The sequence below is a fragment of the Schistocerca gregaria genome, chromosome 5 (genome assembly GCF_023897955.1).
Source record: "Schistocerca gregaria isolate iqSchGreg1 chromosome 5, iqSchGreg1.2, whole genome shotgun sequence".
In the NCBI taxonomy this organism is placed as follows: domain Eukaryota; kingdom Metazoa; phylum Arthropoda; class Insecta; order Orthoptera; family Acrididae; genus Schistocerca; species Schistocerca gregaria.
The window spans coordinates 3,037,502-3,325,859 of NC_064924.1; positions in this window are offsets into that span (position 1 = coordinate 3,037,502).

Sequence of the window (288,358 nt, forward strand, 5' to 3'; positions counted from 1 at the left end):
CTCGAAATTTATGTGTTCTGTTCAATTGCTCAGAAATGTTCATTGGTTCAAACAGGAAACGTTCCTCTTTCTTGGCTTAATACATTCCAGCTGCGAGGCGGGTCGTGGAAAGCACTCCCAAGGAAGTTCGAGAAAATTTGTTTGTATTTTGGGTGACGGACAACGACATAATGACTGTCATTGAGGTATGTCCAAAAATCGAGTACAGAGTCTACAGTTTGTCCAAATAGGTAGTGAATGGCATGTCCGCGAATCCAATTCACAGCATTGGTCTTTGTCCGAGGAAAATATTCACGATCCGGAAATAATAATGAAAGGGGAGTAATCCGATCCGGAATGTCCCGCGTTAGAAAAACGACAATAAGACGAATGAAGTGCCAAAACCTCCGCCGCCGGTCCGCAAACAAACCGATGTTCATCATTGTCTGGGACTCCGCACGTGAAACAGAGATGTGATTGGGCGAGGTAGATACGATGAAGGCGTGATTGATTGATTTTCTTACCATTGACAGTTAGGTACCAGACAGATTGAACATTCATGTCAAGGTAATGGGCGAAAACCGCGCGCCATACATGACGCCAGTCTATCTGGGGGAACTTTTGTTCAATCGGGTTAGGTGGACGACCTAATTGGAGGACATTGTATACTGCCTTTGTCTTGAGTAAAAGCTGTCTTGGTAAGGTGAGGCGTAGATAACTGAGTTCAAGAAACAAGTATCGTATATAATAGAAATGGACCGGAACGTCCTAGATCATCACTGGGGCTGACAGTGAGACCGGCGTATATGCCGTCAGGAGGAGACCAGTGAGGCTCATTGGGCATCGTGTCCATACCGTCATCTGGGAGCTCACAAATAGGGCGCAAGCTCTATCCAGCACGTGAAACACACCTATCCCACCTCGTTCATGGGGAAGAGTAAGGGTTCCATAGTTCACTTTGAACAACAGCCCAGAGCTGACGAAAGATGCCATCGCTGCCAACATGCGACGTGCCATAGTAAGCGGGAAAGGTAGGACTTGTTCTACATGGGGCACTCGGGATGCGATATATATATTGACATATCGAGCTCGTTGGAGAATATCTAGGGATCGAAGGCGATGATCCATAAGACCTGCTTTGATCATTAAAAGGAGGCGTCTGCAGTTGATGGTGGCTGAACGCGGGAGATCAGATGAAAAGTCTATTCCCAAACAGCGAATGGTATCAACGGTGGTGAGAGGTGTAACATACTCCACATGGAGTCCCGTGCCAATAAACATAACTTGTGACTTACGTACGTTTAAAGAGATACCTGACGCCTCACCATAAGTCGCTACCCACGTCAAAACAGCTCTAACCTCGTCGGCATTACGCAAACAGATGACTACATCCTCAGCATAGGCCGTGCAACAGAATCGGTATCGATCTATGGACAATCCTACCAAACGTTGTCTGAGCCCACATAGCAAGGATTCCAAGGAAAAGCCGTACAAAATCGCTGATAGAGGGCAACCTTGACGTACGGATCGACCTATTTTTATCGGAGGAGTGAGTCTGCCATTGTACATAATTCTGGAAGAAGCATCCCGCAGAAGGCGCATCACTACCGTGATAACGGCGACTGGGAAACCCATATGGTAGAGAGCGGCCGTAAGGAACGAATGGTCAACCCTATCAAAAGCTTGACTAAAGTCCAAAGACGCAAGTGCCCGAGAGAGGCGTTGTGCCTGGGTAACGGCGATCATATCCCTGTAGCGGCATAAAGCCGTGCGGATATTATTATCCCCTCCCAGAGATGCTTGGTCTGGCGACACAACATATCGGGCAATGGTTTTAAGTCGTGCCGCCAAAAGGCGAGTGAAGATTTTCATATCACTGTCAAGGAGGGTGAGGGGCCGATAATCACTGATATTGTTGCCACCATGCGGTTTATGTACAGGAATAATAATTCCTTCCATGAAAGAGTCTGGCACAGGTACTTCCAGAGACATCAGTTCCCGACATATGGAGGTGAAGGTGGACTGTAACAAATCACGGAAGGTGCGATAAAATTCGAGGGGAAGACCGTAGGGTCCTGGGGAGCGATTGATGGTTCCTGCTCGGATCGCATCGCGGACTTCATCATCAGTCACCTCTGACACCAAGTCAATCGCCGCATCTCCTGGGAGACCACCGAAGTTGAGCTGTGAGACTTCCTCGATCAACTCTGGGGAATGTGGAATTGCGGCGTAGAGCTGCTGGTAGTGGGCGTGAAGCACATTCCCTATTGCAGATTGGGTTACGTAGCGACGCCCATCTTGGTCTGTTAGGATGGGAATAAATTTTCGGCGACGATGTTGGCGCTCTTGGATGATATGGTACATAGATGGATGTTCATGAGGCATGCGATCAGCAGTACGAGATCGTACTATCGCTCCTTCCAAGTGCCTTCGCATGAGATTGGAGATTTGGGACTTAGCATGGTTTATGCTTGTATGGCGCTCAGGGGAGCCTGGCATCGTGGAGCATTCTCGTAGGATCCTGTAGTAAAAGTCCGTAGTGCTCTTCCTCCAGGCGACAACATCTTTGCCATATCGGATCAAAGTTTTCCGAAGAGCAGGTTTTGCACACTGGATCCACCAGGATATGGTAGACGGATACGTGGGACGGCGTCTATTACATGTGATCGAAGTGTCTTCTATTAGAAGTCGACAGTCAGGTGAATTAAGAAGTGCCGTGTTCAGTTTCCATAAACCACGTCCGTGCCATACTGCCTAACTTGTGAGAACAACGTCACTGAAGTAAGCCTCATGATCTGAGAAAGCAACAGGCCAGATTTCAGCCTGTCGTGTGTGTTGAATTAGGGATCGCGAGATGTAGATGCGATCCAGTCGGCTAGAGGAGTGAGCAGTGTAGTACGTAAAGCTCAAACGATCACCGTGAACATGTCTCCACGTGTCGACAAATTGTAGCCGCGTCACGACTGTTTCCAGAGCTGCGCATGGTGAGTGACGCGGCAATTGATCCTGATGTCGCTGGGTGCAGTTGAAGTCCCATAAAAAGGGGTGTAACTTCATCTGCGAAGAAGGCATTGCGTTCAAGACGGTAGCTGGAGCCCGACGGCGCATAAATGTTGAGGATGCGTACACCAAAGAGAGTAAGGGCCATACCTCTGCCGTTGGGGAGGTATAGGACATCTTCGGCAGGAAGACCTTCTCGTAAGATGATGGCAACACCACTACCGGTGTCCGAAGTGGGAGAAAGATGCGCCGTGAAGCCATGTGGTGGTGAAAAATCGGCGACATGCACTTCCTGAAAAAGCGCAATATCAATGTCCGCATCATAAATCATATCCCGAAGCAGCGCTAGTTTGTGGGGCGCACGAATGGTCGCGAGGTTAATCGTTGCGACACTATAATGCTGGTGATGGAGTCCCACAGGCACAGGTTGGGCTGCTTCTTCAGGGGCGAGAGGTCGTCGATCTTGCCGGTCCGCTGAAGAGGTTGCTATTGTGGAGAGTTTGCAGGCGCGGGCGCAACCGATGGGGGCGCCCCATCATCAGCACTGTCCACCCCATTCCCTTCGATCTCCACGTCGTCTGCCCAGGAGACTGATATTGCGGTAGGGTACCGACTGTTTTCATCATCCATGTGGAGAGGAGACGTAGTTTTCGGCTTAGCATATAGACTTTCTTCAACGTCGACCTGTGGGGGCGACGGCGCCAGTAAGGAGAGGTGATCGTTGCCAGTGGTCGCCTGTGGCGGGTCGTTCGCTTCGACTTTTGGACATCATAGAGCGGTTTGTCGTCCATCATCGGTTCTGCATCTCTGGCACCCATCCGTAGAATGGATTCATCAGGGGGTGTATGGCTACGTTTCTTTCTCTTTCGTGTCGACCCTTGTTTTCGAACAGGTCGTTCCGAGTCTGATTGCGGGTGGCCTTCGTCTGACTCCGGATCAGTCTGAAGGAAAGCAGAAGTAGGTACCACTCCCGGAGCAACGTCCATCTCAGCAGCATTTTCAGTCACAGTGCTGCGATGATGTGGAAGGTCAGGATCTGGCGTCTGTGGCACCTCAGAAGGAATCTCAATAGCGGTTGCATCTGCCTGATCAGACGACGTCAACAGAGCAGGAAGACCCTGTGCAGAGGTGCTACCTTCCTGGGCAACCTTGTCATGTGTGGGGACGCTTCCTCGCCGACCGGCGTTCGGATCAGGTGGCGTCGCATCCAGGTGGATCTGACGTGGCCTTCTTGTCCACAACCCGCACATGTTCGGGGTTGGCCGTCGTACATGACAATGGCTCGCACACCGCCAATTGTCAGGTATGATGGTATATGTTTCTTCAGTTCAATTTTTACCTGACGCACACCATTAAGGACATGGTAGGTCGTAAAAGTTTGCCATTTTTCCTCTACGTAACCGATGACGTTACTGTATGGTTGTAACTCAGAGACAACTACGTCCTTCGGCACTTCAAAAGGTAGTTCAAACACCCCAATCGTGCGTTGACCGTACTCTGCGAGTTCAAGTGTTATTGGTCCGACGTGACCATCAGAGTATTTGAACTTAAGTCCATTGGTATGGTGGCGAATAACATCTTCACAAACCTCGGTGTTTGTCATTTTAATATGAACGACATTACTCGTGATCGAAAAATGAATTCCGATAACGTGGTTAGGATCTAAACGAACACGAGAGTGAGAGAATTAGAACCTGTAATCTTCTATCCTAAGTCCGACGCCTTATCCATTAGGTCACACGGTCACTGACGACCAAGTATAACTTGTATACGACTCATCTCGAAACGCTCACACCCCTGATGATTTGTGTTTTCGTTCTACACAGGCGCTGCCCCATGCCCTTTCCCACCCATTCGTTACATTCAACCTCTTACGAGACCGACCTAATATAGACTGGGAAACAAGACCACACACTTTTTGCATTCGGAATCGAAGCCATGGCGTCCCTCGCCGCATTTGCTACGATGGCCATTTGCTACATCTGCAGAAGAAGAGAAGGCGACGACGACGACGACGACGACGAGGCTCAGAGATATGTGAGAAATACATCTATAAAATGTAATTCAGACTGCCTCGTCCCACCTTATGGTGTACCGCTTTGGCAAATGCTTTATCTGCGCCATTCGCCCTAATCACATCTGAGAGTAATTCTTAATCAAACGCCTGTCGCTAATTGTCCGTCATCACAGAAACTGTTTGCTATACAGCACGACGGGCAACTGATTTCCAAAATTCGTCTTCCTAATGTGAGGATGGAACATACGACCCCTGGTTTACTAGACCAGTGCTCTACCACTGAGCTAAACAGGCGCGGCCTAGCGGCACTTTTTCGTACTTCGTCCTTACGGTCGTCTGCATTATCAGACTTCAGCTGACAACACTTCGTATTACCGACTAACATTTACAGCTATGGCGACCCATTACTGCTTGGCTACACATCTGACACGTAACCGATGTTCTCTCCAAACAGCACCACTTGCATTTCGGAACATGTCATTCACACATGTCTACAAAAGCACCTTCACCTTCAATTACAGTTTCCTTGAGACTGACGGAGACGTAGGCAAAGTTAAAAGTTGCTATTTCCATTACATCAACTTTAATCAGAAAAACAGTAATTTACATCTGCAGCGGGACAAAATTCCGCTCCGCCCAGCGTGGGGCTGGAACCGGCGATCCTGAGATTAAGAGTCTCATGCTCTACCGACTAAGTCAGCGGCGCTACCTCGGTTAATACTTGCCGGGTACCACGTCACACAGTACTCGTTTGGGTTAGGTGGTCCCATACAGAATCTCTCTATGCTGCCTAGTGTTTTCCTAACGTCACACTCGTCACGTACTTCACTTTTATTTCATAATCATTTCTGAGAGGTAAAGGAATTGCATGACAACATGCAGAGCTAGTGTCGTCAAAATTAACACACATACTTGATGTGACTCAAAAGCCGAACGGGTTACTTTCCGACATTGTTTTAGATGTGCAAGTGCCAGTCAAAACTCGCGGTGACGGTACCCTGCCGACCATTTCGCTAGTTAATACCGGTCTTGTTGTGTGTGTTTCAAGCTCAAGAGCATCTCCAAGCAGAAAATGGTCAACAGCAACATTCAGACGGTTTCGTACTGCTCAATTGCTACATAAAAACGGTATGTTTCTTTTTCAGAACTGGTAAAACACGACCGTCACAGGATTCGAAACTGCAATCTTCGGATCTGAAGTCCGACGCCTTATCCGTTAGGCCACACGGTCACTGACGACCAAGTATAACTTATATGCGACTTATCTCGAATCGCTCACACCCCTGAGGAATTGTGTTTTCGTGCTACACAGCCGCTGCCCCTTGCTCTTTCCCACCCATTCGTTACATTCAACCTCTTAGCACGTTACACAGTACTCGTTTGGGTCGGGTGGTCCCATACAGAATCTCTCCATGCTGCCTAATGTTTTCCTAACGTCACACTCGTCACGTACTTCACTTTTATTTCATAATCATTTCTGAGAGGTAAAGGAATTGCATGACAACCTGCAGAGCTAAAGACCGACCAAATATAGACTGGGAAACAAGACCACACACTTTGTGCATTCGGAATCGAAGGCAGGGCGTCCCTCGGCGCATTTGCTACGATGGCCATTTCCTTCTTCTGCAGAAGCGGCGGCGACGACAACGACGACGACCGCGAAACGCTCTGAGATATGTGAATAATACATCTATAAAATGTAATTGAGACTGCCTCGGCCCACCTTATGCTGTACCGCTTTGGCAAATAATTTGTCTGCGCCATTCGCCTTAATCACATCTGAGAGTAATTCTTAATAAAACGCCTGTCGCTAATTGTTCGTCATCACAGAAACTTTTTGCTATACGGCACGACGCGCAACTGATTTCCAAAATTCGTCTTGCTCCTGTGAGGATGGATCTCACGACCCCTGCTGAACTAGACCAGTGTTCTACCACTGAGCTAAAGAGTCGCGGCCTAGCGGTACTTTTACGTACTTCGTCCTTACGGACGTTCGGATCATCAGACTTCAGCTGACAACACTTCATATTACCGACTAATATTTGCAGCTATGGCGACCCGTTACTGCTTGGCTACACATCTGACACCTAACCGATGTTCTCTCCAAAAAACACCACTTGCATTTCAGAACTTTTCTTTCACACATGTCTACAAAATCACCTTCACCTTCAAATACAGTTTCCTTGCGACTGACGGAGACGTAGGCAAAGTTTAAAGTTGCTCTTTCCATTACATCACGTTAATCAGAAGAACGGTAATTTACATCTGCAGCGGAACAAAATTCCGTTCCGCCCAGCGTTGGGCTCGAACCCACGACCTTGAGATTAAGAGTCTTATGCTCTACCGACTTTTTTTTTTCTTTTTAAATCGGGCCTCCTTCCTCCCCTACAGCCCGACCTTCCGCTCGCCATTTGTGCCTTCTTCGGCTAGCTTCTGTGCTACGTTTGGTCCATATGACATAGGTGAGTGACGAAGTAAATGTATACTAGTAAATAAAATCCCTTCTTTTGGGGTTATGGAAAAAAAATAGTTCCGCTACTATCTTCCATCATTGTGTGGGAGTGATTTTTATAGGAGAGCCAGGCTTACATCAGCCTGATGGCTTCTCATGGGTGTGTCAGCAACCTATTATTGCTGCGACACGAGGGTGAAGGGCAAACGAAATAGCCACCTTGTTGTCGTAAAATGAATGAGAAGCTTAATAGATAATTAGATAATTTCATAAAGGAAAAAAAAAGGAATCTTGAGGTTGAACTACATGTCGTTTGATCGTTCTTCAGCTCTGTCGGTGAGACAATGTCCGGTTCAAGAAATTTAGTTGTCTTTGTATTTCATTTGTCGTTCGAGCTTTTGATGTTCTGTCATCAGGTACATCCAATAATCTGCTTCACTTTTCGTCATAGCCGTTGAGATGTAACGGACTGTCAGTCCTTTGAGCCAGTTGGCTGACCTTCTTTTAGTGTTAGGATATGGCACGTCATCAGGCAGAAGGACGTGTGTCGGTGAAATTGTGTTAGGTGACGTACGTAGCACATGTGCTAGTTTTTGCCTGAAGAGATTCCACACGTCTTTCACATCTTCACAGACGAAGCGATGTTCTGCAGTGTCGACGACATTGCAGCTGGAACAGTTTGGTGTGTGTGCCAGACGTATCACGTGCAGTTTGGAGTTGGTTGGGATTTTTCTATTGACTGCGAGGTACCACGTCGATCGCACATTGGATGGTAGATGGGGTCAGATATGTTGTCCAATATGTTTTTCCAATTATAATGTCGAAACTTGTTTTCTATTCGATTGCGCAATTTTCCTTCCAGCAAGGTGTTGTAAACCTCCTTAACCCGATATATGTCCTTCTCCGGTATTCTATGGCGTACATAGCTGTATTCCACCAGAAAATGTTTATAGTGGTACATCTCGTGGGAGATGTGATGCACATCGATTGGTGGATCTCTGCTGACTGGGGTGATTTCACGTAAGAGATGAGCCACTATGGTCCGCGGTGATCGTTGCCACTGTTTATAAGTTTTGCTAACGTATAGCGCTTGCGCTTTGAGGTAGATGTCTGTCAGTTGAAGCCCTCCATTGCGTGTCGGTAGCGTCAAGGTATCATATGAAACCTTAAATATCTGACCTCTGCTGAAAAAATAACCAAGCGCTGCATGCATTTGGTGTGCAATGGTTTTTGGCAGAGGCAGCACTTGAGCAACATAGTTGACTTTGGAAGTGATGTATGTATTGGCCAGTTGCACTTTTTGTATTACGTTTAAATTACGCAAGCTGTGTTGTTTTATGCTTGCCCGTAATGTGGCAAGTAATTTTCGATAATTGAGAGCGGCCGTGCGGCGAATATTACTCGTATATTCTATTCCAAGGCATTTGATTTTTTCCACAGTGTTGATACTTCCAGCGGCTCTGATCTCTATACCCCGACCAAGATTCATAATACCAGATTTATTGCGGTTGAGTTTAGCTCCTGACGCCATTTCGTAGGTCGCCACAACTTCAAGTACTGTTTCCACCTCGCTTTCGTCAGTCACAAGTACCCCTACATCGTCCGCGTAGGCTTGACATATGATCTTCTGTCCGTGTATATGTAATCCACGGAGTTGCCGAGTCAGAGATACTAAGAGAGGTTCAAGCGCAATTGCGAAAAGCGTCATGGACATTGGGCAACCTTGTGTTCCCGAACTCTGAATATTGATCGGGTGACTGAGTTGTCCGTTGACACTGATTCTTGACGTGCTATCCGTCAGTATGTTTTTCACGGAGGCTATAATTTTCTGGGGGAAGTGCATGGATGTCATACACTGGAGCAGGTACGAATGATTAACTTTATCGAAAGCTTTTTCAAAGTCAAGCGACATCAGAGCACAGCGAATGTTGCAGGCTTCCGATATCGCTATAATGTCTCTGTAGTCGCATAAGGTCTGAAATATCGTTCTGTCCTTTCCCACACTTGTCTGGTAGGCTCCTGTCACTGTACGAATAACAGAATTCAACCTTTGCATCATGATACGGGCGAAGATTTTATAATCACTACTGAGAAGTGTTATGGGTCGAAGATTCTCCACGGTTTTGCCTCCTGGTGTTTTGGGGACTAAGACCACTGTACCTTCACAGAATTCCTTCGGAAGGTCAGTGTCGGCATTTAGTATTTCATTGCATACGAGTGTCAAATTAGCAATTATTTGTTCGCGAAAAGAGATTTCCCAGATTGATGGTGCTGCTAATTTTATTTATATTCAAGGTTGCAATTCTGTACGCCTGTAAAGATATCATGTCGACGATACCATGTCAGGTGGGGTACTGTTTGCCAAGGGAAGTGGATGATTGCCCCACTTAGAAGAAGTCGGCATCATCATCTGCCGCACGAGCATCTTTGATGGTGGTTTGTTGCCGGGGGGACACATCCTGTCGACGGTCGGGTGCCGTCCGTCCTGAACGTTGTGCTATGTCAGCCATCTCTGCATCATGGCTTTGCTCCTCCATGTCATCCTCCCAGACTCGCGTGTACGTAACTTCCCGCGTGTACGTGTTGGGTACAGGTGGAAGGTCCTTCAGACTAGCTGTACCGTCTTCAATGTGGATTCCACGGTAGGGGTCAGTGTCCTCATTTCGAGTCTTCTTTTTTGTTGTTCGATCTTCCAGAGGAGTTGCCTGTGCCGTCTCCGCCAGTACTTGGCCTATTTGTTTCGCCTTTCCACGCAGAATTGGCGCGACTTCTGCTGCTCCCTGACGGGCTATTCGACGTTTCTTCCGTTTCTTTGGTGTAACAGTTGTAGGCTGCTGGTCACTATCCTCCGACGTGGCAACCGTATCATCTTTGTGTTGCCCGACGTCTTCGAGTGATTTGCACATGCCTTCTTCTGCCGTCTTAGCCTGGTCTTGTTCTCCACGCCTGTCAGTTTCCTCGTCTTGTGAGTGTGCTGGACCTGTAGCTTCTGTGCTGCTAGTATCCGTGGCTACGCTACCATCGGGAACGTCGGCATAAGCAACTACCGCCGTGTCGAAACACATGTCACTGCGTAGTGCGGCGGCGTACGTCACGGGTAGAGTGGCCATTTGACTAGGCGGGTCTCGCTCCCCAGTCGGCAGTTGCGTCACACGCCGTTGAACACACTGCGCGCGGACGTGTTGGGTAGAACCACAGCCCGAGCAGGTTCTCGGCTGGCCATCGTAAATGATGATCGCTCTATATCCACCAGTCCAGAGATACGACGGGATATATTTCAGCATGTCAATCTTAACTTGCCTGACTCCATTTAATACTGGATACTTGTGCAAGCTAGACCATTTTTCGGCGACATTGCTGATAATGGCGCCATAGTCTTTCAGTTTGTTGTTAATCTCCTCGGGCGTTATTTAAAAGGGGAGCTCAAAGATTCGAACCGTTCGTATTCCCATTCCGGCACGCGATACCGTGACCTGTCCTATGTGTCCGTCTGAATGTTTGAATTTTGCCACCCTACCACATGCTTCTACTATTTGGTCAGAAATGGATAACTTAAGGAACACAGTCGGACTGACAATCCTCAGGTGTATTCCAATCAGTTCATCCACTTTGATCTGAAAAGTTTCTTCGATAAATGCCTCAACTTCGTAAGATTTCGGTCGGACGTAGTTCGGATCGAAATCAACTTCAAAGTATCGCGTCGCGTTGTCTGATCCATTATGTCAATCTAAAAATGTGATCGTGAACTATGACTAACGCAGAAAGTTCGCACTCATCACACAGCGCCGGCCGCTCGCAGCGACGATGTAATCACCGCAACAGCCGCACCGCACGTCCGCACAGCACGGCCGCTGGCGGCGGAATCATTTTTAGACGTGCAAGTGCCAGTCAAAACTCGCGGTGACGGCACTCTGCCGACCATTTCGCTAGTTAACACCGGTCTTGTTGTGTGTGTTTCAAGCTCAAGAGCATCTCCAAGCAGAAAATGGTCAATAGCAACATTCAGACGGTTTCGTACTGCTCAATTCCTACAATAAAACGGTATTTTTCTTTTTCAGAACTGGAAAAACACGAGCGTGACAGCAATCGAACCTGCTATCTTCCGATCTGAAGTCCGACGCCTTATCCATTAGGCCACATGGTCACTGACGACCAAGTATAATTTACATGCGACATATGTCGAAACGCTCACACCCCTGAGGAATTGTGTTTTCGTTCTACACAGCCGCTGTACCTTGCTCTTTCCCACCCATTCGTTACATTCAACCTATTAGAGACCGACCAAATATAGACTGGGAAACAAGACCACACACTTTGTGCATTCAGAATCGAAGGCAGGGCGTCCCTCGCCACATTTGCTACGATGGCCATTTGCTACTTCTGCAGAAGCGGCGGCGGCGACGACGACAACGACGACGACCGCGAGAGGCTCTGAGATATGTGAGAAATATATCTATAAAATGTAATTGAGACTGCCTCGTCCCACCTTATGCTGCAAAGCTTTGGCAAATACTTCATCTGCGAAATTCGCCTTAATCACATCTGGGAGTAATTCTTAATAAAACTCCTGTCGCTAATTGTTCGTCATCACAGAAACTGTTTGCTATACGGCCACGACGCGCAACTGATTTCCCAAATTCGTCATTCTCCTCTGAGGATGGAACTCACGACCCCTGCTTTACTAGACCAGTGCTCTACCACTGAGCTAAAGATGCGCCGCCTAGCGGTACTTTTGATACTTCGTCCTTACGGTCGTCTGGATCATCAGACTTCAGCTGACAACATTTCATATTACCGACTAATATTTGCAGCAATGGCGACCCATTACTGCTTGGCTACACATCTGACTCGTAACCGATGTTCTCTCCAAACAACACCATTTGCATTTCAGCACATGTCTTTCACACATGTCTACAAAATCACCTTGTCCTTCAAATACAGTTTCCTTGCGACTGACGGACACGTAGGCAAAGTTTAATGTTGCTATTTCCATTACATCACGTTAATCAGAAAAACGGTAATTTAAATCTGCTGCAGAACAAAATCCCGTTCCGCCCAGTGTGGTGCTCGAACCCACGTCCCTCAGAGGAAGAAACTCATGCTCCACCGACTGAGCTAGCCGGGCTGCCTCGGTGAATAGCTGCCGGGTAGCACGTCACACAGTACTCGTTTGGGTTGGGTCGTCCCATACAGAATCTCTCCAAGCTGCCTAATGTTTTCCTAACGTCACACTCGTCACGTACTTCACTTTTATTTCATAATCATTTCTGAGACGTAAAGGAATTGCATGACAACCTGCAGAGCTAGTGGCGTCAAAATTAACACACATACTTGATGTGACTCAAAAGCCGAAAGAGTTACTTTCCGACGTTGTTTTAGATGTGCAAGTGCCAGTCAAAACTCTCGGTGACGGCACTCTGCCGAACATTTCGCCACTTAACACCGGTCTTGTTATGTGTGTTTCAAGCTCAAGGGCATCTCAAGCAGAAAATGGTCAACAGCAACATTCAGACGGTTTCATACTGCTCAATTGCTACATTAAAACGGTATGTTTCTTTTTGAGAACTGGAAAAACACGGCCGTTACAGGATTCGAACCTGCAATCTTTGGAACCGAAATTCGACGCCTTATCCATTAGGCCACACACTCACTGACGACGAAGTATAATATATATGCGACTTATCTCGAAACGCTCACACCCCTGAGGAACTGTGTTTTCGTTCTACATAGCCACTGCCCCTTGCTCATTCGCACCCATTCGTTACATTCAACCTCTTACGAGCCCGACCAAATACAGACTGGGAAACAAGACCACACACTTTGTGCATTCGGAATCGAAGACAGTTTGAGACATTACTCCCATGGAGGAAATCCCGTATGGTGCCTGTTGTATTAAAACCAGATGCAATTTCTGTGTTTCATCAACACTCTGAATGTCCAAACATTACAGGACGCCTCCAGATGTGCTTGAGAAACTACTATTGGTTTTCCAGGGAACGATCAGATCGTAGACAGTTTGAGACATTACTCCCATGGAGAAAAGTCCGCATGGTGCCTGTTGTATTCAATCCCGATGCAATTTCTGTGTTTCATCTATACTCTGAAGGTCCACAAATTACAGAATGCCTCCAGATGTGCTTCGGCAACTACTACTGGTCTTCCAGGGAGCGATCAAAGCGTAGACAGTTTGAGACATTACTCCCATGGAGAAAAGTCCGCATGGTGCCTGTTGTATTCAGTCCCAAAGCAATTTCTGTGTTTCAGCAACACTCAGATGCTCCACAGTTTACCGAATGCCTCCAGATGTGCTTGGGAAACTACTACTGGTCTTCCAGGGTTCGATCAAAGCGTAGACAGTTTGAGACATTACTACCATGGAGAAAAGTAGGCATGGTGCCTGTTGTATTCAATCCCGAAGCAATTTCTTTGTTTCTTCAACACTCTGAATGTCCACATCCACTCCTGGAAACTGAAATAAGAATACCGTGAATTCATTGTCCCAGGAAGGGGAAACTTTATTGACACATTCCTATGGTCAGATACATCACATGATCACACTGGCAGAACCACAGGCACATAGACACAGGCAACAGAGCATGCACAATGTCGGCACTAGTACAGTGTATATCCACCTTTCGCAGCAATGCAGGCTGCTATTCTCCCATGGAGACGATCGTAGAGATGCTGGATGTAGGCCTGTGGAACGGCTTGCCATGCCATTTCCACCTGGCGCCTCAGTTGGACCAGCGTTCGTGCTGGACGTGCAGACCGCGTGAGACGACGCTTCATCCAGTCCCAAACATGCTCAATGGGGGACAGATCCGGAGATCTTGCTGGCCAGGGTAGTTGACTTACACCTTCTAGAGCACGTTGGGTGGCACGGGATACATGCGGACGTGCATTGTCCTGTTGGAACAGCAAGTTCCCTTACCGGTCTAAGAATGGTAAAACGATGGGTTCGATGACGGTTTGGATGTACCGTGCACTATTCAGTGTCCCCTCGACGATCACCAGAGGTGTACGGCCAGTGTAAGAGATCGCTCCCACACCATGATGCCGGGTGTGGGCCCTGTGTGCCTCGGTCGTATGCAGTCCTGATTGTGGCGCTCACCTGCACGGCGCCAAACACGCATACGACCATCATTGGCACCAAGGCAGAATCGACTCTCATCGCTGAAGACGACACGTCTCCATTCGTCCCTCCATTCACACCTGTCGCGACACCACTGGAGGCGGGCTGCACGATGTTGGGGCGTGAGCGGAAGACGGCCTAACGGTGTGTGGGACCGTAGCCCAGCTTCATGGAGACGGTTGCGAATGGTCCTCGCCGATACCCCAGGAGCAGCAGTGTCCCTAATTTGCTGTGAAGTGGCGGTGAGGTCCCCTACGGCACTGCATAGGAACCAAAAGTCTTGGCGTGCATCCGTGCGTCGCTGCGGTCCGGTCCCAGGTCGACGGACACGTGCACCTTCCGCCGACCACTGGTGACAACATCGATGTACTGTGGAGACCACACGCCCCAGGTGTTGAGCAATTCGGCGGTATGTCCACCTGGCCTCGGGCAAGCCCACTATACGCCCTCGCTCAAAGTCCGTCAACTGCACATACGGTTCACGTCCACGCTGTCGCGGCATGCTACCAGTGTTAAAGACTGCGATGGAGCTCCGTATGTCACGGCAAACTGGCTGACACTGACGCAGGCGGTGGACAAATTCTGCGCAGCTAGCGCCATTCGACGGCCAACACCGCGGTTCCTGGTGTGTCCGCTGTCCCGTTCATGTAATCATTGCTTGTACAGCCCTCTCGCAGTGTCCGGAGCAAGTATAGTGGGTCTGACACACCGGTGTTAATGTGTTCTATTTTACATTTCCAGGAGTGTATTACAGAATGCATCCAGATGTGCTTCGAAAACTACTACTGGTCTTCCAGGTATCGATCAAAGCGTAGACAGTTTGAGACATTACTCCCATGGACAAAACTCCGCATGGTGCCTGTTGTATTCAATACCGATGCAATTTCTGTGTTTCGTCAACAGTCTGAATGTCCACAGATTACAGAATGCCTCCAGATGGGTTTCGAAAACTACACTGGTCGTCCAGGAATCGATCAAAGCGGAGACAGTTTGAAAAAATTACTCCCATGGAGAAAATTCCGAATGGTACGTGTTGTATTCAATCCCGATGGAATTTCTGTGTTTCATCAACACTCTGAATCTCCACAGATTACAGAATGCCTCCAGATGTGCTTGAGAAACTACTTCTGGTCTTCCAGGGAGCGATCAAAGCGTAGACAGTTTGAGACATTACTCCCATGGAGAAAATTCCGTATGGTGCCTGTTGTATTCAAACCCGATGCATTTTCTGTGTTTCATCAACACTCTGAATGTCCACAGATTAGAGAATGCCTCCAGATGTGCTAGGGAATCTACTATTGATCTTCCAGGGAACGAACAATGCGTAGACAGTTTGAGACATTACTCCCATGTGGAAAATGTAAGTAGGCTGTTTAGGTTTTTTTATTGGTAACGCCGCCGCCACGTAGCGCTCTGTATAAAAATCACTGGCTGTGCAATGTGCAGTCTGTGGCTGGTTTGCATTGTTGTCTGCCATTGTAGTGTTTGGAAGCGGCAGCTGGATGCTAACAGCGTGTAGCGTTGCACAGTTGGAGGTGAGCCACCAGCAGTGGTGGACGTTGGGAGAGAGATGGCGGAGTTTTGAAATTTGTAAGAATTGGTGTCATGAACTGATATATATATATATATATATATATATTATGTCTATAAAAGTAAATACATTGTTTGTTCTCTATTAAAATCTTTCATTTGCTAACTGTGCCTATCAGTACTTAGTGACTTCCGTAGTTTGAATCTTTTAGTTAGCAGGCAGTAGTGGCGCTCGCTGTATTGCAGTAGTTCGAGTAACGAAGATTTTTGTGAGGTAAGTGATTTGTGAAACATATATGTTAATGTTAGTCAGGGCCATTCTCTTGTAGGGGTTATTGAATGTCAGATTGCGTTGCGCTAAAAACTATTGTGTGTCAGTTTAAGCACAGTCGAGTATAAATTTTTCAAAAGGGACGTTTCAAAAAGTCCGCATAGTGCCTGTTGTATTCAGTCCCGATGCAATTTCTGTGTTTCATCCACACTCTGAAGGTCCACAGAATACATAATGCCTACAGATGTGCTTCGGGAACTAACACTGGTCTTCCAGGAATCGATCAAAACGTAGACAGTTGTAGACATTAGTCCGATGGAGTAGAGTCCACATGGTGCCTGCTGTATTCAATCCCGATGCAATTTCTGTGTTTCATCAATACTCTGAAGGTCCAGAGATTACATAATGCCTAAAAGTGTGCTCCAGAAAATACTACTCGTCTTCCAGGAACGATCAAAGTGTGGACAGTTTGAGACATTACTCCCATGGAGAAAATTTCGCATGGTGCCTGTTGTATCCAATTCCGATGCAATATCTGTGTTTCATGAACCTTCTGAAGGTCCACAGATTACAGAATGGCTCCAGATGTGCATCGGAAACTACTACTGGTCTTCCAGCGTACGATCAAAACGTAGACAGTTTGAGACATTTTTCCCATGGAGAAAAGTAGGCGTAGTGCCTGTTGTATTCAATCCCGATGCAATTTCTATTTTCATCAACAATCTGAAGGTCAACAGATTACAGAATGCCTCCAGATGTGCTTCGGCAACTACAACTGGTCATCCAATGAACGAACATAGCGAAGAGAGTTTGAGACATTACTCCCATGGAGAAAAGTCCGCATGGTGCCTGTTGTATTCAATCACGATGCAATTTCTGTGTATCATCAACACTCAGAAGGTCCAGAGATTACAGAAAGCCTCCAGATGTGCTTTGGAAATTAATACTGTTCTCCCAGGAATCGATCAAAGCGTAGGCAGTTTGAGACCCTTCTCCCATGGAGAAAAGTCCGCATAGTGCCTATTGTATTCAGTTCCGTGCCATTTCTGTGTTTCATCAATACTCTGAAGTTACAGAGATTACAGAATGGCTATTGGTGTGCTCCGGAAATTACTACTGGTCTTGCAGGGAACGATCAAATTGTAGACAGTTTGAAACATTACTCCCATGAAGAAATGACAGCATGGTGCGTTTTTTATTAAATCCCGATGCAACTTCTGTGTTTCATCAATACTCTAAAGGTCAACAGATTACAGAATGCTTTCAGATGTGCTTCGGCAACTACTACTGGTCTCCGAGGCAACGAACAAAGCGTAGACAGTTTGAGACATTACTCCCATGTTGCAAAGTATTTATGGTGCCTGTTGTAATGAATACCGATGCAATTTATATGTTTCATCAACACTCTGAAGATCCACAGATTACAGAATGATTCCAGATGTGCTTTTGAAATTACTACTTGTCTTCTAGGGAACGATCAAATCGTAGACAGTTTGAGACTTTACTCCAATGGAGAAAAATCCGCCTGGTGCCTTTTGTATTCAATCCCGATGCCTTTTCTGTGTTTCATCAACACTCTGAAGGTCCACAGAATACATAATGCCTACAGATGTGCTTCGGAAACTAACACTGGTCTTCCAGAAATCGATCAAACCGTAGACAGTTGTAGACATTAGTCCGATGGAGTAGAGTCCGCATTGTGATTGCTGTATTCAATCCCGATGCAATTTCTGTGTTTCATCAATACTCTAAAGGTCAACTGATTACAGATTGCTTCCAGATGTGCTTCGGAAAATCACTACTTGTCTCCGAGGCAACGAACAAAGCGTAGACAGTTTGAGACATTACTCCCATGGTGAAAAGTCCTTATGGTGCCTGTTGTAATGAATCCCCATGCAATTTATATGTTTCATCAACACTCTGAAGGTCCACAGATTACACAACGAATCCAGATGTGCTTTTGAAATTACTACTTGTCTTCTAGGGAACGATCAAATCGCAGACAGTTTGAGACATTACTCCAATGGAGAAAAATCCGCATGGTGCTTTTTGTATTCAATCCCGATGCCTTTTCTGTGTTTCATCAACACTCTGAAGGTCCACAGAATACATAATGCCTACAGATGTGCTTCGGAAACTAACACTGGTCTTCCAGAAATCGATCAAACCGTAGACAGTTGTTGACATTAGTCCGATGGAGTAGAGTCCGCATGGTGCCTGCTGTATTCAATCCCGATGCAATTTCTGTGTTTCATCAATACTCTAGAGGTCAACAGATTACAGAATGCTTCCAGATGTGCTTCGGCAACTACTACTGGTCTCCGAGGCAACGAACAAAGCGTAGACAGTTTGAGACATTACTCCCATGGTGCAAAGTCCTTATTGTGCCTGTTGTAATGAATACCGATGCAATTTATATGTTTCATCAACACTCTGAAGGTCCACAGATTACAGAATGAATCCAGATGTGCTTTTGAAATTACTACTTGTCTTCTAGGGAACGATCAAAGCGTAAACAGTATTAGACATTACTCCAATGGAGAAAAGTCCACATGGTGCCTGTTGTATTCAATCCCGATGCAATTTCTTACTTTCATCTACATTCTGAAGGTCCACAGGCTACACTATGCCTCCAGATGTTCTTCGACAACTACTACTGGTCGTCCAGGAATCGATCAAAGCGTAGACAGTTTTAGGCATTACTCCCAAGGAGAAAAGTCCGCTTGGTGACTTTTGTATTCAATCCCTGTGCATTTTCTGTGTTTCATCAACACTCTGAAGGTCCACGGATTACTGAATGCCTACAGATGTGCTTCGGAAACTACTACTGGTCGTCCAGGAATCGATCAAAGCGTAGACAGTTTGAGACATTACTCCCATGGAGAAAAGTCTGCATAGTGCCTGTGTATTCAGTCCCGATACAATTTCTGTATCTCATCAACACTCTGAAGTTGCCCAGATTACAGATTGCCTACATATGTGCTTCGGAAACTACAACTCGTCTACCAGGAATGGATCAAAACGTAGACAGTTGTAGACATTAGTCCCATGGAGAAGAGTCAGCATGGTGCCTGTATTTTCAATCCCGATGCAATTTCTATTATTCAAAAACACTCTGAAGGTCCACAGATTACGGAATGAATCCAGACGTGCTTTTGAAACTACTAATGGTCTTCCAGGGACCGATGAAATCGTAGACAGTTTGAGACAATACTCCAATGGGAAAAAGTCCGCATGGTGCCTGTCATATTAAATCCCGATGCTATTTCTTTGTTTCATCAACATTCTGAAGGTCCACAGATTACAGAATGCCTCCAGATGTGCTTCGGAAACTACTACTGTTCTTCCACTGTACGATCAAAGCATAGACTGTTTGAGACAATACTCTCATAGAGAAAAGCCCGCATGGTCCCTGTTGTATTCAATCAAGATGCAATTTCTGTGTTTCATCAACACTCTGAAGGTCCAGAGATTACAGAATGCCTGCAGGTGTGCTCCGGATACTTCTACTGGTCTTCCATGGTACGATCAAAGCATAGACAGTTTGAGACATTACTCCAATGGAAAAAAGTCCTCATGGTGCCTGTAGTATCCAATCCCCATGCAATTTCTGTGTATCATCAACACTCAGAAGGTCCAGAGATTACAGAATGCCTCCAGATGTGCTTTGGAAATTAATATAGTTCTCCCAGGAATCGATCAAAGCGTAGGCAGTTTGAGACACTTCTCCCATGATTAAAAGTCCTTATGGTGCCTGTTGTAATGAATCCCGATTCAATTTATATGTTTCATCAACACTCTGAAGGTCTACAGATTACAAAATGAATCCAGATGTGCTTTTTAAATTACTACTTGTCATCTAGGGAACGATCAAATCGTATACAGTTTCAGACAATACTCCCATGGAGAAAAGTCCGCATAGTGCTGTTCTATTAAGTCCAGATGCATTTTCTGTGTTTCATCAACATTCTTAGGGTCTAGAGATTTCAGAATGCCTCCAGATGTGCTTCGGAAACTACCACTGGTCTTCCAGGGAGCGATCAAAGTGTAGACAGTTTAAGACACTACTCCCATGGAGAAAAGTCCGCACTTAGCCTGTTGTATACAATCCCGATACAAGTTCCGTGTTTCATCAACACTCTGAAGGTCCACAGATTACAGAATGCCTCCAGATGTGCTTCGGAAACATCTACTGGTCTACCAGGGAACGATCAAAACGTAGACAGTTTGAGACATTACTAGTATGGAGAAAAGTCCGCATTGTGCCTGTTGTATTCAATCCCGATGCAATTTCTTTGCTTCATCAACACTCTGATGGTCCACGGATTACAGAATGCCTAGAAGTGTGCTTCGGAAACAACAACTGGTCTCCCAGGGAACAATCAAAGCGTAGACAGTTTGATACATTACTCACATGGAGAAAAGTCCGCATGGAGCCTGTTGTATCCAATACCGATGCAAGTTCCGGGTTTCATCAACACTCTGAAGGTCCACAGATTACAGAATGCCCCCAGGTGTGCTTCTCAAACTACAACTGGTCTTCCAGGGAACGATCAAAGATAAGACAGTATGAGACAATACTCCCATAGAGAAATGCCCTCATGGTGCCATTTGTATTCAATCACGATGAAATTTCTGTGTTTCAACAACACTCTGAAGGTACAGAGATTACAGAATGCCTACAGATGTGCTTCGGAAACTACCACTGGTCTTCCAGGAACTGAGCAAAGCGTAGACAGTTGTAGACATTAGTCCCATGGAGAAGGGTCCGCATGGTGCCAGCTGTATTCAATCCCGATGCAATTTCTGTGTTTCATCAATACTCTGAAGGTCGAGAGATTACAGAATGCCTCCAAGTGTGCTCCAGAATCTCCTACTCGTCTTCCAGGGAACGATCAAAGTGTAGACAGTTTCAGACGTTACTCCCATGGAGAAAATTTCGCAAGGTGCCTGTTGTACCCAATTCCGATGCAATTTCTGTGTTTCATGAACCTTCTGAAGGTCCACAGATTACAGAATGGCTCCAGATGTGCTTCGAAAACTACTACTGGTCTTCCAGGGTACGATCAAAGCGTAGGCAGTTTGAGAAACTTCTCCCATTGAGAAGAGTCCGCATTGGTGCCTGCTGTATTCAATCCCGATGCTATTTCTGTGTTTCATCAATACTCTGAAGGTCCAGAGATTACAGAATGCCTCCAAGTGTGCTCCGAAAACGCCTACTCGTCTTCCAGAGAACGATCAAAGTGTAGACAGTTTCAGACGTTACTCCCATGGAGAAAATTTCGCATGGTGCCTGTTGTACCCAATTCCGATGCAATTTCTGTGTTTCATGAACCTTCTGAAGGTCCAGAGATTACAGAATGGCTCCAGATGTGCTTCGAAAACTACTACTGGTCTTCCAGGGTACGATCAAAGCGTAGGCAGTTTGAGAAACTTCTCCCATTGAGAAGAGTCCGCATTGGTGCCTGTTGTATTCAATCCCGATGCAATTTCTATTTTCATCAACACTCTGATTTTCAACAGATTACAGAATGCCTCCAGATGTGCTTCGGCAACTACTACTGGTCTTCCAAGGAATGAACATAGCGTAGACAGTTTGAGACATTACTCCCATATAGAAGAGTCCGCATGGTGAATGTTGTATTCAATCCCGATGCAATTTCTGTGTATTTTCAACACTCAGATATTCCAGAGATTACAGAATGCCTGCAGATGTGCTCCGGAAATTAATACTGTTCTCCCAGGAATCGATCAAAGCGTAGGCATTTTGAGACACTTCTCACATGGAGAAAAGTCCGCATAGTGAATATTGTATTCAGTCCAGATGCAATTTCTGTGCTTCTCAACACTCTAAAGGTACAGAGATTACAGAATGCCTATTGGTGCGCTCCGGAAATTACTACTGGTCTTCCAGGGAACGATCAAAGTGTAGGCAGTTTGAGACATTACTCCCATGGAGAAAAGTCCGCATAGTGCCTGTACTATTATGACCCGATGCATTTTCTGTGTTTCATCAACACTCTTAAGGTCCAGAGATTACAGAATGCCTCCAGATGTGCTTCGGAAACTACCACTGGTCTTCCAGGGAGCGATCAAAGTGTAGACAGTTTAAGACACTACTCCCATGGAGAAAAGTCCGCATGGTGCCTGTTGTATTCAATCACGATGCAATCACTGTGTCTCATCATCACTCTGAATGACCACGGATTAATTATGCCTCCAGATGTGCTTCGGAAACTACTACTGGTCTTCCAGGGAACGATCAAAGCGTAGACAGTTTGAGGCTTTACTCCCATGGAGAAAAGTCCGCATGCTGCCTGTTGTATTCAATCCCGATGCCATTTCTGTGTGTCAACAACACCCTGAAGTTCCAAATACTACAGAACGCCTCCAGATGTGCTTCAAAAACTAATATTGTCGGCCAAGTAAAGATCAAAGCGTAGATAGTTTGAGACAATACTCCCATAGAGGAAAGGCCGCATGGGGCCTGTTGTATTCAATCCCGATGCAATTTCTGTGTTTCATCAAAATTCTGATGGTCCACAGAATACAGAATGCTTCCAGATGTTCTTCGGCAACTACTACTGGTCTTCCAGGGAGCGATCAAAGGGTAGACAGTTTAAGACACTACTCACATGGAGAAAAGTCCGCATAGTGCCTGTACTATTATGTCCTGATGCATTTTCTGTGTTTCATCAACACTCGTAAGGTCCAGAGATTACAGAATGCCTCCAGATGTGCTTCGGAAACAAACTCTGGTCTTCCAGGGAGCGATCAAAGTGTAGACAGTTTAAGGCACTACACCCATGGAGAAAAGTCCTCATGGAGCCTGTTGTATTCAATCACGATGCATTCACTGTGTCTCATCATCACTCTGAATGACCACGGATTAATTATGCCTCCAGATGTGATTCGGAAACTACTACTCGTCTTCCAAGGAACGATCAAAGCGTAGACAGTTTGAGGCATTACTCCCATGGAGAGAAGTCCGCATGCTGCCTGTTGTATTCAATCCTGATGCCATTTCTGTGTGTCAACAACACCCTGAAGTTCCACATACTACAGAACGCCTCCAGATGTGCTTCCGAAACTAATATTGTCGGCCAAGTAAGGATCAAAGCGTAGATAGTTTGAGACATTACTAGTATGGAGAAAAGTCCGCCTGGTGCCTGTTGTATTCAATCCCGATGCAATTTCTGTGTTTCATCAACACTCTGAAGGTCCACAGATTACAGAATGCCTCCAGATGTTCTTCGGCAACTACTACTGGTCTTCCAGGGAACGATCAATTCGTAGACAGTTTGAGACATTACACCCATGGAGAAAAGTACGCAAGGTGGCTGTTGTATTCAGTTCCGATGCAATTTCTGTGTTTCATCAACACTCTGAAGGTTCACAGATTACAGAATGCCTCTAGATGTGCTTCAACAACTACTACTGGCCTTCCAGGGAACGAACAAAGCGTATACAGTGTGAGACATTACTCCCATTGGGAAAAGTCCGAGTAGAGCCTGTTGTATTCATTCCCGATGCAATATCTGTGTTTCATCAACAGTCTGAAAGTCCACAGATTACAGAATGCCTACAGATGTGCTTCGGAAACTACCACTGGTCTTCCAGGAAACGAACAAAGCGTAGACAGTTGTAGACATTAGTCCCAATGAAAAGAATCCGCATGGTGCCTGTTGTATTCAATCCCGATGCAGTTTCTGTTTTTCATCAATACTCTGAAGGGCCAGAGATTACAGAAGGCGTCCAGGAGTGCTCCGGAAACTACTACTCGTCTTCCAGGGAACGATCAAAGTGTAGACAGTTTGAGACATTACTCCCATGGAGCAAATTTCGTATTGTGCCTGTTGTATCCAATTCCGATGCAATTTCTGTGTTTCATGAACCTCCTGAAGGTACACAGATTACAGAATGCCTACAGACGTGCTTCGTAAACTACCACTGATCTTCAAGGAATCGATCAAAGCGTAGACAGTTCTAGACATTAGTCCCATGTAGAAGAGTCCGCATGGTGCAAGTTGTATTCAATCCAGATGCAATTTCTGTGTTTCATCAATACTCTGAAGGTCCAGAGATTACAGAATGCCTCCAGGTGTGCTCCGTAACCTGCTAATCGTCTTCCAGGGAACGATCAAAGTGTAGACAGTATGAGACATTACTCCAATGGAGAAAAGTCCGCTTAGTGCCCGTAGTATTCAGTGCCGATGCATTTTCTGTGTTTCATCAACACTCTTAAGGTGCAGAGATTACAGATTGCCTCCAGATGTGCTTCAGAAACTACCACTGGTCATCCAGGAATCGATGAAGACGTAGAAACTTTGAGACATTACTCCCATGAAGAAAAGTCCGCCTGGTGCCTTTTGTATTCTATCCCGATGCAATTTCTTTGTTTCATCAACACTCAGAAGTTCCACAGATTACAGAATGCCTCGAGGTGTGCTTCGGAAACTACAACTGGTTTTCCAGTAAACGATCATATCGTAGACACTTTAAGACATTACTCCCATGGAGAAAATTTCGCATGGTGCCTTTTGTATTAAATCCCGATGCAATATCTGTGTTTCATCAACACTCAGACGGTCCACAGATATCAGAATGCCTCCTGATGTGCTTCTGAAACTGCTACTAGTCTCCCATTTATCGATCAAATCGTAGACAGTTTGAGACATTACTCCTATGGAGAAAAGTCGCATGGTGCCTTTTGTATTTAATCCCAATGCAATTTCTTTGTTTCAACAGCACTCTGATGGTCCACTGATTACAGAATGCCTCGAAGTGTGCTTCGGAAACTACAACTGGTCTTCCAGGGAACGATCAAAGCGTAGACATTTTGAGACATTACTCCCATGGAGAAAAGACCGCATTGTGCCTGTTGTATTCAATCCCGATGCAATTTCTGTGTTTCATCATCACTCTGAATGACCGCGGATTACAGAATGCCTCCAGATGTGGTTCAGGAACTACTATTGTCGACCAGGGAACGATCAAATCGTAGACAGTTTGAGACATTACTAGTATGGAGAAAAGTCCGCATGGTGAATGTTGTATTCAATAAATATACAATTTCTTTGTTTCATCAACACTCTGAAAGTCCACAGATTACAGAATGCCTCGAGGTGTGCTTCGGAAACTACAACTGGTCTTCCCGGGAACGATCAAAGCGTAGATAGTTTAAGACATTCCTCGCATGGAGAAAAGTCCGCATGGTGCCTGTTGCATTCAATCCCGATGCAATTTCTGTGTGTCATCAACACTCAGATGGTCCACAGATTTCAGAATGCCTCCTGTTGTGCTTCTGAAACTGCTACTAGACTCCAAGGTATCGATCAAATCGTAGACAGTTTGAGACATTACTCCCATGGAGAAAAGCCCGCATGGTGCATGTTGTATTCAATCCCGATGCTATCTCTGTGATTCATCATCACTCTGAATGCCCACGGATTACAGAATGCCTCCAGATGTGCCTCGGAAACTACTACTGGTCTACCAGGGAACGAAGAAAACGTAGACAGTTTGAGACATTACTAGTATGGAGAAAAGTCCGCATGATGAATGTTGTATTCAATCCCGATGCAATTCCTTTGTTTCATCAACACTCTGAAAGGCCACAGATTACAGAATGCCTCTAGGTGTGCTTCGGACACTACAACTGGTCTTCCCGGGAACGATCAAAGCGTAGACAGTTTGAGACATTACTCCCATGGAGAACATACCGCAATGGTGCCTGTAGTATTCAATCCCGATGCAATTTCTGTGTTTCATCAACACTCAGAACCTCCACAGATTTCTGAATGCCTCCCGATCTGCTTCTGAAGCTGCTACTAGTCTCCCAGGTATCGATCAAATCGTAGACAGTTTGAGACATTACTCCCATGGAGAAAAGTCCGCATGGTGCCTTTTGTATTCAATCCCAATGCAATTTCTTTGTTTCATCAGCACTTTGAAGTCCACAGATTACAGAATGCCTCGAGGTGTGCTTCGGAAACTACAACTGGTCTTCCAGGGATCGATCAAAGCATAGACAGTTTGAGACATTACTCCCATGGACAAAAGACCGCATGGTGCCTGTTGTATACAATTCCGATGCTATTTCTGTGTTTCATCATTACTCAGAAGGTCTACAGATTACAGAATGCCTCCAGATGTGCTTCGGAAGCTTCTACTGGTCTTCCATTAATCGATCAAAGCGTAGACAGTTTGAGACATTACTCCCATAGAGAAAAGTCCGCATGGTGCCTGTGGTATTTAATCACGATGCAATTTCTGTGTTTCATCAACACCCTGAAGGCCTACAGATTACAGAATGCCTCGAGGTGTGTTTCGGAAATTACAACTGGTCTTCCAGGGAACAATCAAATCGTAGACACTTTGAGACATTACTCCCAAGGTGAAAAGACCGCATGGTGCCTTTTGTATTCAGTACCGATGCAATCTCTGTGTTTCATCATCACTCTGAAAGACCACGGATTACAGAATGCCTACAGATGTGCTTCGGAAACTACCACTGATCTTCAAGGAATCGATCAAAGCGTATACAGTTCTAGACATTAGTCCCATGGAGAAGAGTCCGCATGGCGCCTGTTGTATTCAATTCCGATGCAATTTCTGTGTTTCATGAACCTCCTGAAGGTCCAGAGATTACAGAATGCCTACAGATGTTCTTCGGAAAGTACCACTGGTCTTCCAGGGTACGATCAACGAGTAGGCAGATTGAGACAATACTCCCATAGAGAAAAGAAAGCATGGTGCCTGTTTTATTCAATCCCGATGCAATTGCTGTGTTTCATCAACACTTTGAAGGTCCACAGACTACAGTATGCCTACAGATGTTCTTCGGCAGCTACTACTGGACTCCCAGGCAACGAACAAAGCGCACGTAGTTTGAGACATTACTCCCATGGTGAAAAGTCATTATGGTGCCTGTTATAATCAATCCAGATGCAATTTATATGTTTCATCAACACACTGAAGGTCCACAGATTACAGAATTCCTCCAGATGTGCTTCGGAAACTACTACTGGTCTTCCAGGGAACGATCAAAACGTAGACAGATTGAGACATTACTAGTTTGGAGAAAAGTCCGCATGGTGCCTGTTGTATACAATCCCGATGCAATTTCTTTATTTCATCAACACTCTGAAGGTCCACAGATTACAGAATGCCTCGAGGTGTGCTTCGGAAACTACAACTGGTTTTCCAGTGAACGATCAATTCGTAGACAGTTTAAGACATTACTCCCATAGAGAAAAGTCCGCATGGTGCCTGTTGTATTCAATCCCGATGCAATTTCTGTGTTTCATCAAAAATCAGAACGTCCACAGATTTCAGAATGCCTCCTGATGTGCTTCTGAAACTAGTACTGGTCTTCCAGGGTACGATCAAATTGTTGACAGTTTGAGCCATTACTCCCATGGAGAAAAGTCCTTATAGTGCCTGTGTATTCAGTCCCGATGCAAATTCTGTGTTTCATCAACACTCTGTATGTCCACAGATTACAGAATGCCTCCTGATGTGCTTCTGAAAATGCTACTGGTCTCCCAGGTATCGATCAAATCGTAGACACTTTGAGACATTACTCCAATGGAGAAATGTCCGCATGGTGCCTGTTGTCTTCAATCCCGATGCAATATCTTTGTTTCATCAGCACTCTGAAGGTCCACAGATTACAGAATGCCTCGAGGTGTGCTTCGGAAACTGCAACTGGTCTTGAAGGGCACGATCAAATCGGAGACAGTTTGACACATTACACCCACGGGGAAAACGAGCATGGCGCCTTTTGTATTCAATCCCGATGCATTTTCTGTGTTTCTTGAAAACTCTGATGGTCCATAGATTACAGAATGCCACAGTTGTGTTAGAGAAACATCTACTGGTCTTCCAGGAATCGATCAAAGCGTAGACACTTTTAGGCATTACTCCCATGGAGAAAAGTCCGCATGGTGCCTGTTGTATTCAATTCCGATGCAATTTCTTTGTTTCATCAACATTCTGAAAGTCCACAGATTACAGAATGCCTCCAGATGTGCTTCGGAAACTACTACTGATTTTCCAGGGTACGATCAAAGCGTAGACAGTTTGAGACATTCCTCTCATAGAGATAAGCCCGCATGGTGCCTGTTGTATTCAATCCCGATGCAATTTCTGTGTTTCATCAACACTCTGAAGGTCCACAGATTACAGAATGCCTCCACATGTGCTTCGGCAACTACTACTGGTCTCCCAGGGAACGATCAAATCGGAGACAGTTTGAGACATTACTCCCATGGAGAAAAGTTCGCAAGGTGCCTTTTGTATCCAATCCCGATCCATTTTCTGTCTTTCATGAGAACTCTGAAGGTCCAGAGATTACAGAATGCCTACACATGTGCTTGGGAAACAACTACTGGTCTTCCAGGAATCGATCAAATCGTAGACAGTTTTAAACATTACTCCCATGGAGAAGAGTCCGCATGGTGCCAGTTGCATTCAATCCCAAAGCAATTTCTGTGTGTCATCAACACTCTGATCGTCCAGAGATTACAGATTGCCTCCAGATGTGCTTCGGAAACTACTACTGGTCTTCCAGGGTACGATCAAAGCGTAGACAGTTTGAGACAAGCCTCCCATAGAGATAAGACCGCATGGTACCTGTTGTATTCAATCCCGATGCAATTTCAGTGTTTCATCAACACTCAGAAGGTCCACAGATTACAGAGTGCCTCCAGATGTGCTTCGGCAACTACTACTGGTCTTCCAGGGAACGATCAAATCGTAGACAGTTTGAGACATTACTCCCATGGGGAAAAGTCCGCATGGTGCCTGTTGTATTCAGTCGCGATGCAATTTCTGTGTTTCATCAACTCTCTGAAGGTCCATAGTTTACAGAATGCCTACAGATGTGCTTCAGAAATTACTACGGGTCTTCCAGGAATCCATCAAGTCGTAGACAGGTTTAGACATCTCTCCCATGGAGAAAAAACCGCATGGTGCCAGTTGTATTCAATCCCGATGCAATTTCTGAGTTTCGTCAACGCTCTGAAGGTCCAGAAACTTCAGAATGTCCGCAGGTGTGCTCCGGAAACTACTACTGGTCTTCCAGGGTACAGTCAAGGTGTAGACAGTTTGAGATATTACTCTCATTGAGCAAAGTCCGCATGGTGCCTGTTGTATTCAATCCTGATTCAATTTCTTTGTTTCATCAGCACTCTGAACGTCCACAGATTACAGAATGCCTCGAGGTGTGCTTCGGAAACTACAACTGATCTCCCAGGGAACAATCAAAGCGGAGAAAGTTTGAGACATTACTCCCATGGAGAAAATTGCGCATGGTGCCTTTTGTATTCAATCTCGATTCATTTTCTGTGTTTCATGAAATCTCTGAAGGTCCAGAGATTACAGAATGCCTAAAGATGTGCTTCGGAAACAACTACTGGTCTTCCAGGAATCGATCAATGCGTAGACAGTTTTAAACATTACTCCCATGGAGAAAAGTCCGCATGGTGCCTGTTGTATTCAATCCCAAAGCAATTTCTGTGTTTCATCAACACTCTGATCGTCCAGAGATTACAGAATGCTTCCAGATGTGCTTTGGAAACTAATACTGGTCTCCCAGGAATCGATCAAAGCGTAGACAGTTTGAGACATTACTCCCATAGAGATAAGACCGCAATGTGCCCGTTGTATTCAATCCCGATGCAATTTCTGTGTTTCATCAACACTCTGAAGGTCCTCAGATTACAGAGTAGCTCCAGATGTGCTTCGGCAACTACTACTGGTCTTTCAGGGAACGAACAAAGCGTAGACAGTTTGAGACATTACTCCCATTGTGAAAAGTTATTATGGAGCCTGTTGTAATCAATCCCGATGCAATTTATATGTTACATCAACACGCTGAAGGTCCACAGATTACAGAATGCCTCCAGATGTGCTTTTGAAACTACTACTGGTCGTCCAGGGAGCGATCAAATCGTATACAGTTTGAGACATTACTCCAATGGAGAAAAGTCCTCATGGTGACTGTCGTATACAATCCCGATGCAATTTCTTTATTTCATCAACACTCTGAAGGTCCACAGATTACAGAATGCCTCGAAGTGTGCTTCGGAAACTACAACTGGTCTTCCAGGGAACGATCAAAGCGTAGACATTTTGAGACATTACTCCCATGGAGAAAAGACCGCATTGTGCCTGTTGTATTCAATCCCGATGCAATTTCTGTGTTTCATCATCACTCTGAATGACCGCGGATTACAGAATGCCTCCAGATGTGGTTCAGGAACTACTATTGTCGACCAGGGAACGATCAAATCGTAGACAGTTTGAGACATTACTAGTATGGAGAAAAGTCCGCATGGTGAATGTTGTATTCAATAAATATACAATTTCTTTGTTTCATCAACACTCTGAAAGTCCACAGATTACAGAATGCCTCGAGGTGTGCTTCGGAAACTACAACTGGTCTTCCCGGGAACGATCAAAGCGTAGATAGTTTAAGACATTCCTCGCATGGAGAAAAGTCCGCATGGTGCCTGTTGCATTCAATCCCGATGCAATTTCTGTGTGTCATCAACACTCAGATGGTCCACAGATTTCAGAATGCCTCCTGTTGTGCTTCTGAAACTGCTACTAGACTCCAAGGTATCGATCAAATCGTAGACAGTTTGAGACATTACTCCCATGGAGAAAAGCCCGCATGGTGCATGTTGTATTCAATCCCGATGCTATCTCTGTGATTCATCATCACTCTGAATGCCCACGGATTACAGAATGCCTCCAGATGTGCCTCGGAAACTACTACTGGTCTACCAGGGAACGAAGAAAACGTAGACAGTTTGAGACATTACTAGTATGGAGAAAAGTCCGCATGATGAATGTTGTATTCAATCCCGATGCAATTCCTTTGTTTCATCAACACTCTGAAAGGCCACAGATTACAGAATGCCTCTAGGTGTGCTTCGGACACTACAACTGGTCTTCCCGGGAACGATCAAAGCGTAGACAGTTTGAGACATTACTCCCATGGAGAACATACCGCAATGGTGCCTGTAGTATTCAATCCCGATGCAATTTCTGTGTTTCATCAACACTCAGAACCTCCACAGATTTCTGAATGCCTCCCGATCTGCTTCTGAAGCTGCTACTAGTCTCCCAGGTATCGATCAAATCGTAGACAGTTTGAGACATTACTCCCATGGAGAAAAGTCCGCATGGTGCCTTTTGTATTCAATCCCAATGCAATTTCTTTGTTTCATCAGCACTTTGAAGTCCACAGATTACAGAATGCCTCGAGGTGTGCTTCGGAAACTACAACTGGTCTTCCAGGGATCGATCAAAGCATAGACAGTTTGAGACATTACTCCCATGGACAAAAGACCGCATGGTGCCTGTTGTATTCAATCCCAATGCATTCTCTGTGTTCCATCATCACTCTGAATGACCACGGATTACAGAATGCCTTTAGATGTGCTTCAGAAACTACTATTGTCAACCAGGTAAGGATCAAAGCGTAGACAGTTTGAGACAATACTCCCATAGAGAAAAGCCCGCATGGGGCCTGTTGTATTCAATCCCGATGCAATTTCTGTGTTTCATCAACGCTCTGACGGTCCACAGATTAGAGAATGCCTCCAGATGTGTTCGGCAACTACTACTCGTCTTCCAGGGATAGAACAAAGTGTAGACAGTTTGAGACATTACTCCCATGGAGAAAAGTCCGCATGGTGCCTGTTGTATACAATTCCGATGCTATTTCTGTGTTTCATCATTACTCAGAAGGTCTACAGATTACAGAATGCCTCCAGATGTGCTTCGGAAGCTTCTACTGGTCTTCCATTAATCGATCAAAGCGTAGACAGTTTGAGACATTACTCCCATAGAGAAAAGTCCGCATGGTGCCTGTGGTATTTAATCACGATGCAATTTCTGTGTTTCATCAACACCCTGAAGGCCTACAGATTACAGAATGCCTCGAGGTGTGTTTCGGAAATTACAACTGGTCTTCCAGGGAACAATCAAATCGTAGACACTTTGAGACATTACTCCCAAGGTGAAAAGACCGCATGGTGCCTTTTGTATTCAGTACCGATGCAATCTCTGTGTTTCATCATCACTCTGAAAGACCACGGATTACAGAATGCCTACAGATGTGCTTCGGAAACTACCACTGATCTTCAAGGAATCGATCAAAGCGTATACAGTTCTAGACATTAGTCCCATGGAGAAGAGTCCGCATGGCGCCTGTTGTATTCAATTCCGATGCAATTTCTGTGTTTCATGAACCTCCTGAAGGTCCAGAGATTACAGAATGCCTACAGATGTTCTTCGGAAAGTACCACTGGTCTTCCAGGGTACGATCAACGAGTAGGCAGATTGAGACAATACTCCCATAGAGAAAAGAAAGCATGGTGCCTGTTTTATTCAATCCCGATGCAATTGCTGTGTTTCATCAACACTTTGAAGGTCCACAGACTACAGTATGCCTACAGATGTTCTTCGGCAGCTACTACTGGACTCCCAGGCAACGAACAAAGCGCACGTAGTTTGAGACATTACTCCCATGGTGAAAAGTCAGTATGGTGCCTGTTATAATCAATCCAGATGCAATTTATATGTTTCATCAACACACTGAAGGTCCACAGATTACAGAATTCCTCCAGATGTGCTTCGGAAACTACTACTGGTCTTCCAGGGAACGATCAAAACGTAGACAGATTGAGACATTACTAGTTTGGAGAAAAGTCCGCATGGTGCCTGTTGTATACAATCCCGATGCAATTTCTTTATTTCATCAACACTCTGAAGGTCCACAGATTACAGAATGCCTCGAGGTGTGCTTCGGAAACTACAACTGGTTTTCCAGTGAACGATCAATTCGTAGACAGTTTAAGACATTACTCCCATAGAGAAAAGTCCGCATGGTGCCTGTTGTATTCAATCCCGATGCAATTTCTGTGTTTCATCAAAAATCAGAACGTCCACAGATTTCAGAATGCCTCCTGATGTGCTTCTGAAACTAGTACTGGTCTTCCAGGGTACGATCAAATTGTTGACAGTTTGAGCCATTACTCCCATGGAGAAAAGTCCTTATAGTGCCTGTGTATTCAGTCCCGATGCAAATTCTGTGTTTCATCAACACTCTGTATGTCCACAGATTACAGAATGCCTCCTGATGTGCTTCTGAAAATGCTACTGGTCTCCCAGGTATCGATCAAATCGTAGACACTTTGAGACATTACTCCAATGGAGAAATGTCCGCATGGTGCCTGTTGTCTTCAATCCCGATGCAATATCTTTGTTTCATCAGCACTCTGAAGGTCCACAGATTACAGAATGCCTCGAGGTGTGCTTCGGAAACTGCAACTGGTCTTGAAGGGCACGATCAAATCGGAGACAGTTTGACACATTACACCCACGGGGAAAACGAGCATGGCGCCTTTTGTATTCAATCCCGATGCATTTTCTGTGTTTCTTGAAAACTCTGATGGTCCATAGATTACAGAATGCCACAGTTGTGTTAGAGAAACATCTACTGGTCTTCCAGGAATCGATCAAAGCGTAGACACTTTTAGGCATTACTCCCATGGAGAAAAGTCCGCATGGTGCCTGTTGTATTCAATTCCGATGCAATTTCTTTGTTTCATCAACATTCTGAAAGTCCACAGATTACAGAATGCCTCCAGATGTGCTTCGGAAACTACTACTGATTTTCCAGGGTACGATCAAAGCGTAGACAGTTTGAGACATTCCTCTCATAGAGATAAGCCCGCATGGTGCCTGTTGTATTCAATCCCGATGCAATTTCTGTGTTTCATCAACACTCTGAAGGTCCACAGATTACAGAATGCCTCCACATGTGCTTCGGCAACTACTACTGGTCTCCCAGGGAACGATCAAATCGGAGACAGTTTGAGACATTACTCCCATGGAGAAAAGTTCGCAAGGTGCCTTTTGTATCCAATCCCGATCCATTTTCTGTCTTTCATGAGAACTCTGAAGGTCCAGAGATTACAGAATGCCTACACATGTGCTTGGGAAACAACTACTGGTCTTCCAGGAATCGATCAAATCGTAGACAGTTTTAAACATTACTCCCATGGAGAAGAGTCCGCATGGTGCCAGTTGCATTCAATCCCAAAGCAATTTCTGTGTGTCATCAACACTCTGATCGTCCAGAGATTACAGATTGCCTCCAGATGTGCTTCGGAAACTACTACTGGTCTTCCAGGGTACGATCAAAGCGTAGACAGTTTGAGACAAGCCTCCCATAGAGATAAGACCGCATGGTACCTGTTGTATTCAATCCCGATGCAATTTCAGTGTTTCATCAACACTCAGAAGGTCCACAGATTACAGAGTGCCTCCAGATGTGCTTCGGCAACTACTACTGGTCTTCCAGGGAACGATCAAATCGTAGACAGTTTGAGACATTACTCCCATGGGGAAAAGTCCGCATGGTGCCTGTTGTATTCAGTCGCGATGCAATTTCTGTGTTTCATCAACTCTCTGAAGGTCCATAGTTTACAGAATGCCTACAGATGTGCTTCAGAAATTACTACGGGTCTTCCAGGAATCCATCAAGTCGTAGACAGGTTTAGACATCTCTCCCATGGAGAAAAAACCGCATGGTGCCAGTTGTATTCAATCCCGATGCAATTTCTGAGTTTCGTCAACTCTCTGAAGGTCCAGAAACTTCAGAATGTCCGCAGGTGTGCTCCGGAAACTACTACTGGTCTTCCAGGGTACAGTCAAGGTGTAGACAGTTTGAGATATTACTCTCATTGAGCAAAGTCCGCATGGTGCCTGTTGTATTCAATCCTGATTCAATTTCTTTGTTTCATCAGCACTCTGAACGTCCACAGATTACAGAATGCCTCGAGGTGTGCTTCGGAAACTACAACTGATCTCCCAGGGAACAATCAAAGCGGAGAAAGTTTGAGACATTACTCCCATGGAGAAAAGTGCGCATGGTGCCTTTTGTATTCAATCTCGATTCATTTTCTGTGTTTCATGAAATCTCTGAAGGTCCAGAGATTACAGAATGCCTAAAGATGTGCTTCGGAAACAACTACTGGTCTTCCAGGAATCGATCAATGCGTAGACAGTTTTAAACATTACTCCCATGGAGAAAAGTCCGCATGGTGCCTGTTGTATTCAATCCCAAAGCAATTTCTGTGTTTCATCAACACTCTGATCGTCCAGAGATTACAGAATGCTTCCAGATGTGCTTTGGAAACTAATACTGGTCTCCCAGGAATCGATCAAAGCGTAGACAGTTTGAGACATTACTCCCATAGAGATAAGACCGCAATGTGCCCGTTGTATTCAATCCCGATGCAATTTCTGTGTTTCATCAACACTCTGAAGGTCCTCAGATTACAGAGTAGCTCCAGATGTGCTTCGGCAACTACTACTGGTCTTTCAGGGAACGAACAAAGCGTAGACAGTTTGAGACATTACTCCCATTGTGAAAAGTTATTATGGAGCCTGTTGTAATCAATCCCGATGCAATTTATATGTTACATCAACACGCTGAAGGTCCACAGATTACAGAATGCCTCCAGATGTGCTTTTGAAACTACTACTGGTCGTCCAGGGAGCGATCAAATCGTATACAGTTTGAGACATTACTCCAATGGAGAAAAGTCCTCATGGTGACTGTCGTATACAATCCCGATGCAATTTCTTTATTTCATCAACACTCTGAAGGTCCACAGATTACAGAATGCCTCGAAGTGTGCTTCGGAAACTACAACTGGTTTTCCAGTGAACGATCAATTCGTAGACAGTTTAAGACATTACTCCCATAGAGAAAAGTCCGCATGGTGCCTGTTGTATTCAATCCCGATGCAATTTCTGTGTTTCATCAAAATTCAGAACGTCCACAGATTTCAGAATGCCTCCTGATGTGCATCTGAAACTAGTACTGGTCTTCCAGGGAACGATCAGATCGTAGACAGTTTGAGGCATTACTCCCATGGAGAGAAGTCCGCATGTTGCCTGTTGTATTCAATGCCGATGCCATTTCTGTGTGTCAACAACCTTCTGAAGTTCCACATACTACAGAACGCCTCCAGATGTGCTTCAGAAACTACTGTTGTCTGCCAGGTAAGGATCAAAGCGTAGACAGTTTGAGACAATACTCCCATAGAGAAAAGCAAGCATGGTGCCTGTTTTATTCAATCCCGATGCAATTGCTGTGTTTCATCAACACTCTAAAGGTCCACAGATTACAGAATGCCTCCGGATGTGCTTCGGCAATTACTACTGGTCTTCCAGGGAACGATCAAAACGTAGACAGTTTGAGACATTACACCCATGGTGAACAGTCCGCATGGTGCCTGTTGTATTCAGTCCCGATGCAATTTCTGTGTTTCATCAGCACTCTGAAGGTCCACAGATCACAGAATGCCTCTAGATGTGCTTCGGCAACTCTTACTGGCCTTCCAGGGAACGAACAAAGCGTAGACAGTTTGAGACATTACTCCCATGGGGAAAGACCGCATAGTGCCTGTTGTATTCAGTCCCGATGCAATTTCTGTGTTTCATCAACACTCTAAAGGTCCACAGATTACAGAATGCCTACAGATGTGCTTCGGAAACTACCACTGGTCTTCCAAGAATCGATCAAAGCGTAGACAGTTCTAGACATTAGTCCCATGGAGCAGAGTCCGCATTGTGCCTGTTGTATTGAATCCCGATGCAATTTCTGTGTTTCATCAATACTCTGAAGGTCCACAGAATACAGAATGCTTCCAGATGTGCTTCGCAACTACTACTGGTCTTCCAGGGAACGAACGGAAGGTAGACACTTTGAGACATTACTCCCATGGTGAAAAGTCCTTATGGAGCCTGTTGTAATCAATGCCGATGGAATTTATATGTTTCATCAACACTCTGAAAGTCCACAGGTTACAGAATGCCTCCAGATGTGCTTTTGAAACGACTACTGGTCTTCAAGGGAACGATCAAACCATAGACAGTTTCTGACATTACTCCCATGGAGAAAAGTTCGCATGGTGCCTGTTGTATTCAATCCCAAAGCAATTTCTGTGTTTCATCAACACTCTGATCGTCCAGAGATTACAGAATGCTTCCAGATGTGCTTTGGAAACTAATACTGGTCTCCCAGGAATCGATCAAAGCGTAGACAGTTTGAGAAATTACTCCCATAGAGATAAGACCGCATTGTGCCTGTTGTATTCAATCCCGATGCAATTTCTGTGTTTCATCAACACTCTGAATGTCCACAGACTACAGAATGCCTCCAGATGTGCTTCGGCAACTACTACTGGTCTTTCAGGGTACGATCAAATCGTAGACAGTTTGAGACATTACTCCCACGGAGAAAAGTCCGCATGGTGCCTATTGTATTCAATCCCGATGCAATTTCTCTGATTCGTCAAAACTCTGAAGATCTACTGATTACAGAATGCCTCCAGATGTGCATCGGAACTTCTACTGGTCTTCCAGGAATCGATAGAACCGTGGAAAATTTGAGACATTACTCAAATGTAGTAAAGTCGGCATGGTGCGTGTGGTACTCAATCCCGATGCAATTTCTGTGTTTCATTAACACTCTGAAGGTCCACAGATTACAGAATGCCTCCAGATGTCCTTCGGAAACTAATACTGCTCTTCCAGGAATAGATCAAAGCGTTCAGAGTTTGAGACATTTTTCCCATCGAGACAATTCTGAATGGTGCATGTCGTATTCAATCCCGATGCAATTTGTTTGTTTCTTCAACACTCTGAAGGTCCACAGCTTACAGAATACCTCCATATGTGCTTCGGAAAGGTCTGCTGGTCTGCCAGGGAACGATCAAAGCGTAGACAGTTTGAGACATCGCTATCATGGAGAAAACTCATCATGGTGCCTGTGGTATTCAATCCCGATGCAATTTCTGTGTTTCATCACCACTCAGAATGTCCACATATTACAGAATGCCTCCAAGTGTGCTTCAAAAACTACTACTGGTCTCCCAGGAAACGATCAAAGCGTAGACAGTTTGAGACATTACTCCCATGGAGAGAATTCTGCACGGTGCCTGTTGTATTCAATCCCCATGCAATATCTGTGTTTCATCAACACTCTGATGGTCCACTGTTTACAGAATCGCTCCAGATGTGCTTCGGAAACTACTACCGGTCTTCCAGGGAACGATCAAAGCGTAGACAGTTTGATACACTTCTCCCATGGAGAAAAGTCCACATCATGCCTGTTGTATTCAATCCCGATGCAATTTCTTTGTTTCATCAACACTTTGATGGTCCACCGATTACAGAATGCCTGAAGATGTACTTCGCAAACTACTACAGGTCTTCCACTGAACGATCAAAGTGTAGACAGTTTGAGACACTACTCCCATGTAGAAGAGTCCACTTGGTGCCTGTTTATTCGATGTGGATGCAATTTCTGTGTTTCATCATCACTCTGAAGGTCCATAGATTACAGAATGCATCCAGATGTGGTTCGGAAACTACTGCTGGTCTTCCAGGGAGCGATAAAATCGTAGACAGTTTGACACGTTACTCCCATGGAGAAAAGTCGGCATGGTGCCTGTTTTCTTCAATCCCGATGGCATTACTGTACTTCATCAACATTCTGATGGTCCACAGGTTACGGAATGCCTTCAGATGTGCTTCGACAACTACTACTGGTCTTCCAGGTAACGATCAAACCTTAGACATTTAGAGACATTATTCCCATGGAGAAAAGTCCGCATCGTGCCTGTTGTATTCAATCCTGTTTCAATTTCTTTGTTTCATCAAAACTCTGAAGGTCCACAGACTACAAAATGCCTCCAGATGTGCTTCTGAAACTACTACTGGTCTTCCAGGGAACAATCAAAGCGAAGATATTTTGAGACATTACTCCCATGGAGAAAAGTCCGCTGGGTGCCTGTTGTATTCAATCCCGATACAATTTCTTTCTTTCAGCAACTCTCAGAAGCACAATAGATTACAGAATGCCTCCAGATGTGATTCGGAAACAACTACTGGTCTTCCAGGCAACGACCAAAGTGTAGACAGTTTGAGACACTACTCCCATATAGAAAAGTCCACATGGTGCCTGTTGTATTCAATACCGATGCAATTTCGGTGTTTCGTCATCACTCTGAAGGTCCACTGATTACAGAATGATTCCAGATGTGCTTCCGAAAGTACTACTTGTCTTCCAGGGAACGATCAAAGCGTAGACAGTTTGAGACATTAATCCCATGGAGAAAAGTCCGCATGGTGGTTGTTGTATTCAATCCCGATGCAATTTCTGTGTTTCATCAACACTCTGAAGGTCCTCAGATTATAGAATGCCACCAGATGTGCTTCGGAAGATACTACTAGTCTTCCAGGAATCGATCAAATCACAGAAAATTTGAGACATTACTCCCATAGAGGAAAGTCCGCACAGTGCCTGTTGTATACACACCGGTGCTATTTCTGTGTTTCAATTATACTCTGAAGGTCTACAGATTACAGAATGCCTGAAGATGTACTTCGGAAACTACTGCTGGTCTTCCAGGTAACAATCAAACAATAGGCATTTAGAGACATTATTCCCATGGAGAAAAGTCCGCATCGTGCCTGTTGTATTCAATCCCGATTCACTTTCTTTGTTTCATCAAAACTGTGAAGGTCCACAGATTACAGAACGCCTCCAGATGTGCTTCTGAAACTACTACTGGTCTTCCAGGGACGACCAAATCGTAGACAATTTGAGACATTGTTCCCATGGAGAATAGTCGGCATGGTGCCTGTTGTATTGAATCCCGATCCAATTTCTGTGTTTCATCAACACTCAGAAGCTCCATAGATTACAGAATGCCTCCAGATGTGTTTCGTAAACTACTACTGGTATTATATGGAACGATCAAATTGTAGACAGTTTGGGACACTACTCCCATGGAGAAAAGTCCACATGGTGCCGGTTGTATTCAATCCCAATTCAATTTCTGTTTTTCATCAACACTCTAAATGTCCACAGATTACAGAATGCCTCCAGGGGAGCTTCGGAAGCTACTACTGGTCTCACAGGAACGATCAATGTGTAGACAGTTTGAGACATTACTCCCTTGGAGAAAAGCCCACATGGTGCCTGTTGTATTCAATCCCGATTCAATTTCCTTGTTTCTACAACACTCTAAAGGTCCACAGATTCCAGAATGCCGCCAGATGTGCTTCAGAAAGTAATACTAGTCTTCCAGGGAACGATCAAAGCGTAGACAGCTTGAGATATTACTCGCATGATGAAAAATCCGCATGTTGCAAGTTGTGTTCAATCGCGATGCATTTTCTGTGTTTCATCAACACTCAGAAGGTCCACAGATTAGAGAATGCCTTCAGATGTTCATCTGAGATTACTACTGGTCTTCCAGGGAAAGATGAAAGCATAGTTAGTTTGAGAAATCCCTATCATGGAGAAAACTAAGCATGGTGCCTGTTGTATTGAATCCCGATGCAATTTGTGTGTTTCATCAACACTCTGAATGTCCACAGATTACAGAATGCCTCCAGGTGTGCTTCGGAAACTACTACTGGTCTCCCAGGTACAATCAAAGCGTAGACAGTTTGAGACATTACTCCCTTCGAGAAAAATCTGCATGGTGGATGTTGTATTCAATCTCGATGCAATTTCTGTGTTTCATCAACACTCTGAAGGTCCGCAGAATACAGAATGCATCCAGATGTGATTCGGAAACTAATAATGGTCTTCCAGGGAACGATCAAAGTGTAGACAGTTTGAGACACTTCTCCCATGGAGAAAAGTCCAAGTGGTGATTGTTGTATTCAATCCCGATGCAATTTCTGTGTTTCATCAACACTCTGATGGTCCACAGAATACAGAATGCATCCAGATGTGCTTCGGAAACTATTACTGGTCTTCCAGGGAAAGATCAAATCGAAGACAGTTTGGGACATTACTCCCATGGAGAAAAGTCCGCATGGTGCCTGTTGTATTCAATCCCGATGCCATTTCTGTACTTCATCAACACTCTGAAGGTCCACAGATTACAGAGTACCTCCAGATGTGCTTCAGAAACTACTACTGGTTTTCCAAGTAACGATCAAAGTTTATACAATTTTATACATTTCTCCCATGGAGAAAAGTCCGCATGGTGAATGTTGTATTCAATCCCGATAAAATTTCTTTGTTTCATCAACACTCAGAACTTCCACAGATTACAGAAGGCCTCCAGATGTGTATACGACAGTACTACTGGTCTTCCAGGGAAAGATGAAAGCATAGTTAGTTTTAGACATCCCTATCATGGAGAAAACTAAGCATGGTGCCTGTTGTATTGAATCCCGATGCAATTTGTGTGTTTCATCAACACTCTAAATGTAAACAGATTACAGAATGCCTCCAGGTGTGCTTCGGAAACTACTACTGGTCTCCCAGGAACAATCAAAGCGTTGTCGGTTTGAGACATTACTCTCTTCAAGATAAATCTGCATGGTGGATGTTGTATTTAATCCCGATTCAATTTCTGTGCTTCATCAACACTCTAAAGGTCCACACATTTCTGAATCGCTCCCAGATGTGCTTCTAAAACTGCTACTGGTCTCCCAGGAATCGATCAAGGGGGAGACAATTTGAGACATTACTCAAATGGAGAGAAGTCTGCACAGTGCCTGTTGTATTCAATCCCCATGCAATTTCTGTGTTTCATCAACACTCCGAAGGTCCTCAGACTACAGAATGCCCCCAGATATGCTTTGGAAACTACTACTGGCCTTCCAGGAAACGACAAAAGCGTAACACTGTTTTAGACATTACTCGCATTGAGAGAAGTCCGCATGGTGCCTGTTGTATTCAATACCGATAACATTTCTGCATTTCATCAACACTCTGAAAGCCCACATACTACAGAACGCCTCCAGATATGCTTCGTAAACTACTATTGGTCTGCCAGGTAACGATCAAAACGTAGACAGCTTGAGACATTACTCCCATGGAGAAAAGTCCGCATGGTGCCTGTTGTATTCAATCCAGATGCATTTTCTGTGTTTCATCAACACTCTGAATGTCCACAGATTACAGAATGCCTCCAGGTGTGCTTCGGAAACTACTACTGGTCTCCCAGGTACTAACAAAGCGTAGACAGTTTGAGACATTACTCCCTTCGAGAAAAATTTGCATGGTGGATGTTGTATTCAATCCCGATTCAATTTCTGTGCTTCATCAACACTCTAAAGGTCCACACATTTCAGAATTGCCTCCAGAGGTGCTTCTAAAACTGCTACTGGTCTCCCAAGAATCGATCAAGGCGGAGACATTTTGAGACATTACTCCCATGGAGGAAAGTTCGCATCGTGCCTGTTGTATACAATACTGATGCAATTTCTGTGTTTCATCAATATTCTGAAGAACTACAGATTACAGAATGCCCCAGATGTGCTTCGGAAGCTACAACTTGTCTTCCAGAAATCGATCAAACCGTAGAGAGTTTTAGACATCACTCCCATGGAGAGAAGTCCGCATGGTGCCTGTTGTATTCAATCCCGATAACATTTCTGCATTTCATCAACACTCTGAGAGTCCACATACTACAGAACGCCTTCAGATGTGCTTCGTAAACTACTATTGGTCTGCCCGGTAACGATCAAAACGTAGACAGTTTGAGACATTACTCCCACGGAGAAAAGTCTTCATGGTGCCTGTTGTATTCAATCCCGATGCATTTTCTGTGTTTCATGAAGACTCTGAATGTCCACAGAATACAGAATGCATCCAGATGTGATTCGGAAACTAATAATGGTCTTCCAGGGAACGATCAAAGTGTAGACAGTTTGAGACACTACTCCCATGCAGAAAAGTCCTCATGGTGCCTGTTCTATTCAATCCCAATGCAATTTCTGTTTTTCATCAACACTCTGAAGGTCCACAGTTTACAGAATGCTTCCGGATGTGCTTCGGAAGATACTACTGGTCTTCGAGGAAACGATCAAATCGAAGACAGTTTGAGACATGACTCCCATGGAGAAATGTCCGCATGGTGCATGTTGTATGCAATCACGATGCCATATTTGTGCTTCATCAACAATCTGAAGGTCTACAGATTACAGAGTGCCTCCAGATGTGCTTCGGAAACTACTACTGGTCTTCCAGGAAACGATCAAAGCGAGGACACTTAGAGACATTATTCCCATGGAGAAAAGTCGGCATGGTGGCTGTTGTATTCAATCCCGATGCAATTTCTGTGTTTCATCAACACTCTGGAGATCCACAGATTACAGAATGCATCCAGATGTGCTTCGGAAACTAGTACTGGTCTTCCAGGGAACGATCAAAGTGTAGACAGTTTGAGACACTTCTCCCATGGAGAAAAGTCCACATGGTGATTGTTGTATTCAATCCCGATGCAATTTCTGTGTTTCATCAACACTCTGATGGTCCACAGATTACAGAATGCATCAAGATGTGCTTCGGAAACTATTACTGGTCTTCCAGGGAAAGATCAAATCGAAGACAGTTTGGGACATTACTCCCATGGAGAAAAGTCCGCATGGTGCCTGTTGTATTCAATCCTGATGCCATTTCTGTGCTTCATCAACACTCTGAGGGTCCACAGATTACAGAGTGCCTCCAGATGTGCTTCAAAGACTACTACTGGTTTTCCAGGGAACGATCAAAGCGTATACAATTTGAGACATTTCTCCCATGGAGAAAAGTCCGCATGGTGCATGTTGTATTCAATCCCGCTAAAATTTCTTTGTTTCATCAACACTCAGAACTTCCACAGATTACAGAAGGCCTCCATATGTGTATCCGAGAGTACTACTGGTCTTCCAGTGAAAGATCAAAGCATAGTTAGTATGAGACATCAATATCATGGAGAAAACTCCTCATGGTGCCTGTTGTATTCAATGCCGATGCTATTTCTGTGTTTCATCAACACTCTAAATGTCCACAGATTACAGAATGCCTCCAGGTGAGCTTCGGAAGCTACTACTGGTCTCACAGGAACGATCAAAGAGTAGACAGTTTGAGACATTACTCCCTTGGAGAAAAGCCCACATGGTGCCTGTTGTATTCAATCCCGATTCAATTTCCTTGTTTCCACAACAATCTAAAGGTCCACAGATTCCAGAATGCCACCAGATGTGCTTCAGAGAGTACTACTAGTCTTCCAGGGAACGATCAAAGCGTAGACAGTTTTAGATATTACTCGCATGAAGAAAAATCCGCATGGTGCAAGTTGTGTTCAATCGCGATGCAATTTCTGTGTTTCATCAACACTCAGAAGGTCCACAGATTAGAGAATGCCTCCAGATGTTCATCTGAGATTACTACTGGTCTTCCAGGGAAAGATGAAAGCATAGTTAGTTTGAGAAATCCCTAGCATGGAGAAAACTAAGCATGGTGCCTGTTGTATTGATTCCCGATGCAATTTGTGTGTTTCATCAACACTCAGAATGTAAACAGATTACAGAATGCCTCCAGGTGTGCTTCGGAAACTACTACTGGTCTCCCAGGTACTAACAAAGCGTAGACAGTTTGAGACATTACTCCCTTCAAGATGAATCTGCATGGTGGATGTTGTATTCAATCCCGATTCAATTTCTGTGCTTCATCAACACTCTAAAGGTCCACACATTTCTGAATTGCTCCCAGATGTGCTTCTAAAACTGCTACTGGTCTCCCAGGAATCGATCAAGGCGGAGACAATTTGAGACATTACTCCCATGGAGAGAGGTCTGCACAGTGCCTGTTGTATTCAATCCCCATGCAATTTCTGTGTTTCATCAACACTCCGAAGGTCCTCAGACTACAGAATGCCCCAGATATGTTTTGGAAACTACTACTGGCCTTCCAGGAAACGACCAAAGCGTAACACAGTTTTAGACATTACTCGCATTGAGAGAAGTCGGCATGGTGCCTGTTGTATTCAATCCCGATAACATTTCTGCATTTCATCAACACTCTGAAAGCCCACATACTACAGAACGCCTCCAGATGTGCTTCGTAAACTACTATTGGTCTGCCAGGTAACGATGAAAACGTAGACAGCTTGAGACATTACTCCCACGGAGAAAAGTCCGCATGCTGCCTGTTGTATTCAATCCCGATGCATTTTCTGTGTTTCCTCAACACTCTGAATTTCCACAGATTACAGAATTCCAGCAGGTGTGCTTCGGAAACTACTGCTGGTCTCCCAAGAACGATAAAAGTGTAGACACTTTTAGACATTACTCCTTTGGAGAAAAGACTGCATGGTGAGTGTTGTATTCAATCCCGAACCAATCTCTTTGTTTCATCAACGCGCTGAATGTCCACAGATTACAGATTGCCTCCAGATGTGATTCGGAAACTACTACTGGTCTTCCAGGGAACGAACAAAGCGTAGACATTTTGAGACATAACTCCCATGGAGAAAAGTCCGCATGGTGCCTGTGGTATTCAATCCCGATGCAATTTCTTTGTTTCATCAACTGCCTGAAGGTCCACAGATTTTAGAATGCCAACAGATGTGCTTCGGAAACTTCTACTGGTCTTCCCAGGAACGATCAAAGCGTAGACAGTTAGAGACATTATTCCCTTGGAGAAAAGTCGGCATCGTGCCTGTTGTATTCAATCCCGATGCAATTTATTTGTTTCATCAACACTCTGAGGAGCCACCGATTACAGAATAACTCCAGTTGTGCTTCAGAAAGTACAACTGGTCTTCCAGCGAACGATCAAAGCGTAGACAGTTTGAGACATTACTCGCATGGAGAAAAGTCGGCATGGTGCCTTTTGTATTCAATCCCGATGCAATTTCGGTGTTTCATCAACACTCAGAAATTCCATAGATTACAGAATGCCTCCAGATGTGATTCGGAATCTAATACTCTACTTCCGGGGAACGATCAAAACGTGGACAGTTTGAGACATTACTAGTATGGAGAAAAGTCCGCATAGTTCCTGTTGTATTCAATCCCGATGCAATTTTTGTATTTCATCATCACACTGAAGGTCAACAGATTACAGAATGCCTCCAGATGTGCTTCTGATACTACTACTGGTCTTCCATTGTACGATCAAACGGTAGACTGTTTGAGACAAGGCTCCCATGGAGAAAAGTCCGAATGGCGCTTGTTGTATCCAATCCCGATGCAATTTCTTTGTTTCATCAAATCTCTGAATGCCCACAGATTACAGAATGGTTCGAGGTGTGCTTCGGAAATTACAACTGGTCTTCCAGGGAACGTTCAAAGCGCAGACAGTTTGAGACATTACTCCCATGGAGGGAGGTCCGCATGGTGCCAGTTGTATTCAATCCCGATGCAATCTCTGTGTTTCATCATCACTCTGAGTGACCACGGATACAGAATGCCTCCAGATGTGCTTCGGAAACTACTACTGGTCTTCCATGGAACGATCAAATCGTAGACTGTTTGAGGCATTACTCCCATGGAGTAAATTTCGCATGGTGCCTGTTGTATCTAATTCCGATGCAATTTCTGTGTTTCATGAACCACCTGAAGGTCCATAGATTACAGAATGCCTACAGATGTGCTTTGGAAACTACCACTGGTCTTCCAGGAATCGATCAAAGCGTAGACAGTTCTAGACATTAGTCCCATGGAGAAGAGTACGCATGGTGCCTGTTGTATTCAATCCAGAAGCAATTTCTGTGTTTCATCTATACTCTGAAGGTCCAGAGATTACAGAATGCCTCCAGGTGTGTTCTCTGGAAACTACTACTCGTCTTCCAGTGAACGATAAAAGTGTAGACAGATTGAGACACTACTCCCATGTAGAAAAGTAAGCATGGTGCCTTTTTTATTTAAACCCGCTGCAATTTCTGTGTTTCATCAACACTCTAAAAGCCAACAGATTACAGACTGCTTCCAGATGTGCATTGGCAACTACTACTGGTCTTCCAGGGAACGAACAAAGTGTAGAAAGTTTGAGACATACTCCCATGGTGAAAAGTCCTTATGGAGCCTGTTGTTATAAATCCCGATGCAAATTATATGTTTCATCAACACTCTGAAGATCCACAGATTACAGAATGCCTCCAGATGTGCTTTTGAAACTACTTCTGGTATTCCAGGGAACGATCAAATCGTAGACAGTTTGAGACATTGCTCCAATGGAGAAAAGTCCGCATGGTGCCTCTCGTATTCAATCTCGATGCAATTTCTTTGTTTCGTCAACACTCTGAATGTCCACAGACTACAGAATGCCTCCAGATTTTCTTCGGCAACTACTACTGGTCTTCCAGGGAACGATCAAAGCGTAGACAGTTTGAGACATTACTAGTATGTAGAAAAGCCGCATGGGGCCTTTTGTATTCAATTCCGATGCAATTTCTTTGTTTTATCAACACTCTGAAGGTCCACAGATTACAGAATGTCTCGAGGTGTGCTTTGGAAACTACAACTGGTCTACCAGTGAACGATCAAAGTGTAGACAGTTTAAGACACTACTCCCATGTAGTAAAGTCCGCATGGTTCCTGTTGTATTCAATGCCGAGGCAATTTCTATGTTTCATCAACACTCAGATCTTCCACAGATTTCAGAATGCCTCCTGACGTGTTTCTGAAACTGCTACTAGTCTCCCAGGTATCGATCAAATCGTAGACAGTTTGAGACATTAGTCTCATGTAGAAAATCCCGCATGGTGCCTGCTGTATTCAATCCTGATGCAATTTCTTTGTTTCACCAGCACTCTGAAGGTCCACAGATTACAGAGTGCCTCGATTTTTGCCTCGAGAACTACAACTGGTGTTCCAGGGAACGATCAAAGCGTAGACAGATTGGGACATTACTCTCATGGAGAAAAGACAGCATGGTGCCTGTTGTATTCAATCCCGATGCAATCCCCTGTGTTTCATCATCACTCTGAATGACCACGGATTACAGAATGCCTCCAGATGTGCTTCGGAATCTACTACTGGTCTTCTTGGGAACGATCAAAGCGTAGACAGTTTGAGACATTACTAGTATGTAGAGAAGTCCGCACGGTGCATGTTGTATTCAATCCCGATGCCATTTCTGTGTGTCAACAACACTCTGAATTTCCACATACTACAGAACTGCTCCAGATGTGCTTCAGAAACTACTATTGTCTGCCAGGTAAGGATCAAAGCATAGACAGTTTGAGACAATGCTCCCATAGAGAAAGGCCCGCATGGTGCCTGTTGTATTCAATCTCGATGCAATCTCTGTGTTTCATCATCACTCTGAATGACCAAGGATTACAGAATGCCTCCAGATGTTCTTCGCAAACTACTACTGGTCTTCCAGGGAACGATAAGAACGTCGACAGTTTGAGGCATTACTCCCATGGAGAGAAGTCCGCATGTTGCCTGTTGCATTCAATCACGATGCCATTTCTGTGTGTCAACAACCTTCTGAAGTTCCACATACTACAGAACGCCTCCAGATGTGCTTCAGTAACTACTATTGTCTGCCAGGTAAGGATCAAAGCGTAGAGTTTTGAAACAATACTCCCATAGAGAAAACCCGCATGGTGCCAGTTGTATTCAATCCCGATGCAATCTCTGTGTTTCATCAACACTCTGATGCTCCACAGATTACAGAATGCCTCTAGATGTGCTTCAGCAACTCTTACTGGTCTTCCAGGGAACGAACAAAGCGTCGGCAATTTGAGACATTACTCCCATGGGGAAAGACCACATAGTGCCTGTTGTATTCAGTCCCGATGCAATTTCTGTGTTTCATCAACACTCTGAAGGTCCACAGATTACAGAATGCCTACAGATGTGCTTCGGAAACTACCACTGGTCTTCCAGGAAGCGATCAAATCGTAGACAGATGTAGACATTAGTCCCATGGAGAAGAGTCCGCATGGTGCCTGTTGTATTCAATCCCGACGCAATTTCTGTGTTTCATCAATACTCTGCAGGTCCAGAGATTACAGAATGCCTCCTGGTGTGCTCCGGAAAATACTACTCGTCTTCCAGGGAACGATCAAAATGTAGACAGATTGAGTCAATACTCCCATAGAGCAAATTTCGCATGGTGCCTGTTGTATCATAATCCGATGCAATTTTTTTGTTTCATGAACCTCCTGAAGGTCCTCAGATTACAGAATACCTACAGATGTGCTTCGGAAACTACCACTGGTCTTCCGGGAATCGATCAATGCGTAGACAGTTCTAGACATTAGTCCCATGGAGAAGAGTCCGCATTGTCCCTGTTGTATTCAATCCCGATGCAATTTCTGTGATTCATCAATACAGTGAAGGTCCAGAGATTACAGAATGCCTCCACGTGTGCTCCGGAAACTAGTACTCGTCTTCCAGGGAACTATCATATTGTAGACAGTTTGAGACATTACTCCCATGGAGAAAAGTCCGCATGGTGCCTGTTGTATTCAATCCCGATGCAATTTCTGTGTTTCATCTATACTCTGAAGGTCCACAAATTACAGAATGCCTCCAGATGTGCTTCGGCAACTACTACTGGTCTTCCAGGGAACGAACCGAGCGTAGACACTATGAGACATTACTCCCATGGTGAAAAGTCCTTATGGAGCCTGTTGTAATCAATCCCGATGGAATTTATATGTTTCATCAACACACTGAAGGTCCACAGGTTACAGAATGCCCCCAGATGTGCTTTTGAAACGACTACTGGTTTTCAAGGGAACGATCGAATCATAGACAGTTAGAGACATTACTCCAATGGAGAAAAGTCCGCATGGTGCCTGTCGTATTCAATAGTGATGCAATTTCTTTGTTTCATCAACACTCTGAAGGTCCACAGACTACAGAATGCCTCCAGATGTGCTTCGGAAACTACAACTGGTCTTCCAGGGTACGATCAAATCGTTGACAGTTTGAGACATTACTCCCATGGAGAAAAATCCGCATAGCGCCTGTGTATTCAGTCCCGATGCAAATTCTGTGTTTCATAAACACTCTGTATGTCCACAGATTACAGAATGTCTCCTGATGTGCTTCTGAAACTGCTACTGGTCTCCCAGGTATCGATAAAATCGTAGACAATTTGAGACATTACTCCAATGGAGAAAAGTCCGCATGGTGCCTGTTGTATTCAATCCCGATGCAATTTCGTTGTTTCATCAGCACTCTGAAGGTCCACAGATTACAGAATGCCTCGAGGTGTGCTTCGGAAACTGCAAATGGCCTTCAAGAGCACGATCAAAGCGGAGACAGTTTGAGACATTACACCTACGGAGAAAAGTGAGCATGGTGCCTTTTGTATTCAATCCCGATGCATTTTCTGTGTTTCATGGGAACTCTGAAGGTCCAGACATTACAGAATACCTACAGATGTGCTTGGGAAGCAACTATTGGTCTTCCAGGAATCGATCAAATTTTAGACAGTTTTAATCATTACTCCCATGGAGAAAAGTCCGCATAGTGCTACTGTATTCAATCCCGACGCAATTTCTGAGTTTCGTCAACACTCTGAAGATCCAGAGACTACAGAATGTCTGCAGGTGTGCTCCGGAAACTACTACTGGTCTTCCATGGTACAGTCAAAGTGTAGACAGTTTGAGACATTACCCTCATATAGCAAAGTCCGCATGGTGCCTGTTGTATTCAATCCTGATGCAATTTCTTTGTTTCATCAGCACTCTGAACGTCCACAGATTACAGAATGCCTCGAGGTGTGCTTCGGAAATTACAACTGGCCTTCCAGGGAACGATCAAAGCTTAGACAGTTTTAAACATTACTCCCATGGAGAAAAGTCCGCATGGTGAGTGTTGTATTCAATCCCAAAGCAATTTCTGTGTTTCATCAACACTCTGATTGTCCAGAGATTATAGAATACTTCCAGATGTGCTTCGGAAACCAATACTGGTCTCCCAGGAATCGATCTAAGCGTAGACAGTTTGAGACATTACTCCCATATGGAAAGTCCGCAAGGTGCATTTTGTATTCCATCATGATGCAAGTTCCGTGTTTCATCAACACTCTGAAGGTCCACAGATTACAGAGTGCCTCCAAATGTGCTTCGGCAACTACTACTGGTCTTCGAGGGAACGATCAAATCGTAGACAGTTTGAGACATTACTCCCATGGAGAAAAGTTCGCATGGTGACTTTTGTATTCAGTCGCGATGCAATTTCTGTGTTTCATCAACACACTGAAGGTAGCTAGTTTACAGAATGCCTACAGATGTGCATCGGAAATTACTACTGGTCTCCCAGGAATACATCACGTCGTAGACAGGTTTAGACATTTCTCCCATGGAGAACCGTCCGCATGGTGCCTGTTGAATTTCATCCCGATGCAATTTCTGTGTTTCATCAACACTCTGAAGGTCCAGAGATCACAGAATGCCTCCAGGTGTGCTCCGGCTACTACTTCTGGTCTTCCAGGGTTCAGTCAATGTGTAGACATTTTGAGACATTACTCTAATGGAGCAAAGTCTTCATGGTTTCTGTTGTATTCAATCCCGATGCAATTTTTGTATTTCATCGTCACACTGAGGGTCCACAGATTACAGAATGCCTCCAGATGTGCTTCGGATACTACCACTGTCCTTCCATTGTACGATCAAAGGGTAGACAGTTTGAGACAAGACTCCCATGGAGAAAAGTCCGCATGGTGCTTGTTGTATTCCATCCCGATGCAATTTCTGTTTTTCATCAACACTCAGCAAGTCCACAGATTTCTTAATGCCTCCAGATGAGCTTCTGAATCGGCTACTGGTCTCCCAGGAATCGATCAAATCGTAGACCTTTTAAGACATTACTCCTATGGAGAAAAGTACACTTGGTGCTTGTTGTATTCAATCCCGATGCAATTTCTTTGCTTCATCAACTCTCTGAAGGCCCACAGATTACAGAATGACTCGAGGTGTGCTTCGGAAATTACAACTGGTCTTCCAGGGAACGTTCAAAGCGCAGACAGTCTGAGACATTACTCCAATGGAGGAATGTCGGCATGGTGCCTGTTGTATTCAATCCCGATGCAATCTCTGTGTTTCATCATCAGTCCAAAGGTCCACAGATTACAGAATGACTAAAGATGTAATTCGGAAACTATTACAGGTCTTCCAGGGAACGATCAAAGCGTAGACAGTTTGAGACATTACTCCCATGGAGAAAAGTCCACATAGTGCCTGTGTATTCAGTCCCGATGCAAATTCTGTGTTTCATCAACACTCTGTAGGTCCACAGATTACAGAATGCCTCCTGATGGGCTTCTGAAACTGCTACTGGTCTCCCAGGTATCGATCAAATCGTAGACAGTTTGAGACATTATTCCCATGCAGAAACGTCTGCATTGTGCCTGTTGTATTCAATCCTTATGCAATTTCCTTGTTTCATCAGCACTCAGAAAGTCCACAGATTACAGAATGACTCGGGGTGTGCTTCGGAAACTACAACTGGTCTTCCAGGGAACGATCAAAGCGGAGACAGTTTGAGACATTACTCCAATGGAGAAACGTGCGAATGGTGCAATTTGTATTCAATCGCGATGCATTTCCTGTGTTTCATTAAAACTCTGAATGTCCAGAGATTGCAGAATGCCTACAGATGTGCTTGGGAAACAACTACTTGTTTTCCAGGAATCGATCAAAGCGTATACAGTTTTAAACATTACTCACATGGAGAAGAGTTCGCATGGTGCCTGTTGTATTCAATCCCGATGCAATTTCTTTGTTTCATCATTATGAAGGTCCTCAGATTACAGAATGCCTCCAGATGTTCTTAGGCAACTACTACTGGTCTTCCAGGGAACGATCAAAGTGTAAACAGTTTGAGACACTATTCCCATGGAGAAAAGTCCGCATGATGCTTGTTGTATTCAATCCCGATGCAAGTACCGTGTTTCATCAACACTCTGAAGGTCCACAGATTACCGAATGAATCCAGATGTGCTTCGGAAACTACTACTTGTCTTCTAGGGTACGATCAAAGCGTAGACAGTTTGAGACATTCCTCCCATAGAGATAAAAACGCATGGTGATTGTTGTATTCAATCCCGATGCAATTTCTGTGTTTCATCGACAATGTAAGGGTCAACAGAATACAGAATGCCTCCACATGTTCTTAAGGCAACTACTACTGGTCTTTCAGGGAACGAACAAAGCGTAGACAGTTTGAGACATTAATCCCATGGAGAAAAATCCACATAGTGCCTGTTAAATTCAGTCCCGATGAAAATTCTGTGTGTCATCAACACTCTGCAGGTCCACAGATTACAGAATTCTACAGATGTGCTTCGGAAACTACTACTGGTCTTCCAGGAATCCATAAAGCGTGGACATTTGTAGACATTAGTCCCATGAAGAAGAGTCCGAATGGTGCCTGGTGTATTCAATCCCAATGCAATTTCTTTGTTTCATCAACACCACGAAGTTCCACAAATTATAGAATGCCTCCAGATGTGCATCAGAAACCACTACTGGTCTTTCATTGAACGATCAAAGCGTAGACTGTTTGAGACATTACTCCCATGGAGGAAAGTCCGCATGGTGCCTGTTGTATTCAATCCCGATGCAATCTCTGTGTTTCATCATAACTCCAAAAATCCACAGATTACAGAATGACTAGAGATGTAATTCGGAAACTACTACTGGTCTTCCAGGGAACGATCAAAGTGTAGATAGTTTGAGACAGTACACCCACATAGAAAGTTTGAGACACTACACCCATATAGAAAAGTCCGCATGGTGCCTGTTGTATACAATCCTAATGCAATGTCTGTGTTTCATCAATACTCTGAAGGTCGACTGCCTCCAGATGGACATCGGTAACTACTACTGGTCTTCCAGGAGTCGATCAAACCGTAGAAAGTTTGAGACATTATTCCATGGAGAATAGTACGCATGGTGCCTGTGTTCTTCAATCCCGATGCAATTTCTGTGTTTCAATAACACTCTGAAGGTCCACAGATTGCAGAATGCCTCCAGATGTGCTTCGGAAACTACTACTGCTCTTCCACGAATAGATCAAAGCTTTGAGATTTCGAGACATTCTTCCAATCGAGAAAAGTCTGAATGGTGCCTGTTGTATTCAATCCCGATGCCATTTCTGTGCTTTATCAACACTCTGAAGGTTCACAGATTACACAATGCGTCCAGATGTACATCCGAGACTACTACTGTTCTTCCAGGGAAATATCAATGCATAGACAGCTGGAGACATACCTGTCATGGACAAAATTCCGCATGGTGCCTGTTGTATTCAATCCCGATGCAATTTCTGTGTTTCATCAACACTCTGAAGGTCCACAGATTTCAGAATCGCTCCAGATGTGCTTCTGAAACTGCTACTGGTCTCCCAAGAATCAATCAAAGCGTAGACAGCTTGAGACATTACTCCTACTGAGAAAAGTCGTTATGGTGCTTTTGTATTCAATCCTGATGAAATTTCTGTATTTCATCAACACTCTGAAGGTCCACAGATTACAAAATGCCACCAGATGTGCTTCGGAATCTACTACTGGTGTTCCAGGCAACGATCGAAGCGGGGACAGTTTGCGACATTACTCCCATGGAGAAAAGACCGCATGGTGCCTCTTGTATTCAATCCCGATGCAATTTCTGTATTTCATGAACACTCTGAAGGTCCACATATTACAGAAAGAATCCAGATGTGCTTCGGAAACTAGTGGTGGTCTTACAGGAAAAAATCAAAGCGTAGACAGTTTCAGACATTACTCCCATGGAGAAAGTCCGCATGGTGCCTGTTGTACTCAAGTCCGATGCCATTTCTGTGTTTCATCAACACTCAGAAGGTCCACAGATTAGAGAATGCCTCCAGATGTGTATCCGAGATTACTACTGGTCTTACAGTGAAAGATCAATGCATAGTTAGTTTGAGACATCCCTATCATGGAGAAAACTCATCGTGGTGCCTGTGGTATTCAATCCCGACGCAATTTCTGTGTTTCATCAACACTCAGAATGTCCACAGATTACAGAATGCCTCCAAGTGTGATTCGAAAGCTACTACTGGTCTCCCTGGAACGATCAAAGCGTACATAGTTTGAGACATTACTCCCTTGGAGAAAAATCTGCATGGTGGATATTGTATTCAATCTCGATGCTATTTCTGTGTTTCATAAAGACTCTGAAGGCCCACAGATTACAGAATGCGACCAGATGTGCTTCTAAAACTACTACCGGTTTTCCAGGGAACGAACAAAACGTAGACAGTTTGAGGCATTAATCCCATGGAGCAATGTCCGCATGGTGGTTGTTGTATTCAATCCCGATGCAATTTCTGTGTTTCATCAACACTCTGAAGGTCCTCAGATTACAGAATGCCTACAGATGTGCTTCGGAAGCTACTACTGGTCTTCCAGGAATCGATCAAATCGCAGACAGTTTGAGACATTACTCCCATAGTGGAAAGTCCGCATAGTGCCTGTTGTATACACACCGGTGCTATTTCTGAGTTTCATCAATACTCAGAAATTCTACAGATTACAGAATGCCTCCAGATGTGCTTCGGAAGCTTCTACTGGTCTTCCAGGAATCGAACAAAGCGTAGACAGTTTGAGACATTAATCCCATGGAAAAAAATCCACATAGTGCCTGTTATATTCAGTCCCGATGAAAATTCCGTGTGTCATCAACACTCTGCAGGTCCACAGATTACAGAATGTCTACAGATGTGCTTCGGAAACTACTACTGGTCTTCCAGGAATCGATAAAGCGTGGACATTTGTAGACATTAGTCCCATGGAGAAGAGTCCGAATGGTGCCTGATGTATTCAATCCCGATGCAATTTCTTTGTTTCATCAACACCACGAAGTTCCACAAATTACAGAATGCCTCCAGATGTGCATCGGAAACCACTACTGGTCTTTCATTGAACGATCAAAGCGTAGACTGTTTCAGACATTACTCCCATGGAGGAAAGTCCGCATGGTGCCTGTTGTATTCAATCCCGATGCAATCTCTGTGTTTCATCATCACTACGGTCCACAGATTACAGAATGACTAAAGATGTAATTCGGAAACTATTACTGGTCTTCCAGGGAACGATCAAAGTGTAGACAGTTTGAGAGACTACACCCATATAGAAAAGTCCGCATGGTGCCTGTTGTATACAATCCCAATGCAATTTCTGTGTTTCATCAATACTCTGAAGGTCTACAGATTACAGAATGCCTCCAGATGTGCTTCGGAAGCTACTACTGGTCTTCAAGGAATCGATAAAAGTGTAGAGAGCTTGTGACATAACTCGCATGGAGAAAAGTCCACATGCTGCCTGTGGTATTCAATCCCGATGCAATTTCTGTGTTTCATCAACACTCTGAAGGTCCACAGATTATTGAATGCCTCCAGATATGCTTCGGAAACTACTACTGCTCTTCCGGGAATCGATAAAAACGTTGACATTTGAGACATTACTCCCATGGAGAAGTGTCTGGATGGTGCCTGATGTACTCAATACCGATTCAATTTCTGTGTCTCATCAACTCTCTGATCGTCCAGAGATTACAGAATGCTTCCAGATGTGCTTCGGAAACTAATACTGGTCTCCCAGGAATCGATCAAAGCGTAGACAGTTTGAGACATTACTCCCATGGAGAAAGGACCGCATGGTGCATGTTGTATTCAATCCCGATTCAATTTCTTTATTTCATCAACATTCTGAAGGTCCACAGATTACAGAATGCCTCCAGATGTGCTTCGGAAACTAATACTGGTCTCCCAGGAATCGATCAAAGCGTGGACAGTTATAGACATTAGTCCCATGTAGAAGAGTCCGAATGGTGCCTGTTGTAATCAATCCCGATGCAATTTATATGTTTCATCAACACTCTGAATGTCCAAAGATTACAGAATGCCTCCTGATGTGCTTGGGAAACTACTACTCGTCTTCCAGGGAACTATCAAATCGTAGACAGTTTGAGACATTACTGCTATGGAGAAAAGTCCGCATGGTGAATGTTGTATTCAATCCCGATGCAATTTCTGTGTTTCATCAACACTCAGAAGGTCCACAGATTTCAAAATGCCTCCAGGTGTGCTTCTGAATCTGCTACTAGTCTCCCAAGAGTCGATCAAATCGTAGACAGTTTGAGACATAACTCCCATGGAGGAAAGTCCGCATGGTGCCTGTTGTATTCAGTCCCGATGCAACCTCTGTGTTTCATCATCACTCTGAACGTCCACGGATTACAGAATGCCTCCAGATGTGCTTCGTAAACTACTACTGGTCTTCCAGGGACGATCAAAGCGTAGACAGTTTGAGACATTCCTCCCATAGAGATAAGACCGGAGGTTGCCTGTTGTATTCAGTGCCCATGCAATTTGTGTGTTTCATCAACACTCTGAAGGTCCACAGATTACAGAGTGCCTCCAGATGTGCTTCGGCAACTACTACTGGTCTTCCAGGGAACGATCAAATCGTAGACAGTTTGAGACATTACTCCCATGGAGAAAAGTCCGCATGGTGCCTGTTGTATTCAGTCGCGATGCAATTTCTGTGTTTCATCAACACTCTGAAGGTCCATAGTTTACAGAATGCCTACAGATGTGCTTCGGAAATTTTTACTGGTCTTCCAGGAATGCATCAAGTCGTAGACAGTTTTAGACATTTCTCCCATGGAGAAAAGTCCGCATGGTGCCTGTTGTATTCAATCCCGATGCAATTTCTGAGATTCATCAACACGATGAAGGTCCAGAGATTACAGAATGCCTACAGGTGTGCTCTGGAAACTTCTACTGGCCTTCCAGGGTACAGTCAAAATGTAGACAGTTTGTGACATTACTCTCATAGAGCAAAGACCGCTTGGTGCCTGTTGTATTCAATCCCGATGCAAATTTTGTATTTCATCATCACACTGAACGTCAACAAATTACAGAATGCCTCCAGATGTGCTACGGATACTACTACTGGTCTTCCAGGGTACGATCAAATCGCAGACAGTTTGAGACATTACTCCCATGGAGAAAAGTCCACATAGTGCCTGTGTATTCAGTCCCGATGCAAATTCTGTGTTTCATCAACACTCTGTAGGTCCACAGATTACAGAATGCCTCCTGATGGGCTTCTGAAACTGCTACTGGTCTCCCAGGTATCGATCAAATCGTAGACAGTTTGAGACATTACTTCCTTGCAGAAATGTCTGCATGGTACCTGTTGTATTCAATCCTTATGCAATTTTCTTGTTTCATCAGCACTCTGAAAGTGCACACATTACAGAATGCCTCGGGGTGTGCTTCGGAAACTACAACTGGCCTTCCAGGTAACGATCAAAGCGGAGACAGTTTGAGACATTACTCCAATGGAGAAAAGTCCGCATGGTGCCTGTTGTATTCAATCCCGATGCAAATTCTGTGTTTCATCAACACTCTGAAGGTCCACAGATTACCGAATGAATCCAGATGTGCTTCGGAAACTACTACTTGTCTTCTAGGGTACGATCAAAGAGTAGACAGTTTGAGACATTCCTCCCATAGAGATAAGAACGCATGGTGATTGTTGTATTCAATCCCGATGCAATTTCTGTGTTTCATCAACACTCTGAAGGTCCACAGATTACAGAATGCCACCAGATGTGCTTCGGAAACTACTACTGGTCTTCCAGGGTATGATCAAAGCGTAGAGAGTTTGAGACATTCCTCCCATAGAGATAAGCCCGCATGGTGAATGTTGTATTTAATCCCGATGCAATTTCTGTGTTTCATTAACAATCTAATGGTCAACAGAATACAGAATGCCTCCAGATGTTCTTCGGCTACTACTACTGGTCTTCCAGGGAACGAACAAAGCGTAGACAATTTGAGACATTAATCCCATGGAGAAAAATCCACATAGTGCCTGTTATATTCAGTCCCGATGAAATTTCTGTGTGTCATCAACACTCTGCAGGTCCACAGATTACAGAATGCCTCCAGATGTGCTTCTTAAACTACTACTGGTCTTCCAGGAATCGATAATGCGTGGACATTTGTAGTCATTAGTCCAATGGAGAAGAGTCCAAATGGTGCCTTGTGTATTCAATCCCGATGCAATTTCTTTGTTTCATCAACACCACGAAGTTCCACAAATTACAGAATGCCTCCAGATGTGCATCGGAAACTACTACAGGTCTTTCATTGAACGATCAAAGCGTAGACTGTTTGAGACATTTCTCCCATGGTGAAATGTTCGCATGGTGCCTGTTGCATTCAATGCCAATGCAAATTCTGTGTTATATCAACACTCTGAAGGTCCACAGATTGCAGAATGCCTCCAGATGTGCTTCGGAAACTACTACTGCTCTTCCACGAATAGATCAAAGCATTGAGATTTTGAGGCATTCTTCCAATCGAGAAAAGTCTGTATGGTGCCAGTTGTATTCAATCCCGATGCAATTTCTGTGCTTCATCAACACTATGAAGGTACACAGATTACAGAATACCTAAAGATGTGCTTGCGAAACTACTACTGGTCTTCCAGGAATCGATCAAAGCGTAGACAGTTATAGACATTACTCCCATGGAGAAAAGTCCGCATGGTGCCTGTTGTATTCAATCCCAAAGCAATTACTGTGTTTCATCAACACTCTGGTGGTCCACAGATTACAGAAGGCCTCGAGATGTGCTTCGGAAACTAATACTGGTCTCCCAGGAATCGATCAAAGCGTGGACAGTTATAGACATTAGTCCCATGGAGAAGAGTCCGAATGGTGCCTGTTGTAATCAATCCCGATGCAATTTATATGTTTCATCAACACTCTGAAGGTCCAAAGATTACAGAATGCCTCCTGATGTGCTTGGGAAACTACTACTGGTCTTCCAGGGAACTATCAAATCGTAGACAGTTTGAGACATTACTGCTATGGAGAAAAGTCCGCATGCTGAATGTTGTATTCAATCCCGATGCAATATCTGTGTTTCATCAACACTCAGAAGGTCCACAGATTTCAAAATGCCTCCAGGTGTGCTTCTGAATCTGCTACTAGTCTCCCAAGAGTCGATCAAATCGTAGACAGTTTGAGACATAACTCCCATGGAGGAAAGTCCGCATGGTGCCTGTTGTATTCAGTCCCGATGCAACCTCTGTGTTTCATCATCACTCTGAAGGTCCACGGATTACACAATGCCTCCAGATGTGCTTCGTAAACTACTACTGGTCTTCCAGGGACGATCAAAGCGTAGACAGTTTGAGACATTCCTCCCATAGAGATAAGACCGGAGGGTGCCTGTTTTTATTCAGTGCCCATGCAATTTGTGTGTTTCATCAACACTCTGAAGGTCCACAGATTACAGAGTGCCTCCAGATGTGCTTCGGCAACTACTACTGGTCTTCCAGGGAACGATCAAATCGTAGACAGTTTGAGACATTACTCCCATGGAGAAAAGTCCGCATGGTGCCTGTTGTATTCAGTCGCGATGCAATTTCTGTGTTTCATCAACACTCTGAAGGTCCATAGTTTACAGAATGCCTACAGATGTGCTTCGGAAATTTTTACTGGTCTTCCAGGAATCCATCAAGTCGTAGACAGTTTTAGACATTTCTCCCATGGAGAAAAGTCCGCATGGTGCCTGTTGTATTCAATCCCGATGCAATTTCTGAGATTCATCAACACGATGAAGGTCCAGAGACTACAGAATGCCTACAGGTGTGCTCTGGAAACTTCTACTGGCCTTCCAGGGTACAGTCAAAGTGTAGACAGTTTGTGACATTACTCTCATAGAGCAAAGACCGCTTGGTGCCTGTTGCATTCCATCCCGATGCAAATTTTGTATTTCGTCATCACACTGAACGTCAACAAATTACAGAATGCCTCCAGATGTGCTACGGATACTACTACTGGTCTTCCAGGGTACGATCAAATCGCAGACAGTTTGAGACATTACTCCCATGGAGAAAAATCCACATAGTGCCTGTGTATTCAGTCCCGATGCAAATTCTGTGTTTCATCAACACTCTGTAGGTCCACAGATTACAGAATGCCTCCTGATGGGCTTCTGAAACTGCTACTGGTCTCCCAGGTATCGATCAAATCGTAGACACTTTGAGTCATTTCTCCCATGGAGCACTGTCCGCATGGTGGTTGTTGTATTCAATCCCGATGCAATTTCTGTGTTTCATCAACACTCTGATGGTCCTCAGATTACAGAATGCCTCCAGATGTGCTTCGGAAGCTACTACTGGTCTTCGAGGAATCGATCATATCGCAGACAGTTTGAGACATTACTCCCACAGTGGAAAGTCCGCATAGTGCCTGTTGTATACACACCGGTGCTATTTCTGTGTTTCATCAAAACTCTGAAGTTCTACAGATTACAGAATGCCTCCAGATGTGCTTCGGAAACTACTACTGGTCTTCCAGGGTATGATCAAAGCGTAGAGAGTTTGAGACATTCCTCCCATAGAGATAAGCCCGCATGGTGAATGTTGTATTCAATCCCGATGATATTTCTGTGTTTCATTAACAATCTAAAGGTCAACAGAATACAGAATGCCTCCAGATGTTCTTCGGCTACTACTACTGGTCTTCCAGGGAACGAACAAAGCGTAGACAATTTGAGACATTAATCCCATGGAGAAAAATCCACATAGTGCCTGTTATATTCAGTCCCGATGAAATTTCTGTGTGTCATCAACACTCTGCAGGTCCACAGATTACAGAATGCCTCCAGATGTGCTTCTTAAACTACTACTGGTCTTCCAGGAATCGATAAAGCGTGGACATTTGTAGTTATTAGTCCAATGGAGAAGAGTCCAAATGGTGCCTTGTGTATTCAATCCCGATGCAATTTCTTTTTTCATCAACACCACGAAGTTCCACGAATTACAGAATGCCTCCAGATGTGCATCGGAAACTACTACAGGTCTTTCATTGAACGATCAAAGCGTAGACTGTTTGAGACATTTCTCCCATGGAGAAATGTTCGCATGGTGCCTGTTGCATTCAATGCCAATGCAAATTCTGTGTTATATCAACACTCTGAAGGTCCACAGATTGCAGAATGCCTCCAGATGTGCTTCGGAACCTACTACTGCTCTTCCACGAATAGATCAAAGCATTGAGATTTTGAGACATTCTTCCAATCGAGAAAAGTCTGTATGGTGCCAGTTGTATTCAATCAGGATGCAATTTCTGTGCTTCATCAACACTATGAAGGTACACAGATTACAGAATACCTAAAGATGTGCTTGGGAAACTACTACTGGTCTTCCAGGAATCGATCAAAGCGTAGACAGTTTTAGACATTACTCCCATGGAGAAAAGTCCGCATGGTGCCTGTTGTATTCAATCCCAAAGCAATTACTGAGTTGCATCAACACTCTGGTGGTCCACAGATTACAGAAGGCCTCGAGATGTGCTTCGGAAACTAATACTGGTCTCCCAGGAATCGATCAAAGCGTGGACAGTTATAGACATTAGTCCCATGGAGAAGAGTCCGAATGGTGCCTGTTGTAATCAATCACGATGCAATTTATATGTTTCATCAACACTCTGAAGGTCCAAAGATTACAGAATGCCTCCTGATGTGCTTGGGAAACTACTACTGGTCTTCCAGGGAACTATCAAATCGTAGACAGTTTGAGACATTACTGCTATGGAGAAAAGTCCGCATGGTGAATGTTGTATTCCATCCCGATGCAATTTCTGTGTTTCATCAACACTCAGAAGGTCCACAGATTTCAAAATGCCTCCAGGTGTGCTTCTGAATCTGCTACTAGTCTCCCAAGAGTCGATCAAATCGTAGACAGTTTGAGACATAACTCCCATGGAGGAAAGTCCGCATGGTGCCTGTTGTATTCAGTCGCGATGCAATTTCTGTGTTTCATCAACACTCTGAAGGTCCATAGTTTACAGAATGCCTACAGATGTGCTTCGGAAATTTTTACTGGTCTTCCAGGAATCCATCAAGTCGTAGACAGTTTTAGACATTTCTCCCATGGAGAAAAGTCCGCATGGTGCCTGTTGTATTCAATCCCGATGCAAATTTTGTATTTCATCATCACACTGAACGTCAACAAATTACAGAATGCCTCCAGATGTGCTACGGATACTACTACTGGTCTTCCAGGGAACGAACAAAGCGTAGACAATTTGAGACATTAATCCCATGGAGAAAAATCCACATAGTGCCTGTTATATTCAGTCCCGATGAAATTTCTGTGTGTCATCAACACTCTGCAGGTCCACAGATTACAGAATGCCTCCAGATGTGCTTCTTAAACTACTACTGGTCTTCCAGGAATCGATAAAGCGTGGACATTTGTAGTTATTAGTCCAATGGAGAAGAGTCCAAATGGTGCCTTGTGTATTCAATCCCGATGCAATTTCTTTGTTTCATCAACACCACGAAGTTCCACAAATTACAGAATGCCTCCAGATGTGCATCGGAAACTACTACAGGTCTTTCATTGAACGATCAAAGCGTAGACTGTTTGAGACATTTCTCCCATGGAGAAATGTTCGCATGGTGCCTGTTGCATTCAATGCCAATGCAAATTCTGTGTTATATCAACACTCTGAAGGTCCACAGATTGCAGAATGCCTCCAGATGTGCTTCGGAACCTACTACTGCTCTTCCACGAATGGATCAAAGCATTGAGATTTTGAGACATTCTTCCAATCGAGAAAAGTCTGTATGGTGCCAGTTGTATTCAATCCCGATGCAATTTCTGTGCTTCATCAACACTATGAAGGTACACAGATTACAGAATACCTAAAGATGTGCTTGGGAAACTACTACTGGTCTTCCTGGAATCGATCAAAGCGTAGACAGTTTTAGACATTACTCCCATGGAGAAAAGTCCGCATGGTGCCTGTTGTATTCAATCCCAAAGCAATTTCTGTGTTTCATCAACACTCTGAAGGTCCAATGATTACAAAATGTCTCCAGATGTGCTTGGAATCTACCACTGGCCTTCGAGGAATCGATCAAAATTCGTAGACAGTTAGAGACATTTCTCCCATGGAGAAAAGTCTGCATCGTGCCTCTTGTATTTAATCCCGGTGCAATTTCTATATTTCATCAAGACTCTGAAGGTCTACAGATTACCGAATGCCTCCAGATGTACTTCCGAAACTACTACTGGTCTTCCAGGGAACAATTAATGCGTAGATAGTCTGAGACATTACTGTCATGGAAAAAAGTCCGCATGGTGCCTGTTGTATTCAAACCCGTTGCAATTTCTGTGTTTCGTCAACACTCTGAAGTTCCACCGATTACTGAATGAATCCAGATGGGCGTCGGAAACTACTACTGGTCTTCCTGGAGTAGATTAAAGCGTACACAATTTGAGACATTACTCCCATGGAGAAAAGTCCGCATGGTGTCTGTTGTATTCAATCCCGATGCAATTTTTGTGTTCCATCACACTCTGAAGGTCCACAGATTACAGAATGGCTCCAGATGTACTTCAAAAACTACTACTGGTCTACCAGCGAACGATCAAATCGTAGACAGTTTGAGACTTTACTCCAATTGAGAAAATTCCGCATGGTGCCTGTTGTATTCAATCCCGATGTAATTCTGTGTTTCATCAACACTCTGAAGGTCCAATGATTACAGAATGCCTCCAGATGTGCTTGGAAACTGCTAATGGAGTTCGAGGAACCGTTCATAATTATTAGACAGTTTGAGATATTTCTCCCATTGAGAAAAGTAAGCATGGAGCCTGATCTATTCAATCCCGATGCAATTTCTGTGTTTCATCAACGCTCTGAAGCTCCACAGAAAACGGAATGCCTCCAGATGTGCTTCGGAAACTGCTACTGGGCTTCCAGGGAACCATCAAAGCGTTTAAAGTTTGAGACATTATTCCTTAGGAGAAAAGTCCGCATTGTGTTTGTTGTATTGAATCACGATGCAATATATGTGTCTCATCTACACTCTGAATTTCCACAGTTTATAGAATGCATCCAGTTGTGCTTCTGAAACTACTACTGGTCTTTCAGGGAAGGATCAAAGCGTAGACAGTTTGAGACATTACTCCCATGGAGAAAAGTCCGCATTGTGCCTGTTGTATTCAATCACGATGCGATTTCTGTGTTTCACCAACACTCTGTAGGTCCACAGGTTACAGAATGCCTCCAGATATGTTTGGAAACTACTACTTGTCTTCGAGGAATCTATCAAATTTCGTAGACACTTTGAGACATTTCCCTCATGGTGAAAGGTCCGCATGTTACCTGTTGTATTTAGTTCCGATGCAATTTCTGTGTATCACAAAATTCTGAAGGTCCACAGATTACAGAATGCCTCCAGACGTACTTCAAAAACTACTACTGGTCTTCCAGCGAACGATCAAATCGTAGACAGTTTGAGACTTTACTCCCCTGGAGATAAGTCCGCATGGTGCATGTTGTATTCAATCCCTATGCATTGTCTATTTTTCATCAACAGTCTGAAGGTCCACAGATTACAGATTGCCTCTAGATGTGCTACGGAAGCTACTACTGGCCTTGCAGATAACGATTAAAACGTAGACAGTTTGAGAATTTACTCCCATGGAGAAAAAACAAAATGGTGCCTGTTTTATTCGATCCGGATGCAATTACTGTGTTTCATCAACACTCTGAAGGTGCACAGATTACAGAATGCCTCGTGATGTTCTCGGAAACTACTACTGGTCTTCCAGGGAAAGATTAAAGCGTAGACAATTTGAGACATTACTCTCATGGAGAAAAGTCCGCATGGTGTCTGTTGTATTCAATCCCGATGCTATTTCTGTGTTTCACCAACACTCTGAAGGCTCACAGATTACAGAATGCCTCCAGATGTGCTTCGGAAACTACTACAGGTCTACCAGTGAAGGATCATATCGTAGCCAGTTTGAGACATTACTACCATGGAGAAAAGTCCGCATGGTGCCTGTTGTATTCATTCCCGATGCAATTTCTGTGTTTCGTCAACAATCTGAAGGTCCACCGATTACAGAATGCCTCCATATGTGCGTCGGAAACTACTAGTGGTCTTCCTGGAATCGATTAAAGAGTACACAGTTTGAGACATTACTCCCATGGAGAAAAGTCCGCATGGTGCCTGTTGTATTCAATCCCGATGCAATTTCTGTGTTTCTTCAACATTCTGAAAAACCACAGATTACAGAATGCCTCCAGATGGTCTTCGGAAACTCTTACTGGACTTCCACTGAACGATCGAAGCGTAGACAATTTGAGACATTACACCCATAGAGAAAAGTCCGCATGGTGCCTGTTGTATTCTATCCCGATGCAATTTCTGTGTTTCATCAACACTCTGAAGCTCCACAGATTACGGAATGCCTCCAGCTGTGCTTCGGAAACTTCTACTGGCCTTCCAGGGAACGTTTAAAGCGTAGACAGTTTGAGACACTACTTCCTTGGAGAAAAGTCCACATTGGGCCTGTTGTATTCAGTCCCGATGCAATTTCTGTGTTTTATCAACACTCTGAAGGTCCAATGACTACAGAATGCCTCCAGATGTTCATGGAAACTATTAATGGTATCCGAGGAATCGATCTAAATTATTAGACACTTTGAGACATTTCTCCCACGGAGAAAAGTCCGCATGGTGCCTGTTGTATTCAATCCCGGTGCAATTTTTGTGTTACATCAACACTCTGAAGCTCCACAGATTACGGAATGCCTCCAGATGTGCTTCTTAATCTACTACGTGTCTTCCAGGGAACGATCGAAATGTAGACAGTTTGAGACATTACTCCCATGGATAAAGTCCGCATGGTGCCTGTTGTGTTAAATCCCGATGCAATTTCTGCGTTTCTTCAACATTCTGAAGGACCACAGATTACAAAATCCCTCCAGATGTGCTTCGGAAACTCTTACTGGACTTCCAATGAACGATCGAAGCGTAGACAGTTTGATACATTACTCCCGTTTAGAAAAGTCCGCATGGTGCCTGTTGTATTTAATCCCGTTGCAATTTCTGTCTTTCATCAACACTCTGAAGCTCCACAGATTACGGAATGCCTCCAGATTTTCTTCGGAAACTACTACTGGTCTTCCAGGGAATGATTAATGCGAAGACCGTTTGAGACATTGCTCCCACGGAGAAAAGTCCGCATGGTGACTGTTGTATTCAATCCCGGTGCAATTTCTGTCTTTCATCAACACTCTGAAGCTCCACAGATTACGGAATGCCTCCAGATTTTCTTCGGAAACTACTACTGGTCTTCCAGGGAATGATTAATGCGTAGACCGTTTGAGACATTACTCCCATGGATAAAGTCCGCATGGTGCCTGTTGTATTAAATCCCGATGCAATTTCTGCGTTTCTTCAACATTCTGAAGGACCACAGATTACAGAATCCCTCCAGATGTGCTTCGGAAACTCTTACTGGACTTCCAATGAACAATCGAAGCGTAGACAGTTTGAGACATTACTCCCTTGGAGAAAAGTCTGCATGGTGCCTGTTGTAATCTATCCCGATGCAATTTCTGTGTTTCATCAACACTCTGAAAGTCCACAGATTACATAATGATTCCAGATGTACTTCAAAAACTACTACTGGTCTTAAAGCGAACGATAAAAGCGTAGACAGTTTGAGACATTACTCCCGTTTAGAAAAGTCCGCATGGTGCCTGTTGTATTCAATCCCGATGCAATTTCTGTGTTTCATCAACACTCTGAAGCTCCACAGATTACGGAATGCCTCCAGATGTGCTTCGGAAACTACTACTGGTCTTCCAGGGAATGATTAATGCGTAGACCGTTTGAGACATTACTCCCATTGAGAAAAGTCCGCATGGTGCCTGTTGTATTCAATCCCGGTGCAATTTTTGTGTTACATCAACACTCTGAAGCTCCACAGATTACGGAATGCCTCCAGATGTGCTTCTTAATCTACTACGTGTCTTCCAGGGAACGATCGAAATGTAGACAGTTTGAGACATTACTCCCATGGATAAAGTCCGCATGGTGCCTGTTGTATTAAATCCCGATGCAATTTCTGCGTTTCTTCAACATTCTGAAGGACCACAGATTACAGAATCTCTCCAGATGTGCTTCGGAAACTCTTACTGGACTTCCAATGAACGATCGAAGCGTAGACAGTTTGAGACATTACTCCCGTTTAGAAAAGTCCGCATGGTACCTGTTGTATTTAATCCCGTTGCAATTTCTGTCTTTCATCAACACTCTGAAGCCCCACAGATTACGGAATGCCTCCAGATTTTCTTCGGAAACTACTACTGGTCTACCAGGGAATGATTAATGCGTAGACCGTTTGAGACATTGCTCCCACGGAGAAAAGTCCGCATGGTGACTGTTGTATTCAATCCCGGTGCAATTTTTGTGTTTCATCAACACTCTGAAGCTCCACAGATTACGGAATGACTCCAGATGTGCTTCTTAACCTACTACTTAACTTCCAGGGAACGATCAAAATGTAGACAGTTTGAGACATTACTCCCATGGATAAAGTCCGCATGGTGCCTGTTGTATTAAATCCCGATGCAATTTCTGCGTTTCTTCAACATTCTGAAGGACCACAGATTACAGAATCCCTCCAGATGTGCTTCGGAAACTCTTACTGGACTTCCAATGAACAATCGAAGCGTAGACAGTTTGAGACATTACTCCCATGGAGAAATGTCCGCATGGTGCCTGTTTTATTCAATCTCGATGCAATTTCTGTGTTTCATCAACACTATGAATTTACACAGATTAGGGAATGAATCCTGATTAGTTTCGGAAACTACTAATTGTCTTTCAGGGAACGATAAAAGCGTAGACAATTTGAGACATCACTCAGACGGAGAAAGGTCCGCAAAGTGCCTGTTGTATTCAATCCCGATGCAATTTCTGTGTTTCATCAGCACTCTGAAGGTCAACCGATTACAGAATGTCTCCAGAAGTGCTTCAGAAACTACTACAGGTCTTTCAGAGAACGATCAAAGCGTAGACAGTTTGAGACATTCCTCCCATGGAGAAAAGTCTGCATGGTGCCTGTTGTATTCTATCCCGATGCAATTTCTGTGTTTCATCAATACTCTGAAGGCCCACAGATTACAGAATGCCTCCAGATGTGCTTGGAAACTACTAATGGTCTTCGAGGAATCGATCGAAATTCGCAGACAGTTAGAGACATTTCTCCCATGGATAAAAGTAAGCATCATGCCCGTTGTATTTAATCCCGATGCAATTTCTATGTTTCACCAAGACTCTAATGCTCAACCGATTACAGAATTCCTCCAGATGTGCGTCGGAAACTACTAATGGTCTTCCTGTAATTGATTAAAGCGTACACAGTTTGAGACATTACTCCCATGGAGAAAAGTCCGGATGGTGCCTGTTGTATTCAATCCCGATGCAATTTCTGTGTTTCATCAACACTTTGAAGATCCACAGATTACGGAATGAATCCAGCTGTGCTTCGGAAACTACTACTGGTCTTCCAGGAATCGATCAAAAGCGTAGACAGTTTGAGACATTACCCCCATGGACAAAAGTCGGCATGGTGCCTGTTCTATTCAATCCCGATGCAATTTCTGTGTTTTATCAACAATCTGAAGGTCCACAGATTACAGAATGCCTTCATATGTGCTTCGGTAACTACTACTGGTCTTCCAGGGAACGATCAATGCGAATGCAGTTTGAGACAGTACTCACATGGAGAAAAATCCGCATGGCGTCTATTGTATTCAATTCCGATGCAATTTCTGTGTTTCATCAACACTCTGAAGGTCCACATATTACAGAATTCCTCCAGATGTGCCTCGGAAATTACTACTGGTCTTCCAGAGAACGATCGAGGCGTAGACAGTTTGAGACATTACTCCCATGGAGTAAAGTCCTCATGGTTCCTGTTGTATTCAATCTCGCTGCAAATTCAGTGTTTCATCAACGCTCTGAAGGTCCACAGATTACAGAATGCCTCCATTTGCGCTTCGGAAACTACTATTGGTCTTCCAGGAATCGATTAAATGCGTAGACAGTTTGAGACATTACTCCCATCGAGAAAAGTCCGCATGGTGCTTGTTGTATTAAATCCCGATGCAATATCTGTGTTTCAACAACACTCTGAAGGTCCACATATTACAGAATTCCTCCAGATGTGCCTCGGAAATTACTACTGGTCTTCCAGAGAACGATCGAGGCGTAGACAGTTTGAGACATTACTCCCATGGAGTAAAGTCCTCATGGTTCCTGTTGTATTCAATCTCGCTGCAAATTCAGTGTTTCATCAACGCTCTGAAGGTCCACAGATTACAGAATGCCTCCATTTGCGCTTCGGAAACTACTATTGGTCTTCCAGGAATCGATTAAATGCGTAGACAGTTTGAGACATTACTCCCATCGAGAAAAGTCCGCATGGTGCTTGTTGTATTAAATCCCGATGCAATATCTGTGTTTCAACAACACTCTGAAGGTCCACAGATTACAGAATGCCTACAGACGTGCTTCGGAAACTACTACTGTTCTTCCAGAGACCGATCAAAGCATATGCAGTTTGAGACTTAAATCCCATTTAGAAAAGTCCACATGGCGGCTGTTGTCTTCGTTCCCGATGCAATATCTGCGTTTCATCAGAATTCTGAAGGTCCACATATTACAGAATGCCTCCAGATGTGCTTCGGCAACTACTACTGGTCTTCCAGGGAACGATCAAAGCGTAGGCAGTTTGAGAAATTACTCCCATGGTGAAAAGACCGCATGGTGACTGTTCTATTTAATCCCGATGTAATTTCTGTCTTTTATCAACACTCTGAAAGTCCACAGATTACAGAATGCCTTCAGATGTGCTTCCGAAAATACTACTGTTCCAGCAGGCAACCATCGAGGCGTAGACAGTTTGAGACATTACTCACATGGAGAAATGTCCACATGGTGAATGTTGTATTCAATCACGTTGTAATTTCTGTGTTTCATCAACACTCTGAAGGTCCACAGATTACAGAATACCTCCAGACGTGCTTCGGTAACTACTACTGGTCTTCCAGAGAAAGATCAAAGCGTATACAGTTTGAGACATTAATCCCATGGAGAAAAGTCCGCATGGTTGCTGTTGCCTTCGTACCCGATGCAATTTCTGTGTTTCATCAACACTCTGAAGTTCCACAGATTACAGTATGCCTCCAGATGTGCTTTGGAATTTACTACTGGTCTTCCAGGGATCGTTCAAAGCGTATACAGTTTCAGACGTTTCTCACATGGAAAAAAGTCTGTATGGTGATTGTTGAATTGAATCCCAAAGCAATTCCTGAATTTCTTCAACACTCTGAAGGTCCGAAGAATACAGAATGCCTCCAGATGTGCTTAGGAAACTACTACTTGTCTTCCAGGGAAAGATCAATGCGTAGACAGTTTGAGACAGTACTCCCATGTAGAAAAATCCGCATGGAACCTGTTGTATTCCTTCCCGATGCAATTTCTGTGTTTCATCAACACTCTGAAGGTCCATAGAGTACAGAATGCATCCAGATGTGCTTTTTAATGTACTACTTGTCTTGCAGAGAACGATCAAAGCGTAGACAGTTTGAGACATTTCTCCCATGGAGAAAAATCCGCATGGTGGCTGTTGTGTTCTTTCCCGATGCAATTTCTGTGTTTCATCAACACTCTGAACAGCCACATATTACAGAATACCTCCAGATGTGCTTCTGAAATGAGTACAGGTCTTCCAGGGAACGATTAAAGTGTAGACAGTTTGAGACATTACTCCCATAGAGAAAAGTCCGTGTGGTGTCTGTTGTATTCAATCTAGCTGCAGATTCAGTGTTTCATCAACCCTCTTAAGGTCCACAGATTACAGAATGCCTCCAGATGTGCTTCAGGACTACTACTGGTTTTCCAGGGACCGACCAGACCGTAGACAGTTTTAGACATTACTCCCATCGAAAAAACTCCGCATGGTGCCAGTTGTATTCAATCCCGATGCAATTTCTGTGTTTCATCAACGCTCTGAAGGTGCACAGATTACAGAATGCCTCCAGATGTGCTTCGGCAACTTCTACTGGTCTTCCAGGGTACGAACAAAGCGTCGACAGTTTGAGACAATACTCCCACGGAGAAAAGTCCACATTGTGCTTATTGTATTCAATCCCGATGCAATTTCTGTGTTTCATCATCACTCTGAAGGTCCACATATTACAGAATTCTTCCAGATGTGCCTCGGAAATTACTACTGGTCTTCCAGAGAACGATCAAGGCGTAGACAGTTTGAGACATTACTCCCATGGAGTAAAGTCCTCATGGTTCCTGTTGTATTCAATCTCGCTGCAAATTCAGTGTTTCATCAACGCTCTGAAGTTCCACAGTTTACAGAATGCCTCCATTTGTGCTTCGGAAACTACTATTGGTCTTCCAGGAATCGATTAAAATCGTAGACAGTTTGAGACATTACTCCCATCGAGAAAAGTCCGCATGGTGCTTGTTGTATTAAATCCCGATGCAATATCTGTGTTTCAACAACACTCTGAAGGTCCACAGATTACAGAATGCCTACAGACGTGCTTCGGAAACTACTGCTGGTCTTCCAGAGACCGATCAAAGCATATACAGTTTGAGAATAAATCCCATTTAGAACAGTCCACATGGCGGCTGTTGTCTTCGTTCCCGATGCAATTTCTGTGTTTCATCAGAATTCTGAAGGTCCACATACTACAGAATGCCTCCAGATGTGCTTCTGCAACTACTACTCGTCTTCCAGGGAACGATCAAAGCGTAGGCAGTTTGAGAAATTACTCCCATGGTGAAAAGACCGCATGGTGACTGTTCTATTTAATCCCGATGTACTTTCTGTCTTTTATCAACACTCTGAAAGTCCACAGATTACAGAATTCCTTCAGATGTGCTTCCGAAAATACTAATGTTCCAGCAGGCAACCATCGAGGCGTAGACAGTTTGAGACATTACTCACATGGAGAAATGTCCACATGGTGAATGTTGTATTTAATCACGATGCAGTTTCTATGTTTCATCAACACTCTGAAGGTCCACAGATTACAGAATACCTCCAGAAGTGCTTCGGAAACTACTACTGGTCTTCCAGAGAAAGATCAAAGCGTATACAGTTTGAGACATTAATCCCATGGAGAAAAGTCCGCATGGTGGCTGTTGTCTTCGTTCCCGATACAATTTCTGTGTTTCATCAACACTCTGAAGTTCCACAGATTACAGTATGCCTCCAGATGTGCTTTGGAACCTACTACTGGCCTTCCAGGGATCATTCAAAGCGTATACAGTTTCAGACGTTTCTCACATGGAGAAAAGTCTGTATGGTGATTGTTGAATTCAATCCCGTATCAATTACTGAATTTCTTCAACACTCTGAAGGTCCGAAGATTACAGAATGCCTCCAGATGTGCATCGGAAACTACTACTTGTCTTCCAGGGAACGATCAATGCGTAGACATTTTGAGACAGTACTCCCATGTAGAAAATCCGCATGGAGCCTGTTGTATTCCTTCCCGATGCAATTTCTCTGTTTCATCAACACTCTGAAGGTTCACAGATAACAGAATGCCTCCAGATGTGCTTCGGAAACTGCTACTGGTCTTCCAGGGAACGATCAAATCGTTGACAGTTTGAGACAGTACTTACATGGATAACAGTCCGCATGGTGTCTGTTGTAATCAATACCGATGCAATTTCTGTGTTTCATCAACACTCTGAAAGTCCACAGATAACAGAATGCTTCCAGATGTGTTATCGAAACTACTACTGGTCTTCCAGGAATCGATCAAAAGCGTAGACAGACTGAGACATTACTCACATGGAGAAAAATCCGCATGGCGTATGTTGTATTCAATTCCGATGCAAATTCTGTGTTTCATCAACACTCTGAAGGTTCACAGATTACAGAATGCCTCCAGATGTGCTTCGGAAACTACTACTGGTCTTCCAGGTAAATATCAAAGCGTAGTCAGTTTGAGACACTACTCCCATAGAAAAAAGTCTTCATGGTGCCTGTTGTATTCTATACCGATGCAATTTCTGTGTTTCATCAACACTCTTAAGGTCCACAATTTACAGAAAGCCTACAGATGTGCTTCAAAAACTACTATTGGCCTCCCAGGAATCGATCAAATCGTAGACAGTTTGAGACATCACATCCGTGGAAACAAGTCCACATGGTGCATGTTGTATTCAATCCTGATGAAATTTCTTTGTCTCAGCAACACTCTGAAGGTCAACAGATTACAGAATGCCTCCTGATGTGCTTCGGAAGCTACTACTGGTCTTCGAGGAATCGATCAAAACGTACACAGTTTGAGACATTACTCGCATGGAGAAATGTCCGCATGGTGCATGTTGTATTCAATCCAAATGAATTTTCTGTGTTTCATCAACACTCTGAAGGTCCACAGATTACAGAATGCCTCCAGATGTGCTTCGGAAAGTACTATTGGTCCTTCAGGAATCGATCAACGTGTACTCAGTTTGAGACATTACTCCCATGGAGAAAAGTCCGCATGGTGCCTGTTGAATTCAATTCCGATGCAATTTCTGTGTTTCATCAACACTCTGAAGGTCCACAGATTACAGAATGCCTCCAGATGTTCTAATGAAACTACTACTGGTCTTCCAGAGAACGATTAAAGCGTAGGCAATTTGAGACATTACTCCCATGGAGAAAAGCCCGCATGGTGCATGTTGTATTCAATCCAGATGCAATTTCTGTGTTTCATCAACACTCTCAAGGTCCACAGATTACAGAATGCCTCAGGATGAGCTTCGGAAACGACTACTGGCTTCGAGCAATCGATCAACACTCCTAGACAGTTTGAGAAATTTCTCCCATGGAGAAAAGTTTGCATGGTGCCTTTTGTCTTCAATCCCGATGCAATTTCTGTGTTTCATCAACATTCGGAAGGTCTACAGATTACCGAATGCCTCCAGATGTACTTAGGAAACTACTACTGTTCTTCCAGGGAAAGATTAAAACGTAGACAATTTGAGACATTACTCTCATGGTGAAAAGTCCGCATAGTGTCTGTTGTAATCAATCCCGATGCAATTTCTGTGTTTCATTAACACTCTGAAGGTCCACAGATTACAGAATGCCTCCTGATGTGCTTCTTAAGCTACTACTTGTCTTCCAGGGAACGATCAAAATGTAGACAGTTTGAGACATTACTTCCATGGAGAAAGTCCGCATGGTTCCTGTTGTATTCAATAGCGATGCAATTTCTGTAATTTATCAACACTCTGAAGGTCCACAGATTACAGAATTCCTCGAGATGTGCTTCGTAAACAACTACTGGTCTTCCAGGAAATGATTAAATCGTAGTCATTTGGAGACATTACTCCCATGGAGAAAAGTCCGCATGGTGCCTGTTGTATTCCATCCCGATGCAATTTATGTGTTCCATATACACTCTGAAATTCCACAGATTACGGAATGCCTCCAGATGTGCTTCTTAAGCTACTACTTGTCTTCCAGGGAACGATCAAAATGTAGACAGTTTGAGACATTACTCCCATGGAGAAAGTCCGCATGGTGCCTGTTGTATTTAACCCCGATGCAATTTCTGTGTATTATCAACACTCTGAAGGTCCACAGATTACAGAATGCCTCCAGATGTGACTCGGCGACTACTACTGCTCTTCCATGGAACGATCAAAGCGTTTACAGATTGTGACATTACCCCCATGGGGAAGAGTCCGCACGGTGCCTGTTGTATTCAATCCCGATGCAATTTCTCTGTTTCATCAACGCTTTGAATTTACACAGATTAGAGAATTAATCCTGATTTGTTCGGAAACTACTACTGGTCTTCCAGAGAACGATCAAAGCGTAGACAGTTTGAGACATTACTCCCATGAAGAAAAGTCCGCATGGTGTCTGGTGTATTCAATCCCGATGCATTTTCTGTGTTTCTTCAACACTCTGAAGGCCCACAGATTACAGAATGAATCCAGATGTGTTTGGAAACTACTACTGGACTTCGAGGAATCGATCAAAATTCGTAGATAGTTAGAGAAATTTCTCACATGAGGAAAAGTAATCATCGTGCCTGTTGTATTTAATCCCGATACAATTTCTGTGTTTCTTCAAGACTCTGATGGTCCACCGATTACAGAATGCCTCCAGATGTGTGTGGGAAACTACTACTGATCTTCCTGGAATCGATTAAAGCGTACACAGACTGAGTCATTACTCCCATGGAGAAAAGTATGCATGGTGCATGTTGTATTCAATCCCTATGCATTGTCTACTTTTCATGAACAGTCTGAAGGTCCACAGATTACAGATTGCCTCTAGATGTGCTACGGAAGCTACTACTGGCCTTGCAGATAACGATTAAAACGTAGACAGTTTGAGAATTTACTCCCATGGAGAAAAAACAAAATGGTGCCTATTTTATTCGATCCGGATGCAATTACTGTGTTTCATAAACACTCTGAAGGTGCACAGATTACAGAATGCCTCGTGATGTTCTCGGAAACTACTACTGGCCTTCCAGGGAACGATCAAAGCCTTTACAGTTTGAGACATTATTCCCATGGAGAAAAGTCCGCATGGTGCCTGTTGTATTCAATCCCGATGCAATTTCTGTATTTTATCAACACTCTGAAGGTCCACAGATTACAGAATTTCTCCAGATGTGCTTCGGAAACTACTACTGGTCTTCCTGGGAACGATCAAATCGGAGACAGTTTGAGATATTACTCCCATGGAGAAAAATATAATGGTGACTGTTGTATTCAATCACGATGCATATTCTGTGTATCATCAACACTCGGAAGGTCTACAGATTACCGAATGCCTCCAGATGTACTTCGGAAACTACCACTGGTCTTCCAGGGAAAGATTAAAGCGTAGACAATTTGAGACATTACTCTCATGGAGAAAAGTCCGCATGGTGTCTGTTGTATTCAATCACGATGCTATTTCTGTGTTTCACCAACACTCTGAAGGCTCACAGATTACAGAATGCCTCCAGATGTGCTTCGGAAACTACTACAGGTCTACCAGTGAAGGATCATATCGTAGCCAGTTTGAGACATTACTACCATGGAGAAAAGTCCGCTTGGTGCCTGTTGTATTCATTCCCGATGCAATTTCTGTGTTTCGTCAACAATCTGAAGGTCCACCGATTACAGAATGCCTCCATATGTGCGTCGGAAACTACTAATGGTCTTCCTGGAATCGATTAAAGAGTACACAGTTTGAGACATTACTCCCATGGAGAAAAGTCCGCATGGTGCATGTTCTTTCAACCCCGTTGCAATATCTGTCTCTCATCAACACTCTGAAGCTCCACAGATTACGGAATGCCTCCAGATGTGCTTCGGAAACTACTACTGGTCTTCCATGGAATAATTAAAGCGTAGACAATTTGAGACATTACTCCCACGGAGAAAAGTCCGCATGGTGCCTTTTGTATTCAATCCCGGTGCAATTTTTGTGTTACATCAACACTCTGAAGCTCCACAGATTACGGAAGGAATCCAGATGTGCTTCTTAATCTACTACTTGTATTCCAGGGAACGATCAAAGCGTAGACAGTTTGAGACATTACTCCCATGGAGAAAGTCCGCATGGTGCCTGTTGTATTCAATCCCGATGCAATTTCTGTGTTTCCTCAACATTCTGAAAAACCACAGATTACAGAATGCCTCCAGATGGTCTTCGGAAACTCTTACTGGACTTCCACTGAACGATCGAAGCGTAGACAGTTTGAGACATTACACCCATAGAGAAAAGTCCGCATGGTGCCTGTTGTATTCTATCCCGATGCAATATCTGTGTTTCATCAACACTCTGAAGCTCCACAGATTACGGAATGCCTCCAGCTGTGCTTCGGAAACTTCTACTGGCCTTCCAGGGAACGTTTAAAGCGTAGACAGTTTGAGACATTACTTCCTTGGAGAAAAGTCCGCACGGTGCCTGTTGTATTCAGTCCCGATGCAATTTCTGTGTTTTATCAACACTCTGAAGGTCCAATGACTACAGAATGCCTCCAGATGTTCATGGAAACTACTAATGGTCTTCGAGGACCGATCAAAATTATTAGACACTTTGAGACATTTCTCCCATGGAGAAAAGTCCGCATTCTGTCTGTTCTATTCAATCCCGATGCAATTTCTTTGTTTCATCAACACTCTGAAGCTCCACAGATTACGGAACGCCTCCAAATGTGCTTCGGAAACTGCTACTGGTCTTCCAGGGAACCATCAAAGCGTTTACAGTTTGAGACTTTACTCCTATTTAGAAAAGTCCGCATGGTGCCTGTTGTATTCAATCACGATGCGATTTCTGTGTTTCATCAACACTGTGAAGGTCAACAGATTATAGAATGCCTCCAGATGTACTTCGGCAACTACTACTGGTCTTCCAGGGAAAGATTAAAGCGTAGAAAATTTGAGACATTACTCTCCAGGAGAAAAGTCCGCATGGTGTCTGTTGTATTCAATCCCGATGCAATTTCTGTGTTTCATCAACACTCTGAAAGTCCACAGATTACATAATGATTCCAGATGTACTTCAAAAACTACTACTGGTCTTAAAGCGAACGATAAAAGCGTAGACAGTTTGAGACATTACTCCCGTTTAGAAAAGTCCGCATGGTGCCTGTTGTATTCAATCCCGATGCAATTTCTGTGTTTCATCAACACTCTGAAGCTCCACAGATTACGGAATGCCTCCAGATGTGCTTCGGAAACTACTACTGGTCTTCCAGGGAATGATTAATGCGTAGACCGTTTGAGACATTACTCCCATTGAGAAAAGTCCGCATGGTGCCTGTTGTATTCAATCCCGGTGCAATTTTTGTGTTACATCAACACTCTGAAGCTCCACAGATTACGGAATGCCTCCAGATGTGCTTCTTAATCTACTACGTGTCTTCCAGGGAACGATCGAAATGTAGACAGTTTGAGACATTACTCCCATGGATAAAGTCCGCATGGTGCCTGTTGTATTAAATCCCGATGCAATTTCTGCGTTTCTTCAACATTCTGAAGGACCACAGATTACAGAATCTCTCCAGATGTGCTTCGGAAACTCTTACTGGACTTCCAATGAACGATCGAAGCGTAGACAGTTTGAGACATTACTCCCGTTTAGAAAAGTCCGCATGGTACCTGTTGTATTTAATCCCGTTGCAATTTCTGTCTTTCATCAACACTCTGAAGCCCCACAGATTACGGAATGCCTCCAGATTTTCTTCGGAAACTACTACTGGTCTACCAGGGAATGATTAATGCGTAGACCGTTTGAGACATTGCTCCCACGGAGAAAAGTCCGCATGGTGACTGTTGTATTCAATCCCGGTGCAATTTTTGTGTTTCATCAACACTCTGAAGCTCCACAGATTACGGAATGACTCCAGATGTGCTTCTTAACCTACTACTTAACTTCCAGGGAACGATCAAAATGTAGACAGTTTGAGACATTACTCCCATGGATAAAGTCCGCATGGTGCCTGTTGTATTAAATCCCGATGCAATTTCTGCGTTTCTTCAACATTCTGAAGGACCACAGATTACAGAATCTATCCAGATGTGCTTCGGAAACTCTTACTGGACTTCCAATGAACAATCGAAGCGTAGACAGTTTGAGACATTACTCCCATGGAGAAAAGTCCGCATGGTGCCTGTTTTATTCAATCTCGATGCAATTTCTGTGTTTCATCAACACTATGAATTTACACAGATTAGGGAATGAATCCTGATTAGTTTCGGAAACTACTAATTGTCTTTCAGGGAACGATAAAAGCGTAGACAATTTGAGACATCACTCAGACGGAGAAAGGTCTGCAAAGTGCCTGTTGTATTCAATCCCGATGCAATTTCTGTGTTTCATCAGCACTCTGAAGGTCAACCGATTACAGAATGCCTCCAGAAGTGCTTCGGAAGCTACTACAGGTCTTTCAGAGAACGATCAAATCGTAGACAATTTGAGACATTACTCCCATGGAGAAAAGACTGCATGGTGCCTGTTGTATTCTATCCCGATGCAATTTCTGTGATTCATCAAAACTCTGAAGGCCTACAGATTACAGAATGCCTCCAGATGTGCTTGGAAACTACTACTGGTCTTCGAGGAATCGATCGAAGTTCGCAGACAGTTAGAGACATTTCTCCCATGGGGAAAAGTAAGCATCATGCCCGTTGTATTTAATCCCGATGCAATTTCTGTGTTTCACCAAGACTCTAAAGGTCAACCGATTACAGAATTCCTCCAGATGTGCGTCGGAAACTACTAATGGTCTTCCTGTAATTGATTAAAGCGTACACAGTTTGGGACATTACTCCCATGGAGAAAAGTCCGCATGTTGCCTGTTGTATTCAATCCCGATGCTATTTCTGTGTTTCATCAACACTTTGAAGATCCACAGATTACGGAATGAATCCAGCTGTGCTTCGGAAACTACTACTGGCCTTCCGGGGAATGATTAAAGCGTAGACAGTTTGAGACATTACTCCCTTGGAGAAAAGTCCGCATGGTGCCTATTGTATTCAGTACCGGTGCAATTTCTGTGTTTTATGAAAGCTCTGAAGGTCCAATGATTACAGAATGCCTCCAGATGTTCATGGAAACTACTAATGGTCTTCGAGGAATCGATCAAAATTATTAGATAGTTTGAGACATTTCTCCCATGGAGAAAAGTCCGCATTCTGCCTGTTGTATTCAATCCCGATGCAATTTCTGTGTTTCATCAACACTCTGAAGCTCCACAGATTACGGAACGCCTCCAGGTGTGCTTCGGAAACTGCTACTGGTCTTCCAGGGAACCATCAAAGCGTTTACAGTTTGAGACATTACTCCTATGGAGAAAAGTCCGCATGGTGCCTGTTGTATTCAATCCCGATGCAATTTCGGTGTTTAATCGGCAATCTGAATTTCCACAGATTATAGAATTTCTCCGGATGTGCTTCGGAAAGTACTACTTGTCTTCCAGGGAACGATCAAAGTGTAGACAGTTTAAGACATTACTCACATCGATAAAAGTCCGCATTGGGCCTCTTGTATTCAATCCCGATGCATTTTCTGTGTTTCGTCAACACTCTGAAGCTCAACAGATTAAAAAATGCCTCCAGATGTTCCTCGGAAACTACTACTTGTCTTCCAGGGAAGGATCAAACCGTAGACAGTTTGTGACATTACTCCCACGGAGAAAAGTCCACATGGCGCCTGTTGTATTCAATCACGATGCGATTTCTGTGTTTCATCAACACTGTGATGGTCCACAGATTACAGAATGCCTCCAGATGTACTTCGGAAACTACTACTGGTGTTCCAGGGAAAGATTGAAGCGTAGACAATTTGAGACATTACTCTCATGGAGAAAAGTCTGCATGGTGTCTGTTGTATTCCATCCAGATGCAATTTCTGTCTTTCATCAACACTTTGAAAGTCCACAGATTACAGAATGCCTCCAGATGTGCTTGGAAAGTACTACTGGTCTTCGAGGAATCGATGAAAATTCGCAGACAGTTAGAAACATTTCTCCGATGGGGAAAAGTAAGCATCATGACCGTTGTATTTAATCCCGATGCAATTTCTGTGTTCCATCAACACTCTGAAGGACCACAGATTACAGCATAGCTCCAGATGTGCTTCGCTAACTACCACTGGTCTTGCAGGGTACGATCAAAGCCATTACAGTTTGAGACATTACTCCCATTGTGAAAAGTCCGCATGGTGCCTGTTGTATTCAATCCCGATGCAATTTCTTTATTTAATCAACACTCTGAAGGTCCAAAGATTACAGAATTCCTCCAGATGTGCTTCGGAAACTACTACTAATCTTCCAGGGAACGATCAAATCGGAGACAGTTTGAGAAATTTTTCCCATGGAGAAAAAACATAATGGTGCCTATTGTATTCAATCCCAATGCAATTTCTGGGTTTCATCAACACTCGGAAGGACTACAGATTACCGAATGCCTCCAGATGTACTTCGGAAACTACTGCTGGTCTTCCATGGAAGATTAAAGCGTAGACAATTTGAGACATTACTCTCATGGAGAAAAGTCCGCATGGTGTCTGTTGTATTCAATCCCGATGCTATTTCTGTGTTTCATCAACACTCTGAAGTTCCACAGATTACAGAATGCCTCCAGATGTGATTCGGCAACTGCTACTGGTCTTCCATGGAACGGTCAAAGCGTTTACAATTTGAGACATTACCCCCATGGAGAAAACTCCGCATGGTGCCTGTTGTATTCAATCCCGATGCAATTTCTGTATTTCATCAACACTCTGAAGGTCCACAGATTACAGAATGCCTCCAGATGTGTTTCGGAAACTCCTACTGCACTTCCAGGATTCGATCAAAACGTAGACAGTTTGAGACATTACTCCCATGGAGAAATAACTGCATGGTGCCTGTTGTATTCAATCTCGATGCAATTTCTGTGTTTCATCAACACTATGAATTTACACAGATTAGGGAATGAATCCTGATTAGTTTCGGAAACTACTAATTGTCTTTCAGGGAACGATAAAAGCGTAGACAATTTGAGACATAACTCAGACGGAGAAAGGTCCGCAAAGTGCCTGTTGTATTCAATCCCGATGCAATTTCTGTGTTTCATCAGCACTCTGAAGGTCAACCGATTACAGAATGATTCCAGATGTGCTTCGGAAACTACTACAGGTCTTTCAGAGAACGATCAAAGCGTAGACAATTTGAGACATTACTCTCATGGAGAAAAGTCCGCATGGTGCCTGTTGTATTCAATCCAGATGCAATTTCTTTGGAGAAAAATAAGCATCGGGCCTGTTGTACTCAATCCAGATGCAATTTCTGTGTTCATCAACACTCTGAAGGCCCACAGATTACAGAATGCCTCCAGATGTGCTTGGAAACTACTACTGGTCTTCCTGGAATTGATTAAAGCGAACACAGTTTGAGACATTACTCCCATGGACAAAAGACCGCATGGTGCCTGTTGTATACAATCCCGATGCAATTTCTGTGTTTTATCAACACTCAGAAGGTCCAATGATTACAGAATGCCTCATGATGTACTTCGGAAACTACTGGTCTTCCAGGGAAAGATTAAAGCGTAGACAATTTGAGACATTACTCTCATGGAGAAAAGTCTGCATGGTGTCTGTTGTATTCCATCCAGATGCAATTTCTGTGTTTCATCAACACTCTGAAGGACCACAGATTACAGCATAGCTCCAGATGTGCTTCGCAAACTACCACTGGTCTTGCAGGGTACGATCAAAGCCTTTACAATTTGAGACATTACTCCAATTGAGAAAAGTCCGCATGGTGCCTGTTGTATACAATCCCGGTGCAATTTTTGTGTTACTTCAACACTCTGAAGCTCCACAGATTACGGAAGGATCCCAGATGTGCTTCTTAATCTACTACTTGTCTTCCAGGGAACGATCAATATGTAGACAGTTTGAGACATTACTCCCATGGAGAAAGTCCACATGGTGCCTTTTGTATTCAATCCCGATGCAATTTCTGTGTTTCTTCAACATTCTGAAGCACCACAGATTACAGAATGCCTCCAGATGTGCTTCGGAAACTCTTACTGGACTTCCACTGAACGATCGAAGCGTAGACAGTTTGAGACATTATACCCATGGAGAAAAGTCCGCATGGTGCCTGTTGTATTTAATCCCGATGCAATTTCTTTGTTTAATCAACTCTCTCAAGGTCGACAGATTACAGAATGCCTCCAGATGTGCTTCTGAAACTACTACTGATCATCCAGGAATAGAACAAAGCGTACACACTTTGAGACATTATTCCCATGGAGAAAAGTTCGCATGGTGCCTGTTGTATTTAACCCCGTTGTAATTTCTGTTTATTATCAACACTCTGAAGGTCCACAGATTACAGAATGCCCTCAGATGTGCCTCTGAAACTACTACTGGTCTTCCAGGAATCGATCAAAGCGTAGACAGTTTGAAACATTACTCCCATGGAGAAAAGTCCGCATGGTGCATGTTGTATTCAATCCAGATGCAATTTCTGTGTTTTATCAACACTCTCAAGGTCCACAGATTACAGAATGACTCAGGATGTGCTTCGGAAACCACTACTGGTCTTCGAGGAATCGATCAAAATTCGTAGACAGTTTGAGAAATTTCTCCCATATAGAAAAGTTTGCATGGTTCTTTTTGTCTTCAATCCCGTTGCAATTTCTGTGTTTCATTAATACTCGGAAGGTCTACAGATTACCGAATGCCTCCAGATGTACTTCGGAAACTACTACTGTTCTTCCATGGAAAGATTAAAACGTAGACAATTTGAGACATTACTCTCATGGAGAAAAGTCCAAATGGTGTCTGTTGTATTCAATCCCGATGCAATTTCTGTGTTTCACCAACACGCTGAAGGTCCCCAGATTACAGAATTCCTCCAGATATGCTGCGGAAACTACTACTGGTCTTCCACGGAACGATCAAATCGGAGACAGTTTGAGAAATGACTCCGATGGAGAAAAAACATAATGGTGCCTGTTGTATTCAATCCCAATGCAATTACTGTGTTTCATCAAAACTCGGAAGGTCTACAGATTACCGAATGCCTCCAGAAGAACTTCGGAATCTACTACTGGTCTTCCATTGAAGATTAAAGCGTAGACAATTTGAGACATTACTCTCATGGAGAAAAGTCCGCATGGTCTCTGTTGTATTTAATCCCGATGCTATTTCTGTGTTTCATCAACCCTCTGAATGCCCACAGATTACATATTTCTCCAGATGAGCTTCGGTTACTTCTACAGGTCTCCCAGGAATCGGTCAAAGTGTAGACAGTTTGAGACATTACTCCCATTGAGAAAAAACTGCATGGTGCCTGTTGTATTCAATCCCGATGCAATTTCTGTGTTTCATAAACACTCTGAATGTCCACAGATTACAGATTGCCTCCAGATGTGCTTCGGAATCTACTACAGGTCTTCCAGGGAATGATTAAAGCGTAGACAGTTTGAGACATAACTCCCATGGAGAAAAGTCCTCATGGTGCCTGTTGTATGCAATCCCGATTTAATTTTTGTGTTCCATCAACACTCTGAAGCTCCACAGATTACCGAATGCCTCCAGATGTGCTTCGGAAACTGTTACTGGACTTCCACTGAATGATTGAAGCGTACACAGAATGAGACATTACTCCCGTGGTGAAATGTCCTCATGGTGCCTGTTGTATTCAATCCCGATGCAATTTCTGTGTTTCATCAACACTCTGTAGCTCCATGGATTACGGAATGCCTCCAGATGTTCTTCTTAATCTACTTCTTGTCTTCCAGGGAACGATCAAAATGTAGACAGTTTAAGACATTACTCCCATGGAGAAAGTCTGCATTGGGCCTGTTGTATTCAATCCCGATGCAATTTCTTTGTTTCTTCAACATTCTAAAGGTCCACAGATTACAGAATGCCTCCACATGAGCTTCGGTTACTTCTACAGGTCTCCCAGGAATCGGTCAAAGTGTAGACAGTTTGAGACATTACTCCCATTGAGAAAAAACTGCATGGTGCCTGTTGTATTCAGTCCCGATGCAATTTCTGTGTTTCGTCAACACTCTGAAGATCTACCGATTACAGAAAGCCTCCAGATGTGCTTCGGAAACTACTACTGGTCTTCCAGGGAAAGATCAAATTGGAGACAGTTTGAGAAATTATTCCCATGGAGAAAAAACATAATGGTGCCTGTTGTATTCAATCCCAATGCAATTACTGTGTTTCATCAAAACTCGGAAGGTCTACAGATTACCGAATGCCTCCAGATGAACTTCGGAATCTACTACTGGTCTTCCATTGAAGATTAAAGCGTAGACAATTTGAGACATTACTCTCATGGAGAAAAGTCCGCATGGTGTCTGTTGTATTCAATCCCGATGCAATTTCTGTGTTTCTTCAACATTCTGAAGGTCCACAGATTACGGAATGACTCCAGACGTGCTTCGGAAACTCTAACTGGGCTTCCACTGAACGATTGAAGCGTAGACAGTTTGAGACATTACTCACATGGAGAAAAGTCCGCATGGTGCCTATTTTATTCTATCCCGATGCAATTTCTGTGTTTCATCAACACTCGGAAGGCCCAAAGATTACAGAGTGCCTCCAGCTGTGCTTGGAAACTACTACTGGTCTTCGAGGAATCGATCAAAATACGTAGGCAGTTGGAGACATTTCTCACATGGAGAAAAGTAAGCATCGTGCCTGTTGTATTTAATCCCGATGCAATTTCTGTGTTTCATCAAGACTCTGAAGGTCCACCGATTACAGAATGCCTCCAGATAGGCGTCCGAAACTACTCCTGGTCTTCCTGGAACCGATTAAAGCGTACACAGTATGAGACATTACTCCCATGGTGAAAAGTAATCATGGTGCCTGTTGTATTCAATCCCGAATGCATTTTCTGTGTTTCATCAACACTCTGAAGGCCCACAGATTACAGAATGCCTCCAGATGTGCTTCGGAAACTACTACAGGTCTTCCAGTGAAGTATCAGAGCGTAGCCAGTTTGAGACATTAATCCCATGGAGAATAGTCTGCATGGTGCCTGTTGTATTCAATCCCGATGCCATATCTGTGTTTCATCAACAGTCTGAAGGTCCACAGATTACAGAATGCTTCCAGATGTGCTTCGTAAACTATTACTGGTCTTCCAGAGAACGATCAAAGCGTAGACAGTTTGAGTCATTACTTCCATGGAGAAAAGTCCTCATGGTGCCTGTTGTATGCAATCCCGATTCAATTTTTGTGTTCCATCAACACTCTGAAGCTCAACAGATTACCGAATGGCTCCAGATGTGCTTCGGAGAGTACTACTGGTCTTCCAGGGAATGATTAAGCGTATACAGTTTGAGACATTACTTCCATGGAGAAAAGTCCGCATGGTGAATGTTGTATTCAATCCCGATTCAATTTTAGTGTTGCATCAACAATCTGAAGCTCCACAGATTACGGAATGCCTCCAGATGTGCTTCTTAATCTACTACTTGTCTTCCAGGGAACGATCAAAATGAAGACAGTTTGAGACATTACTCCCATGGAGAATAGTCCGCATGGTGCCTATTGTATTCAATCCTAATGCAATTTCTGTGTTTCATCAACACTCGGAAGGTCTACAGATCACCGAATGCCTCCAGAGGTACTTCGGAAACTACTACTTATCTTCCATGGAAGATTAAAGCGTAGACAATTTGAGACATTACTCAGACGGAGAAAAGTCCGCATGGTGCCTGTTGTATTGAATCCCAATGCAATTTCTGTGTTTCATCAACACTCGGTAGGTCAACAGATTACCGAAAGCCTCCAGATGTACTTCGGAAACTACTACTGGTCATCTATGGAAGATTAAAGCGTAGACAATTTGAGACATTACTCTCATTGAGAAAAGTCCGCATGGTCTCTGTTGTATTTAATCCCGATGCTATTTCTGTGTTTCATCAACCCTCTGAATGCCCACAGATTACAGAATTTCTCCAGATGTGCTTCGGAAACTACTACTGGTCTCCCAGAGAACGATCAAAGCGTAGACAGTTTGAGTCATTACTCCCATGGAGAAAAGTCCGCATGGTGCCTGTTGTATTCGATCCCGATGCAATTTCTGTGTTTCATCAACACTCGGAAGGCCCAAAGATTACAGAGTGCCTCCAGATGTGCTTCGGAAACTACTACTGGTCTTCCAGTGAATGATTAAGCGTATACAGTTTGAGACATTACGCTCATGGAGAAAAGTCTGCATGGTGAATGTTGTATTCAATCCCGATTCAATTTTAGCGTTCCATCAACACTCTGAAGCTCCACAGATTACAGAATGAATCCAGATGTGCTTCTTAATCTACTACTTGTCTTCCAGGGAACGATCAAAATGAAGACAGTTTGAGACATTACTCCCATGGAGAAAGTCCGCATGGTGCCTGTTGTATCCAATCCCGTTGCAATTTCTGTGTTTCTCAATACTCTGATGGTCCACAGAGAGCAAAGTCCGCATGGTGCCTGTTATATTCGATCCCGATGCATTTTCTGTGTTTCATCAACACGCTGAAGGAACACTGATTACAGAATGCCTCCAGATGTGCTTCGGAAACTTCTACAGGTCTTCCAGGGAAGGATCAAAGCGTAGACAGTATAAGACATAACTCCCATGGAGAAAAGTCCGCATGGTGCCTGTTGTATTATATCCCGATGCAATTTCTATGTTTCATTAACACCCTGGAGCCCCACAGATTACAGATTGCCGCCAGATGTACCCTGGTAACTACTACTGGTCTTCCAGGGAACGATGAAAGGTAAACTGTTTGAGACATTACTCCCTTGGAGAAAAGACCGCATGGTACCAGTTGTATTCAATCCCGATGCAATTCCTCTGTTTCATCAACACTCTAAATTTACACAGATTAGAGAATAAATCCTGATTAGTTTCGGAAACTACTACTTGTCTTTCAGGGAACGATAAAAGCGTAGACAATTTGAGACATTATTCCCACGGAGAAAAGTCAGCAAAGTGCCTGTTGTATTCAATCCCGATGCAATTTCTGTGTTTCTCAATACTCTGATGGTCCACAGATTACAGAATGCCTTCAGATGTGCTTCGGAAACTTTTACTGGTCTTCCAGGGAGGGATCAAAGCATAGACAGTTTGAGACATTATTCCCATGGAGCAAAGTCCGCATGGTGCCTGTTATATTTAATCCCGATGCATTTTCTTTGTATCATCAACACGCTGAAGGAACACTGATTATAGAATGCCTCCAGATGTGCTTCGGAAACTACTACAGGTCTTCCAGGGAAGGATCAAAGCGTAGACAGTTTGAGACATAACTCCCATGGAGAAAAGTCCCCATGTTGTCTGTTGTATAAAATCCCGTTGCCATTTCTGTGTTTCGTCAACACTCTGAAGTTCCAACGATTACAGAATGCCTCCAGATGTGCTACTTAATCTACTACTTGTCATTCAGGGAACGATCAAAGCGTAGACAGTTTGAGACACTACTCCCATGCAGAAAAGTCCGCATGGTGCCAGTTCTATCCAATCCCGATGCAATTTCAGTGTTTCATCAACACTCTGAAGCTCCAAAGATTACGGAATGCCTCCAGATGTGCTTCGGAAACTACTACTGGTCTTCCAGGGAATGATTAAAGCGTAGACATTTGGAGCCATTACTCCCATGGAGAAAAGTCCGCATGGTGCCTGTTGTATACAATCCCGATGCAATTTTTGTGTTCCATCAATACTCTGAAGCTCCACAGATTACGGAATGCCTCCAGATATGTTTCGAAACTACACTGTCTTTCCAGGGAATGATTAAGGCGTAGACATTTTGTGACATTACTCCCTTGGAGAAAAGTCCGCATGGTGTCTGTTGTATCCAATAACGATGCAATTTCTGTGTTTCATCAACACTCTGAAGTTCCAATGATTACAAAATGCCTCCAGATGTGCTTGGAATCTACCACTGGCCTTCGAGGAATCAATCAAAATTCGTAGACAGTTAGAGACATTTCTCCCATGGAGAAAAGTCTGCATCGTGCCTCTTGTATTTAATCCCGGTGCAATTTCTATATTTCATCAAGACTCTGAAGGTGTACAGATTACCGAATGCCTCCAGATGTACTTCGGAAACTACTACTGGTCTTCCAGGAATGGATTAAAGCGTACTCAGTTTGAGACATTACCCCCACGCAGAAAAGTCCGCATGGTGCCTGTTGTATTCAATCACGTTGCAATATCTGTGTTTCGTCAACACACAGAAGGTCCACAGATTTCAGGATTCCTTCAGATGTGCTTGGAAACCACTACTGGCCTTCGAGGAATCGATCAAAATTCGTAGGCAGTAGGAGACATTTCTCCCATGGTGAAAAGTCCGCATGGTGCCTGTTGTATTTAGTCCAGATGCAATTTGTGTGTTTCATCAACACTATGAACGTCCACAGATTACAGAGTGCCTCCAGATGTGCTTCAAAAACTACTACTTGTCTCCCAGGAATCGTTCGAAGCGTAGACAGTGTAAGACATTATGTCCATGGAGAAAAGTCCGCATGCTGACTGTTGTATTCAATCCCGATGCAATTTCGGTGTTTCATCAAAACTCTGAAGGTCTACAGCTTACAGAATGGCTCCAGATGTGCTTCATAAACTACTACTGGCCTTCCAGGAATCGATTATAGCGCAGACAGTTTGAGACATCGCTCCCATGGAGAAAATTCCGCATGGTGGTTGTTGTATTCAATCCTGATGCAATTTCTGTGTTTCATCAACACTCTGAAAGTCCACTGTGTACGGAATGTCTCCAGATGTGTTTCGGAAACTACTACTGGTGTTCCAGGGAACGATCAAAACGTATACAGTTTGAGACATTACTCCCACGGAGAAAAGTCCGCATGGTGCCTGTTGTTCTCAATCCCGATGCAATTTCTGTGTTTCATCAACACTCTGTAGGTCCACAGATTACAGAATGCCTCCAGATGTGACTTGGAAACTACTACTGGTCTTACATATTACGATCAAAGCGTAGACTTTTTATGACATTACTCCCATGGAATAATGACCATATATTGCCTGTTGTATTCAATAACGATGCAATTTCTGTGTTTCACCAACACTCTGAATTTCCACAGATTATAGAATGCCTCCAGATGTACTTCAGTAACTACTATTTGTCTTAGATGGATCGATCAAAGCGTAGACAGTTTGAGACACTAATCACATCGAGAAACGTCCGCATGGTGACTTTTGTATTAAATCGTGATGCAATTTCTGTGTTTCTTCAACACTCTGAAGATCCACAGATAAAGGAATGCAACCTTATGTGCTTCGGAAACTACTACTGGTCTTCCAGGAATCCATCAAAGCGTAGACAGTTTGATACATTACTCTCATGGTGAAAAGTCAGCATGGTGCCTGTTGTACTCAATCCCGATGCAATTTCTGTGTTTCTTCAACACTCTGAAGGACCGCAGATTACAGAATACCCCAAGATGTGCTTCGGAAACTACTACTGGTATTCCACAGAACGATCGAAGTGTAGACAGTTTGAGACATTACTCCCATTTGGAAAAGTCCGCATGGTGCCTGTTGTATTCAATCCCAATGCAATTTCTGTGTTTCATCAACACATGGTAGGTCCACAGATTACAGAATGCCTCCAGACGTACTTCAAAAACTACTACTGGTCTTCCAGCGAACGATCAAATCGTAGACAGTTTGAGACTTTACTCCCATGGAGATAAGTCCGCATGGTGCCTTTTGTATTCAATCCCGAAGCAGTCTCTGGGTTTCATCAACACTCTGAAGGTCCACAGATAACAGAATTCCTCCAGATGTGCCTTGGAAACTACTACCGGTCTTCCAGGAGACGATCAAAGCGTAGACTGTTTGAGACAATACTCCCATGGAATAAAGACCACATATTGCCTGTTGTATTCAATCCCGATGCAATTTATGTGTTCCATCAACACTCTGAAGGTCCACAGATTACAGAATGTTTCCAGATGTGCTTCGGAACTACTACTGATCTTCCAGGGCACGATCAAAGTGAAGAGAGTTTGAGAAACTTCTCCCATGGAGAAAAGTTCGAGTGGTGCCTGTTCAATTCAATCCCGATGCAATTTCTGTGTTTCATGAACACTCTGAAGCTCCACAGATTTCAGAATGCCTCCAGATGTGCTTCGGAAACAACTACTGGTCTTCCAGGGAACGATCAAAGCGTAGGAAGGTTAACACATTACTCCTATGAAAAAAAGTCCCCATGGTGCCAGTTGTATTCAATCCCGATTCAATTTCTGTGTTTCGTCAACCCTGTGAACGTCCACAGATTACAGAATGCCTCCAGATGTGTTCGGAAACTACTACTGACTTTCCAGGGAACGACCAAGGCTAAGACAGTTTGAGACATTACTCTCATGGTGAAAAGTCCGTATGGTGCCTGTTATGTTCAATCCCAATGCACTTTCTGTGTTACATCAACACTCTGAAGGTCCACAGATTATAGAAAGCCTCCACATGTGCTTCGCAAACTTCTACTTGTCCACCACGTAACGATCAAAGTGTAGACAGTTTGAGATATTACTCCCATGGGGAAAAGTCCGCATGGTGCCTGTTTTATTCAATCCCGTTGCAGTTTCTGTGTTTCATTAACACTTTGAAGCCCCACACATTACAGAATGCCACCAGATGTGCCTTGGTAACTACCATTGGTCTTCCAGGGAACGATCAAAGGGTAGACTGTTTGAGACATTACCCCCATATAGGAAAGACCGCATAGTGTCTGTTTAATTCAATCCCGATGTAATTTCTGTGTTTCATCAGCACTCCGAAAGTACACAGAATACAGAATGCCTCCAGATGTGCATCGGAAACTACTTCTGGTAATCCAGGGAACGATCAAGCCGTAGACAGTTTGAGACATTACTCCCATGGAGAAAAGTTCGCACTGTGCCTGTTCTATTCAAACCGGAGGCAATTTCTGTGTTTCATGAACGCTCTGAAGGTCCACAGAATACAAAATGGCTCCAGATGTGATTTGGAAACTACTACTGGTCTTCCAGGAATTGATCAAAGCGTAGACAGTTTGAGACATCGCTCCCATGGAGAAAAGTCCGAATGGTGCCTGTTGTTCTCAATCCCGATGCAATTTCTGTGTTTCACCAACACTCTGAATTTCCACAGATTATAGAATGCCTCCAGATGTACTTCAGAAACTACTATTTGTCTTAGATGGATCGATCAAAGCGTAGACAGTTTGAGACACTACTCACATCGAGAAAAGTCCGCATGGTGACTTTTGTATTAAATCGTGATGCATTTTCTGTGTTTCTTCAACACTCTGAAGATCCACAGATAAAGGAATGCAACCTGATGTGCTTCGGAAACTACTACTGGTCTTCCAGGAATCCATCAAAGCGTAGACAGTTTGATACATTACTCTCATGGTGAAAAGTCTGCATGGTGCCTGTTGTATTCAATCCCAATGCAATTTCTGTGTTTCATCAACACATGGTAGGTCCACAGATTACAGAATGCCTCCAGATGTGCATTTAAACTACAACTGCTCTTCGAGGAACTGATCAAAATTCGTAGATAGTTTGAGACGTTTCTCCCATGGTGAAAAGTCCGTATGGTACCTGTTGTATTTAGTCCCGATTCAGTTTGGGTGTTTCATCAACACTCTGAACATCCACAGATTATATAGTGCCTCCAGATGTGCTTCAAAGCTACTACTTTCCTTCCAGGAATCGATCGCAGCGTAGACACTGGGAGGCATTCGAGGAATCGATCAAATTTCGTAGACACTTTGAGACATTTCCCCCATGGTGAAAGGTCCGCATGTTACCTGTTGTATTTAGTTCCGATGTAATTTCTGTGTATCACAAAATTCTGAAGGTCCACAGATTACAGAATGCCTCCAGACGTACTTCAAAAACTACTACTGGTCTTCCAGCGAACGATCAAATCGTAGACAGTTTGAGACTTTACTCCCATGGAGATAAGTCCGCATGGTGCCTTTTGTATTCAATCCCGAAGCAGTCTCTGTGTTTCATCAACACTCTGAAGTTCCACAGATTACAGAATTCCTCCAGATGTGCATTGGAAACTACTACTGGTCTTCCAGGAGACGATCAAAGCGTAGACTGTTTGAGACAATACTCCCATGGAATAAAGACCACATATTGCCTGTTGTATTCAATCCCGATGCAATTTATGTGTTCCATCAACACTCTGAAGGTCCACAGATTACAGAATGTTTCCAGATGTGCTTCGGAACTACTACTGATCTTCCAGGGCACGATCAAAGTGAAGAGAGTTTGAGAAACTTCTCCCATGGAGAAAAGTTCGAGTGGTGCCTGTTCAATTCAATCCCGATGCAATTTCTGTGTTTCATGAATACTCTGAAGCTCCACAGATTTCAGAATGCCTCCAGATGTGCTTCGGAAACAACTACTGGTCTTCCAGGGAACGATCAAAGCGTAGGAAGGTTAACACATTACTCCCATGAAAAAAAGTCCACATGGTGCCAGTTGTATTCAATCCCGATTCAATTTCTGTGTTTCGTCAACCCTGTGAACGTCCACAGATTACAGAATGCCTCCAGATGTGCTTCGGAAACTACTACTGATTTTCCAGGGAACGACCAAAGCGAAGACAGTTTGAGACATTACTGTCATGGTAAAAAGTCCGTATGGTGCCTGTTTTTGTTCAATCCCAATGCACTTTCTGTGTTTCATCAACACTCTGAAGGTCCACAGATTACAGAAAGCCTCCACATGTGCTTCGCAAACTTCTACTTGTCCACCAGGTAACGATCAAAGTGTAGTCAGTTTGAGATATTACTCCCATGGGGAAAAGTCCGCATGGTGCCTGTTTTATTCAATCCCGTTGCAGTTTCTGTGTTTCATTAACACTTTGAAGCCCCACACATTACAGAATGCCACCAGATGTGCCTTGGTAACTACCACTGGTCTTCCAGGGAACGATCAAAGGGTAGACTGTTTGAGACATTACCCCCATATAGAAAAGACCGCATACTGCCTGTTTAATTCAATCCCGATGTAATTTCTGTGTTTCGTCAGCACTCTGAAAGTACACAGAATACAGAATGCCTCCAGATGTGCATCGGAAACTACTTCTGGTAATCCAGGGAACGATCAAGGCGTAGACAGTTTGAGACATTACTCGAATGGAGAAAAGTCCGCATAGTGCCTGATGTATTCAATCCCGATGCAGTTTCTGTGTTTCATCAACACTCCGAATGTCGACAGATTACAGAATGCCTCCACATGTGCTTCGCAAACTACTACTTGTGCACCAGGTAACGATCGAAGTGTAGTCAGTTTGAGATATTACTGCCATGGGGAAAAGTCTGCATGGTGCCTGTTGTAATCACACCCGCTGCAGTTTCTGTGTTTCATCAACACTCCGAATGTCCACAGATTACAGAATGTCTCCGGATATGCTTTGAAACTACTACAGGTCTTCGAGGGATCTATCAAAATTCGTAGACAGGTTATGACATTTCTGCCATAGGAGAAAGGACCGCATGGTGCCTGTTGTATTCAATCCCATTGAAATTTCTGTATTTCATCAACCCTGTGAATCTCCACAGGTTACAGAAAGTCTCCGGATGTGCTTTTGAAACTACTACTGATTTTCCAGGGAACGACCAAAGCGAAGACAGTTTGAGACATTACTCTCATTGTGAAATGTCCACATGGTGCCTGCTGTATTTAATCCCAACGCACTTTCCGTGTTTAATCAACACTCTGAAGGTCCACAGATTACAGAAAGCCTCCACATGTGCTTCGCAAACTACGACTTGTTCACCAGGTAACGATCAAAGTGTATTCAGTTTAAGATATTACTCCCATGGGGAAAAGTCCGCATGGTGCCTGTTGTATCCAATCGCGATGCAGTTTCTGTGTTTCATCAACACTCCGAATGTCGACAGATTACAGAATGCCTCCGGATATGCTTTGAAACTACTACTGGTCTTCGAGGGAGCGATCAAAATTCGTAGACAGTTTAAGACATTTCTGCCAAGGAGAAAGGACCGCATGGTGCCTGTTGTATTCAATCCCGACGCAACTTCTGTGTTTCATCAACACTCTGAAGGTCCACAGATTACAGAATGCCTCCAAATGTGCTTCGGAAACTACTACTGGTGTTCCAGGAATCGATCAAAGCGTAGACTGTTTGAGACATTACTCCCACGCAGAAAAGTCCGCGTGGTGCCTGTTGTATTCAATCCCGTTGCAATTTCTGTCATTCATAACACTCTGAAGCAACACAGATGACAGAATGCCACCAGATGTGTCTTGGTAACTGCCACTGGTCTTCCAGGGAACGATCAAAGGGTAGATTGTTTGAGACATTACCAACGTATAGAAAAGACCGCATAGTGCCTGTTTAATTCAATCCCGATGTAATTTCAGTGTTTCATCAGCACTCTGAAAGTCCACGGAATACAGAATGCCTCCAGATGTGCATCGGAAACTACTTCTGGTATTCCAGGGAACGATCAAGGCGTAGACAGTTTGAGACATTACTCCCATGGAGAAAAGTTCGCATTGTACCTGTTCTATTCATACCGGAGGCAATTTCTGTGTTTCATGAACGCTCTGAAGGTCCACAGATTACAAATTGGCTCCAGATGTGATTTCGAAACTACTACTGATCTTCCAGGAATCGATCAAAGCGTAGACAGTTTGAGACATCGCTCCCATGGAGAAAATTCCGCATAGTGGTTGTTGTATTCAATCCCGATGCAATTTATGTGTTTCATCAACACTTTGAAGGTCCACTGTTTAAGGAATGTCTCCAGAAGTGCTTCGGAAACTACTACTGGTCATCCAGGGAACGATCAAAGCGTAGACAGTTTGAGACATAACTCTAGTGGAGAAAAGTCCGCATGGTGCCTGTTGTATTTAATCCCGATGCAGTTTCTGTGTTTCATCAACACTCCGAATGTCCACAGATTACAGAATGCCTCCGGATATGCTTTGAAACTACTACAGGTCTTCGAGGGATCGATCAAAATTCGTAGACAGTTTAAGACATTTCTGCCAAAGGGGAAAGGACCGCATGATGCCTGTTGTATTCAATCCCGACGCAATCTCTGTGTTTCATCAACACTCTGAAGGTCCACAGATTACAGAATTCCTCCAGATGTGCCTTGGAAACTACTACTGGTCTTCCAGGGTACGATCAAAACGTAGACTCTTCGAGACATTGCTCCCATGGAGAAAATTCCGCATGGTGGTTGTTGTATTCAATCCGGATGCAATTTATGTCTTTCATCAACACTCTGAAGGTCCACTGTTTACGGAATGTCTCCAGAAGTGCTTCGGAAACTACTACTGGTCTTCCAGGGAACGATAAAAGCGTAGACAGTTTGAGACATTACTCGAATGGAGAAAAGTCCCCATAGTGCCTGTTGTATTCAATCCCGATGCAGTTTCTGTGTTTCATCAACACTCCGAATGTCGACAGATTACAGAATGCCTCAACATGTGCTTCGCAAACTACTACTTGTTCACCAGGTAACGATCAAAGTGTAGTCAGTTTGAGATATTACTCCCATGGGGAAAAGTCCGCATGGTGCCTGTTGTATTCACTCCCGCTGCAGTTTCTGTGTTTCATCAACACTCCGAATGTCCACAGATTACAGAATGTCTCCGGATATGATTTGAAACTACTACTGGTCTTCGAGGGAGCGTTCAAAATTCGTAGACAGTTGAAGACATTTCTGCCAAGGAGAAAGGACCGCATGGGGGCTGTTGTATTCAATCCCGATGCAATTGCTGTGTTACATCAACACTCTGAAGGTCCACGGATTACAGAATGCCTCCAAATGTGCTTCGTAAACTACTACTGGAGTTCCAGGAATGATCAAAACGTAGACAGTTTGAGACATTACTCCCATGCAGAAAAATCCGCGTGGTGCCTGTTGTATTCAATCCCGATGAAATTTCTGTGTTTCATTAACACTCTGAAGACCCACAGATTAAAGAATGCCACCAGATGTGCCTTGGTAACTACCACTGCTCTTCCAGGGAACGATCAAATGGTAGACTGTTTGAGACATTACCCCCATATTAAAAAAGTTCGCATTGTGCCTGTTCTATTCAAACCCGAGGCTATTTCTGTGTTTCATGAACGCCCTGAAGGTCCACGGATTATAGAATGCCTCCACATGTGCTTCGTAAACTACTACTGGTCTTCCAGGGAACGATCAAAGCGTATACAGTTTGAGACATTACTATCATTGAGAAAAGTTCGCATGGTGTCTGTTGTACTCTATCCCGATGCAATATCTGTGTTTCATCAACACTCTGAAGGTCCACAGGTTACAAAAAGCCTCCAGATGTGCTTCGGAAACTGCTACTGGTCTTCCAGGTAACGATCAAAGCGTAGATTCTTTGAGACATATATTGCCATGGAGAGAAGTCCGCATGGTGACTGTTGTATACAATCCCGATGCAACTTCTGTGCTTCATCATCACTGTGAATGTCCACAGATTACAGAATGGTTCCAGATATGCTTTGGAAACTACTACTGGTCTTCCAGGAATCGATCAAATCGTAGACAGTTGAGACATTGCTCCCATGGAGAAAATTCCGCATGGTGGTTGTTGTATTCAATCCCGATGCAATTTATGTGTTTCATCAACACTCTGAAGGTTCACAGTTTATGGAATGTCTCCAGAAGTGCTTCGGTAACTACTACTGGTCTTCCAGGGAACGATCAAAGCGTAGTCAGTTTGAGACATTACTCAAATGGAGAATAGTCCGCATAGTGCCTGTTGTATTCAATCCCGATGCAATTTCTGTGTTTCATCAACACTCTGAAGATCCACAGATAAAGGAATGCAACCTGATGTGCTTCGGAAACTACTACTGGTCTTCCAGGAATCCATCAAAGCGTAGACAGTTTGATACATTACTCTCATGGTGAAAAGTCCGCATGGTGCCTGTTGTATTCAATCCCAATGCAATTTCTGTGTTTCATCAACACATGGTAGGTCCACAGATTACAGAATGCCTCCAGATGTGCATTTAAACTACAACTGGTCTTCGAGAAACTGATCAAAATTCGTAGATAGTTTGAGACTTTTCTCCCATGGTGAAAAGTCCGTATGGTACCTGTTGTATTTAGTCCCGATTAAGTTTGGGTGTTTCATCAACACTCTGAACATACACAGATTATATAGTGCCTCCAGATGTGCTTCAAAGCTACTACTTGCCTTCCAGGAATCGATCGCAGCGTAGACACTGGGAGGCATTCGAGGAATCGATCAAATTTCGTAGACACTTTGAGACATTTCCCCCATGGTGAAAGGTCCGCATGTTACCTGTTGTATTTAGTTCCGATGTAATTTCTGTGTATCACAAAATTCTGAAGGTCCACAGATTACAGAATGCCTCCAGACGTACTTCAAAAACTACTACTGGTCTTCCAGCGAACGATCAAATCGTAGACAGTTTGAGACTTTACTCCCATGGAGATAAGTCCGCATGGTGCCTATTGTATTCAATCCCGAAGCAGTCTTTGTGTTTCATCAACACTCTGAAGGTCCACAGATTACAGAATTCCTCCAGATGTGCCTTGGAAACTACTACTGGTCTTCCAGGAGACGATCAAAGCGTAGACTGTTTGAGACAATACTCCCATGGAATAAAGACCACATATTGCCTGTTGTATTCAATCCCGATGCAATTTATGTGTTCCATCAACACTCTGAAGGTCCACAGATTACAGAATGTTTCCAGAAGTGCTTCGGAACTACTACTGATCTTCCAGGGCACGATCAAAGTGAAGAGAGTTTGAGAAACTTCTCCCATGGAGAAAAGTTCGAGTGGTGCCTGTTCAATTCAATCCCGATGCAATTTCTGTGTTTCATGAATACTCTGAAGCTCCACAGATTTCAGAATGCCTCCAGATGTGCTTCGGAAACAACTACTGGTCTTCCAGGGAACGATCAAAGCGTAGGAAGGTTAACACATTACTCCCATGAAAAAAAGTCCGCATGGTGCCAGTTGTATTCAATCCCGATTCAATTTCTGTGTTTCGTCAACCCTGTGAACGTCCACAGATTACAGAATGCCTCCAGATGTGCTTCGGAAACTACTACTGATTTTCCAGGGAACGACCAAAGCGAAGAAAGTTTGAGACATTACTGTCATGGTGAAAAGTCCGTATGGTGCCTGTTTTTGTTCAATCCCAATGCACTTTCTGTGTTTCATCAACACTCTGAAGGTCCACAGATTACAGAAAGCCTCCACATGTGCTTCGCAAACTTCTACTTGTCCACCAGGTAACGATCAAAGTGTAGTCAGTTTGAGATTTTACTCCCATGGGGAAAAGTCCGCATGGTGCCGGTTTTATTCAATCCCGTTGCAGTTTCTGTGTTTCATTAACACTTTGAAGCCCCACACATTACAGAATGCCACCAGATGTGCCTTGGTAACTACCACTGGTCTTCCAGGGAACGATCAAAGGGTAGACTGTTTGAGACATTACCCCCATATAGAAAAGACCGCATACTGCCTGTTTAATTCAATCCCGATGTAATTTCTGTGTTTCATCAGCACTCTGAAAGTACACAGAATACAGAATGCCTCCAGATGTGCATCGGAAACTACTTCTGGTAATCCAGGGAACGATCAAGGCGTAGACAGTTTGAGACATTACTCGAATGGAGAAAAGTCCGCATAGTGCCTGATGTATTCAATCCCGATGCAGTTTCTGTGTTTCATCAACACTCCGAATGTCGACAGATTACAGAATGCCTCCACATGTGCTTCGCAAACTACTACTTGTCCACCAGGTAACGATCAAAGTGTAGTCAGTTTGAGATATTACTGCCATGGGGAGAAGTCCGCATGGTGCCTGTTGTATTCACACCCGCTGCAGTTTCTGTGTTTCATCAACACTCCGAATGTCGACAGATTACAGAATGCCTCCGGATATGCTTTGAAACTACTACTGGTCTTCGAGGGAGCGATCAAAATTCGTAGACAGTTTAAGACATTTCTGCCAAGGAGAAAGGACCGCATGGTGCCTGTTGTATTCAATCCCGACGCAACTTCTGTGTTTCATCAACACTCTGAAGGTCCACAGATTACAGAATGCCTCCAATTGTGCTTCGGAAACTACTACTGGTGTTCCAGGAATCGATCAAAGCGTAGACTGTTTGAGACATTACTCCCACGCAGAAAAGTCCGCGTGGTGCCTGTTGTATTCAAACCCGTTGCAATTTCTGTGATTCATAACACTCTGAAGCAACACAGATGACAGAATGCCACCAGATGTGTCTTGGTAACTGCCACTGGTCTTCCAGGGAACGATCAAAGGGTAGATTGTTTGAGACATTACCAACGTATAGAAAAGACCGCATAGTGCCTGTTTAATTCAATCCCGATGTAATTTCTGTGTTTCATCAGCACTCTGAAAATCCACGGAATACAGAATGCCTCCAGATGTGCATCGGAAACTACTTCTGGTATTCCAGGGAACGATCAAGGCGTAGACAGTTTGAGACATTACTCCCATGGAGAAAAGTTCGCATTGTACCTGTTCTATTCATACCGGAGGCAATTTCTGTGTTTCATGAACGCTCTGAAGGTCCACAGATTACAAATTGGCTCCAGATGTGATTTCGAAACTACTACTGGTCTTCCAGGAATCGATCAAAGCGTAGACAGTTTGAGACATCGCTCCCATGGAGAAAATTCCGCATAGTGGTTGTTGTATTCAATCCCGTTGCAATTTATGTGTTTCATCAACACTTTGAAGGTCCACTGTTTAAGGAATGTCTCCAGAAGTGCTTCGGAAACTACTACTGGTCATCCAGGGAACGATCAAAGCGTAGACAGTTTGAGACATAACTCAAGTGGAGAAAAGTCCGAATGGTGCCTGTTGTATTTAATCCCGACGCAATCTCTGTGTTTCATCAACACTCCGAATGTCCACAGATTACAGAATGCCTCCGGATATGCTTTGAAACTACTACAGGTCTTCGATGGATCGATCTAAATTCGTAGACAGTTTAAGACATTTCTGCCAAAGGAGAAAGGACCGCATGATGCCTGTTGTATTCAATCCCGACGCAATCTCTGTGTTTCATCAACACTCTGAAGGTCCACAGATTACAGAATTCCTCCAGATGTGCCTTGGAAACTACTACTGGTCTTCCAGGGTACGATCAAAACGTAGACTGTTCGAGACATTGCTCCCATGGAGAAAATTCCGCATGGTGGTTGTTGTATTCAATCCGGATGCAATTTATGTCTTTCATCAACACTCTGAAGGTCCACTGTTTACGGAATATCTCCAGAAGTGCTTCGGAAACTACTACTGGTCTTCCAGGGAACGATAAAAGCGTAGACAGTTTGATACATTACTCGAATGGAGAAAAGTCCCCATAGTGCCTGTTGTATTCAATCCCGATGCAGTTTCTGTGTTTCATCAACACTCCGAATGTCGACAGATTACAGAATGCCTCCACATGTGCTTCGCAAACTACTACTTGTTCACCAGGTAACGATCAAAGTGTAGTCAGTTTGAGATATTACTCCCATGGGGAAAAGTCCGCATGGTGCCTGTTGTATTCACTCCCGCTGCAGTTTCTGTGTTTCATCAACACTCCGAATGTCCACAGATTACAGAATGTCTCCGGATATGCTTTGAAACTACAACTGGTCTTCGAGGGAGCGTTCAAAATTCGTAGACAGTTGAAGACATTTCTGCCAAGGAGAAAGGACCGCATGGGGGCTGTTGTATTCAATCCCGATGCAATTGCTGTGTTACATCAACACTCTGAAGGTCCACGGATTACAGAATGCCTCCAAACGTGCTTCGTAAACTACTACTGGAGTTCCAGGAATCGATCAAAACATAGACATTTGAGACATTACTCCCATGCAGAAAAATCCGCGTGGTGCCTGTTGTATTCAAACCCGTTGCAATTTCTGTGATTCATAACACTCTGAAGCAACACAGATGACAGAATGCCACCAGATGTGCCTTGGTAACTACCACTGCTCTTCCAGGGAACGATCAAAGGGTAGACTGTTTGAGACATTACCCCCATATGGAAAAGGCCGCATGGTGCCTGTTTAATTCAATCCCGATGTAATTTCTGTGTTTCATCAACACTCTAAAGGTCCACAGAATACAGAATGCCTCCAGATGTGCATCGGAAACTACTTCTGGTATTCCAGGGAACGATCAAGGCGTAGACAGTTTGAGACATTACTCCCATGGAGAAAAGTTCGCATTGTGCCTGTTCTATTCGAACCCGAGGCTATTTCTGTGTTTCATGAACGCTCTGAAGGTCCACGGATTATAGAATGCCTCCACATGTGCTTCGTAAACTACTACTGGTCTTCCAGGGAACGATCAAAGCGTATACAGTTTGAGACATTACTATCATTGAGAAAAGTTCGCATGGTGTCTGTTGTATTCTATCCCGATGCAATATCTGTGTTTCATCAACACTCTGAAGGTCCACAGGTTACAAAAAGCCTCCAGATGTGCTTCGGAAACTGCTACTGTTCTTCCAGGTAACGATCAAAGCGTAGATTCTTTGAGACATATACTGCCATGGAGAGAAGTCCGCATGGTGACTGTTGTATACAATCCCGATGCAACTTCTGTGCTTCATCATCACTGTGAATGTCCACAGATTACAGAATGGTTCCAGATATGCTTTGGAAACTACTACTGGTCTTCCAGGAATCGATCAAAGCGTAGACAGTTTGATACATTACTCTCATGGTGAAAAGTCCGCATGGTGCCTGTTGTATTCAATCCCAATGCAATTTCTGTGTTTCATCAACACATGGTAGGTCCACAGATTACAGAATGCCTCCAGATGTGCATTTAAACTACAACTGGTCTTCGAGGAACTGATCAAAATTCGTAGATAGTTTGAGACTTTTCTCCCATGGTGAAAAGTCCGTATGGTACCTGTTGTATTTAGTCCCGATTAAGTTTGGGTGTTTCATCAACACTCTGAACATCCACAGATTATATAGTGCCTCCAGATGTGCTTCAAAGCTACTACTTGCCTTCCAGGAATCGATCGCAGCGTAGACACTGGGAGGCATTCGAGGAATCGATCAAATTTCGTAGACACTTTGAGACATTTCCCCCATGGTGAAAGGTCCACATGTTACCTGTTGTATTTAGTTCCGATGTAATTTCTGTGTATCACAAAATTCTGAAGGTCCACAGATTACAGAATGCCTCCAGACGTACTTCAAAAACTACTACTGGTCTTCCAGCGAACGATCAAATCGTAGACAGTTTGAGACTTTACTCCCATGGAGATAAGTCCGCATGGTGCCTTTTGTATTCAATCCCGAAGCAGTCTCTGTGGTTCATCAACACTCTGAAGGTCCACAGATTACAGAATTCCTCCAGATGTGCCTTGGAAACTACTACTGGTCTTCCAGGTGACGATCAAAGCGTAGACTGTTTGAGACAATACTCCCATGGAATAAAGACCACATATTGCCTGTTGTATTCAATCCCGATGCAATTTATGTGTTCCATCAACACTCTGAAGGTCCACAGATTACAGAATGTTTCCAGATGTGCTTCGGAACTACTACTGATCTTCCAGGGCACGATCAAAGTGAAGAGAGTTTGAGAAACTTCTCCCATGGAGAAAAGTTCGAGTGGTGCCTGTTCAATTCAATCCCGATGCAATTTCTGTGTTTCATGAATACTCTGAAGCTCCACAGATTTCAGAATGCCTCCAGATGTGCTTCGGAAACAACTACTGGTCTTCCAGGGAACGATCAAAGCGTAGGAAGGTTAACACATTACTCCCATGAAAAAAAGTCCGCATGGTGCCAGTTGTATTCAATCCCGATTCAATTTCTGTGTTTCGTCAACCCTGTGAACGTCCACAGATTACAGAATGCCTCCAGATGTGCTTCGGAAACTACTACTGATTTTCCAGGGAACGACCAAAGCGAAGACAGTTTGAGACATTACTGTCATGGTGAAAAGTCCGTATAGTGCCTGTTTTTGTTCAATCCCAATGCACTTTCTGTGTTTCATCAACACTCTGAAGGTCCACAGATTACTGAAAGCCTCCACATGTGCTTCGCAAACTGCTACTTGTCCACCAGGTAACGATCAAAGTGTAGTCAGTTTGAGATATTACTCCCATGGGGAAAAGTCCGCATGGTGCCTGTTTTATTCAATCCCGTTGCAGTTTCTGTGTTTCATTAACACTTTGAAGCCCCACACATTACAGAATGCCACCAGATGTGCCTTGGTAACTACCACTGGTCTTCCAGGGAACGATCAAAGGGTAGACTGTTTGAGACATTACCCCCATATAGAAAAGACCGCATAGTGCCTGTTTAATTCAATCCCGATGTAATTTCTGTGTTTCATCAGCACTCTGAAAGTACACAGAATACAGAATGCCTCCAGATGTGCATCGGAAACTACTTCTGGTAATCCAGGGAACGATCAAGGCGTAGACAGTTTGAGACATTACTCGAATGGAGAAAAGTCCGCATAGTGCCTATGTATTCAATCCCGATGCAGTTTCTGTGTTTCATCAACACTCCGAATGTCGACAGATTACAGAATGCCTCCACATGTGCTTCGCAAACTACTACTTGTCCACCAGGTAACGATCAAAGTGTAGTCAGTTTGAGATATTACTGCCATGGGGAAAAGTCCGCATGGTGCCTGTTGTATTCACACCCGCTGCAGTTTCTGTGTTTCATCAACACTCCGAATGTCCACAGATTACAGAATGTCTCCGGATATGCTTTGAAACTACTACAGGTCTTCGAGGGATCTATCAAAATTCGTAGACAGGTTAAGACATTTCTGCCATAGGAGAAAGGACCGCATGGTGCCTGTTGTATTCAATCCCATTGAAATTTCTGTATTTCATCAACCCTGTGAATGTCCACAGGTTACAGAATGTCTCCGGATGTGCTTTTGAAACTACTACTGATTTTCCAGGGAACGACCAAAGCGAAGACAGTTTGAGACATTACTCTCATTGTGAAAAGTCCACATGGTGCCTGCTGTATTTAATCCCAATGCACTTTCCGTGTTTAATCAACACTCTGAAGGTCCACAGATTACAGAAAGCCTCCACATGTGCTTCGCAAACTACGACTTGTTCACCAGGTAACGATCAAAGTGTATTCAGTTTAAGATATTACTCCCATGGGGAAAGTCCGCATGGTGCCTGTTGTATCCAATCGCGATGCAGTTTCTGTATTTCATCAACACTCCGAATGTCGACAGATTACAGAATGCCTCCGGATATGCTTTGAAACTACTACTGGTCTTCGAGGGAGCGATCAAAATTCGTAGACAGTTTAAGACATTTCTGCCAAGGAGAAAGGACCGCATGGTGCCTGTTGTATTCAATCCTGACGCTACTTCTGTGTTTCATCAACACTCTGAAGGTCCACAGATTACAGAATGCCTCCAAATGTGCTTCGGAAACTACTACTGGTGTTCCAGGAATCGATCAAAGCGTAGACAGTTTGAGACATTACTCCCACGCAGAAAAGTCCGCGTGGTGCCTGTTGTATTCAAACCCGTTGCAATTTCTGTGATTCATAACACTCTGAAGCAACACAGATGACAGAATGCCACCAGATGTGTCTTGGTAACTGCCACTGGTCTTCCAGGGAACGATCAAAGGGTAGATTGTTTGAGACATTACCAACGTATAGAAAAGACCGCATAGTGCCTGTTTAATTCAATCCCGATGTAATTTCTGTGTTTCATCAGCACTCTGAAAGTCCACGGAATACAGAATGCCTCCGGATATGCTTTGAAACTACTAAAGGCCTTCGAGGGATCGATCAAAATTCGTAGACAGTTTAAGACATTTCTGCCAAAGGAGAAAGGACCGCATGATGCCTGTTGTATTCAATCCCGACGCAATCTCTGTGTTTCATCAACACTCTGAAGGTCCACAGATTACAGAATTCCTCCAGATGTGCCTTGGAAACTACTACTGGTCTTCCAGGGTACGATCAAAACGTAGACTGTTCGAGACATTGCTCCCATGGAGAAAATTCCGCATGGTGGTTGTTGTATTCATTCCGGATGCAATTTATGTCTTTCATCAACACTCTGAAGGTCCACTGTTTACGGAATGTCTCCAGAAGTGCTTCTGAAACTACTACTGGTCTTCCAGGAAACGATAAAATCGTAGACAGTTTGAGACATTACTCGAATGGAGAAAAGTCCCCATAGTGCCTGTTGTATTCAATCCCGATGCAGTTTCTGTGTTTCATCAACACTCCGAATGTCGACAGATTACAGAATGCCTCCACATGTGCTTCGCAAACTACTACTTGTTCACCAGGTAACGATCAAAGTGTAGTCAGTTTGAGATATTACTCCCATGGGGAAAAGTCCGCATGGTGCCTGTTGTATTCACTCCCGCTGCAGTTTCTGTGTTTCATCAACACTCCGAATGTCCACAGATTACAGAATGTCTCCGGATATGCTTTGAAACTACAACTGGTCTTCGAGGGAGCGTTCAAAATTCGTAGACAGTTGAAGACATTTCTGCCAAGGAGAAAGGACCGCATGGGGGCTGTTGTATTCAATCCCGATGCAATTGCTGTGTTACATCAACACTCTGAAGGTCCACGGATTACAGAATGCCTCCAAACGTGCTTCGTAAACTACTACTGGAGTTCCAGGAATCGATCAAAACATAGACATTTGAGACATTACTCCCATGCAGAAAAATCCGCGTGGTGCCTGTTGTATTCAATCCCGATGCAATTTCGGTGTTTCATTAACACTCTGAAGACCCACAGATTAAAGAATGCCACCAGATGTGCCTTGGTAACTACCACTGCTCTTCCAGGGAACAATCAAAGGGTAGACTGTTTGAGACATTACCCCCATATAGAAAAGGCCACATGGTGCCTGTTTAATTCAATCCCGATGTAATTTCTGTGTTTCATCAACACTCTAAAGGTCCACAGAATACAGAATGCCTCCAGATGTGCATCGGAAACTACTTCTGGTATTCCAGGGAACGATCAAGGCGTAGACAGTTTGAGACATTACTCCCATGGAGAAAAGTTCGCATTGTGCCTGTTCTATTCAAACCCGAGGCTATTTCTGTGTTTCATGAACGCTCTGAAGGTCCACGGATTATAGAATGCCTCCACATGTGCTTCGTAAACTACTACTGGTCTTCCAGGGAACGATCAAAGCGTATACAGTTTGAGACATTACTATCATTGAGAAAAGTTCGCATGGTGTCTGTTGTATTCTATCCCGATGCAATATCTGTGTTTCATCAACACTCTGAAGGTCCACAGGTTACAAAAAGCAACCAGATGTGCTTCGGAAACTGCTACTGGTCTTCCAGGTAACGATCAAAGCGTAGATTCTTTGAGACATATACTGCCTTGGAGAGAAGTCCGCATGGTGACTGTTGTATACAATCCCGATGCAACTTCTGTGCTTCATCATCACTGTGAATGTCCACAGATTACAGAATGGTTCCAGATATGCTTTGGAAACTACTACTGGTCTTCCAGGAATCGATCAAAGCGTAGACAGTTGAGACATTGCTCCCATGGAGAAAATTCCGCATGGTGGTTGTTGTATTCAATCCCGATGCAATTTATGTGTTTCATCAACACTCTGAAGGTTCACAGTTTATGGAATGTCTCCAGAAGTGCTTCGGTAACTACTACTGGTCTTCCAGGGAACGATAAAAGCGTAGACAGTTTGATACATTACTCGAATGGAGAAAAGTCCCCATAGTGCCTGTTGTATTCAATCCCGATGCAGTTTCTGTGTTTCATCAACACTCCGAATGTCGACAGATTACAGAATGCCTCCAGATGTGCTTTTGAAACTACTACTGATTTTCCAGGGAACGACCAAAGCGAAGACAGTTTGAGACATTACTCTCATTGTGAAAAGTCCACATGGTGCCTGCTGTATTCAATCCCAATGCACTTTCCGTGTTTAATCAACACTCTGAAGGTCCACAGATTACAGAAAGCCTCCACATGTGCTTCGCAAACTACGAATTGTTCACCAGGTAACGATCAAAGTGTAGTCAGTTTAAGATATTACTCCCATGGGGAAAAGTCCGCATGGTGCCTGTTGTATCCAATCGCGATGCAGTTTCTGTGTTTCATCAACACTCCGAATGTCGACAGATTACAGAATGCCGCCGGATATGCTTTGAAACTACTACTGGTCTTCGAGGGAGCGATCAAAATTCGTAGACAGTTTAAGACATTTCTGCCAAGGAGAAAGGACCGCATGGTGCCTGTTGTATTCAATCCCGACGCAACTTCTGTGTTTCATCAACACTCTGAAGGTCCACAGATTACAGAATGCCTCCAAATGTGCTTCGGAAACTACTACTGGTGTTCCAGGAATCGATCAAAGCGTAGACAGTTTGAGACATTACTCCCACGCAGAAAAGTCAGCGTGGTGCCTGTTGTATTCAATCCCGTTGCGATTTCTGTGTTTCATAACACTCTGAAGCAACACAGATGGCAGAATGCCACCAGATGTGCCTTGGTAACTGCCACTGGTCTTCCAGGGAACGATCAAAGGGTAGACTGTTTGAGACATTACCCCCATATAGAAAAGACCGCATAGTGCCTGTTTAATTCAATCCCGATGTAATTTCTGTGTTTCATCAGCACTCTGAAGTCCACAGAATACAGAATGCCTCCAGATGTGCATCGGAAACTACTTCTGGTGTTCCAGGGAACGATCAAGGCGTAGACAGTTTGAGACATTACTCCCATGGAGAAAAGTTCGCATTGTGCCTGTTCTATTCAAACCGGAGGCAATTTCTGTGTTTCATGAACGCTCTGAAGGTCCACAGATTACAAAATGGCTCCAGATGTGATTTGGAAACTACTACTGGTCTTCCAGGAATCGATCAAAGCGTAGACAGTTTGAGACATCGCTCCCATGGAGAAAATTCCGCATGGTGGTTGTTGTATTCAATCCCGATGCAATTTATGTGTTTCATCAACACTCTGTAGGTCCACAGATTACAGAAAGCCTCCAAATGTGCTTCGCAAACTACTACTTGTCCACCAGGTAACGATCAAAGTGTAGTCAGTTTGAGATATTACTCCCATGGGGAAAAGTCCGCATGGTGCCTGTTGTATTCACTCCCGATGCAGTTTCTGTGTTTCATCAACACTCCGAATGTCGACAGATTACAGAATGCCTCCGGATATGCTTTGAAAATACTACTGGTCTTCGAGGGATCGCTCAAAATTCGTAGACAGTTTAAGACATTTCTGCCAAGGAGAAAGGACCGCATGGTGCCTGTTGTATTCAATCCCGATGCAATTGCTGTGTTTCATGAACACTCTGAAGGTCCACGGATTACAGAATGCCTCCAAATGTGCTTCGTAAACTACTACTGGTGTTCCAGGAACCGATCAGAACGTAGACATTTTGAGACATTACTCCCATGCAGAAAAATCCGCGTGGTGCCTGTTGTATTCAATCCCGATGCAATTTCTGTGTTTCATTAACACTCTGATGCCCCACAGATTACAGAATGCCACCAGATGTGCCTTGGTAACTACCACTGCTCTTCCAGGGAACGATCAAAGGGTAGACTGTTTGAGACATTACCCCCATATAGAAAAGGCCGCATGGTGCCTGTTGAATTCAATCCCGATGTAATTTCTGTGTTTCATCAGCACTCTGAAGTCCACAGAATACAGAATGCCTCCAGATGTGCATCGGAAACTACTTCTGGTGTTCCAGGGAACGATCAAGGCGTAGACAGTTTGAGACATTACTCCCATGGAGAAAAGTTCGCATTGTGCCTGTTCTATTCAAACCGGAGGCAATTTCTGTGTTTCATGAACGCTCTGAAGGTCCACAGATTACAAAATGGCTCCAGATGTGATTTGGAAACTACTACTGGTCTTCCAGGAATCGATCAAAGCGTAGACAGTTTGAGACATCGCTCCCATGGAGAAAATTCCGCATGGTGGTTGTTGTATTCAATCCCGATGCAATTTATGTGTTTCATCAACACTCTGTAGGTCCACAGATTACAGAAAGCCTCCAAATGTGCTTCGCAAACTACTACTTGTCCACCAGGGAACGATCAAGTCGTAGACAGTTTGAGACATTACGCCCATGGACAAAAGTTCGCATTGTGCCTGTTCTATTCAAACCCGAGGCAATTTCTGTGTTTCATGAACGCTCTGAAGGTCCACGGATTAAAGAATGCCTCCACATGTGCTTCGTAAACTAATACTGGTCTTCCAGGGAACGATCAAAGCGTATACAGTTTGAGACATTACTATCATGGAGAAAAGTCCGCATGGTGTCTGTTGTATTCTATCCCGATGCAATTTCTGTGTTTCATCAACACTCTGAAGGTCCACAGGTTACAAAAAGCCTCCAGATGTGCTTCGGAAACTGTTACTGGTCTTCCAGGTTACGATAAAAGCGTAGATTCTTTGAGACTTATACTGCCATGGAGAGATGTCCGCATGGTGACTGTTCTATACAATCCCGATGCAATTTCTGTGCTTCATCATCACTGTGAATGTCCACAGAATACAGAATGCCTCCAGATGTGCTTCAAAAACTACTACTTGTCTCCCAGGAATCGATCGAAGCGTAGACAGTGTGAGACATTATGCCCATGGAGAAAAGTCCGCATGGTGACTGTTGTATACAATCCCGATGCAGTTTCTGTGTTTCATCAACACTCCGAATGTCCACAGATTACAGAATGGTTCCAGATATGCTTTGGAAACTACTACTGGTCTTCCAGGAATCGATCAAAGCGTAGACAGTTGAGACATTGCTCCCATGGAGAAAATTCCGCATGGTGGTTGTTGTATTCAATCCCGATGCAATTTATGTGTTTCATCAACACTCTGAAGGTTCACAGTTTATGGAATGTCTCCAGAAGTGCTTCGGTAACTACTACTGGTCTTCCAGGGAACGATCAAAGCGTAGTCAGTTTGAGACATTACTCAAATGGAGAATAGTCCGCATAGTGCCTGTTGTATTCAATCCCGATGCATTTTCTGTGTTTCATCAACACTCCGAATGTCGACAGATTACAGAATGCCTCCAGATGTGCTTTTGAAACTACTACTGATTTTCCAGGGAACGACCAAAGCGAAGACAGTTTGAGACATTACTCTCATTGTGAAAAGTCCACATGGTGCCTGCTGTATTCAATCCCAATGCACTTTCCGTGTTTAATCAACACTCTGAAGGTCCACAGATTACAGAAAGCCTCCACATGTGCTTCGCAAACTACGAATTGTTCACCAGGTAACGATCAAAGTGTAGTCAGTTTAAGATATTACTCCCATGGGGAAAAGTCCGCATGGTGCCTGTTGTATCCAATCGCGATGCAGTTTCTGTGTTTCATCAACACTCCGAATGTCGACAGATTACAGAATGCCGCCGGATATGCTTTGAAACTACTACTGGTCTTCGAGGGAGCGATCAAAATTCGTAGACAGTTTAAGACATTTCTGCCAAGGAGAAAGGACCGCATGGTGCCTGTTGTATTCAATCCCGACGCAATTTCTGTGTTTCATCAACACTCTGAAGGTCCACAGATTACAGAATGCCTCCAAATGTGCTTCGGAAACTACTACTGGTGTTCCAGGAATCGATCAAAGCGTAGACAGTTTGAGACATTACTCCCACGCAGAAAAGTCAGCGTGGTGCCTGTTGTATTCAATCCCGTTGCAATTTCTGTGTTTCATAACACTCTGAAGCAACACAGATGGCAGAATGCCACCAGATGTGCCTTGGTAACTGCCACTGGTCTTCCAGGGAACGATCAAAGGGTAGACTGTTTGAGACATTACCCCCATACAGAAAAGACCGCATAGTGCCTGTTTAATTCAATCCCGATGTAATTTCTGTGTTTCATCAGCACTCTGAAGTCCACAGAATACAGAATGCCTCCAGATGTGCATCGGAAGCTACTTCTGGTGTTCCAGGGAACGATCAAGGCGTAGACAGTTTGAGACATTACTCCCATGGAGAAAAGTTCGCATTGAGCCTGTTCTATTCAAACCGGAGGCAATTTCTGTGTTTCATGAACGCTCTGAAGGTCCACAGATTACAAAATGGCTCCAGATGTGATTTGGAAACTACTACTGGTCTTCCAGGAATCGATCAAAACGTAGACAGTTTGAGACATCGCTCCCATGGAGAAAATTCCGCATGGTGGTTGTTGTATTCAATCCCGATGCAATTTATGTGTTTCATCAACACTCTGTAGGTCCACAGATTACAGAAAGCCTCCAAATGTGCTTCGCAAACTACTACTTGTCCACCAGGTAACGATCAAAGTGTAGTCAGTTTGAGATATTACTCCCATGGGGAAAAGTCCGCATGGTGCCTGTTGTATTCACTCCCGATGCAGTTTCTGTGTTTCATCAACACTCCGAATGTCGACAGATTACAGAATGCCTCCGGATATGCTTTGAAAATACTACTGGTCTTCGAGGGATCGCTCAAATTTCGTAGACAGTTTAAGACATTTCTGCCAAGGAGAAAGGACCGCATGGTGCCTGTTGTATTCAATCCCGATGCAATTGCTGTGTTTCATGAACACTCTGAAGGTCCACGGATTACAGAATGCCTCCAAATGTGCTTCGTAAACTACTACTGGTGTTCCAGGAACCGATCAGAACGTAGACATTTTGAGACATTACTCCCATGCAGAAAAATCCGCGTGGTGCCTGTTGTATTCAATCCCGATGCAATTTCTGTGTTTCATTAACACTCTGATGCCCCACAGATTACAGAATGCCACCAGATGTGCCTTGGTAACTACCACTGCTCTTTAAGGGAATGATCAAAGGGTAGACTGTTTGAGACATTACCCCCATATAGAAAAGGCCGCATGGTGCCTGTTTAATTCAATCCCGATGTAATTTCTGTGTTTCATCAACACTCTGAAGGTGAACAGAATACAGAATGCCTCCAGATGTGCATCGGAAACTACTTCTGGTCTTCCAGTGAACGATCAAGTCGTAGACAGTTTGAGACATTACTCCCATGGACAAAAGTTCGCATTGTGCCTGTTCTATTCAAACCCGAGGCAATTTCTGTGTTTCATGAACGCTCTGAAGGTCCACGGATTAAAGAATGCCTCCACATGTGCTTCGTAAACTAATACTGGTCTTCCAGGGAACGATCAAAGCGTATACAGTTTGAGACATTACTATCATGGAGAAAAGTCCGCATGGTGTCTGTTGTATTCTAGCCCGATGCAATTTCTGTGTTTCATCAACACTCTGAAGGTCCACAGGTTACAAAAAGCCTCCAGGTGTGCTTCGGAAACTGTTACTGGTCTTCCAGGTTACGTTAAAAGCGTAGATTCTTTGAGACTTATACTGCCATGGAGAGAAGTCCGCATGGTGACTGTTCTATACAATCCCGATGCAATTTCTGTGCTTCATCATCACTGTGAATGTCCACAGAATACAGAATGCCTCCAGATGTGCTTCAAAAACTACTACTTGTCTCCCAGGAATCGATCGAAGCGTAGACAGTGTGAGACATTATGCCCATGGAGAAAAGTCCGCGTGGTGCCTGTTGTATTCAATCCCGATGCAGTTTCTGTGTTTCATCAACACTCCGAATGTCCACAGATTACAGAATGCCTCCGGATATGCTTTGAAACTACTACAGGTCTTCGAGGGATCGATCAAAATTCGTAGACAGTTTCAGACATTTCTGCCAAAGGAGAAAGGACCGTATGATGCCTGTTGTATTCAATCCCGACGCAATCTCTGTGTTTCATCAACACTCTGAAGGTCCACAGATTACAGATAGCCTCCACATGTGCTTCGCAAACTACTACTTGTCCACCAGGTAACGATCAAAGTGTAGTCAGTTTGAGATATTACTGCCATGGGGAAAAGTCCGCATGGTGCCTGTTGTATTCACTCCCGCTGCAGTTTCTGTGTTTCATCAACACTCCGAATGTCCACAGATTACAGAATGTCTCCGGATATGCTTTGAAACTACTACAGGTCTTCGAGGGATCGATCAAAATTCGTAGACAGGTTAAGACATTTCTGCCGAAGGAGAAAGGACCGCATGGCGCCTGTTGTATTCAATCCCGTTGAAATTTCTGTATTTCATCAACCCTGTGAATGTCCACAGATTACAGAATGTCTCCAGATGTGCTTCGGAAACTACTACTGATTTTCCAGGGAACGACCAAAGCGAAGTCAGTTTGAGACGTTACTCTCATGGTGAAAAGTCCGCATGGTGGCTGTTGTATTCAATCGCAATGCACTTTCTGTGTTTCATCAACACTCTGAAGGTCCACAGATTACAGAAAGCCTCCACATGTGCTTCGCAAACTACTACTTGTCCACCAGGTAACGATCAAAGTGTAGTCAGTTTGAGATATTACTCCCATGGGGAAAAGTCCGCATGGTGCCTGTTGTATTCACTCCCGATGCAGTTTCTGTGTTTCATCAACACTCCGAATGTCGACAGATTACAGAATGCCTCCGGATATGCTTTGATACTACTACTGGTCTTCGAGGGAGCGTTCAAAATTCGAAGACAGTTTAAGAGATTTCTGCCAAGGAGAAAGGACCGCATGGTGGCTGTTGTATTCAATCCCGATTTAATTGCTGTGTTACATCAACACTCTGAAAGTCCACGGATTACAGAATGCCTCCAAATGTGCGTCGTAAACTACTACTGGTGTTCCAGGAATCGATCAAAACGTAGACAGTTTGAGACATTACTCCCATGCATTAAAATCCGCGTGGTGCCTGTTGTATTCAATCCCGATGCAATTTCTGTGTTTCATTAACACTCTGATGCCCCACAGATTACAGAATGACACCAGATGTGCCTTGGTAACTACCACTGCTCTTCCAGGGAACGACCAAAGGGTAGACTGTTTGAGACATTACCCCCATATAGAAAAGGCCGCATGGTGCCTGTTTAATTCAATCCCGATGTAATTTCTGTGTTTCATCAACACTCTTAAGGTCCACAGAATACAGAATGCCTCCAGATGTGCATCGGAACTACTTCTGGTATTCCAGGGAACGATCAAGGCGTAGCCAGTTTGAGACATTACTCCCATGGAGAAAAGTTCGCATTGTGCCTGTTCTATTCAAACCCGAAGCAATTTCTGTGTTTCACGAACGCTCTGAAGGTCCACGGATTATAGAATGCCTCCACATGTGCTTCGTAAACTACTACTGGTCTTCCGGGGAACGATCAAAGCGTATACAGTTTGAGACATTACTATCATTGAGAAAAGTTCGCATGGTGTCTGCTGTATTCTATCCCGATGCAATTTCTGTGTTTCATCAACACTCTGGAGGTCCACAGGTTACAAAAAGCCTCCAGATGTGCTTCGGAAACTGCTACTGGTCTTCCAGGTAACGATCAAATCGTAGATTCTTTGAGACATATACTGCCATGGAGAGAATTCCGCATGGTGACTGTTGTATACAATCCTTATGCAACTTCTGATCTTCATCATCACTGTTAATGTCCACAGATTACAGAATGGCTCCAGATATGCTTTGGAAACTACTACTGGTCTTCGAGGAATCGATCAAAGCGTAGACAGTTTGAGACATTGCTCCCATGGAGAAAATTCCGCATGGTGGTTGTTGTATTCAATCCCGATGCAATTTATGTGTTTCATCAACACTCTGAAGGTCCACTGTTTACGGAATGTCTCCAGAAGTGCTTCGGTAACTACTACTGGTCTTCCAGGGAACGATCAAAGCGTAGACAGTTTGAGACATTACTCAAATGGAGAATAGTCCGCATAGTGCCTCTTGTATTCTATCCCGATGCAGTTTCAGTGTTTCATCAACACTCCGAATGTCGACAGATTACAGAATGCATCCAGATGTGCTTTTGAAACTACTACTGATTATCCAGGGAACGAGCAAAGCGAAGACAGTTTGAGACATTACTCTCATTGTGAAAAGTCCACATGGTGCCTGCTGTATTCAATCCCAATGCACTCTCCGTGTTTAATCAACACTCTGAAGGTCCACAGATTACAGAAAGCCTCCACATGTGCTTCGCAAACTACGAATTGTTCACCAGGTAACGATCAAAGTGTAGTCAGTTTAAGATATTACTCCCATGGGGAAAAGTCCGCATGGTGCCTGTTGTATCCAATCGCGATGCAGTTTCTGTGTTTCATCAACACTCCGAATGTCGACAGATTACAGAATGCCGCCGGATATGCTTTGAAACTACTACTGGTCTTCGAGGGAGCGTTCAAAATTCGAAGACAGTTTAAGAGATTTCTGCCAAGGAGAAAGGACCGCATGGTGGCTGTTGTATTCAATCCCGATGCAATTGCTGTGTTACATCAACACTCTGAAAGTCCACGGATTACAGAATGCCTCCAAATGTGCGTCGTAAACTACTACTGGTGTTCCAGGAATCGATCAAAACGTAGACAGTTTGAGACATTACTCCCATGCATTAAAATCCGCGTGGTGCCTGTTGTATTCAATCCCGATGCAATTTCTGTGTTTCATTAACACTCTGATGCCCCACAGATTACAGAATGACACCAGATGTGCCTTGGTAACTACCACTGCTCTTCCAGGGAACGACCAAAGGGTAGACTGTTTGAGACATTACCCCCATATAGAAAAGGCCGCATGGTGCCTGTTTAATTCAATCCCGATGTAATTTCTGTGTTTCATCAACACTCTTAAGGTCCACAGAATACAGAATGCCTCCAGATGTGCATCGGAACTACTTCTGGTATTCCAGGGAACGATCAAGGCGTAGCCAGTTTGAGACATTACTCCCATGGAGAAAAGTTCGCATTGTGCCTGTTCTATTCAAACCCGAAGCAATTTCTGTGTTTCACGAACGCTCTGAAGGTCCACGGATTATAGAATGCCTCCACATGTGATTCGTAAACTACTACTGGTCTTCCAGGGAACGATCAAAGCGTATACAGTTTGAGACATTACTATCATTGAGAAAAGTTCGCATGGTGTCTGCTGTATTCTATCCCGATGCAATTTCTGTGTTTCATCAACACTCTGGAGGTGCACAGGTTACAAAAAGCCTCCAGATGTGCTTCGGAAACTGCTACTGGTCTTCCAGGTAACGATCAAATCGTAGATTCTTTGAGACATATACTGCCATGGAGAGAATTCCGCATGGTGACTGTTGTATACAATCCTTATGCAACTTCTGATCTTCATCATCACTGTTAATGTCCACAGATTACAGAATGGCTCCAGATATGCTTTGGAAACTACTACTGGTCTTCGAGGAATCGATCAAAGCGTAGACAGTTTGAGACATTGCTCCCATGGAGAAAATTCCGCATGGTGGTTGTTGTATTCAATCCCGATGCAATTTATGTGTTTCATCAACACTCTGAAGGTCCACTGTTTACGGAATGTCTCCAGAAGTGCTTCGGTAACTACTACTGGTCTTCCAGGGAACGATCAAAGCGTAGACAGTTTGAGACATTACTCAAATGGAGAATAGTCCGCATAGTGCCTCTTGTATTCTATCCCAATGCAGTTTCAGTGTTTCATCAACACTCCGAATGTCGACAGATTACAGAATGCATCCAGATGTGCTTTTGAAACTACTACTGATTATCCAGGGAACGAGCAAAGCGAAGACAGTTTGAGACATTACTCTCATTGTGAAAAGTCCACATGGTGCCTGCTGTATTCAATCCCAATGCACTTTCCGTGTTTAATCAACACTCTGAAGGTCCACAGATTACAGAAAGCCTCCACATGTGCTTCGCAAACTACGACTTGTTCACCAGGTAGCGATCAAAGTGTAGTCAGTTTGAGATATTACTCCCATGGGGAAAAGTCCGCATGGTGCCTGTTTATTCAATCCCGATGCAGTTTCTGTGTTTCATCAACACTCCGAATGTCCACAGATTACAGAATGTCTCCGGATATGCTTTGAAACTACTACTGGTCTTCGAGGGATCGATCAAAATTCGTAGACAGTTTAAGACATTTCTGCCAAGGAGAAAGGACCGCATGGTGCCTGTTGTATTCAATCCCGATGCAATTTCTGTGTTTCATAACACTCTGAAGTCCCACAGATGACAGAATGCCACCAGATGTGCCTTGGTAACTGCCACTGGTCTTCCAGGGAACGATCAAAGGGTAGACTGTTTGAGACATTACCCCCATATAGAAAAGACCGCATAGTGCCTGTTTAATTCAATCCCGATGTAATTTCTGTGTTTCATCAGCACTCTGAAGTCCACAGAATACAGAATGCCTCCAGATGTGCATCGGAAACTACTTCTGGTATTCCAGGGAACGATCAAGGCGTAGACAGTTTGAGACAGTACTCCCATGGAGAAAAGTTCGCATTGTGCCTGTTCTATTCAAACCGGAGGCAATTTCTATGTTTCATGAACGCTCTGAAGGTCCACAGATTACAAAATGGCTCCAGATGTGAGTTGGAAACTACTACTAGTCTTCCAGGAATCGATCAAAGCGTAGACAGTTTGAGACATCGCTCCCATGGAGAAAATTCTGCATGGTGGTTGTTGCATTCAATCCCGATGCAATTTATGTGTTTCATCAACACTTTGAAGGTCCACTGTTTACGGAATGTCTCCAGAAGTGCTTCGGATACTACTACTGGTCATCCAGGGAACGATCAAAGCGTAGATAGTTTGAGACATTACTCAAGTGGAGAAAAGTCCGCATGGTGCCTGTTGTATTTAATCCCGATGTAGTTTCTGTGTTTCATCAACACTCCGAATGTCGACAGATTACAGAATGCCCCTGGATATGCTTTGAAACTACTACAGGCCTTCGGAGGATCGATCAAAATTGGTAGACAGTTTAAGACATTTCTGCCAAGGAGAAAGGACCGCATGGTGCCCGTTGTATTCAATCCCGATGCAATTGCTGTGTTTCATCAACACTCTGAAGGTCCACGGATTACAGAATGCCTCCAAATGTGCTTCGTAAACTACTACTGGTGTTCCAGGAACCGATCAAAACGTAGACAGTTTGAGACATTACTCCCATGCAGAAAAATCCGCGTGGTGCCTGTTGTATTCAATCCCGATGCAATTTCTGTGTTTCATTAACACTCTGATGCCCCACAGATTACAGAATGCCACCAGATGTGCCTTGATAACTACCACTGGTCTTCCAGGGAACGATCAAAGGGTAGACTGTTTGAGACATTACCCCCATATAGAAAAGACCGCATGGTGCATGTTTAATTCAATCCCGATGTAATTTCTGTGTTTCATCAACACTCTGAATCCACAGAATACAGAATGCCTCCAGATGTGCATCGGAAACTACTTCTGGTATTCCAGGGAACGATCAAGTCGTAGACAGTTTGAGACATTACTCCCATGGAGAAAAGTTCGCATTGTGCCTGTTCTATTCAAACCCAAGGCAATTTCTGTGTTTCATGAACACTCCGAATGTCCACAGATTACAGAATGTCTCCGGATATGCTTTGAAACTACTACTGGTCTTCGAGGGAGCGTTCAAAATTCGTAGACAGTTTAACACATTTCTGCCAAGGAGAAAGGACTGCATGGGGGCTGTTGTATTCAATCCCGATGCAATTGCTGTGTTTCATCAACACTCCGAATGTCGACAGATTACAGAATGCCTCCAGATGTGCTTTTGAAACTGCTACTGATTTTCCAGGGAACGACCAAAGCGAAGACAGTTTGAGACATTACTCTCATTGTGAAAAGTCTACATGGTGCCTGCTGTATTTAATCCCAATGCACTTTCCGTGTTTAATCAACACTCTGAAGGTCCACAGATTACAGAAAGCCTCCACATGTGCTTCGCAAACTACGACTTGTTCACCAGGTAACGATCAAAGTGTATTCAGTTTAAGATATTACTCCCATGGGGAAAAGTCCGCATGGTGCCTGTTGTATCCAATCGCGATGCAGTTTCTGTGTTTCATCAACACTCCGAATGTCGACAGATTACAGAATGCCTCCGGATATGCTTTGAAACTACTACTGGTCTTCGAGGGAGCGATCAGAATTCGTAGACAGTTTAAGACATTTCTGCCAAGGAGAAAGGACCGCATGGTGCCTGTTGTATTCAATCCCGACGCAACTTCTGTGTTTCATCAACACTCTGAAGGTCCACAGATTACAGAATGACTCCAAATGTGCTTCGGAAACTACTACTGGTGTTCCAGGAATCGATCAAAGCGTAGATTCTTTGAGACATATACTGCCTTGGAGAGAAGTCCGCATGGTGACTGTTGTATACAATCCCGATGCAACTTCTGTGCTTCATCATCACTGTGAATGTCCACAGATTACAGAATGGTTCCAGATATGCTTTGGAAACTACTACTGGTCTTCCAGGAATCGATCAAAGCGTAGACAGTTGAGACATTGCTCCCATGGAGAAAATTCCGCATGGTGGTTGTTGTATTCAATCCCGATGCAATTTATGTGTTTCATCAACACTCTGAAGGTTCACAGTTTATGGAATGTCTCCAGAAGTGCTTCGGTAACTACTACTGGTCTTCCAGGGAACGATCAAAGCGTAGTCAGTTTGAGACATTACTCAAATGGAGAATAGTCCGCATAGTGCCTGTTGTATTCAATTTCGATGCATTTTCTGTGTTTCATCGACACTCCGAATGTCGACAGAATACAGAATGCCTCCAGATGTGCTTTTGAAACTACTACTGATTTTCCAGGTAACGACCAAAGCGAATACAGTTTGAGACATTACTCTCATTGTGAAAAGTCCACATGGTGCCAGCTGTATTCAATCCCAATGCACTTTCCGTGTTTAATCAACACTCTGAAGGTCCACAGATTACAGAGAGCCTCCACATGTGCTTCGCAAACTACGAATTGTTCACCAGGTAACGATCAAAGTGTAGTCAGTTTAAGATATTACTCCCATGGGGAAAAGTCCGCATGGTGCCTGTTGTATCCAATCGCGATGCAGTTTCTGTGTTTCATCAACACTCCGAATGTCGACAGATTACAGAATGCCGCCGGATATGCTTTGAAACTACTACTGGTCTTCGAGGGAGCGATCAAAATTCGTAGACAGTTTAAGACATTTCTGCCAAGGAGAAAGGACCGCATGGTGCCTGTTGTATTCAATCCCGACGCAACTTCTGTGTTTCATCAACACTCTGAAGGTCCACAGATTACAGAATGCCTCCAAATGTGCTTCGGAAACTACTACTGGTGTTCCAGGAATCGATCAAAGCGTAGACAGTTTGAGACATTACTCCCACGCAGAAAAGTCCGCGTGGTGCCTGTTGTATTCAATCCCGTTGCAATTTCTGTGTTTCATAACACTCTGAAGCAACACAGATGGCAGAATGCCACCAGATGTGCCTTGGTAACTGCCACTGGTCTTCCAGGGAACGATCAAAGGGTAGACTGTTTGAGACATTACCCCCATATAGAAAAGACCGCATAGTGCCTGTTTAATTCAATCCCGATGTAATTTCTGTGTTTCATCAGCACTCTGAAGTCCACAGAATACAGAATGCCTCCGGATGTGCATCGGAAACTACTTCTGGTGTTCCAGGGAACGATCAAGGCGTAGACAGTTTGAGACATTACTCCCATGGAGAAAAGTTCGCATTGTGCCTGTTCTATTCAAACCGGAGGCAATTTCTGTGTTTTATGAACGCTCTGAAGGTCCACAGATTACAAAATGGCTCCAGATGTGATTTGGAAACTACTACTGGTCTTCCAGGAATCGATCAAAGCGTAGACAGTTTGAGACATCGCTCCCATGGAGAAAATTCCGCATGGTGGTTGTTGTATTCAATCCCGATGCAACTTATGTGTTTCATCAACACTCTGTAGGTCCACAGATTACAGAAAGCCTCCAAATGTGCTTCGCAAACTACTACTTGTCCACCAGGTAACGATCAAAGTGTAGTCAGTTTGAGATATTACTCCCATGGGGAAAAGTCCGCATGGTGCCTGTTGTATTCACTCCCGATGCAGTTTCTGTGTTTCATCAACACTCCGAATGTCGACAGATTACAGAATGCCTCCGGATATGCTTTGAAACTACTACAGGTCTTCGAGGGATCGATCAAAATTCGTAGACAGTTTAAGACATTTCTGCCAAGGGGAAAGGACCGCATGGTGCCTGTTGTATTCAATCCCGATGCAATTGCTGTGTTTCATGAACACTCTGAAGGTCCACGGATTACAGAATGCCTCCAAATGTGCTTTGTAAACTACTACTGGTGTTCCAGTAACCGATCAGAACGTAGACATTTTGAGACATTACTCCCATGCAGAAAAAACCGCGTGGTGCCTGTTGTATTCAATCCCGATGCAATTTCTGTGTTTCATTAACACTCTGATGCCCCACAGATTACAGAATGCCACCAGATGTGCCTTGGTAACTACCACTGCTCTTAAAGGGAATGATCAAAAGGTAGACTGTTTGAGACATTACCCCCATATAGAAAAGGCCGCATGGTGCCTGTTTAATTCAATCCCGATGTAATTTCTGTGTTTCATCAACACTCTGAAGGTGAACAGAATACAGAATGCCTCCAGATGTGCATCGGAAACTACTTCTGGTATTCCAGGGACCGATCAAGTCGTAGACAGTTTGAGACATTACTCCCATGGACAAAAGTTCGCATTGTGCCTGTTCTATTCAAACCCGAGGCAATTTCTGTGTTTCATGAACGCTCTGAAGGTCCACGGATTAAAGAATGCCTCCACATGTGCTTCGTAAACTAATACTGGTCTTCCAGGGAACGATCAAAGCGTATACAGTTTGAGACATTACTAACATGGAGAAAAGTCCGCATGGTGTCTGTTGTATTCTATCCCGATGCAATTTCTGTGTTTCATCAACACTCTGAAGGTCCACAGGTTACAAAAAGCCTCCATATGTGCTTCGGAAACTGCTACTGGTCTTCCAGGTAACGTTAAAAGCGTAGATTCTTTGAGACATATACTGCCATGGAGAGAAGTCCGCATGGTGACTGTTGTATACAATCCCGATGGAATTTCTGTGCTTCATCATCACTGTGAATGTCCACAGAATACAGAATGCCTCCAGATGTGCTTCAAAAACTACTACTTGTCTCCCAGGAATCGATCGAAGCGTAGACAGTGTGAGACATTATGCCCATGGAGAAAAGTCCGCGTGGTGCCTGTTGTATTCAATCCCGATGCAATTTCTGTGTTTCATAACACTCTGAAGCCCCACAGATGACATAATGCCACCAGATGTGCCTTGGTAACTGCCACTGGTCTTCCAGGGAACGATCAAAGGGTAGACTGCTTGAGACATTACCCCCATATAGAAAAGACCGCATGGTGCATGTTTAATTCAATCCCGATGTAATTTCTGTGTTTCATCAACACTCTGAATCCACAGAATACAGAATGCCTCCAGATGTGCATCGGAAACTACTTCTGGTATTCCAGGGAACGATCAAGTCGTAGACAGTTTGAGACATTACTCCCATGGAGAAAAGTTCGCATTGTGCCTGTTCTATTCAAACCCAAGGCAATTTCTGTGTTTCATGAACACTCCGAAGGTCCACAGATTACAAATTGGCTCCAGATGTGATTTGGAAACTACTACTGGTCTTCCAGGAATCGATCAAAGCGTAGACAGTTTGAGACATTACTCAAGTGGAGAAAAGTTCGCATGGTGCCTGTTGTATTTAATCCCGATGCAGTTTCTGTGTTTCATCAACACTCCGAATGTCCACAGATTACAGAATGCCTCCGGATATGCGTTGAAACTACTACAGGTCTTCGAGGGATCGATCAAAATTCGTAGACAGTTTCAGACATTTCTGCCAAAGGAGAAAGGACAGTATGATGCCTGTTGTATTCAATCCCGACGCAATCTCTGTGTTTCATCAACACTCTGAAGGTCCACAGATTACAGAATTCCTCCAGATGTGCCTTGGAAACTACTACTGGTCTTCCAGGGTACGATCAAAACGTAGACTGTTCGAGACATTGCTCCCATGGAGAAAATTCCGCATGGTGGTTGTTGTATTCAATCCGGATGCAATTTATGTGTTTCATCAACACTCTGAAGGTCCACTGTTTACGGAATGTCTCCAGAAAAGCTTCGGAAACTACTACTGGTCTTCCAGGGAACGATAAAAGCGTAGACAGTTTGAGACATTACTCGAATGGAGAAAAGTCCGCATAGTGCCTGTTGTATTCAATCCCGATGCACTTTCTGTGTTTCATCAACACTCTGAAGGTCCACAGATTACAGATAGCCTCCACATGTGCTTCGCAAACTACTAAATGTCCACCAGGTAACGATCAAAGTGTAGTCAGTTTGAGATATTACTCCCATGGGGAAAAGTCCGCATGGTGCCTGTTGTATTCACTCCCGCTGCAGTTTCTGTGTTTCATCAACAACCCGAATGTCCACAGATCACAGAATGTCTCCGGATATGCTTTGAAACTACTACAGGTCTTCGAGGGATCGATCAAAATTCGTAGATAGGTTAAGACATTTCTGCCGAAGGAGAAACGACCACATGGCGCCTGTTGTATTCAATCCCGTTGAAATTTCTGTATTTCATCAACCCTGTGAATGTCCACAGATTACAGAATGTCTCCAGATGTGCTTCGGAAACTACTACTGATTTTCCAGGGAACGACCAAAGCGAAGTCAGTTTGAGACGTTACTCTCATGGTGAAAAGTCCGCATGGTGCCTGTTGTATTCAATCGCAATGCACTTTCTGTGTTTCATCAACACTCTGAAGGTCCACAGATTACAGAAAGCCTCCACATGTGCTTCGCAAACTACTACTTGTCCACCAGGTAACGATCAAAGTGTAGTCAGTTTGAGATATTACTCCCATGGGGAAAAGTCCGCATGGTGCCAGTTGTATTCACTCCCGATGCAGTTTCTGTGTTTCATCAACACTCCGAATGTCGACAGATTACAGAATGCCTCCGGATATGCTTTGAAACTACTACTGGTCTTCGAGGGAGCGTTCAAAATTCGTAGACAGCTTAAGACATTTCTGCCAAGGAGAAAGGACCGCATGGTGGCTGTTGTATTCAATCCCGATGCAATTGCTGTGTTACATCAACACTCTGAAAGTCCACGGATTACAGAATGCCTCCAAATGTGCTTCGTAAACTACTACTGGTGTTCCAGGAATCGATCAAAACGTAGACAGTTTGAGACATTACTCCCATGCATTAAAATCCGGGTGGTGCCTGTTGTATTCAATCCCGATGCAATTTCTGTGTTTCATTAACACTCTGATGCCCCACAGATTACAGAATGACACCAGATGTGCCTTGGTAACTACCACTGCTCTTCCAGGGAACGACCAAAGGGTAGACTGTTTGAGACATTACCCCCATATAGAAAAGGCCGCATGGTGCCTGTTTAATTCAATCCCGATGTAATTTCTGTGTTTCATCAACACTCTTAAGGTCCACAGAATACAGAATGCCTCCAGATGTGCATCGGAAACTACTTCTGGTATTCCAGGGAACGATCAAGGCGTAGCCAGTTTGAGACATTACTCCCATGGAGAAAAGTTCGCATTGTGCCTGTTCTATTCAAACCCGAAGCAATTTCTGTGTTTCATGAACGCTCTGAAGGTCCACGGATTATAGAATGCCTCCACATGTGCTTCGTAAACTACTACTGGCCTTCCAGGGAACGATCAAAGCGTATACAGTTTGAGACATTACTATCATTGAGAAAAGTTCGCATGGTGTCTGCTGTATTCTATCCCGATGCAATTTCTGTGTTTCATCAACACTTTGAAGGTCCACTGTTTACGGAATGTCTCCAGAAGTGCTTCGGATACTACTACTGGTCATCCAGGGAACGATCAAAGCGTAGACAGTTTGAGACATTACTCAAGTGGAGAAAAGTCCGCATGGTGCCTGTTGTATTTAATCCCGATGTAGTTTCTGTGTTTCATCAACACTCCGAATGTCGACAGATTACAGAATGCCCCTGGATATGCTTTGAAACTACTACAGGCCTTCGAGGGATCGATCAAAATTGGTAGACGGTTTAAGACATTTCTGCCAAGGAGAAAGGACCGCATGGTGCCCGTTGTATTCAATCCCGATGCAATTGCTGTGTTTCATCAACACTCTGAAGGTCCACGGATTACAGAATGCCTCCAAATGTGCTTCGTAAACTACTACTGGTGTTCCAGGAACCGATCAAAACGTAGACAGTTTGAGACATTACTCCCATGCAGAAAAATCCGCGTGGTGCCTGTTGTATTCAATCCCGATGCAATTTCTGTGTTTCATTAACACTCTGATGCCCCACAGATTACAGAATGCCACCAGATGTGCCTTGATAACTACCACTGCTCTTCCAGGGAACGATCAAAGGGTAGACTGTTTGAGACATTACCCCCATATAGAAAAGGCCGCATGGTGCCTGTTGAATTCAATCCCGATGCAATTTATGTGTTTCATCAACACTCTGAAGGTCTACTGTTTACGGAATGTCTCCAGAAGTGATTCGGTAACTACTACTGGTCTTCCAGGTAACGATCAAAGCGTAGATTCTTTGAGACATATACTGCCATGGAGAGAAGTCCGCATGGTGACTGTTGTATACAATCCCGATGCAATTTCTGTGCTTCATCATCACTGTGAATGTCCACAGAATACAGAATGCCTCCAGATGTGTTTCAAAAACTACTACTTGTCTCCCAGGAATCGATCGAAGCGTAGACAGTGTGAGACATTATGCCCATGGAGAAAAGTCCGTGTGGTGCCTGTTGTATTCAATCCCGATGCAATTTCTGTGTTTCATAACACTCTGAAGCCCCACAGACGACAGAATGCCACCAGATGTGCCTCGGTAACTGCCACTGGTCTTCCAGGGAACGATCAAAGGGTAGACTGTTTGAGACATTACCCCCATATTGAAAAGACCGCATGGTGCATGTTTAATTCAATCCCGATGTAATTTCTGTGTTTCATCAACACTCTGAATCCACAGAATACAGAATGCCTCCAGATGTGCATCGGAACCTACTTCTGGTATTCCAGGGAACGATCAAGTCGTAGACAGTTTGAGACATTACTCCCATGGAGAAAAGTTCGCATTGTGCCTGGTCTATTCAAACCCGAGGCAATTTCTGTGTGTCATGAACACTCTGAAGGTCCACAGATTACAGAAAGCCTCACGATGTGCTTCGGTAACTGCTACTGGTCTTCCAAGTAACGATCAAAGAGTAGACTCTTTGAGACATATACTGCCTTGGAGAAAAGTCCGCATGGTGACTGTTGTATACAATCCCGATGCAATTTCTGTGCTTCATCAACACTGTGAAGGTCCACAGCATACTGAATGCCTAAAGATGTGCTTCAAAAACTACTACTTGTCTCCCAGTTATCGAACGAAGCGTAGACAGTGTGAGACCTTATGCCCATGGAGAAAAGTCCGCATGAAGCCGGTTGTATTCAATCACGATGCAGTTTCTGTGTTTCATCAACACTACGATTGTCGACAGATTACAGAATGCCCCTGGATATGCTTTGAAACTACTACAGGCCTTCGAGGGATCGATCAAAATTGGTAGACAGTTTAAGACAGTTCTGCCAAGGAGAAAGGACCGCATGGTGCCAGTTGTAATCAATCCCGATGCAATTTCTGTGTTTCATCAACACTCTGATGGTCCACGGAATACAGAATGCCTCCAAATATGCTTCGGAAACTACTACTGGTGTTCCAGGAATCGATCAAAGCGTAGACAGTTTGAGACATTACCCCCATGCAGAAAAGTCCGCGTGGTGCCTGTTGTATTCAATCCCGATGCAATTTCTGTGTTTCATAACACTCTGAAGCCCCACAGATTACAGAATGCCACCAGATGTGCCTTGGTAACCACCACTGGTCTTCCAGGGAACGATCAAAGGGTAGACTGTTTGAGACATTACCCCCATATGGAAAAGGCCGCATGGTGCCTGTTTAATTCAATCCCGATGTAATTTCTGTGTTTCATCAACACTCTGAAAGTCCACAGAATACAGCATGCCTCCAGGTGTGCATCGGAAACTACTTCTGGTGTTCCAGGAATCGATCAAAGCGTAGACAGTTTGAGACATTACCCCCATGCAGAAAAGTCCGCGTGGTGCCTGTTGTATTCAATCCCGATGCAATTTCTGTGTTTCATAACACTCTGAAGCCCCACTGATTACAGAATGCCACCAGATGTGCCTTGGTAACCACCACTGGTCTTCCAGGGAACGATCAAAGGGTAGACTGTTTGAGACGTTACCCCCATATGGAAAAGGCCGCATGGTGCCTGTTTAATTCAATCCCGATGTAATTTCTGTGTTTCATCAACACTCTGACTGTCCACAGAATACAGCATGCCTCTAGGTGTGCATCGGAAACTACTTCTGGTATTCCAGGGAACGATCAAAGCGTAGACAGTTTGAGACATTACTCGAATGGAGAAAAGTCCGCATGGTGCCTGTTGTATTCAATCACGATGCAGTTTCTGTGTTTCATCAACACTCCGAATGTCCACAGATTACAGAATGCCTCCGGATATGCTTTGAAACTACTACAGGTCTTCGAGGGATCGATCAAAATTCGTAGACAGTTTCAGACATTTCTGCCAAAGGAGAAAGGACCGCATGATGCCGGTTGTATTCAATCCCAATGCAATCTCTGTGTTTCATCAACACTCTGAAGGTCCACAGATTACAGAATTCCTCCAGATGTGCCTTGGAAACTACTACTGGTCTTACAGGATACGATCAAAACGTAGACTGTTTGAGACATTGCTCCCATGCAGAAAATTCCGGATGGTGGTTGTTGTATTCAATCCCGACGCAATTTATGTGTTTCATCAACACTCTGTAGGTCCACGGACTACAGAAAGCCTCCACATGTGCTTCGCAAACTACTACTTGTCCACCAGGTAACGATCAAAGTGTAGTCAGTTTGAGATATTACTCCCATGTGGAAAAGTCCGCATGGTGCCTGTTGTATTCACTCCCGATGCAGTTTCTGTGTTTCATCAACACTCCGAATGTCGACAGATTACAGAATGCCTCCGGATATGCTTTGAAACTACTACTGGTCTCCGAGGGAGCGTTCAAAATTCGTAGACAGTTTAAGGCATTTCTGCCAAGGAGAAAGGACCGCATGGTGGCTGTTGTATTCAATCCCGATGCAATTGCTGTGTTACATCAACACTCTGAAGGACCACGGATTACAGAATGCCTCCAAATGTGCTTCGTAAACTACTACTGGTGTTCCAGGAATCGATCAAAACGTAGACAGTTTGAGACATTACTCCCATGCAGAAAAATCCGCGCGGTGCCTGTTGTATTCAATCCCGATGCAATTTCTGTGTTTCATTAACACTCTGATGCCCCACAGATTACAGAATGCCACCAGATGTGCCTTGGTAACTACCACTGCTCTTCCAGGGAACGATCAAAGGGTAGACTGTTTGAGACATTACCCCCATATAGAAAAGGCCGCATGGTGCCTGTTTAATTCAATCCCGATGTAATTTCTGTGTTTCATCAACACTCTAAAGGTCCACAGACTACAGAAAGCCTCCACACGTGCTTCGCAAACTACGACTTGTTCACTAGGTAGCGATCAAAGTGTAGTCAGTTTGAGATACTACTCCCATGGGGAAAAGTCCGCATGGTGCCTGTTGTATTCAATACCGATGCAGTTTCTGTGTTTCATCAACACTCCGAATGTCGACAGATTACAGAATGCCTCCGGATATGCTTTGAAACTACTACTGGCCTTCGAGGGAGCGATCAAAATTCGTAGACAGCTTAAGACATTTCTGCCACGGAGAAAGGACCGCATGGTGCCTGTTGTATTCAATCCCTATGCAATTTCTGTGTTTCATCAACACTCTGAAGGTCCACAGATTACAGAATGCCTCCAAATGTGCTTCGGAAACTACTACTGGTGTTCCAGGAATCGATCAAAACGTAGACAGTTTGAGACATTACTCCCATGGACAAAAGCTCGCATTCTGCCTGTTCTATTCATACACGAGGCAATTTCTGTGTTTCATGAACGCTCTGAAGGTCCACGGATTAAAGAATGCCTCCACATGTGCTTCGTAAACTACTACTAGTCTTCCAGGGAACTATCAAAGCGTATACAGTTTGAGATATTACTATCATTGAGAAAAGTCCGCATGGTGTCTGTTGTATTCTATCCCGATGCAATTTCTGTGTTTCATCAACACTCTGAAGGTCCACAGGTTACAAAAGGCCTCCAGATGTGCTTCGGAAACTGCTACTGGTCTTCCAGGTAACGATCAAAGCGTAGATTCTTTGAGACATATACTGCCATGGAGAGAAGTCCGCATGGTGACTGTTGTATACAATCCCGATGCAATTTCTGTGCTTCATCATCACTGTGAATGTCCACAGAATACAGAATGCCTCCAGATGTGTTTCAAAAACTACTACTTGTCTCCCAGGAATCGATCGAAGCGTAGACAGTGTGAGACATTATGCCCATGGAGAAAAGTCCGTGTGGTGCCTGTTGTATTCAATCCCGATGCAATTTCTGTGTTTCATAACACTCTGAAGCCCCACAGACGACAGAATGCCACCAGATGTGCCTCGGTAACTGCCACTGGTCTTCCAGGGAACGATCAAAGGGTAGACTGTTTGAGACATTACCCCCATATTGAAAAGACCGCATGGTGCATGTTTAATTCAATCCCGATGTAATTTCTGTGTTTCATCAACACTCTGAATCCACAGAATACAGAATGCCTCCAGATGTGCATCGGAACCTACTTCTGGTATTCCAGGGAACGATCAAGTCGTAGACAGTTTGAGACATTACTCCCATGGAGAAAAGTTCGCATTGTGCCTGGTCTATTCAAACCCGAGGCAATTTCTGTGTGTCATGAACACTCTGAAGGTCCACAGATTACAGAAAGCCTCACGATGTGCTTCGGTAACTGCTACTGGTCTTCCAAGTAACGATCAAAGAGTAGACTCTTTGAGACATATACTGCCTTGGAGAAAAGTCCGCATGGTGACTGTTGTATACAATCCCGATGCAATTTCTGTGCTTCATCAACACTGTGAAGGTCCACAGCATACTGAATGCCTAAAGATGTGCTTCAAGAACTACTACTTGTCTCCCAGTTATCGAACGAAGCGTAGACAGTGTGAGACCTTATGCCCATGGAGAAAAGTCCGCATGAAGCCGGTTGTATTCAATCACGATGCAGTTTCTGTGTTTCATCAACACTACGATTGTCGACAGATTACAGAATGCCCCTGGATATGCTTTGAAACTACTACAGGCCTTCGAGGGATCGATCAAAATTGGTAGACAGTTTAAGACAGTTCTGCCAAGGAGAAAGGACCGCATGGTGCCAGTTGTAATCAATCCCGATGCAATTTCTGTGTTTCATCAACACTCTGATGGTCCACGGAATACAGAATGCCTCCAAATATGCTTCGGAAACTACTACTGGTGTTCCAGGAATCGATCAAAGCGTAGACAGTTTGAGACATTACCCCCATGCAGAAAAGTCCGCGTGGTGCCTGTTGTATTCAATCCCGATGCAATTTCTGTGTTTCATAACACTCTGAAGCCCCACAGATTACAGAATGCCACCAGATGTGCCTTGGTAACCACCACTGGTCTTCCAGGGAACGATCAAAGGGTAGACTGTTTGAGACATTACCCCCATATGGAAAAGGCCGCATGGTGCCTGTTTAATTCAATCCCGATGTAATTTCTGTGTTTCATCAACACTCTGAAAGTCCACAGAATACAGCATGCCTCCAGGTGTGCATCGGAAACTACTTCTGGTGTTCCAGGAATCGATCAAAGCGTAGACAGTTTGAGACATTACCCCCATGCAGAAAAGTCCGCGTGGTGCCTGTTGTATTCAATCCCGATGCAATTTCTGTGTTTCATAACACTCTGAAGCCCCACTGATTACAGAATGCCACCAGATGTGCCTTGGTAACCACCACTGGTCTTCCAGGGAACGATCAAAGGGTAGACTGTTTGAGACGTTACCCCCATATGGAAAAGGCCGCATGGTGCCTGTTTAATTCAATCCCGATGTAATTTCTGTGTTTCATCAACACTCTGACTGTCCACAGAATACAGCATGCCTCTAGGTGTGCATCGGAAACTACTTCTGGTATTCCAGGGAACGATCAAAGCGTAGACAGTTTGAGACATTACTCGAATGGAGAAAAGTCCGCATGGTGCCTGTTGTATTCAATCACGATGCAGTTTCTGTGTTTCATCAACACTCCGAATGTCCACAGATTACAGAATGCCTCCGGATATGCTTTGAAACTACTACAGGTCTTCGAGGGATCGATCAAAATTCGTAGACAGTTTCAGACATTTCTGCCAAAGGAGAAAGGACCGCATGATGCCGGTTGTATTCAATCCCAATGCAATCTTTGTGTTTCATCAACACTATGAAGGTCCACAGATTACAGAATTCCTCCAGATATGCCTTGGAAACTACTACTGGTCTTACAGGGTACGATCAAAACGTAGGCTGTTTGAGACATTGCTCCCATGCAGAAAATTCCGGATGGTGGTTGTTGTATTCAATCCCGACGCAATTTATGTGTTTCATCAACACTCTGTAGGTCCACGGACTACAGAAAGCCTCCACATGTGCTTCGCAAACTACTACTTGTCCACCAGGTAACGATCAAAGTGTAGTCAGTTTGAGATATTACTCCCATGTGGAAAAGTCCGCATGGTGCCTGTTGTATTCACTCCCGATGCAGTTTCTGTGTTTCATCAACACTCCGAATGTCGGCAGATTACAGAATGCCTCCGGATATGCTTTGAAACTACTACTGGTCTCCGAGGGAGCGTTCAAAATTCGTAGACAGTTTAAGGCATTTCTGCCAAGGAGAAAGGACCGCATGGTGGCTGTTGTATTCAATCCCGATGCAATTGCTGTGTTACATCAACACTCTGAAGGACCACGGATTACAGAATGCCTCCAAATGTGCTTCGTAAACTACTACTGGTGTTCCAGGAATCGATCAAAACGTAGACAGTTTGAGACATTACTCCCATGCAGAAAAATCCGCGCGGTGCCTGTTGTATTCAATCCCGATGCAATTTCTGTGTTTCATTAACACTCTGATGCCCCACAGATTACAGAATGCCACCAGATGTGCCTTGGTAACTACCACTGCTCTTCCAGGGAACGATCAAAGGGTAGACTGTTTGAGACATTACCCCCATATAGAAAAGGCCGCATGGTGCCTGTTTAATTCAATCCCGATGTAATTTCTGTGTTTCATCAACACTCTAAAGGTCCACAGACTACAGAAAGCCTCCACACGTGCTTCGCAAACTACGACTTGTTCACTAGGTAGCGATCAAAGTGTAGTCAGTTTGAGATACTACTCCCATGGGGAAAAGTCCGCATGGTGCCTGTTGTATTCAATACCGATGCAGTTTCTGTGTTTCATCAACACTCCGAATGTCGACAGATTACAGAATGCCTCCGGATATGCTTTGAAACTACTACTGGCCTTCGAGGGAGCGATCAAAATTCGTAGACAGCTTAAGACATTTCTGCCACGGAGAAAGGACCGCATGGTGCCTGTTGTATTCAATCCCTATGCAATTTCTGTGTTTCATCAACACTCTGAAGGTCCACAGATTACAGAATGCCTCCAAATGTGCTTCGGAAACTACTACTGGTGTTCCAGGAATCGATCAAAACGTAGACAGTTTGAGACATTACTCCCATGGACAAAAGCTCGCATTCTGCCTGTTCTATTCATACACGAGGCAATTTCTGTGTTTCATGAACGCTCTGAAGGTCCACGGATTAAAGAATGCCTCCACATGTGCTTCGTAAACTACTACTAGTCTTCCAGGGAACTATCAAAGCGTATACAGTTTGAGATATTACTATCATTGAGAAAAGTCCGCATGGTGTCTGTTGTATTCTATCCCGATGCAATTTCTGTGTTTCATCAACACTCTGAAGGTCCACAGGTTACAAAAGGCCTCCAGATGTGCTTCGGAAACTGCTACTGGTCTTCCAGGTAACGATCAAAGCGTAGATTCTTTGAGACATATACTGCCATGGAGAGAAGTCCGCATGGTGACTGTTGTATACAATCCCGATGCAATTTCTGTGCTTCATCATCACTGTGAATGTCCACAGAATACAGAATGCCTCCAGATGTGTTTCAAAAACTACTACTTGTCTCCCAGGAATCGATCGAAGCGTAGACAGTGTGAGACATTATGCCCATGGAGAAAAGTCCGTGTGGTGCCTGTTGTATTCAATCCCGATGCAATTTCTGTGTTTCATAACACTCTGAAGCCCCACAGACGACAGAATGCCACCAGATGTGCCTCGGTAACTGCCACTGGTCTTCCAGGGAACGATCAAAGGGTAGACTGTTTGAGACATTACCCCCATATTGAAAAGACCGCATGGTGCATGTTTAATTCAATCCCGATGTAATTTCTGTGTTTCATCAACACTCTGAATCCACAGAATACAGAATGCCTCCAGATGTGCATCGGAACCTACTTCTGGTATTCCAGGGAACGATCAAGTCGTAGACAGTTTGAGACATTACTCCCATGGAGAAAAGTTCGCATTGTGCCTGGTCTATTCAAACCCGAGGCAATTTCTGTGTGTCATGAACACTCTGAAGGTCCACAGATTACAGAAAGCCTCACGATGTGCTTCGGTAACTGCTACTGGTCTTCCAAGTAACGATCAAAGAGTAGACTCTTTGAGACATATACTGCCTTGGAGAAAAGTCCGCATGGTGACTGTTGTATACAATCCCGATGCAATTTCTGTGCTTCATCAACACTGTGAAGGTCCACAGCATACTGAATGCCTAAAGATGTGCTTCAAGAACTACTACTTGTCTCCCAGTTATCGAACGAAGCGTAGACAGTGTGAGACCTTATGCCCATGGAGAAAAGTCCGCATGAAGCCGGTTGTATTCAATCACGATGCAGTTTCTGTGTTTCATCAACACTACGATTGTCGACAGATTACAGAATGCCCCTGGATATGCTTTGAAACTACTACAGGCCTTCGAGGGATCGATCAAAATTGGTAGACAGTTTAAGACAGTTCTGCCAAGGAGAAAGGACCGCATGGTGCCAGTTGTAATCAATCCCGATGCAATTTCTGTGTTTCATCAACACTCTGATGGTCCACGGAATACAGAATGCCTCCAAATATGCTTCGGAAACTACTACTGGTGTTCCAGGAATCGATCAAAGCGTAGACAGTTTGAGACATTACCCCCATGCAGAAAAGTCCGCGTGGTGCCTGTTGTATTCAATCCCGATGCAATTTCTGTGTTTCATAACACTCTGAAGCCCCACAGATTACAGAATGCCACCAGATGTGCCTTGGTAACCACCACTGGTCTTCCAGGGAACGATCAAAGGGTAGACTGTTTGAGACATTACCCCCATATGGAAAAGGCCGCATGGTGCCTGTTTAATTCAATCCCGATGTAATTTCTGTGTTTCATCAACACTCTGAAAGTCCACAGAATACAGCATGCCTCCAGGTGTGCATCGGAAACTACTTCTGGTGTTCCAGGAATCGATCAAAGCGTAGACAGTTTGAGACATTACCCCCATGCAGAAAAGTCCGCGTGGTGCCTGTTGTATTCAATCCCGATGCAATTTCTGTGTTTCATAACACTCTGAAGCCCCACTGATTACAGAATGCCACCAGATGTGCCTTGGTAACCACCACTGGTCTTCCAGGGAACGATCAAAGGGTAGACTGTTTGAGACGTTACCCCCATATGGAAAAGGCCGCATGGTGCCTGTTTAATTCAATCCCGATGTAATTTCTGTGTTTCATCAACACTCTGACTGTCCACAGAATACAGCATGCCTCTAGGTGTGCATCGGAAACTACTTCTGGTATTCCAGGGAACGATCAAAGCGTAGACAGTTTGAGACATTACTCGAATGGAGAAAAGTCCGCATGGTGCCTGTTGTATTCAATCACGATGCAGTTTCTGTGTTTCATCAACACTCCGAATGTCCACAGATTACAGAATGCCTCCGGATATGCTTTGAAACTACTACAGGTCTTCGAGGGATCGATCAAAATTCGTAGACAGTTTCAGACATTTCTGCCAAAGGAGAAAGGACCGCATGATGCCGGTTGTATTCAATCCCAATGCAATCTTTGTGTTTCATCAACACTATGAAGGTCCACAGATTACAGAATTCCTCCAGATATGCCTTGGAAACTACTACTGGTCTTACAGGGTACGATCAAAACGTAGGCTGTTTGAGACATTGCTCCCATGCAGAAAATTCCGGATGGTGGTTGTTGTATTCAATCCCGACGCAATTTATGTGTTTCATCAACACTCTGTAGGTCCACGGACTACAGAAAGCCTCCACATGTGCTTCGCAAACTACTACTTGTCCACCAGGTAACGATCAAAGTGTAGTCAGTTTGAGATATTACTCCCATGTGGAAAAGTCCGCATGGTGCCTGTTGTATTCACTCCCGATGCAGTTTCTGTGTTTCATCAACACTCCGAATGTCGGCAGATTACAGAATGCCTCCGGATATGCTTTGAAACTACTACTGGTCTCCGAGGGAGCGTTCAAAATTCGTAGACAGTTTAAGGCATTTCTGCCAAGGAGAAAGGACCGCATGGTGGCTGTTGTATTCAATCCCGATGCAATTGCTGTGTTACATCAACACTCTGAAGGACCACGGATTACAGAATGCCTCCAAATGTGCTTCGTAAACTACTACTGGTGTTCCAGGAATCGATCAAAACGTAGACAGTTTGAGACATTACTCCCATGCAGAAAAATCCGCGCGGTGCCTGTTGTATTCAATCCCGATGCAATTTCTGTGTTTCATTAACACTCTGATGCCCCACAGATCACAGAATGCCACCAGATGTGCCTTGGTAACTACCACTGCTCTTCCAGGGAACGATCAAAGGGTAGACTGTTTGAGACATTACCCCCATATAGAAAAGGCCGCATGGTGCCTGTTTAATTCAATCCCGATGTAATTTCTGTGTTTCATCAACACTCTAAAGGTCCACAGACTACAGAAAGCCTCCACACGTGCTTCGCAAACTACGACTTGTTCACTAGGTAGCGATCAAAGTGTAGTCAGTTTGAGATACTACTCCCATGGGGAAAAGTCCGCATGGTGCCTGTTGTATTCAATACCGATGCAGTTTCTGTGTTTCATCAACACTCCGAATGTCGACAGATTACAGAATGCCTCCGGATATGCTTTGAAACTACTACTGGCCTTCGAGGGAGCGATCAAAATTCGTAGACAGTTTAAGACATTTCTGCCAAGGAGAAAGGACCGCATGGTGCCTGTTGTATTCAATCCCTATGCAATTTCTGTGTTTCATCAACACTCTGAAGGTCCACAGATTACAGAATGCCTCCAAATGTGCTTCGGAAACTACTACTGGTGTTCCAGGAATCGATCAAAGCGTAGACAGTTTGAGACATTACTCCCATGGACAAAAGCTCGCATTCTGCCTGTTCTATTCATACACGAGGCAATTTCTGTGTTTCATGAACGCTCTGAAGGTCCACGGATTAAAGAATGCCTCCACATGTGCTTCGTAAACTACTACTAGTCTTCCAGGGAACTATCAAAGCGTATACAGTTTGAGATATAACTATCATTGAGAAAAGTCCGCATGGTGTCTGTTGTATTCTATCCCGATGCAATTTCTGTGTTTCATCAACACTCTGAAGGTCCACAGGTTACAAAAGGCCTCCAGATGTGCTTCGGAAACTGCTACTGGTCTTCCAGGTAACGATCAAAGCGTAGATTCTTTGAGACATATACTGCCATGGAGAGAAGTCCGCATGGTGACTGTTGTATACAATCCCGATGCAATTTCTGTGCTTCATCAACACGGTGAAGGTCCACAGCATACTGAATGCCTAAGGATGTGCTTCAAAAACTACTACTTGTCTCCCAGTTATCGATCGAAGCGTAGACAGTGTGAGACCTTATGCCCATGGAGAAAAGTCCGCATGAAGCCTGTTGTATTCAATCACGATGCAATCTCTGTGTTTCATCAACACTCTGAAGGTCCAAAGATTACAGAATTCCTCCAGATGTGCCTTGGAAACTACTACTGGTCTTCCAGGGTACGGTCAAATCGTAGACTGTTCGAGACAATACTCCCACGGATTAAAGGCCACATATTGCCTGGTGTATTCAATCCCGATGCAATTTCTGTGTTCCATCAACACTCTGAAGGTCCACAGATTACAGAATGTTTCCAGATGTGCTTCGGAAACTACTACTGGTCTTCCAGGGCACGATCAAAGTGAAGACAGTTTGAGAAATTTCTCCCGTGGAGAAAAGTTCGCATGGTGCCTGTTCCATTCAATCCCGATGCAATTTCTGTGTTTCATGAATACTCTGAAGGGCCACAGATTTCAGAATGCCTCCAGATGTGCTTCGGAAACTACTACTGGTATACCAGGGAACGATCAAAGCGTAATCAGTTTAACACATTACTCCCATGAAAAAAAGTCCGCATGGTTCCAGTTGTATTCAATCCCGATGATATTTCTGTGTTTCATCAACCCTGTGAACGTCCACAGATTACAGAATGCCTCCAGATGTGCTTCGGAAATTACTACTGATTTTCCAGGGAACGACCAAAGCGAAGACAGTTTGTGACATTACTCTCTTGGTGAAAAGTCCGCATGGTGCCTGTTGTATTCAATCCCAATGCACTTTCTGTGTTTCATCAACACTCTGAAGGTCCACAGATTACAAAAAGCCTCCACATGTGCTTCGCAAACTATTACTTGTCCACCAGGTAACGGTCAAAGTGTAGTCAGTTTGAGATATTACTCCCATGGGGAAAAGTCCGCATGGTGCCTGTTGTATTCAATCCCGATGCAGTTTCTGTGTTTCATTAACACTTTGAAGCCCCACAGATTACAGAATGCCACCAGATGTGCCTTGGTAACTACCACTGGTCTTCCAGGGAACGATCAAAGGGGAGACTGTTTGAGACATTACCCCCATATAGAAAAGACCGCATAGTGCCTGTTTAATTGAATCCCGATGTAATTTCTGTGTTTCATCAGCACTCTGAAAGTCCACAGAATACAGAATGCCTCCACATGTGCATCGGAAACTACTTCTGGTATTCCAGGGGACGATCGATGCGTAGACTGTTTGAGACATTACTCCCATGGAGAAAAGTTCGCATTGTGCCTGTTCTATTCAAACCGGAGGCAATTTCTGTGTTTAATGAACGCTCTGAAGGTCCACAGATTACAAAATGGCTCGAGATGTGATTTGGAAACAACTACTGGTGTGTCAGGAATCGATCAAAGCGTAGACAGTTTGAGACATTACTCCCATGCAAAAAAGTCCGTGTGGTGCCTGTTGTATTCAATCTCGATGCAATTTCTGTGTTTCATGAACACTCTGAAGCCCACAGATTACAGAATGCCACCAGATGTGCCTTGGTAACTACCACTGGTCTTCCAGGGAACGATCAAAGGGTAGACTGCTTGAGACATTACCCCCATGTGGAAAAGAACGCATGGTGCCTGTTTAATTAAATCCCGATGTAATTTCTGTGTTTCATCAACACTCTGAAGGTCCACAGAATACAGAATGCCTGCAGATGTGCTTCGGAAACTGCTACTGGTATTCCAGGGAACGATCAAGGCGTAGACAGTTTGAGACATTACTCCCATGGAGAAAAGTTCGCATTGTGCCTGTTCTATTCAAACCCGAGGCAATTTCTGTGTTTCATGAACGCTCTGAAGGTCCACGGATTACAGAATGACTCCACATGTGCTTCGCAAACTACTACTGGTCTTCCAGGGAACGATCAAAGCGTATACAGTTTGAGACATTACTATCATGGAGAAAAGTCCGCATGGTGTCTGTTGTATTCTATCGCGATTCAATTTCTGTGTTTCATCTACACTCTGAAGGTCCACAGGTTACAAAAAGCCTCCAGATGTGCTTCTGAAACTTCTACTGGTCTTCCAGGTAACGATCAAAGCGTAGACTCTTTGAGACATATACTGCCATGGAGAAAAGTCCGCATGGTGACTGTTGTATACAATCCCGATGCAATTTCTGTGCTTCATCAACACTGTGAATGTCCACAGAATACAGAATGCCTCCAGATGTGCTTCAAAAACTACTACTTGTCTCCCAGGAATGGATCGAAGCGTAGACAGTGTGAGACATTATGCCCATAGAGAAAAGTCAGCATGGTGACTGTTGTATTCGATCCCGATGCAATTTCGGTGTTTCATCAACACTCTGAAGGTCCACTGTTTACGGAATGTCTCCAGAAGTGCTTCGGAAACTACTACTGGTCTTCCAGGGAACGATCAAAGCGTAGACAGTTTGACACATTACTCGAATGGAGAAAAGACTGCATAGTGCCTGTTGTATTCAATCCCGATGCAGTTTCTGTGTTTCAGCAACACTCCGAATGTCGACAAATTACAGAATGCCTCCGGATATGATTAGAAACTACTACAGGTCTTCGAGGGATCGATCAAAATTCGTAGACAGTTTCAGACATTTCTGCCAAAGGAGAAAGGACCGCATGATGCCGGTTGTATTCAATCCCAATGCAATCTCTGTGTTTCATCAACACTCTGAAGGTCCACAGATTACAGAATTCCTCCAGATGTGCCTTGGAAACTACTACTGGTCTTCCAGGGTACGATCAAAACGTAGACTGTTTGAGACATTGCTCCCATGCAGAAAATTCCGGATGGTGGTTGTTGTATTCAATCCCGACGCAATTTATGTGTTTCATCAACACTCTGTAGGTCCACAGACTACAGAAAGCCTCCACATGTGCTTCGCAAACTACTACTTGTCCACCAGGTAACGATCAAAGTGTAGTCAGTTTGAGATACTACTCCCATGTGGAAAAGTCCGCATGGTGCCTGTTGTATTCACTCCCGATGCAGTTTCTGTGTTTCATCAACACTCCGAATGTCGACAGATTACAGAATGCCTCCGGATATGCTTTGAAACTACTACTGGTCTTCGAGGGAGCGTTCAAAATTCGTAGACAGTTTAAGGCATTTCTGCCAAGGAGAAAGGACCGCATGGTGGCTGTTGTATTCAATCCCGATGCAATTGCTGTGTTACATCAACACTCTGAAGGACCACGGATTACAGAATGCCTCCAAATGTGCTTCGTAAACTACTACTGGTGTTCCAGGAATCGATCAAAACGTAGACAGTTTGAGACATTACTCCCATGCAGAAAAATCCGCGCGGTGCCTGTTGTATTCAATCCAGATGCAATTTCTGTGTTTCATTAACACTCTGATGCCCCACAGATTACAGAATGCCACCAGATGTGCCTTGGTAACTACCACTGCTCTTCCAGGGAACGATCAAATGGTAGACTGTTTGAGACATTACCCCCATATAGAAAAGGCCGCATGGTGCCTGTTTAATTCAATCCCGATGTAATTTCTGTGTTTCATCAACACTCTAAAGGTCCACAGACTACAGAAAGCCTCCACACGTGCTTCGCAAACTACGACTTGTTCACCAGGTAGCGATCAAAGTGTAGTCAGTTTGAGATATTACTCCCATGGGGAAAAGTCCGCATGGTGCCTGTTGTATTCAATACCGATGCAGTTTCTGTGTTTCATCAACACTCCGAATGTCGACAGATTACAGAATGCCTCCGGATATGCTTTGAAACTACTACTGGCCTTCGAGGGAGCGATCAAAATTCGTAGACAGTTTAAGACATTTCTGCCAAGGAGAAAGGACCGCATGGTGCCTGTTGTATTCAATCCCTATGCAATTTCTGTGTTTCATCAACACTCTGAAGGTCCACAGATTACAGAATGCCTCCAAATGTGCTTCGGAAACTACTACTGGTGTTCCAGGAATCGATCAAAGCGTAGACAGTTTGAGACATTACTCCCATGGACAAAAGCTCGCATTCTGCCTGTTCTATTCATACACGAGGCAATTTCTGTGTTTCATGAACGCTCTGAAGGTCCACGGATTAAAGAATGCCTCCACATGTGCTTCGTAAACTACTACTAGTCTTCCAGGGAACTATCAAAGCGTATACAGTTTGAGATATTACTATCATTGAGAAAAGTCCGCATGGTGTCTGTTGTATTCTATCCCGATGCAATTTCTGTGTTTCATCAACACTCTGAAGGTCCACAGGTTACAAAAGGCCTCCAGATGTGCTTCGGAAACTGCTACTGGTCTTCCAGGTAACGATCAAAGCGTAGATTCTTTGAGACATATACTGCCATGGAGAGAAGTCCGCATGGTGACTGTTGTATACAATCCCGATGCAATTTCTGTGCTTCATCAACACGGTGAAGGTCCACAGCATACTGAATGCCTAAAGATGTGCTTCAAAAACTACTACTTGTCTCCCAGTTATCGATCGAAGCGTAGACAGTGTGAGACCTTATGCCCATGGAGAAAAGTCCGCATGAAGCCTGTTGTATTCAATCACGATGCAATCTCTGTGTTTCATCAACACTCTGAAGGTCCAAAGATTACAGAATTCCTCCAGATGTGCCTTGGAAACTACTACTGGTCTTCCAGGGTACGGTCAAATCGTAGACTGTTCGAGACAATACTCCCATGGAATAAAGGCCACATATTGCCTGGTGTATTCAATCCCGATGCAATTTCTGTGTTCCATCAACACTCTGAAGGTCCACAGATTACAGAATGTTTCCAGATGTGCTTCGGAAACTACTACTGGTCTTCCAGGGCACGATCAAAGTGAAGACAGTTTGAGAAATTTCTCCCGTGGAGAAAAGTTCGCATGGTGCCTGTTCCATTCAATCCCGATGCAATTTCTGTGTTTCATGAATACTCTGAAGGGCCACAGATTTCAGAATGCCTCCAGATGTGCTTCGGAAACTACTACTGGTATACCAGGGAACGATCAAAGCGTAATCAGTTTAACACATTACTCCCATGAAAAAAAGTCCGCATGGTTTCAGTTGTATTCAATCCCGATGATATTTCTGTGTTTCATCAACCCTGTGAACGTCCACAGATTACAGAATGCCTCCAGATGTGCTTCGGAAATTACTACTGATTTTCCAGGGAACGACCAAAGCGAAGACAGTTTGTGACATTACTCTCTTGGTGAAAAGTCCGCATGGTGCTGTTGTATTCAATCCCAATGCACTTTCTGTGTTTCATCAACACTCTGAAGGTCCACAGATTACAAAAAGCCTCCACATGTGCTTCGCAAACTATTACTTGTCCACCAGGTAACGGTCAAAGTGTAGTCAGTTTGAGATATTACTCCCATGGGGAAAAGTCCGCATGGTGCCTGTTGTATTCAATCCCGATGCAGTTTCTGTGTTTCATTAACACTTTGAAGCCCCACAGATTACAGAATGCCACCAGATGTGCCTTGGTAACTACCACTGGTCTTCCAGGGAACGATCAAAGGGGAGACTGTTTGAGACATTACCCCCATATAGAAAAGACCGCATAGTGCCTGTTTAATTGAATCCCGATGTAATTTCTGTGTTTCATCAGCACTCTGAAAGTCCACAGAATACAGAATGCCTCCACATGTGCATCGGAAACTACTTCTGGTATTCCAGGGGACGATCGATGCGTAGACTGTTTGAGACATTACTCCCATGGAGAAAAGTTCGCATTGTGCCTGTTCTATTCAAACCGGAGGCAATTTCTGTGTTTAATGAACGCTCTGAAGGTCCACAGATTACAAAATGGCTCGAGATGTGATTTGGAAACAACTACTGGTGTGTCAGGAATCGATCAAAGCGTAGACAGTTTGAGACATTACTCCCATGCAAAAAAGTCCGTGTGGTGCCTGTTGTATTCAATCTCGATGCAATTTCTGTGTTTCATGAACACTCTGAAGCCCACAGATTACAGAATGCCACCAGATGTGCCTTGGTAACTACCACTGGTCTTCCAGGGAACGATCAAAGGGTAGACTGCTTGAGACATTACCCCCATGTGGAAAAGAACGCATGGTGCCTGTTTAATTAAATCCCGATGTAATTTCTGTGTTTCATCAACACTCTGAAGGTCCACAGAATACAGAATGCCTGCAGATGTGCTTCGGAAACTGCTACTGGTATTCCAGGGAACGATCAAGGCGTAGACAGTTTGAGACATTACTCCCATGGAGAAAAGTTCGCATTGTGCCTGTTCTATTCAAACCCGAGGCAATTTCTGTGTTTCATGAACGCTCTGAAGGTCCACGGATTACAGAATGACTCCACATGTGCTTCGCAAACTACTACTGGTCTTCCAGGGAACGATCAAAGCGTATACAGTTTGAGACATTACTATCATGGAGAAAAGTCCGCATGGTGTCTGTTGTATTCTATCGCGATTCAATTTCTGTGTTTCATCTACACTCTGAAGGTCCACAGGTTACAAAAAGCCTCCAGATGTGCTTCTGAAGCTTCTACTGGTCTTCCAGGTAACGATCAAAGCGTAGACTCTTTGAGACATATACTGCCATGGAGAAAAGTCCGCATGGTGACTGTTGTATACAATCCCGATGCAATTTCTGTGCTTCATCAACACTGTGAATGTCCACAGAATACAGAATGCCTCCAGATGTGCTTCAAAAACTACTACTTGTCTCCCAGGAATGGATCGAAGCGTAGACAGTGTGAGACATTATGCCCATAGAGAAAAGTCAGCATGGTGACTGTTGTATTCGATCCCGATGCAATTTCGGTGTTTCATCAACACTCTGAAGGTCCACTGTTTACGGAATGTCTCCAGAAGTGCTTCGGAAACTACTACTGGTCTTCCAGGGAACGATCAAAGCGTAGACAGTTTGACACATTACTCGAATGGAGAAAAGACTGCATAGTGCCTGTTGTATTCAATCCCGATGCAGTTTCTGTGTTTCAGCAACACTCCGAATGTCGACAAATTACAGAATGCCTCCGGATATGATTAGAAACTACTACAGGTCTTCGAGGGATCGATCAAAATTCGTAGACAGTTTCAGACATTTCTGCCAAAGGAGAAAGGACCGCATGATGCCGGTTGTATTCAATCCCAATGCAATCTCTGTGTTTCATCAACACTCTGAAGGTCCACAGATTACAGAATTCCTCCAGATGTGCCTTGGAAACTACTACTGGTCTTCCAGGGTACGATCAAAACGTAGACTGTTTGAGACATTGCTCCCATGCAGAAAATTCCGGATGGTGGTTGTTGTATTCAATCCCGACGCAATTTATGTGTTTCATCAACACTCTGTAGGTCCACAGACTACAGAAAGCCTCCACATGTGCTTCGCAAACTACTACTTGTCCACCAGGTAACGATCAAAGTGTAGTCAGTTTGAGATACTACTCCCATGTGGAAAAGTCCGCATGGTGCCTGTTGTATTCACTCCCGATGCAGTTTCTGTGTTTCATCAACACTCCGAATGTCGACAGATTACAGAATGCCTCCGGATATGCTTTGAAACTACTACTGGTCTTCGAGGGAGCGTTCAAAATTCGTAGACAGTTTAAGGCATTTCTGCCAAGGAGAAAGGACCGCATGGTGGCTGTTGTATTCAATCCCGATGCAATTGCTGTGTTACATCAACACTCTGAAGGACCACGGATTACAGAATGCCTCCAAATGTGCTTCGTAAACTACTACTGGTGTTCCAGGAATCGATCAAAACGTAGACAGTTTGAGACATTACTCCCATGCAGAAAAATCCGCGCGGTGCCTGTTGTATTCAATCCAGATGCAATTTCTGTGTTTCATTAACACTCTGATGCCCCACAGATTACAGAATGCCACCAGATGTGCCTTGGTAACTACCACTGCTCTTCCAGGGAACGATCAAATGGTAGACTGTTTGAGACATTACCCCCATATAGAAAAGGCCGCATGGTGCCTGTTTAATTCAATCCCGATGTAATTTCTGTGTTTCATCAACACTCTAAAGGTCCACAGACTACAGAAAGCCTCCACACGTGCTTCGCAAACTACGACTTGTTCACCAGGTAGCGATCAAAGTGTAGTCAGTTTGAGATATTACTCCCATGGGGAAAAGTCCGCATGGTGCCTGTTGTATTCAATACCGATGCAGTTTCTGTGTTTCATCAACACTCCGAATGTCGACAGATTACAGAATGCCTCCGGATATGCTTTGAAACTACTACTGGCCTTCGAGGGAGCGATCAAAATTCGTAGACAGTTTAAGACATTTCTGCCAAGGAGAAAGGACCGCATGGTGCCTGTTGTATTCAATCCCTATGCAATTTCTGTGTTTCATCAACACTCTGAAGGTCCACAGATTACAGAATGCCTCCAAATGTGCTTCGGAAACTACTACTGGTGTTCCAGGAATCGATCAAAGCGTAGACAGTTTGAGACATTACTCCCATGGACAAAAGCTCGCATTCTGCCTGTTCTATTCATACACGAGGCAATTTCTGTGTTTCATGAACGCTCTGAAGGTCCACGGATTAAAGAATGCCTCCACATGTGCTTCGTAAACTACTACTAGTCTTCCAGGGAACTATCAAAGCGTATACAGTTTGAGATATTACTATCATTGAGAAAAGTCCGCATGGTGTCTGTTGTATTCTATCCCGATGCAATTTCTGTGTTTCATCAACACTCTGAAGGTCCACAGGTTACAAAAGGCCTCCAGATGTGCTTCGGAAACTGCTACTGGTCTTCCAGGTAACGATCAAAGCGTAGATTCTTTGAGACATATACTGCCATGGAGAGAAGTCCGCATGGTGACTGTTGTATACAATCCCGATGCAATTTCTGTGCTTCATCAACACGGTGAAGGTCCACAGCATACTGAATGCCTAAAGATGTGCTTCAAAAACTACTACTTGTCTCCCAGTTATCGATCGAAGCGTAGACAGTGTGAGACCTTATGCCCATGGAGAAAAGTCCGCATGAAGCCTGTTGTATTCAATCACGATGCAATCTCTGTGTTTCATCAACACTCTGAAGGTCCAAAGATTACAGAATTCCTCCAGATGTGCCTTGGAAACTACTACTGGTCTTCCAGGGTACGGTCAAATCGTAGACTGTTCGAGACAATACTCCCATGGAATAAAGGCCACATATTGCCTGGTGTATTCAATCCCGATGCAATTTCTGTGTTCCATCAACACTCTGAAGGTCCACAGATTACAGAATGTTTCCAGATGTGCTTCGGAAACTACTACTGGTCTTCCAGGGCACGATCAAAGTGAAGACAGTTTGAGAAATTTCTCCCGTGGAGAAAAGTTCGCATGGTGCCTGTTCCATTCAATCCCGATGCAATTTCTGTGTTTCATGAATACTCTGAAGGGCCACCGATTTCAGAATGCCTCCAGATGTGCTTCGGAAACTACTACTGGTATACCAGGGAACGATCAAAGCGTAATCAGTTTAACACATTACTCCCATGAAAAAAAGTCCGCATGGTTTCAGTTGTATTCAATCCCGATGATATTTCTGTGTTTCATCAACCCTGTGAACGTCCACAGATTACAGAATGCCTCCAGATGTGCTTCGGAAATTACTACTGATTTTCCAGGGAACGACCAAAGCGAAGACAGTTTGTGACATTACTCTCTTGGTGAAAAGTCCGCATGGTGCCTGTTGTATTCAATCCCAATGCACTTTCTGTGTTTCATCAACACTCTGAAGGTCCACAGATTACAAAAAGCCTCCACATGTGCTTCGCAAACTATTACTTGTCCACCAGGTAACGGTCAAAGTGTAGTCAGTTTGAGATATTACTCCCATGGGGAAAAGTCCGCATAGTGCCTGTTGTATTCAATCCCGATGCAGTTTCTGTGTTTCATTAACACTTTGAAGCCCCACAGATTACAGAATGCCACCAGATGTGCCTTGGTAACTACCACTGGTCTTCCAGGGAACGATCAAAGGGGAGACTGTTTGAGACATTACCCCCATATAGAAAAGACCGCATAGTGCCTGTTTAATTGAATCCCGATGTAATTTCTGTGTTTCATCAGCACTCTGAAAGTCCACAGAATACAGAATGCCTCCACATGTGCATCGGAAACTACTTCTGGTATTCCAGGGGACGATCGATGCGTAGACTGTTTGAGACATTACTCCCATGGAGAAAAGTTCGCATTGTGCCTGTTCTATTCAAACCGGAGGCAATTTCTGTGTTTAATGAACGCTCTGAAGGTCCACAGATTACAAAATGGCTCGAGATGTGATTTGGAAACAACTACTGGTGTGTCAGGAATCGATCAAAGCGTAGACAGTTTGAGACATTACTCCCATGCAAAAAAGTCCGTGTGGTGCCTGTTGTATTCAATCTCGATGCAATTTCTGTGTTTCATGAACACTCTGAAGCCCACAGATTACAGAATGCCACCAGATGTGCCTTGGTAACTACCACTGGTCTTCCAGGGAACGATCAAAGGGTAGACTGCTTGAGACATTACCCCCATGTGGAAAAGAACGCATGGTGCCTGTTTAATTAAATCCCGATGTAATTTCTGTGTTTCATCAACACTCTGAAGGTCCACAGAATACAGATTGCCTGCAGATGTGCTTCGGAAACTGCTACTGGTATTCCAGGGAACGATCAAGGCGTAGACAGTTTGAGACATTACTCCCATGGAGAAAAGTTCGCATTGTGCCTGTTCTATTCAAACCCGAGGCAATTTCTGTGTTTCATGAACGCTCTGAAGGTCCACGGATTACAGAATGACTCCACATGTGCTTCGCAAACTACTACTGGTCTTCCAGGGAACGATCAAAGCGTATACAGTTTGAGACATTACTATCATGGAGAAAAGTCCGCATGGTGTCTGTTGTATTCTATCGCGATTCAATTTCTGTGTTTCATCTACACTCTGAAGGTCCACAGGTTACAAAAAGCCTCCAGATGTGCTTCTGAAACTTCTACTGGTCTTCCAGGTAACGATCAAAGCGTAGACTCTTTGAGACATATACTGCCATGGAGAAAAGTCCGCATGGTGACTGTTGTATACAATCCCGATGCAATTTCTGTGCTTCATCAACACTGTGAATGTCCACAGAATACAGAATGCCTCCAGATGTGCTTCAAAAACTACTACTTGTCTCCCAGGAATGGATCGAAGCGTAGACAGTGTGAGACATTATGCCCATAGAGAAAAGTCAGCATGGTGACTGTTGTATTCGATCCCGATGCAATTTCGGTGTTTCATCAACACTCTGAAGGTCCACTGTTTACGGAATGTCTCCAGAAGTGCTTCGGAAACTACTACTGGTCTTCCAGGGAACGATCAAAGCGTAGACAGTTTGACACATTACTCGAATGGAGAAAAGACTGCATAGTGCCTGTTGTATTCAATCCCGATGCAGTTTCTGTGTTTCAGCAACACTCCGAATGTCGACAAATTACAGAATGCCTCCGGATATGATTAGAAACTACTACAGGTCTTCGAGGGATCGATCAAAATTCGTAGACAGTTTCAGACATTTCTGCCAAAGGAGAAAGGACCGCATGATGCCGGTTGTATTCAATCCCAATGCAATCTCTGTGTTTCATCAACACTCTGAAGGTCCACAGATTACAGAATTCCTCCAGATGTGCCTTGGAAACTACTACTGGTCTTCCAGGGTACGATCAAAACGTAGACTGTTTGAGACATTGCTCCCATGCAGAAAATTCCGGATGGTGGTTGTTGTATTCAATCCCGACGCAATTTATGTGTTTCATCAACACTCTGTAGGTCCACAGACTACAGAAAGCCTCCACATGTGCTTCGCAAACTACTACTTGTCCACCAGGTAATGATCAAAGTGTAGTCAGTTTGAGATACTACTCCCATGTGGAAAAGTCCGCATGGTGCCTGTTGTATTCACTCCCGATGCAGTTTCTGTGTTTCATCAACACTCCGAATGTCGACAGATTACAGAATGCCTCCGGATATGCTTTGAAACTACTACTGGTCTTCGAGGGAGCGTTCAAAATTCGTAGACAGTTTAAGGCATTTCTGCCAAGGAGAAAGGACCGCATGGTGGCTGTTGTATTCAATCCCGATGCAATTGCTGTGTTACATCAACACTCTGAAGGACCACGGATTACAGAATGCCTCCAAATGTGCTTCGTAAACTACTACTGGTGTTCCAGGAATCGATCAAAACGTAGACAGTTTGAGACATTACTCCCATGCAGAAAAATCCGCGCGGTGCCTGTTGTATTCAATCCAGATGCAATTTCTGTGTTTCATTAACACTCTGATGCCCCACAGATTACAGAATGCCACCAGATGTGCCTTGGTAACTACCACTGCTCTTCCAGGGAACGATCAAATGGTAGACTGTTTGAGACATTACCCCCATATAGAAAAGGCCGCATGGTGCCTGTTTAATTCAATCCCGATGTAATTTCTGTGTTTCATCAACACTCTAAAGGTCCACAGACTACAGAAAGCCTCCACACGTGCTTCGCAAACTACGACTTGTTCACCAGGTAGCGATCAAAGTGTAGTCAGTTTGAGATATTACTCCCATGGGGAAAAGTCCGCATGGTGCCTGTTGTATTCAATACCGATGCAGTTTCTGTGTTTCATCAACACTCCGAATGTCGACAGATTACAGAATGCCTCCGGATATGCTTTGAAACTACTACTGGCCTTCGAGGGAGCGATCAAAATTCGTAGACAGTTTAAGACATTTCTGCCAAGGAGAAAGGACCGCATGGTGCCTGTTGTATTCAATCCCTATGCAATTTCTGTGTTTCATCAACACTCTGAAGGTCCACAGATTACAGAATGCCTCCAAATGTGCTTCGGAAACTACTACTGGTGTTCCAGGAATCGATCAAAGCGTAGACAGTTTGAGACATTACTCCCATGGACAAAAGCTCGCATTCTGCCTGTTCTATTCATACACGAGGCAATTTCTGTGTTTCATGAACGCTCTGAAGGTCCACGGATTAAAGAATGCCTCCACATGTGCTTCGTAAACTACTACTAGTCTTCCAGGGAACTATCAAAGCGTATACAGTTTGAGATATTACTATCATTGAGAAAAGTCCGCATGGTGTCTGTTGTATTCTATCCCGATGCAATTTCTGTGTTTCATCAACACTCTGAAGGTCCACAGGTTACAAAAGGCCTCCAGATGTGCTTCGGAAACTGCTACTGGTCTTCCAGGTAACGATCAAAGCGTAGATTCTTTGAGACATATACTGCCATGGAGAGAAGTCCGCATGGTGACTGTTGTATACAATCCCGATGCAATTTCTGTGCTTCATCAACACGGTGAAGGTCCACAGCATACTGAATGCCTAAAGATGTGCTTCAAAAACTACTACTTGTCTCCCAGTTATCGATCGAAGCGTAGACAGTGTGAGACCTTATGCCCATGGAGAAAAGTCCGCATGAAGCCTGTTGTATTCAATCACGATGCAATCTCTGTGTTTCATCAACACTCTGAAGGTCCAAAGATTACAGAATTCCTCCAGATGTGCCTTGGAAACTACTACTGGTCTTCCAGGGTACGGTCAAATCGTAGACTGTTCGAGACAATACTCCCATGGAATAAAGGCCACATATTGCCTGGTGTATTCAATCCCGATGCAATTTCTGTGTTCCATCAACACTCTGAAGGTCCACAGATTACAGAATGTTTCCAGATGTGCTTCGGAAACTACTACTGGTCTTCCAGGGCACGATCAAAGTGAAGACAGTTTGAGAAATTTCTCCCGTGGAGAAAAGTTCGCATGGTGCCTGTTCCATTCAATCCCGATGCAATTTCTGTGTTTCATGAATACTCTGAAGGGCCACAGATTTCAGAATGCCTCCAGATGTGCTTCGGAAACTACTACTGGTATACCAGGGAACGATCAAAGCGTAATCAGTTTAACACATTACTCCCATGAAAAAAAGTCCGCATGGTTTCAGTTGTATTCAATCCCGATGATATTTCTGTGTTTCATCAACCCTGTGAACGTCCACAGATTACAGAATGCCTCCAGATGTGCTTCGGAAATTACTACTGATTTTCCAGGGAACGACCAAAGCGAAGACAGTTTGTGACATTACTCTCTTGGTGAAAAGTCCGCATGGTGCCTGTTGTATTCAATCCCAATGCACTTTCTGTGTTTCATCAACACTCTGAAGGTCCACAGATTACAAAAAGCCTCCACATGTGCTTCGCAAACTATTACTTGTCCACCAGGTAACGGTCAAAGTGTAGTCAGTTTGAGATATTACTCCCATGGGGAAAAGTCCGCATAGTGCCTGTTGTATTCAATCCCGATGCAGTTTCTGTGTTTCATTAACACTTTGAAGCCCCACAGATTACAGAATGCCACCAGATGTGCCTTGGTAACTACCACTGGTCTTCCAGGGAACGATCAAAGGGGAGACTGTTTGAGACATTACCCCCATATAGAAAAGACCGCATAGTGCCTGTTTAATTGAATCCCGATGTAATTTCTGTGTTTCATCAGCACTCTGAAAGTCCACAGAATACAGAATGCCTCCACATGTGCATCGGAAACTACTTCTGGTATTCCAGGGGACGATCGATGCGTAGACTGTTTGAGACATTACTCCCATGGAGAAAAGTTCGCATTGTGCCTGTTCTATTCAAACCGGAGGCAATTTCTGTGTTTCATGAACGCTCTGAAGGTCCACAGATTACAAAATGGCTCGAGATGTGATTTGGAAACAACTACTGGTGTGTCAGGAATCGATCAAAGCGTAGACAGTTTGAGACATTACTCCCATGCAAAAAAGTCCGTGTGGTGCCTGTTGTATTCAATCTCGATGCAATTTCTGTGTTTCATGAACACTCTGAAGCCCACAGATTACAGAATGCCACCAGATGTGCCTTGGTAACTACCACTGGTCTTCCAGGGAACGATCAAAGGGTAGACTGCTTGAGACATTACCCCCATGTGGAAAAGACCGCATGGTGCCTGTTTAATTAAATCCCGATGTAATTTCTGTGTTTCATCAACACTCTGAAGGTCCACAGAATACAGAATGCCTGCAGATGTGCTTCGGAAACTGCTACTGGTATTCCAGGGAACGATCAAGGCGTAGACAGTTTGAGACATTACTCCCATGGAGAAAAGTTCGCATTGTGCCTGTTCTATTCAAACCCGAGGCAATTTCTGTGTTTCATGAACGCTCTGAAGGTCCACGGATTACAGAATGACTCCACATGTGCTTCGCAAACTACTACTGGTCTTCCAGGGAACGATCAAAGCGTATACAGTTTGAGACATTACTATCATGGAGAAAAGTCCGCATGGTGTCTGTTGTATTCTATCGCGATTCAATTTCTGTGTTTCATCTACACTCTGAAGGTCCACAGGTTACAAAAAGCCTCCAGATGTGCTTCTGAAACTTCTACTGGTCTTCCAGGTAACGATCAAAGCGTAGACTCTTTGAGACATATACTGCCATGGAGAAAAGTCCGCATGGTGACTGTTGTATACAATCCCGATGCAATTTCTGTGCTTCATCAACACTGTGAATGTCCACAGAATACAGAATGCCTCCAGATGTGCTTCAAAAACTACTACTTGTCTCCCAGGAATGGATCGAAGCGTAGACAGTGTGAGACATTATGCCCATAGAGAAAAGTCAGCATGGTGACTGTTGTATTCGATCCCGATGCAATTTCGGTGTTTCATCAACACTCTGAAGGTCCACTGTTTACGGAATGTCTCCAGAAGTGCTTCGGAAACTACTACTGGTCTTCCAGGGAACGATCAAAGCGTAGACAGTTTGACACATTACTCGAATGGAGAAAAGACTGCATAGTGCCTGTTGTATTCAATCCCGATGCAGTTTCTGTGTTTCAGCAACACTCGGAATGTCGACAAATTACAGAATGCCTCCGGATATGCTTAGAAACTACTACAGGTCTTCGAGGGATCGATCAAAATTCGTAGACAGGTTAAGACATTTCTGCCAAAGGAGAAAGGACCGCATGGTGCCTCTTGTATTCAATCCCGATGCAATTTCTATGTTTCATGAACACTCTGAAGGTCCACAGATTTCAGAATGCCTGCAGATGTGCTTCGGAATCTACTACTGTTCTTCCAGGGAACGATCAAAGCGTAGGCAGTTTAATACATTACTCCCATGAAAAAAAGTCCGCATGGTGCCAGTTGTATTCAATCCCGTTGCAATTTCTGTGTTTCATCAAACCTGTGAACGTCCACAGATTACAGAATGCCTCCAGATGTGCTTTTGAAACTACTACTGATTTTCCAGGGAACGACCAAAGCGAAGACAGTTTGAGACATTACTCTCATGGTGAAAAGTCCGCATGGTGCCTGTTGTATTCAATCCCAATGCACTTTCTGTGTTACATCAACACTCTGAAGGTCCACAGATTACAGAAAGCCTCCTTATGTGCTTCGCAAACTACTACTTGTCCACCAGGTAACGATCAAAGTGTAGTCAGTTTGAGTTATTACTCCCATGGGGAAAAGTCCGCATAGTGCCTGTTGTATTCAATCCCGATGCAATTTCTGTGTTTCATCAACCCTGTGAACGTCCACAGATTACAGAATGCCTCCAGATGTGCTTCGGAAATTACTACTGATTTTCCAGGGAACGACCAAAGCGAAGACAGTTTGAGACATTACTCTCATGGTGAAAAGTCCGCATGGTGCCTGTTGTATTCAATCCCAATGCACTTTCTGTGTTTCATCAATACTCCGAATTTCGACAGATTACAGAATGCCTCCGGATATGCTTAGAAACTATTACAGGTCTTCCAGGGATCGATCAAAATTCGTAGACAGGTTAAGACATTTCTGCCAAAGGAGAAAGGACCGCATGGTGCCTGTTGTATTAAATCCCGACGCAACTTCTGTGTTTCATCAACACTCTGAAGGTCCACAGATTACAGAATGCCTCCAAATGTGCCTTGGAAACTACTACTGGTCTTCCAGGGTACGATCAAAGCATAGACTGTTTGAGACAATACTCCCATGGAATAAAGACCACATATTACCTGTTATATTCAATCCCGATGCAATTTCTGTGTTTCATCAACACTCCGAATGTCGACATATTACAGAATGCCTCCGGATATGCTTAGAAACTACTACAGGTCTTCGAGGGATCGATCAAAATTCGTAGACAGGTTAAGACATTTCTGCCAAAGGAGGAAGGACCGCATGGTGCCTGTTGTATTCAATCCCGATGCAATTTCTATGTTTAATGAACACTCTGAAGGTCCACAGATTTCAGAAAGCCTCCAGATGTGCTTCGGAATATACTACTGTTCTTCCAGGGAACGATCAAAGCGTAGGCAGTTTAACACATTACTCTTATGAAAAAAAGTCCGCATGGTGCCAGTTGTATTCAATCCCGTTGCAATTTCTGTGTTTCATCAACCCTGTGAACGTCCACAGATTACAGAATGCCTCCAGATGTGCTTTTGAAACTACTACTGATTTCCCAGGGAACGACCAAAGCGAAGACAGTTTGAGACATTACTCTCATGGTGAAAAGTCAGCATGGTGCCTGTTGTATTCAATCCCAATGCACTTTCTGTGTTACATCAACACTCTGAAGGTCCACAGATTACAGAGAGCCTCCACATGTGCTTCGCAAACTACTACTTGTCCACCAGGTAACGATCAAAGTGTAGTTAGTTTGAGTTATTACTCCCATGGGGAAAAGTCCGCATGGTGCCTGTTGTATTCAATCAAGATGCAGTTTCTGTGTTTCATCAACACTCCTCATGTCGACAGATTACAGAATGCCTCCCGATATGCTTTGAAACTACTACTGGTCTTCGAGGGAGCGATCAAATTTCGTAGAGAGTTTAAGACATTTCTGACAAGGAGAAAGGACCGCATGGTGACTGTTCTATTCAATCCCGATGCAGTGTCTGTGTTTCATCAACACTCAGAAGTTCCACGGATTACAGAATGCCTCCAAATGTTCTTCGGATACTACTACCGGTGTTCCAGGAATCGATCAAAGCGTAGACAGTTTGAGACATTACTCCCATGCAGAAAAGTCCGCGTGGTGCCTGTTGTATTCAATATCGATGCAATTCTGTGTTTCATAACACTCTGAAGCCCCACAGATGACAGAATGAAACCAGATGTGCCTTGGTAACTGCCACTGGTCTCCCAGGGAACGATCAAAGGGTAGACTGTTTGAGACATTACCCCCATATAGAAAAGACTGCATGGTGCCTGTTTAATTCAATCCCGATGTAATTTCTGTGTTTCATCAACACTCTGAAGGTCCACAGAATACAGAATGCCTCCAGATGTGCATCGGAATCTACTTCTGGTATTCCAGGGAACGATCGAGTCGTAGACAGTTTGAGACATTACTCCCATGGAGAAAAGTTCGCAATGGCCTGTTCTATTCGAACCCGAGGAAATTTCTGTGTTTCATGAACACTCTCAAGGTCCACAGATTACAGAAAGCCTCCAGATGTGCTTCGGAAACTGCTACTGGTCTTCCAAGTAACGATCAAAGCGTAGACTCTTTGAGACATATACTGCCTTGGAGAAAATTCAACATGGTGACTGTCGTATACAACCCCGATGCAATGTCTGTGCTTCATCAACACTGTGAAGGTCCACAGAATACTGAATGCCTTAAGTTGTGCTTCAAAAACTGCTACTTGTTTCCCAGGAATCGATCGAAGCGTAGACAGTGTGAGACATTATTCCCATGCAGAAAAGTCCGCATGATGACTGTTGTATTCAATACCGATGCAATTTCGGTGTTTCATCAACACTCTGAACGTTCACAGATTACAGAATTCCTCTAGATGTGCCTTGGAAACTACTACTGGTCTTCCAGGGTAGGATCAAAGCGTAGACTCTTTGAGACAATACTCCCATGGATTAAAGACCACATATTGCCTGTTGTATTCAATCCCGATGCAATTTCTGTGTTCCATCAACACTCTGAAGGTCCACGGATTACAGAATGTTTCCAGATGTGCTTCGGAAACTACTACTGGTCTCCCAGGGCACGATCAAATTGAAGACAGTTTGAGAAATTCCTCCCATTGAGAAAAGTTCGCATGGTGCCTGTTCAATTCAATCCCGATGCAATTTCTGTGTTTCATCAACACTCTGAAGGTCCACGGATTACAGAATGCCTCCAATTGTGCTTCGGAAACTGCTACTGGTGTTCCAGGAATCGAATAATGCGTAGACAGTTTGAGACATTACTCCCATGCAGAAATATCCGCATGGTGCCTGTTGTATTCAATCCCGATACAATTTCTGTGTTTCATAACACTCTGAAGCCCCACAGATTACAGAATGCCACCAGATGTGGTTTGGTAACTACCACTGGTCTTCCAGGGAACGATGAAAGGGTAGGTTGTTTGAGACATTACTCCCATATAGAAAAGACCGCATGGTGCCTGTTTAATTGAATCCCGATGTAATTTGTGTGTTTCATCAACACTCTGAAAGTCCACAGAATACAGAATGCCTCCAGATGTGCATCGGAAACTACTTCTGGTATTCCAGGGAACGATCTAGTCGTAGACAGTTTGAGACATTACTCCCATGGAGAAAAGTTCGCATTGTGCCTGTTCTATTCAAACCCGAGGCAATTTCAGTGTTTCATGAACACTCTGAAGGTCCAAGGATTACAGAATGCCTCCACATGTGCTTCGCAAACGTCTACTGGTCTTCCAGGGAACGATCAAAGCGTATACAGTTTGAGACATTACCATCATGGAGAAAAGTCCGCATGGTGTCTGTTGTATTCTATCGCGATGCAATTTCTGTGTTTCATCAACACTCTGAAGGTACACAGATTACAGAAAGCCTCCAGATGTGCTTCTGAACCTGCTACTGGTCTTCCAAGTAAAGATCAAAGCGTAGACTCTTTGAGACATATACCGCTATGGAGAGAAGTCCGCATGGTGACTGTTGTATTCAATCCCGATTCAATTTCGGTGTTTCATCAACACTATGAACGTCCACAGATTACTGAATGGCTCCAGATGAGCTTTGGAAACTACTACTGGTCTTCCAGGAATCGATCAAAGCGTAGATAGTTTGAGACATCACTCCCATGGAGAAAATTCCGCATGGTGGTTGTTGTATTCAATCCCGATGCAATTTATGTGTTTCATCAACACTCTGAAGGTCCACTGTTTACGGAATGTCTCCAGACGTGCTTCTCAAACTACTACTTGTCCACCAGGTAACGATCAGAGTGTAGTCAGTTTGAGATATTACTCCCATGGGGAAAAGTCCGAATGGTGCCTGTTGTATTCAATCCCGATGCCGTTTCTGTGTTTCATCAACACTCCGAATGTCGACAGATTACAGAATGCCTCCGGATATGCTTTGAAACTACTGCTGGCCTTCGAGGGAGCGATCAAAATTCGTAGACAGTTTAAGACAATTCTGTCAAGGAGAAAGGTCTGCATGGTGCCTGTTGCATTCATACCCGATGCAATTTCTGTGTTTCATGAACACTCTGAAGGTCCACGGATTACAGAATGCCTCCAAATGTGCTTCGGAAACTACTACTGGTGTTCCAGGAATCGATCAAAGCGTAGACACTTTAAGACATTACTGCCATGCAGAAAAGTCCGCGTGTTGCCTGTTGTATTCAATCCCGATGCAATTTCTGTGTTTCATAACACTCTGAAGCCCCACAGATGACAGAATGAAACCAGATGTGCCTTGGTAACTGCCACTGGTCTTCCAGGGAACGATCAAAGGGTAGACTGTTTGAGACATTACCCCCATATACAAAAGACTGCATGGTGCCTGTTTAATTCAATCCCGATGTAATTTCTGTGTTTCATCAACACTCTGAAGGTCCACAGAATACAGAATGCCACCAGATGTGCATCGGAATCTACTTCTGGTATTTCAGGGAACGATCGAGTCGTAGACAGTTTGAGACATTACTCCCATGGAGAAAAGTTCGCATTGGACTGTTCTATTCAAACCCGAGGAAATTTCTGTGTTTCATGAACACTCTGAAGGTCCACAGATTACAGAAAGCCTCCAGATGTGTTTCGGAAACTGCTACTGGTCTTCCAAGTAACGATCAAAGCGTAGACTCTTTGAGACATATACTGCCTTGGAGAAAATTCAACATGGTGACTGTTGTATACAACCCCGATGCAATTTCTGTGCTTCATCAACACTGTGAAGGTCCACAGAATACTGAATGCCTTAAGTTGTGCTTCAAAAACTGCTACTTGTTTCCCAGGAATCGATCGAAGCGTAGACAGTGTGAGAAATTATGCCCATGCAGAAAAGTCTGCATGATGACTGTTGTATTCAATACCGATGCAATTTCGGTGTTTCATCAACACTCTGAACGTCCACAGATTACAGAGTTCCTCCAGATGTGCCTTGGAAACTACTACTGGTCTTCCAGGGTAGGACAAAGCGTAGACTCTTTGAGACAATACTCCCATGGATTAAAGACCACATATTGCCTGTTGTATTCAATCCCGATGCAATTTCTGTCTTCCATCAACACTCTGAAGGTCCACAGATTACAGAATGTTTCCAGATGTGCTTCGGAAACTACTACTGGTCTTCCAGGGCACGATCAAAGTGAAGACAGTTTGAGAAATTTCTCCCATTGAGAAAAAATCGCATGGTGCCTGTTCAATTCAATCCCGATGCAATTTCTGTGTTTCATGAACACTCTGAAGGGCCACAGATTTCAGAATGCCTCCAGATGTGCTTCGGAAACTACTACTGGTCTTCCAGGGAACGATCAAAGCGTAAACAGTTTAACACATTACTCCCATGAAAAAAAGTCCGCATGGTTCCAGTTGTATTCAATTCCGATGCAATTTCTGTGTTTCATCAATCCTGTGAACGTCCACAGATTACAGAATGCCTCCAGATGTGCTTCGGAAACTACTACTGATTTACCAGGGAACCACCAAAGCGAAGACTGTTTGAGACATTACTCTCATGGTGAAAAGTCCGCATGGTGCCTGTTGTATTCAATCCCGATGCAATTTCTGTGTTTCATAACACTCAGAAGGTCCACGGATTACAGAATGCCTCCACATGTGCTTCGCAAACGTCTACTGGTCTCCCAGGGAACGATCAAAGCGTATACGGTTTGAGACATTACTATCATGGAGAAAAGTCCGCATGGTGTCTGTTGTATTCTATCCCGATGCAATTTCAGTGTTTCATCAACACTCTGAAGGTGCACAGATTACAGAAAGCCTCCAGATGTGCTTCGGAAACTGCTACTGGTCTTCCAAGTAACGATCAAAGCGTAGACCCTTTAGACATTTACTGCTATGGAGAAAAGTCCGCATGGTGACTGTTGTATACAATCCCGATGCAATTTCTGTGCTTCATCAACACTGTGAAGGTCCACAGAATACTGAATGCCTAAAGATGTGCTTCAAAAACTACTACTTGTCTCCCAGGAATCGATCGAAGCGTAGACAGTGTGAGACATTATACCCATGGAGAGAAGTCCGCATGGTGACTGATGTATTCAATCCCGATGCAATTTCGGTGTTTCATCAACACTCTGAACGTCCACAGATTACAGAATGGCTCCAGATGAGCTTTGGAAACTACTACTGGTCGTCCAGGAATCGATCAAAGCGTAGACAGTTTGAGACATCGCTCCCATGGAGAAAATTGAGCATGGTGGTTGTTGTATTCAATCCCGATGCAATTTATGTGTTTCATCAACACTCTGAAGGTCCACTGTTTACGGAATGTCTCCAGACGTGCTTCGCAAACTACTACTTGTCCACCAGGTAACGATCAGAGTGTAGTCAGTTTGAGATATTACTCCCCGCATGGTGCCTGTTGTATTCAATCCCGATGCCGTTTCTGTGTTTCATCAACACTCCGAATGTCGACAGATTACAGAATGCCTCCGGAAATGCTTTGAAACTACTGCTGGCCTTCGAGGGAGCGATCAAAATTCGTAGACAGTTTAAGACATTTCTGTCAAGGAGAAAGGTCCGCATGGTGCCTGTTGCATTCAATCCCGATGCAATTTCTGTGTTTCATCAACACTCTGAAGGTCCACGGATTACAGAATGCCTCCAAATGTGCTTCGGAAACTACTACTGGTGTTCCAGGAATCGATCAAAGCGTAGACACTTTGAGACATTACTGCCATGCAGAAAAGTCCGCGTGGTGCATGTTGTATTCAATCCCGATGCAATTTCTGTGTTTCATAACACTCTGAAGCCCCACAGATGTCAGAATGAAACCAGATGTGCCTTGGTAACTGCCACTGGTCTTCCAGGGAACGATCAAAGGGTAGACTGTTTGAGACATTACCCCCATATAGAAAAGACTGCATGGTGCCTGTTTAATTCAATCCCGATGTAATTTCTGTGTTTCATCAACACTCTGAAGGTCCACAGAATACAGAATGCCTCCAGATGCGCATCGGAATCTACTTCTGGTATTCCAGGGAACGATCGAGTCGTAGACAGTTTGAGACATTACTCCCATGGAGAAAAGTTCGCATTGGCCTGTTCTATTCAAACCCGAGGAAATTTCTGTGTTTCATGAACACTCTGAAGGTCCACAGATTACAGAAAGCCTCCAGATGTGCTTCGGAAACTGCTACTGGTCTTCCAAGTAACGATCAAAGCGTAGACTCTTTGAGACATATACTGCCTTGGAGAAAATTCAACATGGTGACTGTTGTATACAACCCCGATGCAATTTCTGTGCTTCATCAACACTGTGAAGGTCCACAGAATACTGAATGCCTTAAGTTGTGCTTCAAAAACTGCTACTTGTCTCCCAGGAATCGATCGAAGCGTAGACAGTGTGAGACATTATGCCCATGCAGAAAAGTCCGCATAATGACTGTTGTATTCAATACCGATGCAATTTCGGTGTTTCATCAACACTCTGAACGTCCACAGATTACAGAATTCCTCCAGATGTGCCTTGGAAACTACTACTGGTCTTCCAGGGTAGGATCAAAGCGTAGACTCTTTGAGACAATACTCCCATGGATTAAAGACCACATATTGCCTGTTGTATTCAATCCCGATGCAATTTCTGTGTTCCATCAACACTCTGAAGGTCCACAGATTACAGAATGTTTCCAGATGTGCTTCGGAAACTACTACTGGTCTTCCAGGGCACGATCAAAGTGAAGACAGTTTGAGAAATTTCTCCCATTGAGAAAAGTTCTCATGGTGCCTGTTCAATTCAATCCCGATGCAATTTCTGTGTTTCATGAACACTCTGAAGGGCCACAGATTTCAGAATGCCTCCAGATGTGCTTCGGAAACTACTACTGGTCTTCCAGGGAACGATCCAAGCGTAATCAGTTTAACACATTACTCCCATGAAAAAAAGTCCGCATGGTTCCAGTTGTATTCAATTCCGATGCAATTTCTGCGTTTCATCAATCCTGTGAACGTCCACAGATTACAGAATGCCTCCAGATGTGCTTCGGAAACTACTACTGATTTACCAGGGAACCACCAAAGCGAAGACAGTTTGAGACATTACTCTCATGGTGAAAAGTCCGCATGGTGCCTGTTGTATTCAATCCCGATACAATTTCTGTGTTTCATAACACTCTGAAGGTCCACGGATTACAGAATGCCTCCACATGTGCTTCGCAAACGTCTACTGGTCTTCCTGGGAACGATCAAAGCGTATACGGTTTGAGACATTACTATCATGGAGAAAAGTCCGCATGGTGTCTGTTGTATTCTATCCCGATGCAATTTCTGTGTTTCATCAACACTCTGAAGGTCCACAGATTACAGAAAGCCTCCAGATGTGCTTCGGAAACTGCTACTGGTCTTCCAAGTAACGATAAAAGCGTAGACCCTTTAGACATATACTGCTATGGAGAAAAGTCTGCATGGTGACTGTTGTATACAATCCCGATGCAATTTCTGTGCTTCATCAACAATGTGAAGGTCCACAGAATACTGAATGCCTAAAGATGTGCTTCAAAAACTACTACTTGTCTCCCAGGAATCGATCGAAGCGTAGACAGTGTGAGACATTATGCCCATGGAGAGAAGTCCGCATGGTGACTGAAGTATTCAATCCCGATGCAATTTCGGTGTTTCATCAACACTCTGAACGTCCACAGATTACAGAATGGCTCCAGATGAGCTTTGGAAACTACTACTGGTCTTCCAGGAATCGATCAAAGAGTAGACAGTTTGAGACATCGCTCCCATGGAGAAAATTGAGCATGGTGGTTGTTGTATTCAATCCCGATGCAATTTGTGTGTTTCATCAACACTCTGAAGGTCCACTGTTAACGGAATGTCTCCAGACGTGCTTCGCAAACTACTACTGGTCTTCCAGGGAACGATCAAAGCGTAGACAATTTGAGACATTACTCGAATGGAGAAAAGTCCGCATGGTGCCTGTTGTATTCAATCCCGATGCAGTTTCTGTGTTTCATCAACTCTCCGAATGTCGACAGATTACAGAATGCCTCCGGATATGCTTTGAAACTACTACAGGTCTTCGAGGGATCGATCAAAATTCGTAGACAGTTTAAGACATTTCTGCCAAAGGAGAAAGGACCGCATGGTGCCTGTTGTATTCAATCCCGATGCAATCTCTGTGTTTCATCATCACTCTGAAGGTCCACAGATTACAGAATTCCTCCACATGTGCCTTGGAAACTACTACTGGTCTTCCAGGGTACGATCAAAGACTAGACTGTTTGAGACAATACTCCCATGGAATGAAGACCACATATTTCCTGTTGTATTCAATCCTGATGCAATTTCTGTGTTCCATCAACACTTCGAAGGTCCACAGATTACAGAATGTTTCCAGATGTGCTTCGGAAACTACTACTTGTCTTCCAGGGCACGATCAAAGTGAAGATAGTTTGAGAAATTTCTCCCATGGAGAAAATTTCACATGGTGCCTGTTCAATTCAATCCCGATGCAATTTCTGTGTTTCATGAACAGTCTGAAGGGCCACAGATTTCAGAATGCCTCCAGATGTGCTCCGGAAACTACTACTGGTCTTCCAGGGAACGATCAAAGCGTAATCAGTTTCACACATTTCTCCCATGAAAAAAAGTCCACATGGTTCCAGTTGTATTCAATCCCGATGCAATTTCTGTGTTTCATCAACCCTGTGAACGTCCACAGATTACAGAATGCCTCCAGATGTGCTTCGGAAACTACTACTGATTTACCAGGGAACCAGCAAATCGAAGACAGTTTGAGATATTACTCTCACTGTGAAAAGTCCGCATGGTGCCTGTTGTATTCAATCCCAATGCACTTTCTGTGTTTCATGAACACTCTGAAGATCTACGGATTACAGAATGCCTCCACATGTGCTTCGCAAACTACTACTTGTCCACCAGGTAACGATCAAGACGTAGACAGTTCGAGACATTACTCCCATGGAAAAAAGTTCGCATTGTGCCTGTTCTATTCAAACCCGAGGCAGTTTCTGTGTTTCATGAAAGCTCTGAAGGTCCACGGATTACAGAATGCTTCCTCATGTGCTTCGCAAACTACTACTGGTCTTCCAGAGAACGATCAAAGCGTATACAGTTTGAGACATTACTGTCATGGAGAAAAGTCCGCATGGTGTCGGTTGTATTCTATCCCTATGCAATTTCTGTGTTTCATCTACACTCTGAAGATCCACAGGTTACAAAAAGCCACCAGTTGTGCTTCGGAAACTGCTACTGGTCTTCTAGGTAACAATCAAAGCTTAGACTCTTAGAGACATATACTGTCATGGAGAAAAGTCCGCATGGTGACTGTTGTATACAATCCCGATGCAAATTCTGTGCTTCATCAACACTGTGAATGTCCACAGAATACAGAATGCCTCCAGATGTGCTTCAAAAACTACTACTTGTCTCCCAGGAATCGATTGAATTGTAGACAGTGTGAGACATTATGCCCATGGAGAAAAGTCCGCATGGTGACTGTTGTATTCAATCCCGATGCAATTTCGGTGTTTCATCAACACTCTGAACGTCTACAGATTACAGAATGGCTCCAGATGTGCTTTATAAACTACTACTGGTCTTCCAGGGATCGATCAAATCGTAGACAGTTTGAGACATTGCTCCCATGGAGAAAATTCCACATGGTGGCTGTTCTATTCGATCCCGATGCAATTTATGTGTTTCATCAAAACTCTGAAGGTCCACTGTTTACGGAATGTCTCCAGACGTGCTTTGCAAACTACTACTGGTCTTCCAGGGAACGATCAAAGCGTAGACAGTTTGAGACATTACTCGAATGGAGAAAAGTCCGCATGGTGCATGTTGTATTCAATCCCGTTGCAATTTCTGTGTTTCATCAACCCTGCGAACATCCACAGATTACAGAATGCCTCCAGATGTGCTTCGGAAATTACTACTGATTTTCCAGGCAACAACCAAAGCGAAGACAGTTTGAGACATTACTCTCATGGTGAAAAGTCCGCATGGTGCCTGTTGTATTCAATCCCGATGCAGTCTCTGTGTTTCATAACACTCTTAAGCTCCACAGATTACAGAATGCCACCAGATGTGCCTTGGTAACTACCACTGGTCTTCCAGGGAACAATCAAAGGGTAGACTGTTTGAGACATTACCCCCATATAGAAAAGACCGCATGGTGCCTGTTCAATTCAATCCCGATGCAATTTCTGTGTTTCATGAACACTCTGAGGGGCCACAGATTTCAGAATGCCTCCAGATGTGCTTCGGAAACTACTACTGGTCTTCCAGGGAACGATCAAAGCGTAATCAGTTTAACACATTACTCCCATGAAAAAAAGTCCGCATGGTTCCAGTTGTATTCAATTCCGATGCAATTTCTGTGTTTCATCAATCCTGTGAACGTCCACAGATTACAGAATGCCTCCAGATGTGCTTCGGAAACTACTACTGATTTACCAGGGAACCACCAAAGCGAAGACAGTTTGAGACATTACTCTCATGGTGAAAAGTCCGCATGGTGCCTGTTGTATTCAATCCCAATGCACTTTCTGTGTTTCATCAACACTCTAAAGGTCCACAGATTACAGAAAGCCTCCACATGTGCTTCGCAAACTACTACTTGTCCACCAGGTAACGATCAAAATGTAGTCAGTTTGAGATTTTACTCACATGGGGAAAAGTCCACATGGTGCCTGTTGTATTCAATCCCGATGCAGTTTCTGTGTTTCATCAACACTCTGAATGTCGACAATTAACAGAATGCCTCCGGATATGCTTTGATACTACTACTGGTCTTCGTGGGATCGATCAAAATTCGTAGACATTTTAAGACATTTCTGCCAATGAGAAAGGACCGCATGGTGCCTGTTGTATTCAGTCCCGATGCCCTTTCTGTGTTTCATCAACACTCTGAAGGTCCACGGATTACAGAATGCCTCCAAATGTGCTTCGGAATCTGCTACTGGTGTTCCAGCAATCGAATAATGCGTAGATAGTTTGAGACATTACTCCCATGCAGAAAAATCCGCGTTTCATCAAAACTCTGAAGGTCTACTGTATACGGAATGTCTCCAGATGTGCCTTGGAAACTACTACTGGTGTTACAGCTTACGATCAAAGCGTAGACTGATAATGACATTACTCCCATGGAATAAAGACCACATATTGCCTGTTGTATTCAATCCCGATGCAATTTCTGTGTTTCACCGACACTCTGAATTTCCACAGATAATAGAATGCCTCCAGATATGCTTCAGAAGCTACTACTTGTCCTATATGGATCAATCACAGCGTACACAGTTTGAGACATTACTCCCACGCAGAAAAGTCCGCATGGTGCCTGTTGTATTCAATCCCGATGCAATTTCTGTGTTTCATCAACAATTTGAAGGCAGATTACAGAATGCCTCCAGATGTAGCTTGGAAACAACTACTGGTCTTCCAGGGTACGGTCAAAGCGTAGACCGTTTGAGACATTACTCCCACGGAATAAAGAGCACATATAGCCTGTTGTATTCAATCCCGATGCAATTTTTTTGTTTCATCAACACTCTGAAGGTCCACTGTTTACGGAATATCTCCAGATGTGCTTCGGAAACTACTACTGGTCTTCCAGGGAACGATCAAAACGTATACAGAATGAGACATTACTCCCACGCAGAAAAGTCCGCATGGTGCCTGTTGTATTCAATCCCGATGCAATTTCTGTGTTTCATAACATTTTGAAGCCCCACAGATTACAGAATGCCACCAGATGTGCCTTGGTAACTACCACTGGTCTTCCAGGGAACGATCAAAGCGTAGACTGTTTGAGACATTACCCCCATATAGAAAAGACCGCATGGTGCCTATTTAATGCAATCCCGATGTAATTTGTGTTTCATGAACGCTCTGAAGGTCCACGGATTACAGAATGCCTCCACATGTGCTTCGCAAACTACTACTGGTGTTCCAGGGAACGATCAAGTCGTACACAGTTTGAGACATGGAGAAAAGTTCGCATTGTGGTTGTTGTATTCAATCCCGATGCAATTTATGTGTTTCATCAAAACTCTGAAGGTCCACAGGTTACAGAATGCCTCCAGATGTGTTTGGAAACTACTACTATTCTTCGAGGAATCGATCAAATTCGGTTGACAGTTTGAGACATTTACCCCATGATAAAAGTTCCGCATATTACCTGTTGTATTTAGGCCCGATGCAATTTCTGTGTTTCATCATCACTCTGGCGGTCCACTGATTACAGAATGCCTCCAGATGTGCTTCAGAAACTACTACTTGTCCACCAGGTAACGATCAAAGTGTAGTCAGTTTGAGATATTACTCCCATGCGGAAAAGTCCGCATGGTGCCTGTTGTATTCAATCCCGATGCAGTTTCTGTGTTTCATCAACACTCCGAATGTCGACAGATTACCGAAAGCCTCCGGATATGCTTTGAAACTACTACTGGTCTTCGAGGGAGCGATCAGAATTCGGAGACAGTTTAAAACATTTCTGCCAAGGAGAAAGGACCGCATGGTGCCTGCTGTATTTAATCCCGATGCAATTTCTGTGTTTCATCAACACTCTGAAGGTCCACGGATTACAGAATACCTCCAGATGACTTCAGAAACTACTACTGGTTTTCCAGGAATCGATCAAAGCGTAGACAGTTTGCGATATTACTCCCTTGGAGAAAAGTTCGCATTGTGCCTGTTCTATTCAAACCCGAGACAATTTCTGTGTTTCATGAACACTCTGAAGGTCCACGGATTACAGAATGCCTCCACATGTGCTTCGCAAACTACTACTGGTCTTCCAGGGAACGATCAAAGCGTAGACTGTTTGAGACATTACCCCCATATAGAAAAGACCGCATGGTGTCTATTTAATGCAATCCCGATGTAATTTGTGTTTCATGAACCCTCTGAAGGTCCACGGATTACAGAATGCCTCCACATGTGCTTCGCAAACTACTACTGGTGTTCCAGGGAACGATCAAGTCGTACACAGTTTGAGACATTACCCCCATGGAGAAAAGTTCGCATTGTGGTTGTTGTATTCAATCCCGATGCAATTTATGTGTTTCATCAAAACTCTGAAGGTCCACTGTTTACGGAATGACTCCAGATGTGCCTTGGAAACTACTACTGGTGTTTACAGGCTAGGATCAAAGCGTAGACTGATAATGACATTACTCCCATGGAATAAAGACCACATATTGCCTGTTGTATTCAATCCCGATGCAATTTCTGTGTTTCACCGACACTGTGAATTTCTACAGATTATAGAATGCCTCCAGATATGCTTCAGAAGCTACTACTTGTGCTATATGGATCGATCAAAGCGTAGACCGTTTGAGACATTACTCACATCTATAAAAGTCCTGATGGTGCCTTTTGTATTCAATCCCGATGCATTTTCTGTGTTTCATCAACACTCTAAAAGTCCACAGATTACAGAATGCCTCCAGATGTGTTTGGAAACTACTACTATTCTTCGAGGAATCGATCAAATTCGGTTGACAGTTTGAGACATTTACCCCATGATAAAAGTTCCGCATATTACCTGTTGTATTTAGGCCCGATGCAATTTCTGTGTTTCATCACCACTCTGGCGGTCCACTGATTACAGAATGCCTCCAGATGTGCTTCAGAAACTACTACTTGTCCACCAGGTAACGATCAAAGTGTAGTCAGTTTGAGATATTACTCCCATGCGGAAAAGTCCGCATGGTGCCTGTTGTATTCAATCCCGATGCAGTTTCTGTGTTTCATCAACACTCCGAATGTCGACAGATTACCGAATGCCTCCGGATATGCTTTGAAACTACTACTGGTCTTCGAGGGAGCGATCAGAATTCGGAGACAGTTTAAAACATTTCTGCCAAGGAGAAAGGACCGCATGGTGCCTGCTGTATTTAATCCCGATGCAATTTCTGTGTTTCATCAACACTCTGAAGGTCCACGGATTACAGAATGCCTCCACATGTGCTTCGCAAACTACTACTGGTCTTCCAGGGAACGATCAAAGCGTATACAGTTTGAGACATTACTATCATGGAGAAAAGTCCGCATGGTGTCTGTTGTATTCTATCCCGATGCAATTTATGTGTTTCATCAACACTCTGAAGGTCCACTGTTTATGGAATGTCTCCAGATGTGCTTCTGAAACTACTACTGGTCTTCCAGGGAATGTTCAGAGCGTAGACAGTTTGAGACATTACTCTCCAGAAGAAAAGTCCGCAAGGTGCCTGTTGTATTTCATGCCGATGGAATTTCTGTGTTTCATCAACACTCTAAAAGTCCACAGATTACAGAATGCCTCCAGATGTGCTTCGGGAACTACTACTCGTCTCCCAGGGAACGATCCAAGCGTAGACTGTTTGAGACATTACTCCCATGGAGGAAAATGCGTATGATGACTGTTGTATTCAATCCCGAGGCAATTTCTGTGTTTCGTCAACACTCTGAAGGTCCACAGATTACAGAATGCCTGCAGATGTGCTTCGGAAACTACTACTGGTCTTCCATGGAACGATCAAAGTGTAGACGGTTAAAGACATTTCTCCCATGGGGAAAAGTCCGGAAGGTGCGTGTTTTATTCAATCCCGAAGCAATTTCTGTGTTTCATCAACATTTTGAAGTTCCACAGATTTCAGAATGCCTACAGATGTGCTTCTGAAACTACTACTGGTTTTCCAGGAATGGACTGAAGCGTACACAGTTTGAGACATTACTCCCATGGAGTAAAGTCCGCATGATGCCTGTTGAATTCAATCCCGATGCAATTTATGTGATTCATCAACACTCTGAAGGTCACAGATTACAGATAGCCTCCAGATGTACTTCATAAACTACTACTGGTCTTCCAAGGAACGTTCAGAGCGTAGACAGTTTGAGACCTTGCTCTCCAGGAGAAAAGGCCGCATGGTGACTGTTGTATTCAATCCGGATGCAATTTCTTAATTTCATCAACACCTTGAGGGTCCACAGATAACAGAATGCATCCAGATGTGCTTGGAAAACTACTACTGGTTTTGGAGGAATCGATCAAATTTCGTAGACAGTTTGAGACATTTCTCCCATGGAGAAAAGTCCACATGGTGCCTGTTGTATTTAATCCCGATGCAATTTCTGCGTTTCATCAACACTCTAAAGGTCCACAGATTATAGAATGCCTCCAGATGTACTTCATAAACTACCACTGGTCTTCCAGGGAACGTTCAGAGCGTAGACAGTTTGAGACCTTGCTCTCCAGGAGAAAAGGCCGCATTGTGCCTGTTGTATTCAACCCGATGAAATTTATGTGTTTCATCAACACTCAGAAGGTCCACAGATTACAGATTGCCTCCATATGTGCTTCGGAAACTACTACTGGCCTTCGCGGAATCGATCAAATTTCGTAGACAGTTTGAGACACTTCTCCCATGGAGATAAATCCGCATGGTGCCTGTTGTATTCAATCCCGCTGCAATTTCTGTGTTTCAACAACACTCTGAAGGTCCACAGATTACAGAATGAATCCAGATGTGCTTCGGAAACTACTCCTGGTCTTCCATCGAACGATCGAAGTGTACACAGTTTGAGACATTACTCCCATGGAGAAAAGTCCACATGGTGCCTGTTGTACTCAATCCCTATTCAATTTCTGTGTTTCGTCAACACTCTGAAGGTTCACACGTTACAGAATGCCTCCAGATGTGCTTCCGAAACTATTACTGGTCTTCCATTAAACGACCAAAGCGTAGACATTTTGAGACATCACTCTCCTGGAGAAAAGTCCACATGGTGCCTGTTGTATTCAATGCCGATGCAATTTCTTTATTTCATCAACACCTTGAAGGTCCACAGATTTCAGAATGCCTCCAGATGTGCTTCGAATCTACTACTGGTCTTCCAGTGAATGATCAAAGCGTTGACAGTTTGAGACATTACTTCCATGGGGCGTGTTTTATTCAATCCCGATGCAATATCTGTGTTTCATTAACACTCTGAAGGTCCACAAGTTACAGAGTGCCTCCAGATGTGCTTCGGAATCTACTACTGGTCTTCCAGGGAACGTTAAAAACGTAGACAGTTTGAGACATTAATCCCATTGAGTAAAGTACGCATGATGCCTGTTATATTCTATCCCGATGCAATTTATGTGATTCATCATCACTCTGAAGGACACAGATTACAGAATGCCTCCAGATTTGCTTCGGAAACTACTACTTGTCGTCCAGGGAACGATCAATGCGTAGAGAGTTTGAGACATTACTCCCATGAAGAAAAGTCCGCGAGGTGCTTGTTGTATTCAATCCCGATGGAATTTAAATGTTTCTTCACCACTCTGAATGTCAACAGATTACACAGTGCCTTCAGATGTGCATCGAACACTACTGCTGGCCTCCCAGGGAGCTATCAAAGCGGAGACAGTTTGAGACATTACTCCCATAGAGAGAAGTCTGCATGGTGCCTGTTCTATTCAATCCAGATGCAATTTCTGTGTTTCATCAAAACTCTGAAGGTCCACACATTACAGAGTGCCTCCAGATGTGGTTCGGAAGCTACCACTAGTCTTCCAGGGAAAGATCAAAGCGTAGACTGTATAAGTGATTACTCATATGGAGAAAAGTCCGCATGGTGCCTGTTGTATTCAATCACGATGCAATTTCTGTGTTTCATCAATACTCTGAAGGTCAACAGATTACAGAATGCCTTCCAGATGTTCTTCCGAAACTACTCCTGGTCTTCCAGGGGACGTTCAAAGGGTAGAAATTTTGAGACATCACTCTCATGCAGAAAAGTCCGCATGGTGCCGATTGTATTCAATCCCGATGCACTTTCTGTGTTTCATCAACACTCTGAAGCTCCACAGATTTTAGAATGCCTCCAGATGTGCTTCGGAAACTACTACTGGTCTTCCAGGGAACTATCAAAGCATAGACAGTTTGTGACATTACTCCCATGGAGAAAAGTCCGCCTGGTGCCAGTTGTATTCAATCCCGATGTAATTTCTGTGTTTCATCAACTCTCTGAAGGTCCACAGATTACAGAATGCCTCCAGATGTGCTTCGGAAACTACTACTGGAATTCCAGGTAACGATCAGGGCGTAGACAGTTTGAGACCTTACTCTCATTGAGAAAAGTCCGCATGGTGCCTGTTGTATTCAATCCCGATGCAATTACTGTGTTTTATTAACACTCTGAAGGTCCACAGATTACAGAATACCTCCATATGTGCTTCGGCAACTACTACTGGTCTTCGAGGAATCGATCAAAGCGTAGACAGTTTGAGACATTTCTCCCATGGGGAAAAGTCCGCATGGTGCCTGTTGTATTTAATCCCGATTCAATTTCAGTGTTTTATCAACACTCTGAAAGTACATAGATTATAGAATGCCTCCAGATGTACTTTATAAACTACTACTGGTCTTCCAGGGAATGTTCAGAGCATAGACAGTTTGAGACATTACTCTCCAGGAGAAAAGTCCGCATGGTGCCTGTTGTATTCAATCCCGAAGCAATATCTGTGATTCATCAACACTCTGAAAGTCCACAGATTACAGAATGCTCCAGATGTGCTTCGGAAACTACTACTGGTCTTCCAGTGAATGATCAAGGCAAAGACAGTTTGAGACATTACTTCCATGGAGAAAAATCCGCATGGTGCGTGTTTTATTCAATCCCGAAGTAATTTCTGTGTTTCATCAACACTCTGAAGGTCCACAGATTACAGAATGCCTACAGATGTGCTTGTGAAACTACTACTGGACTTCCAGGAATGGACTGAAGCGTACACAGTTTGAGACAATACTCCCATGGAGAAAAGGCCGCGTGATGCCTATTGAATTCAATCCCGATGCAATTTATGTGATTCATCAACACTCTGAAGGTCACCGATTACAGAATGCCTCCCGATTTGCTTCGGAAACTACTACTTGTCTCCCAGGGAACGATCAAAGCGTAGACTGTATCAGTGATTACTCATATGGAGAAAAGTCCTCATGGTGACTGTTGTATTCAATCCGGATGCAATTTCTTAATTTCATCAACACCTTGAAGGTCCACAGATTACAGAATGCCTCCAGATGTGCTTTGGAAACTACTACTGGTCTTCGAGGAATCGATCAAAATTCGTAGACAGTTTGAGACATTTCTGCCATGGAGAAAAGTCGGCATGGTGGTTGTTGTATTCAATCCCGTTGCAATTTCTGTGTTTCATCAATACTCTGAAGGTCCACAGATCACAGAATGCCTTCAGATGTTCTTCAAAATCTACTACTGGTCTCCCAGGAATCGATCAAAGCGTAGACAGTTTGAGACATTACTCCCATGGAAATATTTCCGCATGCTGCCTGTTTTACTCGATCCCGATGGAATTTCAGTATTTCATCAACAATCTGAAGGTCCACAGGTTAAAGAATGCCTCCAGATGTGCTTGGGAAACTACTAATGACCTTCCAGGGAAAGATCAAAACTTAGAGGGTTTGGGACGTTACTCCCATGGAGAAAAGTCCGCATGGTGCCTGTTGTATTCAACCACGATGCAATTTCTGTGTTTCGAGAACACTCTGAAGGTCCGCAGATTACAGAATGAATCCAGATGTGCTGTGGAAACTACTACTGGTCTTCCATGGAACGATCGAAGCGTAGACACTTTGAGACATTACTCCCATGGAGAAAAGTCCACGTGGTGCCTGTGGTATTCAATCCCAATGAAATTTCTGTGTTTCATGATCACTCTGAAGGTCCACAGATAGCAGAATGCCTCCAGATGTGCTTCTGAAACTACTACTGGTCTTCTAGGAATGGACTGAGCGTACACAGTTTGAGACATTACTCCCATGGAGTAAAGTTCTCATGATGCCTGATGTATTCAATCCCGATGCATTTTATGTGATTCATTAACACTTTGAAGGTCACAGATTACAGAATGCCTCCAGATTTCCTTCGGAAACTACTACTTGTCTTCCAGGGAACGTTCAGAGCGTAGACAGTTTGAGACATAGCTCTCCAGGAGAAAAGGCCGCCTGGTGCCAGTTGTATTCAATCCCGATACAATTTATGTGTTTCATAAACACTCTAAAGGTCCACAGATTACAGAATGCCTTCCAGATGCGCTTCCGTAACTACTACTATTCCTCCAGGGGACGTTGAAAGCGTAGAAATGTTGAGAAATCACTCTCATGGAGAAAAGTCCGCATGGTGATTATTGTATTCAATCCAGATGCAATTTCTGTGTTTCATCAACACTCTGAAGGCCCACAGATTACAGAATGCCTCCATATGTGCTTCGGAAACTACTACTGGTCTTCGAGGAATCGATCAAATTTCGTAGACAGTTTTGGACATTACTCCCATGGAGAAAAGTTTGCATGGTGCCGGTTGTATTTAATCGTTATGCAATTTCTGTTTTTCATCAACATTCTGAAGGTTGACAGATTATAGAATGCCTCTAGATGTACTTCATAAACTACTACTGGTCTTCCAGGGAACGTTCAGAGTGTAGACAGTTTGAGACATTACTCTCCAGGAGAAAAGTCCGCATGGTGCCTGTTGTATTCAATCCCGATGCATTTTCTTTATTTCATCAACACCTTGAAGATCCACATATACAGAATGCCTTCAGATGTGCTTGGGAAACTACTAGTGTCCTTCCAGGGAAAGATCAAAACTTAGAGGGTTTGGGACGTTACTCCCATTGAGAAATGTCCGCATGGTACCTGTTGTATTCAACCACGATGCAATTTCTGTGATTCATCAACGCTCTGAAGGTCCACAGATTACAGAATGCCTCCATATGTGCTTCGGAAACTACTACTGGTCTTCGAGAAATCGATCAAAATTCGTAGACAGTTTGAGACATTTCTCCCATGGGGAATCGTCCGCATGGTGCCTGTTGTATTTAATCCCGATGGAATTTCTGTGTTTCATCAACACTCTGAAGGTCCACAGATAATAGAATGCCTCCAGATGTACTTCATAAACTACTACTGGTCTTCCAGGGAACGTTCAGAGCTTAGACAGTTTGAGACATTACTCTCCAGGAGAAAAGTCCGCATGGTGCCTGTTGTATTCAACCCGATGCAATTTCTGTGTTTCATCAACACTCTGAAGGTTCACCGATTACAGAATGCCTCCGGATGTGCTTCGGAAACTACTACTGGTCTTCCAGGGAACGATGAAAGCGTAGACCGTTTGAGACATTACTCCAATGCAGAAAATACCGCATGGTGCATGTTGTATTCAATCCCGATGTAATTTCTATGTTTCATCAACACTCTGAAAGTCGACAGATTGCAGAATGCCTACAGATGTGCTGCGGAAACTATTACTGGTCTTCCAGGGAACTATCAAATCGTAGACAGTTTAAGACTTTACTGCCATTGAGAAAAGTCCGCATGGTGGTTGTTGTATTCAATCCCGTTGCAATTTCTGTGTTTCATCAACACTCTGAAGGTCCACAGGTTACAGAATGCCTTCAGATGTTCTTCAAAATCTACTACTGGTCTCCCAGGAATTGATCAAAGTTTAGACACTTTGAGACATTTCTCCCATGGAGAAGAGTCCGCACGGTGCCTGTTGTATTCAATCCCGATGCAATTTCTGTGTTTCATGATCACTCTGAAGGTCCACAGATTCCAGAATGCCTCCAGATGTGCTTCCGAAACTACTACTAATCTTGCAGGGAACGATCAAAATGTAGACATTTTGAGACATCACTCTCATGGAGAAAATTCCGCATGGTGCCTGTTGTATTCAATTCCGATGCAATTTCTTTATTTCATCAACACCTTGAAGGTCGACAGTTTTCAGAATGCCTCCAGATGTGCTTCCGAAATTACTACTGGTCTTCCAGGGAACGATGAAATCGTAGACTGTTTGAGACATTACTCCCATGGAGGAAAGTGCGCATGGTGACTGTTGTATTTAATCCCGAAGTAATTTATGTGATTCATTAACACTCTGAACGACACAGATTACAGAATGCCTCCAGATTTGCTTCGGAAACTACTATTTGTCTTCCAGGGAACGATCAATGCGTAGAGAGTTTGAGACATTACTCCCATGAAGAAAAATCCGCATGGTGCCTGTTGTATTCAATCCCGATGGAATTTAATTGTTTCAACAACACTCAGAATGTCAACAGATTACAGAGTGCCTTCAGATGTCAATCGGACACTACTGATGGCCTCCCAGGGAGCTACCAAAGCGGAGACAGTTTGAAACATTACTCCCATGGAGAGAAGTCTGCCTGGTGCCTGTGGTATTCAATCCCGATGCAATTACTGTGTTTCATCAAAACTCTGAAGGTCCACACATTACAGAGTGCTTCCAGATGTGGTTCGGAAGCTACCACCAGTCTTCCAGGGAACGATCAAACCGTAGACTGTATCAGTGATTACTCATATGGAGAAAAGTCCGCATGGTGCCTTTTGTATTCAATCACGATGCAATTTCTGCGTTTCATCAACACTCTGATGGTCCACAGATTACAGAACGCCACCAGATGTGTTTCGCAAGGTACTACTTGTCTTCGAGGAATCTTTTAAATTTCGTAGACAGTTTGGGACATTTCTCCCATGGACAAAAGTCCGCATGGTGCCTGTTGTATTCAATCCCGATGCAATTTCTGTGTATCATCAATCCTCTGAAGGTCCACAGATTTCAGAATGCCTCCAGATGTGCTTCGGAAGCTACTACTGGTCTTCGATAAATCTATCAAAGTTCGAAGACAGCTTGAGACATTTCTCCCTTAGAGAAATGTCCGCATGGTGGCTGTTGTATTCAACCACGATGCAATTTCTGTGTTTCATCAACACTCTGAAGGTCCACAGATTACAGAATGCCTCCATATGTGCTTCGGAAACTACTACTGGTCTTCGAGGAATCGATCAAATTTCGTAGACAGTTTTGGACACTACTCCCATGGAGAAAAGTTTGCATGGTGCCGGTTGTATTTAATCGTGATGCAATTTCTGTTTTTCATCAACACTCTGAAGGTTGACAAATTATAGAATGCCTCTAGATGTACTTCATAAACTACTACTGGTCTTCCAGGGAACGTTCAGAGTGTAGACAGTTTGAGACATTACTCTCCAGGAGAAAAGTCCGCATGGTGCCTGTTGTATTCAATCCCGATGCAATTTCTTTATTTCATCAACACCTTGAAGATCCACATATACAGAATGCCTTCAGATGTGCTTGGGAAACTACTACTGGTCTACGAGGAATCGATCAAAATTCGTAGACAGTTTGAGACATTTCTCCCATTGAGAAATGTCCGCATGGTACTTGTTGTATTCAACCACGATGCAATTTCTGTGATTCATCAACGCTCTGAAGGTCCACAGATTACAGAATGCCTCCATATGTGGTTGGGAAACTACTACTGGTCTTCGAGAAATCGATCAAAATTCGTAGACAGTTTGAGACATTTCTCCCATGGGGAATCGTCCGCATGGTGCCTGTTGTATTTAATCCCGATGGAATTTCTGTGTTTCATCAACACCCTTGAAGGTCAACAGATAATAGAATGCCTCCAGATGTACTTCATAAACTACTACTGGTCTTCCAGGGAACGTTCAGGGCTTAGACAGTTTGAGACATTACTCTCCAGGAGAAAAGTCCGCATGGTGCCTGTTGTATTCAACCCGATGCAATTTCTGTGTTTCATCAACACTCTGAAGGTTCACCGATTACAGAATGCCTCCGGATGTGCTTCGGAAACTACTACTGGTCTTCCAGGGAACGATGAAAGCGTAGACCGTTTGAGACATTACTCCAATGCAGAAAATACCGCATGGTGCATGTTGTATTCAATCCCGATGTAATTTCTATGTTTCATCAACACTCTGAAAGTCGACAGATTGCAGAATGCCTACAGATGTGCTTCGGAAACTACTACTGGTCTTCCAGGGAACTATCAAATCGTAGACAGTTTGAGACTTTACTGCCATTGAGAAAAGTCCGCATGGTGGTTGTTGTATTCAATCCCGTTGCAATTTCTGTGTTTCATCAACACTCTGAAGGTCCACAGGTTACAGAATGCCTTCAGATGTTCTTCAAAATCTACTACTGGTTTCCCAGGAATTGATCAAAGCTTAGACACTTTGAGACATTTCTCCCATGGAGAAGAGTCCGCATGGTGCCTGTTGTATTCAATCCCGATGCAATTTCTGTGTTTCATGATCACTCTGAAGGTCCACTGATTCCAGAATGCCTCCAGATGTGCTTCCGAAACTACTACTGGTCTTGCAGGGAACGATCAAAGCGTAGACATTTTGAGACATCACTCTCATGGAGAAAATTCCGCATGGTGCCTGTTGTATTCAATTCCGATGCAATTTCGTTATTTCATCAACACCTTGAAGGTCGACAGTTTTCAGAATGCCTCCAGATGTGCTTCCGAAATTACTACTGGTCTTCCAGGTAACGATTAAAGCGTAGACTGTTTGAGACATTACTCCCATGGAGGAAAGTGCGCATGGTGACTGTTGTATTTAATCCCGAAGTAATTTATGTGATTCATTAACACTCTGAACGTCACAGATTACAGAATGCCTCCAGATTTGCTTCGGAAACTACTATTTGTCTTCCAGGGAACGATCAATGCGTAGAGAGTTTGAGACATTACTCCCATGAAGAAAAGTCCGCATGGTGCCTGTCGTATTCAATCCCGATGGAATTTAATTGTTTAAACAACACTCACAATGTCAACAGATTACAGAGTGCCTTCAGATGTCAATCGGACACTACTGATGGCCTCCCAGGGAGCTACCAAAGCGGAGACAGTTTGAGACATTACTCCCATGGAGAGAATTCTGCATGGTGCCTGTGGTATACAATCCCGATGCAATTACTGTGTTTCATCAAAACTCTGAAGGTCCACACATTACAGAGTGCTTCCAGATGTGGTTCGGAAGCTACCACCAGTCTTCCAGGGAACGATCAAACCGTAGACTGTATCAGTGATTACTCATATGGAGAAAAGACATTTCTCCCATGGACAAAAGTCCGCATGGTGCCTGTTGTATTCAATCCCAATGCAATTTCTGTGTATCATCAATCCTCTGAAGGTCCACAGGTTACAGAACGCATCCAGATGTGCATCGGAAACTACTACTGGCCTCCCAGGGAACTATCAAAGCTTAGACAGTTTGAGAAATTACTCCCATGGAGAAAAGTCCGCCTGGTGCCAGTTGTATTCAATCCCGATACAATTTATGTGTTTCATCAACACTCTAAAGGTCAAGAGATTACAGAATGATTTCCAGATGTGCTTCCGAAACTACTACTGGTCTTCCATGGGACGTTCAAAGCGTAGAAATTTTGAGACATCACTCTCATGGAGAAAAGTTTGTATGGTGCCTATTGCATTCAATCTCGATGCAATTTCTGTGTTTCGTCAACACTCTAAAGTTCCACAGATTCCAGAATGCCTCCAGATGTGCTTCCGAAACTACTACTGGTCTTGCAGGGAACGATCAAAGCGTAGACATTTTGAGACATCACTCTCATGGAGAAAAGTTTGTATGGTGCCAGTTGCATTCAATCCCGATGTTTTTTCTGTGTTTCATCAACTCCCTGAAGGTCCACAGATTACTGAATGCCTCCAGATGTGCTTCGGAACCTACTACTGGAATTTCAGGGAACGATCAGGGCGTAGACACTTTGAGACCTTACTCTCATTGAGAAAAGTCCGACTGGTGCCTGTTGTATTCAATCCCGATGAAATTACTGTGTTTTTTTAACACTCTGAAGGTCTACAGATTACAGAATGCCGCCAGATGTGCTTCGGCAACTACTAGTGTTCTACCAGGGAACGATGAAAGCGTAGACAGTTTGAGACATTGCTCCAATGGATAGAAGTCCGCATGGTGGTTGTTGTATTCAATCCCGTTGGAATTTCTTTGTTTCGTCAACACCCTGAAGTCCCACAGATTTCAGAATGCCTCCAGATGTGCTTCGGAAACTACTACTGGTCTTCCAGGGAACTATCAAAGCATAGACAGTTCGAGACATTACTCCCATGGAGAAAAGTACGCATGGTGCCTGTTGTATTCAATCCCGATGCAATATCCTTTATATCATCAACACCTTGAAGGTCCAAAGATTTCAGAATGCTTCCAGATGTTCTTCGGAAACTACTACTGGTCTTCCAGTGAATGATCAAAGCGTAGACAGTTTGAGACATTACTTCCATGGAGAAAAATCTGCATGGTGCTTGTTTTATTCAATCCCAAAGCAATTTATGTGATTCATCAACACTCTGATGGTCACAGATTATAGAATGCCTCCAGATTTGCTTCGGAAACTAATACTTGTCTTCCAGGGAACGATCAATGCGTAGAGAGTTTGACACATTACTCCCATGGAGAGAAGTCTGCATGGTGCCTGTTGTATTCAATCCCGATGCAATTTCTGTGTTTCATCAACACTCTAAAGTTCCACAGATTTCACAATGCCTCCAGATGTGCTTCGGAAACTACTACTGGAATTCCAGGGAACGATCAGGGCGTAGACAGTTTGAGACCTTACTCTCATTGAGAAAAGTCCGACTGGTGCCTGTTGTATTCAATCCCGATGCACTTACTGTGGTTTATTAACACTCTAAAGGTCCACAGATTACAGAATGCCTCCAGATGTGCTTCGGCAACTACTAGTGTCCTTCCAGGGAACGATCAAACCGTAGACAGTTCGAGACATTACTCCCATGTAGAAAAGTCCGCATGGTGCATCTTGTATTCAATCCCGATGCAATTTCTGTGTTTCATGAACACTCTGAAGGTCCACAGATTACAGAATGTCTCCAGATGTGCTGCGGAAACCACTACTGGTCTTCGATAAATCTATCAAAATTCGTAGACAGTTTTGAACATTACTCCCATGGAGAAAAGTCCGCATGGTGCCTGTTGTATTTAATCCCGTAGCAATTTCTGTGTTTCATCAACACTCTGAAGGTTCACAGATTATAGAATGCCTCTAGATGTACTTCATAAACTACTACTGGTCTTTTAGGGAACGTTCAGAGTGTAGACAGTTTGAGACATTACTCTCCAGGAGAAAAGTCTGCATGCTGCCTGTTGTATTCAATCCCGATGCCATTTGTGTGATTCATCAACACTCTGAAGGTCTCAGATAACACAATGCCTCCTGATTTGCTTCGGAAACTTCTACTTGTCTGCCAGGGAACGATCAAATCGTAGACTGTATCAGTGATTACTCAAATGGAGAAAAGTCCGCATGGTGCCTGTTGTATTCAATCCCGATGCAATTTCTTTATTTCATCAATACCTTGACGGTCCACAGATTACAGAATGCCTCCAGATGTGCTTGGGAAACTACTACTGGTCTTCGAGGAATCGATCAAATTTCGTAGATAGTTTGAGACATTTCTCCCATTTAGAAATGTCCGCATGGTGACTGTTGTATTCAACCACGATGCAATTACTGAGTTTCATCAACGCTCTGAAGGTCCACAGATTACAGAATGATTCCATATGTGCTACGGAAACTACTACTGGTCTTCGAGGAATCGATCAAAATTCGTAGACAGTTTTGGACATTACTCCCATGGAGAAAATTCTACATGGTGCCTGTTGTATTTAATCCCGATGCAATTTCTGTGTTTCATCAACACTCTGAAGGTTCACAGATTATAGAATGCTTTCAGATGTACTTCATAAACTACTACTGGTCTTCCAGGGAACGTTCAGATCGTAGACAGTTGAGACATTACTCTCCAGGTGAAAAGTCCGCATGGTGCCTGTTTTATTCTACCCGATGCAATTTCTGTGTTTCATCCACGCTCTGAAGGTCCACAGACTACAGAATGCCTTCACATGTGCTTCGGAAACTACTACTGGTCTTCCAGGGAATGATTAAATCGTAGTCAGTTTGAGACATTACTCCCATGGAGAAAAATCCGCAAGGTGACTGTTTTATTCAATCACGATGCAATTTCTGTGTTTCATCAACACTTTGAACGTCCACAGCTTTCAGAATGCCTCCAGATGTGCTTCGTAAACTGCTACAGGTCGCCCAGGAATCGGTAAAAGCGTAGACAGTGTGAGACATTACTCCCATGGAGGAAAGTGCGCTTGGTGCCTGTTGCATTCAATCCCGATGAAATTACTGTGTTTCATCAACACTCTGAAGGTCACAGATTACAGAATGCCTCCTGGTTTGCTTCGGAAACTACCACTTGTCTTCCATGGAACGATCAAATCGTAGACTGTATCAGTGATTACTCATATGGATAAAAGTCCGCATGGTGCCTGTTGTATTCAATCCCGATGCAATATCAGTATTTCATCAACACCTTGAAGGTCCACAGATACAGAATGCCTCCAGATGAGCTTCGGAAACTACTACTGCTCTTCCAGAGAACTATGAAAACGTAGACAGTTAGAGATTTTACTTCCATGGAGAAAAATCCGCATGGTGAGTGTTGTATTCAATCATTATGCAATTTCTGTGATTCATCAAAACTGTGAAGGTCCACAGATTACAGAATGCCTCCACATGTGCTTCGGAAACTACTACTAGTCTTACAGATAAATATTGAAGCGTAGTCAGTTTGAGACATTACACCCAGAGAGAGAAAGACCGCATTGTGCCTGTTATATTCAATCAAGATGCAATTTCTGTGTTTAATCAACACTCTGAAGGTCCACACATTACAGAGAGCCTCCACATTTATTTCGGAAACCTCTACTGGTCTTCCAGGGTACGATCAAAGCGTAGGCATTTCGAGGCATTACTCCCATATAGAAAAGTCCGCAAGTTACCTGTTGTATTCAATCCCGATGCAATATCTATGTTTCATCAACACTCTGAAGGTCCACAGATTACAGAATGCCTCCAGGTGTGCTTCGGAAACTACTACTGGCCTTCCAGAGAATGATCAAAGCGTAGACAGTTTGAGAAATTAATTCGATGGAGAAAAATCCGCATGGTGCGTGTTTTATTCAATCCCGAAGCATTTTCTGTGGTTCATCAACACTCTGAAGGTCCACAGATTACAGAACGTCTACAGATGTGCTTTCGAAACTACTACTGGTCTTCCAGGAATGGACTGAAGCGTACACAGTTTGAGACATCAGTCCCATGGAGTAAAGTCCGCATGATGCCAGTTGTATTCAATCCCGATGCAATTTATGTGATTCATCAACACTCTGAAGGTCACAGATTACAGAATGCCTCCTGGTTTGCTTCGGAAACTACCACTTGTCTTCCATGGAACGATCAAATCGTAGACTGTATCAGTGATTACTCATATGGATAAAAGTCCGCATGGTGCCTGTTGTATTCAATCCCGATGCAATATCTGTATTTCATCAACACCTTGAAGGTTCACAGATACAGAATAACTCCAGACGAGCTTGGGAAACTACTTCTGGTCTTCGAGGAATAAATCAAAATTCGTAGACAGTTTGAGACATTTCTCCCATTGAGAAATGTCCGCATGGTGACTGTTGTATTCACCCACGATGCAATTTTTGTGTTTCATCAATGCTCTGATGGTCCACATATTACAGAATGCCTCCATATGTGCTTCGGAAATTACTACTAGTCTTCGAGAAGTCGATCAAAATTCGTAGACAGTTTGAGACATTTCTCCCATGGAGAATCGTCCGCATGGTGTCTGTTGTATTTAATCCCGATGCAATTTCTGTGTTTCATCAACACTCTGAAGGTCCACAGATTATAGAATGCCTCCAGATGAACTTCATAAACTACTACTGGTCTACCAGGGAACGTTCAGAGCGTAGACAATTTGAGACATTACTCTCCAGGAGAAAAGTCCACATGGTGCCTGTTGTATTCAACCCGATGCAATTCCTGTGTTTCATCAACACTCTGAAGGTTCACCGATTACAGAATGCCTCCAGATGTGCTTCGGAAACTACTATTGGTCTTCCAGGGAACGATGAAAGCGTAGACAGTTTGAGACATTACTCCAATGCAGAAAAGTCCGCATGGTGCATGTTGTATTCAATCCCGATGTAATTTCTATGTTTCATCAACACTCTGAAGGTCCACAGATTACATAATGCCATCAGATGTTCTTCATAATCTACTGCTGGTCTCCCAGGTATCGATCAAAGCGTAGACATTTTGAGACATTTCTCCCATGGAGAAGAGTCCGCATGGTGCCTGTTGTATTCATCCCAATCCAATTTCTGTGTTTCAACAACACTCTGAAAGTCCACAGATTACAGAATGAATCCAGATGTGCTTCTGAAACTACTACTGGTCTTGCAGGGAACGATCAAAGCGTAGACATTTTGGGACATCACTCTCATGTAGAGAAGTCCGCATGGTGCCTGTTGTATTCCATCCCGATGCAATTTCTTTATTTCATCAACACCTAGAAGGTCCACAGATTTCAGAATGCCTCCAGATGTGCTTCGGAAATTACTACTGATCTTCCAGTGAATGATCAAAGCGTCAACAGTTTGAGACATTACTTCCATGGAGAAAAATCTGCATGGTGCGTGTATTATTCAATCCCGATGCAATTTCTGTGTTTCATCAACACTCTGAATGTCCACAGATTACAGAATGCCTCATGATTTGCTTCGGAAACTACTACTTGTCTTCCAGGGAACGATCAAAGCGTAGAGAGTTTGAGACATTACTCCCATGGACAAATGTCCGCATGCTGCCTGTTCTACTCGATCCCGATGGAATTTCTGTATTTCATCAACACTCTGAAGGTCCACAGATTACAGAATGCCTCCAGACGGGCTTCTGAAACTACTACTGGTCTTCCAGGAATGGACTGAAGCGTACACAGTTTGAGACATTACTCCCATGGATTAAAGTCCTCATGATGCCTGTTGTATTCAATCCCGATGCAATTTATGTGATTCATTAACACTCTGATGGTCACAGATTACAGAATGCCTCCAGATTTGCTTCGGAAACTACTGCTTGTCTTCCAGGGAACGATCAAAGCGTAGAGAGTTTGAGACATTACTCCCATGGACAAATGTCCGCATGCTGCCTGTTCTACTCGACCCCGATGGAATTTCTGTATTTCATCAACACTCCGAAGGTCCACAGATTACAGAATGAATCCAGATGTGCTTCGGAATCTACTACTGGCCTTCCAGGTAACGAAAAAAACGTAGACAGCTTGTGACATTACTACCATGGAGATAAGTCCGCATGGTGCCTGTTGTATTCAATCCCGATGCAATTTCTTTGTTTCATGATCACTCTGAAGGTCCACAGATTACACAATGCCTCCAGATGTGCTTCCAAAACTACTACTGGTCTTCCAGGGAACGATCAGAGCATAGACATTTTGAGACATCACTCTCACCGAGAAAAGTCCACATGGTGCCTGTTGTATTCAACCCCGATGCAATTTCTTTATTTCATCAACACCTTGAAGGTCCACAGATGTCAGAATGCCTCCAGATGTGCTTCGAAACTACTACTGGTCTTCCAGTGAATGATGAAAGCGTAGACAGTTTGAGACATTACTTCCACGGTGAAAAATCCGCATGGTGCGTGTATTATTCAATCAAGATGCAATTTCTGTGTTTTGTCAACACTCTGAAGGTCCACAGATTATGGAATGCCTCTAGACGTGCTTCTGTAACTACTACTGGTCTTCCAGGAATGGACTGAAGCGTACACAGTTTGAGACATTACTCCCATGGAGTAAAGTACGCATGATGCCTGTTGTATTCAATCACAATGCAATTTATGTGATTCATCAACACTCTGAAGGTCACAGATTACAGAATGCCTCCAGATTTGCTTCGGAAACTACTACTTGTCGTCCAGGGAACGATCAATGCGTAGACAGTTTGAGACCTTACTCTCATTGAGAAAAGTCCAACTGGTGCCTGTTGTATTCAACCCCGATGCAGTTACTGTGTTTTATTAACACTCTAAAGGTCCACAGATTACAGAATGCCTCCAGATGTGCTTCGGCAACTACTAGTGTCCTTATAGGGAATGATCAAAGCGTAGACAGTTCGAGACATCACTCCCATGTAGAAAAGTCCGCATGGTGCCTCTTGTATACAATCCCGATGCAATTTCTGTGTTTCATGAACACTCTGAAGGTCCACAGTTTACAGAATGTCTCCACATGTGCTTCGGAAACTACTACTGGTCTTCGATAAATTTATCAAAATTCGTAGACAGTTAGAGACATTTCTCCCATTGAGAAATGTCCGCATGGTGCCTGTTGTATTCAACCACGATGCAATTTCTGTGTTTCATCAACACTCTGAAGGTCCACAGATTACAGAATGACTCCATAGGTGCTTCGGAAACTACTACTGGTCTTCGAGGAATCGATCAATATTCGTAGACAGTTTTGGACATTACTCCCATGGAGAAAAGTCCGCATGGTGCCTGTTGTATTTAATCCCGAAGCAATTTCTGTGTTTCATCAACACTCTGAAGGTTCACAGATTATAGAAGGCCTCGAGATGTACTTCATAAACTGCTACTGGTCTTCCAGGGAACGTTGAGAGTGTAGACAGTTTGAGACATTACTCTCCAGGAGAAATGTCTGCATGGTGCCTGTTGTATTCAATCCCGATGCAATTTATGTGGTTCATCAACACTCTGAAGGTCACAGATTACAGAATGCCTCCTGATTTGCTTCGGAAACTACTATTTGTCTTCCAGGGAACGATCAAATCGAAGACTGTATCAGTGATTACTCATATGGAGAATAGCCCGCATGGTGCGTGTTGTATTCAATCCCGATGCAATTTCTTTATTTCATCAACACCTTGAAGGTCCACAGATTACAGAATGCCTCCCGATGTGCTTCGGAAACTACTACTGGTCTTCCAGGGAACGATGAAAGCGTAGACAGTTTGAGACATTACTCCAATGCAGAAAAGTCCGCATGGTGCCTGTTGTATTAAATCCCGATGCAATTTCTGTGTTTCATCAACACCTTGAAGGTCCACAGATTACAGATTGCCACCAGATCTGTTTTGGAAAGTACTACTGGTCTTCCAGGGAAGGATCAAAGCGGAGAGAGATTGAGACATTACTCCCATGGCGAAAAGTCCACATGGTTCCTTTTGTTTTCAATCCCCATGCAATCTCTTTGTTTGATCAACACTCTGAAGGTATACAGATTACAGAATTTCTCCAGATGTGCTTCAGAAACTCTTATGGACTTACAGGGAACGATCAAAGCGTAGACAGATTTAGACATTACTCCCATTGAGAGAAGTCTGCATGGTTCCTGTTGTATTCAATCCGTTTGCAATTTCTGTGTTTCATCAACAATTTGAAGGTCCACAGATTACAGAATGCCTCCAGATGTGCATCGGAAACTACTACTGGTCTTCCATTTAACGATCAAAGAGTAGTCAGTTTGAAACACTACTCTCATGGAGAAAAGTCCGTATGGTGCCTGTTGTATTCAATCCCGATGCAATTTCTGTGTTTCAACAACACTCTGAAGTTCCACAGATTACAGATTGCCACTAGATGTGCTTCGGAAACTACTGCAGGTCTTCCAGGAGTGGATCAAAGCGTAGTCCGTTTGAGACATTACTCCCATGGAGAAAATCCCACATGGTGCATGTTGTATTCAAAACCAATGCAATTTCTGTGTTTCATCAACACTATGAAGGTGAACAGATTACAGAACGCCTCGAAATGTGCTTCGGAAACTACTACTGGTCTTCCAAGGTACGATCAAAGCGTAGACAGTTAAAGACATTACTCCGATGTAGATAATTCGGCATGGTGTCTTTTGTTTTGAATCCCGATGCAATCTCTGTGTTTCATCAACACTCTGAAGGTATACAGGTTACAGAATTCCTCCAGATGTGTTTCGGAAACTACTACTGGACTTACAGGGAACGATCAAAGCGTAGACAATTTGAGACATTACACCCACGGAGAATAGTCCGCATGGTGCCTGTTGTATTCAATCCCGATGCAATTTCTGTGTTTCATCAACACTCTGACGTCCACAGACTACAGATTGCTTCCAGATATGCTTTGGAAACTACTATTGGTCTTCCAGGGAATGAACAAAGCGTAGAGAGATTGATACATTACTCCCATGGCAAAAAGTCCGCATGGTGCCTGTTGTATTCAATCATGATGCCATGTCTGTGTTTCATCAACAATCTGAAGGTCCACAGATTACAGAATTCCTCCAGATGTGCTTCAGAAACTACTAATGTTCTTCCAGCAAACGATCAAAGCGTAGACAGTTTGAGTCATTACTCCCATGGAGGGAAGTCCGCATGGTGATTGTTGTATTCAATCCCGATGAAATTTCTGTTTTTCATCAACACTCTGAAGGTCCTCAGGTTACAGAATGCCTCCAGATGTGCTTCGGAAACTGCTACTGGGCTTCCAGGAATCGATCAAAGCGTAGACTGTTTGATACATTACTCCTTTTGAGGAAAGTCCGCATGGTGTCTGTTCTAATCAAACCTGATGCACTTCCTGTGTTTCATCAACCCTCTGAGGGTCCACAGATTACAGAATGCCTTGAGATGTGCTTCGAAAACCACTACTGGTCTTCGAGGGAACGATCAAAACCTAGGCAGTTTGAGACATTACTCCCATTGAGAAAAGTAAGCATGGGGCCTGTTGTATTCAATCCCGATGCAACTTCTGTGTTTCATCAACACTCTGAAGGTCCACAGATTACAGAATGCCTCCAGACGTGCTTCAGAAACTAGTACTGGTCTTCCAGGAATCGTTTAAAGCGTAGACAGTGTGAGACATTACTCACATTTAGAAAATTCCGAATGGTGCCTGTTGCATTCAGTCCCTAGCAATTTCAGTCTTTCGTGAACACACTGAGGGTCCTCAGATTACAGAATGCCTTCAGATGTGCTTCGGAAACTACTACTGTTCTTCAAAGCAACTATCAAATAGGAGACAGTTTGAGACATTACTCCCATGGAGAAAAGTGCGCATTGTTGCTGTTGCATTCAATCCAGATGCATTTTCTGTGTTTCATCAACACTCTGTAAGTCCACAGATTACAGAATGCCTCCAGATGTGCTTCGGAAACTACTACTGGTCTTCCAGGAGTCGGTCAAAGCGTAGACAATTTGACACATTATTGCCTTGGAGAAAACCCGGCATGGTACCTGTTGTATTAAATCTTGCTGCAATTTCTGTGTTTCGTCAACACTCTGAAGGTCCATGCATTACAGAACGCTTTCGCATGTGCTTCGGAAACTACTACTGGTCTTCCAAGGAACGATCAAAGCGTAGAAAGTTTGAGACATTACTCCCATGAAGATAACTGAGCATGGTGACTGTTGTATTCAATCCCGATGCAGTTACTGTGTTTCATCAACACCCTGAAGGTCGACAGATTGCAGAATGCCTCAAGATGTGCTTCGGAAACTACTACTGGTCTTTCAGGAATCGATCATAACGTATACAGTTTGAGACATTACTCCCGTGGAGAAAAGTCCTCATGGTGCCTGTTGCCTTCAATCCCGATGCAATTTCTGTGTTTCATCAACACTCTGAAGGTCCACAGACAACAGAATGCCGTCAGATGTGCTTCTGAAACTACTACTGTTCTTCAAAGGAACGATCAAAGAGGAGACAGTTTGAGAAATTACTCCCATGGAGAAAACTACGCATTGTTGCTGTTGCATTCAATCCAGATGCATTTTCTGTGTTTCATCAAGACTCTGAAAGTCCACAGATTACAGAATTCCTCCAGATGTGCTTCGGAAACCTCTACTGGTCTTCCCTGGAACGATCAAAGCGTAGACAGTTTGAGCAATTACTCCCATGGAGAAAAGTCCGCATGGTGGCTGTTGTATTCAATCCCGATGCAATTTCTGTGTTTCATCAACAATCTGAAGGTCGACAGATTGCAGAATGCCTCAAGATGTGCTTCGGAAACTACTACTGGTCTTTCAGGAATCGATCATAAGGTATACAGTTTGAGACATTACTCCCGTGGAGGAAAGTCCTCATGGTGCCTGTTGCCTTCAATCCCGATGCAATTTCTGTGTTTCATCAACACTCTGAAGGTCCACAGACAGCAGAATGCCTCCAGATGTGCTTCGGCAACTACTAGTGGTCTTCCAATGAGCGATCAAAGCGTAGACAATTTGAGACATTAATCCCATGTAGAAAAGTCCGCATGGCGCATGTTTTATTCAATCCCGATGCAATTTCTGTGTTTCATCAACACTCTGAAGGTCCACAAATTACACAATGCCTCCAGATGCGCTTCGGAAACCAGTACTGGTCTTCAAGGAATCGATCAAAGCGTTACAGTTTGACACATTACTCCCATGGAGAAAAGTCCGCATGGTGCCTGTTGTATCAAATCCCGAAGCTCTTTCTGTGTTTCATCAACACTCTAATGGACCACAGATTACAGAATGCCTCCAGATGTGCTTCGGAATCTACCACTGGTCTTCCAGGAATCGATCAAATCGCAGACAGTTTGAGGCACTACTGCCATGGAGAAAAGTGTGCATGGTGCCTGTTGTATTCAATCCCGATGCAATTTCTATGTTTTATCAACTCTGTGATGGTCCACAGATTACAGAACGCCGCCAAATGTGCTTCGGAAACTACTACTGGTCTTCCAGGGAACGATCAAAGCGTAGACAGTTTGAGACATAACTCCCATGGAGAATAGTCAGCATGGTGCCTGTTGTATACAATCCCGATGCAATTTCAGTGTTTCATCAACACTCTGAAGGTTCACAGATTACAGAACGCCTCCACATGTGCCTCGGAAACTACTATTGGTCTCCCATTTAACGATCAAAGCGCAGACAGTTTGACACATTTCTCCCATGGAGAAAAGTCCGCATGGTGGCTGTTTATTCAATCCCGATGCAATTTCTGTGTATCATCAACAATTTGAACGTCCACAGATTACAGAATGCCTCAAGATGCGCTTCGGAAACTAGTACTGGTCCTCCAGGAATCGATCAAATCGTAGATTGTTTGAGACACTACTGCCATGGAGAAAAGTGTGCATGGTGCCTGTTGTATTCAATCCCCATGCAATTTCTAAGTTTAATCAACACTGTGAACGTCCACAGATTACAGAGCGCCTCCAGATGTGCTTCGGAAACTACTACTGGTCTTCCATTGAACGATCAAAGCGCAGACAGTTTGACACGTTACTCCTATGGAGAAAAGTCCGCATCGTTCCTGTTGCATTTAATCCCGATGTAATTTCTATGTTTCATCAACACTCTGAACGTCCACAAATCACAGAATTCCTCCAGATGTGCTTCGGAAACTACTACTCGTCTTCCAGGGAACGATCAAAGCGTAGACAGTTTGAGACATTACTCCCATGGAGAATAGCCCGCATGGTGCCTTTTGTATTCAATCCCGATGCAATTTCTGTGTTTCATCAACACTCTGAAGGTCCACAGATTTCAGATTGCCTCCAGACGTGCTCTTGAAACTATTACTGGTCTTCCAAGGAATGATAAAAGCGTAGAGAGATTGAAACATTACTCCCATGGCTAAGAGTCCGCATGGTGCCTGTTGTATTCAATCCCGACTCAATTTCTGTGTTTCATCAACACTCTGAAGGTCCACAGATCACAGATTGCCTCCAGATATGCTTTGGAAACTACTACTGGTCTTCCAGGGAATGAACAAAGCGTAAAGACATTGAGACACTACTCCCATGGCGAACAGTCCGCGTGGTGCCTGTTGTATTAAATCTCGATGCATTTAGTATGTTTCATCAACACTCTGAAGGACCACAGATTACAGAACGCCTAAACATGTGCTTCGGAAACTACTACTGTTTTTCAAGGGAACGATCAAAAAGGAGACAGTTTGAGACATTACTCCCATGGAGAAAAGTATGCATTGTTGCTGTTGCTCTCAATCCCGATGCATTTATTGTGTTTCATCAACACTCTGAAGGTCCACAGATTAGAGAATGCCTCCAGTTGTGCTTCGGAAACTACTACTGGTCTCCCAGGAGTCGGTCAAAGCGTAGACAGTTTCAGACATTACTGCCTGGGAGAAAACCCTTCAAGGTGCCTGTAGTATTAAATCTTGCTTCAATTTCTGTGTTTAATCAACACTCTGAAGGTCCACAAATTACAGAACGCCTCCACATGTACTTCGGAAACTACTACTGGTCTTCCAAGGAACGATCAAAGATTAGACAGTTTGAGACATTACTCCCATGAGGAAAAATTAGCATGGTGCCTGTTGTATTTAATCCCGATGTAATATCTGTGTTTCATCAACACTCTGAATGTCCACAGTTTACAGAATGCCTACAGATGTGCCTCGGAAACTACTACATACTACTACTGGTCTTCCAGGGAACCATCAATGCGTAGACATTTTGAGACATTACTTCCATGGAGAATACTCTGCATAGTGACTGTTGTAGTCAATCCCGATGCCATATCTGTGTTTCATCAACACTCTGAAGGTCCACAGATTACAGATTGCCTCCAGATATGCTTTGGAAACTACTACTGGTTTTCCAAGGAAGGATCAAAGCGTAGAGAGATTGAGACATTACTCCCATGGCAAAAAGTCCACATGTTGCCTTTTGTTTTCGATCCCGATGCAATGTCTGTGTTTCATCAACACTCTGAAGGTATACAGATTACAGAATTCCTCCAGATGTGCTTCGGAAACTACTACTGGTCTTCAAGGAACGATGTAAGCGTAGACAATTTGAGACATTACTCCCATGATGATAATTCCGCAAGGTGCCTTTTGTATTCAACCCCTAGCAAATTTCTGTGTTTCATCAACCCTCTGAAGATCCAAAGATTACAGACTGCCTCCCGATATGATTCATAAACTACTACTGGTCTTCCAGGGAATGATAAAAGCGTACAGAGATAGGGACATTACTCCCATGGAGAAATGTCCGCATCGTGGCTGTTGTATTCAATCCCGATGCAATTTCTCTGTTTCATCAACACTCTGAAGGTCCACAGATACAGAAAGCAACCAGATGTCCTTCGGAAACTACTACTAGTCTTTAAGGAATCGACCAAAGCGTAGACAGTTTGAGACATTACTCCCATGTAGGAAAGTCCTCATAGTGCCTGTTGTATTCCATCCCGATGCAATTTCTGTGTTTCATCAACACTCTGAAGATCCAAAGATTACAGACTGCCTCCCGATATGATTCATAAACTACTACTGGTCTTCCAGGGAATGATAAAATCGTAGAGAGATAGAGACATTACTCTAATGGCGAAAAGTCCGCATGGTGCCTGTTTTATTCCATCATGATGCCATTTCTGTGTTTCATCAACACTCTGAAGGTCCACAGATTACAGTACGCCTCCACATTTGCTTCGGAAACTACTACTGGTCTTCCAAGGTACGGTCAAAGCGTAGACAGTTTGAGACATTACTCCCATGGAGAAAAGTCCGCATGGAGCCTGTTGTATTCAATCCCGATGCATTTTCTGTGTTTCATCAACACTCTGAAATACCACAGATTACAGAATGCCTCCAGATGTGTTCGGAAACTACCATTGGTCTTCCAGGAATCGATCAAATCGTAGACTGTTTGAGACACTACTGCCATGGAGAAAAGTGTGCATGGTGCCTGTTGTATTCAATCCCCATGCAATTTCTAAGTTTAATCAACACTGTGAACGTCCACAGATTACAGAGCGCCTCCAGATGTGCTTCGGAAACTACTACTGGTTTTCCAGTGAACCATTAAAGCGTAGACAGTTTGAGACATTACTCCCATGGAGAATAGTCCGCATGGTTCCTGTTGTATTCAATCCCGATGCAATATCTGGGTTTCATCAACTCTCTGAAGGTCCACAGATTACAGATTGCCTCCAGATATGCTTAAGAAACTACTACACGTCTTCCAGGGAATGATCAAAGCGTACAGAAATTGAGTCATTACTCCCATTTCGAAAAGTCCGCATGGTGCCTGTTGTATTCAATCATGATGCCATTTCTGTGTTTCATTAACACTCTGAAGGACCACAGATTACAGAATGCCTCCAGATGTGCTTCGGAAACTACTACTGGTTTTCCAGGGATCGATCAAAGCGTAGACAGTTTGAGACATTACTCCGAAGAAGGAAATTCTGCATGGTGCCTTTTGCTTTCAATCCCCATGCAATCTCTCTGTTTCATCAACACTCTGAAGGTATACAGATTCAGAATTCCTCCAGATGTGCTTCGGAAAGTCCTACTGGACGTACAGTGAACGATCAAAACGTACACAGTTTGAGACATTACTCCCATGTAGGAAAGTCCGCATGGTGCCTGTTGTATTCAATCCCGATGCAAATTCTGTGTTTCATCAACACTCTGAAGGTCCACAATTTGCAGAACGCCTCCACATGTGCTTCGGAAACTACTACTTGTCTTCCAGGGAACGATCAAAGCGTAGACAGTTTGCCACATTACTCCCATGGAGAAAAGTCCGCATGGTGCCTGTTGTATTCAATCCCGATGCCATTTCTGTGTTTCATCAACACTCCGAAGGTCTACAGATTACAGAATGCCTGCAGATGTGCTTCGGAAGCTACTACTGGTCTTCCTGGGAACGATCAAAGCGTAGACAGTTTGAGACATTACTGCCATGGAGAAAAGTGAACATGGTGCCTGTTGTATTCAATCCCAATGCAATTTCTATGTTTCATCAACACTCTGAAGGTATACAGATTACAGAATTCCACCAGATGTGCTTCGGAAACTACTACTGGTTTTACAGGGATCGATCAAAACGTAGACAGTTTGAAACATTCCTGCCATGGAGAAAAGTCCGCATGGTGATTGTTGTATTCAATCCCGAACTAATTGCTCTGTTTCATCAACACTATGAAGGTCCACAGATTACAGATTGCCTCCAGATGTGCTTCGGAAACTACTGCTAATCTTCGAGGTGTCGATCAAAGGGTTGAAAATTTGGGACATATCTCCCATGGAGAAAAGTCGGCATGCTGCCTGTAGTATTCAATCTTGCTGCAATTTCTGTGTTTCATCAACGCTCTGAAGGTCCACAGATTACAGAACGCCTCCATATGTGCTTCGGAAACTACTACTGGTCTTCCAAGGAACGATGTAAGCGTAGACAATATGAGACATTACTCCCATGATGATAATTCCGCAAGGTGCCTTTTGTATTCAACCCCTAGCAAATTTCTGTGTTTCATCAACACTCTGAAGGTATATAGATTACAGAAATAGACCACATGTGCTTCGGAAACTACTACTGGTCTTCCAGGAATCGATCAAACCATAGACAGATGAGACATTACTCCCATGGAGAAATGTCCGCATGGTGGCTGTTGTATTCAATCCCGATGCAATTTCTCTGTTTCATCAACACTCTGAAGGTCCACAGATACAGAGAGCCACCAGATGTGCTTCGGAAACTACTACTAGTCTTTAAGGAATCGACCAAAGCGTAGACAGTTTGAGACATTACTCCCATGTAGGAAAGTCCTCATAGTGCCTGTTGTATTCCATCCCGATGCAATTTCTGTGTTTCATCAACACTCTGAAGATCCAAAGATTACAGACTGCCTCCCGATATGATTCATAAACTACTACTGGTCTTCCAGGGAATGATAAAAGCGTAGAGAGATAGAGACATTATTCCCATGGCGAAAAGTCCGCATGGTGCCTGTTTTATTCCATCATGATGCTATTTCTGTGTTTCATCAACTCTCTGAAGGTCCATAGATTACAGTACGCCTCCACATTTGTTTCGGAAACTACTACTGGTCTTCCAAGGTACGGTCAAAGCGTAGACAGTTTGAGACATTACTCCCATGGAGAAAAGTCCGCATGGAGCCTGTTGTATTCAATCCCGATTAATTTTCTGTGTTTCATCAACACTCTGAAGGACCATAGACTACAGAATGCCTCCAGATGTGTTTCGGAAACTACCACTGGTCTTGCAGGAATCGATCAAATCGTAGACAGTTTGAGACACTACTGCCATGGAGAAAAGTGTGCATGGTGCCTGTTGTATTGAATCCCGTTGCAATTTCTATGTTTCATCAACACTGTGAACGTTCACAGATTACAGAACGCCTCCAGATGTGCTTCGGAAACTACTACTGGTCTTCCAGGGAACCATTAAAGCGTAGACAGTTTGAGACATTACTCCCATGGAGAAAAGTCCGCATGGAGCCTGTTGTATTTAATCCCGATGCAATTTCTGTGTTTCATCAACACTTTGAAGGTCCACAGATTTCTGAATGCCTCAAGATGTGCTTCGGAAACTAGTACAGGTCCTACAGGAATCGATCAAAGCGTAAACAGTTTGAGACATTACTCCCATGGAGAAAAGTCCGCATGGTGCCTGTTGTATTCAATCCCGATGCATTTTCTGTGTTTCGTCAACACTCTGAAGGACCACAGATTACGGAATGCCTCCAGATGTGTTTCGGAAACTACCACTGGTCTTCCAGGAATCGATCAAATCGTAGACTGTTTGAGACACTACTGCCATGGAGAAAAATTGTGCATGGAGCCTGTTGTATCTAATCCCGATGCATTTTTCTATGTTTCATCAACACAGTGAACGCTCACAGATTACAGAACGCCTCCTCATGTACTTCGGAATCTACTACTGGTCTTCCAAGGAACGATCAAACCGTAGACAGTTTGAGTCATTACTCCGAAGAAGAAAATTCCGCATGGTACCTTTTGTTTTCAATCCCGATGCAATCTCTGTGTTTCATCAACACTCTGAAGGTATACAGATTACAGAATTCCTCCAGATGTGCTTCGGAAAGTCCTACTGGACTTACAGTGAACGATCAAAACGTAGACAGTTTGAGACTTTACTAACATGTAGGAAAGTCGGCATGGTGCCTGTTGTATTCAATCCCGATATAATTTCTGTGTTTCATCAACACTCTGAAGGTCCACAAGTTACAGAACGACTCCACATGTGCTTCGGAAACTACTACTTGTCTTCCAGGGAACGATCAAATCGTAGACAGTTTGGAACATTACTCCCACGGAGAAAAGTCCGCATGGTGCCTGTTGTATTCAATCCCGATGCCATTTCTGTGTTTCATCAACACTCTGAAGGGCTACAGATTACAGAATGCCTCCAGATGTGCCTCGGAAGCTACTACTGGTCTTCCAGGGGAACGATCAAAGCGTAGACAGTTTGAGACATTACTGCCATGGAGAAAAGTTAACATGGTGCCTGTTGTATTCAATCCCGAACTAATTACTCTGTTTCATCAACACTCTGAAGGTCCACAGATTACAGAATGCCTCCAGATGTGCTTCGGAAACTACTGCTAATCTACGAGGTGTCGATCAAAGCGTAGACAATTTGGGTCATATCTCCCATGGAGAAAAGTCGGCATGCTGCCTGTAGTATTCAATCTTGCTGCAATTTCTGTGTTTCATCAACACACTGAAGGTCCTCAGATTACAGAATAACTCCAAATGTACTATGGAAACTACTACTGGTCTCCGAGGAATCGATCAAAGCGTAGACAGTTTGAGATATTACTCCCATGGAGAAAAGTTTTCTGTGGTTCATAAACACTATAAACGACTACAGATTACACAATGTCTCCAGATGTACTTCGGAACCTACTACTGGTCTCCCAAGAATCGATCAAATCGTAGTCAGTTTGAGACAATACTCCCAGGGAGAAAAGTCCGCGTGGTGCCTGTTGTATTTAATCTTGATGCAATTTCTGTGTTTCATCAACACTCATAAGGTCCACAGATTACAGAATGTCTCCAGATCTGCTTCGGAAACTACTACTGGTCTCTCAGGAATCGGTCAAAGCGTAGACAGTTTGAGACATTACTCCCATGGAAAATAGTCCGCATGGTGCCTGTTGTATGCAATCCCGAATCAATTTCTGTGCTCCACCAACACTCCGAAGGTCCACAGATTACAGAATAACTCCAAATGTGCTTCGTAACCTACTGCTGGTCTCTCAGGAATCGATCAAATCGTAGACAGTTTGATACATTACCCCCATGGAGAAAATTCCGCAAGGTGAATGTTGAATTCAATCCCGATGCAATTTCTGTGTTTCTTCAATACTGTGAAGGTCCACAGATTACAGGAAGCCTCCAGATGTGCTTAGGAGTCTTCTACTGGTCTCCCAGGAATCGATCAAAGCGTAGACAGTTTGATACATTACTCCCATGGAAAAAAGTTTACATGGTGCCTGCTGTATTCAATCCCGATGCAATTTCTGTGTTTCATCAACACTCTGAAGGACCACTGATTACTGAATGTCTCCAGATGTGCTTCGGAAACTACTACTGGTCTCCGAGGAATCTATTCAAGCGTAGACAGTTTGAGACATTACACCCATGGAGAAAAGTCCGCATGGTGCCTGTTGTATTTAATCCCGATGCAATTTCTGTGTTTCATATACACACTGAAGGTCCACAGATTAAAGGAAGCCTCCAGATGTGCTTCGGAAACTACTACTGGTCTCCGAGGAATCGATTAAAGAGTAGAAAAATAGATACATTACACCGATGGAGAAAAGTCCGCATGGTGCCTGTTGTATTCAATCCCCATGCAATTTCTGTGCTTCATCAACACTCTAAAGGACCACAGATTACACAATGTCTCCAGATCTGCTTCGGAAACTACTACTGGTCTCTCAGGAATCGATCAAAGCGTAGACAGTTTGAAACATTACTCCCATGGAAAATAGTCTGCATGGTGCCTGTTGTATGCAAGCCCGAATCAATTTCTGTGTTTCATCAACACACTGAAGGTCCTCAGATTACAGAATAACTCCATATGTACTATGGAAACTACTACTGGTCTCCGAGGAATCGATCAAAGCGTAGACAGTTTGAGATATTACTCCCATGGAGAAAAGTTTTCTGTGGTTCATAAACACTATAAACGACTACAGATTACACAATGTCTCCAGATGTACTTCGGAACCTACTACTGGTCTCCCAAGAATCGATCAAATCGTAGTCAATTTGAGACAATACTCCCAGGGAGAAAAGTCCGCATGGTGCATGTTGTATTCAATCTTGATGCAATTTCTGTGTTTCATCAACACTCATAAGGTCCACAGATTACAAATTACCTCCAGATATGCTTTGGAAACTAGTACTGTTCTTCTAGCTTAATGATCAAAGCGTAGACAGATTGAGACATTACTCCCATAAAGAAAAGTCCGCATGGTGCCTGTTGTATTCAATCCCGATGCAATTTCTGTGTTTCATCAACACTAGTAAGGTCCACAGATTACAGAAAGCCTCCACATGTGCTTCGGAAACTACAACTGTTCTTCCAGGGAAAGATTATAGCGAAGACACTTTGAGAAATTACTCCCATGGAGAAAAGTCCGCATGGTGAGTGTTGTTTTCAATCCCGATGAAATTTCTGTTTCATCAACGCTCTTAAGGTCCACAGATTTCAGAATGCCTGCAGATGTGCTTCAAAAACGACCACAGGTCCTCCAGGTAACGATCAAATCGTATACAGTTTGAGAAATTACTCCCATGGAAAAAAGTCCTCGTGGTGCCTGTTGTATTCAATCCCGATGCTATTTCTGTGTTTCATCAACACTCTGAAGGTCCTCAGATTACATAATGCCTCCAAATGTGCTAGGTAAACTACTCTTGGTCTTCCAGGAACGTTGAAAGCGTAGACAGTTTAAGACATTACTCCCATAGAGAAAAGTCCGCATGGTGCCTGTTGAATTCACTGCCGACGCAATTTTTGTGTTTCATCAATACTCGGAAGGTCCACAGATTACACAATGCCTCCAGATGTGCCTCGGAAACTACTATTGGTCTTCCAGGAACCGATCAAAGCGTAGACAGTTCGAGACATTACTCCAATGGAGAAATGTCAGCATGCTGTATGTTGTATTCAATCCCGATGCAATTTGTGTGTCTCATCAACACTCTGATAGTCCACGGATTACAGAATGCCTCCAGATGTGCTTCGGAAACTGCTACTGGTCTTCCAGGGAACGATCAAAGCGTAGATAGTATGAGACATTCCTCCCTTTGAGTTAAGTCCGTATGGTGCCTGTTGTATTCAATCCCGATGCAATTTCTGTGTTTCATCTACACTCTGAAGGTGCACATATTACAGAATGCCTCCAGATGTGCTTCGGAATCTACTACTGGTCTTGCAGGAATCGATCAAAGCGTAGACAGCTAGAGACATTACTCCCATGCAGAAAAGTCCGCATGGTGCCTGTTGTATTCAATACCGATGCTATTTCTGTGTTTCATAAACACTCTGAAGGGCCACAAATCACACAACGCCTTCAGATGTGCTTTGGAACTACTACTGGTCTCCCAGGGAACAATCAAAGCGTAGATAGTCTGGACATTACTCCCATGGAGAAAAGTGGGCAAGGTGCCTGATGTATTCAATCCCGATGCAATTTCTGTGTTTCATCATCACTCTAACGGTCCACAGACTACATAATGCCTCCAGATGTGCTTCGGAAACTACTACTGGTCTTTCAGGGAACGATCAAAATGTTTTCATTTTGAGACATTAGTCCCGTTTAAAGAAGTCCGCATGGTGCCTGTTGTATTCAATCCCGATGCAATTTCTGTGTTTCATCAACACACTGAACGTCCACAGATCGCAGAATGCCTCCAGATGTGCTTCAGAAACTACTACTGGCCTTAAAGCGAACGATCAAAACTTTGATTGAGACATTTCTCCGTTGGAGAAAAGTCCATATGGTGCCTGTGGTATTCAATCCCGAAGCAATTTCTCTGTTTCATCAACACTCAAAAGGACCACAGATTACACAACGCCTCCAGATGTGCTTCGGATACTACTACTGGTCCTCCAGGGAACGATCAAATCGTAGACAGTTTGAGACATTACTCCCTTGGAGAAAAATTCGCATGGTGGCTGTTGTATTCAATCCCGATGCAATTTATATGTTTCATCAACACTCTGAAGGACCACATATCACAGAATGTCTCCAGATGTGCTTCGGAAACTACTACTGGTCTCCGCGGAATCTATTCAAGCGTAGACAGTTTGAGACATAACTCCCATGGTGAAATATCCGCATGGTGCCTGTTGTATTCAATCCCGATGCAATTTCTGTGCTTCATCAATACTCTGAAGTTCCACAGATTACAGAATGCCTCCAGATGTGCTTCGGAACCTACTACTGGTCTCTCAGGAATCGATTAAATCGTAGACAGTTTCAGACACTACTCCCATGGAGAAAAGTCCGCATGGTGCCTGTTGTATTTAATCACGATGCAATTTCTGTGTTTCTACAACACTCTGAAGGACCACAGATTAGAGGATTACTACATATGTGCCTCGGAAATTACTACTGGTCTCCCAGGAATCGATCAAATCGTAGACAGTTTCAGACCCTACTCCCATGGGGAAAAGTCCGCATTGGTGCCTGTTGTATTCTATGCCGATGTAATTTCTGAGGTTCACCATCAATCTGAACGTCTACAGATAACAGAATACCTCGAGATGTGCTTCGGAACCTACTACTGGTCTCTCATGTATCGATCGAAGCGTAGACAGTTTGAGACACTACTTCCATGGAGATACGTCCGCATGGTGACTACTGTATTCAATCGCGATGCAATTTCTGTGTGTCATCAACACTCTGAAGGTCCACAGATTACAGAATGCCTCCAGATGTGCTTCGGAAACTACTACTGGTCTCCCAGGAATCGATCAAAGCGTAGACAGTTTGAGACATTATTCACATACAGGAACGTCCGCATGGTCCCCACTGTATTCAATCGCGATGCAATTTCTGTGTTTCATCAACACTCTGAAGGACCACAGATTAAAGGAAGCCTCCAGATGTGTTTAGGAAACTACTATTGTTCTTCCAACAATCGATCAAATAGTAGACAGTTTTATACATTTTACCCATGGAGAGAAGTCCGCATGTTGCCTGTTGTATTCAATCCCGAAGCAATTTCTGTGTTTCATCAACACTCTGAAGGACCACAGATTACATAATGTCACCAGATGTGCTTCGGAAACTACTAATGGTCTCTAAAGAATCGATCAATTCGTAGACAGTTTGAGACATTACTCCCATGGAGAAACGTCCTCATGGTGCCTACTGTATTCAATCGCGATGCAATTTCTGTGTTTCATCAACACTCCGTAGGTGCACAGATTACAGAATGCCTCCATATGTGCTTCGGAAACTAATACTGGTCTCCCGGAATTGATCAAAGCCTAGACAGTTTGAGACATTTCTCCCATGGAGAAAACTCCGCATGGTGCCTGTTGTATTCCATGCCGATGGAATTTCTGTGGTTCATCATCAATCTGAACTTCCACAGATTACAGAATGCCTCCAGATGTGATTCGGAACCTTCTACTGGTCTCTCAGGAATCGATCAAAGCGTAGACAGTTTGAGACACTACTCCCATGGAGAAACGTCCGTATGGTGCCTACTCTATTCAATCGCGATGCAATTTCTGTGTTTCATCAACTCTCTGGAGGTCAGCAGATTACAGGATGCCTCCAGGTGTGCTTCGGTCACTACTACTGGTTTCCCAGGAATTGATCAAGGCGTTGACAGTTTGATACATTACTCCCATTGAGAAAAGTCCGCATAGTGCGTGTTGTATTCAATCCCGATGCAATATCTGTGTTTTATCAACACTCTGAAGGGCCACAGACTACAGAATGTCTCCAGATGTGCTTCGGAACCTACTAATGGTCTCTCAAGAATCGATCTAATCGTAGACAGTTTGAGACATTATTCCCATGGAGAAACGTCGTCGTGGTGCCTACTGTATACAATCGCGATGCAATTTCTGTGTTTCATCATCTCTCCGAAGGTGCACAGATTACAGGAAGCCTCCAGATGTGCTTTGGATACTACTACTGGTCTCCCAGGAATCGATCAAATCGTAGACAGTTTGAGACATTACTCCCATGGAAAATTGTCTGCATAGTGCCTGTTGTATGCAATCCCGATGCAATTTCTGTGTTTCATCGGCACTCTGAAGGTCCACAGATTACAGAATGCCTCCACATGTGCTTCGGAAACTACTACTGGTCTCCCAGGATTCGATCAACTCGTAGACAGTTTGAGACATTACTCCCATGGAGAAATGTTTTCTGTGTTTCATCAACCCTCTAAACGACCACAGATTACAGAACGTCTCGAGATGTGCTTCGGAACCTACTACAGGTCTCTCAGGAATCGATCAGAGCGTAGACAGTTCGAGACATTACTCCTAAGGACAAACGTCCGCATGGGGCTGTTGTATTAATCCCGACAATATTTCTGTGTTTCACCAACACACCTAAGGACCACAGATTACAGAATGTCTCCAGATGTGCTTCGGAACCTACTGCTGATCTCTCAGGATTCGATTAAATCGTAGACAGTTTGAGACATTACTCCAATGGACTAACGTCAGCATGAGGCTGTTGTATTCAATCCCGACCATATTTCTGTGTTTCATAAACACTCTGAAGGACCACAGATTACAGAATGTCTCCTGATGAGCTGCCGAAACTACTTCTGGTCTCCGAGGAATCCATTCAAACGTAGACAGTTTGAGACATTACTCCCATGGTGAAATGTCTGCATGCTGCGTGTTGTATTCACACCCGATGCAATTCCTGTGATTCATCTACACTCAGAAGGTGAACAGATTACAGGAAGCCTCCAGATGTGCTTCGGAAACTACTACTGGTCTCCCAGGAATCGATCAAAGCGTAGACAGTTTCAGACATTACTCCCATGGAGAAAAGTCCGCATGGTGCCTGTTGTATTCCATGCCGATGGAATTTCTGTGGTTCATCATCAATCTGAACTTCCACAGATTACAGAATGCCTCCAGATGTGATTCGGAACCTTCTACTGGTCTCTCAGGAATCAATTGAAGCGTAGACAGTTTGAGACACTACTACCATGGAGAAACGTCCGTATGGTGCCTACTCTATTCAATCGCGATGCAATTTCTGTGTTTTATCAACTCTCTGGAGGTCAGCAGATTACAGGATGCCTCCAGGTGTGCTTCGGTCACTACTACTGGTCTCCCAGGAATTGATCAAGGCGTTGACAGTTTGATACATTACTCCCATTGAGAAAAGTCCGCATAGTGCGTGTTGTATTCAATCCCGATGCAATATCTGTGTTTTATCAACACTCTGAAGGGCTACAGACTACAGAATGTCTCCAGTTGTGCTTCGGAACCTACTAATGGTCTCTCAAGAATCGATCTAATCGTAGACAGTTTGAGACATTACTCCCATGGAGAGACGTCCTCGTGGTGCCTACTGTTTTCAATCGCGATGCAATTTCTGTGTTTCATCAACTCTCCGAAGGTCCACAGATTACAGGAAGCCTCCAGATGTGCTTCGGAAACTACTACTGGTCTCCCAGGAATCGATCAAATCGTAGTCAGTTTGAGACATTACTCCCATGGAAAATAGTCTGCATGGTGCCTGTTGTATGCAATCCCGATGCAATTTCTGTGTTTCATCGACACTCTGAAGGTCCACAGATTACAGAATGCCTCCACATGTGCTTCGGACACTACTACTGGTCTCCCAGGATTCGATCAACGCGTAGAAAGTTTGAGACATTACTCCCATGGAGAAATGTTTTCTGTGTTTCATTAACCCTCTAAAAGACCACAGATTACAGAACGTCTCGAGATGTGCTTCGGAACCTACTACTGGTCTTTCAGGAATCGATCAAAGCGTAGACAGCTAGAGACATTACTCCCATGCAGAAAAGTCCACATGGTGCCTCTTGTATTCAATACCGATGCTATTTCTGTGTTTCATAAACACTCTGAAGGGCCACAAATCACACAACGCCTTCAGATGTGCTTTGGAACTACTACTGGTCTCCCAGGGAACGATCAAAGCGTAGATAGTCTGGACATTACTCCCATGGAGAAAAGTGGGCAAGGTGCCTGATGTATTCAATCCCGATGCAATTTCTGTGTTTCATCATCACTCTAAAGGTCCACAGATAACATAATGCCTCCAGATGTGCTTCGGATACTGCTACTGGTCTTTAAGGGAACGATCAAAATGTTTTCATTTTGAGACATTAGTCCCGTTTAAAGAAGTCCGCATGGTGCCTGTTGTATTCAATCCCGATGCAATTTCTGTGTTTCATCAACACACTGAACGTCCACAGATCGCAGAATGCCTCCAGATGTGCTTCAGAAACTACTACTGGCCTTAAAGCGAACGATCAAAACTTTGATTGAGACATTTCTCCATATGAGAATAGTCCATATGGTGCCTGTGGTATTCAATCCCGAAGCAATTTCTCGGTTTCATCAACACTCAGAAGGACCACAGATTACACAACGCCTCCAGATGTGCTTCGGATACTACTACTGGTCCTCCAGGGAACGATCAAATCGTAGACAGTTTGAGACATTACTCCCTTGGAGAAAAATTCGCATGGTGGCTGTTGTATTCAATCCCGATGCAATTTATATGTTTCATCAACACTCTGAAAGACCACAGATCACAGAATGTCTCCAGATGAGCTTCGGAAACTACTACTGGTCTCCGCGGAATCTATTCAAGCGTAGACAGTTTGAGACATAACTCCCATGGTGAAATATCCGCATGGTGCCTGTTGTATTCTATGCCGATGTAATTTCTGAGGTTCACCATCAATCTGAACGTCTACAGATAACAGAATACCTCGAGATGTGCTTCGGAACCTACTACTGGTCTCTCATGTATCGATCGAAGCGTAGACAGTTTGAGACACTACTTCCATGGAGATACGTCCGCATGGTGACTACTGTATTCAATCGCGATGCAATTTCTGTGTGTCATCAACACTCTGAAGGTCCACAGATTACAGAATGCCTCCTGATGTGCTTCGGAAACTACTACTGGTCTCCGAGGAATCGATCAAACTGTAGACAGTTTGAGACATTACTCACATAGAAAACAGTCTGCATGGTGATTGTTGTATGCAATCCCGTTGCAATTTCGGTGTTTCATCGACACTCTGAAGGTCCACAGACTACAGAATGCCTCCAGATATGCTTTGGAAACTACTACTGGTCTACGAGGAATCGATCAAAGCGTAGACAGTTTGAGACAGTACTCCCATTGAGAAAAGTCCGCATGGAGCCTGTTGTATTCAATCCCGATCCAATTTCTGTGTTTCATCTACACTCTAAACGACGACAGATTACAGAATGTCTCCAGATGTGCTTCGGAAACGGCTACTGGTCTCCCAGGAATCGATCAAAGCGTAGACAGTTTGAGACATTATTCACATACAGGAACGTCCGCATGGTCCCCACTGTATTCAATCGCGATGCAATTTCTGTGTTTCATCAACACTCTGAAGGACCACAGATTAAAGGAAGCCTCCAGATGTGCTTCGGAAACTACTATTGTTCTTCCAACAATCGATCAAATAGTAGACAGTTTTATACATTTTACCCATGGAGAGAAGTCCGCATGTTACCTGTTGTATTCAATCCCGATGCAATTTCTGTGTTTCATCAACACTCTGAAGGACCACAGATTACATAAAGTCACCAGATGTGCTTCGGAACCTACTAATGGTCTCTCAAGAATCGATCAATTCGTAGACAGTTTGAGACATTACTCCCATTGAGAAACGTCCTCATGGTGCCTACTGTATTCAATCGCGATGCAATTTCTGTGTTTCATCAACACTCCGTAGGTGCACAGATTACAGAATGCCTCCATATGTGCTTCGGAAACTATTACTGGTCTCCCAGGAATTGATCAAAGCCTAGACAGTTTGAGACATTTCTCCCATGGAGAAAAGTCTGCATGGTGCCTGTTGTATTCAAATCGCGATGCAATTTCTGTGTTTCATCAACTCTCTGGAGGTTAGCAGATTACAGGAAGCCTCCAGGTGTGCTTCGGACACTACTACTGGTCTCCCAGGAATTGATCAAAGCGTAGACGGTTTGATACATTACTCCTATGGAGAAAAGTCCTCATGGTGCGTTTTGCATTCAATCCCGATGCAATATCTGTGTTTCATCAATGTTGATTCCCTGAAAGAGTGTAATAGGAAGAATGACCTTTTAGTATTACTCAGTTCTTTCAATTTGAGCTCCGTCATTGATTTTCCTACTCGGATAACAAAGAACAGCAGTACATTGATAGATAACTTTTTTATAGACCAAGATAAGTTTAAGGACATAAATGCTTATCCTGTTGAGAATGGTCTTTCAGATCATAGTGCACAGCTTGTTACAGTACATGACATAGCTCCATGCAGTATAATAAATCAGACTTTCAAAGCAGTGCGTTCAATTAACAATATAAATATTGCAAACTTTAGGGAAAGCCTACAGCAGCTAGACTGGGATGAAGTGTATAAGGAACCCGATGCAAACTTGAAATATAACTTATTTCACAATACATTTTTAAGGGTATTTGAAAATTGTTTTCCCAAGAAAATAGTTAAACATAATTCCAAGAAAACATATAAAAAACCTTGGCTAACTAAAGGAATAAGAATATCTTGCAACCGCAAAAGAGAACTGTATCTAACAGCAAGATGGAGTACTGACCCCGAAATTGTTCAATATTATAAAAACTATTGTGCGGTACTAAGAAAAGTTATTAAAAAGTCCAGAAGCATGTGTATCATGTCTGAGATCAGTAACTCTGATAATAAAATTAAAGCAATTTGGAATATTATTGAAAGGGAAACAGGGCAACCAAGAGCACAGGAAGACTTTAGTGCAATAAAATTGAATGACAAGTGCACTAACAAACAATCAGAAATTGAAAATATTTTGAATAATCATTTTTTAAATGTTGTGGAAAAAATAGGATCTAGATCTTCACTAGAAGAGGCAAGGCTACTAATAGAAGAGGCCATACCTGCACAGTTTGAAACAGCTGTAATTCCACCAACCTCTCCCTCTGAAATCAGTAAAATAATAAACTCACTGAAAAGTAAAAGCTCTTACGGAATTGATGGCATTTCCAGCAAAGTACTTAAAGCTTGTTCCCCACAGATAAGTAGAATTCTCAGCCATGTATGTAATAGCTCTTTGGAGCAGGGTGTTTTCCCTGATAGACTGAAATATGCCATTGTAAAACCATTGCATAAAAAGGGGGATATGTCGGATGTCAACAACTATCGCCCAATCTCTCTTCTGACAGCTCTATCAAAATTTTTTGAGAAAGTAATGTATTCAAGAGTAGCCTCCCATATTTGTAAAAATAAAGTACTAACAAAATGTCAGTTTGGTTTTCAGAAAGGCTTTTCAACAGAAAATGCTATATATGCTTTCACTGATCAAATATTAAATGCTCTGAATAACCGGACATCACCCATTGGTATTTTTTGTGATTTCTCAAAGGCCTTTGATTGTGTAAATCATGGAATTCTTTTAGATAAGCTAAATCATTATGGTTTGAGTGGGGCAGTGCACAAATGGTTTAATTCATACTTAACTGGAAGAATGCAGAAAGTTGAAATAAGTGGTTCGTGTAATGTTAAAACAGCTGATTCCTCAAACTGGGGTGCTATCAAGCACGGGGTCCCACAGGGTTCGGTCTTAGGTCCTTTACTGTTCTTGATATACATTAATGACTTACCATTCCACATTGATGAAGATGCACAGTTAGTTCTTTTTGCTGATGATACAAGTATAGTAATAACATCCAAAAACCAAGAACTAAGTGATGTAATTGTAAATGATGTTTTTCACAAAATTATTAAGTGGTTCTCAGCAAACGGACTCTCTTTAAATTTTGATAAAACACAGTATATACAGTTCCGTACAGTAAATGGCAAAACTCCAGTAATAAATATAGAATTTGAACAGAAGTCTGTAGCTAAGGTAGAATTTTCAAAATTTTTAGGTGTGTCCATTGATGAGAGGTTAAACTGGAAGCAACACATTGATGGTCTGCTGAAACGTCTGAGTTCAGCTACGTATGCTATTAGGGTTATTGCAAATTTTGGTGATAAGAATCTCAGTAAATTAGCTTACTATGCCTACTTTCATTCACTGCTTTCGTATGGCATCATATTCTGGGGTAATTCATCGTTGAGTAGAAAAGTATTCATTGCACAAAAACGTGTAATCAGAATAATTGCTGGAGCCCACCCACGGTCATCCTGCAGACATCTATTTAAGGATCTAGGGATCCTCACAGTAACCTCACAGTATATATATTCCCTTATGAAATTTGTTGATAATAATCCAACCCAATTCAAAAGTAATAGCAGTGTGCATACCTATAACACCAGGAGAAAGGATGATCTTCACTATGCAGGGTTAAATCTGACTTTGGCACAGAAAGGGGTAAATTATGCTGCCACAAAAGTCTTTGGGCACCTACCAAACAGCATCAAAAGCCTGACAGATAGCCAACTAACATTTAAAAATAAATTAAAAGAATTTCTAGATGACAACTCCTTCTACTCCTTGGCTGAATTTTTAGATATAAAGTAAGTAAAAAAAAAAAAAAACTTAATCATTAGTGTCATGCAATATTTTGGGTAATGTAATTTCTTGTACAGACATCTTTTATTAACCTGACACGTTCCAAATCATTACGAAGTGTCGTATTCATGATCTATGGAACAAGTATTAATCTAATCTAATCTAATCTAATCTGAAGGACCACAGATTACATAAAGTCACCAGATGTGCTTCGGAACCTACTAATGGTCTCTCAAGAATCGATCAATTCGTAGACAGTTTGAGACATTACTCCCATGGAGAAACGTCCTCATGGTGCCTACTGTATTCAATCGCGATGCAATTTCTGTGTTTCATCAACACTCCGTAGGTGCACAGATTACAGAATGCCTCCAGATGTGCTTCGGAAACTATTACTGGTCTCCCAGGAATTGATCAAAGCCTAGACAGTTTGAGACATTTCTCCCATGGAGAAAAGTCCGCATGGTGCCTGTTGTATTCAATCCCGATGCAATTTCTGTGTATCATCAACACTCTGAAGGACCACAGATTACAGAATGTCTCCAGATGTGCTTCGGAACCTACGACTGGTCTCTCAAGAATCGATCAAATGGTAGACACTTTGAGACATTACTCCCAGGGAGAAAAGGCCGCATGTTGCCTGTTGTATTCAATCCCGATGCAATTTCTGTGTTTCATCAACACTCCGAAGGACCACAGATTACATAATGTCACCAGATGTGCTTCGGAACCTACTAATGGTCTCTCAAGAATCGATCAATTCGTAGACAGTTTGAGACATTACTCCCATGGAGAAACGTCCTCATGGTGCCTACTGTATTCAATCGCGATGCAATTTCTGTGTTTCATCAACACTCCGTAGGTGCACAGATTACAGAATGCCTCCAGATGTGCTTCGGAAACTATTAATGGTCTCCCAGGAATTGATCAAAGCCTAGACAGTTTGAGACATTTCTCCCATGGAGAAAAGTCCGCATGGTGCCTGTTGCATTCAAATCGCGATGCAATTTCTGTGTTTCATCAACTCTCTGGAGATTAGCAGATTACAGGAAGCCGCCAGGTGTGCTTCGGACACTACTACTGGTCTCCCAGGAATTGATCAAAGCGTAGACAGTTTGATACATTACTCCTATGGAGAAAAGTCCTCATGGTGCGTTTTGCATTCAATCCCGATGCAATTTCTGTTTTTTATCAACACTCTAAGGACCACAGATTACAGAATGTCTCCAGATGTGCTTTGGAACCTACTAATGGTCTCTCAAGAGTCTATCAAATCGTAGACAGTTTGAGACATTACTCCCATGGAGAAACGTCCTCATTGTGCTTACTGTATTCAATCGCGATACAACTTCTGTGTTTCATCAACACTCAGAAGGTGCACAGATTACAGGAAGCCTCCAGATGTGCTTCGGAAACTACTACTGGTCTCCCAGGAATCGATCAAAGCGTAGACAGTTTCAGACATTACTCCCATGGAGAAAAGTCCGCATGGTGCCTGTTGTATTCCATGCCGATGGAATTTCTGTGGTTCATCATCAATCTGAACTTCCACAGATTACAGAATGCCTCCAGATGTGATTCGGAACCTTCTACTGGTCTCTCAGGAATCGATCAAAGCGTAGACAGTTTGAGACACTACTCCCATGGAGAAACGTCCGTATGGTGCCTACTCTATTCAATCGCGATGCAATTTCTGTGTTTCATCAACTCTCTGGAGGTCAGCAGATTACAGGATGCCTCCAGGTGTGCTTCGGTCACTACTACTGGTTTCCCAGGAATTGATCAAGGCGTTGACTGTTTGATACATTACTCCCATTGAGAAAAGTCGGCATAGTGCGTGTTGTATTCAATCCCGATGCAATATCTGTGTTTTATCAACACTCTGAAGGGCTACAGACTACAGAATGTCTCCAGATGTGCTTCGGAACCTACTAATGGTCTCTCAAGAATCGATCTAATCGTAGACAGTTTGAGACATTACTCCCATGGAGAAACGTCGTCGTGGTGCCTACTGTATTCAATCGCGATGCAATTTCTGTGTTTCATCAACTCTCCGAAGGTGCACAGATTACAGGAAGCCTCCAAATGTGCTTCGGAAACTACTACTGGTCTCCCAGGATTCGATCAATGCGTAGAAAGTTTGAGACATTACTCCCATGGAGAAATGGTTTCTGTGTTTCATCAACCCTCTAAAAGACCACAGATTACAGAACGTCTCGAGATGTGCTTCGGAACCTACTACTGGTCTCTCAGGAATCGATCAGAGCGTAGACAGTTTGAGACATTACTCCAATGGACTAACGTCAGCATGAGGCTGTTGTATTCAATCCCGACCATATTTCTGTGTTTCATCAACACTCTGAAGGACCACAGATTACAGAATGTCTCCTGATGAGCTTCCGAAACAATTTCTGGTCTCCGAGGAATCCATTCAAGCGTAGACAGTTTGAGACATTACTCCCATGGTGAAATGTCTGTATGCTGCGTGTTGTATTCACACCCGATGCAATTCCTGTGATTCATCTACACTCTAAAGTTCCACAGATTACAGAATGCCTCCAGATGTGCTTCGGAACCTACTACTGGTCTCTCAGGAAGCGATCAAAGCGTAGACAATTAGATACATTTCTCCCATGGAGGAAAGACCGCATGGTGCCTGTTGTATTCAATCCCGATGCAATTTCTGTGTATCATCAACACTCTGAAGGACAACAGATTACAGAATGTCTCCAGATGTGCTTCGGAACCTACGACTGGTCTCTCAAGAATCGTTCAAATGGTAGACACTTTGAGACATTACTCCCAGGGAGAAAAGGCCGCATGGTGCCTGTTGTATTCAATCCCGATGCAATTTCTGTGTTTCATCAACACTCTGAAGGTGCACAGATTAAAGGAAGACTACAGATATGCTTCAGAAACTACTACTGGTCTCCCAGGAATCGATCAAAGCGTAGACAGTTTCAGACATAACTCCCATGGAGAAACGTCCGCATGGTGCCTGTTGTATTCCATGCCGAATCAATTTCTGTGGTTCATCATCAATCTGAATGACCACAGATTACAGAATTTCTCCAGGTTTGCTTCGGAACCAACTAATGGTCTCTCAAAAATCGATCAAAACGTAGACTGTTTGAGACATTAATCCCATGGAGGAAAGTGCGCATGGTAACTGTTGTATTCAATCGCGATGCAATGTCTGGGTTTCATCAACATTCCGAAGGTGCACAGATTACAGGAAGCCTCCAGATGTGCTTCGGAAACTACTACTGGTCTCCCAGGAATCGATCAAAGTGTAGACAGTTAGATACATTTCTCCCAATGAGAAAAGTCCGCATGGTGCCTGTTGTATGTAATACCGATGCAATTTCTGTGTTTCATCAACACTCTGAACGACCACAGATTACAGAATAACTACAGATATGTTTCGGAAACTACTACTTGTCTCCCAGGAATCGATCAAAGCCTAGACAGTTTGAGACATTACTCCCATGGAGAAATGTATTCTGTGTTTCATCAACCCTCTAAACGACCACAAATTACAGAACGTCTCCAGATATGCTTCGGAACCTACTACTGGTCTCTCAGAAATCGAACAGAGAGTAGACAGTTCGTGACATTACTCCTAAGGACAAACGTCCGCATGGGGCTGTTGTGTTCAATCCCGACGACATTTCTGTGTTTCATCAACACACTTAAGGACCACAAATTACAGAATGTCTACAGATGTGCTTCGGAACCTACTGCTGGTCTCTCAGGATTCGATCAAATCGTAGACAGTGTGAGACATCACCCCCATGGAGAAATATCAACATGGTGCCTGTTATATTCAACTCCGATGCAATTTCTGTGTTTCATCAGCTCACTGTAGGTCCAGAGATTACAGGAAGCCTCCAGATGTGCTTCGGAACCTACTACTGGTCTCCCATGAATTGATCAAACCGTAGACAATTTGAGACATTACTCCTATGGAAAATAGTCTGCATGCAGCCTGTTGCCTGCAATCCCGATGCTATTTCTGTGTTTCATCAACACTTTGAAGGTCCACAGTTCACAGAATGCCTCCAGATGTGCTTTGGAAACTACTACTTGTCTCCGAGGAATCGATAAAGCGTAGACAGTTTGAGACATTAGTCCTATGGACTAACGCCATCATGAGGCAGTTGTGTTCTATCCCGACGATATTTCTGTGTTTCATCAACACTCTGAAGCTCAACAGATTACATTATGTCTCCAGATGTGCTTCGGCAACGGCTAGTGGTCTCCTAGGAATCGATCAAATCGTAGACAGTTTGAGACATTACTCCCATGGAGAAAAGTTCGCATGGTGGCTGTTGTATTCAAACCCGATGCAATTTATGTGTTTCATCAACACTCTGAAGGACCACAGATTACAGAATGTCTCCTGACGTGCTTCGGAAACTACTTCTGGTCTCCGAGGAATCTATTGAAGCGTAGACAATTTGAGACATTACTCCCATGGTAAAATGTCTGCATGCTGCGTGTTGTATTCAATCCCGATGCAATTTCTGTGTTTATCAACACTGTAACGTTCCACAGATTGCAAAATGCCTCCAGATGTGCTTCGGAACCTACTACTGGTCTCTCAGTAATCGATCAAAGCGTAGACAGTTTGAGACACTGCTCCCATGGAGAAACGTCCGCATGGTGCCTACTGTATTCAATCGCGATGGAATTTCTGTGTTTCATCAACGCTCTGAAGGTCCACAGATTACAGAATGCCTCCAGATGTGCTTCGGAAACTACTACTGGTCCCCCAGGAAACGATAAAAGCGTAGACAGTTTCAGACATTACTCCCATGTAGAAAAGTCCGCATGGTGCCTGTTGTACTCCATGCCGAAGCAATTTCTGTGGTTCATCATCAATCTGAACGTCCACAGATTACATAATTTCTCCAGATGTGCTTCGGAACTTACTACTGGTCTCTCAGGAATCGATGAAAGCGTAGACAGTTTGAGACACTACTCCCATGGAGAAACGTCCGCATGGTGCCTACTGTATTCAATCGCGATCAATTTCTGTGTTTCATCAACACTCTGAATGCCCGTAGATTACAGAATGCCTCCAGATGTGCGTCGGAAAGTACCACTGGTCTCCCCGGAATCGATCAAACCGTAAACAGTTTGAGACATTACTCCCATAGAGATACGTCCGCATGGTTTCTGTTGTATTCAAATCCCGATGCAATTTCTGTGTTTCATCAACTCTCTGGAGGTCAGCAGATTACAAGAGGCCTCCAGGAGTGCTTCGGACACTACTAGTGGTCTCCCAGGATTTGATCAAAGCGTAGACAGTTTGATACATTACTCCCAATGAGAAAAGTCCGCATGGTGCCTGTTGTATGTAGTACCGATGCAATTTCTGTGTTTCATCAACACTTGCTTCGGAAGCAAGCCTCCAGGAGTGCTTCGGAAGCTACTACTGGTCTCCCAGGAATCGATCAAAGCGTAGACAGTTTGAGACATTACTCCTATGGACTAACGCCAGCATGTAGCTGTCATATTCTATCCCGACGATTTTTCTGTGTTTCATCAACACTCTGAAGCACCACAGATTACATTCTGTCTCCAGATGTGCTTCGGAAACGGCTACTGGTCTCCTAGGAGTCGATCATACCGTAGACAGTTTGAGACATTACTCCCATGGAGAAAAATTCGCATGGTGCCTGTTGTATTCAATCCCGAAGCAATTTCTGCGTTAATCAACACTCTAACGTTCCAAAAATTGCAAAATGCCTCAAGATGTGCTTCGGAACCTACTACTGGTCTCTCAGGAATCGATCAAATCGTAGACAGTTTCAGACACTACTACCATGGAGAAAAGTGCGCATGGCGCCTGTTGTATTGAATCACGATGCAATTTCTGTGTTTCATCAACACTCTGAAGTCCACAGATTACAGGATTACTACACATGTGCAAAATGCCTCAAGATGTGCTTCGGAACCTACTACTGGTCTCTCATGTATCGATCGAAGCGTAGACAGTTTGAGACACTACTTCCATGGAGATACGTCCGCATGGTGACTACTGTATTCAATCGCGATGCAATTTCTGTGTGTCATCAACACTCTGAAGGTCCACAGATTACAGAATGCCTCCAGATGTGCTTCGGAAACTACTACTGGTCTCCGAGGAATCGATCAAACTGTAGACAGTTTGAGACATTACTCACATAGAAAACAGTCTGCATGGTGATTGTTGTATGCAATCCCGTTGCAATTTCGGTGTTTCATCGACACTCTGAAAGTCCACAGACTACAGAATGCCTCCAGATATGCTTCGGAAACTACTACTGGTCTACGAGGAATCGATCAAAGCGTAGACAGTTTGAGACAATACTCCCATTGAGAAAAGTCCGCATGGAGCCTGTTGTATTCAATCCCGATCCAATTTCTGTGTTTCATCTACACTCTAAACGACCACAGATTACAGAATGTCTCCAGATGTGCTTCGGAAACGGCTACTGGTCTCCCAGGAATCGATCAAAGCGTAGACAGTTTGAGACATTATTCACATACAGGAACGTCCGCATGGTCCCCACTGTATTCAATCGCGATGCAATTTCTGTGTTTCATCAACACTCTGAAGGACCACAGATTAAAGGAAGCCTCCAGATGTGCTTCGGAAACTACTATTGTTCTTCCAACAATCGATCAAATAGTAGACAGTTTTATACATTTTACCCATGGAGAGAAGTCCGCATGTTGCCTGTTGTATTCAATCCCGATGCAATTTCTGTGTTTCATCAACACTCTGAAGGACCACAGATTACATAAAGTCACCAGATGTGCTTCGGAACCTACTAATGGTCTCTCAAGAATCGATCAATTCGTAGACAGTTTGAGACATTACTCCCATGGAGAAACGTCCTCATGGTGCCTACTGTATTCAATCGCGATGCAATTTCTGTGTTTCATCAACACTCCGTAGGTGCACAGACTACAGAATGCCTCCATATGTGCTTCGGAAACTATTACTGGTATCCCAGGAATTGATCAAAGCCTAGACAGTTTGAGACATTTCTCCCATGGAGAAAAGTCTGCATGGTGCCTGTTGTATTCAAATCGCGATGCAATTTCTGTGTTTCATCAACTCTCTGGAGGTTAGCAGATTACAGGAAGCCTCCAGGTGTGCTTCGGACACTACTACTGGTCTCCCAGGAATTGATCAAAGCGTAGACGGTTTGATACATTACTCCTATGGAGAAAAGTCCTCATGGTGCGTTTTGCATTCAATCCCGATGCAATTTCTGTGTTTCATCAATGTTGATTCCCTGAAAGAGTGTAATAGGAAGAATGACCTTTTAGTATTACTCAGTTCTTTCAATTTGAGCTCCGTCATTGATTTTCCTACTCGGATAACAAAGAACAGCAGTACATTGATAGATAACTTTTTTATAGACCAAGATAAGTTTAAGGACATAAATGCTTATCCTGTTGAGAATGGTCTTTCAGATCATAGTGCACAGCTTGTTACAGTACATGACATAGCTCCATGCAGTATAATAAATCAGACTTTCAAAGCAGTGCGTTCAATTAACAATATAAATATTGCAAACTTTAGGGAAAGCCTACAGCAGCTAGACTGAGATGAAGTGTATAAGGAACCCGATGCAAACTTGAAATATAACTTATTTCACAATACATTTTTAAGGGTATTTGAAAATTGTTTTCCCAAGAAAATAGTTAAACATAATTCCAAGAAAACATATAAAAAACCTTGGCTAACTAAAGGAATAAGAATATCTTGCAACCGCAAAAGAGAACTGTATCTAACAGCAAGATGGAGTACTGACCCCGAAATTGTTCACTATTATAAAAACTATTGTGCGGTACTAAGAAAAGTTATTAAAAAGTCCAGAAGCATGTGTATCATGTCTGAGATCAGTAACTCTGATAATAAAATTAAAGCAATTTGGAATATTATTGAAAGGGAAACAGGGCAACCAAGAGCACAGGAAGACTTTAGTGCAATAAAATTGAATGACAAGTGCACTAACAAACAATCAGAAATTGAAAATATTTTGAATAATCATTTTTTAAATGTTGTGGAGAAAATAGGATCTAGATCTTCACTAGAAGAGGCAAGGCTACTAATAGAAGAGGCCATACCTGCACAGTTTGAAACAGCTGTAATTCCACCAACCTCTCCCTCTGAAATCAGTAAAATAATAAACTCACTGAAAAGTAAAAGCTCTTACGGAATTGATGGCATTTCCAGCAAAGTACTTAAAGCTTGTTCCCCACAGATAAGTAGAATTCTCAGCCACGTATGTAATAGCTCTTTGGAGCAGGGTGTTTTCCCTGATAGACTGAAATATGCCATTGTAAAACCATTGCATAAAAAGGGGGATATGTCGGATGTCAACAACTATCGCCCAATCTCTCTTCTGACAGCTCTATCAAAAATTTTTGAGAAAGTAATGTATTCAAGAGTAGCCTCCCATATTTGTAAAAATAAAGTACTAACAAAATGTCAGTTTGGTTTTCAGAAAGGCTTTTCAACAGAAAATGCTATATATGCTTTCACTGATCAAATATTAAATGCTCTGAATAACCGGACATCACCCATTGGTATTTTTTGTGATTTCTCAAAGGCCTTTGATTGTGTAAATCATGGAATTCTTTTAGATAAGCTAAATCATTATGTTTTGAGTGGGGCAGTGCACAAATGGTTTAATTCATACTTAACTGGAAGAATGCAGAAAGTTGAAATAAGTGGTTCGTGTAATGTTAAAACAGCTGATTCCTCAAACTGGGGTGCTATCAAGCACGGGGTCCCACAGGGTTCGGTCTTAGGTCCTTTACTGTTCTTGATATACATTAATGACTTACCATTCCACATTGATGAAGATGCAAAGTTAGTTCTTTTTGCTGATGATACAAGTATAGTAATAACATCCAAAAACCAAGAACTAAGTGATGTAATTGTAAATGATGTTTTTCACAAAATTATTAAGTGGTTCTCAGCAAATGGACTCTCTTTAAATTTTGATAAAACACAGTATATACAGTTCCGTACAGTAAATGGCAAAACTCCAGTAATAAATATAGAATTTGAACAGAAGTCTGTAGCTAATGTAGAATTTTCAAAATTTTTAGGTGTGTCCATTGATGAGAGGTTAAACTGGAAGCAACACATTGATGGTCTGCTGAAACGTCTGAGTTCAGCTACGTATGCTATTAGGGTTATTGCAAATTTTGGTGATAAGAATCTCAGTAAATTAGCTTACTATGCCTACTTTCATTCACTGCTTTCGTATGGCATCATATTCTGGGGTAATTCATCGTTGAGTAGAAAAGTATTCATTGCACAAAAACGTGTAATCAGAATAATTGCTGGAGCCCACCCACGGTCATCCTGCAGACATCTATTTAAGGATCTAGGGATCCTCACAGTAACCTCACAGTATATATATTCCCTTATGAAATTTGTTGATAATAATCCAACCCAATTCAAAAGTAATAGCAGTGTGCATACCTATAACACCAGGAGAAAGGATGATCTTCACTATGCAGGGTTAAATCTGACTTTGGCACAGAAAGGGGTAAATTATGCTGCCACAAAAGTCTTTGGGCACCTACCAAACAGCATCAAAAGCCTGACAGATAGCCAACTAACATTTAAAAATAAATTAAAAGAATTTCTAGATGACAACTCCTTCCACTCCTTGGCTGAATTTTTAGATATAAAGTAAGTAAAAAAAAAAAAAAAAAAAAAACTTAATCATTAGTGTCATGCAATATTTTGGGTAATGTAATTTCTTGTACAGACATCTTTTATTAACCTGACACGTTCCACATCATTACGAAGTGTCGTATTCATGATCTATGGAACAAGTATTAATCTAATCTAATCTAATCTAATCTGAAGGACCACAGATTACATAAAGTCACCAGATGTGCTTCGGAACCTACTAATGGTCTCTCAAGAATCGATCAATTCGTAGACAGTTCGAGACATTACTCCCATGGAGAAACGTCCTCATGGTGCCTACTGTATTCAATCGCGATGCAATTTCTGTGTTTCATCAACACTCCGTAGGTGCACAGATTACAGAATGCCTCCAGATGTGCTTCGGAAACTATTACTGGTCTCCCAGGAATTGATCAAAGCCTAGACAGTTTGAGACATTTCTCCCATGGAGAAAAGTCCGCATGGTGCCTGTTGTATTCAATCCCGATGCAATTTCTGTGTATCATCAACACTCTGAAGGACCACAGATTACAGAATGTCTCCAGATGTGCTTCGGAACCTACGACTGGTCTCTCAAGAATCGATCAAATGGTAGACACTTTGAGACATTACTCCCAGGGAGAAAAGGCCGCATGTTGCCTGTTGTATTCAATCCCGATGCAATTTCTGTGTTTCATCAACACTCTGAAGGACCACAGATTACATAATGTCACCAGATGTGCTTCAGAACCTACTAATGGTCTCTCAAGAATCGATCAATTCGTAGACAGTTTGAGACATTATTCCCATGGAGAAACGTCCTCATGGTGCCTACTGTATTCAATCGCGATGCAATTTCTGTGTTTCATCAACACTCCGTAGGTGCACAGATTACAGAATGCCTCCAGATGTGCTTCGGAAACTATTAATGGTCTCCCAGGAATTGATCAAAGCCTAGACAGTTTGAGACATTTCTCCCATGGAGAAAAGTCCGCATGGTGCCTGTTGTATTCAAATCGCGATGCAATTTCTGTGTTTCATCAACTCTCTGGAGATTAGCAGATTACAGGATGCCTCCAGGTGTGCTTCGGTCACTACTACTGGTTTCCCAGGAATTGATCAAGACGTTGACAGTTTGATACATTACTCCTATGGAGAAAAGTCCTCATGGTGCGTTTTGCATTCAATCCCGATGCAATTTCTGTTTTTTATCAACACTCTAAGGACCACAGATTACAGAATGTCTCCAGATGTGCTTTGGAACCTACTAATGGTCTCTCAAGAGTCTATCAAATCGTAGACAGTTTGAGACATTACTCCCATGGAGAAACGTCCTCATTGTGCTTACTGTATTCAATCGCGATACAACTTCTGTGTTTCATCAACACTCAGAAGGTGCACAGATTACAGGAAGCCTCCAGATGTGCTTCGGAAACTACTACTGGTCTCCCAGGAATCGATCAAAGCGTAGACAGTTTCAGACATTACTCCCATGGAGAAAAGTCCGCATGGTGCCTGTTGTATTCCATGCCGATGGAATTTCTGTGGTTCATCATCAATCTGAACTTCCACAGATTACAGAATGCCTCCAGATGTGATTCGGAACCTTCTACTGGTCTCTCAGGAATCGATCAAAGCGTAGACAGTTTGAGACACTACTCCCATGGAGAAACGTCCGTATGGTGCCTACTCTATTCAATCGCGATGCAATTTCTGTGTTTCATCAACTCTCTGGAGGTCAGCAGATTACAGGATGCCTCCAGGTGTGCTTCGGTCACTACTACTGGTTTCCCAGGAATTGATCAAGGCGTTGACTGTTTGATACATTACTCCCATTGAGAAAAGTCCGCATAGTGCGTGTTGTATTCAATCCCGATGCAATATCTGTGTTTTATCAACACTCTGAAGGGCTACAGACTACAGAATGTCTCCAGATGTGCTTCGGAACCTACTAATGGTCTCTCAAGAATCGATCTAATCGTAGACAGTTTGAGACATTACTCCCATGGAGAAACGTCCTCGTGGTGCCTACTGTATTCAATCGCGATGCAATTTCTGTGTTTCATCAACTCTCCGAAGGTGCACAGATTACAGGAAGCCTCCAAATGTGCTTCGGAAACTACTACTGGTCTCCCAGGATTCGATCAACGCGTAGAAAGTTTGAGACATTACTCCCATGGAGAAATGGTTTCTGTGTTTCATCAACCCTCTAAAAGACCACAGATTACAGAACGTCTCGAGATGTGCTTCGGAACCTACTACTGGTCTCTCAGGAATCGATCAGAGCGTAGACAGTTTGAGACATTACTCCAATGGACTAACGTCAGCATGAGGCTGTTGTATTCAATCCCAACCATATTTCTGTGTTTCATCAACACTCTGAAGGACCACAGATTACAGAATGTCTCCTGATGAGCTTCCGAAACAATTTCTGGTCTCCGAGGAATCCATTCAAGCGTAGACAGTTTGAGACATTACTCCCATGGTGAAATGTCTGTATGCTGCGTGTTGTATTCACACCCGATGCAATTCCTGTGATTCATCTACACTCTAAAGTTCCACAGATTACAGAATGCCTCCAGATGTGCTTCGGAACCTACTACTGGTCTCTCAGGAAGCGATCAAAGCGTAGACAATTAGATACATTTCTCCCATGGAGGAAAGACCGCATGGTGCCTGTTGTATTCAATCCCGATGCAATTTCTGTGTATCATCAACACTCTGAAGGACAACAGATTACAGAATGTCTCCAGATGTGCTTCGGAACCTACGACTGGTCTCTCAAGAATCGTTCAAATGGTAGACACTTTGAGACATTACTCCCAGGGAGAAAAGGCCGCATGGTGCCTGTTGTATTCAATCCCGATGCAATTTCAGTGTTTCATCAACACTCTGAAGTTAACAAGGTTACAAAATGCCACCAGATGTGCTTCGGAACCTACTACTGGTCTCCCATGAATTGATCAAACCGTAGACAGTTTGAGACATTACTCCTATGGAAAATAGTCTGCATGCAGCCTGTTGCCTGCAATCCCGATGCTATTTCTGTGTTTCATCAACACTTTGAAGGTCCACAGTTCACAGAATGCCTCCAGATGTGCTTTGGAAACTACTACTTGTCTCCGTGGAATCGATAAAGCGTAGACAGTTTGAGACATTAATCCTATGGACTAACGCCATCATGAGGCAGTTGTGTTCTATCCCGACGATATTTCTGTGTTTCATCAACACTCTGAAGCTCAACAGATTACATTATGTCTCCAGATGTGCTTCGGCAACGGCTAGTGGTCTCCTAGGAATCGATCAAATCGTAGACAGTTTGAGACATTACTCCCATGGAGAAAAGTTCGCATGGTGGCTGTTGTATTCAAACCCGATGCAATTTATGTGTTTCATCAACACTCTGAAGGACCACAGATTACAGAATGTCTCCTGATGTGCTTCGGAAACTACTTCTGGTCTCCGAGGAATCTATTGAAGCGTAGACAATTTGAGACATTACTCCCATGGTAAAATGTCTGCATGCTGCGTGTTGTATTCAATCCCGATGCAATTTCTGTGTTTATCAACACTGTAACGTTCCAAGGATTGCAAAATGCCTCCAGATGTGCTTCGGAACCTACTACTGGTCTCTCAGTAATCGATCAAAGCGTAGACAGTTTGAGACACTGCTCCCATGGAGAAACGTCCGCATGGTGCCTACTGTATTCAATCGCGATGGAATTTCTGTGTTTCATCAACGCTCTGAAGGTCCACAGATTACAGAATGCCTCCAGATGTGCTTCGGAAACTACTACTGGTCCCCCAGGAAACGATAAAAGCGTAGACAGTTTCAGACATTACTCCCATGTAGAAAAGTCCGCATGGTGCCTGTTGTACTCCATGCCGAAGCAATTTCTGTGGTTCATCATCAATCTGAACGTCCACAGATTACATAATTTCTCCAGATGTGCTTCGGAACTTACTACTGGTCTCTCAGGAATCGATGAAAGCGTAGACAGTTTGAGACACTACTCCCATGGAGAAACGTCCGCATGGTGCCTACTGTATTCAATCGCGATCAATTTCTGTGTTTCATCAACACTCTGAATGCCCGTAGATTACAGAATGCCTCCAGATGTGCGTCGGAAACTACCACTGGTCTCCCAGGAATCGATCAAACCGTAAACAGTTTGAGACATTACTCCCATAGAGATACGTCCGCATGGTTTCTGTTGTATTCAAATCCCGATGCAATTTCTGTGTTTCATCAACTCTCTGGAGGTCAGCAGATTACAAGAGGCCTCCAGGAGTGCTTCGGACACTACTAGTGGTCTCCCAGGATTTGATCAAAGCGTAGACAGTTTGATACATTACTCCCAATGAGAAAAGTCCGCATGGTGCCTGTTGTATGTAGTACCGATGCAATTTCTGTGTTTCATCAACACTTGCTTCGGAAGCAAGCCTCCAGGAGTGCATCGGAAGCTACTACTGGTCTCCCAGGAATCGATCAAAGCGTAGACAGTTTGAGACATTACTCCTATGGACTAACGCCAGCATGTAGCTGTCATATTCTATCCCGACGATTTTTCTGTGTTTCATCAACACTCTGAAGCACCACAGATTACATTCTGTCTCCAGATGTGCTTCGGAAACGGCTACTGGTCTCCTAGGAATCGATCATAGCGTAGACAGTTTGAGACATTACTCCCATGGAGAAAAGTTCGCATGGTGCCTGTTGTATTCAATCCCGATGCAATTTCTGCGTTAATCAACACTCTAACGTTCCAAAAATTGCAAAATGCCTCAAGATGTGCTTCGGAACCTACTACTGGCCTCTCAGGAATCGATCAAATCGTAGACAGTTTCAGACACTACTACCATGGAGAAAAGTCCGCTTGGCGCCTATTGTATTGAATCACGATGCAATTTCTGTGTTTCATCAACACTCTGAAGTCCACAGATTACAGGATTACTACACATGTGCAAAATGCCTCAAGATGTGCTTCGGAACCTACTACTGGTTTCCCAGGAATCGATCAAATCGTAGACAGTTTCAGACACTACTCCCATGGAGAAAAGTCCGCATGGTGCCTGTTGTATTTTATGCCGATGCAATTTCTGTGGTTCATCATCAATCTGAACGTCCACAGATAACAGAATGCATCGAGATGTGCTTCGGAAACTACTACTGGTCTCTCAGGAATCGTTCAAACCGTAGACAGTTTGAGACACTACTTCCATGGAGAAACGTCCTCATGGTGCCTACTGTATTCAATCGCGATGCAATTTCTGTGTTTCATCAACACTCTGAAGGTCCACAGATTACAGAATGCTTCCACATGTGCTTCGGAAACTACTACTGGTCTCCCAGGAATCGATCAAACCGTAGACAGTTTGAGAAATTACTAACATAGAAAACAGTGCTTCGGAAAATACTACTGGTCTCCGAGGAATCGATCAAAGCGTAGACAGTTCCAGACATTACTCCCTTGGACAAACGTCCGCATGGGGCTGATGTATTCAATCCCGACGATATTTCTGTGTTTCATCAACACTCTGAAGGACCGCAGATTACAGAATGTCTCCAGATGTGCTTCGGAAACGGCTACTGGTCTCCCACGAATCGATCAAAGCGTAGACAGTTTGAGACATTACTCCCATACAGAAACGTCCGCATGGTGCCCACTGTATTCAATCGCGATGCTATTTCTGTGTTTCATCAACACTCTGAAGGACCACAGATTAATGGAAGCCTCCAGATGTGCTTCGGAAACTACTATTGTTCTTCCAGGATTCGATCAAGGTATAAACAGTATTATACATTTCACCGATGGAGAAAAGTCCGCATGTTGCCTATAGTATTCAACACAGATGCAATGTCTGTGTTTCATCAACACTCTCAAGGACCACAGATTACATAATGTCTCCAGATGAGCTTCGGAACTCACTAATGGTCTCTCAAGAATCGATAAATTCGTACTGTTTGAGACATTACTCCCATGGGAAACGTCCTCATGGTGCCTACTGTATTCATTCGCGATGCAATTTCTGTGTTTCATCTACACTCCGAAGGTGCACAGATTACAGAATGCCTCCAGATGTCCTTTGGAAACTACTACTGGTCCCCGAGGAATTGATCGAAGCGTAGAAAGTTTGAGACATTACTCCCATGGAGAAAAGTCCGCCTGTTGCCTGTTGTATTCAATCCCGATGCAATATCTGTGTTTCATCAACACTCTGAAGGACCACAGATTACATAATTTCTCCAGATGTGCTTCGGAAACTACTACTGGTCTCCCAGGAATCGATCAAAGCGTAGACAGTTTGAGACATTACTCCCATGGAGAAATGTTTTCTGTGTTTCATCAACCCTCTAAACGACCACAGTTTACAGAACGTCTCCAGATGTGCTTCGGAATCTAGTACTGGTCTCTCAGGAATCGATCAGAGCGTAGACATTTCGAGACATTACTCCTAAGGACAAACGTCCGCATGGGTCTGTTGTATTCAATCCCGACGATATTTCTGTGTTTCATCAACACACTTAAGGACCACAGATTACAGAATGTCTCCAGATGTGCTTCGTAACCTACTGCTGGTCTCTCAGGATTCGATCAAATCGTAGACAGAGTGAGACATCACCCCCATGGAGGAAAGTCAACATGGTACCTGTTATATACAATCACGATGCAATTTCTGTGTTTCATCAGCACACTGAAGGTCCAGAGATTACAGGAAGCCTCCAGATGTGCTTCGGAAACTACTACAGGTCTCCGAGGAATCTATTCAAGCGTGGACAGAATGACTCCAAATGAGCATCGGAAACTACTACTGGTCTTCCAGGGAACGGTCAAAGCGTAGACTGTTTGAGACATTACAACAATGGAGGAAAGTGGGCATGGTGACTGTTGTATTCTATCCCGATGCAATTTCTGTGTTTCATCATCACACTGAAGGTCCAGAGATTACAGGAAGCCTCCAGATGTGCTTCGGAAACTACTACTGGTCTCCGAGGAATCTATTCAATCGTAGACAGAATGACTCCAGATGAGTATCCGAAACTACTACTGGTCTTCCAGGGAAGGGTCAAAGCGTAGTCTGTTTGAGACATTACTCCAATGGAGGAAAGTGCGCATGGTGACTGTTGTATTAAATCCCGATGCAATTTCTGTGTTTCATCAACTGATAGTCCACAGTTTCCAGAATGCCTCCAGATGTGCATCCGAAACTACTACTGGTCTTCCAGGGAACGATCAAAGCGTAGACTGTTTGAGACACTACTCCCATGGAGGAAAGTGCGCATGGTGACTGTTGTATTCAATCACGATGCAATTTCTGTGTTTCATCAACACTTTGAAGGTCCAGAGATTACAGAATGCCTCCAGGTGTGCATTGGAAACTACTACTCGTCCTCCAGGGAACGATCAAAGCGTAGACTGTTTGAGACATTACTCCCATGGAGGAACGTGCGCATGGTGACTGTTGTATTCAATCCCGATGCAATTTCTGTGTTTCATCAACACTCTGATGGTCCACAGATTACCGAATGCCTCCAGATTTGCATCGGAAGCTACTACTGGTCTTCCTGGGAACGATCAAAACGAAGACTGTTTGAGAATTACTCCCATGGAGGAAAGTGCGCATGGGGACGGTTGTATTCAATCCCGATGCAATTTCTGAGTTACATCAACACTCTGATAGTCCACAGATTACAGAATGCCTCCAGATGTGCATCGGAAACTACTACTGGTCTTCCAGGAAACGATCAAAGCATAGACTGTTTGAGACATTACTCCCATGGAGGAACGTGCGCATGGTGACTGTTGTATTCAATCCCGATGCAATATCTGTGTTTCATCAACACTCTCATAGTCCACAGATTACAGAATGCCTCCTGATGTGCATCGGAAACTACTACTGGTCTTCCAGGAAACAATCAGAGCGTAGACTGTTTGAGACATTACTCCCATGGAGGAAAGTTCGCATGGTGACTGTTGTATTCAATACCGATGCAAATTCTGTGTTTCAACAACACTCTGATAGTCCAGAGATTACAGAATGCCTCCAGATTTGCATCGGACTCTGCTAATGGTCTTCCAGGGAACGAAAAAAGCGTAGACTGTTTGAGACTTAACTCCCATGGAGGAAAGTGCGCATGCTGACTCTTGCATTCAATCCCGATGCAATTTCTGTGTTACATCAACACTCTGTTAGTCCACAGATTACAGAATGCCTCCAGATGTGCATCGGAATTTACTACTGGTCTTCCAGGGAACGGTGAAAGCGTAGACTGTTTGAGACATTACTCCCACGGCTGAAAGTGCGCATGGTGACTGTTGTATGCAAACCCGAGGCAATTTCTGTGTTTCATCAACACTTTGAAGGTATACAGATTACAGAATGCCTACAGATGTGCATCGGATACTACTACTGGTCTTCCAGGGTACGAAAAAAGCGTAGACCCTTTGAGACATTACTCCTATGGAGGAAAGTCGCATGGATACTGTTGTATTCAATCCCGATGCAATTTCTGTGGTTCACCAACATTCTGATAGTCCGCAGATTACAGAATGCCTCCAGATGTGCATCGGAAACTACTACTCGTCTTCCAGGGAACGATCAAAGCGTAGACTGTTTGAGACACTACTCCCATTTAGGAAAGTGCGCATAGTGACTGTTGTATTCTATTCCGATGCAATTTCTGTGTTTCATCAACACTCTGATAGTCCACAGATTACAGAATGCCTCCAGATGTGTATCTGAAACTACCACTGGTCTTCCAGGGAACGATCAAAGCGTAAACTGTTTGAGACATTTCTCCCATGGAGGATATTGCGCATGGTGACTGTTGTATTCAATCCCGATGCACTTTCTGTGTTTCATCAACACTCTGTTAGTCCACAGATTACAGAAGGCCTCCAGATGTTCGTCGGAATCTACTACTGGTCTACCAGGGAACGATCAAAGTGTAGACTGTTTGAGACACTACTCAGATTGGAGGAAAGTGCGCATGGTGACTGTTGTGTTCTATCCCGAGGCAATTTCTGTGTTTCACCAACACTTGGAAGCTCCACAGATTACAGAATGCCTCTAGATGTGCATCGGAATCTACTACTGGTCTTCCAGGGAACGAAAAAAGCGTAGAATGTTTGAGACATTACTCCCATGGAGAAAAGTGCGCAAGGTGACTGTTGTATTCAATCCCGAATCAATTTCTGGGTTTCATCAGCACTTTGAAGGTCCACTGATTACAGAATGCCTCCTCATGTGCATCGGAAACTACTACTGGTCTTCCAGGCAACGATCAAAGCGTAGACCCTTTGAAACATTACTCCTATGGAGGAGAGTGCGCATGGATACTGTTGTATTCAATTCCGATGCAATTTGTGTGGTTCATCAACATTCTAATAGTCCACAGATTACAGAATGCCTCCAGATTTGCATCGGAAACTACTACTGGTCTTCCAGGGAACGATCAAAGAGTAAACTGTTTGAGACACTACTCCCATGGAGGAAAGTGCGCATGGCGACGGTTGTATGCAATCCCGAGGCAATTTCTGTGTTTCATCATCACTTTGAAGGTCCACAGATTACAGAATGCCTAAAGATGTGCATCGGATACAACTACTGGTCTTCCAGGGTACGAAAAAAGCGTAGACCCTTTGAGACATTACTCCTATGGAGGAAAGTCGCATGGATACTGTTGTATTCAATCCCGATGCAATTTCTGTGGTTCACCAACAGTCTGATAGTCCATAGATTACAGAATGCCTCCAGATGTGCATCGGAAACTACTACTCGTCTTCCAGGGAACGATCAAAGCGTAGACTGTTTGAGACACTACTCCCATGGAGGAAAGTGCCCATGGTGACTGTTGTATTCAATCCCGATGCAATTTCTGTGTTTCATCAACACTCTGATAGTTTACAGATTACAGAATGCCTCCAGATGTGCATTTGAAACTACTACTGGTCTTCCAGGGAACAATCAAAGCGTAAACTGTTTGAGACATTTCTCCCATGGAGGATATTGCGCAAGGTGACAGTTGTATTCAATCCCGATGCAATTTCTGTGTTTCATCAATACTCTGATAGTCCACAGATTACAGAATGCCTCCAGATGTGCATCGGAATCTACTACTGGTCTACCAGGGAACGATGAAAGTGTAGACTGTTTGAGACACTACTCAGATTGGAGGAAAGTGCGCATGGTGACTGTTGTATTCATCCCGTGGCAGTTTCTGTGTTTCAACATTACTTTGAAGGTCCACAGATTACAGAGTGCCTCCAGATGTGCGTCGGAATCTACTACTGGTATACCACGGAACGATCAAAGCGTAGACTGTTTGAGACAATACTCAGATTGGAGGAAAGTGCGCATGGTGACAGTTGTATTCATCCCGAGGCAATTTCTGTGTTTCCCCAACACTTGGAAGGTCCACAGATTACAGAATGCCTCCAGATGTGCAACGGAAACTACTACTGGTTACTCCAGGGAACGATCAAGTCGTAGACTGTTTGAGACATTACTCCTATGGAGGAAAGTCGCATGGATACTGTTGTATTCAATCGCGATGCGATTTCTGTGGTTCACCAACATTCCGATAGACCACAGATTACAGAATGCCTCCAGATGTGCATCGGAAACTACTACTCGTCTTCCAGGGAACGATCAAAGCGTGGACTGTTTGAGACACCACTCCCATGGAGGAAAGTGCGCATGGTGACTGTTGTATTCAATACCGATGCAATTTCTGTGTTTCATCAACACTCTGATAGTCCACAGATTACAGAATGCCTCCAGATGTGTATCTGAAACTACTACTGGTCTTCCAGGGAAGTATCAAAGCGTAAACTGTTTGAGACATTTCTCCCATGGCGGATATTGCGCATGGTGACTGTTGTATTCAATCCCGATGAAATTCCTGTTTTTCGTCAACACTCTGTTAGTCCACAGATTACAGAATGCCTCCAGATGTGCGTCGGAATCTACTACTGGTCTACCAGGGAACGATCAAAGTGTAGACTGTTTGAGACACTACTCAGATTGGAGGAAAGTGCGCATGGTGACTGTTGTATTCATCCCGAGGCAGTTTCTGTGTTTCGTCATTACTTTGAAGGTCCACAGATTACAGAGTGCCTCCAGATGTGCGTCGGAATCTACTACTGGTCTACCAGGGAACGATCAAAGCGTAGACTGTTTGAGACACTACTCAGATTGGAGGAAAGTGCGCATGGTGACTGTTGTATTCATCCCGAGGCAATTTCTGTGTTTCACCAACACTTGGAAGGTCCACAGATTACAGAATGCCTCCAGATGTGCAACGGAAACTACTACTGGTCTTCCAGGGAACGATCAAGGCGTAGACTGTTTGAGACATTACTCCTATGGAGGAAAGTCGCATGGATACTGTTGTATTCAATCCCGATGCGATTTCTGAGGTTCACCAACATTCTGATATTCCACAGATTACAGAATGCCTCCAGATGTGCATCGGAAACTACTACTCGTCTTCCAGGGAACGATCAAAGCGTGTACTGTTTGAGACACTACTCCCATGGAGGAAAGTGCGCATGGTGACTGTTGTGTTCTATCCCGAGGCAATTTCTGTGTTTCACCGACACTTGGAAGGTCCACAGATTACAGAATGCCTCCAGATGTGCATCGGAATCTACTACTGGTCTTCCAGGGAACGGTGAAAGCCTAGACTGTTTGAGACATTACTCCCATGGGGGAAAGTGCGCATGGTGACTGTTGTTGCATTCCCGAGGCAATTTCTGTGTTTCATCAACACTTTGAAGGTCCACAGATTACAGAATGCCTACAGATGTGCATCGGATACTACTACTGGTCTTCCAGGGAACGATCAAAGCGTAAACTGTTTCAGACATTTCTCCCATGGAGGGTATTGCGCATGGTGACTGTTGTATTCAATCCCGATGCAATTTCTGTTTTTCGTCAACACTCTGTTAGTCCACAGATTACAGAATGCCTCCAGATGTGCGTTGGAATCTACTACTGGTCTACCAGGGAACGATCAAAGTGTAGACTGTTTGAGACACTACTCAGATTGGAGGAAAGTGCGCATGGTGACTGTTGTATTCATCCCGAGGCAGTTTCTGTGTTTCATCATTACTTTGAAGGTCCACAGATTACAGAGTGCCTCCAGATGTGCGTCGGAATCTACTACTGGTCTACCAGGGAACGATCAAAGCGTAGACTGTTTGAGACAATTACTCAGATTGGAGGAAAGTGCGCATGGTGACTGTTGTATTCATCCCGAGGCAATTTCTGTGTTCACCAACACTTGGAAGGTCCACAGATTACAGAATGCCTCCAGATGTGCAACGGAAACTACTACTGGTCTTCCAGGGAACGATCAAGGCGTAGACTGTTTGAGACATTTCTCCTATGGAGGAAAGTCGCATGGATACTGTTGTATTCAATCGCGATGCGATTTCTGTGGTTCACCAACATTCTGATAGTCCACAGATTACAGAATGCCTCCAGATGTGCATCGGAAACTACTACTCGTCTTCCAGGGAACGATCAAAGCGTGGACTGTTTGAGACACCACTCCCATGGAGGAAAGTGCGCATGGTAACTGTTGTATTCAATCTCTATGCAATTTCTGTGGTTCATCAACATTCTAATAGTCCACAGATTTCAGAATGCCTCCGGATTTGAATCGGAAACTACTACTGGTCTTCCAGGGAACGATCATAGAGTAAACTGTTTGAGACATTACTCCCATGGAGGTAATTGCGCATAGTGACTGTTGTATTCAATCCCGATGCAATTTCTGTGTTTCATCAACACTCTGATAGTCCACAGATTACAGAATGCCTCCAGATGTGCATCGGAATCTACTACTGGTCTTCCAGGGAACGAAAAAAGCGTAGACTGTTGGAGACATTATTCCCATGGATGAAAGAGCGCATTGTGACTGTTGTATTCAATCAAGATGCAGTATCTGTGTTTCAACAACACTCTGATATTCCACAGAATAGACAATGCCTCCAGATGTGCATCGGAAACTACTACTGGTCTTCCAGGAAACAATCAAAGCGTAGACTGCTTGAGACATCACTCCCATGGAGGAAAGTTCGCATGGTGACTGTTGTATTCAGTACCGATGCAATTTCTGTGTTTCAACAACACTCTGACAGTCCAGAGATTACAGAATGCCTCCAGATGTGCATCGGACTCTACTACTGGTCTTCCATTGAACGGTGAAAGCGTAGACTGTTTGAGACATTACTGCCATGGGGGAAAGTGCGCATGGCGACGGTTGTATGCAATCCCGAGGCAATTTCTGTGTTTCATTAACACTTTGAAGGTCCACAGATTACAGAATGCCTACAGATATGCATCGGATACAACTACTGGTCTTCCAGGGTACGAAAAAAGCGTAGACCCTTTGAGACATTACTCCTATGGAGGAAAGTCGCATGGATACTGTTGTATTCAATCCCGATGCAATTTCTGTGGTTCACCAACATTCTGATAGTTTACAGATTACAGAATGCCTCCTGATTTGCGTCGGAATCTACTACTGGTCTACCAGGGAACGATCAAACTGTAGACTGTTTGAGACACTACTCAGATTGGAGGAAAGTGCGCATGGTGACTGTTGTATTCATCCCGAGGCGATTTCTGTGTTCCATCATTACTTTGAACGTCCATAGATTACAGAATGCCTCCAGATGCGCATCGGAAACTACTACTTGTTTTCCAGGGAACGATAAAAGCGTGGACTGTTTGAGACATTACTCCCATGGATAAAAGTGCGCATGGTGACTGTTGTATTCAATCAAGATGCAGTATCTGTGTTTCAACAACACTCTGATAGTCCACAGATTAGAGAATGCCTCCAGATGTGCATCGGAAACTACTACTGGTCTTCCAGGAAACAATCAAAGCGTAGACTGTTTGAGACATTACTCCCATGGACGAAAGTTCGCATGGTGACTGTTGTATTCAGTACCGATGCAATTTCTGTGTTTCAACAACACTCTGATAGTCCAGAGATTACAGAATGCCTCCAGATGTGCATCGGACTCTACTACTAATCTTCCAGGGAACGAAAAAAGCGTAGACTGTTTGAGACTTTACTCTTATGGAGGAAAGTGCGCATGCTGACTCTTGTATTCAATCCCGATGCAATTTCTGTGTTACATCAACACTCTGATAGTCCACAGATTACAGAATGCCTCCAGATGCGCATCGGAAACTACTACTGGTTTTCCAGGGAACGATCAAAGCGTGGACTGTTAGAGACATTACTCCCATGGGGGAAAGTGCGCATGGTGACTGTTGTATTCAATCCCGATGCAATTTCTGTGTTTCATCAACACTCTGTTAGTCCACAGATTACAGAATGCCTCCAGATGTGCGTCGGAATATACTACTGGTCTACCAGGGAACGATCAAAGTGTGGACTGTTTGAGACACTACTCAGATTGGAGGAAAGTGCGCATGGTGACTGTTGTATTCATCCCGAGGCAATTTCTGTGTTTCATCATTACTTTGAAGGTCCACAGATTACAGAGTGCCTCCAGATGTGCATCGGAAACTACTACTGGTCTTTCAGGGAACGATCAAAGCGTAGACTACTTGAGATATTACTCCCATGGAGGAAAGTGCGCATGGTAACTGTTGTATTCAATCTCTATGCAATTTCTGTGTTTCAACGACACTCTGATAGTTAACAGATTACAGAATGCCTCCAGATGTGCCTCGGAAACTACTACTGTTCTTCAGGGAACGATCAAAGCGATGACAGTTTGAGACATTACTCCCATGGAGGAAAGTGCGCATGGTGACTGTTGTATTCAATCCCGATGCAATATCTGTGTTTCAACACACTCGGATAGTTCACAGATTACAGATTGAATCCAGATGTGCATCGGAAACTACTACCGGTCTTCCAGCAAACGATTAAAGCGTAGACTATTTGAGACATTACTCCCATGGAGGAAAGTGCTCATGGTGTCTGTTGTATTCAATACCGAAGCAAATTCTGTGTTTATCAACACTCTGATAGTCCACAGATTACAGAATGCCTCCAGATGTGCATCGGAATCTACTACTGGTCTTCCAGGGAACGAAAAAAGCGTAGACTGTTTGAGACATTACTCCCATGGAGGAAAGTGCGCATGGTGACTGTTGTATTCAATCCCGATGCAATATCTGTGTTTCAACAACACTCGGATAGTCCACAGATTACAGAATGCCTCCAGATGTGCGTCGGAATCTACTACTGGTCTACCAGGGAACGATCAAAGTGTAGACTGTTTGAGACACTACTCAGATAGGAGGAAAGTGCGCATGGTGACTGTTGTATTCATCCCGAGGCAATTTCTGTGTTTCATCATTACTTTGAAGGTCCACAGATTACAGAGTGCCTCCAGATGTGCATCGGAAACTACTACCGGTCTTTCAGGAAACGATCAAAGCGTAGACTACTTGAGACATTACTCCCATGGAGGAAAGTGCGCATGGTAACTCTTGTACTCAATCTCTATGCAATTTCTGTGGTTCATCAACATTCTAATAGTCCACAGATTTCAGAATGCCTCCGGATTTGAATCGGAAACTACTACTGGTCTTCCAGGGAACGATCATAGAGTAAACTGTTTGAGCTATTACTCCCATGGAGGTAATTGCGCATAGTGACTGTTGTATTCAACCTCTATGCAATTTCTGTGTTTCATCAACACTCTGATAGTCCACAGATTACAGAATGCCTCCAGATGTGCATCGGAATCTACTACTGGTCTTCCAGGGAACGAAAAAAGCGTAGACTGTTGGAGACATTATTCCCATGGATGAAAGAGCGCATGGTGACTGTTGTATTCAATCAAGATGCAGTATCTGTGTTTCAACAACACTCTGATATTCCACAGAATAGACAATGCCTCCAGATGTACATCGGAAACTACTACTGGTCTTCCAGGAAACAATCAAAGCGTAGACTGCTTGAGACATTACTCCCATGGAGGAAAGTTCGCATGGTGACTGTTGCATTCAGTACCGATGCAATTTCTGTGTTTCAACAACACTCTGACAGTCCAGAGATTACAGAATGCCTCCAGATGTGCATCGGACTCTACTACTGGTCTTCCATTGAACGGTGAAAGCGTAGACTGTTTGAGACATTACTGCCATGGGGGAAAGTGCGCATGGCGACGGTTGTATGCAATCCCGAGGCAATTTCTGTGTTTCATTAACACTTTGAAGGTCCACAGATTACAGAATGCCTACAGATATGCATCGGATACAACTACTGGTCTTCCAGGGTACGAAAAAAGCGTAGACCCTTTGAGACATTACTCCTATGGAGGAAAGTCGCATGGATACTGTTGTATTCAATCCCGATGCAATTTCTGTGGTTCACCAACATTCTGATAGTCCACAGATTACAGAATGCCTCCTGATGTGCGTCGGAATCTACTACTGGTCTACCAGGGAACGAACAAACTGTAGACTGTTTGAGACACTACTCAGATTGGAGGAAAGTGCGCATGGTGACTGTTGTATTTATCCCGAGGCGATTTCTGTGTTTCATCATTACTTTGAACGTCCATAGATTACAGAGTGCCTCCAGATGTGCATCGGAAACTACTACTGGTCTTTCAGGGAACGATCAAAGGGTAGACTACTTGAGACATTACTCCCATGGAGGAAAGTGCGCATGGTGACTGTTGTGTTCTATCCCGAGGCAATTTCTGTGTTTCACCAACACTTGGAAGGTCCACAGATTACAGAATGCCTCCAGATGTGCAACGGAAACTACTACTGGTCTTCCAGGGAACGATCATGGCGTAGACTGTTTGAGACATAACTCCCATGGAGGAAAGTGAGCATGGTGACTGTTGTATTCAATCCCGATTCAATATCTGTGTTTCAATAACACTCGGATAGTTCACAGATTACAGATTGCCTCCAGATGTGCATCGGAAACTACTACTGGTCTTCCAGGCAACGATCAAAGCGTAGAACCTTTGAAACATTACTCCTATGGAGGAAAGTGCGCATGGACACTGTTGTATTCAATTCCGATGCAATTTCTGTGGTTCATCAACATTCTAATAGTCCACAGATTTCAGAATGCCTCCAGATTTGCATCGGAAACTACTACTGGTCTTCCAGGGAACGATCATAGAGTAAACTGTTTCAGACATTACTCCCATGGAGGTAATTGCGCATAGTGACTGTTGTATTCAATCCCGATGCAATTTCTGTGTTTCATCAACACTCTGATAGTCCACAGATTACAGAATGCCTCCAGATGCGCATCGGAAACTACTACTTGTTTTCCAGGGAACGATAAAAGCGTGGACTGTTTGAGACATTACTCCCATGGATAAAAGTGCGCATGGTGACTGTTGTATTCAATCAAGATGCAGTATCTGTGTTTCAACAACACTCTGATAGTCCACAGATTAGAGAATGCCTCCAGATGTGCATCGGAAACTACTACTGGTCTTCCAGGAAACAATCAAAGCGTAGACTGTTTGAGACATTACTCCCATGGACGAAAGTTCGCATGGTGACTGTTGTATTCAGTACCGAAGCAATTTCTGTGTTTCAACAACACTCTGATGGTCCACAGATTACAGAATGCCTCCAGATGTGGATCGGAAACTACTGCTGGCCTTCCAGGGAACGATCAAAGCGTAGACTGTTTGAGACATTACTCCCATGGGGGAAAGTGCGCATGGCGACGGTTGTATGCAATCCCGAGGACTTTTCTGTGTTTCATCAACACTTTGAAGGTCACAGATTACAGAATGCCTACAGATATGAATCGGATACAACTACTGGTCTTCCAGGGTACGAAGAAAGCGTTGACCCTTTGAGACATTACTCCTATGGAGGAAAGTCGCATGGATACTGTTGTATTCAATCCCGATGCAATTTCTGTGGTTCACCAACATTCTGATAGTCCACAGATTACAGAATGCCTCCAGATGTGCTTCGGAAACTACTACTGGTCTTTCAGGGAACGATCAAAGCGTAGACTACTTGAGACATTACTCCCATGGAGGAAAGTAGGCATGGTGACTGTTGTATTCAATCCCGAGGTAATTTCTGTGTTTCACCAACACTTGGAAGGTCCACAGATTACAGAATGCCTCCACATGTGCATCGGAAACTACTACTGGTCTTCCAGGAAACAATCAAAGCGTAGACTATTTGAGACATTACTCCCATGGGGGAAAGTGCTCATGGTGACTGTTGTATTCAATACCGATGCAATTTCTGTGTTTCAACAACACTCTGATAGTCCAGAGATTACAGAATTCCTCCAGATGTGCATCGGACTCTACTACTGGTATTCCAGGGAACGGTGAAAGCGTAGACTTTTGAGACATTACTCCCATGGGGGAAAGTGCGCATGGTGACTGTTGTATGCAATCCCGAGACAATTCCTGTGTTTCATCAACACTTTGAAGGTCCACAGATTACAGAGTGCCTACTGATGTGCATCGGATACAACTACTGGTCTTCCTGGGTACGAAGAAAGCGTAGACCCTTTGAGACATTACTCCTATGGATTAAAGTCGCATGGATACTGTTGTATTCAATCCCGATTCAATTTCTGTGGTTCACAAACATTCTGATAGTCCACAGATTACAGAATGCCTCCAGATGTGCATCGGAAACTACTACTCGTCTTCCAGGAACGATCAAAGCGTAGACTGTTTGAGACACTACTCCCATTGAGGAAAGTGCGCATGGTGACTGTTGTATTCAAACCCGATGCAATTTCTGTGTTTCATCAACACTCTGATAGTCCACAGATTACAGAATGCCTATACATGTGCATCTGAAACTACCACTGGTCTTCCAGGGAACGATCAAAGCGTAAACTGTTTGAGACATTTCTCCCATGGAGGATATTGGGCATGGTGACTGTTGTATTCAATCCCGATGCAATTTCTGTGTTTCATCAACACTCTGTTAGTCCACAGATTACAGAATGCCTCCAGAAGTGCGTCGGAATCTACTACTGGTCTACCAGGGAACGATCAAAGCGTAGACTGTTTGAGACACTACTCAGACTGGAGGAAACTGCGCATGGTGACTGTTGTATTCATCCCGAGAAAATTTCTGTGTTTCATCATTACTTTGAAGGTCCACAGATTACAGAGTGTCTCCTGATGTGCATCGGAAAGTACTACTGGTCTTTCAGGGAACGATCAAAGCGTAGACTACTTGAGACATTACTCCCATGGAGGAAAATGCGCATGGTGACTGTTGTATTCAATCCCGAGGCAATTTCTGTGTTTCACCAACACTTGGAAGGTCCACAGATTACAGATAGCCTCCAGATGTGCAACGGAAACTACTACTGGTCTTCCAGGGAACGATCAAGGCGTAGACTGTTTGAGACATAACTCCCATGGAGGAAAGTGGGCATGGTAACTGTTGTATTCAATCTCTATGCAATTTCTGTGTTTCAACGACCCTCTGATAGTTCACAGATTACAGAATGCCTCCAGATGTGCCTCGGAAACTATTACTGGTCTTCAGGGAACGATCAAAGCGATGACAGTTTGAGACATTACTCCCATGGAGAAAAGTGCGCATGGTGACTGTTGTATACAATCCCGAAGCAAATTCTGTGTTTATCAACACACTGATAGTCCACAGACTACAGAATGCCTCCAGATGTGCATCGGAATCTACTACTGGTCTTCCAGGGAACGAAAAAAGCGTAGACTGTTTGTGACATTACTCCCATGGAGAAAAGTGCGCATGGTGACTGTTGTATTCAATCCCGAGGCAATTTCTGTGTTTCATCAACACTTTGAAGGTCCACAGGTTACAGAATGCCTCCAGATGTGCATCGGAAACTACTACTGGTTTTCCAGGAATCGATCAAACCGTAGACTGTTTGAGACATTACTCCCATGGACGAAAGTTCGCATGGTGACTGTTGTATGCAATCCCGAGGCAATTTCTGTGTTTCATCAACACTTTGAAGGTCACAGATTACAGAATGCCTACAGATATGCATCGGATACAACTACTGGTCTTCCAGGGTACGAAGAAAGCGTAGACCCTTTGAGACATTACTCCTATGGAGGAAAGTCGCGCAGATACTGTTGTATTCAATCCCGATGCAATTTCTGTGGTTCACCAACATTCTGATAGTCCACAGATTACAGAATGCCTCCAGATGTGCTTCGGAAACTACTACTGGTCTCCCAGTGAACGATCAAAGCGTAGACTGTTTGAGACATTACTCCCATGGAGGAAAGTGCGCATGGTGACTGTTGTATTCAATCCCGATGCAATTTCTGTGTTACTTCAACACTCTGATAGTCCACAGATTACAGAATGCCTCCAGATGCGCATCGGAAACTACTACTTGTTTTCCAGGGAACGATAAAAGCGTGGACTGTTTGAGACATTACTCCCATGGATGAAAGTGCGCATGGTGACTGTTGTATTCAATCAAGATGCAGTATCTGTGTTTCAACAACACTCTGATAGTCCACACATTAGAGAATTCCTCCAGATGTGCATCGGAAACTACTACTGGTCTTCCAGGAAACAATCAAAGCGTAGACTGTTTGAGACATTACTCCCATGGACGAAAGTTCGCATGGTGACTGTTGTATGCAATCCCGAGGCAATTTCTGTGTTTCATCAACACTTTGAAGGTCACAGATTACAGAATGCCTACAGATATGCATCGGATACAACTACTGGTCTTCCAGGGTACGAAGAAAGCGTAGACCCTTTGAGACATTACTCCTATGGAGGAAAGTCGCGCGGATACTGTTGTATTCAATCCCGATGCAATTTCTGTGGTTCACCAACATTCTGATAGTCCACAGATTACAGAATGCCTCCAGATGTGCTTCGGAAACTACTACTGGTCTTTCAGGGAACGATCAAAGCGTAAACTACTTGAGACATTACTCCCATGGAGGAAAGTAGGCATGGTGACTGTTGTATTCAATCCCGAGGCAATTTCTGTGTTTCACCAACATTTGGAAGGTCCACAGATTACAGAATGCCTCCAGATGTGCAACGGAAACTACTACTGGTTTTCCAGTGAACGATCAAGGCGTAGACTGTTTGAGACATAACTCCCATGGAGGAAAGTGCGCATGGTAACTGTTGTATTCAATCTCTATGCAATTTCTGTGTTTCAACGATACTCTGATAGTTCACAGATTACAGAATGCCTCCAGATGTGCCTCGGAAACTACTACTGGTCTTCAGGGAACGATCAAAGTGATGACAGTTTGAGACATTACTCCCATGGAGGAAAGTGCGCATGGTGACTGTTGTATTCAATCCCGATGCAATATCTGTGTTTCAACAACACTCGGATAGCTCAAAGATTAGCAGATTGCCTCCAGATGTGAATCGGAAACTACTACCGGTCTTCCAGCAAACGATTAAAGCGTAGACTATTTGAGACATTACTCCCATGGGGGAAAGTGCGCATGGTGACTGTTGTATTCAATGCCGATGCAATTTCTGTGTTTCAACAACACTCTGATAGTCCAGAGATTACAGCATTCCTCCAGATGTGCATCGGACTTTCTACTGGTCTTCCAGGGAACGGTGAAAGCGTAGACTGTTTGAGACATTACTCCCATGGGGAAAGTGCGCATGGTGACTGTTGTATGCAATCCCGAGACAATTCCTGTGTTTCATCAACACTTTGAAGGTCCACAGATTACAGAATGCCTACAGATGTGCATCGGATACAACTACTGGTCTTCCTGGGTACGAAAAAAGCGTAGAACCTTTGAGACATTACTCCTATGGATTAAAGTCGCATGGATACTGTTGTATTCAATCCCGATTCAATTTCTGTGGTTCACAAACATTCTGATAGTCCACAGATTACAGAATGCCTCCAGATGTGCATCGGAAACTACTACTCGTCTTCCAGGGAACGATCAAATCGTAGACTGTTTGAGACACTACTCCCATTGAGGAAAGTGCGCATGGTGACTGTTGTATTCAATCCCGATGCAATTTCTGTGTTTCATCAACACTCTGATAGTCCACAGATTACAGAATGCCTCCAGATGTGCATCGGAAACTACTACTCGTCTTCCAGGGAACGATCAAATCGTAGACTGTTTGAGACACTACTCCCATTGAGGATAGTGCGCATGGTGACTGTTGTATTCAATCCCGATGCAATTTCTGTGTTTCATCAACACTCTGATAGTCCACAGATTACAGAATGCCTCCAGATGTGCATCTGAAACTACTACTGGTCTTCCAGGGAACGATCAAAGCGTAAACTGTTTGAGACATTTCTCCCATGGAGGATATTGGGCATGGTGACTGTTGTATTCAATCCCGATGCAATTTCTGTGTTTCATCAACACTCTGTTAGTCCACAGATTACAGAATGCCTCCAGATGTGCGTCGGAATCTACTACTGGTCTACCAGGGAACGATCAAAGCGTAGACTGTTTGAGACACTACTCAGACTGGAGGAAAGTGCGCATGGTGACTTTTGTATTCATCCCGAGAAAATTTCTGTGTTTCATCATTACTTTGAAGGTCCACAGATTACAGAGTGTCTCCTGATGTGCATCGGAAAGTACTACTGGTCTTTCAGGGAACGTTCAAAGCGTAGACTACTTGAGACATTACTCCCATGAAGGAAAATGCGCATGGTGACTGTTGTATTCAATCCCGAGGCAATTTCTGTGTTTCACCAACACTTGGAAGGTCCACAGATTACAGATAGCCTCCAGATGTGCAACGGAAACTACTACTGGTCTTCCAGGGAACGATCAAGGCGTAGACTGTTTGAGACATAACTCCCATGGAGGAAAGTGGGCATGGTAACTGTTGTATTCAATCTCTATGCAATTTCTGTGTTTCAACGACCCTCTGATAGTTCACAGATTACGGAATGCCTCCAGATGTGCCTCGGAAACTATTACTGGTCTTCAGGGAACGATCAAAGCGATGACAGTTTGAGACATTACTCCCATGGAGAAAAGTGCGCATGGTGACTGTTGTATACAATCCCGAAGCAAATTCTGTGTTTATCAACACTCTGATAGTCCACAGACTACAGAATGCCTCCAGATGTGCATCGGAATCTACTACTGGTCTTCCAGGGAACGAAAAAAGCGTAGACTGTTTGTGACATTACTCCCATGGGGGAAAGTGCGCATGGCGACGGTTGTATGCAATCACGAGGCAATTTCTGTGTTTCATCAACACTTTGAAGGTCACAGATTACAGAATGCCTACAGATATGCATCGGATAGAACTACTGGTCTTCCAGGGTACGAAGAAAGCGTAGACCCTTTGAGACATTACTCCTATGGAGGAAAGTCGCGTGGATACTGTTGTTTTCAATCCCGATGCAATTTCTGTGGTTCACCAACATTCTGATAGTCCACAGATTACAGAATGCCGCCAGATGTGCTTCGGAAACTACTACTGGTCTTTCAGGGAACGATCAAAGCATAGACTACTTGAGACATTACTCCCATGGAGGAAAGTAGGCATGGTGACTGTTGTAATCAATCCCGAGGCAATTTCTGTGTTTCACCAACACTTGGAAGGTCCACAGATTACAGAATGCCTCCAGATGTGCAACGGAAACTACTACTGGTTTTCCAGTGAACGATCAAGTCGTAGACTGTTTGAGACATAACTCCCATGGAGGAAAGTGCGCATGGTAACTGTTGCATTCAATCTCTATGCAATTTTTGTGTTTCAGCGACACTCGGATAGTTCACAGATTACAGAATGCCTCCAGTTGTGCCTCGGAAACTACTACTGGTCTTCAGGGAACGATCAAAGCCATGACAGTTTGAGACATTACTCCCATGGCGGAAAGTGCGCATGGTGACTGTTGTGTTCTATCCCGAGGCAATTTCTGTGTTTCATCAACACTTTGAAGGTCACAGATTACAGAATGCCTACAGATATGCATCGGATACAACTACTGGTCTTCCAGGGTACGAAGAAAGCGTAGACCCTTTGAGACATTACTCCCATGGAGGAAAGTCGCGTGGATACTGTTGTTTTCAATCCCGATGCAATTTCTGTGGTTCACCAACATTCTGATAGTCCACAGATTACAGAATGCCTCCAGATGTGCTTCGGAAACTACTACTGGTCTTTCAGGGAACGATCAAAGCGTAGACTACTTGAGACATTACTCCCATGGGGAAAGTGCGCATGGTGACTGTTGTATGCAATCCCGAGACAATTCCTGTGTTTCATCATCACTTTGAAGGTCCACAGATTACAGAATGCCTACAGATGTGCATCGGATACAACTACTGGTCTTCCTGGGTACGAAAAAAGCGTAGAACCTTTGAGACATTACTCCTATGGATTAAAGTCGCATGGATACTGTTGTATTCAATCCCGATTCAATTTCTGTGGTTCACAAACATTCTGATAGTCCACAGATTACAGAATGCCTAAAGATGTGCATCGGAAACTACTACTCGTCTTCCAGGGAACGATCAAATCGTAGACTGTTTGAGACACTACTCCCATTGAGGAAAGTGCGCATGGTGACTGTTGTATTCAATCCCGATGCAATTTCTGTGTTTCATCAACACTCTGATAGTCCACAGATTACAGAATGCCTCCAGATGTGCATCTGAAACTACTACTGGTCTTCCAGGGAACGATCAAAGCGTAAACTGTTTGAGACATTTCTCCCATGGAGGATATTGGGCATGGTGACTATTGTATTCAATCCCGATGCAATTTCTGTGTTTCATCAACACTCTGTTAGTCCACAGATTAGAGAATGCCTCCAGATGTGTGTCGGAATCCACTACTGGTCTACCAGGGAACGATCAAAGCGTAGACTGTTTGAGACACTACTCAGACTGGAGGAAAGTGCGCATGGTGACTGTTGTATTCATCTCGAGAAAATTTCTGTGTTTCACCAACACTTGGAAGGTCCACAGATTACAGATAGCCTCCAGATATGCAACGGAAACTACTACTGGTCTTCCAGGGAACGATCAAGGCGTAGACTGTTTGAGACATAACTCCCATGGAGGAAAGTGGGCATGGTAACTGTTGTATTCAATCTCTATGCAATTTCTGTGTTTCAACGACCCTCTGATAGTTCACAGATTACAGAAAGCCTCCTGATGTGCCTCGGAAACTATTACTGGTCTTCAGGGAACGATCAAAGCTATGACAGTTTGAGACATTACTCCCATGGAGAAAAGTGCGCATGGTGACTGTTGTATACAATCCCGAAGCAAATTCTGTGTTTATCAGCACTCTGATAGTCCACAGACTACAGAATGTCTCCAGATGTGCATCGGAATCTACTACTGGTCTTCCAGGGAACGAAAAAAGCGTAGACTGTTTGTGACATTACTCCCATGGAGAAAAGTGCGCATGGTGACTGTTGTATTCAATCCCGAGGCAATTTCTGTGTTTCATCAACACTTTGAAGGTCCACAGATTACAGAAAGCCTCCTGATGTGCATCGGAAACTACTACTGGTCTTCCAGGCAACGATCAAAGCGTAGACTCTTTGAAACATTACTCCTATGGTGGAAAGTGCGCATGGATACTGTTGTATTCAATCCCGATGCAATTTCTGTGGTTCATCAACATTCTAATAGTCCACAGATTACAGAATGCCTCCAGATTTGCATCGGAAACTACTACTGGTCTTCCAGGGAACGATCGAAGCGTAAACTGTTTGAGACATTATTAGCATGGAGGAAATTGCGCATTGTGACTGTTGTATTCAATCCCGATGCAACTTCTGTGTTTCATCAACACTCTGACAGTCCACAGGTTACAGAATGCCTCCAGATGTGCATCGGAAACTACTACTGGTTTTCCAGGAAACGATCAAACCGTAGACTGTTTGAGACATTACTCCCATGGATGAAAGTGCGCATGGTGACTGTTGTATTCAATCGATGCAGTATCTGTGTTTCAACAACACTCTGATAGTCCACAGATTACAGAATGCCTCCAGATGTGCGTCGGAAACTACTACTGGTCTTCCAGTGAACGATCAAAGAGTAGACTGAGACATCACTCCCATGGAGGAAAGTGCGCATGGTGACTGTTGTATTCAATCCCGATGCAATATCTGTGTTTCAACAACACTCTCATAGTCCACAGATTACAGATTGCCTCCAGATGTGCATCGGAAACTACTACCGGTCTTCCAGCAAACGATTGAAGCGTAGACTATTTGAGACATTACTCCCATGGATGAAAGTGCGCATGGTGACTGTTGTATCCAATCCCGATGCAATTTCTGTGTTTCATCAACACTCTGTTAGCCCACAGATTATAGAATGCCTCCAGATGTGCGTCGGAATCTACTACTGGTCTACCAGGGAACGATCAAAGTGTAGACTGTTTGAGACACTACTCATATTGGAGGAAAGTGCGCATGGTGACTGTTGTATTCATCCCGAGGCAATTTCTGTGTTTCATCATTACTTTGAAAGTCCACAGATTACAAAGTGCCTCCAGATGTGCATCGGAAACTACTACTGGTCTTTCAGGGAACGATCAAAGCGTAGACTACTTGAGACATTACTCCCATGGAGGAAAGTGCGCATGGTGACTGTTGTATTCAATCGATGCAGTGTCTGTGTTTCAACCACACTCTGATAGTTGACAGACTACAGAATGCCTCCAGATGTGCCTCGGAAACTACTACTGGTCTTCAGGGAACGATCAAAGCCATGACAGTTTGAGACATTACTCCCATGGAGGAAAGTGCGCATGGGGACGGTTGTTTTCAATCCCGATGCAATTTCTGAGTTACATCAACACACTGATAGTCCACAGATTACAGAATGCCTCCAAATGTGCATCGGAAACTACTACTGGTCTTCCTCGAAACGATCAAAGCGTAGACAGTTTGAGACATTACTCCCATGGAGGAACGTGCGCATGGTGAGTGTTGTATTCAATCCCGATGCAATATCTGTGTTTCATCAACATTCTGATAGTCCACAGATTACAGAATGCCTCCAGATGTGCATCGGAAACTACTACTGGTCTTCCAGGAAACAATCAGAGCGTAGACTGTTTGAGACATTACTCCCATGCAGGAAAGTTCGCATGGTGACTGTTGTATTCAATACCGATGCCCTTTCTGCGAATCAACAACACTCTGATAGTCCAGAGATTTCAGAATGCATCCAGATGTGCATCGGACTCTACTACTGGTCTTCCAGGGAACGAAAAAAGCGTAGACTGTTTGAGACTTTACTCCCATGGAGGAAAGTGCGCATGCTGTCTCTTGTATTCATCCCGAGGCAATTTCTGTGTTTCATCATTACTTTGAAGGTCCACAGATTACAGAGTGCCTCCAGATGTGCATCGGAAACTACTACTGGTCTTTCAGGGAACGATCAAAGCGTAGACTACTCTAGACATTACTCCCATGGAGGAAAGTGCGCATGGTGACTGTTGTGTTCTATCCCGAGGCAATTTCTGTGTTTCACCAACACTTGGAAGGTCCACAGATTACAGAATGCCTCCAGATGTGCAACGGAAACTACTACTGGCCTTCCAGGGAACGATCAAGGCGTAGACTGTTTGAGACATAACTCCCATGGAGGAAAGTGCGCATGGTAACTGTTGTATTCAGTCCCGATGCAATTTCTGTGTTTCATCAACACTCTGTTAGTCCACAGATTACAGAATGCCTCCAGATGTGCGTCGGAATCTACTACTGGTCTACCAGGGAACGATCAAAGCGTAGACTGTTTGAGACACTACTCAGACTGGAGGAAAGTGCGCATGGTGACTGTTGTATTCATCCCGAGAAAATTTCTGTGTTTCATCATTACTTTGAAGGTCCACAGATTACAGAGTGTCTCCTGATGTGCATCGGAAAGTACTACTGGTCTTTCAGGGAACGATCAAAGCGTAGACTACTTGAGACATTACTCCCATGAAGGAAAATGCGCATGGTGACTGTTGTATTCAATCCCGAGGCAATTTCTGTGTTTCACCAACACTTGGAAGGTCCACAGATTACAGATAGCCTCCAGATGTGCAACGGAAACTACTACTGGTCTTCCAGGGAACGATCAAGGCGTAGACTGTTTGAGACATAACTCCCATGGAGGAAAGTGGGCATGGTAACTGTTGTATTCAATCTCTATGCAATTTCTGTGTTTCAACGACCCTCTGATAGTTCACAGATTACGGAATGCCTCCAGATGCGCCTCGGAAACTATTACTGGTCTTCAGGGAACGATCAAAGCGATGACAGTTTGAGACAATACTCCCATGGAGAAAAGTGCGCATGGTGACTGTTGTATACAATCCCGAAGCAAATTTTGTGTTTATCAACACTCTGATAGTCCACAGACTACAGAATGCCTCCAGATGTGCATCGGAATCTACTACTGGTCTTCCAGGGAACGAAAAAAGCGTAGACTGTTTGTGACATTACTCCCATGGGGGAAAGTGCGCATGGCGACGGTTGTATGCAATCCCGAGGCAATTTCTGTGTTTCATCAACACTTTGAAGGTCACAGATTACAGAATGCCTACAGATATGCATCGGATACAACTACTGGTCTTCCAGGGTACGAAGAAAGCGTAGACCCTTTGAGACATTACTCCTATGGAGGAAAGTCGCGTGGATACTGTTGTATTCAATCCCGATGCAATTTCTGTGGTTCACCAACATTCTGATAGTCCACAGATTACAGAATGCCTCCAGATGTGCATCGAAAACTACTAATGGTCTTCCAGGAAACAATCAAAGCGCAGACTGTTTGAGACATTAATCCCATGGACGAAAGTTCGCATGGTGACTGTTGTATTCAGTACCGATGCAATTTCTGTGTTTCAACAACACTCTGATGGTCCACAGATTACAGAATGCCTTCAGATGTGGATCGGAAACTACTAATGGTCTTCCAGGTAACAATCAAAGCGTAGACTGTTTGAGACATTACTCCCATGGACGAAAGTTCGCATGGTGACTGTTGTATTCAGTACCGATGCAATTTCTGTGTTTCAAGAACACTCTGATGGTCCACAGATTACAGAATGACTCCAGATGTAGATCGGAAACTACTGCTGGCCTTCCAGGGAACGATCAAAGCGTAGACTGTTTGAGACATTACTCCCATGGGGGAAAGTGCGCATGGCGACGGTTGTATGCAATCACGAGGCAATTTCTGTGTTTCATCAACACTTTGAAGGTCACAGATTACAGAATGCCTACAGATATGCATCGGATAGAACTACTGGTCTTCCAGGGTACGAAGAAAGCGTAGACCCTTTGAGACATTACTCCTATGGAGGAAAGTCGCGTGGATACTGTTGTTTTCAATCCCGATGCAATTTCTGTGGTTCACCAACATTCTGATAGTCCACAGATTACAGAATGCCGCCAGATGTGCTTCGGAAACTACTACTGGTCTTTCAGGGAACGATCAAAGCGTAGACTACTTGAGACATTACTCCCATGGAGGAAAGTAGGCATGGTGACTGTTGTAATCAATCCCGAGGCAATTTCTGTGTTTCACCAACACTTGGAAGGTCCACAGATTACAGAATGCCACCAGATGTGCAACGGAAACTACTACTGGTTTTCCAGTGAACGATCAAGTCGTAGACTGTTTGAGACATAACTCCCATGGAGGAAAGTGCGCATGGTAACTGTTGCATTCAATCTCTATGCAATTTTTGTGTTTCAGCGACACTCGGATAGTTCACAGATTACAGAATGCCTCCAGTTGTGCCTCGGAAACTACTACTGGTCTTCAGGGAACGATCAAAGCGATGACAGTTTGAGACATTACTCCCATGGCGGAAAGTGCGCATGGTGACTGTTGTGTTCTATCCCGAGGCAATTTCTGTGTTTCATCAACACTTTGAAGGTCACAGATTACAGAATGCCTACAGATATGCATCGGATACAACTACTGGTCTTCCAGGGTACGAAGAAAGCGTAGACCCTTTGAGACATTACTCCTATGGAGGAAAGTCGCGTGGATACTGTTGTTTTCAATCCCGATGCAATTTCTGTGGTTCACCAACATTCTGATAGTCCACAGATTACAGAATGCCTCCAGATGTGCTTCGGAAACTACTACTGGTCTTTCAGGGAACGATCAAAGCGTAGACTACTTGAGACATTACTCCCATGGGGAAAGTGCGCATGGTGACTGTTGTATGCAATCCCGAGACAATTCCTGTGTTTCATCAACACTTTGAAGGTCCACAGATTACAGAATGCCTACAGATGTGCATCGGATACAACTACTGGTCTTCCTGGGTACGAAAAAAGCGTAGAACCTTTGAGACATTACTCCTATGGATTAAAGTCGCATGGATACTGTTGTATTCAATCCCGATTCAATTTCTGTGGTTCACAAACATTCTGATAGTCCACAGATTACAGAATGCCTAAAGATGTGCATCGGAAACTACTACTCGTCTTCCAGGGAACGATCAAATCGTAGACTGTTTGAGACACTACTCCCATTGAGGAAAGTGCGCATGGTGACTGTTGTATTCAATCCCGATGCAATTTCTGTGTTTCATCAACACTCTGATAGTCCACAGATTACAGAATGCCTCCAGATGTGCATCTGAAACTACTACTGGTCTTCCAGGGAACGATCAAAGCGTAAACTGTTTGAGACATTTCTCCCATGGAGGATATTGGGCATGGTGACTGTTGTATTCAATTCCGATGCAATTTCTGTGTTTCATCAACACTCTGTTAGTCCACAGATTAGAGAATGCTTCCAGATGTGCGTCGGAATCCACTACTGGTCTACCAGGGAACGATCAAAGCGTAGACTGTTTGAGACACTACTCAGACTGGAGCAAAGTGCGCATGGTGACTGTTGTATTCATCTCGAGAAAATTTCTGTGTTTCACCAACACTTGGAAGGTCCACAGATTACAGATAGCCTCCAGATATGCAACGGAAACTACTACTGGTCTTCCAGGGAACGATCAAGGCGTAGACTGTTTGAGACATAACTCCCATGGAGGAAAGTGGGCATGGTAACTGTTGTATTCAATCTCTATGCAATTTCTGTGTTTCAACGACCCTCTGATAGTTCACAGATTACAGAATGCCTCCTGATGTGCCTCGGAAACTATTACTGGTCTTCAGGGAACGATCAAAGCTATGACAGTTTGAGACATTACTCCCATGGAGAAAAGTGCGCATGGTGACTGTTGTATACAATCCCGAAGCAAATTCTGTGTTTATCAGCACTCTGATAGTCCACAGACTACAGAATGCCTCCAGATGTGCATCGGAATCTACTACTGGTCTTCCAGGGAACGAAAAAAGCGTAGACTGTTTGTGACATTACTCCCATGGAGAAAAGTGCGCATGGTGACTGTTGTATTCAATCCCGAGGCAATTTCTGTGTTTCATCAACACTTTGAAGGTCCACAGATTACAGAAAGCCTCCTGATGTGCATCGGAAACTACTACTGGTCTTCCAGGCAACGATCAAAGCGTAGACCCTTTGAAACATTACTCCTATGGAGGAAAGTGCGCATGGATACTGTTGTATTCAATCCCGATGCAATTTCTGTGGTTCATCAACATTCTAATGGTCCACAGATTACAGAATGCCTCCAGATTTGCATCGGAAACTACTACTGGTCTTCCAGGGAACGATCGAAGCGTAAACTGTTTGAGACATTATTAGCATGGAGGAAATTGCGCATTGTGACTGTTGTATTCAATCCCGATGCAACTTCTGTGTTTCATCAACACTCTGACAGTCCACAGGTTACAGAATGCCTCCAGATGTGCAACGGAAACTACTACTGGCCTTCCAGGGAACGATCAAGGCGTAGACTGTTTGAGACATAACTCCCATGGAGGAAAGTGCGCATGGTAACTGTTGTATTCAGTCCCGATGCAATTTCTGTGTTTCATCAACACTCTGTTAGTCCACAGATTACAGAATGCCTCCAGATGTGCGTCGGAATCTACTACTGGTCTACCAGGGAACGATCAAAGCGTAGACTGTTTGAGACACTACTCAGACTGGAGGAAAGTGCGCATGGTGACTGTTGTATTCATCCCGAGAAAATTTCTGTGTTTCATCATTACTTTGAAGGTCCACAGATTACAGAGTGTCTCCTGATGTGCATCGGAAAGTACTACTGGTCTTTCAGGGAACGATCAAAGCGTAGACTACTTGAGACATTACTCCCATGAAGGAAAATGCGCATGGTGACTGTTGTATTCAATCCCGAGGCAATTTCTGTGTTTCACCAACACTTGGAAGGTCCACAGATTACAGATAGCCTCCAGATGTGCAACGGAAACTACTACTGGTCTTCCAGGGAACGATCAAGGCGTAGACTGTTTGAGACATAACTCCCATGGAGGAAAGTGGGCATGGTAACTGTTGTATTCAATCTCTATGCAATTTCTGTGTTTCAACGACCCTCTGATAGTTCACAGATTACGGAATGCCTCCAGATGCGCCTCGGAAACTATTACTGGTCTTCAGGGAACGATCAAAGCGATGACAGTTTGAGACAATACTCCCATGGAGAAAAGTGCGCATGGTGACTGTTGTATACAATCCCGAAGCAAATTTTGTGTTTATCAACACTCTGATAGTCCACAGACTACAGAATGCCTCCAGATGTGCATCGGAATCTACTACTGGTCTTCCAGGGAACGAAAAAAGCGTAGACTGTTTGTGACATTACTCCCATGGGGGAAAGTGCGCATGGCGACGGTTGTATGCAATCCCGAGGCAATTTCTGTGTTTCATCAACACTTTGAAGGTCACAGATTACAGAATGCCTACAGATATGCATCGGATACAACTACTGGTCTTCCAGGGTACGAAGAAAGCGTAGACCCTTTGAGACATTACTCCTATGGAGGAAAGTCGCGTGGATACTGTTGTATTCAATCCCGATGCAATTTCTGTGGTTCACCAACATTCTGATAGTCCACAGATTACAGAATGCCTCCAGATGTGCATCGAAAACTACTAATGGTCTTCCAGGAAACAATCAAAGCGCAGACTGTTTGAGACATTAATCCCATGGACGAAAGTTCGCATGGTGACTGTTGTATTCAGTACCGATGCAATTTCTGTGTTTCAACAACACTCTGATGGTCCACAGATTACAGAATGCCTTCAGATGTGGATCGGAAACTACTAATGGTCTTCCAGGTAACAATCAAAGCGTAGACTGTTTGAGACATTACTCCCATGGACGAAAGTTCGCATGGTGACTGTTGTATTCAGTACCGATGCAATTTCTGTGTTTCAAGAACACTCTGATGGTCCACAGATTACAGAATGACTCCAGATGTAGATCGGAAACTACTGCTGGCCTTCCAGGGAACGATCAAAGCGTAGACTGTTTGAGACATTACTCCCATGGGGGAAAGTGCGCATGGCGACGGTTGTATGCAATCACGAGGCAATTTCTGTGTTTCATCAACACTTTGAAGGTCACAGATTACAGAATGCCTACAGATATGCATCGGATAGAACTACTGGTCTTCCAGGGTACGAAGAAAGCGTAGACCCTTTGAGACATTACTCCTATGGAGGAAAGTCGCGTGGATACTGTTGTTTTCAATCCCGATGCAATTTCTGTGGTTCACCAACATTCTGATAGTCCACAGATTACAGAATGCCGCCAGATGTGCTTCGGAAACTACTACTGGTCTTTCAGGGAACGATCAAAGCGTAGACTACTTGAGACATTACTCCCATGGAGGAAAGTAGGCATGGTGACTGTTGTAATCAATCCCGAGGCAATTTCTGTGTTTCACCAACACTTGGAAGGTCCACAGATTACAGAATGCCACCAGATGTGCAACGGAAACTACTACTGGTTTTCCAGTGAACGATCAAGTCGTAGACTGTTTGAGACATAACTCCCATGGAGGAAAGTGCGCATGGTAACTGTTGCATTCAATCTCTATGCAATTTTTGTGTTTCAGCGACACTCGGATAGTTCACAGATTACAGAATGCCTCCAGTTGTGCCTCGGAAACTACTACTGGTCTTCAGGGAACGATCAAAGCGATGACAGTTTGAGACATTACTCCCATGGCGGAAAGTGCGCATGGTGACTGTTGTGTTCTATCCCGAGGCAATTTCTGTGTTTCATCAACACTTTGAAGGTCACAGATTACAGAATGCCTACAGATATGCATCGGATACAACTACTGGTCTTCCAGGGTACGAAGAAAGCGTAGACCCTTTGAGACATTACTCCTATGGAGGAAAGTCGCGTGGATACTGTTGTTTTCAATCCCGATGCAATTTCTGTGGTTCACCAACATTCTGATAGTCCACAGATTACAGAATGCCTCCAGATGTGCTTCGGAAACTACTACTGGTCTTTCAGGGAACGATCAAAGCGTAGACTACTTGAGACATTACTCCCATGGGGAAAGTGCGCATGGTGACTGTTGTATGCAATCCCGAGACAATTCCTGTGTTTCATCAACACTTTGAAGGTCCACAGATTACAGAATGCCTACAGATGTGCATCGGATACAACTACTGGTCTTCCTGGGTACGAAAAAAGCGTAGAACCTTTGAGACATTACTCCTATGGATTAAAGTCGCATGGATACTGTTGTATTCAATCCCGATTCAATTTCTGTGGTTCACAAACATTCTGATAGTCCACAGATTACAGAATGCCTAAAGATGTGCATCGGAAACTACTACTCGTCTTCCAGGGAACGATCAAATCGTAGACTGTTTGAGACACTACTCCCATTGAGGAAAGTGCGCATGGTGACTGTTGTATTCAATCCCGATGCAATTTCTGTGTTTCATCAACACTCTGATAGTCCACAGATTACAGAATGCCTCCAGATGTGCATCTGAAACTACTACTGGTCTTCCAGGGAACGATCAAAGCGTAAACTGTTTGAGACATTTCTCCCATGGAGGATATTGGGCATGGTGACTGTTGTATTCAATTCCGATGCAATTTCTGTGTTTCATCAACACTCTGTTAGTCCACAGATTAGAGAATGCTTCCAGATGTGCGTCGGAATCCACTACTGGTCTACCAGGGAACGATCAAAGCGTAGACTGTTTGAGACACTACTCAGACTGGAGCAAAGTGCGCATGGTGACTGTTGTATTCATCTCGAGAAAATTTCTGTGTTTCACCAACACTTGGAAGGTCCACAGATTACAGATAGCCTCCAGATATGCAACGGAAACTACTACTGGTCTTCCAGGGAACGATCAAGGCGTAGACTGTTTGAGACATAACTCCCATGGAGGAAAGTGGGCATGGTAACTGTTGTATTCAATCTCTATGCAATTTCTGTGTTTCAACGACCCTCTGATAGTTCACAGATTACAGAATGCCTCCTGATGTGCCTCGGAAACTATTACTGGTCTTCAGGGAACGATCAAAGCTATGACAGTTTGAGACATTACTCCCATGGAGAAAAGTGCGCATGGTGACTGTTGTATACAATCCCGAAGCAAATTCTGTGTTTATCAGCACTCTGATAGTCCACAGACTACAGAATGCCTCCAGATGTGCATCGGAATCTACTACTGGTCTTCCAGGGAACGAAAAAAGCGTAGACTGTTTGTGACATTACTCCCATGGAGAAAAGTGCGCATGGTGACTGTTGTATTCAATCCCGAGGCAATTTCTGTGTTTCATCAACACTTTGAAGGTCCACAGATTACAGAAAGCCTCCTGATGTGCATCGGAAACTACTACTGGTCTTCCAGGCAACGATCAAAGCGTAGACCCTTTGAAACATTACTCCTATGGAGGAAAGTGCGCATGGATACTGTTGTATTCAATCCCGATGCAATTTCTGTGGTTCATCAACATTCTAATGGTCCACAGATTACAGAATGCCTCCAGATTTGCATCGGAAACTACTACTGGTCTTCCAGGGAACGATCGAAGCGTAAACTGTTTGAGACATTATTAGCATGGAGGAAATTGCGCATTGTGACTGTTGTATTCAATCCCGATGCAACTTCTGTGTTTCATCAACACTCTGACAGTCCACAGGTTACAGAATGCCTCCAGATGTGCATCGGAAACTACTACTGGTTTTCCAGGAAACGATCAAACCGTAGACTGTTTGAGACATTACTCCCATGGATGAAAGTGCGCATGGTGACTGTTGTATTCAATCGATGCAGTATCTGTGTTTCAACAACACTCTGATAGTCCACAGATTACAGAATGCCTCCAGATGTGCGTCGGAAACTACTACTGGTCTTCCAGTGAACGATCAAAGCGTAGACTGTTTGAGACATTACTCCCATGGAGGAAAGTGCGCATGGTGACTGTTGTATTCAATCCCGATGCAATATCTGTGTTTCAACAATACTCTTATAGTCCACAGATTACAGATTGCCTCCAGATGTGCATCGGAAACTACTACCGGTCTTCCAGCAAACGATTGAAGCGTAGACTATTTGAGACATTACTCCCATGGATGAAAGTGCGCATGGTGACTGTTGTATCCAATCCCGATGCAATTTCTGTGTTTCATCAACACTCTGTTAGCCCACAGATTATAGAATGCCTCCAGATGTGCGTCGGAATCTACTACTGGTCTACCAGGGAACGATCAAAATGTAGACTGTTTGAGACACTACTCATATTGGAGGAAAGTGCGCATGGTGACTGTTGTATTCATCCCGAGGCAATTTCTGTGTTTCATCATTACTTTGAAAGTCCACAGATTACAAAGTGCCTCCAGATGTGCATCGGAAACTACTACTGGTCTTTCAGGGAACGATCAAAGCGTAGACTACTTGAGACATTACTCCCATGGAGGAAAGTGCGCATGGTGACTGTTGTATTCAATCGATGCAGTGTCTGTGTTTCAACCACACTCTGATAGTTGACAGACTACAGAATGCCTCCAGATGTGCCTCGGAAACTACTACTGGTCTTCAGGGAACGATCAAAGCCATGACAGTTTGAGACACTACTCCCATGGAGGAAAGTGCGCATGGGGACGGTTGTTTTCAATCCCGATGCAATTTCTGAGTTACATCAACACACTGATAGTCCACAGATTACAGAATGCCTCCAAATGTGCATCGGAAACTACTACTGGTCTTCCTCGAAACGATCAAAGCGTAGACAGTTTGAGACATTACTCCCATGGAGGAACGTGCGCATGGTGAGTGTTGTATTCAATCCCGATGCAATATCTGTGTTTCATTAACACTCTGATAGTCCACAGATTACAGAATGCCTCCAGATGTGCATCGGAAACTACTACTGGTCTTTCAGGAAACAATCAGAGTGTAGACTGTTTGAGACATTACTCCCATGCAGGAAAGTTCGCATGGTGACTGTTGTATTCAATACCGATGCACTTTCTGCGAATCAACAACACTCTGATAGTCCAGAGATTTCAGAATGCATCCAGATGTGCATCGGACTCTACTACTGGTCTTCCAGGGAACGAAAAAAGCGTAGACTGTTTGAGACTTTACTCCCATGGAGGAAAGTGCGCATGCTGTCTCTTGTATTCATCCCGAGGCAATTTCTGTGTTTCATCATTACTTTGAAGGTCCACAGATTACAGAGTGCCTCCAGATGTGCATCGGAAACTACTACTGGTCTTTCAGGGAACGATCAAAGCGTAGACTACTCTAGACATTACTCCCATGGAGGAAAGTGCGCATGGTGACTGTTGTGTTCTATCCCGAGGCAATTTCTGTGTTTCACCAACACTTGGAAGGTCCACAGATTACAGAATGCCTCCGGATGTGCAACGGAAACTACTACTGGTCTTCCAGGGAACGATCAAGGCGTAGACTGTTTGAGACATAACTCCCATGGAGGAAAGTGCGCATGGTAACTGTTGTATTCAATCTCTATGCAATTTCTGTGTTTCAACGACACTCTGATAGTTCACAGATTACAGAATGCCTCCAGATGTGCCTCGGAAACTACTACTGGTCTTCAGGGAACGATCAAAGCGATGACAGTTTGAGACATTACTCCCATGGAGGAAAGTGCGCATGGTGACTGTTGTATTCAATCCCGATGCAATATCTGTGTTTCAACAACACTCTTATAGTCCACAGATTACAGATTGCCTCCAGATGTGCATCGGAAACTACTACCGGTCTTCCAGCAAACGATTGAAGCGTAGACTATTTGAGACATTACTCCCATGGAGGAAAGTGCGCATGGTGACTGTTGTATTCAATCCCGAAGCAAATTCTGTGTTTCATCAACACTTTGAAGGTCCACAGATTACAGAATGCCTCCTGATGTGCATCGGAAACTACTACTGGTCTTCCAGGCAACGATCAAAGCGTAGACCCTTTGAAACATTACTCCTATGGAGGAAAGTGCGCATGGACACTGTTGTATTCAATTCCGATGCAATTTCTGTGGTTCATCAACATTCTAATAGTCCACAGATTTCAGAATGCCTCCGGATTTGGATCGTAAACTACTACTGGTCTTACAGGGAACGATCATAGAGTAAACTGTTTGAGACATTACTCCCATGGAGGTAATTGCGCATAGTGACTGTTGTATTCAATCCCGATGCAATTTCTGTGTTTCATCAACACTCTGATAGTCCACAGAATACAGAATGCCTCCAGATGCGCATCGGCAACTACTACTGGTTTTCCAGGGAACGATCAAAGCGTGAACTGTTTGAGACATTATTCAAATGTTTGAAAGTGCGCATGGTGACTGTTGTATTCAATCAAGATGCAGTATCTGTGTTTCAACAACACTCTGATAGTCCACAGATTAGAGAATCCCTCCAGATGTGCATCGGAAACTACTACTGGTCTTCCAGGAAACAATCAAAGCGTAGACTGCTTGAGACATTACTCCCATGGAGGAAAGTTCGGATAATGACTGTTGTATACAGTACCGATGCAATTTCTGTGTTTCAACAACACTCTGACAGTCCAGAGATTACAGAATGCCTCCAGATGTGCATCGGACTCTGCTACTGGTCTTCCAGGGAACGGTGAAAGCGTAGACTGTTTGAGACATTACTCCCATGGGGGAAAGTGCGCATGGCGACGGTTGTATGCAACCCCGAGGCAATTTCTGTGTTTCATCAACACTTTGAAGGTCCACAGATTACAGAATGCCTACAGATATGCATCGGATACAACTACTGGTCTTCCAGGGTACGAAAAAAGCGTAGACCCTTTGAGACATTACTCCTATGGAGGAATGTCGCATGGATACTGTTGTATTCAATCCCGATGCAATTTCTGTGGTTCACCAACATTCTGATAGTCCGCAGGTTACAGAATGCCTCCAGATGTGCATCGGAAACTACTACTGGTCTTTCAGGGAACGATCAAAGCGTAGACTACTTGAGACATTACTCCCATGGAGGAAAGTGCGCATGGTGACAGTTGTATTCAATCCCGAGGCAATTTCTGTGTTTCACCAACACTTGGAAGGTCCACAGATTACAGAATACCTCCAGATGTGCAACGGAAACTACTACTGGTTTTCCAGTGAACGATCAAGGCGTAGACTGTTTGAGACATAACTCCCATGGAGGAAAGTGCGCATGGTAACTGTTGTATTCAATCTCTATGCAATTTCTGTGTTTCAACGACAGTCTGATAGTTGACAGATTACAGAATGCCTCCAGATGTGCCTCGGAAACTACTACTCGTCTTCCAGGGAACGATCAAAGCGTAGACTGTTTGAGACACTACTCCCATTGAGGAAAGTGCGCATGGTGACTGTTGTATACAATCCCGATGCAATTTCTGTGTTTCATCAACACTCTGATAGTCCACAGATTACAGAATGCCTCCAGATGTGCATCTGACACTACTACTGGTCTTCCAGGGAACGATCAAAGCGTAAACTGTTTGAGACATTTCTCCCATGGAGGATATTGGGCATGGTGACTGTTGTATTCAATCCCGATGCAATTTCTGTGTTTCATCAACACTCTGTTAGTCCACGGATTACAGAATGCCTCCAGATGTGCGTCGGAATCTACTACTGGTCTACCAGGGAACGATCAAAGCGTAGACTGTTTGAGACACTATTCAGACTGGAGGAAAGTGCGCATGGTGACTGTTGTGTTCTATCCCGAGGCAATTTCTGTGTTTCATCAACACTTTGAAGGTCACAGATTACAGAATGCCTACAGATATGCATCGGATACAACTACTGGTCTTCCAGGGTACGAAGAAAGCGTAGACCCTTTGAGACATTACTCCTATGGAGGAAAGTCGCGTGGATACTGTTGTTTTCAATCCCGATGCAATTTCTGTGGTTCACCAACATTCTGATAGTCCACAGATTACAGAATGCCTCCAGATGTGCATCGGAAACTACTACTGGTCTTTCAGGGAACGATCAAAGCGTAGACTACTTGAGACATTACTCCCATGGGGAAAGTGCGCATGGTGACTGTTGTATGCAATCCCGAGACAATATCTGTGTTTCAACAACACTCTTATAGTCCACAGATTACAGATTGCCTCCAGATGTGCATCGGAAACTACTACCGGTCTTCCAGCAAACGATTGAAGCGTAGACTGTTTGAGACACTATTCAGACTGGAGGAAAGTGCGCATGGTGACTGTTGTGTTCTATCCCGAGGCAATTTCTGTGTTTCATCAACACTTTGAAGGTCACAGATTACAGAATGCCTACAGATATGCATCGGATACAACTACTGGTCTTCCAGGGTACGAAGAAAGCGTAGACCCTTTGAGACATTACTCCTATGGAGGAAAGTCGCGTGGATACTGTTGTTTTCAATCCCGATGCAATTTCTGTGGTTCACCAACATTCTGATAGTCCACAGATTACAGAATGCCTCCAGATGTGCTTCGGAAACTACTACTGGTCTTTCAGGGAACGATCAAAGCGTAGACTACTTGAGACATTACTCCCATGGGGAAAGAGCGCATGGTGACTGTTGTATGCAATCCCGAGACAATTCCTGTGTTTCATCAACACTTTGAAGGTCCACAGATTACAGAATGCCTACAGATGTGCATCGGATACAACTACTGGTCTTCCTGGGTACGAAAAAAGCGTAGAACCTTTGAGACATTACTCCTATGGATGAAAGTCGCATGGATACTGTTGTATTCAATCCCGATTCAATTTCTGTGGTTCACAAACATTCTGATAGTCCACAGATTACAGAATGCCTAAAGATGTGCATCGGAAACTACTACTCGTCTTCCAGGGAACGATCAAATCGTAGACTGTTTGAGACACTACTCCCATTGAGGAAAGTGCGCATGGTGACTGTTGTATTCAATCCCGATGCAATTTCTGTGTTTCATCAACACTCTGATAGTCCACAGATTACAGAATGCCTCCAGATGTGCATCTGAAACTACTACTGGTCTTCCAGGGAACGATCAAAGCGTAAACTGTTTGAGACATTTCTCCCATGGAGGATATTGGGCATGGTGACTGTTGTATTCAATCCCGATGCAATTTCTGTGTTTCATCAACACTCTGTTAGTCCACAGATTACAGAATGCCTCCAGATGTGCGTCGGAATCTACTACTGGTCTACCAGGGAACGATCAAAGCGTAGACTGTTTGAGACACTACTCAGACTGGAGGAAAGTGCGCATGGTGACTGTTCTATTCACCTCGAGAAAATTTCTGTGTTTCATCATTACTTTGAAGGTCCACAGATTACAGAGTGTCTCCTGATGTGCATCGGAAAGTACTACTGGTCTTTCAGGGAACGATCAAAGCGTAGACTACTTGAGACATTACTCCCATGGAGGAAAATGCGCATGGTGACTGTTGTATTCAATCCCGAGGCAATTTCTGTGTTTCACCAACACTTGGAAGGTCTACAGATTACAGATAGCCTCCAGATGTGCAACGGAAACTACTACTGGTCTTCCAGGGAACGATCAAGTCGTAGACTGTTTGAGACATAACTCCCATGGAGGAAAGTGGGCATGGTAACTGTTGTATTCAATCTCTATGCAATTTCTGTGTTTCAACGACCCTCTGATAGTTCACAGATTACAGAATGCCTCCAGATGTGCCTCGGAAACTATTACTGGTCTTCAGGGAACGATCAAAGCGATGACAGTTTGAGACATTACGCCCATGGAGAAAAGTGCGCATGGTGACTGTTGTATACAATCCCGAAGCAAATTCTGTGTTTATCAACACTCTGATAGTCCACAGACTACAGAATGCCTCCAGATGTGCATCGGAATCTACTACTGGTCTTCCAGGGAACGAAAAAAGCGTAGACTGTTTGTGACATTACTCCCATGGAGAAAAGTGCGCATGGTGACTGTCGTATTCAATCCCGATGCAATTTCTGTGGTTCATCAACATTCTAATAGTCCACAGATTACAGAATGCCTCCAGATTTGCATCGGAAACTACTACTGGTCTTCCAGGGAACGATCGAAGCGTAAACTGTTTGAGACATTATTAGCATGGAGGAAATTGCGCATGGTGACTGTTGTATTCAATCCCGATGCAACTTCTGTGTTTCATCAACACTCTGACAGTCCACAGGTTACAGAATGCCTCCAGATGTGCATCGGAAACTACTACTGGTTTTCCAGGAAACGATCAAACCGTAGACTGTTTGAGACATTACTCCCATGGATGAAAGTGCGCATGGTGACTGTTGTATTCAATCGATGCAGTATCTGTGTTTCAACAACACTCTGATAGTCCACAGATTACAGAATGCCTCCAGATGTGCGTCGGAAACTACTACTGGTCTTCCAGTGAACGATCAAAGCGTAGACTGTTTGAGACATTACTCCCATGGAGGAAAGTGCGCATGGTGACTGTTGTATTCAATCCCGATGCAATTTCCTTGTTACATCAACACTCTGATAGTCCACAGATTTCAGAATGCCTCCAGATGCGCATCGGAAACTACTACTGGTTTTCCAGGGAACGATCAAAGCGTGGACTGTTTGGGACATTACTCCCATGGATGAAAGTGCGCATGGTGACTGTTGTATCCAATCCCGATGCAATTTCTGTGTTTCATCAACACTCTGTTGGTCCTCAGATTACAGAATGCCTCCAGATGTGCGTCGGAATCTACTACTGGTGTACCAGGGAACGATCAAAGTGTAGACTGTTTGAGACACTACTCATATTGGAGGAAAGTGCGCATGGTGACTGTTGTATTCATCCCGAGGAAATTTCTGTGTTTCATCATTACTTTGAAAGTCCACAGATTACAGGGTGCCTCCAGATGTGCATCGGAAACTACTACTGGTCTTTCAGGGAACGATCAAAGCGTAGACTACTTGAGACATTACTCCCATGGAGGAAAGTGCGCATGGTGACTGTTGTATTCAATCGATGCAGTGTCTGTGTTTCAACCACACTCTGATAGTTGACAGACTACAGAATGCCTCCAGATGTGCCTCGGAAACTACTACTGGTCTTCAGGGAACGATCAAAGCCATGACAGTTTGAGACATTACTCCCATGGAGGAAAGTGCGCATGGGGACGGTTGTTTTCAATCCCGATGCAATTTCTGAGTTACATCAACACTCTGATAGTCCACAGATTACAGAATGCCTCCAAATGTGCATCGGAAACTACTACTGGTCTTCCTCGTAGACTGTTTGAGACATTACTCCCATGGAGGAACGTGCGCATGGTGACTGTTGTATTCAATCCCGATGCAATATCTGTGTTTCATCAACACTCTGATAGTCCACAGATTACAGAATGCCTCCAGATGTGCATCGGACTCTACTACTGGTCTTCCAGGGAACGAAAAAAGCGTAGACTGTTTGAGACTTTACTCCCATGGAGGAGAGTGCGCATGCTGACTCTTGTATTCATCCCGAGGCAATTTCTGTGTTTCATCATTACTTTGAAGGTGCACAGATTACAGAGTGCGTCCAGATGTGCATCGGAATCTACTACTGGTCTTTCAGGGAACGATCAAAGCGTAGACTACTTGAGACATTACTCCCATGGAGGAAAGTGCGCATGGTGACTGTTGTGTTCTATCCCGAGGCAATTTCTGTGTTTCACCAACACTTGGAAGGTCCACAGATTACAGAATGCCTCCAGATGTGCAACGGAAACTACTACTGGTCTTCCAGGGAACGATCAAGGCGTAGACTGTTTGAGACATAACTCCCATGGAGGAAAGTGCGCATGGTAACTGTTGTATTCAATCTCTATGCAATTTCTGTGTTTCAACGACACTCTGATAGTTCACAGATTACAGAATGCCTCCAGATGTGCCTCGGAAACTAATACTGGTCTTCAGGGAACGATCAAAGCGATGACAGTTTGAGACATTACTCCCATGGAGGAAAGTGCGCATGGTGACTGTTGTATTCAATCCCCATGCAATATCTGTGTTTCAAAACACTCTTATAGTCCACAGATTACAGATTGCCTCCAGATGTGCATCGGAAACTACTACCGGTCTTCCAGCAAACGATTAAAGCGTAGACTATTTGAGACATTACTCCCATGGAGAAAAGTGCGCAAGGTGACTGTTGTATTCAATCCCGAGGCAATTTCTGTGTTTCATCAACACTTTGAAGGTCCACAGATTACAGAATGACTCCTGATGTGCATCGGAAACTACTATTGGTCTTCCAGGCAACGATCAAAGCGTAGACCCTTTGAAACATTACTCCTATGGAGGAAAGTGCGCATGGACACTGTTGTATTCAATTCCGATGCAATTTCTGTGGTTCATCAACATTCTAATAGTCCACAGATTTCAGAATGCCTCCGGATTTGAATCGGAAACTACTACTGGTCTTCCAGGGAACGATCATAGAGTAAACTGTTTGAGACATTACTCCCATGGAGGTAATTGCGCTTAGTGACTGTTGTATTCAATCCCGATGCAATTTCTGTGTTTCATCAACACTCTGATAGTCCACAGAATACAGAATGCCTCCAGATGCGCATCGGCAACTACTACTGGTTTTCCAGGGAACGATCAAAGCGTGGACTGTTTGAGACATTATTCAAATGGTTGAAAGTGCGCATGGTGACTGTTGTATTCAATCAAGATGCAGTGTCTGTGTTTCAACAACACTCTGATAGTCCACAGATTAGAGAATGCCTCCAGATGTGCATCGGAAACTACTACTGGTCTTCCAGGAAACAATCAAAGCGTAGACTGTTTGAGACATTACTCCCATGGAGGAAAGTTCGCATGGTGACTGTTGTATTCAGTACCGATGCAATTTCTGTGTTTCAACAACACTCTGACAGTCCAGAGATTACAGAATGCCTCCAGATGTGCATCGGACTCTACTACTGGTCTTCCAGGGAACGGTGAAAGCGTAGACTGTTTGAGACATTACTCCCATGGGGGAAAGTGCGCATGGCGACGGTTGTATGCAATCCCGAGGCAATGTCTGTGTTTCATCAACACTTTGAAGGTCCACAGATTACAGAATGCCTACAGATATGCATCGGATACAACTACTGGTCTTCCAGGGTACGAAAAAAGCGTAGACGCTTTGAGACATTACTCCTATGGAGGAAAGTCGCATGGATACTGTTGTATTCAATCCCGATGCAATTTCTGTGGTTCACCAACATTCTGATAGTCCACAGATTACAGAATGCCTCCAGATGTGCATCGAAAACTACTACTGGTCTTTCAGGGAACGATCAAAGCGTAGACTGTTTGAGACATTACTCCCAAGGAGGAAAGTGCGCATGGTGACTGTTGTATTCAATCCCGATGCAATTTCCTTGTTACATCAACACTCTGATAGTCCACAGATTACAGAATGCCTCCAGATGCGCATCGGAAACTACAACTGGTTTTCCAGGGAACGATCAAAGCGTGGACTGTTTGGGACATTACTCCCATGGATGAAAGTGCGCATGGTGACTGTTGTATCCAATCCCGATGCAATTTCTGTGTTTCATCAACACTCTGTTAGTCCGCAGATTACAGAATGCCTCCAGATGTGCGTCGGAATCTACTACTGGTCTACCAGGGAACGATCAAAGTGTAGACTGTTTGAGACACTACTCATATTGGAGGAAAGTGCGCATGGTGACTGTTGTATTCATCCCGAGGAAATTTCTGTGTTTCATCATTACTTTGAAAGTCCACAGATTACAGAGTGCCTCCAGATGTGCATCGGAAATTACTACTGGTCTTTCAGGGAACGATCAAAGCGTAGACTACTTGAGACATTACTCCCATGGAGGAAAGTGCGCATGGTGACTGTTGTATTAATCGATGCAGTGTCTGTGTTTCACCCACACTCTGATAGTTGACAGACTACAGAATGCCTCCAGATGTGCCTCGGAAACTACTACTGGTCTTCAGGGAACGATCAAAGCCATGACAGTTTGAGACATTACTCCCATGGAGGAAAGTGCTCATGGGGACGGTTGTTTTCAATCCCGATGCAATTTCTGAGTTACATTAACACTCTGATAGTCCACAGATTACAGAATGCCTCCAAATGTACATCGGAAACTACTACTGGTCTTCCTCGAAACGATCAAAGCGTAGACTGTTTGAGACATTACTCCCATGGAGGAAACTTCGCATGGTGACTGTTTTATTCAATCAAGATGCAGTATCTGTGTTTCAACAACACTCTGATAGTCCACAGATTAGAGAATGCCTCCAGATGTGCATCGGAAACTACTACTGGTCTTCCAGTAAACAATCAAAGCGTAGACTGTTTGAGACGTTACTCCCATGGGGGAAAGTGCGCATGGCGACGGTTGTATGCAATCCCGAGGCAATGTCGGTGTTTCATCAACACTTTGAAGGTCCACAGATTACAGAATGATTACAGATATGCATCGGATACAACTACTGGTCTTCCAGGGTACGAAAAAAGCGAGGACGCTTTGAGACATTACTCCTATGGAGGAAAGTCGCATGGATACTGTTGTATTCAATCCCGATGCAATTTCTGTGGTTCACCAACATTCTGATAGTCCACAGATTACAGAATGCCTCCAGATGTGCATCGAAAACTACTACTGGTCTTTCAGTGAACGATCAAAGCGTAGACTACCTGAGACATTACTCCCATGGAGGAAAGTGCGCATGGTGACTGTTGTATTCAATCCCGAGGCAATTTCTGTGTTTCACCAACACTTGGAAGGTCCACAGATTACAGAATGCCTCCAGATGTGCAACGGAAACTACTACTGGTTTTCCAGTTAACGATCAAGGCGTAGACTGTTTGAGACATAACTCCCATGGAGGAAAGTGCGCATGGTAACTGTTGTATTCAATCTCTATGCAATTTCTGTGTTTCAACGACAGTCTGATAGTTGTCAGATTACAGAATGCCTCCAGATGTGCCTCGGAAACTACTACTCGTCTTCCACCGAACGATCAAAGCGTAGACTGTTTGAGACACTACTCCGATTGAGGAAAGTGCGCATGGTGACTGTTGTGTACAATCCCGATGCAATTTCTGTGTTTCATCAACACTCTGATAGTCCACAGATTACAGAATGCCTCCAGATGTGCATCTGACACTACTACTGGTCTTCCAGGGAACGATCAAAGCGTAAACTGTTTGAGACATTTCTCCCATGGAGGATATTGGGCATGGTGACTGTTGTATTCAATCCCGATGCAATTTCTGTGTTTCATCAACACTCTGTTAGTCCACAGATTACAGAATGCCTCCAGATGTGCGTCGGAATCTACTACTGGTCTACCAGGGAACGATCAAAGCGTAGACTGTTTGAGACACTACTCAGACTGGAGGAAAGTGCGCATGGTGACTGTTGTATTCATCCCGAGGCATTTTCTGTGTTTCATCATTACTTTGAAGGTCCACAGATTACAGAGTGCCTCCAGATGTGCATCGGAAACTACTACAGGTCTTTCAGGGAACGATCAAAGCGTAGACTACTTGAGACATTCCTCCCATGGAGAAAGTGCGCATGGTGACTGTTGTATTCTATCCCGAGGCAATTTCTGTGTTTCACCAACACTAGGAAGGTCCACAGATTACAGATAGCCTCCAGATATGTAACGGAAACTACTACTGGACTTCCAGGGAACGATCAAGGCGTAGACTGTTTGAGACATAACTCCCATGGAGGAAAGTGGGCATGGTAAATGTTGTATTCAATCTCTATGCAATTTCTGTGTTTCAACGATCCTCTGATAGTTCACAGATTGCAGAATGCCTCCATATGTGCCTCGGAAACTATTACTGGTCTTCAGGGAACGATTATAGCGATGACAGTTTGAGACATTACTCCCATGGAGAAAAGTGCGCATGGTGACTGTTGTATACAATCCCGACGCATATTCTGTGTTTATCAACACTCTGATAGTCCACAGACTACAGAATGCCTCCAGATGTGCATCGGAATCTACTACTGGTCTTCCAGGGAACGAAAAAAGCGTAGACTGTTTGTGACATTACTCTCATGGAGAAAAGTGCGCATGGTGACTGTTGTATTCAATCCCAAGGCAATTTCTGTGTTTCATCAACACTTTGAAGGTCCACAGATTACAGAATGCCTCCTGATGTGCATCGGAAACTACTACTGGTCTTCCAGGCAACGATCAAAGCGTAGACCCTTTGAAACATTACTCCTATGGAGGAAAGTGCGCATGGATACTGTTGTATTCAATCCCGATGCAATTTCTGTGGTTCATCAACATTCTAATAGTCCACAGATTACAGAATGCCTCCAGATTTGAATGGGAAACTACTACTGGTTTTCCAGGGAACGATCGAAGCGTAAACTGTTTGAGACATTATTCCCCTTGGAGGAAATTGCGCATGGTGACTGTTGTATTCAATCCCGATGCAATTTCTGTGTTTCATCAACACTCTGACAGTCCACGGGTTACAGAATGCCTCCAGATGTGCATCGGAAACTACTACTTGTTTTCCAGGAAAGGATCAAACCGTAGACTGTTTGAGACATTACTCCCTTGGATGAAAAGTGCGCATGGTGTCTGTTGTATTCAATCGATGCAGTATCTGTGTTTCAACAACACTCTAATAGTCCACAGATTACAGAATGCCGCCAGATGTGCGTCGGAAACTACTACTGGTCTTCCAGTGAACGATCAAAGCGTAGACTGTTTGAGACTTTACTCCCATGGAGGAAAGTGCGCATGGTGACTGTTGTATTCAATCCCGATGCAATTTCTGTGTTACATCAACACTCTGATAGTCCACAGATTACAGAATGCCTCCAGATGTGCATCGGAAACTACTACTGGTCTTCCTCGAAACGATCAAAGCGTAGACTGTTTGAGACATTACTCCCATGGAGGAACGTGCGCATGGTGACTGTTGTATTCAATCCCGATGCAATATCTGTGTTTCATCAACACTCTGATAGTCCACAGATTACAGAATGCCTCCAGATGTGCATCGGAAACTACTACTGGTCTTCCAGGAAACAATCAGAGTGTAGACTGTTTGAGACATTACTCCCATGGAGGAAACTTCGCATGGTGACTGTTGTATTCAATACCGATTCAATTTCTGTGTTTCAACAACACTCTGATAGTCCAGAGATTACAGAATGCTTCCAGATGTGCATCAGACTCTACTACTGGTCTTCCAGGGAACGAAAAAAGCGTAGACTGTTTGAGACATTACTCCCATGGAGGAAAGTGCGCATGCTGACTCTTGTATTCATCCCGAGGCAATTTCTGTGTTTCATCATTACTTTGAAGGTGCACAGATTACAGAGTGCCTCCAGATGTGCATCGGAAACTACTACTGGTCTTTCAGGGAACGATCAAAGCGTAGACTACTTGAGACATTACTCCCATGGAGGAAAGTGCGCATGGTGACTGTTGTGTTCTATCCCGAGGCAATTTCTGTGTTTCACCAACACTTGGAAGGTCCACAGATTACAGAATGCCTCCAGATGTGCAACGGAAACTACTACTGGTCTTCCAGGGAACGATCAAGGCGTAGACTGTTTGAGACATTACTCCCATGGAGGAAAGTGCGCATGGTGACTGTTGTATTCAATCCCGATGCAATTTCTGTGTTTCATCAACACTCTGAGACTCCACAGATTACAGAATGCCTCCAGATGTGCATCGGAAACTACTACTGGTCTTCCAGGGTACGATCAAATTGTAGACAGTTTGAGACATTACTCCCATGGAAGAATGTGCGCATGGTGACTGTTGTATTCAATCCCCATGCAATATCTGTCTTTCAACAACACTCTTATAGTCCACAGATTACAGATTGCCTCCAGATGTGCATCGGAAACTACTACCGGTCTTCCAGCAAACGATTAAAGCGTAGACTATTTGAGACATTACTCCCATGGAGGAAAGTGCGCATGGTGACTGTTGTATTCAATCCCGAAGCAAATTCTGTGTTTATCAACACTCTGATAGTCCACAGATTACAGAATGCCTCCAGATGAGCATCGGAATCTACTACTGGTCTTCCAGGGAACGAAAAACGCGTAGACTGTTTGAGACATTACTCCCATGGAGAAAAGTGCGCAAGGTGACTGTTGTATTCAATCCCGAGGCAATTTCTGTGTTTCATCAACACTTGGAAGGTCCACAGATTACAGAATGCCTCCAGATGTGCAACGGAAAGTACTACTGGTTTTCCAGTTAACGATCAAGGCGTAGACTGTTTGAGACATAACTCCCATGGAGGAAAGTGCGCATGGTAACTGTTGTATTCAATCTCTATGCAATTTCTGTGTTTCAACGACAGTCTGATAGTTGACAGATTACAGAATGCCTCCAGATGTGCCTCGGAAACTACTACTCGTCTTCCAGGGAACGATCAAAGCGTAGACTGTTTGAGACACTACTCCGATTGAGGAAAGTGCGCATGGTGACTGTTGTGTACAATCCCGATGCAATTTCTGTGTTTCATCAACACTCTGATAGTCCACAGATTACAGAATGCCTCCAGATGTGCATCTGACACTACTACTGGTCTTCCAGGGAACGATCAAAGCGTAAACTGTTTGAGACATTTCTCCCATGGAGGATATTGGGCATGGTGACTGTTGTATTCAATCCCGATGCAATTTCTGTGTTTCATCAACACTCTGTTAGTCCACAGATTACAGAATGCCTCCAGATGTGCGTCGGAATCTACTACTGGTCTACCAGGGAACGATCAAAGCGTAGACTGTTTGAGACACTACTCAGACTGGAGGAAAGTGCGCATGGTGACTGTTGTATTCATCCCGAGGCATTTTCTGTGTTTCATCATTACTTTGAAGGTCCACAGATTACAGAGTGCCTCCAGATGTGCATCGGAAACTACTACAGGTCTTTCAGGGAACGATCAAAGCGTAGACTACTTGAGACATTCCTCCCATGGAGAAAGTGCGCATGGTGACTGTTGTATTCTATCCCGAGGCAATTTCTGTGTTTCACCAACACTAGGAAGGTCCACAGATTACAGATAGCCTCCAGATATGTAACGGAAACTACTACTGGACTTCCAGGGAACGATCAAGGCGTAGACTGTTTGAATCATAACTCCCATGGAGGAAAGTGGGCATGGTAAATGTTGTATTCAATCTCTATGCAATTTCTGTGTTTCAACGACCCTCTGATAGTTCACAGATTGCAGAATGAATCCATATGTGCCTCGGAAACTATTACTGGTCTTCAGGGAACGATTATAGCGATGACAGTTTGAGACATTACTCCCATGGAGAAAAGTGCGCATGGTGACTGTTGTATACAATCCCGACGCATATTCTGTGTTTATCAACACTCTGATAGTCCACAGACTACAGAATGCCTCCAGATGTGCATCGGAATCTACTACTGGTCTTCCAGGGAACGAAAAAAGCGTAGACTGTTTGTGACATTACTCTCATGGAGAAAAGTGCGCATGGTGACTGTTGTATTCAATCCCAAGGCAATTTCTGTGTTTCATCAACACTTTGAAGGTCCACAGATTACAGAATGCCTCCTGATGTGCATCGGAAACTACTACTGGTCTTCCAGGCAACGATCAAAGCGTAGACCCTTTGAAACATTACTCCTATGGAGGAAAGTGCGCATGGATACTGTTGTATTCAATCCCGATGCAATTTCTGTGGTTCATCAACATTCTAATAGTCCACAGATTACAGAATGCCTCCAGATTTGAATGGGAAACTACTACTGGTTTTCCAGGGAACGATCGAAGCGTAAACTGTTTGAGACATTATTCCCCTTGGAGGAAATTGCGCATGGTGACTGTTGTATTCAATCCCGATGCAATTTCTGTGTTTCATCAACACTCTGACAGTCCACGGGTTACAGAATGCCTCCAGATGTGCATCGGAAACTACTACTTGTTTTCCAGGAAAGGATCAAACCGTAGACTGTTTGAGACATTACTCCCTTGGATGAAAAGTGCGCATGGTGTCTGTTGTATTCAATCGATGCAGTATCTGTGTTTCAACAACACTCTAATAGTCCACAGATTACAGAATGCCGCCAGATGTGCGTCGGAAACTACTACTGGTCTTCCAGTGAACGATCAAAGCGTAGACTGTTTGAGACTTTACTCCCATGGAGGAAAGTGCGCATGGTGACTGTTGTATTCAATCCCGATGCAATTTCTGTGTTACATCAACACTCTGATAGTCCACAGATTACAGAATGCCTCCAGATGTGCATCGGAAACTACTACTGGTCTTCCTCGAAACGATCAAAGCGTAGACTGTTTGAGACATTACTCCCATGGAGGAACGTGCGCATGGTGACAGTTGTATTCAATCCCGATGCAATATCTGTGTTTCATCAACACTCTGATAGTCCACAGATTACAGAATGCCTCCAGATGTGCATCGGAAAATACTACTGGTCTTCCAGGAAACAATCAGAGTGTAGACTGTTTGAGACATTACTCCCATGGAGGAAACTTCGCATGGTGACTGTTGTATTCAATACCGATTCAATCTCTGTGTTTCAACAACACTCTGATAGTCCAGAGATTACAGAATGCTTCCAGATGTGCATCAGACTCTACTACTGGTCTTCCAGGGAACGAAAAAAGCGTAGACTGTTTGAGACATTACTCCCATGGAGGAAAGTGCGCATGCTGACTCTTGTATTCTTCCCGAGGCAATTTCTGTGTTTCATCATTACTTTGAAGGTGCACAGATTACAGAGTGCCTCCAGATGTGCATCGGAAACTACTACTGGTCTTTCAGGGAACGATCAAAGCGTAGACTACTTGAGACATTACTCCCATGGAGGAAAGTGCGCATGGTGACTGTTGTGTTCTATCCCGAGGCAATTTCTGTGTTTCACCAACACTTGGAAGGTCCACAGATTACAGAATGCCTCCAGATGTGCAACGGAAACTACTACTGGTCTTCCAGGGAACGATCAAGGCGTAGACTGTTTGAGACATTACTCCCATGGAGGAAAGTGCGCATGGTGACTGTTGTATTCAATCCCGATGCAATTTCTGTGTTTCATCAACACTCTGAGACTCCACAGATTACAGAATGCCTCCAGATGTGCATCGGAAACTACTACTGGTCTTCCAGGGTACGATCAAATTGTAGACAGTTTGAGACATTACTCCCATGGAAGAATGTGCGCATGGTGACTGTTGTATTCAATCCCCATGCAATATCTGTCTTTCAACAACACTCTTATAGTCCACAGATTACAGATTGCCTCCAGATGTGCATCGGAAACTACTACCGGTCTTCCAGCAAACGATTAAAGCGTAGACTATTTGAGACATTACTCCCATGGAGGAAAGTGCGCATGGTGACTGTTGTATTCAATCCCGAAGCAAATTCTGTGTTTATCAACACTCTGATAGTCCACAGATTACAGAATGCCTCCAGATGAGCATCGGAATCTACTACTGGTCTTCCAGGGAACGAAAAACGCGTAGACTGTTTGAGACATTACTCCCATGGAGAAAAGTGCGCAAGGTGACTGTTGTATTCAATCCCGAGGCAATTTCTGTGTTTCATCAACACTTGGAAGGTCCACAGATTACAGAATGCCTCCAGATGTGCAACGGAAAGTACTACTGGTTTTCCAGTTAACGATCAAGGCGTAGACTGTTTGAGACATAACTCCCATGGAGGAAAGTGCGCATGGTAACTGTTGTATTCAATCTCTATGCAATTTCTGTGTTTCAACGACAGTCTGATAGTTGACAGATTACAGAATGCCTCCAGATGTGCCTCGGAAACTACTACTCGTCTTCCAGGGAACGATCAAAGCGTAGACTGTTTGAGACACTACTCCGATTGAGGAAAGTGCGCATGGTGACTGTTGTGTACAATCCCGATGCAATTTCTGTGTTTCATCAACACTCTGATAGTCCACAGATTACAGAATGCCTCCAGATGTGCATCTGACACTACTACTGGTCTTCCAGGGAACGATCAAAGCGTAAACTGTTTGAGACATTTCTCCCATGGAGGATATTGGGCATGGTGACTGTTGTATTCAATCCCGATGCAATTTCTGTGTTTCATCAACACTCTGTTAGTCCACAGATTACAGAATGCCTCCAGATGTGCGTCGGAATCTACTACTGGTCTACCAGGGAACGATCAAAGCGTAGACTGTTTGAGACACTACTCAGACTGGAGGAAAGTGCGCATGGTGACTGTTGTATTCATCCCGACGCATTTTCTGTGTTTCATCATTACTTTGAAGGTCCACAGATTACAGAGTGCCTCCAGATGTGCATCGGAAACTACTACAGGTCTTTCAGGGAACGATCAAAGCGTAGACTACTTGAGACATTCCTCCCATGGAGAAAGTGCGCATGGTGACTGTTGTATTCTATCCCGAGGCAATTTCTGTGTTTCACCAACACTAGGAAGGTCCACAGATTACAGATAGCCTCCAGATATGTAACGGAAACTACTACTGGACTTCCAGGGAACGATCAAGGCGTAGACTGTTTGAATCATAACTCCCATGGAGGAAAGTGGGCATGGTAAATGTTGTATTCAATCTCTATGCAATTTCTGTGTTTCAACGACCCTCTGATAGTTCACAGATTGCAGAATGAATCCATATGTGCCTCGGAAACTATTACTGGTCTTCAGGGAACGATTATAGCGATGACAGTTTGAGACATTACTCCCATGGAGAAAAGTGCGCATGGTGACTGTTGTATACAATCCCGACGCATATTCTGTGTTTATCAACACTCTGATAGTCCACAGACTACAGAATGCCTCCAGATGTGCATCGGAATCTACTACTGGTCTTCCAGGGAACGAAAAAAGCGTAGACTGTTTGTGACATTACTCTCATGGAGAAAAGTGCGCATGGTGACTGTTGTATTCAATCCCAAGGCAATTTCTGTGTTTCATCAACACTTTGAAGGTCCACAGATTACAGAATGCCTCCTGATGTGCATCGGAAACTACTACTGGTCTTCCAGGCAACGATCAAAGCGTAGACCCTTTGAAACATTACTCCTATGGAGGAAAGTGCGCATGGATACTGTTGTATTCAATCCCGATGCAATTTCTGTGGTTCATCAACATTCTAATAGTCCACAGATTACAGAATGCCTCCAGATTTGAATGGGAAACTACTACTGGTTTTCCAGGGAACGATCGAAGCGTAAACTGTTTGAGACATTATTCCCCTTGGAGGAAATTGCGCATGGTGACTGTTGTATTCAATCCCGATGCAATTTCTGTGTTTCATCAACACTCTGACAGTCCACGGGTTACAGAATGCCTCCAGATGTGCATCGGAAACTACTACTTGTTTTCCAGGAAAGGATCAAACCGTAGACTGTTTGAGACATTACTCCCTTGGATGAAAAGTGCGCATGGTGTCTGTTGTATTCAATCGATGCAGTATCTGTGTTTCAACAACACTCTAATAGTCCACAGATTACAGAATGCCGCCAGATGTGCGTCGGAAACTACTACTGGTCTTCCAGTGAACGATCAAAGCGTAGACTGTTTGAGACTTTACTCCCATGGAGGAAAGTGCGCATGGTGACTGTTGTATTCAATCCCGATGCAATTTCTGTGTTACATCAACACTCTGATAGTCCACAGATTACAGAATGCCTCCAGATGTGCATCGGAAACTACTACTGGTCTTCCTCGAAACGATCAAAGCGTAGACTGTTTGAGACATTACTCCCATGGAGGAACGTGCGCATGGTGACAGTTGTATTCAATCCCGATGCAATATCTGTGTTTCATCAACACTCTGATAGTCCACAGATTACAGAATGCCTCCAGATGTGCATCGGAAAATACTACTGGTCTTCCAGGAAACAATCAGAGTGTAGACTGTTTGAGACATTACTCCCATGGAGGAAACTTCGCATGGTGACTGTTGTATTCAATACCGATTCAATCTCTGTGTTTCAACAACACTCTGATAGTCCAGAGATTACAGAATGCTTCCAGATGTGCATCAGACTCTACTACTGGTCTTCCAGGGAACGAAAAAAGCGTAGACTGTTTGAGACATTACTCCCATGGAGGAAAGTGCGCATGCTGACTCTTGTATTCTTCCCGAGGCAATTTCTGTGTTTCATCATTACTTTGAAGGTGCACAGATTACAGAGTGCCTCCAGATGTGCATCGGAAACTACTACTGGTCTTTCAGGGAACGATCAAAGCGTAGACTACTTGAGACATTACTCCCATGGAGGAAAGTGCGCATGGTGACTGTTGTGTTCTATCCCGAGGCAATTTCTGTGTTTCACCAACACTTGGAAGGTCCACAGATTACAGAATGCCTCCAGATGTGCAACGGAAACTACTACTGGTCTTCCAGGGAACGATCAAGGCGTAGACTGTTTGAGACATTACTCCCATGGAGGAAAGTGCGCATGGTGACTGTTGTATTCAATCCCGATGCAATTTCTGTGTTTCATCAACACTCTGAGACTCCACAGATTACAGAATGCCTCCAGATGTGCATCGGAAACTACTACTGGTCTTCCAGGGTACGATCAAATTGTAGACAGTTTGAGACATTACTCCCATGGAAGAATGTGCGCATGGTGACTGTTGTATTCAATCCCCATGCAATATCTGTCTTTCAACAACACTCTTATAGTCCACAGATTACAGATTGCCTCCAGATGTGCATCGGAAACTACTACCGGTCTTCCAGCAAACGATTAAAGCGTAGACTATTTGAGACATTACTCCCATGGAGGAAAGTGCGCATGGTGACTGTTGTATTCAATCCCGAAGCAAATTCTGTGTTTATCAACACTCTGATAGTCCACAGATTACAGAATGCCTCCAGATGAGCATCGGAATCTACTACTGGTCTTCCAGGGAACGAAAAACGCGTAGACTCTTTGAGACATTACTCCCATGGAGAAAAGTGCGCAAGGTGACTGTTGTATTCAATCCCGAGGCAATTTCTGTGTTTCATCAACACTTTGAAGGTCCACAGATTACAGAATGCCTCCTGATGTGCGTCGGAAACTACTATTGGTCTTCCAGGCAACGATCAAAGCGTAGACCCTTTGAAACATTACTCCTATGGAGGAAAGTGCGCATGGACACTGTTGTATTCAATTCCGATGCAATTTCTGTGGTTCATCAACATTCTAATAGTCCACAGATTTCAGAATGCCTCCGGATTTGAATCGGAAACTACTACTGTTCTTCCAGGGAACGATCATAGAGTAAACTGTTTGAGACATTACTCCCATGGAGGTAATTGCGCATAGTGACTGTTGTATTCAATCCCGATGCAATTTCTGTGTTTCATCAACACTCTGATAGTCCACAGAATACAGAATGCCTCCAGATGCGCATCGGCCACTACTACTGGTTTTCCAGGGAACGATCAAAGCGTGGACTGTTTGAGACATTATTCAAATGGATGAAAGTGCGCATGGTGACTGTTGTATTCAATCAAGATGCAGTATCTGTGTTTCAACAACACTCTGATAGTCCACAGATTAGAGAATGCCTCCAGATGTGCATCGGAAACTACTACTGGTCTTCCAGTAAACAATCAAAGCGTAGACTGTTTGAGACATTACTCCCATGGGGGAAAGTGCGCATGGCGACGGTTGTATGCAATCCCGAGGCAATGTCTGTGTTTCATCAACACTTTGAAGGTCCACAGATTACAGAATGCCTACAGATATGCAACGGATACAACTACTGGTCTTCCAGGGTATGAAAAAAGCGTGGACGCTTTGAGACATTACTCCTATGGAGGAAAGTCGCATGGATACTGTTGTATTCAATCCCGATGCAATTTCTGTGGTTCACCAACATTCTGATAGTCCACAGATTACAGAATGCCTCCAGATGTGCATCGAAAACTACTACTGGTCTTTCAGTGAACGATCAAAGCGTAGACTACCTGAGACATTACTCCCATGGAGGAAAGTGCGCATGGTGACTGTTGTATTCAATCCCGAGGCAATTTCTGTGTTTCACCAACACTTGGAAGGTCCACAGATTACAGAATGCCTCCAGATGTGCAACGGAAACTACTACTGGTTTTCCAGTTAACGATCAAGGCGTAGACTGTTTGAGACATAACTCCCATGGAGGAAAGTGCGCATGGTAACTGTTGTATTCAATCTCTATGCAATTTCTGTGTTTCAACGACAGTCTGATAGTTGACAGATTACAGAATGCCTCCAGATGTATCTCGGAAACTACTACTCGTCTTCCAGGGAACGATCAAAGCGTAGACTGTTTGAGACACTACTCCGATTGAGGAAAGTGCGCATGGTGACTGTTGTATACAATCCCGATGCAATTTCTGTGTTTCATCAACACTCAGATAGTCCACAGATTACAGAATGCCTCCAGATGTGCATCTGACACTACTACTGGTCTTCCAGGGAACGATCAAAGCGTAAACTGTTTGAGACATTTCTCCCATGGAGGATATTGGGCATGGTGACTGTTGTATTCAATCCCGATGCAATTTCTGTGTTTCATCAACACTCTGTTAGTCCACAGATTACAGTATGCCTCCAGATGTGCGTCGGAATCTACTACTGGTCTACCAGGGAACGATCAAAGCGTAGACTGTTTGAGACTCTACTCAGACTGGGTGAAAGTGCGCATGGTGACTGTTGTATTCATCCCGAGGCAGTTTCTGTGTTTCATCATTACTTTGAAGGTCCACAGATTACAGAGTGCCTCCAGATGTGCATCGGAAACTACTACTGGTCTTTCAGGGAACGATCAAGGCGTAGACTACTTGAGACATTACTCCCATGGAGAAAGTGCGCATGGTGACTGTTGTATTCAATCCCGAGGCAATGTCTGTGTTTCACCATCCCTAGGAAGGTCCACAGATTACAGATAGCCTCCAGATATGCAACGGAAACTACTACTGGACTTCCAGGGAACGATCAAGGCGTAGACTGTTTGAGACATAACTCCCATGGAGGAAAGTGGGCATGGTAAATGTTGTATTCAATCTCTATGCAATTTCTGTGTTTCAACGACCCTCTGATAGTTCACAGATTGCAGAATGCCTCCATATGTGCCTCGGAAACTATTACTGGTCTTCAGGGAACGATTATAGCGATGACAGTTTGAGACATTACTCCCATGGAGAAAAGTGCGCATGGTGACTGTTGTATTCAATCCCAAGGCAATTTCTGTGTTTCATCAACACTTTGAAGGTCCACAGATTACAGAATGCCTCCTGATGTGCATCGGAAACTACTACTGGTCTTCCAGGCAACGATCAAAGCGTAGACCCTTTGAAACATTACTCCTATGGAGGAAAGTGCGCATGGATACTGTTGTATTCAATCCCGATGCAATTTCTGTGGTTCATCAACATTCTAATAGTCCACAGATTACAGAATGCCTCCAGATTTGAATCGGAAACTACTACTGGTTTTCCAGGGAACGATCGAAGCGTAAACTGTTTGAGACATTATTCCCATGGAGGAAATTGCACATGGTGACTGTTGTATTCAATCCCGATGCAATTTCTGTGTTTCATCAACACTCTGACAGTCCACAGATTACCGAATGCCTCCAGATTTGCATCGGAAGCTACTACTGGTCTTCCCGGGAACGATCAAAACGTAGACTGTTTGAGAATTACTCCCATGGAGGAAAGTGCGCATGGGGACGGTTGTATTCAATCCCAATGCAATTTCTGAGTTACATCAACACTCTGATAGTCCACAGATTACAGAATGCCTCGAAATGTGCATCGTAAACTACTACTGGTCTTCCAGGAAACGATCAAAGCGTAGACTGTTTGAGACATTACTCACATGAAGGAAAGTGCGCATGGTGACTGTTGTATTCAATCCCGATGCAATATCTGTGTTTCATCAACACTCTGATAGTCCACAGATTACAGAATGCCTCCAGATGTGCATCGGAAACTACTACTGGTCTTCCAGGAAACAATCAGAGCGTAGACTCTTTGAGACATTACTCCCATGGAGGAAAGTTCGCATGGTGACTGTTGTATTCAATACCGATGCAATTTCTGTGTTTCAACAACACTCTGATAGTCCAGAGATTACAGAATGCCTCCAGATGTGCATCGGACTCTACTACTGGTCTTCCAGGGAACGAAAAAAGCGTAGACTGTTGAGACTTTACTCCCATGGAGGGAAGTGCGCATGCTGACTCTTGTATTCAATCCCGATGCAATTTCTGTGTTACATCAACACTCTGATAGTCCACAGATTACAGAATATCTCCAGGTGTGCATCGGAATCTACTACTGGTCTTCCAGGGAACGGTGAAAGCGTAGACTGTTTGAGACATGACTCCTATGGAGGAAAGTCGCATGGATACTGTTGTATTCAATCCCGATGCAATTTCTGTGGTTCACCAACATTCTGATAGTCCACAGATTACAGAATGCCTCCAGATGTGCATCGGAAACTACTACTCGTCTTCCAGGGAACGATCAAAGCGTAGACTGTTTGAGACACTACTCCCATGGAGGAAAGTGCGCATGGTGACTGTTGTATTCAATCCCGATGCAATTTCTGTGTTTCATCCACACTCTGATAGTCGACAGACTACAGAATGCCTCCAGATGTGTACCTGAAACTACTACTGGTCTTCCTTGGAACGATCAATGCGTAAACTGTTTGAGACATTTCTCCCATGGAGGATATTGCGCATGGTGACTGTTGTATTCAATCCCGATGCAATTTCTGTGTTTCATCAACACTCTGTTGGTCCACAGATTACAGAATGCCTCCAGATGTGCGTCGGAATCTACTGCTGGTCTACCAGGGAACGATCAAAGTGTAGACTGTTTGAGACACTACTCAGATTGGAGGAAAGTGCGCATGGTGATTGTTGTATTCATCCGGAGGCAATTTCTGTGTTTCATCATTACTTTGAAGGTCCACATACTACACAGTTCCTAAAGATGTGCATCGGAAACTACTACTGGTCTTTCAGGAAACGATCAAAGCGTAGACTACTTGAGACATTACTCCCATGGAGGAAAGTGCGCACGGTGACTATTGTGTTCTATCCCGAGGCAATTTCTGTGATCACCAACACTTGGAACGTCCACAGATTACAGAATGCCTCCAGATGTGCAACGGAAACTACTACTGGTCTTCCAGGGAACGATCAAGGCGTAGACTGTTTGAGACATAACTCCCATGGAGGAAAGTGCGCATGGTAACTTTTGTATTCAATCTCTATGCAATTTCTGTGTTTCAACGACACTCTGATAGTTCACAGATTACAGAATGCCTCCAGATGTGCCTCGGAAACTACTACTGGTCTTCAGGGAACGATCAAAGCGATGACAGTTTGAGACATTACTCCCATGGAGGAAAGTGCGCATGGTGACTGTTGTATTCAATCCCGATGCAATATCTGTGTTTCAACAACACTCGGATAGTTCACAGATTACAGATTGCCTCCAGGTGTGCATCGGAAACTACTACCGGTCTTCCAGCAAACGATTAAAGCGTTGACTATTTGAGACATTACTCCCCTGGAGGAAAGTGCACATGGTGACTGTTGTATTCAATACCGAATCAAATTCTGTGTTTATCAACACTCTGATAGTCCACAGACGACAGTATGCCTCCAGATGTGCATCGGAATCTACTACTGGTCTTTCAGGGAACGAAAAAAGCGTAGACTCTTTGAGACATTACTCCCATGGAGAAAAGTGCGCAAGGTGACTGTTGTATTCAATCCCGAGGCAATTTCTGTGTTTCATCAACACTTCGAAGGTCCACAGATTACAGAATGCCTCCTGATGTGCATCGGAAACTACTACTGGTCTTCCAGGCAACGATCAAAGCGTAGACCCTTTGAAACATTGCTCCTATGGAGGAAAGTGCGCATGGATACTGTTGTATTCAATTCCGGTTCAATTTCTGTGGTTCATCAACATTCTAATAGTCCACAGATTTCAGAATGCCTCCAGATTTGCATCGGAAACTACTACTGGTCTTCCAGGGAAAGATCATAGAGTAAACTGTTTGAGACATTACTCCCATGGAGGAAATTGCGCATAGTGACTGTTGTATTCAATCCCGATGCAATTTCTGTGTTTCATCAACACTCTGATAGTCCACAGATTGCAGAATGCCTCCTGATGTGCATCGGAAACTTCTACTGGTCTTCCAGGCAACGATCAAAGCGTAGACCCTTTGACACATTGCTCCTATGGAGGAAAGTGCGCATGGATACTGTTGTATTCAATTCCGATGCAATTTCTGTGGTTCATCAACATTCTAATAGTCCACAGATTTCAGAATGCCTCCAGATTTGCATCGGAAACTACTACTGGTTTGCCAGGGAACTATCAAAGCGTGGTCTGTTTGAGACATTACTCCCATGGATGAAAGTGCGCATGGTGACTGTTGTATTCAATCAAGATGCAGTATCTGTGTTTCAACAACACTCTGATAGTACACAGATTAGAGAATGCCTCCAGATGTGCATCGGAAACTACTACTGGTCTTCCAGGAAACAATCAAAGCGTAGACTGTTTGAGACATTACTCCCATGGAGGAAAGTTCGCATGGTGACTGTTGTATTCAGTACCGATGCAATTTCTGTGTTTCAACAACACTCTGATAGTCCAGAGATTACAGAATGCCTCCAGATGTGCATCGGACTCTACTACTGGTCTTCCAGGGAACGGTGAAAACGTAGACTGTTTGAGACATTATTCCCATGGGAGAAAGTGCGCATGGCGACGGTTGTATGCAATCCCGAGGCAATTTCTGTGTTTCATCAACACTTTGAAGGTCCACAGATTACAGAATGCCTACAGATATGCATCGGATACAACTACTGGTCTTCCAGGGTACGAAAAAATCGTAGACCCTTTGAGACATTACTCCCATGGAGGAAAGTCGCATGGATACTGTTGTATTCATTCCCGATGCAATTTCTGTGGTTCACCAACATTCTGATAGTCCACAGATTACAGAACGCCTCCAGATGTGCATCGGAAACTACTACTCGTCTTCCAGGGAACGATCAAAGCGTAGACAGTTTGAGACACTACTCCCATGGAGGAAGGTTCGCATGGTGACTGTTGTATTCAATCCCGATGCAATTTCTGTGTTTCATCAACACTCTGATAGTCCACAGATTACAGAATGCCTCCAGATGTGCATCTGAAACTACTACTGGTCTTCCAGGGAACAATCAAAGCGTAAACTGTTTGAGACATTTCTCCCATGGAGGATATTGCGCATGGTGACTGATGTATTCAATCCCAATGCAATTTCTGTGTTTCATCAACACTCTGTTAGTCCACAGATTACAGAATGCCTTGAGATGTGCGTCGGAATCTACTACTGGTCTACCAGGGAACGATCAAAGCGTAGACTGTTTGAGACACTACTCAGATTGGAGGAAAATGCGCATGGTGACTGTTGTATTCATCCCGAGGCAATTTCTGTGTTTCATCATTACTTTGAAGTTCCACAGATTACAGAGTGCCTCCAGATGTGCAATGGAAACTACTACTGGTTTTCCAGTGAACGATCAAAGCGCAGACTGTTTGACACATAACTCCCATGGAGGAAAGTGCGCATGGTAACTGTTGTATTCAATCTCTAAGAAATTTCAGTGTTTCAACGACACTCTGATAGTTGACAGATTACAGAATGCCTCCAGATGTGCCTCGTAAACTACTACTGGTCTTCAGGGAACGATCAAAGCGATGACAATTTGAGACATTTCTCCCATGAAGGAAAGTGCGCATGGTGACTGTTGTATTCAATCCCGATGCAATATCTGTGTTTCAACAACACTCGGATAGTTCACAGATTATAGATTGCCTCCCGATGTGCATCGGAAACTACTACCGGTCTTCCAGCAAACGATTAAATCGTAGACTATTTGAGACATTACTCCCATGGAGGAAAGTGCACATGGTGACTGTTGTATTCAATACCGAAGCAAATTCTGTGTTTATCAACACTCTGATAGTCCACAGACTACTGAATGCCTCCAGATGTGCATCGGAATCTACTACTGGTCTTCGAGGGAACGAAAAAATCGTAGACTGTTGAGACATTACTCCCATGGAGGAAAGTTCGCATGGTGACTGTTGTATTCAATACTGATGCAATTTCTGTGTTTCAACAACACTCTGATAGTCCAGAGATTACAGAATGCCTCCAGATGTACATCGGACTCTACTACTGGTCTTCCAGGGAACGGTGAAAGCGTAGACTGTTTGAGACATTACTCCCATGGGGGAAAGTGCGCATGGAGACTGTTGTATGCAATCCCGAGACAATTTCTGTGTTTCATCAACACTTTGAAGGTCCACAGATTACAGAATGCCTACAGATGTGCATCGGATACAACTATTGTTCTTCCTGGGTACGAAAAAAGCGTAGAACCTTTGAGACATTACTCCTATGGAGGAAAGTCGCATGGATACTGTTGTATTCAATCCCGAAGCAAATTCTGTCTTTATCAACACTCTGATAGTCCACAGACTACAGAATGCCTCCAGATGTGCATCGGAATCTACTACTGGTCTTCCAGGGAACGAAAAAAGCGTTGACTGTTTGTGACATTACTCCCATGGAGAAAAGTGCGCATGGTGACTGTTGTATTCAATCCCGATTCAATTTCTGTGTTTCATCTACACTTTGAAGGTCCACAGATTACAGAATGCCTCCTGATGTGCATCGGAAACTACTACTGGTCTTCCAGGCAACGATCGAAGCGTAAACTGTTTGAAACATTACTCCCATGGAGGAAATTGCTTATGGTGACTGTTGTAGTCAATCCCGATGCAATTTCTGTGTTTCATCAACACTCTGACAGTCCACAGGTTACTGAATGCCTCCAGATGTGCATCGGAAACTACTACTGGTTTCCCAGGAAACGATCAAACCGTAGACTGTTTGAGACATTACTCCCATGGATGAAAGTGCGCATGGTGACTGTTGTATTCAGTCGATGCAGTATCTGTGTTTCAACAACACTCTGATAGTCCACAGATTACAGAATGCCTCCAGATGTGCGTCGGAAACTACTACTGGTCTTCCAGTGAACGATCAAAGCGTAGACTGTTTGAGACATTACTCCCATGGAGGAAAGTGCGCATGGTGACAGTTGTATTCAATCCCGATGAAATTTCTGTGTTACATCAACACTCTGATAGTCCACAGATTACAGAATGCCTCCAGATGTGCATCGGAAACTACTACTGGTCTTATAGGAAACGATCAAATCGTAGACTGTTTGCGACATTACTGTCATGGCGGAAAGTGCGCACGGTGACTGTTGTATTCAATACCGATGCAATTTCTGTGTTTCAACAAGACTCTGATAGTCCACAGATTACAGAATGCCTTCAGATGTGCATCTGAATCTACTACTGGTCTTCCAGGGAACGAAAAAAGCGTAGACAGTTTGAGACATTACCCCCATAGAGAAAAGTGCGCATGCTGACTGTTGTATTCAATCCCGAGGCAATATCTGTGTTTCATCAACACTTTGAAGGTCCACAGATTACAGAATGCCTTCAGATGTGCATCGGAAACTACTACTGGTCTTCCAGAGAACGATCAAAGCGTAGACAGTTTGAGACATTACTCCCATGGAGGAAAGTGCGCATGGTGACTGTTGTATTCAATCCCAATGCAATTTCTGTGTTTCATCAACACTCTGATAGACCACAGATTACAGAATGCCCCCAGATGTGCATCTGAAACTACTACTGGTCTTCCAGGGAACGATCAATCTGTAAACTGTTTGACCCATTACTCCCGTGGAGGAAATTGCGCATGGTGACTGTTATATTCAATCCCGATGCAATTTCTGTGATTCAACAACACTCTGATAGTCCACAGATTACACAATGCCTCCAGATGTGCATCGGAAACTACTACTGGTCTTCCAGGGAACGATCAAAGCGTAGACTACTTGAGACATTACTCCCATGGAGGAAAGTGCGCATGGTGACTGTTGTATTCAATCCCGATGCAATTTCTGTGTTTCATCAACAATCTGATAGTCCAGTGATTACAGAATGCCTCCAGATGTGCCTCGGAAACTACTACTGGTCTTCAGGGAACGATCAAGGCGATGACAGTTTGAGACATTACTCCCATGGAGTAAAAAGCTCATGGTGACTGTTGTATTAAATCCGGATGCACTATCTGTATTTCAACAACACTCTGATAGTCCACAGATTACAGAATGCCTCCAGATATGCGTCGGAAACTACTACTGGTCTTCCAGTGAACGATCAAAGCGTAGAGTGTTTGAGACATTACTCCCATGGAGGAAAGTGCGCATGGATACTGTTGTATTCAATCCCGATGCAATTTCTGTGGTTCATCAACATTCTAATAGTCCACAGATTACAGAATGCCGCCAGATGTGCATTGGAAACTACTACTGGTCTTCCAGGGAACGATCGAAGCGTAAACTGTTTGAGACATTACTCCCATGGAGGAAATTGCGCATGGTGACTGTTGTATTCAATCCCGATGCAATTTCTGTGTTTCATCAACACTCTGACAGTCCACAGGTTTCAGAATGCCTCCAGATGTGCATGTGGGGAAGCAAATTATCATTTGTGGGGATTTCAATGTTGATTCCCTGAAAGAGTGTATTAGGAAGAATGACCTTTTATTATTACTCAGTTCTTTCAATTTGAGCTCCGTCATTGATTTTCCTACTCGGATAACAAAGAACAGCAGTACATTGATAGATAACTTTTTTATAGACCAAGATAAGTTTAGGGACATAAATGCTTATCCTGTTGAGAATGGTCTTTCAGATCATAGTGCACAGCTTGTTACAGTACATGACATAGCTCCATGCAGTATAATAAATCAGACTTTCAAAGCAGTGCGTTCAATTAACAATATAAATATTGCAAACTTTAGGGAAAGCCTACAGCATCTAGACTGGGATGAAGTGTATAAGGAACCCGATGCAAATTTGAAATATAACTTATTTCACAATACATTTTTAAGGGTATGTGAAAATTGTTTTCCCAAGAAAATAGTTAAACATAATTCCAAGAAAACATATAAAAAACCTTGGCTAACTAAAGGAATAAGAATATCTTGCAACTGCAAAAGAGAACTGTATCTAACAGCAAGATGGAGTACTGACCCCGAAATTGTTCAATATTATAAAAACTATTGTGCGGTACTAAGAAAAGTTATTAAAAAGTCCAGAAGCATGTGTATCATGTCTGAGATCAGTAACTCTGATAATAAAATTAAAGCAATTTGGAATATTATTGAAAGGGAAACAGGGCAACCAAGAGCACAGGAAGACTTTAGTGCAATAAAACTGAATGACAAGTGCACTAACAAACAATCAGAAATTGAAAATATTTTGAATAATCATTTTTTAAATGTTGTGGAGAAAATAGGATCTAGATCTTCACTAGAAGAGGCAAGGCTATTAATAGAAGAGGCCATACCTGCACAGTTTGAAACAGCTGTAATTCCACCAACCTCTCCCTCTGAAATCAGTAAAATAGTAAACTCACTGAAAAGTAAAAGCTCATACGGAATTGATGGCATTTCCAGCAAAGTACTTAAAGCTTGTTCCCCACAGATAAGTAGAATTCTCAGCTACGTATGTAATAGCTCTTTGGAGCAGGGTGTTTTCCCTGATAGACTGAAATATGCCATTGTAAAACCATTGCATAAAAAGGGGGATATGTCGGATGTCAACAACTACCGCCCAATCTCTCTTCTGACAGCTCTATCAAAAATTTTTGAGAAAGTAATGTATTCAAGAGTAGCCTCCCATATTTGTAAAAATAAAGTACTAACAAAATGTCACTTTGGTTTTCAGAAAGGCTTTTCAACAGAAAATGCTATATATGCTTTCACTGATCAAATATTAAATGCTCTGAATAACCGGACATCACCCATTGGTATTTTTTGTGATCTCTCAAAGGCCTT